We start from the raw sequence: 288,358 nt of genomic DNA on the forward strand, positions 1-288,358 counted from the left end.
GCTGCCTGCGCAAAATCAAGCTGGTGGTTTCAGCCCTGTTCCCACAGCACAATTGCCGAGAGCACAGACACGGCGGGCTCTCAATGGCCACCTTTGTTGGCAGCCACAGGCAGGGGCGCGCAGGCTGCTGACGTGGCACCCGGCTGTGTCACCTTGCCCTGTCCCCTGCTCCGGGCGCACCAGGAGGCTGGACCGGGGCGGGGGGAGCCCTTCGGCCGCAAGCAGGGGCTCAGACCATCTCCCTCCTAATTTTTATGTTCGCTTTTATGTCTTAAAATAAAAAAGAAAACCAAACAAAGAAAAAAGCCCAGCAGAGGAGGGAGGAGGTGGAGGCATTTCCCCTTCGATAGGTCCTTCCTCTTTCTTCAGTTCCTTATTTCCCCCCTCCCAGTTTCTTGCCCTACCTGTTGAAACGTGGTTACCACGACACGATGACGGAAAAGCTGCAATTTTAATGTGTGAAGCTGTTACAGTTTTAAATAATTGCTCTAAAACAAAAACAACCCAGAGGAAGAAAGCGTTCCCTCCCCGCTGCTCTGCCACCCACAGCACCCAGCGCTGCCGACCGCCCCGCTCACCGCGCCGGCGCTTCTCGGCAGACACGCTCCCACCCCAGCAAAAGTCGATGTTTACATTTGTCACATGTATTTTTAGTGCATCCTAGACCCAGCCATGCCTCAACCCAGCCTCGTGGGCTAACTGCCGTGTTGAAAGGCTCCTCCCAGCAAATGTTACTTCATTTCTGGAAGGACGGAGGAAAGAAGAATCCCCAAGTGAATCCTGGCAGGAGCTGGCTGCAGGGTCCCCGTTTCACCAGTCCTTCAGGTTCTTCCAGTTCACTACGACAACACGCACAGCGAAGGCATTTGCTCTGCCAGTGGCCTCCCAGTACCTGACCTCTGTGAAGGCAAACCACTCTGACAGCAGCAAAGTGCCCGGCACAGATCCCTCACCCTGGGCTGACTGCACCGCAGAGGGACCATCAGGATAAATCCATTGGGTTTTGGTGGGCCTTTGGGGTCTGCTTCTAAGACGACTTCAAAGAGTTACAAGTAATAGTGACCAATTTCCAATTTTCCTTCTTTTTGTCTCAACTGGCTTGTCCCCGTACTGCTAGGACACCATTGAGCGTTGCACACCGATTAACACCTTCACTGTGGGCACTGCACAGCCCGGGTCGTCTCCAGCAAAAAGCATTTGTGCCCCTGCCTACATTAAGCGACAGTCGCTGCCGTTTAGTCCCTCTCAACATCAGCTCCCTTGAAAACATCCCCATAGTTGTTAAACTGTCCCCAGTTTAAGTACATCCTGGTCACGTAGAGGATACTGAATGGATGGAAAGTAAATAATACTTTCTCTTTTCCCGTGATGTGGGAAGGATGGTGCATTTCACAGGAGAATAAGGCCAACCTTCGTGGTGCCAAAGTCCACGGCTCACCTCCTCCTCAGCTCCGCAGGGGATGGCTGGGCGGCTCCTCCATCTCTCCTCTGACCTGTCCCCACCTCGAGGACGGGGACAGCGATACCACACGGGGCTTTTCTAAGGATAAAAGTCTGTTGATGACTGGGAGGTGCTTTACGACATCAGCGGTATTGTACCCCAGGGTCACCCAGAGCTCTCAAGTGAGAAGGAAACCTCACAGCACCTCTGCAAGGCACAGAACTGGGGTTATACCTCGTGCTGATGGAGAACGGAGGCCCAGAGAAATCGGAGCCGCTGCTGGAAGCCAGGAGCAGGCGAGCACGGTGAGCAGGTCATACCCTTTCATTCCCAGCTCTCCACAGCATGATTTATCAAGTGATTATGGAGAAAAACAACCAAGTAAAGAAATAACTGGCTAGAGGTTATACAGCCTGGGCTCCCCTTTGTCATTCAGCCTGCCCAGATAAATGTCATTACGGGAAAGGCTGGAGATCGAATACAGCCCTCAAGTTCAGGAGCTCTAACGGGGAGTGAAAGAAAAGGCTCTGGATGAAGATAACTGCAGCAGTTATATGACTAATCCCAACGTCTACGGACATTTTCCTCTCTGCCTGTAAGAGTTATGTGATCCTAAACATCCTTAAGGAAAACAACCCCATTCTGGCTAGCAGATGACTAACTGCTTGCAAACAATATAGTTATCTTTTTATATATGACAAAAGGCCAAAATATCCAAGATGACAGTGCCCCACAGAAGTGACTCAAAGCCGGGCACTCAAGCACAGCTAGCTCTTCCCAAAACGCAACTGGGAACCGGACAACGCGAGACCTGGCTGCAGCACTCCCAGCCAGAATGAGCCTTTTGTTAGAGCAAATGTAAATGTCAGGAGAGGGAAGAGGCCAGTTGCCGCCCTGCAGCAATGCCCCCGGCAGCAGGGTCAGGCTGGGCGGCCTCAGATCTCTCCGGAAAATAAGCAAAGTCAAAATCCTAGCTCTAAACGTTCTGACTTTTGGAGAGAGTCATCTCAAAGTCAGTCTCACAGATGATCCCCATCTCTGCTTACATATCGCTCATTTTCTAATGTCGTCAGGCAGACATTTAAGTACGTGGAGTCCATTTGTGCAGGCATCAAAAAGCCAAACTCACTGGAGATCTCAGACCAAAATGTATTTTAAAATGCATTATTAGCTGCACATTGCCCACAGCACGTATGTAGAGAGGAAAAGTTTCAGTGATTGTTAAAGGCAAAAATCTGTCCTGCATAGTTCCAGTTTCCCTCCCCACAGTCACCTCTGTTGTAGGTGAACAGGGTCATCCTCCTCCCCATCCATCCTCCTTTTCTGAGCCTCGGTGGGCATGGTGGTAGGGCCAAGAGAGCAGGACTGTTTCAACAGCAGCAGCAGAGGCCACGGAAATCAGCCTGGGAAAGGCTTTGGGATGCTGGAGAGAAGGAAAGGGATAAAGTATATTATATTACTACACCAGGATTGTTTACAAGATTTAAGAGTCCCGTGCTGCCATTGACAATTAACTATAGATCAGCAGAGGAACATCATTCTCTACCATAAGTACGTGTATTTTTAGATAAATGTGTTCCACAAATGTTTTGTAAAGGAAGCTTCTTTGCCTAAAGCATCTACTTCTTGTCAAGCCTCCAGCAGTACAGCATAAACCATGTTACTAATAACAATTGTTCCTGCATTTGTTTCTTGAACATAGATCACAAAATGCACAGTTCATTTGGGAGTGTCTGTATGCTCTTCTATTTCTGTCCTTCTTATTCAACCCCGTAGAGTAAAACAGGCAACTGTGAGTCCGGAGAGGGACACAGCCCTGCCCTGAAGAGATTACAGTCTCCGTCAGATAATACACTGCAAATTATACATGGTGAGGCACAGACCTCAGGCAAGCAGAATGGGATAGAATGGCTTGGTTTGGGAAAGAAACTAAGAAAAGCAACTCTAAAGGAAGACTTTGAAGGAAAACAGGGAGAAAAATCAGGAGGGGGGAACCTAGGAATTTAAAAGAATAAACAAGGTAAGAGGGAGTTTGTACAGCAGAACATTGAAAAGAGGACCGATTCATAAATATGAGATCCAGACCCTAAATTTAACCAATCTCCTGGTATCTGATTTTGGGCAGGTAAGCTGCTCCAAATACCAAATTCTTAAAACCACAGAGACACCAAGAAAAAACGAAAGACAACTTTACTGACCTCTGAAAGCTCATCACCCCCAAATGCGTGCCATCGACTGAGGTGACCATCAAGTCAGCCTTGCTCACAGGTCTCCGGTGTCACCAGCAGCTTCGCCTACCTCCCACCAGCCACTGCCACGTGGCACGCTCGGGGACAGCAAGGCAATCTCAGGCGAGGTGGGACGGATGGCTTATAGACCGAGCAGCTCCACCACGTGATGCTCACGCTTCCCTCCTGTTCATTGGGCTTGCAGAGTACCTCCCGTAGCAGCTCATCAAGGCTATGCCTTCGTTTGTAGACTCAGCTGAGCAGGAACAAGCATGGTGGTGCAGTAGATGTGTTGTAGTAAGGACAGTGCGAGGTGTAAGGGAGGCAAGGGCAGGGAGAGGGGACACCCTTTATTAGGGCAGCTGGTCTGCTTGGAAAAAACAGACGTGCTTTCAGGTGCATAAGGCTTCCTTAGGTCTGAAATAGAAGCAATAACCTTAGAGCTAAATACAGGTTGGGAATAATTGTTCTGAGTTAAACTTCATTATATTAATGAATTAGGCAATTTGAGAGAAAGGATGATTGGTTCCTGTTCATCAAAGAGAGGATACTAGCCAGAGGACAGCTGATAATGTCATTTATGGCACAAAGAGAGGGCGAGAGAGACAGGAATAATTATTGCCTAGGGATGGCTGGTGGTAGCAAAAATTATAATGTAATATGCAATCAATATTTGTGTGATTTTTATATCCTAGAGTCGGGAATTTTAGTACTCAGATTGTCTTTTGAGGCAGTTTTGGAGACCTTCCTTGAAGGTCAGGAGTGAGAGGTCAGAGATGCAGAGGTTGATCTCTTACTGAGTGTTTCTGTCCTTTATCAGTTCGTACAAGTTAACTTGCATCGGTTGCCTGCAGTTGTTGCCACCAGACTGTCAAGTCTGTGATGCAAACCGCACAGACAGGAGGGTGGTGGTAGGTCTCAGTCCTTCTGTATCACTTAGAAATCTGATTCCATTAAGCAGCTGTGATTAATTGCCAACGCTTATGAGTTCATCACTATCCCTTAGATATTTGGTTTCCTGCGAAGTGTCAGTCCTCCCAGGGAACCTGTGATTTCCTAAGGATCTAAATTTTCACCTAAAAATTAAGTTCTTGGTGGACTTGTAGGGAAAAGCTAGAACATTCTGAAATCTATTTAAGTCTATACCCAGAAGATAAATTAATATGGTGCGAGGTTGATTATTATTTACGATTACCTCGTAATTTCTAAAATATTCTTGGAGACTTGAATCACAATTTCTCGAGTGATTTGGTTTGGCAATACTGAAATGAGTCTTTAAGGACAGCACTAACAGTCTAGAAGGCACAAATGGAGAGCATCGTTACGCGTTACTTAAAAATGAAGTATCAATTGTTCTCAAGTAAAATACGACCTATGGCTCAAAGCAGTTAATGTAAGGCGAGATTCACAAATATCTGCAAAGTAGGTAACTGCCCCAGGTGTTAATGTTTTCAACGGTATTCAGGACTTCTGCACTCTTCCCACTAACCTGCCAAACGGAGGTGCTGCACATACCTGACTAACCCCGAGAGACGCAGACAGACCGAGAACCCGTTGGCTTCAAAAATACGTTGCCGTTATCTACAACATCTGAGACTCAGCAGGGAGTTAAAGGCTCAAGTATGGGCTTAAAAATACCGAAACTACTCTTGACAAGGCTGAAGCAGTCTGTTGAAGACTGGGCAGACAGTTCATAGCACAGCCGGTGCAGAACCCAGCAGCCCTGCCTCTGTGCTGGCACATGGGACGCTTAACCTTATGGTCTAATGAAAATCAAAGGGGAATTTGTTTTAGTTTGTAAAATCTGCATGCAAGTCTAAATTTGACCAGCAGCGACTTCAGTGAGTAGGCTGGTGTAAAATTTTCACATGAGTTGTACTGGAGGAATATATACTTCCATATCTAAAGAAACACCCACAGAAATTCTTTTACAGAATCACAATAGTCAGTATGTGAGATCTCACTGCTCCGGAGGCCTTCTGCTCCGATGGTGGATGAATCAGACTCTATATACCATGGACAATGAGAATCAAGTGCTTCGCTTTTATATGCATGCCTTATTTCAAAATGTAAACGTCATCTAATACACATTAAGTGAACTGTACAACGGAGGAGACTCTCAAAAGCCACACAGACTAAAGGCAATAAAAAGAGGGAACGGTAGGTCAACCTCAGAAGATGTTCCTGTGCCATACAGAAATTGGATGAAGTTCCTTATTGACAGCAAAAAGACAGCGATAGCCAGCTAACGTCTGACACTTGCTAACGGTGAATTTCAGTGGAGACAGAGGAGGAAACCAACACAGAAAAGGGCAGGCAGTAGCCCAGGGTCAGATCTGGAACACGGGGTGCCTGAGTTGTCATCTGTTATACCATGTTCTTCACTAACCTGCCACCTCCTGTTTCCATCAGCGTGACTGAAAACTCCCAGGCTGTTGCGTTACTGGATGAGGCTGCCCAAGCAGCAAATTCACTCAGTTTTGTGAGACTGAGAGCATCTAACACAATCCTTAACTGTATTCTGACATTCAGCAGTTCTTTACGCTATGCCTTTAGAGATGAAGTGAAGTCAGGTAAGCCTTCGCCTACAAGGGGCGGAGGGAGAGGGTACCTTTCGGTGGCTAGAGCCTTGCGTGCCGAGGTCTCCCATGGCACAGCAGCTCCTGGCATCGAGCAACTTAAGAGAGGAGGTCAGAGAGAAGTGGAGCCTGGGTGAGGAGAAGAGCGGCATGAAAACCTGGTGCAGCAGAGCAAGTAGCGAGAGGCAGCGGACAAAGGGAGCAACGCACAAGCTGGTCCTTCCGAGGATGCTGTGGGAGAGGCAGCGAAGACAAAGGAAGGGGTTATGGGTGTAGCAGGGAATGAGTATCTTCTGCCAAGGAAAAAAGGTGGGTTTCCAGATGTGTTCTTAATTGCATTATGCAGTCGTGTTGATATAACCTTCTCAAGGAAGCTTGCAGGGGCACTAAACAATAATTAAGGCGCTACATTCCCAGAGTCCTCTTTTGTTTTATGCTATGGCTAATCTTGAAGCTAAGGGGCAAAGGGAATGCAGCGCAATGAGCTCCATGAGGGCACGGAGCTGACAGACTGTTTAAACATAATGGTGTCTCAGCTCTCGGAGGAGGAGAGGATCTCCCATTTCAGGCCTCTGAAGTGCTAAATTACCAAATGAAAACTGCAGCAAGTTCCACCAAAACTGCAGCCGTCAATACTACAGATTGTTTTTAAGAAACCAAAGTTGACAGAATAAAGGATGGGGGTTGAGGGATGTCTGCACTGTACGCCAAGGTTTTTCTAAAAATATTTTACACCTGCTATTCGTTCCACACACTGATCATATTTTGTCTATGAGGTAGAGAACTCGTAGTGCCAAAGGGAATGCGGTTTATGTTCCTGAGTCTTAATGCTTTTTCCCTTCTGTAAGGCAAAACTCCTTACTACCATCACTAAAATAAAGCCAGGAGGACAAAAGTCATACGCGCACCGCCACGGTAACAGTTTAACCGTTCCTCTCGCTGATCTTTGGAAACAATCCCTTCAGCAGGATTTTACAGCTCTGGCACTTCGATTTAGCAAACTTTTTATGCAGCTCATGAGAGGAATGCAGCCAACTCTGTACACTCAATTTAAATCAACTTGCTGATGATATAAAAAAGAGTGCTGAACCGCCGGTTTGCTTCATCTGCTCCAAAACTACCAACACAAACTCTGAGGTATTTATTCCCGAAACGTTAATAGAACAGTCTGGGGCGTCAGATCAGTAAATGAACTCTGGTTTGATCCCATGCCGGTCCAAAGAGCTGATTTAACAACTAGTTGTTTGGTTACTTGATATTTCAGAAATGCAGCTGGGCTGTTTGCTACTAACAGGCTTTCGCACGCTGCAATACGGTGGGAGCACAGGGTGCAGACAGCTGGGCACGCGGCCGTGCTGTAGCTGGGCAGTCATCTGCCATGGCTGTCTGCAGCAAGGGATCGTACAAGCGATGTTTAATAGCTTTCTAATTTTGCATGGTGAAGAGGAGGGATGGATCTTTCTGTGGCTTACACCCAGTCCTCAATTTGTATAAATTATGATAGGTTAGTTGAAGTCAAGAGAACTACAAAAACTTGTACTCACCGAGACTCCAGTGCCAGGCCAGCCTGTGCCCTCTGGATTCCCATCCGCAGCAGGGACCTTTGAGAGCACGCCGCAGTAATGAAGCACTACGCATTGTAAACTCCACCTGTGAGCCGGCTCTCCTTTGCGGAAATAATCAGATCAACTTCATTTTGGTGACCGTTACTAGACTTCTGATCAAGAGTAAGGTCTGTGGTCTACCCACAAAACAAATGCAGCACAGACCGTAGCTGCCCACTGAATCCTCTCTACCCTGCCATGCCAAGATGCCTCTGAGCTCGGTTTCACAGATCTCAGATTACAATTCTCAAAAGCTACCGACCTGTGCTGAATTGAGCGAGCCTTGCAGATGGAAGTGCTTTTAACTTGTGCCTGGGTGGGGACTTGGAGTGAAGAGACAGGATGCACTAAGCAGCATTGAGGGGGACGCATGCTTAGGGTTTTACCCTTTTCTTCGCTCTAAATTAAAGACATCTTCCGAGGTTTAACTTACACCGGCAATTTTAAGGAAGTAAATTGCATGTTCACAAGAGAAAATACAAAAGAACTTGCACAACTGAGCAAATGCTTCCTTTTCCCCCTTCGCTCCTTTTTAGGTCCTTTCTCTCAAAGCAAATGCACTTACCTGAGAGCACGGCTCAAGAGCAGCATGCTGGGTGCGTGCAAATTAAACCAGAGATTGACTGGGCACTCATTTAGAACAGAATGTTGCAATGTGAATGTTTAACAAATTCGCCACCAAACTTCAGCAAAAGATAAATAAATGGGTGAAGCAGACTGAACAGAAAGCACACGCCTTTAATTTCTATAGGGAGTAAGAGAAAACATTAACAATCTTCACATTTGCATTCTTTGAGAACACTGGAAGCTCTCTCTACAGATCCTTGCAAGGCACCATAAACAAACCCCGCTTATTAAAATCTTTATATTAAAAGGTGCTGCAAAAAACAACCTTGTTTCCAGAGATACTTCCTCGCTGCAGACCACTGCCCTTCATACGTGGAGTTGGTTACAGTGGAAGTGAACAAATCAGCATGGGAAGAGGATAAGCTCGGTGACCTTTAAGACAAATGGTCTCAGTTTAAACCACAGTAATAGAAATATTACAGAACACGTACAATAGTCTCCGCCGTTAAAGTTGCTCAGCGTTCTAGGCAGTTTAGGTATCATTATTGTACTGTAAATACTAAAATTGTAGTAAGCCTTAAAGTCTAGGCATTCAAATAGAAATAATACACAGAGCTAACATTCTCCATTTTTCAGTAATGGATCCAGTATTTGTTTTTCTCATTTTTTTCTAATTCCTTTTTAAAGCAAAATCATCCACTTAAAATTAGCTACCAAATGATGCACTTTTAAGTACGGTTCTGTCCACTGATGTGCCGTTAGCGGAGAGATAAACCAGATGGCGAATTCAATAAAAAGGAGCCAGTTAAATACAGACCGATGAATGCCTAAGAAAACATTCGCTCCGTTACTGCTTTTGAATTGGTTGTCACGGCGTCAGAAATCGGTGCCATGGTCAGCCTCGCCTCTCCACCCCGTCCATTTCTCCACAGCCTCTGTCCAAAGCAAAGATCTCACACCGGTGTTGAAAACCACCCTCTTCCCTACAGCACTAGGCTATTTCCACCAAAACTCTGCTCACACCAAACTGGGGGCGTGCGCGGAATTCACACCTTTTGTAAAATCAAGTGCATGAAGCAGGAAAAGACTGATCTTCAGTCTCAAAATCCAGTTTCAGAATACTGAAGTTCAGATAATTTTAATCCTGTACTCCTTCTGTAGCTTAGCATTCATCATCATGAGCCAAAGGACTATCCACCTAGCACGTATCTTCTCTTTGTACGACTGGAACTGCCATGGAAAGTAAGCTGATGTTTGCTAGAAGTAAGTTTCTCTTTCCCTCGACAACGTCCCTTAGCAAGGAACACTATTTGCCGAACAGACGGGAAAGAGTAAGGGATCCAACTTCAAAATAGCCCTGGAAAAGCGGAGTTGTTTCGTCAGCCTCCGAATTCTTTCCCCTCCCACTCACATTCACGTTTTGAGAATCTATTAAGTTAGAATTGGTAAAAGCCACTAAAATAAAAACCTTAGAATGTCACGTTGCATTACATTTCTCTTTTTAATAGAGCATATAAAATGTAAGTTTACAATGAGTTTAGTAAACTGTAAATTAGCACTTTCATTCAGTCTGGTTTCTGCGCTATTAATCCCCAACGCAGACACAGCACGCTGATGCATTGCTCTAGGACCTCCCGAGAGCACAGTCCAAATCCGTGCTGACGACACGGAAAGCGAATGTCATTGGATCACCTGAGCCTCTTCTAGGCACATCGCACCGCACAGTGACTCCACGTTCACATAGCTGACGGTCTGAACTCTCAAGGGAAAAAAATAAATAAAATTACCTTCTGACTTCAGTGAGCTGCAGTTATGGAAACAAGCGAAAGTTTGCTCAAATAATTGCAGGCAAGTCCTTAATCAGGCTATGTGCTTTGTCAGGAGTATTTTAGGTAAAGCAACCCATTATTGTGGTGCATCAATACAGCAACCCTTTCCATCGCTCCTTTGTGATGCACTGAGTCAGACTTTTTTGCATCATTAGCACTGACAACACAATAAACGCAGCGCTCTGATCTTCAGCAGAAAAGTAAAAACACAGACCACAACAGCCAATTAATTTTAAAGAATTTTAATACAAACTTAATATAAACTATTTCAGTCCCTCTTAACATGTAAGACACTGACTCAAAATACTTTTATACCTTTTTTCAAGTATTGCACAATGTAGGTACAAAATTAATATTTACGATTACATTTTCTTCCGTAATATATAGCAAAAATCTTTAAACTTTTAACAGAAAATACAATTTGTGTTTCTTTTGAAAAAAGCAAATATTTCGTACATTTTAATTCCACCACTAAGGAATAATCTGTACACAACTTTTTATTTTTTTTTTTTTAGAATTGATGTCTTTAAGATGGATATCTTACAATTTCAGTAAAAAAAATACAACATGAAGCTGCTGCAGCTGTCACAGATCACTGTAGTAAAAAGATATAAATGCAATACCATGTTGTAGAAACAATATATATACTCTGATATTTTACAAACTTTGTACTAAATTAAATTATACAATTAGAAAAAGACCAATAAACCCACCTATTAGTGCCAATTTTTTTAATATGTATATACATGTATGTTTGCGTACATATATATACACACGTGAAAAAAATTAGCCACGTCCTTGCTATATCTTAAATACTGCAAGAGGCCATATTTTGAGAGTATATTTTTGTAATGTACAGTCAGTATAAAATAATTTTGTGCTTGGTTGGCAAATGAAAAAATGATGCATGTTGTATTTATCTAACCAAGCTTGAATGTATTCATACTACAAGCCTTAAAAAAAATCTCAAGAGGTGGAAAAAAAGATACACCCTTGGGTACGTGCATTTTAACTTGTACAATAGTATTTACTTGTATTTCACTTTCGTTTTATTTTTAGTTAGCCATAACTGGCTGGAATTGCTGGTTAGAATACTGCATGTTGTTTAAACTAAAATTCAAGCCATCCACAAAAGACTTCTCATTTAGACCTCCATAGGCTGCAAACATATCAAAGGCATTACTGTACTGGAGAGGACTGAGGTTAAGGGGGCTGTCACCAGGAAAGATGCTACTGGTACTACCTTGACCCTGCATGTTGGGGAAAATGAACTCCTTTGCGTTAGGAGAAAGGGCAGAAGTCTTCTGCTGTTGTTGTTGCTGCTGCTGCTGACTGCCTAAGCCAAGCCCGTAGAGAGAGTGCATGGAGGAGGAAAGGGCTTTCTGCTTCAACAGGTCATTGACATTCAAGCCAAGGTTGGTGGGAGAGGTGCGGGCGACCTTGTTGCTACGGCCGCTATTCTTCATTTTGGTCGAGCCAAACTTGGTGGCAGCAAATGTGGCAGTGGTGAAGGTTAAAGGCTGAGTGGAGCGGGGCATGAAAGTTGGGCTCACAGCAGCAGAGTGACCAAAGGGAGGAGAAGGAGAACTAGACACTGAAGATGCTGGGTCACTAATTGGCATGAACACCTGGGCCTCTGGGTTAAAGCTGTTCTTGATTTCCTTATCCAACTCACATCCATTTTCATTATCATCCACATAAAGCACTTTCACTGGTCCCTTTTCACCGATTTGGTACGAAACCTCAAATGGGTCAATCCAAACACTAAGATCCTGAGGCAAGTTGCCACGAACATCATCAATGTCCAAACCACTCTCTTTGGATGCTTGTTCTATGACCGGGTCCACTTTCTCCCCTATATGTATACATCTAAACCCTGATCCTTTGTATGGCTTTTCTGGATACCAGTGCCCTTCATACTTCTTCTTAAGAAGTCTTTCAAGCTCTTCACCAAAAATGTTGACACGTCGTCTGGGAAGCTTATTGTACAAATACGAAATAATAAAATTGAGTGCTACTTGGATTTCAAGCTGCATAGCTGCTATGCCACAAAGTTATAAGTCTGTTTCAAAACCCGAAGAAGAAAGTGTTCAAGATGCCACAGGGAAACAAAATTTCATTCAAAGTGCTGATTCTAGTTGATTATTATCCTTCACCTTGAGTGCTCTTGTTCCTTTAAGAAAAAACAAAAGCAAACACATCCAAATAAGGAAAGCGTAAGATCAAGCTCCAAGGCCTATTCTTTTACCTTCATTTTCTGCATATACTAGGTTACTTTATACGTCAAAAAACGTGCATCAAACTATTTACGTTCATGCCTGCGGACGGTGAGGATGTCAGCTACATTCAGTATGACTTACAAACAATACTGCAGAAGATGCACTAGGCATGTGTTTACATATACAGCGTGGGGCATTTCAAAATCACATGAGCTTGCCATTTAGTTGTTCACAAAGCAGCAAGGATAATTTTTAAGACATCACAGAACTGCCAGGCCTGTCAAGGGTTTAATTACCAACCCGTATTTGGATGATTTATAGTACTCAGCTGCAAAATTTAGCACCAGACTATTAGTTTAGCTTGAAAGGTCTTAGTCCAAGGGTCATTTATCATTTCAAAGTTTGCAAACATATTGGTTGCACTGTAAGCTACAGAATTATAAAAATGTTAACAGCTGCTGTAGAAGATTTCACGCAAATAACTAAAATTACGCAACATTTATTTTAAGTCCAAGCAAGTCATCCGCATAAACTGTGCGCTGGCAAAATTATGCTAACTGAAGAGAAAATGTCCGCTGCACATATACAACAATTCTTCCTCAGAATAGCTAAAATGATAATGCAGTCAATGCATACAGAATAGATGCGTGTTTCTTCTGTCATAAAGGTGGCAATGACCGTGAAATTATTACAATAAATTAATTCACAAATTTTTCCCCTTCTACAAACTATTCTATATTATCAGATGTAATAGATTAATATATACTAACTTCATATATTGCATTGTCTATAGCCCAGATTTCAAAAAGTTATAGAGCCAACAGGGCTTTTGATAGCCTCAAAAATGGTTGCTTTTCTCCTTCTCCGTGACTCCATTTTATATTTAATATAAAATATGGTTGCCACTCCTTCACAAAGGACAAAAGAGAAATTAGCTATCTAAAATTAAAGAAGGGACGAGAATCAAGGATTAGCACACGTACTGCGAACGAAAATTCTGCAGTACCTTAGCATAAAGGTACTCATCCACAGGAGACACCTTTGTTCAAAAAGTTCCAGTGAAACAAAATATGTATTTCTTGGCTCAAGTTAAATGCCCAACGAGAATTTCAATTAACAGTGTGCTTTTCTGCACTGCATCACTAGGACCAAAATTTAGTGCAGCTGTCACTAAAGATTAGAGAAATCAAAGTCAATATCAAAATCCTTTAACAGTATGAATACAAGGCTTTTTTTATTTCTTGCTCCAAATAATCTCCTTTTAAAGTCCGGAACCCTATTTCCAAGCCACTCGTGTTCTCCCCAACATGGTATGGGAATAGTTTGAAAGCTTGTACGATAAGGCGACCTTTAAACGTTTGCTGGATCAGCACTGGGTGGGGATAAGGAAAAGATCAAGGGCAAACAGAAGATATTTACAAAAGGGACACAATCAGTACAGAAAAGCTGATTGGGTGGTTACAAGGGGCATTTAAAAACGATTTATTAATCCATCTGTTTTGTTTCCCTTCCTCCATGTCCTTTAGGAATGAAACGATCCTTTCAAGGCGCACCGGGCAGACACTATAAATTTTTCTACGCCCCAAAACCGATCCATGGGGTAGGGGCAGCTGATCAAACACATCACCTCGACCATTTCAAACTCTTTTTTTTGTTGTTGTTGTCGTTATTTCGTGTAGAGGACGGCGCTCCTCGGGGGTCCGAGCCCGCCGACGCTCCCGCGGCAGAGCCCGGCGCCGGGGCCGCGGGCAGGAGCCCGGAGCGGCGCGGGGAGTTACATAACCCGGCGGCCGGCTCCCATTAGGTTTCTGCTCACGGCCCTGGGAGCTCCGGCAGCGGCGGGAGGAGGAGGAGGAGGAGGAGGAGGAAGAGCATTTTCTGCGCCCGTAAGAAGGAGAACGAAGAGGAGGAAGGGAGATGACTGGAAGGGGGGGGGGGGGGGCTGCAAGGCCCCTCTCCTCAGCACACAGGCCAGCACCCCGGGCCCGGCGACACCCCTTCTCCGCCCCCCCGGCTGGGGCAGGGTCCTGGAGGACGGCTGCCAGCGCTGCCCGGAGAGGCCCAGCGCAAGCAGCAGCTATTAGTCAGCCGGCAACGCTCACTCCTCCCAGCCCGAGCGCGTCCAGGGACCGCCTTGGGAGGGACCCTCCCGCAGCCCGGCTCCCCGGGCCGTGCCCTCTCCCCAGCCCCCTCGCTGCGGGGCTGCCGGCGGCCCCCGCGCCCTCCTTCCCACCGGCTCCTGCGCCGCTGCGCCCCCCACGGCACCCCGGCCCTTCCCCTGCCCGCGGGGCCGCGCCCGCCTCAGTCCCCGTCACCGCGGGGTCGTGACCGCCTCGGCACCCCGCATCAGGGGCCGGGGCGCCGCCAAGGCCGGGCGATTGCTGCCTCAGCGGCCGCGGCCGGGCGGCGGCCGCCTCGGCCCCCCCGTCACGGCGGCCGGGGCCGCGCCCGCCTCAGCCCCCCGCCTCAGGGGCCGGGCGGTGGCCGCCTCAGCCCCTCGCTCGCCTCACGGCCGGGGCCGGGCGGTGGCTGCCTCAGCCCCCCCGCCGCAAGCGCCTGCCTTCGGCCTGGGCGGCCCCCCCCCCCCCCGGCGCACGCTCCCGGGCCGTCCCCCCGCCCTCAACGAGCGGTACTCACCCGGGTGGGTGTGCGGGGGGTAGTGCAAACAATCCCGGCGGGGGTGTGAGTGCGGGGGGGGGGGGGGGGGGGCGGCTCAGCACCCGACCCCCATCTCCGAGAGCCGGCTCCCTCGGCGAGGATGGGAGGGGAAAGGAAAGAGGAAAAAAAAAAAAAGGGAGGGGGGAGGGTTGGAAAAAAAAAGGGGGGGGAGGGAAAGGGGGGGAGGGCTGCGCTGCTCACACCCCCACGACGGGCACGCTCGGCCGCCGCAGCTGGGCTCCTTCTGCTCCTGCCTCGCCGCCCGCCGCGCCCCTATATATCGCCTCCCTTCCCCCGCCCCCCCGCCGCGCCCCGCCCGCGCGCCCCGCCCGGCCCCGCCCGCCAACCCCGCCCTCCGCTGGCTAGCGTCCGGCCTGGCCCCGCCCACCATCCGCCAGGCCCCGCCCCCCCCCCCCGCGCAGGGCCCTCTGCTGCCTCCCCTTCCCCCACCCCGGCGTGGAGGGGCCGCTCTCTACGTCAGCTCGCTCCTCACCTTACAACACCGTTGCGTCACTGCCTACGTCAAACCCTGCCCTCGCGCCCCTCATCTCCGCAGGGAAAGGGGGGGGGGGGGGGCCGCGCTGAACTACATCTCCCATGACCGCCGCCGCGGCGCGGCACGGGGGGCGGGCGGCGACGGCCCGCGGGGACCTCGGCGGCGGCGGTCAGGGCCCCGCGGGGGCCGGCAGCCCGCCCGGACGGCGGGGGAGCGAGGGCACCCCACAGCCCCTCACGCTCAGGGGCGAGGGGCCAGGCCGCGTCCCCCAGCCACCGGCGGGGGCTGACGGGGGCGGCCTCCCCTCGGCGAGGGGCCGGCGAGGCCCCGCGGTGGCGGCGGGGACAGCAGCAGCAGCAGCCGCCGCGCCCGCTCTCACGGGAGGGGGCCGCTCCGCGCCCCTCACAGCCCCCCCCCACCCCCCCACTCCCCGCCGCGGCTAAAAATACTCCCCGCAGGTAGCAACGCTGGCCGATTGGCTGCCTGCCCGCCCTGGTAGCCGCCTGATTGGTCATTCGGTATCGAGGAGGAAGACGTCAAGCCCCAGTTTTGGGGGGAAAAAAGTTACCGGGGGGAATGGGGCGGGGGGGGGGGGGGGGAGGGCGCTGCAGCCGCCGCCTCGGTCCCCGCGGGCCCCGCTGTGGGGAGGCGCGGGGCGGTGCGAGGGAGGTCGGGCGGCCGCCGGCCTGGCCGAGCCGGGGGACCGCGCCGGGGCCCTCGCCGAGCGCCGGTGCCACCGAGCCCGATTTGGGCCCGTCGGGAGCAGCCGTGCGGCCCGGCCTTGTTTTAGCGCGGGGCAGGGCTCAATCTGGAGGCAGCGGCCGGGGGGGGGAAGCGGGGGAGCCTGCGAGCCGGCGGGCGAGCGCCGGGGCCTCCTGCGGCTCCCGCACCGGGCGGCATTTGGGATGAGAACCGGGCCCGGTGGCGGGAGAGCCGGGCCCTCTGCTCCTTAAAACGCCACGGGTTTTGCTCTTTGAATGTCGCTTGCGGGTGGTGGTAGGCTTGGGGTTGGTACGGTGAGCTTCGAACCGGCGAGCGGGACCGGGTTTTGGAGGACGAACGGCGGAGGTGGTGGTGGTGGTGGTGGTGGTGGTGGTGGTGGTGGTGGTGGTGGTGGCGGCGGTTTTCCTCCCCTCCCCTTGCTCTGTGTTTGTATGATAATAAAGCATTTTGGCGTAAGCGCTGCGTGGACCCCAGGAGAGATTTGGAAATGCCCGTCAGAAGAAATGCCAGGACGTTAACCCTTCGGAGCGCAGAATATAGGCGAGACCGGGGGGGAGGCAGGAGCCGGAAAACCGAAATGTTGGGGAAAGGAAGATAGCGAGGGTGGTGGTTGGGGCTTTCCATAGCTGAAAATTTCTGCTAGAAGGCCTAATTCTTTGTAAAACACATAGTTTTTATTGAGCGGTATCAATGTTGACGCTTCTAGGATTGCGATATTGCAAACAACTTGAAAATCTTAATTCAGTCTCAAAATAGTTACGATTTTCCCCCCTGTTTTTCATTTGTTTTTAACCATAAAGGGTCGCAGGAGCTTTCAATGAAAATGGGGTCGTGTGTTACCACTGTGCACCCCAAAGTGAAAGCTAAAGTACATGGGTCAGTATAGTATACATAGACAGCATACATGTAAGATTATAAATAAATTATAAGCATTGGCAACTGGGAGGCTGCTGTGAATTGCCGTGGCACGGCCGGGAATCCAAATGAGAGTCTTGGATTTTTTTTGTTTTGGACAAGTTGCCATTAACGTTTACCGCGAAACTTAAAGAGACAATGTGAAATAACTACCAGAACGGGTAGGGTGAAAAGACAAATACAGGGGCGGGTGGTTTTTTTTTTTTTTTAAATTAGAAATCTCCCTGGTACAACAAGCACTGAGCAAACGGACAGCTGACACCAGCTGTGCCAGTAAACAGTTCAGCGCGTTGCTGCGCTCGGTCCTGCGCTGCTGCAGCAGCAGATTTCCCTTTGAAGTGGGAAAAACTGCACAGCTCCGTCGATCAATGTTTTCAGGTGAGATTTCGTAAGGAGCTTTACAAACCGAGTAACTGTGCTGCTGAGTTGCTAAAAAAAAAATGAGAGGTTGTAAAAGCAGAGGCTTTCTTTTAAGTGGCTTTAACGCTACGTGAGAAGCATTAGGAACTGAATTAAATATACAGAGCTAATACATTTATAATCAAGGCAGCCGTAGGATCCTTTAAAGCTGTAAAAATGGTGATGCGCTTTTCTGTGGCGTATGTAAAGGAAGCTTCTCATGCAGTCAATGCTAAAATTGCATGCCATTGAACAAATCCGATGTCAAATGTTAAAGGCGGGCGACTGCCCTAAGAGTAACCTCTTCAGGTCAGCAAGAATCAAGCCTGCTTCTAGTGGGCCAATGAAAGTTTCCATTTATCCCCATTCGTCTGAAAAGGAAATTCTGGCTTTTAAACTGCCGCGATCATCGTGTCGTCCTCGTGTAGCACATCAGAAGTAGGTGGCCAAACTAGTCGTGTTAAATTATTAGCACCTAAAACCAGAGTCTAATCCAGGATCTTAAGTATTCTTAAAACCTCAACCGGCTTTTTGATCCACAAAGAGGTCAGAATAGGGCCTGCAGTATTTTTTAGTCCTTTTGATTAATACACAGCAATAACAAAATGTCTACCTCTCCCTGCTAGAAAAATCTTTAAAAATGCAATCAATAGAAAATAACAACTCCAGCAGCAACATTTTACTCATGTTGCCGATTCTATTCAGCTGAAAGATTAATCTTAAAAGAAAAGAAAAAATACATATTCTCGTCTTCCCTGACAAACCTTGACAATTTTTCTCCCCAGCAGAGCAAATCAACAGAAGTATTTCAGAGCATGGCAGGCAGGCAGAAGTGAGATCAGAAGTAAGACGACTTTCTTAATCTATATTAAACGAGAAGGGCTTTGATCTCGTCCCCTCTTCGTAGCCATGTCCCGCGGCGCTGGCCAAGCTAGGCAGCCATCACCAGGAACCAAAGTACAGTTTCCACAGCCTGGGTCTCTGCAGTCTAGTCTCCAGAGCCAAGATCTCCGCGTTGTCAAAGACCGACGTCTCTACAAGACCTTGCAGAGACGATAGAGTCTCTACAAAGGGACATTTTTTTTTTCCTACTAAAGCAATCTAAATTTGGTTTCTAAAATAACTGGTAGCACTCTTTTAAAATCTAAATCAGGATTATTTATTGATCAATAAAATATCTAAAACCAAAATACAGTTCATTAATCTTAAAAGTTGTTTAAAGGAATTAAAAATATCTAAGGAAATTTTTACTAATCTATGTCAACATGGACAAGAATTTAAGAGCAGTAGAAAGCAAGGCTCAGAATTTCCACCACCCATCTTTGTCCTTTTCATCTTCTCTACTAAATGAATGTTGCTGTTCCTTACAGGATATATAAGATTTATCCTGACAGTGGACACAAAGCTTTGTAACGTACATTCCCAAATATAGCACTGCCTCTTTTTCAACATTTTCCTATTTAGGAACACAATTCTCCTTTTAGTGTGGGAGCCTGGGCTTTGCTTTTGAAAAAATGGAAAGCTTTTCCTGTTGTATTCATCCCTCTCTAGCCCGATTTTATCCATTTGCTGATTTTAACACATGTTCCTTTTCCCCGTCATCTATCAGTGTGAGCAACCAAGCCTGGCTGCTCTCCAGCATGTATCTTAACAATGATTTTGAAATGTAGCGTAGATTCTCTTACATTTCACTTTACCAGCTTAGGCAGTGATTTTTCCATAAATACAGATTATCGAGGGTGTATATACCTATCGGATGTTGCCCAGCTTCGGGAGCTCCCTGACCACAAACGTTTTTTTAGATGGGAACCACAAAATTAGCTTGTATGTCATGTTGTTTTGATGGAGTAAAGAATAACCAAGAACAGAATTCAGCCAAAACAGAGGAGTTCATGGGGCATTGTCCCAGCCAGGTCGTCTTCTAGGAGAGCCCCAAGCTCGTCTCCCATTATGTGAAGGGGGCAAACGGTTACCTCCGATCAAGAGCAGCTGGCTGGCAGGGGCTGCTGCGCGCAGCTTTATGTGCCCAGTTAAGCGCACATATGGCAGGATGCGTGCGCAGTGACTCTTGTTTGCAGACTCTTGCCCCCAGGGCAAACAGCCACAGTCGGCGACTTGCTGCAAATCGCCGTTTGCTCCACAGCAACCCAGGCTGTGCCCGGACTTGTTCCTCTGTAGCGCAGGGGGCTGAGGAATTCGGAGGAATGGGATTAGTGTCCTGGGGATGTGGGAGCATGGAGGGAGGGGCTGGGGGCAGGAGGACCTGGCGGATAGCTAAAAGTCCATCGGTCTTGACAGAGGTACAGGTAATCCTGCCACAGAGGGGGAGAAATAGCCTTCGAAGTGAAAGGAGGGAAATACTGTGGTAAAAGGGGGAGAACGGAGGACAGAGGGTGCAGTAGTGAGGGGCTGTGATTGTGAGAACTGCCCAGCATCCTGCATCCCGTCCTGGAAGCCCAGAAAGCCCGGGTACCGATTCTCATGAGATGCTCAGCTGGGCGGGCAAAGCCAAACACCAGCGGCAGAAGTTCCGCTGCTGTTACAGTATATGAGGTTAGTGGCTACGGTGATGCCAAGATTTTAGAAACTTGGCTACCAAGAGCTGGAGCTTGTATGCCAAGGATCGAGAAGCAGTTTCCAGATCTGGGTCTCTATAGCTTTGTGCAGTCAGTACACTCTGAAAAAAACCCTTCTAAGCTGGTACTTTCTTCGATATTAGTGACTCTTCTTTAAAAAAAAAGAAAAAACTTATTTTGCTGGGCCAATATCAGTAAAGGAGACTGATCTGCAGGAGCTTAGAGCTTACAAGGACATCATCCTCTCCGAAGTGGCACGCTACTAATGTTATACTTTACTTGGCAAAAGTTACTGGAGGCCTGAGCAAGACACGGAAGGCAGCTGCTGGGTAAGAAGGAAAAATAAAATCAGGAGAAACGTGACACACTTTAATAAAGACTTTGCACCAAAGCTTTGCTCTTCCCAAAGTTTCAGCCACCTTCAAGGATAGGTGAAAAGTTTTTTTGTCCTGAAGCTGGTATGAGGCAGGATCTGTTCTTGAAGAGGAGCCTGATAAGTGACATTTTGAGAACGGGGTACAGATCCTGAGAAGGCCAGGTAAAAAGAGTGAAAAGAGGAGTAAGGAATCTAAATAAAATTGCTGAGAAAAATAATGGTCACAGGTAGATAGATACTGTAATAAGGGGGGGGGAGGAGAAAATGGGAAATATTTAATGAGTATCAGAATTTTCTATAGCTATGAATAAATGGGCTAAAGAAGGAGGAAGGACGAAAGATTGATTTTATACCTTAGAGAGGTTGACCTTTGAGGAAAGTTTTATTAAAAGCCAATATAATTTTTTCCTGGAGTTCACCTTTTGCGCTGGGATTCTGCCAGTTTAATGTCAGTTAGTTCTGCAGTATCTGCTAATAGATAAAATTATGAGGTTAGGACTGTCCTAGCTGATAGCCGTGTAACTTCTTAGTTAATCAGCTTCAAATGCTTTACTATGCTTGTTCCAAACAATGATTCATAAACAGTTTTAAAGAGACAGAAAGCTGCTTTTTAAACAGCTGGAAGGATTACTTCTTGTGCCAATGTTTCCCACATCATCAGTTCATTATAAAGAAGAAGTTGGAAGATGCCTCAATTTTTGCAGTAAAATCCAGAACAAAATAGAATTTTAACATCCCTAGAAGATCTCACCTGGTTCTTGACTAAGGATTTAGAGCAACCAAGAACAATACAGCTCAGTAAGAAACCATCCCTATTTTAAGCTTCCAGGTGATAAGCAATCTAGTTTTCAGGAGTGTGTGGCCATTGACTGGGTTTCTTACGCCTTTCTGCAATACTGTTCCTCTCAGTAACAGTCTTTTATGCAGAGCCCAGTACTTGCTCAGGACTTTGAGAGTTTAGTTAGTGGCTACTAGGTGACACGCAGAATATCACATTTGGGAAAGCCGAAGGTTACAGGTATCGATACTGGGTCTGAGAGCATTAATTTGAGAAGTGCCAAGTTAACCTACTGTGCTGTCAAGCTGTGACAATGTGAATGACGGTGACTTCAAAGTAAAATGAGTTCAAATGCCAGTGTCTTGATGAATACAGTCTGAAAATCATTCTCATGAGAGGAAGATCATTGAAAACTACCTTCATATTAATAAAAAAAGCAAGGGTGCTTCTTTTCAGATGAACAGAAACCTATTGACTCTGTATTTGTGCAGACGTGAAGAGCTAGTTGAGTGGAAAGATGCCAGCTTATGACAGCTGAAGGTTTGACCCTGAATCTTTAAGGGTATTACGCACGGAAAAAAAAGCCAATGGAAATTTCTCTTCGAGTTTGCTGTGCTCCAGATCTGGCCCTTATTCAACTCTTACTAAAGTCCACCAAGTCATGGCAACAGGAATAATGGAGGGGAATGAAGATTCAAGCTGTGTGTTTGCTCCTGAGACATACAAAGTGGATTTTAACACAGTTTGTGCATGCTGCTTTTAACACAGTTCATGTACCCCGTTCATGTGAGGAGTAGTTCATGGAAGACTGAATCTTTCACTGGCGTTGAAACGATCATTCAGTTTAAATCGTTGATTCAAAGCACAGTAAATCACTCGTTTCCTCTCCAACTTCTGATTCCTAAAGGTATAATTGCTCCAAAATAATATAATAAGTGCCTTAAAAGATTAAGCAAAAGGTCAGATTAGCGTAACATCTGTCCTGAACTGGTGGCAAAATGCTGTGTAAACCTGGAGCCACACCTTGAAATCTCCCAGGATGGTACTCTTGGGACTTGCCAATAAAGCAGCAGCAGGGAGAGGACATAGACTCTTCCATTTCACAGGTCACAGGTCTTTACCGTGTGATAGACAGACGGAGCAATCCTCACGTACCTACGTATATATAACTCACTTCATTATCACAGAACGTTTTCTCTTGAACACACAAACCAGTAGGAGCTATCTCATACGCTATTATTAATGCGCAAGACTTCAGACAGTATCTGCACACGGCGGTGGATCTGTCTAGTCTCAAGACCAGCCGTAACTAACAACTTCAGAAGAAGGGATAAAACAGCCATGTTGCACGATTACATTGAGTTTGGCAATAGGAAGAAGACATTTCTTCTTGATCCCACTTGATTATCTGATATGCTGGAAAATGAGCACTCAGAGTGACATACTTTTTATTGTAGCTAATGTAACTCAGATTTGTAAAGAAGGTGATTCTGCTATATGACCATATTATCTAAATTGCTTTGTCGCCAACGCATAGAAAACCGAATATAAAATTGCCTGAACAGAATTAAGTGCTGACTCACCCTCCGATTAGGGTAAATGGTGCAGCGTTCCAGGGCGTCTTGGAGCTTTCTGTAGTCTCACAATCCTATGTGAAATCTTCTGACCGATTTTTCTCCCCTCCAAGCAAACTTATGTTTCCTGCTCCTATTTGAGGCTAGATGCTACAAATCCAGCTGCTGTCACAAGACATCTTCCCCCCGCTTCGTTATCTTGATCAATTTTCTGCTGAAACTCTCATCTTTCATCCCGGCTGGTGCAGTTGCCTCCCTTGTGATTATTCCAACTCCCAGCTCTCCATATTCATAGCCACTCTCCGAGCCCCAGCTCTAACTCTCTAGTTTCTAAGGCTACATAGCTGCGAATGTTTTCTCACAAAACACTTTTCCATAAATTCTCACAACTTCTTTTCAGTCAAATCTGAGGCTGCATACAAACATGACACTGCTTATAGCAGACTCTTTTAATAAAAGCACCTGCAAGCACGAGCAGGCAAACACAGCCCCAAGTATTTTAAATGGAAATCTTTTTTTTCCTGAAAATGGCCTCATATCACAAAACTCCATTTAGAGGTGTAACTGTGTGACTATCCTTAAAAACAGAACAATTTTCAGTTTTTGAAATGTAAGTGGAAGAAGGGCAATTTTAAGAAGCAATGCCAGAGACCCGAGGTGAACTGAGCCAAGGATACTGGGCAGAGAGCTCAAATTTAGCTGACTGTGGCACTAAGACAAACCAGCACTTGTGCCTTTGGGTAACCTCTGTTCCGACTCTGTCACTCAGGTAGTGAAAAGGAGGAGTGGAAGAAGGGCCGTGACCTAAATAATTGGGATAACAGCAATTATTAACCAGCAATCCCACCCACAAGGATTTGCAGAAGATGCCAGCTCTGAGCTGGAGGATCTGGGATGGAACCGGTCATGGAAGTGCCAGGACTTGGTTTAGTTTCCAGCTAGCTATGAACATCTCCTTTCTTGCTGAATGAAGTATTTCATTAGTAGCTGTTGAAAATCAGGTAGGGAAGAGGCTGAAATTTGTTTCCTTTATATGTGGGACTGGTTTCGTATCAGGCAATAACTCAGAAATGAAGAGTAACTTCGGCACGCACATCAGGCTTAGGTTCTCCAGAAGCAGTTGTCACTGCACAGCCCAACCTTGTTCCTGACCAGGAACTTTAACTTTTATTGTCTGGTAATAAGTCATACCTGCCTTGCCCCAGAGAGGATAAATCTCATTTATCTCCAACTACAGAGAGATAATAATGCAAGTGTTCCTTCACACCAGGAGACCGGGCGCCTGTTACCTAGAAGTTCTCTTCCAGGTTGGATCAACTTTTCTCCAAGTACTTCCTTCCGCAGAGTAAAGAGAAACTCGGCTGGAATGTATTTCCAGAGACAAATGAACCCCCAAGATAAGAGAATAAAATTGATTGTAAAAAACCACCATAAATATGGTATGGAGGGGTGGATGTGAAATTCAGAGCCGATCTAGAGCTGGGTCAGAATCTGGCCAGAATTAAGGATCTGATCCTTTCTGGTTGATCTGCACAAACGCTGTACCTTTGCAAAATACAGGCACATTTAAAGGACATAATGAAAAAAAAAGAGGAATCTCCAATGGTGAAGAAAGCAACACATTCTGAGAGAAAAAAAGGCTGTCTGAACCCTTCAAAGGTAGCAGTGGAATACATAAAAGCGTCCATGGCTTCCCCAGAGGGGTTGGGGTTGGCTGTTACTCCCAGCCAGGCTGCGTTTGACAGCTTTCCCTCACTTACATTACAAGAAGTCTGTTTTCAAAGGGGGAAAAACCAGATGTTCAAGCTCAATATTCCTGTCCAGATCCCTCATGCTAAATGTTTGACACCAGCCTGTCCAAGTGACATCCAAATGGGGACAGGGGAAGTATTAGTGTCCCCGATTCAGCTGAATCAGGGAAGTGCCTAGATGACAAGGAAGAACATCACCGGGAAGACTCCAGGGAGGCACCGGCGGATTTGCAGCACGGAGCGACGCACGCCGACGCCTGCACCGCAGCAGTCGTGCTAGTGACTCCAGCATTTAAACTTTTCATTTACAGCAACTGGTGGGTCGCTCAGCTCCAATTTACCGTTAGGCTGCTGGGAGGAGCGTGGGCAGAGCGGGGAGGCAGGGGACCCTCCGCTGAAAGCCTGAGCTAATTCTGCAGTGAAGACAAGCCCTCGGATAGAAATTCTTCTTGAAGCAGGCAATCAGTCCCCCCTTTAACAAATAGAAGAAGACACAAGATGGTCAGGGAAGAGTACGCTTCTTAAACGTGCTGGAGAAACAAGGCAGAAACATCTCTCGTTGCTGATCCGCGAGGTGATGGAGGTTTTTGAAGGAGCAGTAGCGCCCGCGTAATCAAACAGGAGCAACTGTGCTGGTCCTGCCCCGAGGCTTGTGCTTTAAACTATAACTAATGAGTGTAAAGGCACTGGCAAAAAAAGCTTCCACAGAATCCCTTTTCTAAGGCCTTTGATTTTACTGGAACATGCACAGCAGTAAAATTCACATAGCCAATGGGAAAGCCATGTCCTGGCCTGACTCTGCCACAGAAAACAGCAAAACAAAGGGGCAGGGATTTGGGGTCACGTTTGGGGAGGATCCATGATTCAACATGTCAGTTTACTAAGTCTCCTCTAATTTGTCACGTAATGAGGGAGTGGGGCAAACACTTGCAGCTCCAGGCTGCTGCTTCATTGCGAAAAGGTATGGCCCAGACAGCGATGAGCGTCTGAAGAATAAATGACTCTCAATTAGGACAGTAGGTCAGAAAGAGCAAGATGATTCATATCCAGGACATACTCCAACCATCCACAATAATACTCAGCAATTCTATACAGCTTTACATCTTCAAAGCACCCACAAATACCCTGTCCTTTCAATGGTGCTGGCAGGTAACAGGCAGCAGGGCTTGAAATGTGCGCTCAAGACCTGCTAATTCTTGGAGTAATTGAGCTAAGCTGGGAAGAAATGGCTTCCACTGCCCCTCCAGCGATAGGAAGGATGAGACAGCTTTGTCCTGGTGACAGCATGCCACCACTGGTATAGAAATCAGGGGACGTGGAGATTCACACCCCAAAATTAATAAATAAGGTACCCAGAATTAATATCCTCTTTTAGAGAACTGGCTGTATGCAATTTTCCCAGGAGTAAGCAACAGGTCGTGACAGATGGGGTTTAGGAGTGCTTGGCTCCTAGGTTAGCACCCTGACAATGCCTCCGCTCAGCTGTGCAAATCGTATTTTACTTGCTTGACTGTGAGTTGCTGGGCAGTGGGATGTAATTTTCCATGCTTGCAGTTGGCGCTGGGTTTTACCTTGACTTGCATTTGGCAGTGCAAGCTCCGTCAACATTGTTTCACCTCTTAGAAAATAATAATTAAGAAGCCTGGATGACAGGTATGTATTAGTACCGAAGAATTCAATGGCCAGCTCTACTTTAACCTAGTCACCGCAGTTTACAAAATGTCTTTTCCAGATTTACCTGAAGACTGGGATATCAGAAAAACTCAGGGATGCCAGACATACACTTGGTTGACTTTGATCTCTCTGAAGACAAATCTTTTAAAGTTTAGATCAAGGAATCTTTTAATGAAACAAAGAAATCGTGCCACTTGTATCAGTTCCAGATATAAATAAATCAGCTAGAAATAAACAGGAGCAAGGCAAACGTAAAGGAGACAGCCACGCTCTGCAATGTCAGTCCAAAGTGACTGTCTGATGGATGATAATATGGCTGGCTCGGAAAAAAAGTCAGTTTAAAAGTCTTGCTGCCAGCCATCTGGCAAATCTTCCAAAATATATTGCAGTAAAACTTCACTGAATTGCTACCTTTTTTGCATCTCCTGCTATCAAGACAGTCTATTTATTTTTTAAGTGTAGTGAGGATTTTGAAATCTCTACTAGGACTCTCTCCTTAGGGACTCGTTATAGCCCTCCCCACGGCCAAGTCATTGTTCCTTCCCTCCACCAGCCTGCCGTATATGCATAATCTTCCCAAAGTAAAGATGCTCCTGTACATTTAGGGGGTCACTAAAGCACCGAGCACATCTAACTGTTCAGGCTGCTGCAGACGCACTCTCTGTTCGCAGTTCACGGGTGCCGTGCCCTCGTGCTGCAAGGGAGGCAGAAGTTCATCGCAGCGGGATTTGTAGCACATCCGTCCTCTTGCTCCAGAAGCATCATTACTTCTTACTTGGAACTGAAGGGCAACATTTCATACTTCTAAACAGCATAGGGCTTATTTTCATAACTGAGTAATTTGGACTCCGTACCCCAGAAGGCAATAGTGAGTATCATCACTAGCCATCTCCTAATAATCTGTAGCAACACAGAGCGATAAAAATTTATGATCACTTAAAAAAAAAAAAAATCCTTTTCCACTCCATGAAAATTAAAAAAAAAATCTTTTTACAGAACAGGCTGTCCTGCTGAATGTTAATTAATTTTTTTCCCCTGTTTCATCAGCTCCTCCCACCTGGTCCGTAATCAGCTGTAATCGAGTCCACAACCCTCCTGAATTGCTATGAAGCATAATGGCTTGTGGCCATAGTACCGAGAGTACCGGAACGCAGATAACCCTCCGACACGCCGTCTGAGAGGCAGCTGGAGATCCTATCTGGTGACCAGACACTCCTGGGTTGTTACATGGACTCAGTAAAAGCTATTTTCAGCTTAAATGCTCTTTGATACTGAAACTAGAGTTAACTTGGGTGGTGAGTGGAGGAGATCATCTGCTCTGAGAAATAAACCAAAGGAGAAGGGGGAGGGAGAAAAGTAGGAAGATAACAAAGGAGAGGGACTCTTTAGGGAGGGGAGTTAAATTGAAAATGTGCACTGATGGAAAAGGGAACACAGGAAAAAAATACGCTGTTGCATCTCCCTGTCACTACTGATCAGGTCCCTGCCGCCCCTCAACTGCCAGCCGTGCTCATCATTTGTAATTCTCAACCTTCTTAGATAGATGGGGCTAAGCAACAAAAGCTGTCTCTTAGCAGCCCTCAAGCTTGTCTCACCTTTGTGACAGCTAGTTTTAGTAATTTTTAGTCAAACTGGTTTGGTTGTTAATATGGGTTTAATTTTAATTTCACCATGTACAGCGGTAACTTAACAAGCTGCTCCAGGAGATCTTTATAGTATGGACAGTGGAAAGCAGGGAAAGGAAATAATTACAGCATTTCCACCTACGGTAGTCTGCTTCAGGGCAGGTATAAATAGATCCATAAGTGTTTGTTCACTTAAAAGAGAGTTCAGCCTAACTGCTTTTTCAATTGCCAGCAGCAGAATTGATGGTTTGGTTTTTTTCTTAAGAACGAGGGCAAAGATCATCTACTAAATATCACCCTCCCTTCCTCCAGACTGCAAGTAGCGTTTAAAAAGTTTCAGAATTTTTACCAAAACCAGATGTTGCCTGCATAAAAGTACGGGCAATTTTTCAAAGCCACTATATTTGTTTGGGAAAGGAGGGCTAATTAGATCAGAAAACTCAATTCAGCTTCAGAACTGAGGAAATTAATGAAAAAAAATTTCTCATTTCGTTCACTTGGTGCATCCAAAAAGCTCTGGACCGGTTCATGCAAACAGTAACTCCCTTTGGAGTCCCACCACAAGTTTTGAGAAAGCGCTTGCTAAAGTGTCTGAAAACGCCGTTTCTTGTCCGTAGGCAGCTGAAGAGCAGAGCGGGCGCAACGCAACGCCCAGCTGGGATGGGACTGGGGTCCCAGCAGGTCGGGGGGGGGATCGATCTGCAAGCAGGGCAGCGGGACCCTTGCTTCCAGCTTGGGCATCCCAGAAATAACCCACCTGGCTCGAAGAAGGTTGGGAAGCCTCTCCTGGGGGTCCAGCGCACCTTGGTGTGGGAGGAAGAGGAGCCCAGCGTGGGTGGCCCACCCGGGGTGCCCTGGACCTCTCTTCTGGAGCAGCACTCCCACAGCTCCATCTACTGTCCCGCGGCTCCGGAGCCCAGAGCCCTGCCGACATCCACCTTTCCCTGCACGAAATTGTTCAAACAAACTTCCCCACTGTGGCCTCGCAGAAATGCAATAAACATCATTTACGTAGCCTCCTCGGTAGCTCTGCTAATGGCCCGGTTATAATGTCATTACAAGGGCTTTCTAGGCAAATTTGCTGTACTCTGCCTCTGGCCTCCTGTGTTACAGCCTCACCTCGGTGCTGGGTAATAGCCCGTAAGCGCACAAGGCACGTACTCTGCCACTGCCTATTGTTCAAGCTACGGGTACTATATTTAGCTGAACAATAGCTAATAAACAAAAGACATTTTAAGTGGTTTGTGGTGTCTGCTGAGCACCAGCTGCCCTTTTTGTGTTGTACTGAGTCTTCAGTCCTGATGCTCAGGTCTCCTGGGTCCCATTCAGCTGCAAAAGCCCAAAGCTACTGTGAGAGGAACAAACTAATCTGATAGGGAAATGAAACAATTGATGGCTCATAAAAGCAAAAGGGACAGATATTTGAAAAGGAAAAAAGCAGAACAGATTCAAATCTAATTGTGAGTCCTACCACAGGAGTGCCGTAGAAGCAGCAAGTTCCTCCACGTTCCTCCGCTCATGCCCCAAGCCAGCCAGCTTCACAGGTGCCAAGACTCAAACCTGTGATTCCAGGTAGCATTAATAAGGTTTAGATCTGAATTAAAGCACTCTTCTGCACACCTGGGGATGTGATTCAGACCTCCGTTCTTGTGGCGTATGGCAGCCTTGGCTGCTTCAGGCTGTGCTGAAGCATCTGGAGGTGCACATTTGTGGGTCCCAGCCCAAAGCACTGGGACAGGAGGTGCGTGAGCTCTGCTGGAGTCTGCAGACAGCCTGAGGGAGGGAAGGAGCTGCTCCCAGGTTTCCCATGGGGAGCTGACTCCAAAATCAACTGTTTTGAAGGCAACAATGGCAGAAGCCCCCGGACAGCACAGGGATCTGTGCATGGCTCTAGGAGAAGAGGACAGGAGGCTGAGCCCACTTACCCAAATACCCACCTTCCCCCTGGAAGGGCAGCGGGAGAGAGGACCCCGGGACTGGCTCAGACACCCCTGTGATGGGGGGGCCCTTCCTGGGGCTGGCAGGGACCCCCTCCGCGTCCCAGCTGGCTCAGCTGCGGGGCTTGGGGCTGTCACCTCCCGAGTCCCTCCTCTCTCCCCAAGGCAGCGTAACGAGGCCAGCAGAAATCTGAAGTAGGGAGATTTACTTTACTCAGGGATTCCTATTCAAAGCTACAGCTATTGACAGATTTTTTTCTATTCCTACGCTCGGTGGGAGGAAGCTGATAGTATTTATTAAGCTGATCTCAGGCACCAAAGCTCGATCCTAACTCCAGATACTCAGGCAATCATCAGAGCCTGTTGTGTCTGCATGAATATACTAATCCTGCCTCTGCTTTCTGAATACATAAAGCGATGTATAGGACCATTCATCTGTGATAGTCTTCTAGATGGCTGCAGAGGGCAAGACAGTATTTTTAACATGGAGAACTCTGTGGCAAGCTATTTTAGTACCTTAGGATCAGTAACATTTTTGAATGTCTGAGAAGCTGCTAAGATTTATAAGACTTTACAACCAAGATCCATTCTCCCAAATGGAGAAAGAGCTCGTATTTTTCACATACATTTTAGATATTGATAATTTTCTCATTTTCTGATATGACAGGGCTCGGGGATTTTTTTCCCCGCTGAGACAACGTGATTGACAGAAGGAGATGAGAATTTCTCATAAAGAGAAGCAATGCACTTTTACGCAGCCGAGGCTGAAAGAAAGCAATAATTGTCCTAATACGCAGGCACGGTTCTCCAGAACGGCTGATGATTTATTTCAGGAGACACTGCTGACAAAAATGCCAGGCATGTCTTCCCAAGCCAAGATGAGAGCCGAGATTGGTTTGAACAACCCCTCGCCCCTCTGCCCGCCTGCCGTGCTGCCGTTCGGTGGCGAAGGCGCCGCGGCCGGTCTGGGGTGGGTGCGGCGCCAGCCTGGGAGACCCCATCCCCGGAGGATGCGGATCAGCAGAGCTTCACTGGCACCTCTGCCACGGCGAGCCCGACCCATTGTTCCAGAGGTGGCACTCGGCACACGTTTAATTCAGTTTTAGGGTCATTCTCAGCAGATGCTGGGGCACTCGGAGGCCCCAGGGAGCTTTGGGCAGAAGTTAGAGCTGCCGCTGCTGAACCCCTCTGGGCTCTGCTTTAGGAAAAAACCCCAAACAACCCCAAAACTGGAGAAGCTGCCTCCAATGCTTGGGCCGGCGCAGAGCCTGGGAGCAGCCCTGCGCTCGCGGTGGGGATGCCTGTCCTCGAGGGTCACCACCACTTCTGTGCCCTTACAGCAGCCAAGGAGCTTTGCTTTCTGCACGGCTCCTCTATCACCTTTGGCTTTTCCCAGTGCTTGGCCAGGCCTTGCAGCGGCTGTAGCTGTTTCACTGGTGCACACAAGCCAGAATTTACCCCCCTCTACCTGCTTTCCTCCCAGCCTCCTCTTCCAGCTGTTCTCTGTCTCCTCTCACTATCTGCATCTCATGTTCTTCTCTGCTGTTTCTAATAGCTTTTATCTATGCCAAGTCCCATCCTACTCATCTCTCATTAAACCCCAGACCTTTCGCAGAGCTTTTCTGCATTGATCTCCCAGCCAGTTTCTGTCTCTTTGACATCTAGGTTCTCTTCATTTGTACTTTTCTCTCTGGATCTGGGAATAATTCTGCTTCTATTGATGTCACCAGATCCAGGCCCTTACATTTTATTAAACTCCTTGGGGTAAGGATCATGGCTTTCAAGGGATAGATGCGTATCTTCTGCTTTGCAGATACGATGGTGGGTATGACTGGTCCCTGCACCAGCAACACCCAGGGTGTCGCGAAAGCCTCAAGAGGCTGATGCGTATCACAAACAGTAGGAATCTTATCCTGTGCTAGATACTGGCCTGAGAGAGACATTATCCCTGGCAGATACCAGCTCCAGAGAGACATTTTCCATGGCAGGCCTGCCCAGGAATAGATCCTGACTTCATCTAAAAGAGGAGCAGGAGCTGGTTGTACAGGGTTGTGCCACTCGCTGGAGGACGGCACGGCCAGAGCGAATGGGGCAGGGGTGGCCTCTGCCATACCCGTGGTGCATCTACCTTCTCCTGCTCATTTTCAGATGGCATGTTTTGCTCTCCTGCGGCCTCAGATCAGCGTCTTGATAGAAAGCTGCTGATATGAGCAGCCCCTGCCGGCAGCGAGCGCTCCCCGGAGCACCAGGGTCTGGGAACGCACGCTCTAAGCAGATCTCTTATTTGGAAAACTAGATGGTATTGACTATTTATAAACCTAAGCTTAGAGCAAGGCAAGGCCAGCTGGAAAATATGCCACCATGGGTGAGTGAAGAGGCTCGGTTCGGAGCAGAGCATTGGAGGTTTTCAGCCCCGAATTACAGGGCAGCAGTAAGCAAGTGGCTTTGATTTTTCTTTTTCCCCTCCTACTGATTTAGTTTGGAAGCATTTCAGAGGGCACTTTCTCCTGTTATATGGTGATAAAACCCTGGGCTCAATAACTGAGATCTGCTGTCTGGCATCGAGCAATACAAATAACAATGAAAGAAACAAAATAGTGGTGAGTCAGGCTGGTTTTGACTTGGAAAAACATCAGTTATCCTTATTACTCACCAGCTCTCATCTCCTCTGGGGGACTCTGCCGGCCACCAGCGAGTCTGCAGTCTAAGAGAGTCTGTATTTAGCTCAGGCCCTCCTAGAAATCGTTTTCCCTGGGGTTTTGGCGGGTCAGCGGTTGCATACCCACATCATCAGGACCGTGAGTGCGAGCAGCCTTTTTGCAGAGCAAGAAAGAGTTTTCCAGCTGAGCCCAGTGGAACCACAGGGCCGTAGACCCGACGTGGCATGGAGGGGCCACAGCCCAAGGTGGGGTGGACAATCCTTGAGGCCTGTGTCTTCATCCGGGTGGAAAAAGCAGGGGAGGGAGCCTGGAGGGGGGGGGGGGGCACCCCTGTCTCCAACGCTGGCTGTGGTCGCCCATGGGCTCCTGAGCAATGTGCAAGCTGCGGCTCTGTCGTGCCCTGCAGAGCATCGTCACAACAGACCAGCATGTCTGAAACACGCACAAGGGGCCAAGTCCAGCTGGTAGCTGATTTTTGCTATCGAGATTCGTATTTATTAATTTCTAGCCCATTTGCTTTCTTTTGGCACCATTTTTCTCTGCAAGTGAAAAATTTACCCTGAATCACAGTGTGTTATTTCCACTTGTCAAGATAAAGGTTAATGAAATACCAGTAACTGCATCACAAATCTAGCTCTGTATCTATCAGAGATTTTATATGGCATGTTATACTGCACAGCCTATGCTTAGAAAAGGCTGTGATTAAAAAAACCCCAAACTGTCAGAGGTCAAGAAATTCACAGCTAGAGCAGCTGAGCCTCTGCCCTTCACTCCTCACCTCTCGCCTGTAGGACGAGGAAAAAGCCCTCCCGCAATTGGCACAAACAAGTATGGGTCAAGATTTAATCCAACACATGAGATTCTGCAGGACTGTGGTATTTAAACAACGTTTTTCTGTGCAAACATTGTCTGCCTCTGGATAATGCTTACTCGGATATTCATACACTATGTAAATAATATATAAATAACATATAGAATCATAGAAAATCTCGAGTTGGAAGGGACCTGTAAGGATCATCGAGTCCTATAAATATATGTAGGATTTAGAAGCAACATAATGCTATATTTGACATATAGCTGTCTTCAAAGAGATTTGCACCAGAGGTGCAAAGAGAATTTTACGTACTTGCTGCAAAGAGTTTCTCATGCCCTGAACGTGAAACCAGGGCTGGCAGAAGGACGCACCGTGAGCTGCTCTGTGCCCTGGGACTCGGGAGTCGAGACAAATTACACAGTGACAAACTCCCCTTCGAGATCCGCAGACACAAGATCAGACCCCAAATTAAATAGTTGGAAATACAGACGATACGCCCGTTCAGCAGCAGTGCGAGCATATGAGCTTTCAGGAAGGAAGGGAGGAGCTGCTTTGTTTTCTTCCTAGGGAAGGTCGGGGAGGGATGGGATGAGTGTCAGAAACTGCCGTTTGGGATGAGTCAGGAGATTGGCATGGGGCGGTTTGCATTAATACCGGCTTGAACGCATGCCAAAGAGGATTTCCAAAATTCACAGCCAGTTATTTCTTGTCATAGGGTTAAAAAATCCTATAGCCTGTTCTTCCACTCCAAGGCATGCAATCAAAAGCCTGCGGAGATTACTCTGAGAAGGTTGGTTTGTTCTGTAAATATGTTCTTAAAATCTTGAATACAGATTACTAAGTTTAAAAAAAAACCCAACAACCTAAAAACTTCTAACAGAGCTAACCCTCTCACCGAGAATCTTTTCCCTCCTCCGAAGTGGATTAAAAAGCATTGTTGTGAAATCCCAGTGCAGATTTTATTATGGGCTGAATCAAAATGCTTTGGAGTTTTTGGAATTCAGATCTGAAGTTCATCGTTTCAGCCCATATGTTCCATATAAAAGTAGGATAAAGAAAGGGATGTACTTTTTCTTCCTTTTGATATGCAAAGATTTAGATGAAATACTTACTTTCCAATTTGCTTTTTCAGTAGAAATTCACTAGAGATCCTATCGAACATGAAATACCCTGTGAAGCCTGAGGAGCTCCTGAAATGATGGATGACATCAAGAGCCAAAAGAATATTTACAAAGCATCTGAAGAAAGAGATCCTTAATCACTCTGTGAAGCCTGTTGATTTGTTGCCATGTACTTAACTTAAAGCTTATGTTGTCATATAGCTAACTTTAAAATTTAATGAACCATTTGGGGGAAGGAAATCTCTGTTAAAAAAAAATCAGTCCTGTCCCTTCAGCTGAAGTGTGAGCAATAACACACTTCATCGGATATTCTCAGCAAGTCCCTCGTTAAAACAGTATCACCAGATGAGACCTAATTTTCCTAATATTTCCAGAGTACAATGCAAGAAGGAAAAATATTTAAGATTTTATGTATTCCTGAAGAATAGTAAAAAAAATGGCGCAAGCTCCCCCCCCAGGTTATTTGCTAGACCTCTTTCATTTACAGATATTTTATTGTTGAAATGGAATATCAATACTATTTTTATTTTTAAAAAAAAACTTTTGCCCACTAGATGGCTGTAATTGTTACGGCCATGTTTAATTTTTGGTATCAAATTCCCATCTTTAACAAAGTATATTCTTCCTTTTTGTTATTCTGTATTATAAGCTCTCGACCTCCAGCGCGGTGTTTGAAGCGATGGGCTCCTCACTTTGCAAATTTCAACTGTTTATAGAAAATTTAGGTGTTCAAAATGGCTACTGCAGTGGGTTTGTATCACGCCTGAGGAACAGAAACCCGCCACCATTTTGAAGGATAAAGTGGGAATTATTTTTTTGTTATTGAAAGAAATACTTTGTTTTCTGCTAATACAAAGAGCGATCAGGCTGAGCGCCCTACGGAAAGGCTTTTCCAGTAGCACGCCGTTTAGTGCAAGCAGCTTGCGATTACTGTTGTATCACAAAAACGTTGCAGATCTGATGGACGAGAGCCCAGAAGGCAGGACTGAGCATCTCCCGCGTCCTAGATTCAGTAGAGGAGCTGATGTGAGAAAGAAGCAGGATCTGCTGGAAGGAAAGCTCAAACGATATCTCACAGAGAATGCAATTTCCCTGCTGTTTGCATAGGCTCTAGTCCAGGAGAAGGAGCGGGTCTCTGCGGTGGATTTGCACAGCGTTTGCTGGCTGCGGTTCCCTGTGGCTGCGGTTTTCCAGAAGTTCCACCTAAAGGGAATGACCACGTAGGCTCAGGTGCGGAGAAAGACTTTCCTGATTCAGCTAGCGAGCAGGGTACTAATGTTTCATCTAAACGGAGCCGCCTGAATATAAACATCTATATTATGTTTGACAGCTCTTGACTACAAGATACGTGGAAAGGGAATTGGCTCTCTCCTCACTTTTTAAGTCGAACACAAGTCTTTAAGCAGTATGCAGAAACATTCGTGGCAGCTCTCCACTAAGCATGAGCCTGTATGGATTCTCCGAGGCATCGCCATAGCCCCTCAGCACGGTGCCTGGTTCTGCTAGCGGCTTTGCAGCCCCTGCCCCCTTCAGCTTGCAGATAAATCTGCCCTTAATGGGAATTACTTTTTCTTTGATGATGAGTTTGCCTCCCGGTTCAGTACTGCACCAAAGGGGGTGATCAGGGTCCGTCAGGTTTCATAAGACTTAAGTGCAACTTCTCAGTTAAGTGTCTGCAAAGAGGGTTTGCTTGGCCAGGGCCTTGTAAGCGGCTTGAATGGAGCAGTGCCTTTGCCTTGGTTAAAAGTACCACGCCAATAAAGAGTGCACACCCAGCACCGCAGTTCTTCAGATAATCGGGAAGAGAAAGCACCTTTGGCATAGGAGGTGCTGTAATAAGATGTGGTTTAGAAGAAATTCAGGACCGCTGTAATGCACCAGTTTAATATCGGTCAAGTAGATAATTTCACTTATTGCTCGCTCTTGCAGAAATACCACGTCAAAGTGCTTGGAGGGTACAACTGCAGTCAGACCAGCGTGTCCCCCTGCTTTAACTGTATTTCTTCCTAATTCAATATAATTAGGCACTCCCTTTTTGTGTGTGTGTACAAATAGGTCCGTGCAGAACGAGAGCCTCGTGCACCGTGGGTCGGTCAGCCAGACGCTGGGCACCCCGAGTCCCTGCTTCTCCGGACAGCAGGGCCAGGCGTTGCCCTCAGCCCCACCTCTGACCCAGCCGCCTTATCGTGGTGGGCGTGTGGGTCAGGTTTGCCTTCTGCCCTTCCTGGTGCATGCAAATCCAGCCTACCCGGGTATTTAAATCAAGTTCATCGCCTAGCTGAACACCTTATAAAGTGATGTTAATCAAGAAAGAATAATGAACCTTCAAATTCACTTAAATTGTAAGTAAGGACGAAGTGCTCAAGTAAAATGGCTCTCATTCTAAACCGGTCCTTATTTCTAAGCCTTCTGCATCTACAAAACGGGATAAAGTATTTTTCATTCTGTAGCAAAACACTTTGAGTCTAATGGATGAAAAGAGCTGGGTACTGTTCAGGAAGGTGGGGATCTTTTTTACCCTCTCTTCCTATTCCCTTGAAAGTAATTCCTGCCATCATCCTTTGAACCAATCCCTAAAACTCAAGACGCTTCTTTGAGATCCTCTGACTCACTGACTTTTCTGTCTTTCTGTCTACAGCGAATCTTGCTGAACAGGTTTAAGCAAAATAATCTCCATGCAAACATTCTGCAAATAGATCAATTCCGTACCCGGTATCAAACACCCTACCTGGAGCCCACTGAATAAATGGATGTCTTTGCTACAAAATTATAAACCAGAACTTCACGTAGCATCATAGCCATATAGATTTGAAATAATTTCACTTTCAGCACAGAGTTTTCAGTACTGTAACAACAGCGGTATAAATAGCCACATTTTCTGAGCATTGCAAAGGACAAGTGATTAAGGTCAGCATCCTCGCAAGAGTAGTTTGCCATTGGTGCCTGATTTAAGACTATCTGGAGCAGACTACAAAAGGCGCGGGGTACCTGAGGCTCCTGTGAAACTGTGGTGGAGTTGTGGATGCTTTGTATTTTCTGGTAATCGGTCTGGAGACATTTTAAGCTTTGCACACAAAAACAGAAGGGTGCAAACCTGCAAGAATAACACCTTCAAATAACACAAGCTCGCTTGCAGAGGGGAAGGGGCTGGTTCAAGACCACGGCACCCGCTCCTGCAGGTAGCAAAGCTCCCTCCGAGCTCCGCATTGCCCCGGTGGAGCACACCCTCCCGCCAGCTCGCCTTCACAAAGCAAACCACATACCACAGGGATTTGCTGGGTAAACAACGACTCACCCCTGCAATATCAGCACTGGAGAGAAACAGAGGAAGAGCTGTAATAGGTGCTCCTCACCTCACGTAACTCGCCATGGGAAGATGCTCGGGTACTCGGGAGAGTGACACGCGTAGAACCCTAATTGAGATGTGTTAGACTGCACCAGAGAGTTGTCTGAATTGTGATAGAGATATCCAGCTCGGAGTCAAAGAGCCGGAGGAAGCCGTGAAGGCTGAGAGCAACCAGGTTGGGTCAGATGGCTGCTCGCTTTTTCAGGCTGAGGCACGCTAGCTCCCGGGTCCGGAGCCAAAGCCCCCGCAGCCGGTGGAAAGGCTCCAGCCGGTGTCCCCGGGCGTCAGACGGGGCCTTGGGGTGGGTCACACTCTTTCCGAGAAGGGACGTCTGTCACCTTCATTAATCTTATCTGGGGATTGCTCTGAAACAAAGCGTTTCGTGAGCCTGAACAAAAACACCGGGGGAGCGCTCGGCGGCGAATTCTTTTGCACGCTCCCTTTTTGTTTTGTATGATTTCCAACATTTCTGGCAAAAACATTTCCTCTGACTGTTTTCCTTCTAGAAACAGCCTCTTCCAGACAGGGCTGCTTTGCCACTATTTAGCTGGGTAGACACAAGGCTATTTAAAACACAGAGCTGGAACATTAGCAAAACACTTGTCTCATTCCAAGACAAGCAGGGAAGGGGAGGGTGCGCATCGCCGGGGTGCAACCTTGCTCGTCCCCGGGAGGTTTATGCCTGCGTCATGCCGATTTGTGCTGAATTTAAGGCTTCTGGGGATGGAGTCTGTGACAAAATCTGACAAGATTTTTTAGAAGCCGCTAGTTCACAGGCTTCAGTATTTATGATTTTTGGCTGCTGGCTCTCGCGCACTCTGCGGTCAGCAGTTTAATTATTTACCAGGCTATATACAGCACCGTTCAAGCAGCAACCATCAAATCCGACATTTTGATAATGCAAGGGTAATTGGGTTATTTTTTTTTCCTCCCACCAGCCCAAACCCCCTATTCTGCTGGGAGATGCAGAGTCATAGCTCTGCTGGATTGGCTTCCCGCCACCTCGCTGCTCCTTTAAAACCCCATACCTCCCATTGAAGGAACTCGGTGTCCTGTTCGCCAGGAGGACGTCAATGTTTCTATGGAAACTCTTCCCAAAGATTCTCGCTCTGCGCTGCCGCCGCTGCGTATTGTATGACCGGCTTTGTACACTGCAATTCATTATTGAGGCTGTGACGAAAAGGGAGCAGCTTTCTGTCCAAAGGGAAAAAGCATTAAAAAAAAAAAAACAAACAAAAAACCTAACCCCCCACACACCTTAATATTAATAAAATAAGCCACTAAAACCAAAGGTGCTAAAGCTGTTTGGTATTTGAGTTATGAATGGAATCTGCTCGCCTGTGCTTCTTGCAATGAAAAATACCCTTTCCTGAATAATTAGCTCAGCTGAAGAAGCTTATAAATTCTACGTAAGGTCCTTTTTCTTCCGAGTAGCTAGGGGAAAATTTTCCACCTCTCGCCATCACAATCACGATGATGGATGAGTGTCACATAGGTAATAAACGGGCCTGAACAGGAACCCTGTGCATGAACTGCTTTGAGCACAGGGGAGGCTCAAACCCCGGCTCAGATTTCGCATTTGAATTAACGTCTGCGAAGGGGGCGCAGAATTAATAGGCTGAAGGAAGATTCACATTAATTTCCCATTTTCCTCAATAACAGGAAATTGCTGGGACCAGCGGAGAACGTGTTGATGGCGTTTAGGTACACCTCCCTTACTAATTGTGTCCAAAGGTGGCCAGATCGCTAACCCTTCTGCAAATGAGCACCGGGTATTACATATTAGGAAGGCAGAAGGTCTGGATTTTGTTCGCACTTCTGTCGTAGATTTGCTGTTATTTTATATTCAGAGGTAACCGGTAACTTCGAAAATCTGAAATTTCTAGGTGCTGGTCTGAAGGAGCCTGGGACCCAATTTTCAGCAGGGCTGGGAAACCTTAACTCCCGCTGGAAGCAGCAGCAGCAGGCTCTCGGCATCTCGGGAAATCAGATTGCAGGTGTCCCAAAGCAGCTACCCCGAAACCAAGGCACTCAACTAGTGACACTTGCAGAAGGGCAACCCCTTAACCCAGCAGAAGTCTGAGATCTCTTGAAGAAAAACATTACGTTCACCTCCTATGCTGGGAAACGGCACCGAGTAAAAACCTGAGTAAAGACGAGGATAAGAGGAGACAAGTATTTTGTTTTTAAACCTTATGAATTTCTGAGTAGTTCTGCTTTGTCACTTTTCTACGGAGGAAGGCAGGGTTGGGAAAATAGGAATTTCAAACTCTGCTAGCTGCCTGATACTGTGCTAAAGACTTGTATTACCTTTAATTGATGTTTCTGAGTGCATCCTCATTGATTTACTCCAGCCGCGCTCTTTATGCAGAGAACATTCTATTCTCAGAGTGTAATCTAGACCCATGCAAACAATATAGATGTTTCCTGATAACATAATTTAGAAAGAGGAGATGTAATTACTGCCTATGCTGAATACACAGCATCTCTGTGCTTGCCAGCGCACCGCGAACCCGTGACCCCTTTCAGAATCCGTACAGGGAGAAACTCCCAAATCCTTCAATGTGGTTCTCATTTTGCTGAAAGCCTTTTCCATCTTATTAAATATGCTGGTCCTCGTGCCTTTGATTTTTAGCTTCCTAACGATAGCTCATGCTGAAATTATTTAGAAGGATCTCAAAGGCTCTCACAGATGAAATTCAGGGATCATTCCTGCGGAAATGTGTCTATTCGTGGAAGAGGGGACAGCAGCAACGTGGGCATCTGCTGCAGAGGAATGGGGAGGGGACCAGGCAAGTTCTCCCTGGGGTAGCTTGTTCTTTTAAGAAGTGCAGCGAAGCAGGTTCTTGCTTTTAAGGACTTCTCTTAAATACTTGAAGAGGAGGTTGGAACTCATCTGACCTGCTCCAAGAAAAAGTCTGCTTGCCTATACGTAGCCCAATTGCTGTGATTTAAGATGAGAAGTTGGAGTGCTTTGGTCTTATAAATCATCCCATAACCACTATGTTTCATTCTCTTCTCGCTGATGGAAGGGTGTACAGGTGAGACGTTACAATCTGAATTTTCATCTCTAGGGTCAAATCTGTCTCAGTTCAGTAGTGGCTGGAAAGCATTGCCCCATAGCGGGGTTTTATGTGAAATAAGCACGTGTCCCTCTACTGCATGGTCAATTGAGATCCATATCACAGAAAAATCACCACTGTTATTGCTCCCTGTATCAGCTGCCTCAGGAAAAAATAAAATAAAATAATAAATTTAAAAAAAAAAAAAATCAATGACTGAATTGGCCCTGGAGACTCAATAACTCTCCTCTCATTTAGAGAGTGGTCTCCCCGAACACTTTTCCACATTGCAAAGCCACCACATAATGGAACAATTCAGCTCAACTGACAGCCTCGGCGAAAATAGCCCCGGAGCTGCACGGGGAGATAGGAGAGGTGTTGTAGGTTAGCGCCGAGGTGCTTGGCAGGATTGTCAGTGGGAACCATGCCCACACTGAAAGAGTTTTTCAAATGACTTCAGCGAGACCAGAATTAGCTCGTAAGCCTGATGCAATGATTCAGTGCGAAGCCCTTTTGTGTTTTGAGTTCCTGATCATCAGGTATCGGCTTCTCCCCATATTCTGCAGCAGCGGTGGCAGCTTTCCCGTTGGCACCGACAGTTAACGAATGGGTACGCCTTGGGTGTGGGACCCCCTGTCAGAGGAGAAGCCCCAACTCTGCAGTCTGTTTCCTTGCTGGGATCTGATGGAGCCTAACTTTAATTTGCCCTATGACCCTGGGTAAAGCCCAGCTACAGGTAAAAAAGCATTTACTGTTTAAAAGTCTTTAAACATGGTCCTAAACAGGTCTTAAGAACCAAAGGTGCATATTGCAATTACACGTCAGTAGCTGGATTGGACACAGGGGGAGCAAAAGAGTTCAGCAACCACTGGGATTACGAGAGAGCAAGGAGGCCAACTTCAGGGAAAACAACAGCAACCAAAAACGTTATGAGCCAGCAGAAAATACAAGAAAAGAGGAACCAGTTTACACAAATGAGGGTAAATACTACTGGCAGTGTTAATCTTTTCGTCTTCATACCACTACATATCCTCCCAAATCCCCAGTCTGGTGGGACCGGACAACCCAGAGGGTTTGGTTTAAAACCAGTTCAGGTTAATTCTGCAGAATCAGCATGGGTGAGACTAAACCATACAGCTCATGACATAACAATTTTACCCTGTTCATGTGAAGAAACCAAACTGAAGTTTAATCTGGTTTTTTTTTGGGGGGGTTGTTTTTTTTTTTCTAAAAAGTCATTTTCTAATAAAGCAGAAGAGCAGATAAATTAATGACAGAGAGGAACCAGAGGTGAAAGTTGAGAAAAATATGTATAAATACATTTATTTTTAAATGTTTTAATTTAAAGTCACAGGAAAACCATTCACTGTGTACAGTTCCTGGGGTTTCTTTAAACAGGGAAAGAAGATTAAAGTACTAATCTCTGCCGATTTCCCTGTATAGCAGCAAAAATGAGTGTGGCTAGAAAGACTGACCTATGAGAAAAGATTAAGAAGAGCTAAATTTGTATAGCTTGGCTAAGCAACAACAGCGAATGAGGGACGCCCTGGCAGGGTGCAGAAACAGAGAAAATGGAGTATTATTTGGAAAGACAACAGAGTTAGGGGATGAAAATTAAAGAAAGGTCAGGCAGAACACTAGAAAAATGTCCTTTAAGGCTCTGGCATGTATTTTAAGCAATGAAAGCAATGGTACTCTGAAAATATAAGCACTGGGCTGAACTAAATGCTGGTGCGAGGTTCACTGGATGCGACCAGTGACTTTAAGTGCTTCTATTCTTGAGTTTCCAAAGCAAATCACCTTTAGAAAAGTGACAGTTCAGCTCGTACTATAAATCACTGCTTCTCAAGCTAGGCATCCAGCAGCCACTGATCATTTCTTAAAATCTTGAGCAAAAAATAAACCACAAGGAACAATCCTGGGCTCTGAGGGAATGGACAAGCTAATCTAATACATCTTTGTCATCTCTGGTTTCCATGACAGTTGCATAATCAGACATTTATGTAAGTAGAGGTTTCCTCCTTAAATAGCAGCCTATGATCGCATGTGCACCTACGATATAACCCATTTGAATGGAAATGACATGCCAGTCATGTGTAAAGCTAATTTTTTAATGCTTCTGTCTTATTTTTATTTATTTATTGTGGCAAATCAGCCTGGAGAGTACTGCTCACACATGACTAACTTCTTGTTGTAGTCTTCTTGTGGTCCAAAAATAACCACGGTCCCCAGGTCTGATGAAAAGCCAGGCTCCACGCTTGCTCAGCGATTCAGTATGGAAAGCGACTGCGTATTCCCAAATCCCGAGCCCAGTGCAGCGCCTAAACCAGCAGCCTTCAAGCAGCTCTAATCTGCAAAGGTTACTGGTTGCCCTCAGGCACTGTTTCAGGTTTGCCAGGTCGGGATTTCCTCGCCACATCCCTCCCGCAAAGGACCGGAGCGAGGGCTGTGATGGGAGAGCTCCAAAAGTTTGTCTTGGCCAAACTGCCATTCCTCAGGACAGGAGGAAAATGCCCAGGGCAGCTCTGCTCCCACTGCAGAGGCTTCCTCAAGGCTGCTCTGAGCCCGTGCCTACGCAGAGTATCACAAAGCAGTGCCAAAAATACAGATGTCTTCCCATATGCGATATTAATTGAAATGAAGAAAAGCAGACCCGGTCTGTGAAATCTCAGTCCTACTCTCACCTAAGTTCACGTAATAAGAGTGAAATGCAAGCAAAAGTAACTGCAGTTAAATCTGCTTGCAAAAAAAAAAAAAAATTAAAAAAAAAATCCGCTACCTGGAAGAAGTGGGTTTTATCTAAAGGCTGCAGACATCAGCAGTCTAGGGAGTTGATCCCAATAGGCAAATAGTTCTTAATATGGATATTCTGGGGTATCAGAGACTCTTCAAAACCTCTTCAGAAGCCGTGTCCGGTTAGTTGATCCTGAAATGTAGGTGGCCCTTCTATCAGACCGTCCTCTTAGTACCTTTTTGCATCACTCCGCATCAGCCACCGTATGCAAAAATATCCCCCGAGAAGAGGAAAACAGGCAAGAACAGAAATCTAATCTGTTCTGCCAGCCTTTGCAGCCTCAAATTTGTGGGGCTCTTGCCAGCCTCTAAATGTTGCAGTGCCTTCTCTCAGAGATCCTACTATTAGAATAACACAAAGTATATTATGGACTATTGTTCCCAATGTCAAACAATCAGCAAAAATATCTCCGCTTGCTCCTCAGCCTAATCTCCTTTCTCCCACCGAAACTGGTTTAGTAACAAAGATAGAGAAAAATAGGGTGGATTGGGGTTTGCAAGTGATTGTCAATTGGATTTTGTAAACCCAGCAGTATCTCGGAGCAGGCTTCAATTTTCCCTGAACCCCCTGCAGCTCCTATTAGCCTCGATAACTGGTTCTAATTTTGGCCAGGACATTTGCCCAGATTTGTGGAAGGGGGGGTTCATTTGCTTGTGCAAAGTGACTCCTACCTCCATGCAGCAAACATAGGCTGTGTAATGGCTTAATTACACCGAGCATTACCGCTCCGTATAGCTGGGCTCTGACGCACATTACGTAACTGGATTGTTAATGCTTTTTATATGTTGGCGGAACTGAAATTAAAAGAGGAAATTATTCTCCTGATGCTCAACTCTAATCCCCATCTGTCTGTGTTTTTACTTTTCTGCACTTGCAAAGCTCCCTGATCAAAAGGTCTTGAGTAGATTCCAGATTTCCAATTTAGTTTGCTTATGCAACCCAAAATATTATGGCAGTCTTTCCTGGGGGCGATTAAGCATATATTTTCAGTTCCTCCAATTCTCTCTGTTCCAAGAGCGCTAAAAATGGCATAAAGCTTTAGCTCATTCCATACCGTTAGCACCACAAACAACTTTTTTTTTTTTTAAAGACTTTTAAAAAAAGATAGGAATAGCCAAGAGCTTTGCAGAGAAAGAATATATTCTGAAAAAAATGCGATTTGTTAAATGTCCTCCATGCCTCGGCAAAAAAAAGCAGGGAGCCTATACTGATAGAGCCGCACAGCCAAGGCAAACAAGAGGGGACTGGACAGGCGAGGAGGGAGCTACATCTTCGACAACCAGGGCAGGTTACTGAATCCAAAAAAAACTGGAGAGCTCTTTGGATCTAGACTTCTGCTTTGTCCCATCCCAAGGATGAGCGTCGGCTGGACAGCTGGGAATAGATCTGATCTTTCTTGTGGTACTTGGATCATCCCCATCTGAAAATTGGCAGCGATTTTTTGTCCATTTACTCTTCTTTCCCAGTCCCCAGCCCTTCACCTGGTGCTAGAACTACGCGATCAGCAGCTGGTTTTATTTGAGGGGATGAGGAGACTCCTTACGCTGGAAAAATGTAGCTTTTACCCAAAGCACCAGCGAATGAACCCAAAGCACCCCTGCAACAGGTGTTTCAGCATCCCTCTGGTTTCCAAGCGCAGGACAGGAGCCGGCAGCCACGATGCTCATCCGTACCCCCCATGACCTCGACGCTGCGGCACGGGAGCAGACGGCAGGGAGGATGCTTGGTGCAATTTGTGTTGGGTGCACTGTTCTTAAAGAGATTTTTTTATTTTAAATGCAGAAGGGAAGTCTTTATTTACCCACGGCTGATGAGTGCCTGCTCACATGGGTGACGGTGCCTGATGCACCAGATAACAACGCGCGGGATGGTGTCACCCCTTCTGGCCACCGGTACTGTGTTTATGGCAGCTATTGAATGACTGCGTCACGGTGCAGCTCTGGATCAAAAATTTGAATGGCACTTTTTTCAAATTTGGATTAGGGAAGCTGTGCTTTAAGGCTGTTGCTGAATCCCAGAAAATACTGATTTCTGGCTCAACCAGGACTTGGAGCCTTTCTGCTTTCCAGGATAATTTGATTTGAGAGTCCGAGCGCTGCCAATCTAGGTTTCAGAGAAACTCGGCACAAGAGATGCCCAGGAACTGAATAGGTGATCTCAGGGGAAGCCCCGCTGATCCCAACCTGCCTGGTTTTGCTGGACTCGGCGTCAGACCATCTCTGCTGACTATTTTGACAAACCACCAAACCCTACCCAGAACATCTCCAGCCTGAGCTTTCCCTCCAGTGAGGTCTAGTCTTAAACACACCAACACGCTTGAAGCCTTAGAGCAGAAAGGGCGTTGTAGAAACTACCACCACAACAGGCACATCCAGCAAAGGGAATAGGGCTCAGACGTACTCAGCAAAGCAGCTCTGGTCAAATCACACGAGCCATTTATTATCTGTATTTCAGCAACACCCACAGGCTTCAGGCAGGGACCTGCACTCCGCATGTACAGCAACCAAATATAGAGCAAGACGACAGTCAGTGCAACCACAAAGCTTCACTCACTTGAAAAGCATCTCTCCCTTCCCTGCCCTGGCAACAGTCCCTCCAGCCCCAAACTGGGGAGGACGGTGTGGGACAGCCTGTGCCGCCGGGGAGGAGCCGCTCTTGCTTTTACCAGAAATAAGACATTTTAAGGATTTTTTTTTTTTTTTTAATGTTTTTAGCAGTGTGACAGATCCACCAGTTCTAGAAAGGCATCTGCCAGAGCTGCTCAGGTTACAGGTTTGGGGAGTATTTAAGCATATGGTAAAAATCCCTTGTCTCTGGTTAAAGCAAAGCACGTGTTTAAATGCTTTGCTGAGCAGAGGTGGACTTAAGGACATACCTAGCTTCAGGCATGTGCTTAACTACTTTGTAAAATTAAACTGAAGATAATCAAGTGCTTTTGCTGAATCAGGCCTGAGTGGTCCTCAAACCCCCATCCTCTTAAGCAAGGCATCTTTCATCAACATTTAATTGGAAAACATGCTCAGAAAATACCGTTAAAAAAAAACGTTAAAGGGCCAGGAGCCTTTAGAGAATGGAAATAAATAACTAAAAAAATCTGAGGAAATCATTAAACTGCACAAGCCAGCAGTGGGCTTTAAAAAGAAACTTTGACTTGTGCTAGTTCAGCATTTGCATGTAGATGAAAGATGCTTCAGCTCCAGGGACCTGATTTGTGATGGATTTTTCCCCCCCCCAACTCATGCCACACATGCTGCCACCAGGTCAGGCAGGTTCAGCCTTGTATATTTACCCTTCAGTCCAGCCCAAAATCAGGTTATTTTGCAAATTGAGGTGGGAGGAAACCTGCTGGTAACCGATGCGCCCTGGGGCGGGCTGTGTGTACGCCCCTGGTGCGCGGGGGGCTCCGTTCGGGAGAGGTCCCTGATCAAATGTTGCTGCTCTCAGCGGTGAGCACCCTGCATATAAATAACCCCAGATCCCCTTACTTTGTGACCTTCATTTCTCAGCCCTGCCAAACCAGCTCTGTGCAAATCAAAACTTACCGTATTCACACCTCTGTCCCAGACAAGCACCCATGTGTTTTCAGACTCCCATCCCAGCATGGGGTGATGGTGATGCTCCCCTCCCCACAGGGACCGGCCCCCCCAAAGCAGCCACGTGGCAGCAAGGGGAATCGTCTCCAGATGAGCACGGCTCAATCGGATTCAGCTTCGGCGCCGTTGGGGTGGTTTGCCGGGAGATGGGGCGGACAGCAGGGTCTTAACCAGCGTGGAAAAGGTTTGATAAATGGGGTTTGCACGTTCTCAGATGTCTTAATACAAAATAGTAAAGTTTAGGTAGAGTTTACGTGAAATGGAGCTGTGCTTTGCAAACCTTTACTTTTTTTTTAATGGGTCTTTTGAATGCTAAACTCACTGCAGATAAAATTATTGAAGTGCACATAACACACAGATCATGGCCTCTCCCCCTCCCCAGACTTTCATCAAGAGGAGATTTCCTGGTTAGACTTAGACTTTCAAATCTTAGGCCAGGCTGGCAGCGTTTCAAGTCAACTTGGGCTGATTTGGAGCTTGGATGCAAAAAGTCAGTGACCCGAAACAGAAGGAAACGTGGCTGTTCCCGCATTGGTCTGAACCGAAAATGCACTGCTGACCCAGCCGCTGAGCTTCGGCGCAAGCTCGCTGTGAGCACGTAGGTTGCGTGCGCCCGAGGCACCCAGGAGAAAAGGGCGTCCCGAAAAACAACACCACAGCCAAATACCTGCCTGAGCACTCACACAGCCTTATTATCATTTATGGTCCATGCAGAGTTCCTCAACAGCTCAAGAAGAAAATGTTATTTCTTTAGGAGACTTGCATTTCCTATTGACTGTAATTGCCCAAATAAATCTCAAGCGCTAGCACAGCTGATCTGGTTTTTTTCCCCTCACCATAAAGTGTCTACCACCAGGCATTTTCCTCAAAATTTGATTTTGAAATTTTATCAGAATAACAATGAAAATTAATAATGTATAATTCCTTCCTGAGCAATTTGTTGTAAATATTTAAAGGCTTTAAAAAAAAAAAAAATCAAGGTTACCATTGGTACCGCTAAACCACACGGTGCATTTCTATCCCATTGCTGGAGTGGCATAAATCCACAATTTTTTATTTTATTTTTTTTTCTCCACAGATGCTTGGGGAAATGCAAACTTTAAGATTTGCTCGATGCCAGTGTTTCCCAGCGTTGGCTTTAAGATTCCCAGCTCCCACAGACGTTCCCGGCAGCACAAGGTTTTGCAGAAGGCCAGTGAAAAGGAGTCCCGTGCGGCCACTTACTTAAATACTCCCAGGACTCGTAGTTGTTAGTTATTAGCAGCACTGGTCAGCTCTACGAGCGGCAGAGCAGAACGCTCGAGTGCACGTTCACATTTGCCACTGCAGGAAAACCCTGTTTTGAAGCCATGGTGGTGTCTCATGGAAAAGCTTTTGGGATACAAGAATCATAGAATAGTTTGGGTTGGAAGGGACCTTTAAAGATCATCTAGTCCAACCCCCCTGCCATGGGCAGGGACATCTTCAACTAGAGCAGGTTGCTCAGAGCCCCGTCCAACCTGACCTGGAATGTTTCCAGGGATGGGGCATCCACCACCTCTCTGGGCAACCTGTGCCAGTGCTTCACCACCCTCAGCGTAAAACATTTCTTCCTTATATTTAGTCTAAATCTACCCTCTTTTAGTTTAAAGCCGTTCCCCCTTGTCCTGTCGCAACAGGCCCTGCCACCATCTTTTTTATAAGCCCCCTGTAAGTACTGACAGGTACCCATCGTTCAGTGACCCTTTCCATATGGGACATGGGCTTCAGCACCAGGTCTCTGGTAAACCCACCGGCCATCATCCCTTCAGCATCTGAACCCAACAAAAAGCGCTAGGTAACAAACTTCTGAGTACATGGAAAAGTGAAACATCCAAAAAATGGCCTTGAAAAGTTCATGGACTTCTGGGTTTGTGCCTTCAGACGCAGGCTAACGCGCACGCAGGGGTAACGCGTGTTACACGGTGCTGATCCGCGAGCAGGGAACGGCTACGGCTGGGCAGGGTGGGCACGCACGTGCCGTTGGCCAGGGCTGCAGTTAAAACCCCCACCCTGAAGACAGGAGTAAGAGCAGATGGTAGCGTTTTCTCCCTGCCAGCAGTTCTTGAAGGCTTAAAAGCTTTGCTTTGGTTTTAAAAATGCTTCTTTCAGCACTGTCAATGCCCAGGGACTTTTTTAAATTTAAAAAAAAAAATTAAAAAATAGATCTTTTAAAAGTTGAAAGAAAAAGGGCAGAAATTCTCTTCCCTCATTTGAATTCCTCATTCAAGCAATAATTCCTCATTGAAGGAATAATATACACAACTTTTTAAATTATTTTTTTTAATTGAATGCTGTGAGCACACCATACTTCTCAGGTGATGTTTCTTCACAGCCAGGACTTTGGAGCTGTGCCTGTTTAAGAAACCAGAGCATTCAGGTGAAGCCTGGGTTACTCAGCATTTATTTGGACAAGTAGGTTTCAAAAACAGGTATTTTGCAACTCTTCGTCACCGTCAGTTTGAGACTGAAGCTGTGCTGCGTTTCGGCCGTGCCTGCTTCTGGCAAGAAACATCAGCTGGATCTGGGCAAGCTCCGGCCGTGCTCTAAGCACAAACTCTTCTTCACGGGGCTCTTAATTTCTCTATAATTGACAACCTTCGATCTTGGTAACGCTGAGCTGCTGCTGGATAACGAACAGCCATCGGGGTCTGAATGGGCCAGTGTTGTGCTCTGCAACTTCGAAGTCATTTTGAATAGTGAGACCTGCTTGTGCTGTTTGGGATCTCAGAGGGAATCCCAGCTCATCCCAAAAATATTTCCATCGCTTGCTTGTCCTGACCACCCTGTGAACCCGGGAGGTCTGGCAGGTCCAGCGGGGTTTTTGTGCTAGTGCCAAGGTGGAGGTCAGCATGGTGATACCTGCCCAGAGATCGGATATCGGACAGGGTTATTTAGGAAAACATTTTCACTTCCCCCCCCCGATAAATAATGAAGGATCTACTAAATTGGAAGCTGTGACCATGCTCGCTGCCTCAACTGTGACATTTTTAAAACAGCACCATAACATTAAAAAAAAAAAAAAACAAAAAACCCAACACTATTCAGTGTAAACCTTACTTTGGGGGGTTTTCATTCTTATTAAAAACTGCAAAATATTGATATCCCAGGTCAGACTGTGACTGCTGGAAATACCATGCAACTGTATTTCAGATAATTTAAAAATGCTTCCGAAAAGCAATATATAGGATACTGAAGCAAGCTATGAAACTTCCTATCAAAGAACTTCCTTTATTTTTCCTTTCGTCCCTGGCACCACCACTTTTAACCTACCCTAAACCAGCAGTGAGGAGAAACCGATGTGGCGTGGGCACCTCTGCCTTTCCCGGGAGGGGTAACCACATCGCAGCCCCCGGGGACCTGCCTTGGAAATGCTGTATTTGAAACAGAGCCCTAAAGCAGCGCAACGCCTTGGATAAATACAGTTGTGTAAAGACAGTTTATTCTCCTGCAAGAGCAAGCGAAGTTGCAGCTGCCCCGAGGACTTTTCACAGACTTCGGCTCTGGATCAGTCCTCAGTATCCAGTCTGGTGGGAGCAGCATTCCAGTGCTGGGGTAAAACCTGTTATTTCCCGTAGGAAAAGCACTGATCCCTCTAGAAGGCCATGATCTGCTTCATACACCCCTTTTGTATCACTAGAAACCATCACAGCTGGACATGCAGTATTTGTCACCGCCAGTTATAGTATAGACCCTCTCATGTAGAGGCAGTTAAAAAAAAAAATCCACGCTGCCCTTTCCTGCTGCAAAATAAATATGTTGGTACAAGCGTCTCAAATCCCCATTGCCATTTGCACACAAATGTTAGCAAGAATAGCTAAAGTGGAAGAACAACAATCTTCTCCTTTCCTTTCTTCTGGAATTAATTTCCAATGCATTGGGCTTTAAAATTGCTTGATAGCAAAGTCTAAAAGAAGTATGTCTTCAGGATGGTCTGGGTGTAATCTAACAGTGTTGTAAATCTATCAAAACCAACATAAACTGTTATTTGTATTTTTCTGTGTTCACAGGAAAAAACATTATATACTGAGATAAACTGAACTATTATCTTTGAACTTCTTCTTTGTTTGAATTAAATACTGTGGAAGCCAGCAAGTTAATCATACTGCAAAATGCATCAGGTTTGCAAGATTAGATTTTTTTTTTTTTAATGAGCAAGTGTTCCTTGTGATAACTTGGGGAATTATACTTTCTGAATGGTGGGAAAATACACAATTATGTCACATCCCCCAAACTAAACACACTATTCAGGAAATACAATTTAAAAAAAAATAATCTTTTTCTTTGCTTCTATACTGGAGAACTTCAGTTGGGGATTATAATTCCTTTTGACATGTTCTTTCTTAATGATGTTGCTCCTATTCATGTTTCTTTTACAGCATTTTCTGAATTGTTTTAGGTATTTGGATCCAATTTCTTAACTTGGAAAATGTATTTTTCCCCTTATAGAGTAACACTGTATCTTAAAACACTTTCTGTTTTGATGTTATGAAGCAGATACTCTTGACATAACTATTAATGCCTCGTGGTGCAATTAACCAGCTTGCCGCGTTTCCGAGGATAATTGCTATTTCTGATAATGGTAAATCACTCGTTTCCATTGATCGGCACGTCTCGGGTGGGCTGGAGGTCGGCTGCTCTCCGATCCCGTCTTCGCAATCCGAGCCCCAGCGCTGCAAAACCTGCCTCCGAGCCTTGCGAGAAGAGACCGGAGCCGTGAGTCCGACCTCTCCCAGCGCCTTCAAACCTCTGCCTTTATTTTGTACCCTTCGGGCAATCCCCCACCCTTCTCTTGCCATGTTGACAGCACAACTTTTTCCCTGTAACAGCCTCAGCTAGGATGCAACGTACACACAAACCAGCAATTGGCAACTGGGCTTGATTAGGGCTGTGGGAAAAAGCTGAGCATCTTTCTGCAGAGCTTTCCGCGCGGCAGCCGGCATTGTTTAGCTTTGAACCTCTCAGATTAAACTTTTCTGCAAAATTTATTTTGATGGGGATTTTTCTTGTTGCATCGAAAAGCCATGCCAGCTTCGGGAAAAGCCAACGCGTTCCAATTGGAGGAGAAAAATGTGCAAGTTGCAAAACATGGCAAGTTTTTCAGGATGGAACCAGCCCAGATGGATTCTCCTGTTTTCTTTGCCAGAGGGAGAAGTGACTCAGAGCTCGTGCGTTTTATGGTGAAGGCTCAGCACTCTGCCACAGCCGCGGGCCCCAGGGGCAGGACTGGGACGAGAGAGCGATGGCAGGGTTCGAAATCAGGCACTTTTCAAGTACTGGAGACCAAAGAACAGATCCCAGCACATCAAAGTTGAAGGACAAGTATAGCTTTTGTTGCTCATTAGGAACGTCTGGGTTTTTTTCCAGAAATCGGCTCCTTGTTTCCGTAGTAACCCCTCTTGGTAGAAGTAAATGCACCTGAGCGTAGCTTAGCAATGGGAAATTTCTACATACGTTGCTGCATCCATTTCCACCCACTTGCGGTGTCTCCACAAGCTTCCATGTCAGCCCTGCCGTTACACGGCGTATGGGCTGATCGCTAGAGGAGTAGGTGCAAGTTGGAGACTGAGAAGCCTGTTAACCAAAGTCTTAGCAAAGAACAAAAATAAACCCTCACCAGTCACCATTGCAAATGCTGCTCCCAAGGGATGGGAGAGATTGTACACCGAGATGTATGCGCATAAGCCTGCCTACGCCTCTGTGTGGGAAGGGGTTTAATAGAGAGCCGAGAAAGAGCCTGCACGTAGGAGGAGAAAAGAGCAGATGTTAGCAGTGCCTTTTTGTTTTCCTGGATGGCAGGGAAGATGGAAAGGAGAGCTCCCCTTCTGCAGAAATAGAAGCTGAAGACGCTAGCTGCAGGAGACGGGTAAGGCTTTTCCCACTCGTCCAGGTTGGACTCGGAGGCGTTTGCGACAGCAGCGTCCATGGGATGAGGACTTGGGGCTCACTGGCAGGACCATGCATTGACCATCCTGGGGCAGCAAGCATGGCACAAGTCTTGTTCCGAGATGTCTGGCTCGGAAATGACTTCTCACTGTGCTTATGGAGACTGGAGCAGGTCCCCTTCACCCTCCCCCAGGGACTCTGGCGCTGGAGACAGTCACAAACTGGCCAGACTCAGTGTTTTAAACCAATGGTTCCTCCGTCAGGAACCCGTTACCAGGTTTCTGAATACACCGATGGTTCCAGTTCCACTACAAAAACTTTGGTGACTTTCCAAAGAATCATCTCTCTCCCCAAAATAACCGTGTGGGATGCAAGTACATGTAATTCGACGTGTAACTCTCGAAGCAGGAGAGGGCTGGATAATTCACATCAGACATGCACATTATGTTGCAGGGCCATACTATGGCATTTAATACCTTGAATTTTATGCCAGGCTGTTTCATAATCTACGATGCAAATTCCAGGTGGATGGCAGTGCCCGGCCAGCTGCCAGGCACACAAACCCCGCTCCTCCTACGAGCGGAGAGGCTCCTTTTCCAGAGGGAGGACTTGCAGGTCAGATACAAAGTGCAAAAGTCAGTCAGAACAGGAGCGAGCCGCATCGGTGTGGAGCACAGGACTGGAAGTTAGGAGGGCCAAATAATGCCTGGACTTGCCACAAATACCCTCTGTTATTTAGTTTGCACTACAGTAGCTTTTAGAAGTTAACCCTCAGCGCTGTACTGCGGAGAGAGTCCGTGCTCAGAAGATTTGAGAGTCTAAACATTGCACGGAGTTTCTCTGTGCCTCTGTAGTAGGTGCCTCACTCGGAGAAGGGCTGGGGCTGTGCAAATACTGCAGGAGTGCCTGGACTTTAAACGCAGAGGCCATTTGGGTGTCAAACTAGCTGCCCTAGCCATGTTTTTACATATACTGTTGTTAACTGGCAAAGGGTGAGCGGGCTGCTCGGCCCATCGTTCAGCGCAGCGGCTTTGCGAGGCAGAGATACAGGGGCCCTTTAAAACTTGCATGAATGAGGCTCTCATAAATTCCATATTTGAGAAACTCTGGCTGTATCCTTTGGTCATAAAAAGAAATTAAAACTGCATATAACATTCAGTACCCTGTAATCCCGCTGCACAGCCTTGTGCCTGCATAAATCAGAGCCTCTCATGAATATTGCACTGTACCTGCAGCTGCCTGACCCACATGTTTAAAAAAGATAAATAAAATGAAAACAAAGCAACAGTCACGTAAAGGCTTAACAAACAGCACCTGCTTTCTGAAAGCCTGAAAGGTCACCAAAAGCAACCTGAGAAGTACACAGATTTCAGGGACCTGAGCAAAGCCTTAAAAGGAGGAGAGCGCGTATTTTTTTCTTCCTCTCTCGCAACAGTGAAGCAAGCCCTGTAATACACAGCAAATCCTCTGGCAGGAGTTTTGTGGTCATGGAGAGGGACAAGCTGCAGAGGGTGTTGAGGAGCAAGGAAGAAAAGCTATTTTAATAAGCCTTGGAGGGGGAGCAAGAACCGAGCTTCAACAGTAAAGTGCTTTTCCACCAGAAATAACTCACAAAAGTTTAGGATTTCAAATTTTGTCTTGGTTAAAGGTAAGGATCCACTCCATTTTTATCTTTTAATTCCAAAATTTTACAGAATAAAAATCTAGCTTCTTGTCCAGCTCCAAAAGTGAGACCAGGGATAGCTGCTATTAGCAGCTGCCCCAGAGACCTAGAAAACACATTGCGGTGCTCAGGGGGTGGTTTCTGTTGCAGAATCTTCAGTAATGGGCAACAAAAAATTCAGCCGAGACATCCCCCTCTGTCCCCTCCACCTTCCCTGGTTTGTTTGCTGCCCAGCAGGTCTCACTCCCAGAATTTGTGCACAGGAACAGCACAAAAGCAGGTAGGTAAGAGACAGTGAAAAGCACGGTGTAAACCCACCTTCTCTGGACGGGTCAGAGACCACAGACCAAGATTGTCACTCTCTGGCCATTTACTTGCTTTGCAACCTTTGCCAGGTTAGTTTGCTTCTGCCTCAGTTTCCCCACTTGTGAATAGTAAAGCTTTAGCTACTTCAAACTCCTTGGTGTCCACCAAGCATCCTAGAAGATGAGCTTTGACCTGTACGATTTTACGTAGTGCCTTGTATAGACTTGCTGCGTGCTACCTTCTGGCCAAAATAGTGGATTTTTTTCTTTAACAACAGCAACCCCCGTTCAGCTCCTCACGTCACAGCTTCTCCTCCATCAACCAGCAACATGACGCAGCACTGTGCCCCCCACTGCTGTATTGCAAAATCCTGAGTCTTAAAACATTAAGCAAAGGTTTGTATTGTAGCCAATGAATACCGTTAAAAGGGTACTGAATGCTTTTTCCATTGCCATTAATTGAGTGAAGAGAAAACAGACTTCGCTACTGTCATATCACATCAAAATAATTAGCTCAACTATAAATAGCTCAGCTTACTCACTTTTTTTCTCTTCCTCTTTTTTTAAGGTCAAGACTGCAGCCAAAAGGAGTTGCAGCACATCCCAGAAGAGCATCCCTCTCTTCTGCTTGGATTCAGACAAAACAGTGAGATGAGGAAGTGCATCTGTAATCAATGATCCCAAGGCCACCCAATTACATTATAATTAGAGAAATAATTAGTCCCATTTAGGTAAGAAGAGGGGGAAAAGAGTGTTAGCAAGCCCACATCTATGCAAATTTACGTTAGTTTAATTAATGAGCATTTTCAAACCAATTTTAGTTGAACTGCCTTTGTTTTCATTGGATGATGCTTCCGTATCAAGTTAGCTTATTCTTTAATCACTTCAACATTAAGTAGAGCTTCTACACGAGTAAAATGAGTAGAACAAGCTGTGACACCAAGGCATTTTCTTCACCTTAATTAAGGGGTTTCAAACCCCCAGCCGGTGGGAGCCCTGCCCTTGCATTTGCTGCAGCTGACCCTCGTCCCCTCTGTCACTCATTAGGGGTTATAGCCTGAATATCCAGCTACCTCTGGATGGCATCGTATCAAGATACAGATAAAGAATAAGCAGTTGTAGCAACACCGAGCACAGTGCAGGCTCTTTTACTCTGCTCCTGGACATATCAAATAGACACAGCTGTAAGAAAGCTATTTATTGCTTGACCTAAATGGCAGCCACACCGTGTTCCCACACCTTTCCTGCTGCATTAGCTTTGCCATCATTTCAGAATTGTCACTGTGTTACAGCAATTAATATCTTCAGTAGCCAACAGATCAAATCCACACTAGACGCGTACAGCCTATAGTTGCATTAATTAGAAGAGGTCCCTGAAGTTCCTGTAAGGGTGCTCTAACAGGGCTGTGTGTGTGAGGTTATCGTTATCCCCTGGAAGCCCTGATGCTTATGACTGCACCGGTATTAAACTCCTTTTGAGTGATGTTCATTTTGTGCGATACACAGTCTCAGTTCCAGTCCGAGGGTTGCACAATGGTGTATTTAGATCCATCTCTAGCCACTGTATGAAACCTGAAATACTCCTTCGTAACTTCCCAACTCTTTGTAACACCATAAATCATAGAAGCCTCGCTGTGCTCGCTCAGGGCCTTTCTGCAGCAGTGTGCAAGGGGGAACTGAAATCTCTCTCCACTGTTCAAGGCAAAAGAAGATTTTCTGCAATCACAGTTTTCACAGGGGCCAGTGGGAGTTAAATATCCAGCTTGAAAAATATATTTGCGCTCAGGCAGGTCTGGCAGGTCTTCAAGTGGATCCTGACCTACTCGCAGATATTTTTTCCTGCCTAGTCTCACATGCAACCATATTTTCCAGATACACTTATCTACCTGCCATATGCAATGATGTATAACCCCAAAGAAAGCAAAGTAGGTGATTACCTTTCCCCAGTCAAGTGCAGTAGAAAGGTCAGATTTAATATGAAGCTGAGGGGCGATGAAATAACACAGAAAATGTACAAAAATAGAGCGTAGCCACGCTGAAAGGCAAGCGTGTCTGTTCACCCGGGCGAAGCGCCCAGCAGCACAAACGCACCATTCATCTCTGCAGAGGCTATTGCTCCCTGGTGTTAGATTTGGGACATGGCTCCACTTCCACGGGAGGTACGTTTTTAGGAAGATCCTGCGAATTAAGCAGGTGAATCGTGTCCACCCGCGTGTCCTTCAGCCCCCCCAGAGAGCCCTCTCCTGCCGGCATCCCCTCCTGGCCCCGCCGCGGGCTGCGCCGGCCTCTGCGCAGAGCCAGTGACATCCAGCGGCCGCCCGGCTGCCTCGCCTGTCCCCGGGGAGGGGAGCTGGATTCCACTTGGATTGTCCCGGGCTTTTACGGTGGAAAAGATATTTTTCCCCAGTCCCACCCTTCCAATGGCTGGGGAGCTGCCACACGTCGTATACGCGGTCCTGCAGTTACTTGTTTTCACCTTGGTAGTGTCTTTGTCTGAGCATTGCTGGACTCTTACAAAATGGGCAGATTGTTCGCGTAAATGGAAATAAATGCACAATGCAGCAGCTCCCTGCGTTCGGAGGAATACAGCGGCAGTCCCTTTGCATGCCCTAAATGCAATGGGATAGTCCACAGCTTCCATATCTAAATTAGATTCTGCTATGCATATTTTTTTCTCCAAGTCCCCCCTAAAGCCCGCAGCAGATTTCAAGGAGAAATTCCGACCATTCATTAGGGTTCGAGCCCCAGATCCAAAGCACTTATGTTAAAGATTCAAGATCAGCCACAGAACATAAGAGCACCTTTTAAAATAGTTTCACAGTTGAAAACTAGCTCCTGCTTTTACTCTCCTGCCTCATTTTTGAGTTCAGGATTCAAAGTGCCTTTCCAAACTCAGCTCCAGGCAGACCTGCTTGGATGGATAAAGGCCTTGAAGGTTATGGGTAAGATATCGGACTTGGAAGTGGTTATTCTTAAAGTTAAGAAAGGGAAGTTTCTGACGCTATCTATGATATGTCAGTAAGAAATAACGGAGAATCGTTTCTTTTAAATACAAAGAACTACTCGGTCATAGTATAACTTGTGATAGAGACATTATGAAAGTTATCAGATCAAAGTCCACATGCTAAATCTTTTTAATATTGAAGAGAAATGTAACAATTTACTGTCTGTGCTAAAGCCTGGGCTTCCTGGAAGTGTATCTTGCCTTGCTTCTGCAGCTCGGCATTCCCCGTATCTGCCATGAATCACAGTCTAATAATAATTTTTTGAAGAATTACTTCTTTCCTAGGAATTCAGATCAATCCCAGTTAAAAGTGAACTCTGTGAATGTGCCAAATATTTAGATAATAAATCTAAAACCCAACAGTGATCTGCTTCCTTTATCTACAGATATTGGGCGTGATCCAGATACCAGCACTCCCATCATCTCCTGCGGGCCCACGGTGTGCAGCTTATCAGGGGAGTTTTCAAGGAAAAAGAAAAATTACATGTAGAACCAAAAACATATTCCAAAAAACCACTAACAGCTAATTCTGGCCAGTTAGAAAATCAATATATGATCTAAACCAGTCATCTAGACCTTCCCTATTGAAAGTCTGCTTTCTAGCAGGGCCCTTTTGAGCACCCCCCCCTTCATCTGAAACGTAGCACCGCTAACCAAAGAGCTGGTTTCAAACCTCTTTAAGACCCATATGAATAGTCTATGCCCCGCAGCAAGTTTGGCAGTCAGCACTTCAAAAAATAAACTCAGCTACAGAATGATGATTTGCATAGTGCATGGTGACTAAAATTAGCCTGCCTCGACTCCATCTCGAGAGGAAGTCTGACTTGCCACTGCAGTTTCAGGTTTCTTGGCTTTAAGAAAAATTCATAGCATCCGAGGAACACAGACGCGTCTTCTGTGCAGTCCTGCTCCTCTTGGCTGGCACTATTCTCCAAAGCTGTCCTACAGCACCAGCAAAAGCCTTATTCTTCCTAACATGGGAAACCAGAGCATGCTGAAACCCGCGGAAGCCCTATTTTCAGTGTGAAAATGTTTAGAAGATGATTTATTAAGGAGAGAGTGCGTTGCAGGTCACAAGATGGTCTGTCCTGGATGTAGGAAGGATAAAACCTCTCTGACAGTTAATCGCCACGTGAGACAGAGGTTTCTTAAAGCAGAGGTGTGCTGAAAGGCGCTCTGCAGAAGACATACACAACGTACAGTTGTTTTAGGATTGGTAGGTTAACCTTCATTAGCTGTTGGATTAACATGAGATACCCCAACTTGATTCTCAGTCATTGCCCCACATCATCCTTGTGTAACAGCTCGTGTTCCTCTGTCATAATTTAATATTGTGATTTGGCTGGCCAAAGAGCTCCCACGCTCGCTCTGTCTCATTTAATTCTGCAGATGAACGGATGTCCATGGGCAGTCACGCTAGTCCACCATTGATGTCTCTGACGAATTTAAATTATTCAGAAAGTCAGTCATCAGCTAAGTGCTAAGCTGGTTTTTTTTTATTTCAGCTTGAGATGTGGCTATAGCTTCTCTCCCTGAGATGTATAAATAATTCATTTAGTTATGTAGTGGGATCGCTCAGGACCTGTGCTGCAGAGTGCTGCTTGCACAGATCCCCTTCTCACCTACTGCACGAACTCAGCTCAGCTCAACCATATTTCATCCCTCCTCCACAGCTGACGTTTGGGGTTGGGGCCTGGGCCCTTGGACTACGTTTCTCAGGGTTTTGGTTCCTCTATCCCTGTGAGGTTCCAGATACCTTTGAATCTGAGATCATAGCTACCAGAGGTTCATAGCTTAATGCTTGCATTAAATTTGTGCAAAATAAACTTGCTGTAGCAATGACCCAGTTAAGTATCGGTTTTTATATTTTATATGAACGTAAGCCAACATCGAATTTAATTTTCTGCTGTGTTGTAGAATTGAAAGGTAATGATTCACTCTTAAAAATACATTTAAAATGATTTAGTTACTACTTTGAATACAATATATGTCTTATGGAAGGAGCCCAGGGTAAAAGCTCACTGATGTGCAGAGTCCTGGCTGGTTGCAATTAGGAACAGAACAGCCCCATGACATGAAATCTGATGATACATTGAACTTCTGACCTATAGGAGAAATCTGATCATCACAACCCAGCTTCTTCTTCATTTCAGCTCTGTTCAGGAAAACAAAAGTCTTCATTCAACATTCAATTTTCTCCACCCTTCACCACTGGAATTTTTATGTGATCTGAATTAAACATGCCAGACTTTGACGGTAAAAGTTATAAGTGGCTAAGCGAAATCCATGGTGTCTTTCTGTTTCTTTAGCTATTGTCATTAAGCCTTGTACTGATCTGATGAGGCCCTACAGGAAAAGGAGGTGCTACTGCATCCAACTTCACTGTGGTTTAAGCAGAATAAAATACCGACTTTAGTATTACTGGATTATTTTTTTTCTGGACTGGAGGCAATCATTGCTTTTTGCCAACCGTAGCCACATTCTCTGCTCCTAAGTTTAAGAATTAATCCTGAAGTCCTTAGTCAGGATTCCTAATATCCGAGGCAAAGTTTGAGCAAGGCACAGACTACCCAAAGTTTAATTACTATGCAGCGGTGGTGAGTTGGGGTAGAAGTACCCAATAACCTGCCGTGTGCCACAGCCATGGAGCTGACACCTCTGCAGTGTTGTGTGAAGATAATTAGGTCTTAAAAGACATGCCACCATGCTGGATGGAGTCCAGTTCAGCAGTCCTCCTTATCTGAGTTTCTGCTCAATTTTATGCACATATACTCTTTGCTGATCAACGGCCAACCTCCATGGGAGCCAAGAGTGCGTAAGAGGATGACGGCTTTACCCACCCACGCTTCTGATAAGCTAAAAACAGATTGAAGGTCTAAGTCAATTACACTTAAGCATGTGATAAAATTCTTTGCTAAACTGGGGCCTAAGTCAGTGTGATCTTAGGGTGGAACTCAAATAACTGCTCTTGCAGGAGGGAGAACGGGCACAAGAACGGAGCCAAAGGTTCTCCTGGGGTGATGGGCTGGGGTGAGCGGCAAGAGCCCAAACAAATGGGAAAACGGCGTGATCCGAGAGAAGGAGGGATTGTATGACTGGCTCCGTGGCTACGGCTTGGGAGGAGGAAATTCCTCGTGGGAACGTTGCCAGGAGGGTGAGGAAATTGCTTGCTTTTCTAAGCAGAAGCATCTAATAAAGGAGGGGTGAGAACAAAGGTTCTCGCCTGTGTTGTAGGCAGTGTTACTAAGACATAGTACTAGTGGCACTTTGAGTTGTGTTGTCTGAAATAGCATGCTTGCTTTAGACTTTTAAAAGTAGGGTAAAGTAATAGAGTTCATCTCTCATAGCACCCGTGACTGCCATTCAGGAGGTCTATGGCAATGGCTTGTGTAGTTGAGAATAAAAATGGCCCAGGTCTAAGATATCGGTCCCAGATTTCATCTTAAGTTCTGGAGACCAAGTGTTAGCCAAGTCCCTGGAGCTCCTCGTCACACCAAGCTGCTTCTGCTGGGCTGCCTGCTCCCTGTTTCTGCGCTTACTCTGGGGCTTGTTTAAACTTTCCTTGTTTAAAACATGCTAAAACTTCTTCATCGTGAAATAAGGGAGAGTTTCTGTCCCTCTGAAAAGATGTGTGGGAAACGCATGGAAGGACTAGAAAGGATTATCAACGCTTACATGTTTCAGGCTTTTGCCCCTTTTGGAAAATAAGTAAATTGCAATCTGGATAGAGGGGACCTCAGCTTCCCTGGAGAATATTTTAGTACATCAGGAACTAAATGCTGAAATTGGGAGAGCTGTGTGTGCAAGAACTCAGCTTCACCACACACAAAGACACATTAGGTAGAGCCAAAAAATCTGTGAAAGACAGAACCAAACCACCTCCCAGAAATGACCCACTCCCCGCAGGGGCCTTTTGGGCACTGTGCTGGCCGAAAAGAGGCTTGGAGCTGTGCAGAAAAGCTGTTTCTGGAGATATTCCTACTACATGGAGGGAAAGAAGACTTCATGCCTGAAGGATCTCTGTGATTACATCTCCATTTCGTAGGCGCCATCTCAACTGGTTAGAACCTAAAAATGGTAACTACTTCTGCTCAGAAGAGACAGCAGCCTCTTTTCTCCCCTTATACAAGAAAAAATTGTTTTTAACTGACTCTTCTAGATAAATAGCACTTAGAAGTAAGGGTAGCGCTCGTGATGAGTCTAGTGTAGGGGTTCGCAGTCACTTTTTATGCCAAGGATCACAAATTAATTAAGAAACTCTTGTCGCTTGGAAACTCTTCTATTCACAGTTGCATCAAATCACTGTAGCAGTAACTTACATGGAAAAATAACATTAAGGATATTTTTATTTTTAGCTGTCTTAATGAAATATAGCAGATGGAAATAAAGAGGAGAAGCCCGTCCTATGTGACTAACCATCTGTCTGGGGATCAGCAACAAGTATTTCATGGATCACAGCTAGAAAATTAGTGGGTAATTAATGTCAGTCTTCAAGCTACCTTACAGTTCTTCACTCTCTTTATTCTACTCTATAGAGTGGCTTTCAAATGCCACTCATAACTTACCCGGCCATGAGAGACACGCTCATAGCATGACCCTTAGCACCTCACCATGAGCTCAGCTACCAAGATCCTAAAGACTATTCCAGTTGATCTAAATTTGCCTTAAAGACATTCACATCCTGCCCTCGGTTCTGTAGCACACCAAGCACTGGGACCACTTGGACCTGTACTAGGCATGTCATGGAAACCAGGTTACTGACTTGAAGACAGAGTAAAGAGCTATTGCCCCAAACTAATTTTCTGTGTTGAGTTTCTTACTGGCATGTAGCTTTTCCAAGTTCATTAACTAGCTAGTCTGGAATCTAGCTCTTCAAAACCGCTCCAATTACTTCTACGCACTGTTCAGCTGGAGGAAGCCTGTCTTGTTTAATGACATCCTAAACAGACACACAATCCTGAACGCTGCTAAAGGTCACGCAGCCCGAGCTTTTGGAGATGAGATACTTATTCAGTGTTGTCATTATTGTACCCTCTCACACATGCTGCATTACGGCTGCAGTTTGTTCTCCCTTTCCTTTTTGGGAAAATCAATGCCTTGTCACAAGAAAGTTTTTATATTTCACCTTTACAGAGTATTGCTTATTCTTCTCTGGTAACAGGATATTGTTATCAGGCTGTTTGAACTTTGTTTATTACCTCCATTCTGCCAGCTCCTACAATTCACTTGATACTGTTTTGGTTATTTTTATGCTTTGGTTTAAGAACACTGTGCTCCAAGACTGCGCTTTAAGAAATGCCGCACGGAGCAGAGCCAAGGGAGTCATCAGCTTATTTACTGGACTGTTCTGAGCCCTACACGGTGCTTTAGGAAATACCTCTCTTCCTGGAAATGCATGGCTAGCTGGTAAAACTCTACTGTGTGGATAAACATAATTAATCTTCACAAAACCCTAGACATGCAGTATCTGAACCTGACGTAGCAGGTGGAAATTGTGTTACTCCTCATACAAGGAAAGTGGCCCCACCGACAGAGCTTAAATCTAGGAAATCCTATTTGTAAACCTACGAGGTTTTTGGCTATGTCTTCTGTTACTCTTGTGGCCCTTTATTTTTTCCTTCTGAGCGGGTAAGCAATCCCAGTTTGCTGACAAATAACAAGTATTTGCAAACACGTTTCAGTCTACCCTTTACAAGCTTCCAGGTACCTTTACAAGTCGTGGAAATGTCCCCTTGACTCCGTGGCGATAACTTCACCGTCTCGTCCCTCTTCCTTCCAGCCCATCTTAGCTTAGCCGAAGGCGCCGGTGCCGGCTGTGCTTGGCAGCTGGGGCCGAGCTGGCCGGCACGGCAGCTGGTCCTCTGCAGCATCGCACCCACCGAGGGCATTGGCGCTGGGGATTGGGATGTCAGTTAAAGGGAGGCCATCAATCAGCCCCTCCCTTCCAGCTTTCCTCTGAAAACGCCTGTAAGGAAATTATTAAAACGCATCCCCGCTGATCCCCCCCGGCCTCATCTACCGAGGTGTAAATTAGAGGAGCAGATGTGTAAGTAAGTTAGGTGTGCGCCGCTTTTTCAGATGAGCCACCGCGCCGGCTCTGCGCCGCCGCCGCCTCCCGCACCAGCACCGCGTCCGTGTGCCGTGCGGCTGGTTGGGTGGCCAGGCTCAACCTCGCGTGCTCTCGGCAGGGTGCTGACACGTGTGCGAGCGAGCGGTCTTTTGCTTTGATAGTTTATCTGTCTGCCTTAAAAACGGGGATTGTGTAGCTTACCCACTTCATAAAGAAATTGTGAAGATCATCTAATTAACACTCAGAAGGGTTGCTGGAGAACTAAGCGAGAGCTTACGAGATGTAAAATGCCGTTTGCTTTTTAATGAAGAAAGGCTGAAGAGATAATCTTAAAAACAAACACATATGCGGTGTCACGTGCCTTCTGCGTATCCTTTGCTGTAGCCCAGTTTCTGTTTTGGTTGCATGTGCACATCTGGGTGTGCCCAGAGCGGCTGGAGGGGAGGGATCGAGCACCTTCTGCTTTCCGCTTCCTGGAGGCTGGACAGACATAAAAGCGAACATGCGGTGATGCTTGCTGCCCAGAGAAGAGCGATGCCTGCTTTACTCCTCCGCTGCACCGTTGGCTGCACTTGGAGAACATGTACAGCCAGAAGACTGAATTCCCTGATGTTTTATATCCAAATTAAGGCAGTTAGATGGCAGGGCAGCTCCAGATCTCTCCCTCCTTTCCTCTCTTCCTAATATTTCAAGCAGCCAGACGGTTGCACAGAGACCAAGATGAGGAGAATTTCTTCATAAGCTTTACCTAAGCCAAATCCCCCAACAGTTAACTCAAAAGTAGTTTTTGAAGAGCTATTAGCTCTTCAGTGTGGTTTCTGTTTCAACCCCAGGAAAAAGGCTGAGCCTTTTGCAATGCAAGCAGCACCCCATTGCCCAAAGGACTCCGATGGCGAGGCTGGCGCTGCTGGCAGGTCGCAGCAAGGCAGAGCTCAGCACAGGCTGCAAAACCTGCCCGAGCACTGGGGGGTGGCTAACCCACCCAGCCGCACTGTGGCTGCTGGCTGAAATGGCTCGTTCGAAGCTCGTTTGGGGCTTTGGGCACGCACTTGGGTCCCTGCGGTGTGCACATCCCCAGTTTGCCTCCCAAGGACCACGAGGAGCCTTTGCCAGGTCTTAGTTTACCTTCTCTTTTCCACCCATCTCAGCCTGCTGTTGACAGTCAGCAGTCAGGCAGCACGGAGCTCATTTCAAAATCCACCTCTGCTTTCGTGGCCAAATTAACCTCCCAGCTATCCAGGAACCGGTACCAAAACCTCATGGCTTCACGGGCTTGATGGTCTGTTAGTGATGTACAACATAACCATCCTCCCTCTCTATGCTGCCATCCCACACAAAGAAATCCAAGTCTTTTTATGGTGTATTTAACCTGGAGCTCTACCTCCCTATAGGGAGATGGCTGGGATTTTCAAATGAGACCACTGGGAATTTGTTGCTCAATTCCAATTGTGTTTCAGGGGATTTGGCAAATAGCTAGCAGCCTCTTTTAAAAACTCACAGGATGGCAATGAAGATAATTTGCACGTTATCCACAGAGGCAGACTGCTCGAGGTTCATTACGATACCAGTTAAATGTTATTTCTCTCGTTCATTGTCTCATTCTAGTTACTCATTTCCCCTGGAAAGCCAAAGAGTCGGACACATGAGTTGGCTGGACAAGGTTCTTCTTTCAACTGTCATTCTCCGTTTAGAAATAATACCTAGAAATATCTTTTTCTAGAGAGTCCTAAGCCACCAGCCAGGGCAAACAACTGCTTATTACAGGAGCTCAGATCCAAAGTTTACCACCATTCATGGAGAGCTGGATCCAAGGTTTTGGTTTGGCTCATGATAAAGAGAGGCAAGCAAAGCCGAGTAAACCCAGATCCGAACTCCTCTCGGTGTCAGCGGCCAGGGACTGGCCTGCTTCCAGCTTATCTTCACAAAAGGCCATGGTCTGAGCTGCAAAGTTAATTTTGAAGCAGTACAACAGAAGCATTTGGGTAGGAATGCATTGCTGTTACTAACAGTAAATAAATACATGAAGTAAGACCTGCCGTGGTAAATAAAACTGCACTCGAGCGGTGATATTTCGAGCACTGAGCTGCACCGCCAGGATTTGCACCCGGGGCTTGCCGGGTAGCTGCTATCCCGGGGAGGCAGCTAGCACCCGTCCCAGGCTTTTCTGAAAGCTGCAAGTGTTTCCTGGGCCGTAATCCAGCCCAAAGGGCTTCGGTCACTGGTTTAGGTGACATACAGCACAGCTGCTCGGGGCGCGGGAGAGAGGCAAGAGAAATGCGGACGGCGCGTATCGTGCTATTTGATCCAAGGAATCACAGCTGACCCACCAGCAAGCCCCGACAGGCATCGCTGCTGCTGTCTGTAAAAGGGCAGGGAAAGGCGCTCTGCAGGGGAGAAGATTACCCAGCGCATCGGCTGGATGCTACTCCAGTGACATAGCAGCCGACCTCCATCACAGACCAAATTCTCCCCCTGATCCCTCATTTCACTGCACAGATACAAATACGAACTGGCCTTTGCAGCTGAAGGAAAAGGGCAACGGCGTCTCTTTTCTCCGTCAACCCTGTCCTGACTGCTCAGATGTTGTGAGTTAGAAATCCCCAGTATTTTTTGAAGCCTGAAGGCTATTGAAGTGCAACTAGTTCCCTGCCATTGACCTTTTAGTGTTAATGTTTGAGTACTGTTTTCATTACAGGAATGGTAAGAAACCATAAAAGAAAACGCCCCAAACCCCAGATTTTCTTTTAGTCACACAGTGCCAGGAGGCAGATTTAGAAAAAAATGACTGCAAGCCTTAGCACAGATAAAATTACATTGCAGAAAACTCCATCCTACTCTTCAGCACTTAAATTCTCTTTTCCAGTAAAATGTGCCTACTGAGTGGGGTGTTTCCCAAATGAAAGCAAGTTTCTGAGCCGTGTTTTCAGATGCCATTCCAATGGGCACGCGCCTGAATGCTCTGCTGAACCTCTGCCTGCCGAAGTGCCTCTCAGCTAAATACCTGGTAGCTGCTGGCACTATAGCACTGAGGATCCTTACGGGACAGATGCTTCAAAACCCACCCAAAAATCAAAATATAAGCAAGACAGTTCTTGCTAGTATTGGCTTTACCTGCCCTTGCCAAAACATCATCTTCAGTTTCCAAACTTGCCGCTGCCTTTCTTAGGAGCAGGATGATAATTAGGCTCATTAGGCTGGAGGACGGTGAGGCCGGGCTCTCGTCCCGCTTCCTTGGTACTCGGGAATTTTACTCCGTGGACTGTTTTAGCCATACCCTAAAATAAAAGAGGTAACACATGAAAAAGGCAATAAAAGCAGTATCCTTATCCAAATGTCCTGTGCCTAGCGAAGTGCGAGGGCCCTCGTGTACACACCGCTATGCCGGCTGTTCGGGAGTTTGGTTGCTGTTTCTCTGGAGATGGGTGCTACAGCGGGTCCCCTCGGTCACCCTCTCCATCCTGGGTGACAGGCTCATGCAGCAGTACCTGCTTCCCTTCAGGACACGTGCATTTTGATTTTCCTCATTGATCAAAAACAGGCAACTTGCTTTATTTTCACATCCGCTTCAGCAGCGGGGGTCAGGTGGGCTTTGCGTCCATCTCAAAGTGTCGGAGACCGGCCCAAGTCTGGGAAGTTTTATGAACGTTCTGTGCAATGGAAAAAGTCTGTGGGGTGAGAGGAAGAGGGACCAAGGCAGGAGAAACTTGCTGCTGCTTCCAGCCACGGCTCAGGCGAGGCCCGTCATGAACATAACCCTTACAGAACGCTTTTCTCCTCTTTTTTTTTTTCAGCCCACGAGCAAAAGTTGAAGTTGTGTTTCCAGTCTAGAGGAGCAACGTTGAATCAGTGCTCTCTGCAGCACAGCTCCAGGTTGTCTCACCCGCCTGTTTGAACCTGGTGTTCTTTCCCAGTTTGTATGTTAAGAGCTACAGGGACATTCTTACTGGTAATCCTCATAGAATGCCTTGCCCAGGGGGACTGGTGAACCTCCTCGTACTAACTGAATACACATAGAAAGACCTTGCCATTGCCACCCAAATTAATGGGTAGGAAGACACAATGTGTGCATTAAATCATACTTAGCAGCCCAAAGGATTAATCGCCCTGTTCACATAAGGGCTAGTGGAGGAAAAGAAGCTTTCAAAGGGTTTAAGTTTTGGCCCCATCACTTTGCTGTGCATCTGGCCCTCCCACACCGTCTGGTTTGATGTAAGTCTCTCCCACAGGGACTCTGTGTGCTCAGAGCCCTCCACTTCCACTCGCTATCTGCAGGCAGAGATGTGTGTAAGTGCTATACATCACCAGCCTGCGCTTTCCAACAAATTAGCAGAAATACCCTGGTATTACATTTGCTGTGATCTGCCTGTCAATCAAGGAGACTCTCATGGTCCTTTCTGTTATTCATACCAGGATTGCAGCCATCCGCTACTTGCTACTAATACTGGAGTCTCTGCCCATGACGACTGACGGAAGCATCCAGCTGGTAACATCTCACAAAGAAACCCTGGGCTTGGTCTCCCCCCTGCCTGGAGTGGCTGCAACAGCAGCCAGCAGCCAGCAGCAGGGGAGCTAGATCATAAAAAGTGCACTAAATAAACCCAATCTTAGCACCAAGGTTGATACAAAAAGCCATAAAAAGCAGGGACAATAAAAAAGAAAAATGCGTGGCAACAATAAATCCTATTTATAGGATCCATGAAAGGATTTCATTTGGAAAAGACTACCTAAAATTCTCTCTCCTGAAGGTGATCGGCATGTCCTGTCCTAGCAGGATTACTGCTTGCACATACATGCATACGTCAGCTTGTATTCATAGCCCTAAAATGTTCCTGTCAGTTATACACTCCACAAATACCAGCAAGATTTGAGATTCTGCTTCCCCCCCACCCCAACCCACCCCTGTTGTTGCATCTGCTTGTTTCATCTATCACTGGTCCCATCCTCATCTTTGCGTGAGCATATGTTGCAGGAGGAGAAATATAATTAAGTTTGGAAAATTCATTTTGAGGTAACCAGATGTCTTGCACCACCTTGAACGTGTTTCCCACACCTTAATTAGCAGAGGGGAAGTCACTGCCTGTGGCCGAGCGGCACTGACGGCAGCGGGGGCTGCGGGCAGCCCTTGCCTCGCCGCAGAGCAGATGGGCTTCGCTCTCCAACACGGGGAAGCATCCCCTCCAGGAACACATCCTGCAAAGGCTTTCGGAGGGCTGTCATGGATTTGGAGAGGACTCAATTTCTGGCGCTCATCACCTGGACACATCCCGATTGCCTATATACACACTTAAGCTGTGGCTTCCCTTTGTTTTGCTTCAGGGCTGCGTGCTTGATTTATTACGGTCAGACGAGTGTGGTTATGTGTTTGTACACCGAATCTGCATAGTTAATTCGTGTAGTTACTTCTGGATGCTTGCGGGGTGGTGGATGGGCAGTAATACAACTGTACTTGGGCAACGCAGTCACAGGAGCTGCAAGCACTAAATCAGGATTAGCTGTGTGCCTACGACACAGGCATCCACCAATAACCTGTGAAAATGGCATTTCTATATTGCTGTTTTACAAGAAATGTCTTGTTATTCTGTAAAATGTTGCAGGAGACTCGAGCCTGCCAGTCAGGGCCAGATATTTACAGACCGGCAGTTTGCATGGAGCAGCAGGGCTGGTTTAGCTCTCTGCAGAAACCTTTTATTCCTCTGCCAAAGCCTTAAATCCCTCTGACAGCCTTCAGATGAACTCCTGGCCTGCAGAGAGAGAAGGGATTGTGTGGAGGGGATGGAGCAATGCTGGGAAGCCCGGAGACGGTGGGGAGCAGAGGGGAGCAGTGGCACCGCCAGGAGGAAGCCGGACGCTGCCCGGGTCGCCCTCCTGCTAGCACGGAGGGATGCTTGCTTCAGGGGAGGGTTTTCCTATCTATGTCCATGCTGTGTGCCTGCTTTCTAGGGAACTGGGCACCAGCTATTTCTGTACCCTCATCAGTGGCCAGGAGTGATGGAGTATTCCTTTCTCAGCCCCACTCTCATCCCCAGGGCTAGGTTTCCTCCTCCCGTCCCATCCAGCTCGCTGGGTCCCTGCCAGAGGCCCCGATGCCAAGGGAGGGGTGACGCAGCACCGGTCTCCCTGGCTGGAGCAGGGAGGTACTTGGAGATCTCCTCCGACTTGTGCCCTTGTCACCCCCCTGCTCTCTCGTCTCTGCACGATCCTGCTGCGTTCGTGCCGGGAGGACCACGCTGGTGTTGCATTTGGAGCAGGGATGCGCCTTCCCCTGCCGAGAGCGCCCCAGCGTTTGCGAAGCTCACACCTCCGCTGTGCAAAACCCAGACCAACACCCCAAAACTGACATGACACCCCATTTCTGTGTCCTTAGCCACGTTTGGAAATGGCCGAGATGGACCCACCGCGGTCTCGGTTTCTAGCAGGAGCGGCCGTGCCCGCCCCCGTGGCAGCTGCGGCAAAGCCATGCCGGGGCAGCCGGAGGGGCACTGGTGCTGCCCTGGGACGGGGCTCTGATTTTGGGCTCAGCTGCCACATGCCGTCTGCGACCCCGGCTGGGTTTCAGCTGCTGGCCGAGCAGAGCTGTACCCGTCCCCCCGCACCCTCAGAGCCGTCTTGTTGTGCCACACAGAGACAAAAATACTTCCCCAGCTGCTGCCCACCTGGTGCCTGAGACGAGTTTAGGAAACGGCAATAAGAAACTGAAAATAAAAGGCCAAAAAGAGATAGATACAGGGCTCGCACCAGAAGTGAGAGAGCTAAAAATAGCGGTGATATGATCCATCAGAGCTATAGGTCATAATTAACCGCTCGAGTGTCTTCGGGCATCGAGCAAGTGCCTCTCCAGCAATAGGAAACTCACATGGCTTTAACAGCCAAGACGGCGCGTCCTGGGCTCCCGGTCTGCCACCGCCGAAAATAGATGATGTGTGGACGGTCCTCTGGCCGGCTGATGCCATGCACTGGTGGGGTGTTACCCCTCCTCAGCCCCCCATTGTGGACCACCACGCTCCTTTCACCTCCCGCTGTGGACATGTGGGGTTTTCCAGGGGATGGGCCACCCCCTCTTGCAGGGTGAGTAAAGGCCAGGGAGGAGCAGGCAGGCACCAGCCCGGGTGCACCATCACCCTTTTGGGCACAAGCCCGCTGCCGTATCCCCAGTAGCTCTCAGGGCTGCTGGGAGATGGGTGCATGGATGAGCTGTGGGAGCTGCTTGCGGGGAGCCTCCGTAAGGTGCGGGTGCACCGGCATCTCCCTTGTGGTGGTTTGGAAAGGAGAAGCCACAGCTCTGGGTCAGCTTCGCGTCTGGAGACAATGTGATCGGTGCTTTCTCGACTGCCCCATGTCCGGCAGCAGCCCCTTCCATGGAGACTTCTCAGTGCTCCCATGCAGCCGTCTGCCCCTCGCTGGGACCAGCGCTGGGTGTTTGGCGTGGTTGCAATCCAAGCTTTTGTCCAAACCCTACTTGATGCTCAAGTGATTGAAAAGATCAAGGCAAGAGGCCTGGAGGTGTCCTGTCCCCCCTGAACGAAGCCCCTTGGGCTGTGCCCGGTCTCCAGCTCCAGCCCTCCCAACACGCTCACCTTGTGCAGAGCACGGCAACGTCCCCCCGGCTGGGAGGGACCGCCCGTTCCTCAGTGTGCCCCATTTCGCCAGGGAAAAAGCGTTTTTATACCCATGAGCTGCACCGAGGGACGTGCAGGAGGAGCGTGTGAGAAGCGAGTGCGATAACGCTGCCGCAGAGGGAGGGTTCGGCTCTCGGCCCCGCTGCTGTGCTCACCCCAAAGCCCTGTGGGTCCAGGGTTAGGACAGCTGCCCGTACCCAGTGACATGTTGTCATAATCACGGGGTGGATCTGGCAGATCAAAATATCGCAGTCAGTTAAAAGGCCCCTCTCAAGTCAGTTTATGCCTGATATTTAGTTTCTGTAAATATACAATATTGTGCATGAGATCAAGTGGAGAATTTCTTCTTTAAATCCTCCAGAAACAGAATTATTTAACTGAGCTGCTATTCCCTGGAAACATTTGTCTCAAACATTACGACATTGTGATAGAGGAGGAGAAATTCAACACCACAACAACAGCCCTCAGCTAATCCATTTTCTTTTCTGGGACTGGGAAAGCTCAGACTGGGAGAAGGATATTGAAAGCCAGCTCAGCTCTAAGAATGGGTAGTAGTTAAAACCAGAATGAAATAGGTAAGGATTTTAAAAACAAATACATGACTTAATCGATCATGATCCTAAGCAAAGTTAAAACAGCTACAAACCATACAGAACATGGTGGGTTTTGGTGTTCCCTACCACCTGAAGGTGAAGAAGTCTGGTGCAAGCCGTGTGCTGGGAACAGCCCCCGCACGGCGTGGCCAAAGCTGAGCTGTATGGAAACAGCCTGAGATCCAGCCGTACCAAAACCACCCGTGACCGCTGAGGTCAGCGGGAGAGGCGAGCACTGACACCTTTGCAAAAGCACATTTCAGCTCACTTGGGTACCCAGTCAGATGCCGGTTCCCCAGCTTGCCTCCCCTCCCCAATATGTCTGCTTTAAATCCTGTGCGGAACCCCTCTTACCTCTCATCTGGCGGGCCCCGGGGGGTTCGTGCCTGGCCCAGCAGATGCATGTATCCCATACGTTCCTCGGGGTAACGTTACATGGTAGAGACCAGATGTAGCCTGATGCCTTGAGAGAAGGGCCGGCCGCAGGGGCGAGCCGTGCACCCAAAGGGAAGAGGGCAGACAGCTGGGCTCGAGCAGCTGTAGCTACGCAGGGTGCAGGGGGACGGATACGCGACAGATTTATCCTGGGTGTGAACAACTCAACACTTTCTAATCAGTAAGTACGCATCTTGCTCTCATGACTCCCTCTCCCTGCCCCCAGGTCCCAGTGCTGCTTCTGCACAGCGTATAGGACCTATACGGAGTCTGAAGGGCATTGCAGCCGTCTGGGGCTGAGATTTAGGAGAACTTTGGATTTCATGGCACAGCCAGTGCAGTCCTGACCAGCAGGAGCACAGCACTGGGACCAGGAGGAGGAGACTGATGTTAGTTGCATGGCCATAGCTGAGGGTGCCAAGGGTGCATCCCACTGGGTGCCCTGGAGACCCGCTGCGGCTGCAGAGCTAGACTGGCTTGAGTCAGAAGAGCTTGAAAGTCATGGTTTTATTTTCTCTCATTCTCCCTATTTTTGGCTTCAGATTTTTGGATGTCTCCTGCCTACTCCCCAAATATGTGACAAGGAGTAGGTTTGAGATAGTAACAATATTAAAATGAGTCAAAGTGCAGCATGAGCTGAAAGTTAGCACAAATGCAGAATAAAACCTCTCAGCAAAAATAACATCCAAGGAGCAGTCAGGTAGGCAGGAGATCCTCGGGAAAAGACCAGGGAGCAAGGGAGGATCGCAGGCTCAGCAGGGTCCACTGTGCTGCACGGTTTAGGAGCCTTGTGGGGACTGTCACACATAAGGTGTGCTCTGCTCAGGCTGAACAACCGAGGAGGCAAAGTCCAGAGAGAGAGGGAAATGGTCAGAAAACATGGGCTGTGAGGAGGGAGAAAGTCATTCGTAGGCTGCGGAAGACCAGGGGAGATATAGTAACAGTCTCCAGAAGATACTGCAAATAAGAAGGGAATAAAACTGGTTTCCATATACGCTGTGAAAAGAGTAAGACTGTCCGGACTTGCTTTGTGTGACCTCCTGAAAAGCCCCGGATGAAGGGATGCCTTGTCTGTGACATTTAAATCTACTCCCAAGTCAGCGGTGGAAAAAGGTGAACTGCCTCAGGCGTAACACAGATCCCTCCGGAGCCTCCGTGGGTCCCTCTTCCAGCTTAATTCTCCTCCGGCAAAGACACAGAGGCCTTTCAGCCAGCTCCTGCTGCTTTTAATGTGTCTTCTGGTACTGTGGTGAACTGACCCAAATAAAGCCCAGCTGTGGTACCCAGGGAGAGCAAGCCAGGACTGGATTTCTGGGGAGAGCAACCAGAGGAAGAAAGGAACCAACAAGCTGGGAAATGCTCATTTGCTTCATGCTGATCCCTCAGCAGGAATGGGTTTGGGGAGGAGGCGAACCATTTGCAGCTTCCAAACTAAAGCGATCTTGTTAACAATCACAGTTATCTTCGTTAGGGCACAGAGCCTTAGCTATAGAAAAATATATGTTCGTGCTGAGTGATCCGTTTAAAGGCTCTGCTCTTGAGCCAGATGTTTGAGCATGGAGTACTGTAACTGGGTTTAATGGCAGGAGCTACGGGGCAGTGCAGGATACAGCACCGGCCTGGGGGAATACAAAAACTTCATGAACAAAGTGGGGAAGATGGGAAATAAAAATGAGCCAAATGTTAGAGGGATCGATCAGACCATGGAACAGGCTAAAATGAAGCAGCAGATGTCTCATGGTTTGTGCAGAGGCCAGTCGAGTGGAGAAGATGGCAAACCAGGATTATAACAAAGTTGGCAGCAGAGGCAGGAGAAAAATGGCTTAGAAACCTTGTGGACCACCTCGGCGTTTGCAGAGTAGTGTATCATGCCGGGTAATGCCCCCTCGCTCCTGCACAGGGCAGTGACCCAGCCCAGCGTGCTCACGTGCAGTGAGAAAGAACCAATCTAATGTTCATCTGCTGGGAAATGAAAAAGCACTGGCTTGTGAATAAGCCATTTCATTGAGGAGGAGGAAAGACAGACGTTTCCTCCATTTGCCAAAGTTCCTGAAGTCTAAAGTCGTCATTGCCGCCTTTGTCCTTCCTCTGTGGCAATAAAGGAACTCGTGGTATTTTTTGGGCAAATCTGATTTCTCTCCTCCCTTCTCATGCCCTCAATCTAAGGCTTGCAGCGTTCTTAATCCCACAAGAAGCGAAGCAGACTATTTCCGTGGGCACATGAATAACCCCATTGAAGTCATGTGCTGTGACTTTACATGTGTGCTTAGAAGTTTGCAGGATTGAGGCTGTCGAGCCCAGGGGTCATTTTTGGGAGGGGGGTCCCTGATGCCCCAAGCACACACAGAAACCAAACGTATGCAGACCATGGTTTCAAAGCCACTCATCTAACAGGTACATTAAATTTGAAGCCTGCTCCAGGAGGCTCGGTGCACAGCCCAGTCTGGGTGTCCATCCTTGGGCCACCAGCTCAGCTCTTGGCATTTTGCTCAGCTCCAGCGCTTGTCACAGCTCCGAACGGACCAGGACGATCCCTGAATCGCAGTGACCAATAGAAAATGTTTAATGTTCCCCAAGTGGGTACATTTGATAAAAACATTTAAGTACTACACTTCTTAAAGCATCCCAGAAAGCACAGTGCTGTCGGGCAAATAAAATCTCTAAACAACTCCAAGCTATTAAAAGCCAATAGATTCTTGCAGCCTCCACAGCCATAAAACCTGCAGAAATAAAGATGCTGGATGCTGACGCTATTTAAAGGGAGGGCACAACATCGTGTCACCGCATGGTGATGTGGCGCTGGCCGAGTCCCTTGATCACAGCACATACATGGCAATGGCTCATTTTTTGCCTGCATCCAGCTTTTCTCTCGGAGCATCCCCGGGCCGGCAGAGCGCACCCACGTGCTCGCAGGATGAGGAGCTTTTCCCAGCACAGTATTTGTGTTAAGAGACGATCAACTGGCTTATTCCAATCACATAGTATTTTTTATATTTTTAACCAGAAGCTATAAAATCCAGGAAATGTGGATTTGTGGCCTATAAAAGGCTTAGTTTGACCTATGACCTACCAGCTTATGTAACTTTATTTACTACCGGCCTTGGATGGGGCTCCTAGTCATTCCAGTGACCCGCTAAGCTCATTTTGTAGCACTTCTTTATTTGGGCTCCGTTGAAGATGCAGAGATGTTGGTCAGTGGGAGGGTTCAGAGACGGGGGCTTAGAGGGTGGGTGGGCGTCTGCTCCAAGGCGCAGGAGAGCCGGGCAGCACCAACGTTCAGCTTCTCACAAGGAGCATGGTTGTGCTGAGCGGAAAAAACCCACCCCAGTCTTGGCCCTTGGTATTTGCCCTGGATGCAAGGTGTTTGCCAGGAGGGATAGTGAGAGTACTCCTTTCTTAGCACCCTTGCCCATCCTTTTAGGTGAAGGCGAGTTGAAATCTTTGAATGGGTAGATTCAACAGGGGAGGTTGCATGCGCCTCTTTGCTTGCAGGAGGAGCTGGTCCTGGAGAGGAGGTGACCCTGAGCTTCGCAGCTTCTCTGCTGCGATGCCGGAGCTGCGGGGATGACCCCAGAGCATCTCTCCATCACAAGCTGCTGTGATGCCAGCATCACCTTGGAGGTTTCCCTGCAGATTGGTTTCTTGTACAGCACTGACACGTTCTTCCATTAAGGAGCAACGTCCCCTGATTACAGCCAGCATTGGCAGCTTCGACCCACAGGGTGTTGCTCCATCTGCCAGGAATTAGCCCAGATTTGCCACCGGTCCTTCCCAGCCCTGTCCGGGAGCTCCGAGCAGTACCACAGCACCAGGGCATGCAGCTAGTTGGACCATACCCATGATACAAATCAGTGCCCTCTCCCTCAGGACTACTCCACCCCAAATCTACAAGTCCCAAGGCTTATTAACCCTCCAGGCTGGTTTGGCCCCAACTGCTGAAACTCTGCAGGCAGCACGCGTGCAGGCAAACATCAGCACCCACACTGGGACCCGGCTGCCTCCACGCAGCAGCTCACACCTCTGGGCCAAAGCAGCCCAAGTTTGAATAATCCCAAATACACCTGAACCAGCTGCAGGCCAGGATGTCTTAATCCCAATTGCTCAGTGAGTAACTTCAGTACCCTTGAGAAAGTCGCTGCCATTGTGCAGGGTGATTCATGGCTGGAAGGGAAGGCAGGATTTGCAGCATCAGTGATTTATTTAGTGACAAGAGCTGCCCAAGTTCAGCACATGCAGGGTGTGAGATATACTTAAAAAATTGAATTTGTACAAACAAAAGAGGAAACTGCAGCAGCTACGGAGATTTTCTCTTTTGGGGACCAGCCTGAGAATGAACCTGTATTTTATGGCGTGTAGATACCAGCCTAAAGCAACACTAAGCAAGCAGTAAGAAGTGTGGTCCAGCTTGGGATCATGCAACGCAGCTGCTCGAGGCACAAGGAGCCCAGCAAAGTCTGCTTTAACTGTGGGAGGAATATGGAAGCAAATTGTCACTTCATCAGCAGGGCAAGCCCAGCCAGTGCTGCTGGCCTTCCTTCTTCACGAGCTGAAAACGCTCCTTAAGATCTACTCTGATTTACTTCTCCTTCCTTTGGCTCATGTAAGATCACACCTTACGGTGCTTGCAAAACCCAGCTCACAAAATGGGAACGCTTTCAAGACCCAAGTGCTGCTGTCAGCCTGAAACACTGCTGCCGGCTCAGGCAGAGCCTTGTTAAAATCCTTCATCCCTCCAAAAAGTTTCCTCCGTGCTTCCTTTTGCAGTGTTTCTGACCCATTTGTACGATTCCCAGATGACTAGCGAGGGCACGTCCAGGGCGAGGCCGGCTGCCCTGATCTCCTCTGGGGACCCGGTATGGTAACGAACCACCTTTCCTGCCCTCTCTGCTGCCGCCACACGAGAGGAGCTCGGATGGCTCCGGCCTCTCCGATAAGCCCCACAGCAGTCACAACTACTCCTTTTCACGAGAACGGGCCAGTTGCAGGCATTTCGCCTTCCTGATGCCAAATAGCTTTTGACCATCGGAGTCCTGAGCTTCTTACAAACCGGGACCGTAGCAGAGCCCAGACTGGAAGGGTCTGAAGAGCCTTAACTTTTCCCCAGAGGACCAACCCTGAAGGGATCATGGTACAAGCTCCACCTCGAGCACCCGAGCACACGCTACATGCCCACCTCTCCGTTCACAGTTCACTGCAGCAGTTCAACCATGGCTTTGTCCCAAAGTTGATGTTTTGGGCTTTATTGCAGACATGGGTTGCTATGGTGAAATGACCTTCCAAGCACCCTGACAAGTTCAAAGATTTGGCTGAGAAATGACTCTTAAAAACACTTGCAAAGGCCGGTCATCTGACTTGCTGTGTCGAGCTGATGGCAGGTCAGTTTGACAGCACGTCGTCACCCAAAACTGTTTCCTCACCCCTGTTTCAAAGTCTTTACTCTGTCCTGGTGTTTTATAGCGATGGTACTGCTAGTCAGACATTGCCAGGGATGTTCCTGGTGCCACCTCCCCCTCTTGAGATGTCCTGTCTGATTTTCTCTTCCCACACGGGGAAAACAACAGCCCCCTGCAGCAAGCCAAGGATGGGTACCTCGTGTCTGGCGCTCTGGTTTGCAGCGCTGCTGCGGGGGGCTGATCCTCCTCCCCCTGCACCTCCGAGGTCTGGCTGGGCACAGGGACCCCGGCTACAGCATCCTTCCTTCCCAGGAGGAATGAGATACAGGCACATCTGCAAAGGGCAGAAGAGCTTTTTTTGCTAGTGAGCACCCACACAGTGTTTATTTGCAAGTGAGTCAACCAGACTCTAATGGTTTTGTGGATGCCGCGCAATTCACCTCTCTATCTCAGGGATTTTCATTACCTTTTGGGCAATTTTGACAAGAATTCAGTTTTCCCTGCCCACGCACACATCCTGCTGTTCTCTCATTGAACACATCAATTAGCAGCCAAAAAAGTCCTCAGCATCTTTTCTCTCCTGGATTCAGCCTCCCCCATCAGCTTCTAACACCATTTCCCAGTGCAATTACCCACCCCAAACCACTGCCAGGTCTGGCCTGAAAGACTGAAACTCTTCACACCTGATCCACATGCTTCTCATCTCCGCAGATGTGTCTGCCATCCTGGGGAGCAGAAACCAAGTGTCCCAGGGGAGCAGGGACAGAGCTGCACATGGCACCCACATCCCTGCAACAGCATCTACCAGGAGCACCTGTGCAGTGGCACAAGAAATTTAAGTGGTGGAAGAAATGTAAAGCTTTATCTCATTCTCAGTATTTACCACATCTAGAGGAGCATCCAGAGGTATTCCATCCGCCTTCGCAAACCAACAAGCTCTCTGTTTTCCTGCTTTTTATTCCTGCTGGGATGCAGACAGCTGCACCATTTTCCATCAACCCAGTTGTTTCCACGAAGAAGAAGCTGAGTCTTCAAGCCTGAAGGCGTAGCAGGCTGCAGGGTGACCTACGGGTCTGCCCGTTCTTGCTCTCTCCTCCAGGAGGTTGCTTTCAGCCACCATCAGACAGGACACCAGGATGCGTGGTCTGACCCAGTGCAGCACCTATCAGCTTTTTCTTTTCCTTAAACTCAAAGCAAGCATCAACCTAATTTTATTTTAAAGGGAGACCCTAAGAACCGTGTCTGCAAACCAGGCCCTGAGATAGCATAACAATGACACCATAACGAAGTGCTGCCACTGCCACCGTGCTGGTCCAGATGTGGGACCCAGCTGGTGGCAGCTCCATCCCTGCCAGCGCAGAGCCAGGGCAGGGTCCCAGGACGCAGTGCTCCCCATCTCGGCCCTGCAGGCTGAAAGGTGGAAGTGAAAAGCAGATGTGAGGTCTGGAAAGGTTTCCAACATGGGGTTTTTTTGTTTGGTTTTTTCCTTTTTTTCCTCATTTAAGCTCCAGACCCGAGACAGCCTACAAAGCAGGAGCCCCTGGGCACAGTGACATTTTGTGCAGAGGTGGCAGCAGCAGTGGGTGATGGCAGCAACCCTCCCTTTCGCTGCAGAAGCCACCTGCATGTCCCAAAGCCCTTGGCCTGTGGGGTGGAGGAGAGAAGGGGAAGGTCCTTGACCAGATGTGAGAAGCACCAGCCCCCTCACCATTGCAGCCAGACCTGCTGCTTGTGTGCAGCTTTTAAATGGCTGCTCTCCAGGCAGGGTATGAATTAAGGGGGTCGTTAATGTCCCACCTGCAAACTGGAGCAGGACTTCCCTGAAGCTGGAGAAGCAGCAGGCAGGGGGATGCTGCAAAGCAGCTGCTCAGCCCCAGCACATGCTGCAGGCAGCACCCACCCTGCCCGGCTCCTTCCCGCTGGCTGGGGCACAGGGGCTCCCCAGAATGATCTTTTTTAAAGAAGTAAACCCTTTTCCTTTCCTTTTTCTAAGCATCAGATGCAATGGGCTGAAGACGTCCCAGCTGCGGAGCAGCCACCTCCAGCCTGGCCTCTTGGCTGGGGCCGTACCGGAGGCAGACAAATCCCCACAACGTGACTTAACCACCGCAGAGAGGTGAAGGCAGGGGAGAGCCATCTTCTGAACGCTTTGATGATCAAATGCTCGGATTCTCCTTTCCTTCCTTTGACTGCTGACACAACAGCTTCACCTTGAAGAGCTGTTAGAGGAAACCTGAAACGTGGATGTTGAGAGAAAGGCAGGGAGAAGAGAATACTCCAGCGTGAGTTTTCCCTCTTGGTCTCCACGTTGTCCTTGAATTGTAAGAGCACCATCTTGTGTCTAAACACAACACAGGCTGCACCCCGTCCCGGGGGTTTCCATCCATATTTACAGTCGCAAGCAGATAATAACAAGCAACAATCCACATCACTTCTCATCAGCTCCCTTCTCACCATCACTTTACAGAATGTTTTGACAAGCAGGAAAACAAAGTCTCATACTTGGGTTTGTCATCTCAAAATAGCTTTTTGAGAAGTTTACTATAACCATGCAAAACTGCAACAAGTCCTGAATGCCACGCCATGAATCGGGGTACGGTCCAAGGCCAAAAGACCTCCTCAAAGCTTCTTTTACAGTAGACTTACGGGGCGCTTGTGCATCAGAGATCATCACAATGCTAAATAACATTTACAGACTGTATTGCTCAAACTGCTTTCAAATAGATTACAGGATGAGAAAGAGGGAGGCGATGGCAAAAAGAATCCCTCATTTCGGTTTGCTATTCCGTTGTATAAAGAGAGAAGTTATCATCTCAGTCTCTCAGTAAGTTTGAGGTTTAATTTCCAGCAAACAAGTATTTTCCAATAAGGAGCATTCACACTGAGACATTTTCACTTCCTGGATGCTTATTAACATTTTATGTATTCTGATTTGAATACCTCTTTTTGTAGGAGACTGATACAACTGAGAGAATGTTTTTAAAGCCTGCTACAGAAACTGTGAGTGCTTTTTCTATTATCACCATGTTCATTGCAGAAGGGCCTGGATACTTACAATGGCTTAAAACTTCAGTCTCCAAATATAATTAGTAACACCTTAACCTAGTTCACTATCCTATTAGCACTTCTCTTTTGATACAGGATCTGAAAAATTCAATTACTTACCCACAGACCTGAGGTGCTGTCAGGGCTGCCAGAAGAGCTTAAACATTTCCAGAGTCAAGATTTATGATGCTTCTTCCCATTTAATACGTACACACACTGCCTTAGCAGAGTGCAATGATGTGACGTGCATGTGAATGGACGCATCCTGCGAAGAAACACTGTTGAGGAGAGGGAAGTTTGTCATTACATCTGTTCCGGAGAGGCAAAAATCTTGTGAGAAAACTCCAGGAAATGAGCATAAAGATATTTTTTTTTTTTTAAAGCACCAAGATGATAAAATTTCAAGTTGGTACAACACTGGTAACAGGACACTGTTTTCTGAACCATGGATGATTCTTATGTTTGCACGTGCAAATATGAAGCATTTGCATCCTAGAAGTATTCAAAAGCAAAAACTTTATGCAGGCCCTTCACTACCGCCGGAGAGAAGCAAGAGTAACATATGCTTGCACATTCGCCCAGGTGAGACAAGGGACTAGACGGCATCATGCCCCTAGCACACCAGAGGACAGAACGTTTTCATTGCACCCCAATCCATTATAACAAAGGTTAACCAAATACTTTCAGTGGCATGGCCACTTGGTACATACTAATCAAGAGAAATTGCTGGGACGAATGTGGTTAGAGAGTGGCAGATGAGCCAGGAAAAAAATTAAAACCTGGCTCTAGCCGAGTGTTCTGTTTCTGCAGTAGAAATGAATCTCTCGTCACCGAGTTCTCATTCTTCTGCCTTACACCATTTCCTTTGCTGTGCGGTAAGTAACCGACGTGCGTTTCAGCTTAGATGAATCTTTGGTAAGGTGTTAAGAAAACTTGAAAAATAAATTCCAGTGCCAATGCCTGTTTCATCGGAGCTGCAGTTAGGCGGATCTCCTCCAGACTCCTATCTCGTGAATCAGCGGGTTTGTGGGCCACGTAGAGGTGAAGACAGCATGGCATCATTTGGGAGCCAGTCAGCGAACAAAGTTTTCCTTCAGAGTTTTTGCTTAGGCCCAGGATGAGATAGCAGGATTACATTAGCTGTGGGCTGACTCAAATGTATTACTACCTGCGTTTATGATGGCAGTATTTGGCTGCTAGTGTAAAATACCCAATTATTTTGCCTTCTGGTAGCATCAAACACCTTTGAACTTAACATGAGACTACAAAGAACACACCAATCCGATGCATGTTTCATATACATATTTATATATATTTCATGTACAAAGTTACATTCTGAACCCCATGGATTCAATAATAGAAATAAATACTGAAATAACTACACTGCTATATGAGCTTTTCTGCTCACAGAAAAGAAGCCTCAAGTTTTAACAGACAGCAAGTTTAACGCTGTAGTATCCATCTCGGATTACAGAGGCAAGTAAAATTCAGCGTAAAGTGTCCAACAGACAAAACTTTCAAAAATTACAGACCATAAAATGTTTAAAATATATGTTTAAAAGATTGAGAAATGTGCATCAACAAAATTAATAAAGGAAACTTAATCTTGTTAGAGGGCGGGAGAGACATTTAGTTTATAGAAAAATGCTCTGAGGTGCAACATAGGTTGTTACAATATGGCATAACCCTGTTAGAAAAAACATTTAATTTCCTTAGAGAACTGTATTTGAGTTTACCGTGTCTTGTTTTACAGAGCAGGGCCTTCACAAGACCCTGTCTCAACAGGGTCACTTACAAGAGTGCTAAGTCAGGTTTAATCCTTTGGTAACTTTTATAATACTCACATGGAAATAAATATGCAGTTACACAGCATTTTAAAAGACACACGTTCTTTAGAACAGTTAGTATAATAAAACAGATTTAACATTTGTTTGTTACTAAGGCAGCCTATGATAAAGTGTCTACGCTCTGCCAGCTCTATCTGATCCAACGCAGGAAGACCTTTACAAGAAATGGACAACGCAGCAGCTTATACAACGCATTTCACCTTTACCATGCAAACACCCTTACCCAGGCAAGTAATGTGCTGCATATTTTGTGCTCGAAATGTTTCCAAACTATTAACAAGCTGTAGCTATCAAGAGATTAGCTCCTATTTATATGATGCTTTAATCACATGAGTGTATGCATAAACACATTCTTGAGACGGATTTGTAGGAGTGTATTGTCATCTCAACGCCTGGGGTTTTACGTGCTTTATTCACCATTCAAAGCGACCTTAAGTAGAGTTTATAAATCCCAGTGCACTGTGATGACAATAGGGACCCATTTAATCTACTGTACCTTAGGACAGGGGATAAAGTTTTAAAATGAGAAATACAGAGAAGTGCACATGCCTTTTATCTACACCCACAGTGGTACATAGTTAACCTACTGTTTTCTTTAAAACCCTTCCACTTTTGGACAGAAACAATCATTCTCTGAAAAATTTGCAAGAGCTGGCCCACTGAGGTGACTAAAACGGCACGGTGGACCAGATACATTTGGCAAAAGACCAGGTACACACTTGCCAGATTGAACTGCTCTATTTGATAGCAGTAAAGCCGTTCAGAGAAAACGGCTCATCACTGATTACAAATAAAATGCTATACAAGAACGAAGGAACAGAATTGTGCGCTTTTTTTCTGAGAACATGAGAATGTGACAATCAAGCAGTGAGTAAAAGCTTTGGAAACTGTGTTTTCCAAAGAGAAAAACCAATAAATTTAAGAAAATGGCAGGAGAAGCAATGAAACTGCACCACTCACAGTGAAGATTCTGCACAACAGTAAAAGTTTAGACAGCATTTTTCTTAGACATCCAATTTCGTAAGTTAATTCAGATGTGCTTCAGGTTCAGCATACATGACTATGTAAGCTTTAAATAGGTCTTTCTAAGAATGTTTAGTCAGTTTACTTTCTGTATTTGTATAATTTTTAAAAAGCTCCAAGACTTTATATTTAAGCCAAAGTACTTTAAGAGTGACGTTAAAGATGAATTTAGAAAGCAAATTACGAACAACATGCTCTCATCAATTTTAGCATTCTGAAGAGAAAAATACTACCAAGATATCAGACATCTTTAATAAGGATTTTTACTACATAGTTCATGTCCTAAATACATATTTACGAGAGGAACAGCTGTGTACAAAATATGTCGCTTAAAAAGTATTTATACATATAAATCTAACCAATAGACCTGAATGGAGTTTTTCTGGTTTATCAGCTATGATATGCATTTGAAAAAGCTGCCTAAATATATATTTACACAATAGACCTCAGCTAAATGTGTTCATTTAAAAAATTAAGAAAATATATAAACACATGTTTGCCTGATAGACCAGAACTGCTCCTATTGCATAAAAATGTTTAGGCAGTTTTAAAAAAGTGTTTCTATATTTACTCCTCTGAAACTGTTCGGTTCTCTCACATAATCAAGTTACTAAATTGCTCTGCTAATCCGAACAGAACAGTCCCAGTCTTTTGGGGGTAAGTGCTGGATGTTTATTCAAACCCCTCAAAACTTTTACTTTCCAGAGACTAAATGAAAGGACAAAGCTGGGTTTTAAAATATTCTGAAGTACAGAAATCACGAAGCGTTTAACTTAGGTCTGATACTAATGTAGGAAATTCAATGTAAAAGGAAGACAGTCTTCAACTCACACTTATGGTTAAAAAAATAGATGGTGAGTAGACAGAATGTCAGCCTAGTATTAGTCTCCTGACTTTCATTAATTTACTCAATCTTAGTGTTACCTGCTAACATTGTTGCTATTTTTTTTTTTTTTTTTTTTTACTAAATTGGGGTATGCAGCTACAAAAAAAATACATTTTGTACCTAATTATCTGGCACTAAAGTTCCTTTACAATCTCACTTGGGTAGAATGCATTTTTCCTGTACACTCTCAGTCTTTTCTCATGCTCTAATCGAGGTCTCTAACCTTCACACATGTAGTGCCTCATGAGTTTGACCAGCTAGGCAGAGAAGATCATTCTAGTGCTTAGGACATAAAGAGTTAAGACAAGAAAAGAACAAAACACATCCCCTGTTCAAGAATTTTACAGTTATTTTCAAAATTTAAATCATCCTAAGAATACCCTTTGGAAACCAAGTTGTTCCATGTCAGGGAAATGGGAAAACGCTATGCTCAAAATTACTTATTATTGAGGGCAGCAGTTCTCAAACTTTAAGGTTCAATAGTGAAAACATGTAATTTTATTTAAATATTGTCATCTTAATTCCTATACAATCCCCTCTTCCCCCCAGAAATTCTGATGAACGTAACAAATTAAACCGTATACACTATGTAAGCAAGATTTTCCAGGTTTGGAAACAAAAGCTGAAATTTACAGTTTGCTTTAGCCCTCACTGAATATTTGGATGAGTCTTAATAATCCATCTTATAATTTGTCAATTTTTTAATACTCTGGGAATAACTTTGCTGTTTTACTCAATGCATTATACAGTGAAATGAAGCTCAGTTGTAATAAAGCCAAACTCAAGTGAGACTACCAAAGAAGTGAACTACATTAGATTGCTGTGGTACAGTAAAACTAATGTCTCAGTTGCTTACTGTGGTGTGCACACCAGTTTTGAGAAAGATCCGATTTCATTATACTCTTCCATGTAACACGGGTGCAGTAAAACAGCACAAGCTAATTCCTGTATAGTTAAAGGTATGACAGATTTGCAATATAAAGTTAAACAGCAAAGAAATGCTTCAACATCATGTAGTGAAACAGGTTTCACAAAATAAAAAAAACATGCAGAAGCTTTTTTTTTTCTCCTTTTTTTTTTTCTTTTTTAAGGTCTCCAGCTGCATCCTACAGGCTCACTCACTGCCACACATTACTTGCCACACTATCAAGTGACTCCTCTCAGCTTTGGCTACAGAAGGTTCAAGTTGTAGAGCTTCTCCAAGGAGTTCAGATTCTCCACCTTCATCACCTGAAAAACAACAGCTTTGATTCAGGCAGACAATAAAAAACAGTATTCACACCAAATGCAGCAAGACCAGTGACGTCTAGGTTTACAAGAAAAACGCTATGAAAGACAGTAGTTCCCATATGCTCGTATAAAAGCATATTCAAGATTGTGAATATATACATTACAACCTGAAAGTCTGTTGCATAATTATTTCACAGCCTAGTATTCTGATGGTCATATTCTTCAGTTCTAGCCCCCAAAATTAACTGTAGTTTTGTAAGTATCCATATCCTACACATTTCATTACTTATGACTCTTTGAGGCAGAGAAACAAACATCTAATCTGCAAACTTGCAGTTCCTCCCCGGCAGAAGTGGAGATGGTTATGCTATGAAAAAGTGTGCTAGCATAAACACATAAACCATATAAAGTGCTCTGGAAATAAGAGCAGTAATTGAGCACAAGTAAAACAATGCAACGTTCGTGTCTACAATGAACCTTTCCCCTTCTTTCCTCTTGTTCTAGTTATCCTAGCTTGTCACAACTCCACACACGCTGGCACAAGACAGCCTTAAGCTTATTCTCCATTAATGCTTGTCAAAAGAGAAGAGCAGTTTTGTAACTGCCTCTAAACTCTTGATGACATGAGCTGACTTGATCAAAGGTGTCAGACTAACCATTAAACAAAACTGCACGTAGACAGTAATAAACATCAATACAGAGGCAGTCTTGTGGTACAGAGGAACGTCAGCTTAACCAGATGAAACGGGAACTGACCTACAACTTCAGGAAGGTTTCAAGCCACAGTTTGGCTGGTTTTCTGGTTAGACTACTCTGGAGGTCTGAGGAATCTAAACATAGAATGGCCTGAACTCGCTCTTGAGCTAGTTTGCTGCACTCATGTGGTAATAGCTGAGCTAATGCAGCTACAGTGCTGACAAGTTCATGGCTCTGCATCATGCCACAAGGACAGCAAAACGCGCATTTGGTATGTGGCTATACCAGCTCGCTTGGAGTAAGTGCAGAGTTTTTAAATACTCACCACAGCGTGGCACAGAATTGCCTCAAGCCCTGCCTCCCGCGTAATGCCACTGGGGTTACCAGCAGGAACTTGTTTTGCATTGACTAGTGGGATGACAGAATTTGGGCTGGCCTTCATGGGTTTTTCTTTGTAGTGGTTTTTGTGGGGTTTTTTTTGTTGTTTGTTTGTTTTTTGAAAAACACTATAGACAGATTTAGGTAAAAGGTCAAAACCAGGTCTAGGAGTTGTGACTTTTTTATGCACTTTTTGTCAAGGTCTCCAGCTGCAGATTCTAAGCATAGAACCACAACCACTCTCATCTTGTTATAGTTCCCCAAAAGCTTCAATTAAAAAAAAGTGTTTACACAAGAAATCTTTTGTGGGCTAGATCATGCAAAAGTGCTATCCAAGAAAAGCAGTGATCAAAATAAGAAGGGCACGCAAAGATAACAGTGAATTACTTTTTCCCTTTTCACTCTAAAATTTACTCATTTTTGTTTGAGTGTTCTTCAAGTAATACATGACTTTTTTTATAGTCAGTCTGCATATTAAGTAACTAAGGACATGTTTTCTAGCAGTTTGAGATAGAAGACTAACCTGTCAAAGTAAGACTGAAAGCATAAGCAGTAAGGTGGTACATGACTCCAAAGCAGAGTTTCAAAAAAACATTATTACACAGTCATCTCAGAGGTCATGGTTTACTGGGAGGAGAAACTGAAGGTGTGTGTGAAGGGGAGAATAAAGATACTTCTATCCTTGCACTTGCTGAGTAAAGACTATATACCGACTGACCACACAAATGCACTCTGCAATCACAACGGAAGTTTTATATGGTTAATGACCTTTCAGTATGAAGAGGTTACAACTGATTTTAAGCTCAGTTTTCTTACCCATTCTGAAGTCAATGTATCCTTCTCCACCACTTATCACCAACATCGATTTTAAGGGACTCTGGTTGAAGGATTCTTGGGCCGGTTTATCAGCCGTTAGCTCTGTTCCACCACTACTCTGTGGGCAAACAACCTGACCTGGATTAAAAACAGAATACATTTTTATGGCACATCTCACAGAGTAATACCACCTGTATTTGGTCACTGGATGACATACTTAATGCCTAATGATACACTTAACTTTGGATTCTAGTATCTCTTCAGCGAGGGACAGAAAGCTAGCTTTGCTCCGATTTCATCTCTCTAAAGAGATGAGGAATCTGTTCAGGTCAGTTCAATGGAAATCAGAGAATTAAATGCCTCTTGACAGATTTCACAGCACAGGCATGCAGATCTAGAGAATGACATTGAAACAGACTTAAAGACTTTCAGACACACAACTGAAACGATTCAGCGCATGTCAGCCCATTAAGCAAACTTCTGTCATTTACTTCCAGCACACGAGGTGCATACAAGCACTGAGAGGTTATTCAACAAGCACTGCAGCTTCTAGGAAACTCTCAGCTTTTTCAGCTGAGATTCTTTCCTTTGGGGGCTTCTCCCTTACTAGCTCATCCTTCCTGCAGGATGTCAGGCTCTTAAATTGGACCTTACATCAATTAGCAGTTGACTGCCTTCTTAATAGGCGAGTACTCACTTACCGCAGTACCTTTTTCCCCAGATGGCAGCAAAGCACTTCTTTCTTTGTGACCAAACCCTTTTCCTCCCATTAAACAATAATGTGCTTAGGAATCAGATAAGCCTTGTAAATAAAATATAATAAATTGTTTCTGAATGTACAATTTCATACACTTGCTATCTTAACCTAAAGACTATGTTTAACCAAGCAAATGAGGGCGAAAAAGAAACTTCATTTGAAGAACAGTAATAAAACCTCACCAGGTACTGCGACAAAGAATTTAACAGCATCACGGTGCCCATGGAAGCAAAGCTGTGCATGTGCCATTGAACAATATGGTATGAATGTTCCCGGAGTCACTTTGTCGCTGTTTTCATCACCATATACACGTATGACACTCCCCGGACGGTTTCCGGAGCCTGCTGCTGCTTTATTAGCTGTAAAAGAAGAGAAGTGTTTTCTACTTGAAAATACAAATTACAGAAATGGTTATTTGTTAAGAAACCTTACGGTACCATCTAAAAGCTAAAGCCAACTTAGATAAAAATGAAACAGGAGGGCAGCAATGCCAATTCAAGACAGAGCTGGAAAGAAAAAAGATTGCATGCTTCGTTATTTTAAGTACATCAGAAAATGGAGCAGGATTCTTATTAGTCTAGCATAAACACCAGATTTTAATATCCTACTTTTGGAAAAAAATAATTTGTGGAAGGACTGTATCTTTCATAGAAAAATAAGTACCTCTAATGTGTTTCAGTATGAGCAAATTCAACGTACTTAAAAAATTAAAGACAGTTTCATTCCAACTAATCATAGGGTATCCCCTTGCCAGCAAAAATTCTCTAAAAATAGCCACCTGTGGGCACAAAGGAGCTACCCTATTATAATTCTACATCTAGTTTTTACTGAGAAGTTTTAAAATCCATTAAAACAGAGAAGTACTCATGCTAGACATACAAGCCATCTCCATTCCAAAGACTATCAAAGGAGTGAAAGAAACAGTGATTTGTAACAAGACAGTAAATGATGTGGATTAATGACAAAGTTATAAGATATGGTATCACATTGGCTGGAAGAAAAACAAAGTCTGTATGAAAGTTCAGCTGCAACACAGGATGATATACTAAACTGCTGAGCAGATTGGTGGCCATTTAGCAAACAAAACTGCTGCAATGCAGTAACTGCAAGTGGAAAAACATTGAGGAACATACAAAGGGTAAATCTATAAGGAGTGGGAAACAGCCTCGAAGTGGCTATTAGAAGCCTGAAAATAGATTTTTGTTCAGGATCTGCACTTACCCCTCAGCCCCAGTAAACGTCCCTGGTGGAGGATTACAGCTAAAGTGAGAAAGGAGGAAAGGGGAAATGGATAGGTATGACAGTAGAGGAGAAGGATTAATGAGAACCCACCACTCGTATTTTGGTTTTTGATAAGGTAGAGCTTAAAATTTTAGCTCCTAAAAACAGTAAATGTCTAGTTACAGAAGGTTCAATAAAGTCACAAAGAACAGCATCTTGTTCTAAAAGTTTCAGTACAAAATGGACAACGAAAGCACTGCCACTTTCACGTGCTTTATCACTATAAAGTTTATTATTGATTAGCAACGTTTCCCCTTTCTCTCTTTCCTTGGTAGGAGGCTACCAAAATAATATCAACAACTCATGTTTTCAAGTGTCCTTTCGAAACATCAGCTGCAGATCTGGAAGATGCCCTGCTATTGAGACCCAGGGAATCGAGAGATGCAATTGCTTATGCAAGGATGCGACTGTTTTTGAAAACCATGAATATTTGTAACAAGGGTTCCCAAACCCACTATCAGGCTACCCACAAACGGTTATTCTGATTCATGAACAACTAACAAAACTGAAATTAAACTGAACAGCTTTAATAGGGATTTTTTCATGTTCACTACTGTTTTAAAACAAACTCCTCTGGAAACATTAAATTAAGCTTGACGCAAATTAAGAGCTATAATTTTTGAAAGCATGATTTAAACTATGTCAAATTCATGATAGGAAGTCTGTCCTTCCTTAGTACATTCATGCAATGCAAAAAGAGACATTTACTGAATGGATGGACAATGTAATGGAACAGTATGAGAAACAATGCATGTATGTGCTGTTCAACAAAGCAGATACAACATATGAAGAGTTTTTACTATTAAATTACCCTAAAATTTCACCTGTCAGACTGTACTACTTTCTATATAACATCACAGTTAGGACTATCAAAGTTCTGTATGTTCTTTTCTGAAACTTCTGTCCGTGTGTTTTAACATTAGTCTCAGGCACAAGTGTTGGGGTTTTTTTGTTGTTGTTTTAAATGCAATCAGTTTACACACAGATTCTTCCCCAGCTTTACCTATTTAAGATTTGTTTTGCCCTTGAACTGGACTGTTCCCTTCTCCCGAGGTTCAACTGCCCACGTCTGAATGCTTCCCCTCCCACTCCCAAGTAGTTTCAGCCTATGACAACAGTTTGGGGTCTGTTATTAAGCAGATAGCTGGATTTGCATTATTGGAATTTTACCTAGAAGTCAGTGCCCTATTTGTAGAACATGTTTACAACTCCTATAGCTTTGAACATGTCCTTTAAAGCAGTCAGTACTACCGCTGTTCCAGTCCTTTTATACCAGCTTTGTGATGAATTCTCAAGAACTAAAGCCAATCAAATTGTATTAGCAACAATACCAACTTGCTCAAATCAAACAAAAGTCTACTTTGGTGATCATATGGCAATCAAAAATAACATTAATTAGAAAACTAAAGCCATCTCTTACAAGCAATAAACTTCTATAAATGCTGCTAATGCTCATAACACCTCTAAGGCTTCAAAGTGTCTCTTTCATTCAAGCCACAGCAACTCTGCTCAAATTGAAGTATAGGAGATTTTGGAGATGTGCTTTTTTGCTCAGAGTAATTGTAACCATGTACACAGATTAGGTGCTAAACATCACACAGGCCCAATCTGTTACAAACCTGAAAGATTCAGACCTGGCAGCAAAGCTTTCTATCCATTAGCAAGCATCTGAATGGAGTTTAATACTCTCTTTTTGTGTCTACAGCATATTGCACAGTGCTATTCATTTATATTTTACTTACTTTCTGTTAATGGAATGGAGATGATGACACCATTTCCTGTTCCTACCCATAAACGATTACAAGACACCATAAGAGCTGTGATTCTCACAAATGAGAATCCCAGTTTACCAGTACCTAAAAACAAAAGATGCTTTTCATCAAAAATTATGAGCAAGAATAATTTTAGTTCCACAACAGAGAATCTTAACTCCAACTCCCAAACCACGCAGACAAGTAATTCCCTCCCACTTCAAACAGAAACAAGGTAGAAGAGTACATTTAAGTTGTAAAGATAACCTAAAAGGCTAGAAGACTGTTAATTAAGTCGTGAACCTATACAGAAAGAGACTAACATTAACTGTGAGAAAGCACAAAAGGTGTAACGGGCTCCATAATGCTGCACAATAAAATCTTTTGGGGCTTACAGCACCAGGGCAGCTTTTCAAATGAGGGGAGAAAAAAAAAAAAAGGTGAGTTTACAGATGTAAGATAATGGTTTCTCATCCATTAAAATTAATTTCTCATCCATTAGCACTATGAGGGGAGCAGAAGGCGGCTGACCAGCTAAGCGCAATGGCACAGTAATTACTTGTGAAGGATTTCCCATGGCCCAATTACCTGTATTTGTTGTGTTACATAGGGGGTCAAACTGCTCTTATATAAACGTTAATAAAAAAATCAGAAAGCTTATTAGCTTCAATAGCAATAAAAATTTGCTATTTTGCATTTGCATTTTCTTGAAAGAGAGGCAATTTTTCCAGACGAGTAATGGATTCTTCCCACTCTTAGATTTAGAAAAAAAGGCATCAGTAGAGTAAAAAAGAGAAAGATTTTAGTGTCTCTATTGATGCCTGCCAAACCCAACCACCATTTTCCTCATTAGTTCTGAGTTTTTAGGGACACCTTAGACATCAGGTAGGATCAACAGACTGCATCAGAAGACCCACCATCCTCATCATGCTTTACAGACTGACTTGGGCTTCTACTTCCAGATTCAAGTTTTCACAAACAGGATTCGACCAGCCTTCCACCCACCCTTCCCCCTAGTTTGCAGTGAGAATTGCCTGATCTATAACAGGAAAAGAAAGCTCCAGGCAGCAAGAGGTGTAAGAATACAACAGTTTTTCTTATCAACTTACCTAGCATTTTGCTTACATAAGGTTCAATGTCCACATCTTGTAGATGCTGATACGTGTGCGCATGATAGAGACGCAGGGTGGAGTCTAAACGAATAGACACCCATACCCCATCACCCACCCATGCCAGCTGTCTCACTTGGCTTTCTCTTCTTGGGTGTGCATCAAATGACTTCTACGAAACATTGGATTTTAAATTAGTAGATGAAACAAAGGAAAGAGTAAGAAAGACTTCTCTGTTACTCTTACACTGTCAATACTGGCAATTTTCTTAAGTCATCTACGACCCTCTGATTTGCAAGATCACTAGCAGATACAGTGTTTAGCTTAGTTACAATTACCATATGATGCTGGTAAAGTAATAGTAAAAATGCTGATTCCCTTCCCTGAATTGTGATCTCAAAGCTATAATTTCCGACTGTGTCTTCATTTACATATCATATCCCAACCCGCTCTGGCTTCTGTCTCCATCTAACCTAGAGCCTTTTTGGTATGAGGTCCTCCTGTCACAGCACAAGATACATACGCCCAAAAAGTGTTTTTCTTCCTAGTTCTGTCAAGCCTTGCTCTCGCATACAAACCCACTCGTGCAAAAAGACACTGTCCACCCGCAAAACAATTAATTTCACTGTTGTATGAATTCCTTCATTTCAGTTTTCCCATATATATAGTCGTCTTCACAGAAATAGATTATTACTTGGGTGCTTGGTATTTTCAGAAGAGCTGAGCAGTCACCCTCAACAGGTCTGGCCCATGTCTCAGGCCAATTCGGAGAAGCTGAAGTATTAATACTGCTAATGGCTTTCAGAAACCTTTCTGTACTTGAGATGTCAGGTACACATACAACGCCGCAGAAACACCAGCTTACACACCTTATAAACAAACTATTCTATAACCGGAGGGAGAGTACATTCAAGATTAACACTTAGAAACTTCTAAAGCATGCAAAGAGAGATTATAGAGAAGGTTACAGGTGGGTGGAGAACATAACGAGGCATGCACATAGAGAATAAACTGGGAGCTAGCCTTACAAGCTCTGCACAAAGACACTTTCCAGTTCCTGGCCAGCTAGAAGTAGAGAACTAAACCCCCCAAAAATTGGTTTCAGTAAGTAAGAACTGTCTCATCATGTCTTAAAATCTTCCAAAACAATGAAAACATCTTAAGAAAATGTAATAGTATTTCCCAAGATAAATTTGTTTGGTTGCTTGTTTCTGTACTGATGAACAAATAACTGTTCTCTGGAGTTTGAGTTGTAACATGAGATGGCATTAAAACTTAACATTGAATTATTTTAAACACCAGTTTAACTTGCCTCTATTTTCATGGCCTTTGGTTGAACAACATAGATTTTGTTCCTGTAGCCACACCAGACTTTGTCATGTACCACTGTCATGCATCTTATTGAATGATGCGGCCGGCCCAGGTCTAAGAGGTGATAGTTCGTCAAATCCCACTGACCATCTTTAAAAACAGAAGGAAAAGAAAAAACAAAACAAAACATAGGTTCCTATGAGTTTAAAAATCATTTAAAAGTACAGGCAAATATCTTAACAGTCTAATTTTTTAAAAGCACTGTAATAATCCGGATAAGTCAATATAAATTTATGGCTATGCTTCTCATTAAAGAAAACCAGCAACTAGTTATACTAACTACCAACATCCCAAACGCTACTTTGTTTTTAATATAATAAGGTTGTACAGTGACTCATGTTCAAAACACATCAAAAGATTTTTAAAAACAGCAAGTTACCTAGTGCTAAATGTTTTACTTGGATATGCATCAGTCTACATTACAACAAGCGACTACCCACACAGCACTAGGCACTTGCTGCTTGACTGAACATAGAAATGCTGGCCAGTACATCAAGGCTTTTTTAAATATGCTGCAAGATCTTAAGAAAGGCACCTGAAATCTACTAAAAGCATACTAACTTTGGTCATTCAACACCAAGTAAAAGTCTTCTGTAGACTGAGCTAAGACACAGATCATCATTGACATTTACTTGAGATCCTTAAGGATCGTAAGTCACTAGAGTTTGAGTTTAAAAAAAAAAAGAGAACACTAAAAACATAACTTCATCCCAGATGCATCTTTCCCAATATTTGCATTAGTGCTGTGCAATCTCTTTAATTCTTCTAAATGCTGAGCACCGAGATTTAAATTCCACAAGGAAAAGAAGAAATGAATAGGGAGTCTGTGGAAACAAGCCAACAGGTAAGTTCCAGTTACTCATAGTAAGACCTTCCCCTCCAGGTCCTTATTCTGGAGGCTGAAGAATGGAGCTCATCCAGGAGTGGTTTGGGCAGAAATTCTGAAGGGATGCTTACAGAATTCTCATTGAAGGACTTGGCCACAGACAATTATTAACACTAATAACAAAACAGAAGACATGACTATTGAGCATGATGAAAAAGCAAGAGATGATCATCAAAGCAGACTATCACCTGGCTTTTTGCTATTTAGCTCAGATATATCCCATTCTCCTCTCAGAGTAAGAAAAAATTCCAGGAATGCACCAGGACAGTGCAAAAATGGTACTTGAAACTGCAACTGAAATACTAGAAAGATTTCTCAAGACAACCTGTAAAAAGGCCATTGGGGAATACATTTTCAAAACGTTATAAATAACTGGCACGTTTCTTTCCTAAATACTGTTACTTCACTGGTTTCAAGATCTAACAGAATGCTTACCAACTCCTCGGTGAAATATTGCTAGTGTTCCATCAGCTAGTGCAACTAATACTATTCCTTTTACATGTCTGGGGAAAAAAAGGAGGCACAAGAATATACACCGTTAGACTGCTTTTCTCAAACTGCAAGTTTAAAGTAAGGTATAAACATTTTATATTTCAGCATACTTTTTATATTTCAGCATACTTTTTATATTCACATTAGCCCTAGTGTTTTGATTTCTACAATATAGCTCAAGGGACAGTAACAAGGCATCAAAATCCAGTTCGGAAAGCTTAAAATATATCTAGCTACAATGCCTGAAGAAAGCATCGAGAATAGCAACCTAGAACTGTTTTGAGTATACAACTACCAAGAATACCAAGTATACAGCTACAGCTCATCATTTGAGCTACAGTATTTCCAACAGATACAAGATTCCTCTTATTTTCCTTACTCCCCAAATGTTTTCCACGGCCCCTCAAAGAATATGCATGCATTTATGGCAACTGACATTCCCAATATCTGAGGAGGAAATATAAAACTACTTTGCAAGTATTTTAACAAAAGTTCATTATGATTTACATGACATTCTTTCAGGACTTACACAATACTGAGAATAGAATCTTTAAGTTTAATGGCATGAACACATTTCCTCCACTGGGCCACTGACGAATGAACATACAGGCTGCAAAGACAAATCAGGAGGGATTAAAAGCACTAGGAAAGGTCTTCCAGACAGGAAAAAACTCAAGCAAAACCCCTATAATTGAAATCCACAATCAAAGGGAAAATAAGTTTTCATCTTCCACCGAAAACTATGTATAGACTGAAAGAAAGAACTACATGAGTAGGCAGAATGTTTTTTGAGAGGCCTAAAACTTTACCAACTCCTTTGCAGATACATTTGCAGTAAAAAGGGCAATATATTTTCTAGCATAATAAAATACTGAAAGTTATGGCATTATCAGACCATAACAATTTCTTTGACTACAAAAAACAACCAAAACTTTTCTGCAGATAAAAGTGTTAGCTACCAAAAAGAGCTTGTTAATCACCTACAATACTTTTTGACTTCTATAATGCCTAACTGTAGCAAAGTGTACAAAGTTTAGGCTCCCTTGAGGTCTTCTTGCACTTAATCTTGACTTGAGACAGTTATCAGGCCTGTAGGCACAAGAAGCAAGTTTAAAATAATTTTTCCCACTAAACGTAATGAGATTAGTATTTTCTTACCATCCATTCTGTGCTCCAAGCCACATTGTCGGCAAAAGGCTACTCATTTTCTGTGCTTCTTCTCTCACTAGATCTTGCTCATTTGGCAAAACTGCAACATCTTTATATAACTCTGACTCAGTACTAAAAAAAACCAAACCAAAACCCCAGGTAAAATACATTGAATAAAGTGCACAGATTACTCAGATTATAACCTAGGTATTTACTTCATTGCTGCTAGTTTCTACACTGGCTTTAGAAGCACATAAGGAATTTCAAAAAAACAGTAACTGTGCATGAAAGTACAATGCTACAGATGAAAACCTCAATAACAATGAATTTCTTCAAGTGGCCATTTACTTATACAAGGAAATTTAGGTTCCATTCAAGCCTGATATATCAGTATTGCTGGTATCTCTGGGGAATGGCAGAAGAGCGTTGCAATGTCAGAGGCACCTGTTAAGAGAAACACTTATAAAAAAAGCTGCATGATACTTTTGCGCCTGTATGTGGAGAGTGAAGATTCCTGAAGATTTGAAATACTGATTACTTTCAAGCTGCTTCTCCACTCCTGTAACTACTCACAGATTGACTATTCTGAAGAAAGAAACATGCATTTGAACAACCAGTTGATTGGAAGAGAGGAGTGTAATTCTTATTTATTTTGACATCAGAACAGAGAATTTAAACAGGCGTCTCTAGATCAGTGCCATTCACATTAAGTCTGTGAGAGGACTTAGTTACAAACTGGTAGACACCCACTACTCCATTCTGGAGGTGTCGGTACTCAAGGGATATGAGCTCACAGACAAAAGACTCTTTGTACATAGGTGCCCCTTTCATGCAAGCGAAGCGTAGAGCGTCTTGTACCAAGACTACTTATATAAACCTCAACATACTTAACAAGAAAAAAAAAGTAGTTGTTTCGTCCCCATGTTGTGTTCCTGCAAACATTATGTTTTTCTTTTTAAATACATTTTAAGAGGTATGAGGACTATGTACCTAGGCTGGTACACTGGAGATGCCTCTGTTGTATTCTGCACTCCCAGAGGATCTGTAAAGACATGCTCTGTGTAGACTCCAGTTTGTGCAGTATCAGCTGTGTCTTCTCCTGTCCCTGCATTGACTTCTGTTGCTTCTGTTGCCTCCTCTGCTGTTGGAATGTTCTCATCCACTGAATTACTTTCATTTGCAATATCTATGGAACAAAAAATTTGAAAAACTTAACAACTCCAAGAGAATTCTCAATTGCTTAAAACAGCCAGAACTTGATACTTAAAACTTAAGTGAATAGCTGTAATAACCAGACAGTCACAATCCAGATTTTTATATCTCATCTAAAAAAAAAATCAGATCAGAAAGAGTGCAACCTGCTCAAGTTTGGGTATCAGTAAGTGTCAAATGCACTTTAAGTATCAACGCAGTGACTGATGGCGCAGATTGCCCTTTAAGTGATTACCTAGAATAGCAGTGAAATCCAATTAAAAACCACAACTGTGGCAGCAGTATTATATGCCATAAGAAAATAAATTATGTTCAAGTCCAATAACCACATATCCATTAACAATCATATCACCATACAGCTCTGAAGGGTATATGACAGAAAATATTAAGAATGCCTATAAAGTAAACAGCTTCACTTAAATCTCTATTAAGACTTTCCAAGATTTAAGACATATATCCACATTCTCTCTAGTTATCTGTCAGCAAGGTCTGCATTTCAAATACTAAATAACTTAAAAGCTCTCTTTAGACCATGCACAAGGAAGAGTTCTCTCAAAAGTATCTGAAAGAAGCAATTGTCTATACCCATTTAATATCACCTCCACGAAGTTTTCAGCTACAATTATACAGTGCAAGTATGTCAGATTTAGAAGTCACTTCCCACAGAGTACTTGTTTTATGTTATCACCGCTTACAGACAAGCTATTACATTAAATACTTGTACCATTCATTTCTCAGTTAGACCTAATGGTGTTTCGCCATCCCTGGCATACTCGTAAGATTTTCATACCTGACTGTTTATCCGTCATTGGTGAGCCACCATTTGCATCATGAGCTACAGGTGCTCCTGTGACACCCTCTGCAGTACAGCCAACCACTGTTATTCCTCCTAGCAAGCTATCGGTTTCTGCAGAGCTGTTGCTAGTCATACTTCCACACAGAGACGACTTGTCCACTTGACTGGGATCTGCTTCTTGAGACCCTTCTTCTCCTGCAGGATAGTCTGTTTCCCTTGCCCCTGAAAGAGGAGATTAAACTCACATGTTTCTTGTGGGCATAAAGGGGAGTCACTTTTCTATTTAATAACAAACTAAGCTTTCAAACTGAATGAACTCTCCAGCAACCGGGATTTAACATGCAGATACCTATCTACAAGCTTATTTAACATGATCAGCAGACATTAAAGATGCTGTCACAAAGCTCAAAAAGCAAAAGCAGTATCTACACATGCTGCACATCTGAATGTCATAAGCTATATTGCAACCTGCAGATTTTTTCCAATAGTTTATTTCTATTTCAAATAAATTTTCCATTAAAATTAGATTTCATAACAGTGCATATATGCAGGGATACCTATCTACATCTTTATGAAGAATTAACTGCAGTAGATCCTTTGTTCTGGAAGAACAAGTACCTTTCTCTCATACAACCCCCTCAAATACTTAAGACTTAATACTTCAAGTCTTATATTTTATTCTTGGTTTCTTGAAATTTTTATCGTATGTTACTATACTTTATGCTGGTTTGATTTTACAAGTTATACATAGTTTCAATGGAGCAAAACCTCAAACTTCACTGGAAAGAGATTTCTTCTGAGCCTATTAAACAAAACTACTTCACTGGAACTAATGCTACAGACTTCTATAAGTGTAAGCCAAGAAACAAGAAATCCAAAAGCACAATTAGTTCTTCTCCAGAATCATAATATCCTCCCATTAAACTTCCCTCAGTACACTCTTCACATACACTCTCAATGTAACAAGGATTCCCTCTACAGGAAGCTCCAAGACTTGCTATTTATCTTCAAGAGGTTGAAGAGGTCTAAAAAGCCAACATTTTTCTTTTGTGATGTTCACAGTTCCATAAGACATTGTCACTATTGCACAATTTATAATACAGCAGACAAAATACTTGTTCCTGGTTACTGACGTCTTTACCTTTGAGTTAATTTAGGTCAAGAGCCAACTGAAGAGTGGAACAGTAGAGTAGAAATCCAGTAGTTTTCCCTCCAACTAAACACTTTTTATTGCTGTGTTACAGTAACATTTTATCACACTAATTAACAAATCTTTGGTTTTTCATTGCATAAGAAAATCTGAGTAAGACACAGTTAAAAAAGCAGGAGCTAAAACATCGCAAGTCTTTACCTGGTACACTAGCAATACAAAGCACATGAGAATTGCAAACAATGAAACTGTCCAGAATATTTCCTGGCTGATTAGCATCAATAATGATAACTTTTGTAGCAGAATGTGTGCTAGTGCAGATCCAGACTAGACTGGATAATTCTTCCTGATGTTTCAGCTCCTTCTGCTGGTCCTGAGGGAGAATAAAGGCAGAACAGAAGTGAACAACAACAGGACGGTGGACTAGAATAGAACTATTGCCTTTGATCTTGAATGTTCTTACATTATCAGCTACAGAAATATACATAAATATGTGATAAGTTAAATATCTTTAATGCCACTGTAAAGTTACATGTATTTACTTGTCCTCTATGTATTTGGAATATAAAAACCCCTCATACTTCATACTTGTGTAGGAAACTATAGAAAATAATTATACTGCACAATTATACAGTTAGACAAGTATAAAGCTACATAAGAATACTATTTACGTGCCAGCTACCATACTCAGTATCGCCACAGATTAATGTGATTTCCCAAAGCACTTTAAAATTAAGCCTTTGTTTCTGTGCCCTTAATATGAATTCCATTCACTACTTCGTCATGCAAACATGAAGACTAACACATTTTTAAACAATGGCACAGACCTAAAAAAACCCCACAACTTTTTATGGCAGTCAGAACATGAGTAATTCTGTCACAAATGTTTTTTTAAAGCAGGCAGCATTGGTATAAATAGTGCATCATTTTGATGTAAAATTGATTTGCTCCTCAGATTTGCCAAGAAGACGGCACACAGGAAAGAATCACAGTATTTTTGTAGATGGATTCAGTAACCTAAATATCTTGGGTTGATGACTATCCGAGAAAAAAACTATTAATTACCAATAAGTCTGATTACAAAATATGTTATTAATCTACAGATATATAGTAAAGATGTTTAACTATATAAACTATTCAACATGCCTTACTGTGATCTTACCTTGAGCTCTTGGTCTAGTCTATCTAAGCTACTTTGAGATCCTGTTTGCTGCTTGTTGCCATCTGCGTCCATACCAGTCACATCATTGTAGAATACGCTAGCACCAACCACAGACCCGCCATCTCGTGTTTTCCCTCCTGATAGGTTTACCCCTACAGCACACCACAGCTTGAAAGAAAAGTAAATACTTCACTTAAATGTTAAACTAAAAAAAGAGACACCCACTGATATAACTTAGCATATTTAACAAAATTATTATATATCTACAGTCCATTTTAAGGAATTCATTAAGATTAAAGTCATGTACATTTCTACTGAAGCTTAAATATTGATTCACCTATGCTTTAAAAAGAAACAACTTTATTTCAAAAAGAAAATAATTGGGTCTAAAATAGAAATATTCAAGCTGTAGGTTGTCCAGTTCTTTATATCATCACTGTAAATATCTACCTTCATAGAGGTATCCTTCTCATCTAAAGGTCTCAGGTAAACAGGTACAGGCAAGTTCTTCATCTTATTGTCACCCTGGCCACCATTTGCCACCTAGGCAAAAAAAAAAACCAACAGAAAAGCTTTCCCCTTTAATAGAGGTTTACAGTCTTTGGAATCAGTTGATCAGACTTTGTTAAACACAATTAAGAGTTTTGCATTGTGGTTTTACTTAGAAAGACTCTTTTAACTGCAAAAGTTCAACAAAAAAATACTGAAATCACTCAAACACAAGCTGTGTGTTTGTGTGAACAAACACGCTGTTCGAATGTCACAAAACATGGAGTTGTTACCACTGCATTTGAAAACATAAGCATAATACCTGTTTGTACTTCTGAGGTAGACTCCAGCCAAATGCTTGCACTCTACCATCCTCTTTCTGAACATGTGCTTTCACTTGGCGATACTGCTCTCTTTTCTGCTCTCTGCGTGAGGCTAAACTGGCTTCAGTTCTAGGGAAGAATCATTATTAAAGAACCTGTTATTTATGCTCTTTAGAATTCTTTGTGTAATTAGAGTTGCTATTAAACTCAATAGGCAAGATCTGTGTGGAAGCATTGGGCTACCAAAGAGATCACTAGTTTTTCACACATCACCTATAGAACACCAGGTTTCCTGCGAGCTATTTCTAAGGGACCTGGGAAAGACAGGCAAAACCAGAAAGTCTATTGTCAGTATCCTTAAAGACAATGAACTTGGCTTATGCACCTCTACTAGAAGCTTTAGAAGTTGTAAACCAAGAGGATGTATTGCCAAAAAGGACAGGAGGAAAAAAAAAAGTTTACAGATACTCGTTAGCCTGACTCATGTTGTTCTATTTTTCCATTGAACTTAAAGTGAAAGTATCTGTACCGTTACTGCTTAGCTACAACACTTGCATATAAAAGTGTACCGAGTGCTGCCTCCTGTGCCTAAATGCACTTTTATGAAAGGCAATGATATTTGCCAAACTGAATACTACTGCCAGGTACCCAGAATACTCATCCACTGCTGTGCATTTCAGTCTGCACTATGTTGATTTCGTATGTATCAACATTCACTTCAGGAGAACATTATACTTCACTTAGCAGTGTGCCATTTATTTCAGAGGATTAAAAGAGTAAATACTTGATAGAACATATCTAGTATTAGAAAACCAAAATGACTTACTCTTCACTGAGGAATTCAAAGGCTTTAGATTTGTCACTAGGTAATTGAGATAAGGTGCTGCTTCTTTTCTTGACTGAGGGCGTAATATGTGATGTTGGAGCATTATATTTAACATTGACAGGAGGTTCTGGTTTCTTAGCTGTATTGCTAGATGAACTGAAGAGCCTGCTAAAACTAGAAGAAAAAAAAAAGATAGATGAGAGTTAAGATTTGTAAGACACATCCAAATTTGACAGTGCAGGCAAAACACTGCATGTGCTAGCCTGCTCAAGCCAGTTAGACTAAGAAACTGGAGCCCAACATAGCAGCAGCCACCACACACTCAGCAGCACTCTCAAAGCACAGAAATTCATGTCAGTAGGAAAAGTTCTTAAAGAATTATTATCCCACTCGTTTATCAAATTTAATGGGGTCTTCGTCTCAAATGAAGGTCTACAGGGAACCAACAAAATTAGAATGTGAACATCACACCTAGAAGACAGTTTTATGAAGCATATTAGTTCATGCACAAAGCACTTTAAGAACCCCACCATTTTCTAAGCTAAAAGACAGAATAGTTATCAAACCACAACATCAAAAGGATTATTTGACAAATATCTTGTTGTGATTAACACTGGTTTAGATTTAAAGAGCTTAAAGTTAGAAAGGAAAATTTAACAATCAGTAAGCCGTACTCCATAGAGGAAAAGGAAGCTGAAATAAATGCAATCCACACTAGCTATTCAGGTTTCTATTTTTCATCATAAAAAAGAATCCAGAAAAATGTTCAGAACAAGAGTCCCAGTGCATATTCAGCTAGACAAAAGTTACAGCACTTTGGCATTTAACTTCACAAAGTGCACAGCCATTCACTACGTGATGCAGCTTACGATACATTTTGTCTTCAAGAACAGTCTTACCGAGCTGGCATGCTAGGTAACAAGAGGAGAACAGTTAAGACATCTTCATCTGCCAAAAGATAATTAGCTAACATACAAAAATGTGCCAGCTAACTGGTTAGGGTCTTTTTTTTTATTTTTGCCAGTGAGTTGTGTTTCAATACTTACAACTGCCAAATGCTTGATCTCTTCTTTTCTTGCATGGCTGGATTTTCTCTTGATGCTCTACAAGAAACGAAATCCAAGTTTACTGAGTAAGCATTAATTAAAAAAAGGAAAGGAACAGAACAGTGTGTACCTTTTATTTAAAAAACCAAGATAACATATTGAAAGTATCAAAGCCTGTTTCTTCACATTGCCACTTCTGATCAGAGCACAATATTGAAATTCTCACTAGATGAACTGAAGTTACATAGTAAACATCATCCACATTTATTTGCATCACAAACACAACTGGTGAGTGCCTTTCAGACAGAAGAGACAAGTCTGTGTAACACTTTGCAATGGAAACAGCTAGAAGAAAGCAGCAAGCAATTTTAAATTCTTCTGCCTCCTGTTTTTTAATATTTCAACCATTGCCTTTTATTTTAAAACCTCTTATTCTTCAACACATCAGTAAATAAATGATAAAGTGATCATCCCTGAAGCCATAGATGCATTAACAGAGATAGGAGAGGATTTCTACAGGAGAAACAGCTATAGAAAAGCAAGTCACATCTGCTTGGCCATATGCATTTTTCCCCTCTCAGGCTCAGAGTCAAAATGGCCCACAGGTATCGAGGACAACAGAAGAAGTTGGATGCCACTGTCATACCTGACCGGCAGGCGGCACCAAATGACACCGTTACCTCTGGACACAGGCACGGCTGGGGGGTGACAGTGACCAGCTGGGCTGAGGTCCGAGGCAGAAGGCTTTTTTTTTTTTAAATCATACCTTCCAGACAACTCAATATTCAGGATGCACATTAGACCAGATCACCGTCTTTACTGCTTATCTTTAACAAACCTTGCACAGTTTTAAAATTGTGTTTTTTCCTCAACAACCCAAGTCCTTACAAATGGATTACACTCAGTCTGAAGACCGTGTTATTCCTGTTTTGACATGGAATTGTCAGCTGACAACTGGGCCCACTGCTTTGCACGCATACACACAGTAATTTTTCCTGCCGACCAAACTAATGTTATTTACGATTACCAAGTTTCGTAACCATTCCAAAATACATACATTCTTCAAAGGATGCTTATTTCACATCATATGAAGTAACACATCTTCACCGAGGCCTCACCAAGAACCCATTTTGATAAGTTAAGTTCTGTGCACATAACTTGAAAACAAACTTATTCATGGGCATGTGGGGAGACAAGCAGAAGGGCAATTAAGGCCTCAAACTACTGACCAGATCATTCTGTAGCTAAAATTAAAAAGCTTATAAAATCCAAGGAGTTCTGTCAAAGATTTTTAAAAGAGCATTTTACCTTATCATCTCAGTCCATCGGACAGCTTCCTGAAGCTCCATCAACCTCTCTTTATACTGATTTCTTTCCATCAGAACACGGGCCATTTCAACACGAGTAAAACGCTTCCGTTGAGCGGTGGGGACATCACTCTGAACGCACAAAAAAGCAAACATAGGACAAACAAAGGAGCACAGTAGGGCCTTGCAGAGTCAGCCTCTGCCTTCTGATAAGAGTCAGTTTAGGGCACAATTCCAGATTCCAAATCATTTGGGGCTTTGTAAAACTAACTCAATTTTACCTTCCTCTCCTCACATCCTTTGTATGTAGTATAATCTGAATAAAAAACAGTTCTTCAAAAAGAATGTGACGTACAATAATGGGCAGAGAGGAAAGAAAGAAAACTAGACATGGTCAGTTTAAGTTCACTTGTGCTCTTTAGATTTTCTATCTTTTCTATACATGGAGGAAGTTCACCACTACTTATTAAGCAGTAAAGTTTAGTAGCACTCACTAAACACATGTGAGCTTCTAATGTCCCATTGTGGATTATACATACAAAAACACACATACACCTACATCATCATCCTCTTTAGCTTTCTGTCTTGCTTCCTCTGCTTCTGCACGAGCTCTAAATACAAAATAAAAAATAGCTGCATTAGAGACCACAGTGGGGTTTTTTTTTTTCCCCCTTTCTTTTTCACAACCATGGAATTAAACTTACTTTCTCAGCTCTTCTTCTAGTTCCTTGTTCTTCTCTTCAAGCTTTTGTTTTGCTTGTTTTACAGCCTCTAATTCACCTTGTAGTACATCCTTCTCACAGGTCAGTTCATCCACCTTTGCTATCAAATCATTCTTCACTACATTCAGTGCATTTCTACACAAACATTTAAAATACACCATTACAAGGATGACTATGGTGTCACAGTTTAGCTTCAGCCCAATTTTATTCTTGAATTTGAAGACCTACCAATTTCTTACATAGAGCTGCCGTAAAGAGATAGAGCTCTCTAAAACAGGGCAAACAACCCTTTCCCCCCAAATCTCAAATGCTCAAACACATTCACACCTCTGTATTAGAAAAAAGTAGTGATAAATCAGAACAGTTTGCTTAGAGGTTGAATTCCTCAACAGCGCTCCAATGGATTAACTTCTGCAGTTACAGCTGTGTTTCTGACAGAAAAGGCAGGGAGTTGATCTCATTGGGACATAGCACTGTATTTCTTGTAGCCTTACAAGGATAATAGCAGCTTTTGCTTCTCAGGTCCTTAATTTCTAGAAGAATACCAACTAAGCTATACATTTAGCCAAATATACCTACAAATTCAAAATACTTATACCACCACTACTCTTAGAACTGAAAGCATATTTGTATAATTTCAACTTTGTGTACGAAGACATTACAATAACAGAGAAGGTCAGTATTTTTTACATACACATTCTCACTTACTTTGTCTCCAACAGCTGAGTGTTTTCCAAAATAAGGTTTTCAACCTCACGACCCATTCCTTTCCAAAGGAAACAAACACACGAAATTAGCAGATAAAAATGGATGTTTTTACAAAACTTATGTTTTGCCATTTTCTAAAAACAGCTGAATTTTAAGTATGACAAACTTGTCAGAAAAACTGTAAGCTATCTGAAGTTTCAGGACCTACCTTCTACAGTTAGCTTTCCCCTCCACCTTGTTCCCAATCTGCCTTCAGTTAAAGCCTAAAGGCGACCCTGGCTAACCACAGGCTAGTGCTACCTCCACCTATTCTATACATTTCGAAGAGGTTACAGTACCACTAAGTCAAAAACCAAACATGGCATTTACTGGGGAAGTATTAGTCCACAAGAAGTTAAGTTTAAAATGCTGGACTTTTATACAGTGTTAGAAACAAAAGTTATCAGTTATAGACACAAGACATGCTGAATTATAAAGCTCAGATTGCGAAAGCCCTGCAGATTTCCCCAGAGCAAATGATACCTTACCAAAGAAATTATGGTCTTTAAAGCCCATGCATTCCATGTAGAGCAAAAACAAGAACAAGAAACATTTCATGTAAGGTGTGGTATGAGTGAAGAGCAATAAAATATTTAGACTTATGAAGTAAGAGTGAATTAAAACAAAGCCATCACCAAAAATTTGAAGTGGAATGTGATGTGATTAGAAGCAGGATTTATACGAAAGACAGATGTTAAAAAAGTTAAGTTTGTCACAACCATTCCTATTGGTTAGACCTCTTATAAAATCAGTAACAATAAAAGTCTATCTCATTTTCTGTGAAATAATTTAGAAGCACAGTACTTGGAAGAAATGCTAAGCCATTCAGTAAAAGTTTCAAATTAATATGCTACTATGGAAAAAAGTGATCTTAACTCTCCATGTAACCACTTCAATATTATTTAAATTTCTGGAAAATAATTTCTCACCCTATTGTTTGCATGCCTAAAATAATATAATTTGCAGGATTTTAAAAAGATAAACTTTCAGGCAGAAAATAATTATTTTACATCTTGCACAGCAAAATAATTACCACACTGATAATGGCAGAAGTTATGCTAATTCAAGATTAACACAGCAAATGAAAAAGGTATCTTAATGGTGGAGACCTTTTATAATACTCTAAGACCACAATCTTCTAAGCAACTCTGGTAACAGAAGACTTAGAAGATATTTGGATAACAAAAAAAGTATCTAAAAATAGACATGCAAGTCAAAGTTCCCTCTTTTGGAACTTCTCTCTCTGGGTTTTGGATTAAAAGTAAATGACATTTAAAAGTGAAGGAACTTAAATCAGCTATTGTTACTTTATCAATATCTGGAGAAATCGCCTACACTACAGTCATCAAGAGGTTTTATTCAAGCGGCTATTGCTTTTTAAATGTTTTCAGTATTCACAGGTAAAAGTACCTAGGATCACTTCCAACAGGTTTCAGGATCCTTTATAATGCAAGAACAAAAACTAGAAAGCCAAGAGTGCAAAGGCAAAGAAAAAAAGTTATCAAGCAGGGAAAAAAAATGCAGAGAATGTATTTTATGAGAGCAGCAGCCAAGAACGCCTAACCGTAGAAGCAACAGATTTCAAAGAATTTTTTTTAAAAAAGCATACACACCAGAATATTCCCCTGGGTATGCAGCCCAAGAGAAAACAGATTAGAGAATCCCAATTAACTACTTTTACAGAACTCCAAACTAAAATTTAATGCTCACTTAGAACAGATCCAAAGGCTTGAAACATACCGACTATCCTGGATGCAGATGTGGCTTTTACATAACAGAGTAATTTGGACTATGGTTGTGCTCAAAGTGAAATCACGATTCTATAGTAAAACTTTTAGACCAATGCATTCTGCGTAACAAATGCAGTTATAACAATGTGTTCATTTTGCACACACCGGTGTTTCTAGCAGTAGTTTTACAGAAAATGGTAATGAAGTCAGTGACAAACTTTTGATACGGTATACTAAAAAGTATATTATTTTTGCTCATGGAAAACAAAGCATCTGTTATCAGGAAGTCCTGAGTGTAATTTGATTTCTTTAAACAATTTATCATGTAGCTAAGGGACAGAAGTTGCTATATGTTAATACTTCTCCAGTATCTGTATCTTTGCATGCAGAATGTGTCATTAGTTGTCCCTGTGACAACAGAGTGCAAGAGTTTTGGATGAAGTATGTTCCAGCAAGGATGCGGTGGTCCTCACTGCGCAGGATTCAAAGCAGCAGGGAGCGACAACAAAGAAAAACCATCTCTCAGACTGGAGATAGGCCCATTACTCCCAGCGAGTAATAGTTTGCAGAAATGTCACCTACTGGATGTAAAAAAAAAAGCTTCTGGTGGAACACTGAACAACCAGAAATCCAGACTGCACACACAACACTTCTAAGGAATACTACTAAAAATCTGTATTTTTGCCAGGTCAGACAACAGAAACAAAGAAACTGCTGATTTTCTGTATACAGCCCATTTCTAAAACATAAAAGAGTTGCATCTGCATTTTATACACTCCATAGTACCAGCTTTCATTATTTCAAAATGAGGCCTGAACACCGATATGGCCAAAAATATCTTGTTACAGAAAGATCCTTCTTTTAATGACGTTTTTGCTCCTGATCAACTCATATTCCCAAAACTTACATTTTGTTCAGTCAGCACGAAAGTAGCAGCAAGCTGCTTCGGGGCAAGAGAAATGTGGGTTCTCCCTCCCCTTTCAATTAATGGTTTGATTCTCAAATTACCACCATTGCATTCTGCTGCAATTCTCTCTTACAAGTTAAATTCCATAGAGAGGTGATAAAGCCAGGCCATTACAGATTGGGCACAATCTGAATTAAACTACCTAAAACTAGTTCAAGATAAAAAACCCTCGCTCAAGATAAAAATCCTTGTGTCAGAGAACAAATAGGGAACACTGAAATAGACAATAGCATAAGAACAGCCCCAAAAGATTAAGGCCGATATCATTATATTGAAAGAACAAACACCTTCTCCTGTTTTTTGCATTCCAATAACCACCTTACGATGATACTCAAAAGATTTTAATGCAAATGAATCCTAACAGTAAATCCAGCAAGGATAATTAAGCACTCCACTAACAAGGAAAATTCCTCTTTAAATAACCTTTCTTACCCAGTAAATCTGCACCTTCATCCACATCTCCAATTAGGCCAGAACCAGCAGATGACAGCTCTTCAAAGAGTGACTCTGTATTACGGTCAAATGCTTTGTTCTCTATGCCTTTGGTAGGAGTGCTATTCAAAGGATTAAAACAAGACATAAAAAAGCAGAAAGAAAACATTCCCACATTGAAGAAAGTTTTCTCTGTGTTTTTACCAGTAGTTCATTTGTTATCCCCCCCAAAAAAAAACAGAAGTAAAATTTTCAGGAGCTTTCAGTTAGAGTCCTAGATTCTATTTTCAAATACTACTTTGGCATCAAGATCCCAAACTTGAGGTAGCTGCTGATTTTGAGCTGGTCAGGATTTTAATAAATTAAAGCATATCAAGTTTTGGCGTATAGAAATTCAGCCCCGTCAGGACTTAGTCAGCCCAAACACTTAAAGAGCAGACAGCTCAGCCAAACTGGAAGTCATTTAATATAACAAGAACGCAAGAGAACCAAATAGAGATCAAAGTATTCCTCTGGCCAGAAAGGGGGCTTCTTTCACACAAAGATCTTACGCCATTAACATTCACTATACAAGGTCATTTTTCCATCTGATCACAAGAATGAAACACAATGTATTTGAAGGACTTGTGGCTAGACCCTAAATTGTTCAGGACTTGCCTAGAAGATCAGGTACTCCTCCCGCTACTAAAACAGCACCTGTTTATTTTTTATGGGGCTTTAGAGCTTTTGAAAGAAACGTTATCCTTCACAAGCAAAAGCCTGCAAAGAAGCAGACTCAGGCAAAAGCATTCTGCCAACACTGGGATTCCACCACCAGAATGTGATAAATAAATGCTGCAACATTTGCAAAGCCAGTCATAAATCCAGATTTTAAAGATATGGGTGAAAACACAAGGGCCCAGCTTGGAAACTGCCAGTACCTTGAAACCTTCATCTAGGAAGAAAAGGCCTCTTGGTATAGACCCTTTGCTTGAAACATGGAAAGAATATTTAAGCATTCTTAAGTCTGCTGTAATACGAAGTACCCTGAACATTCATCAGGTATAGCAACAGAATGAAGAACTGCTGTTGCACTTAAAAACTCCTGAGGAATTTGGGGAAGTAGGGTCACAGAAGTAGGAGATTCATTATATAATGCATGATCTCAGTCCGGTAAAGTTTCTAAACAAGTCATGAGTTCAAAACCGAAGCCTGGTACCTTCTAAAATTGGTCTTCCTACTCCAATCACAACACACAACTTACCTGGAACCCTTATATCCACTGAGATCTTTATCCATATCCAACTCTGGAGTTGACTCAATGATTGCCTGAACTTCAGATTTTTCTTCATTTTCATTTCCACCTAGGGAAAAGCAAGTGGTATGTCTCCATAAAACAAAAGTCACTGTGACATATGACATTATCTACATGTAGTAGTTGTTAATTGATCACCAAATTAATAGACTCCTGTTCAAAGACTTATCAAGGTAATGAAATGAGAAGACCTATGGATTTTGATACTTTAGTACAGACACTGGAATTTTTAAGTCTCTCCTGAATTTAACTTAAGTCATCCAACAGTAGTTATTTCCCACTATTTCTGCGATCGAAACCAAGCAGATGTCTCTCTTCTCATGACTTTTTGTGTCTAGATGAGTGCCACTTCTGCTGTTTACAAGGAAATGTCATAAACAATTCCAATTCTAGAAAAATAAGGACTAAAGCCACCAATAAACAACAGACTTGTATCTCTTACCAATATTCTGTACTCCTAAAAATATTGAGTAAAAAGACATTTCTCATTTGTGGCACAACTAAGATATTTCATAACAGATTAAATATGAGGCCCATAGTAACCATATACTAAAAAGTTAAAGCAGCTCACCAGTGGACACGTTTCTTGTCTCTTGAGCTACCTGTACTTCAATATTCTTGCTTATGTCCAGCTTCTCATTCGGCATATCTGTGTCCTTTGCAAGCCCTTCAACATCTTCCTTTTGAGGAGTTTCAGCAGGCAGTACAGGTACATCTGAAGCAGCTGTGGATGCTGGAGTAGTAGATTTTGAGCCTGCTTGGCTAACATCAGAAAGCTCATCCTAAAATTGAACATTACCATTAAAAAAATGAACACAAATTAAAGTATTATTAGAAGAGTTAGGCATATAAACTAAAGAACAAACACCAAAATTGTGTTTTACTGAAGAATATGCATATGCAAAGAAACAGGAATGGAAAGAATACTTTAGGCGAGTACTGCCAAATTCTTAAATATCTTAAAACACCTTCTTAAAAAGTAGACATTGAGGCACTGATGCAGAACATGGATTTAACCAATATAAAAGTATAGTATTTGCAAGCACTTCACTCAAACTGTTTTTACGTGCTTTCCAGTCGGAACTGTAAGCCCTGGATGACATTGAGAACGAGACATTGAACAGCAGTGACTGCTTGTCCAGTCAGATTCCAGATCAACTATGGAACATCAGTAAATAGCTCCTCCTTAGAAGCTGATTCCTGGCACCAGTTTACATTGCCGTGACGCTGCATGAAGAACCACAAGTGTGGTTATGAATCCAGCTGCGGGACTCACGATCATTACTCAGACAGGGCTGCATCAGGCACTGTGTTCGAGGGCAGGCTAGACTGTGTTTGATAAAACTAGAGGCTACTACCTCTAGTAGTAATACTAGAGGTAATACTGGTAATACTAATAGCCCTTTTCTGGACCTTGTCTCCTTTCATTCACATTTTACCCCTCATTCATGACCAGAGCCATACCAGCATCCAGACGTCTTAACTATGACTTAAATAGCACGTAACAGTGAACAAGATCTCACTGCAGGTATGAAAACAAATTAGACTCTTTAGGCCAATATTTTCTAGCATACAGCATTAGAGGAATCTCCTTGGGAAAAATCAAGATGAAACACTGAGACCGGTATGTGCAAAATGAAGGCAGAATGGTAAGTTTTAATAAAACATTCTTTTAGGGTTTTGGTTGGGAATCAGAGCTGAAAGCAAGGCTCCTAGACAAGTCTGTGACATTTAAAGAGGACATATCTGTTAGCTCAGGAAACCAAAACTTGTCAAGAATGAAGCAAATTTAGAGACTTTGTGAAGCATCAATTCATTGTACTGCTAGCATCCCTTTTTGAGAAGGAAGTGAAACTGAATTTTAAGGTTATTTAAAAAATACAAGAGAGACCTGCATATAGACACACATTCTCTCATTTGTACTTAGTGTAAGATTACTAAGAATTGTAATTTCTAAATTTTTACTTTTGGAACTTCCTGGCAAGATAAGATTTTAATTTGTGAGGTCACAGGGGGGAAAACACACATTTATGTGCATCAGCATAAATGAAAAGCTTGCATCCTATAGTGACATCCCCACATGGAATTTGCAAGCCTTAGAAACAAAATTCAGCACTTTCAAGACCTGCCTATCAATTACTTCCAGTTTTCATCCTTTTTTAGTAAATTCCAAAATAACAAATTATTAATATTTGATATTCTGAAAAAGTTATTCAGAAATACAGTCAACTAACAGATGCCTCTCAAGGAATAAAACATGTACACCTACCCATAGTAACACAAGGCAAACACGACATATTAAGGTGTTAGGTCCATTCAAAAAAAAAAAAAAGCTACACGATTTACCCAATTGCCTTTTGAATTGGTGAAGTTCAGCCGCTGGATAATGATTCATACTTCAGCAAGCAGATACAGAAGGGAGAAAATGGTATCCCTTACCAAGGGAATCCGAGTTCACACAAACAGGGAATAAAACCTCAACAGAGCTGTTGGCTCTGTTCAAACACTTCTACATCTTTGTATTCAAAAGGCATCCACTAACTGATGCAGCACAGACTGATCACTGACTTTCACACACAAAGCTCAAGAAAACCAGCTTGATAGTGCAAGAGAAAACAGCAGAGAACGGTCCTTTCCTTAAAGGAATTTCAAATAATCCCATCTATTTTACATTTCTGACTTTATTATCTACCGTATTTTTTTAGCTAACTCTTGGAAACTATACTGATTAAACTATCATGAATGTTTGTTCTAGAAGTAATGAAAATTAAATGCAATTCCATTAAGTGACAATGAATTAATCAAAATATCTCAAAGTCAATGCTGGGTTGACTTCGCAAGTTTGACTTTTTTGGCAATGTTGCCAGAAGACTTTTCCTGAAAAAAGAAAAGTTAGTTTAAAAATTAGATAATTAAATCTGAAGCAGTAGCTCATCTGCAATGCTTTGCAGTAATAAGCAGTGAGAATGAATGGTACATAATTGTATGTTGTCTTAACAATGACATCCAGCAATGTCACTACTGTACAAGCTACAGGATACCCAGTCTTTTTAGTCTGGGTTTCTCCAACACCTACTCTTTGTGATGCTTTTAGAGGAAACACTGACCATTAATGAAATGCTCATGCATGAATGGAAAACAGATGCCTGAAAGCAGCAGAATCTTACTTGTGCCTTGTACTTGATGTTAAAAGTACTTAGAGGAAAGAAAAGTATTAGAGGGAAAAAAAGTTTCAAATTCTAGTTATGACTCCAATATATCATGTTATCCAACACGTTCACTTCAGAAGTACTTTACATTCCCAGCTAAAAAGCAAAGATGCTGCTTTGGACCTAAGGAACTTATTCTAACTAGGTTTGAAAAATTACAGTCTGTGCTGTTTTGTAAATTCTCTTTTAGCAGCGCATTATTTTGTGAAGAACTATACCAAGAAGCCTATTTTGACAAGATATAGTAACCAATATAATTTTCTGAGGGGACAGAAAGGGGATCAGACTTCCCTTTATAGCTCTTCTCCACTTACTCTTAGTCATAACTTTTAAGTTGTACGTCAGTCAGCTCTCCTAAAGTCTGTTGATTTATTGATGTTAATTGACATAGGACAAAGGGAATAGGACAAATTCAAGATCCAAAAGTGGTCCTAGCCAAGAGTTTAAGTGACAATTTTTAGATCCAAATTCCTGTTGTCACTTTGATATGTTTATAATTAACCATTACTTACACTTCCCATTATCTCCATATGACCTCTAAGCAAAAAAAAAAAAGTCTGGGTTCCAATTATGTCTGGATAGTTTTTTTTAATTCTTATCAGTTTAATATTCCCCTGCTAGGTCTTAAGTTCACTTAGGAGGAAATTCCCCTCAGCTGTATGCCTTTTCAGAAATAAAAGTACATTCATAGTCTTCCAAAAAAACCTCATCAACATAAAGATATAGGGAGGCTTTACACATTCTGGGGTTCTTCACCCTGCAGATCCCTCTCCTGCTGTGCTGTTAGTGCACCCTAGTCCCGACTGCCAGATTCATCACACTCCAACACCACTCCCACAGTTTTCCATTTCTGCAGTTTGTTCTATGCCACCCTTTCACTGTTGGAACACAGAACAATTGCAGGAATTATAGCCAAGCGACACGTAAGGGAAATCATAATCACAGGCTAATTTAGGAAAGTTAGGTCATTCTCAACTCTGCGGTATACCTACGCTATACGCCTGATAGTAGGCAGAGGCTGTGTTAAGAGTACTGCCCGTGTAGTAATCAAAGCTTCCCTTCTAAAAGGATATTAAACCAGCAGACTTGTTTACACTGTCTAGTTACATATCTAATGTGTAAAGAACAAGTGACCGACCTTTGGAAAGGCTTCTCAGAAAGAAGAAACCCACTCCTGTGAGTAGGAGAACTAGCCCATATTACCACTCATTCGGAAAACGCAACCCCAACTCCGTTTCTTCCAGTAAATAAGTTCCCTCAAAGCTCACTTGAGTAAGCAACATACTTGGCTTACACAAAGATGGTTTAGGGTTTTCCCTCCTCCCCTTCAACTTCCCTTTTCTCCCCCACGAAGGATCTAACCTGTTTATGGGAGTTTCTCCTAACGCACAAGGCAGCCAAGCTGAGTGCTCACCTTTAGGCTTGTGTGGGACCGTGGCTGGCTTAGCTCGTGGAATTTCCAGTGCTCTGACCCAGGCGTTTCCCCCGCTTCTCTCTGAGTTTCAGGCGTAAGTAGCGCATCTCCTGGAGGTAATGGGAAGATGCCCAGTGATATCGGACGCTCCTTTCTGTTTGAAAGGGAGACAGGTTTCATCAGCCATTTCAGATGTCACATAATTTATTTTCCTGTACGCCTCTGAAATCAGCAGGGAAGTGGTAAAATTATAGGTTCAAACATTCATACATTATGCTCTATTAACTATACAATGTAGCATACACAGTTTGTATTACAGCACATAATTCCTCATTTCACATTATTTAATTGCAAATAGTCTATTTCATGGCTTTAGGCAGCAGTTATTGATTGCACCAAAGCTAATCTATAGTAAACAAGTTTTACAGAAGTGGAACACAAACAGGAGTATAAGATGAAAACATTTCCTTATTTCAGATTAAATTACAGTTTTCAGCAACCACTCTTAAAAATACCATTTGGCACTTTTTTTTTTTTCAAGATACAGTACCACATAACTTCTACAACAGCCAACAGCTAAATCATTAACTGAAGCATTTGGGAAAGTTGTAAACAATCAACTATTCAAAATTTACGGTATTTTTCTTCTGAAGATCACAGGAATTACATGGATTTGTATCACTGAAAAAAACTGGGTCAAGGAATTACTGATGTTAAAACTAGCCCAGCCAAAAATTGCATAGTTTTAACCAAGATCAGTACAAAACAAACTACACAAAAGCTTGTGCCAGTAAGGCAAATGACTTCATCCCAACTCTTCACCACCTCTGCTGTCTTTATCACTTCTCTATGGCAAACAACATTTGGAAATTCCAAAGCTTCGTATAAAAAAAAAAAATCCCCAAGTCAAACTTGCTGTCAGTAGTGTGATCAGTGAACAAAAAGATTAATTCTTCCTGCTAGCGAGAGACAAAAAACATTGTGTAGAACGCAATTCATAGGATGCTACAGCCAGCCCTGAAAAGGAAAAATATCAGCCAGGCATAGAATTGAGATAAAGCAAACTATTTGTTCAGTCAGAACAATGAAACACAGAAAAAAGGACTGTAATCAACTAGCACAGCTTTAAGTACACTAAAGACAGAAGATAAAAGTGTGCACAAGAAATGGCAGAAAAATTATGCTTCTTGAGAAAGCATTGTCTGTAAGTACCCCTGCAGAGGCAATTCAGACAAAATATTAAGATTTGAGATCTCACATTTTAGCATTATAAAAAGTCAAACCACAACCACATATACTTTCTTTTGCAATGCGTTTCACAAATTAAACATAACCTAGGCAGAATTCTGTGCAGAATTAGTATCTGCATACAAGTTATATGCAAAAATATGAAACGGAATGTTGAAAAGCAAAAGGAAAAGCTAAGCACTTTTATAAATTTTTTTGGTTTTGTTTTGGGTTTTTTTTTGTTTATTTAGAAGAAAAGGTAATCAAGAAGGGATTGTATTTAGCAATCACGCAGCAAGCTCCTTTTGGTAAGTTTTACATCACCAAAAAAACCAATGTTCAAATAGCAAACAATCTTAATTGGCATGAACCTTTCCGGTACCGGTGTACAAAGATACTCCCTGTCAGAAAAGTGTTTGCAACTAATTCTCACGTTGCATGTATCTGGGCCTTCCATAAATATTATTCCAAGTTACATCGTTAATTCGGAAGTAGTTTAGCAGAGCAAAGCAGGCAGCAAAGGGAGTAAAGCAAAATCAGTCAAGGTTACGAAATAAAAAGCATCAGATACTGTTCCAGCATCTGCAAACTAACTGTGCTGAAAAGTCTTCACAAAAAACAGCCACAGAATTACACTGAATGTGATTCCAGCGATTCCCGCTATTGTAACAGGTTCTGCTTTTCTTTAGATTTCCCACAACCCTAATGCGTGTGGGGAACAAAAGACACACCACATAAGCTGAGATTATGTCAAAAGACAGACTGAAACCATTTCATTGGTTAAGAAGTCCAGCAACAAAAAAAAAGGAAAAAAGCAGCCCTTCAGTGGACAAGAAAGCCGGTGATAAAGCACGCATTGTGAAGGGCCCTTCGCTTTGGAAAACGCCTCCCGCAGCAAGGGTTCGGAGCAGACAGATTTGCTTACTTGCAGGATATGCCACAAAGCTTATCTTCTTTGCAGTCTTCAGAAGAAAGAATTTAAACAAAATGGGTACCAAAAAGTTCACAACTGACATTTGCTTTTTTGCGGAATAGTTTTAAATAAATTTTTATAATGAACATATTTTGATGCGCTAAGAACACAGTTCAGGTGCATCGCAAGACTACACAGTAAATGAAGTTTGAAAAGGGGGCTTATTTTGCAAGTGAAGGTTATGATGTGCATGTCTCCATTAAAAGAAATTATCTGATGAGACTGAAGCAATTTCAACTTATTTCACTGGTTGTTGACCAGAAAGCAAAGAACCCCTTCTACTGCCCCAACGTCCAAGAAATATCTGAAAATATCACAGTGAGCAGAAGGCAGGCACGTGTTCTAAAAGCCTAAGCTAATATTCTGAAGTGATGTATTGAAGCATTTACAGGAACCTTTAGGATAAGCAACCAGATGCTCTGTTCTAAAATCCGACTAGTGTTAAAAAATAGAAACAATTCTTCTACAATTAGATTCCTTCATCCTCTATTTTTATCATTTTTAAATGAATAAAAGACTAAGGAACTGAGTTCCAATTCCTGTAATTCCTAAAACAAATTACTAGGGGCAGGAAAAAGCATAGCTTACCAAAACCCTTCAAATTCATTAAATATTCTCCAGGGGAGCAAAAGCACATTACAAAAAAACCCTATTTCTTAAACCATCTGACCACTTCAGTATAAAAAAAAAATCTAATAGAAGTTACTGAACATGAAGTTCAATATTTTGCCTTTTTTTTAATTGAGTTGGGGGTTATTTGTTTTGGGTTTGCCCCCCCCCCCCCCTTTCAACAAGCTCAGCTTTACTAACTAAATCAGTCTATAGAGTTACATTTTAAATTTATTTCTTTGTATTTTAATATTCATATACATTTATTATCAGTTGTTAATAATTGGTATTTCTTTTAGGTATTGATTGGCTTTAAACCTTTGGAACAACCCTTCTGTGTTCAGAGATGCAAGTTAAAAGCGTACTACCATAGAAAGTCTACATGCACCATGTTTTAAGGAGAAAAAGTCACATAGCTCCTTCAGAGAACACTGTTTTCCAGCATTTTTCCCTTTTTAAGCAAAGTTTACTATTAAATTTACAACCACAGTTAAAGTATGTCAAGTTTTCAGGTCAGAAAACTACATCTTAAAACTTTTCCACCTGTTTTCCACTTGTAATTATAGCACTAAAACATGTCAAGACTACTTTTGGTCACAATATTCTAATGCATCTCTGCTACTGCTCCAGGCAACTAGGACAAACAGAACGTAACTTGAGGGGGGGACGGACAGAGTTGGCAGCTTGCCATACAAGTACAGAAAAAGGAGAGGATAACATTTGGCTGAACAATAGTGAATAGGCTTTAAGAGCTCTAATGTTTAAATAATGAAAGATTTTTTTTTCCCACCAACCAATAATCACATTTTTTTAAAACAATGTAACCAATTACTGTGGTTTTGAGCAGATCATCAATTGACTGATCTTACATAATTCTTTCGATTAAAAAAAAGTGAAATTTACGGCTTCAGACTGCATACATTTATGGCTACACAAGATCAGCCAAGTACCTGACAATACACTGAACGTGAGCTTTATCCACGACATTATCAGCACAGCTTTTTTTGCAGGTTACCATAAACGAATGTAATAGCTTTCTAAAAAAAAAAAGATACATAAACTGACCTTGTACTTGCTTAAATAAAAGGCAATGAAATTTGAGTGTATAAAAAAATATATTGCCATATCCCAGTCCATAAATATTATGTTTACAAAAGAACTTGAAATTTATACATAATTTACATCTCTAATTTATCCTTGCTCTTTCTGTTTGAAAGGAAAACGGAAAGCAGAGAAAAAGAAAGAGCGCATGAAGCCAAGGTTCAGTAGGTCAGAGTACCTGAGTATCCTTGGTAGGTTCTGCGTCAGAGCTGGCACACCAGTAGAAATAGAAAAGTGCACAAGCAGCAAAACTGAGAGAGATACCAAGATAGCCGAATTAATGACCACCGCCCCGCCAACGAAGCCAAACACAAATAGCAGCATGCATCCAGGATTCATGGCGCTGTGCTGGCATGGTGAAACGCCGGAACCAAGAAGGCTACACAGGGGCCGAGGGTGTATCTTTGTAGGCAAAGTCTGTCATTCAGCCGCTGCCACAAAAACAATGCCATCAGCAGCAGCTTTCCACTCTTCTGCAGCAGCTCCAGAGCAATGACATCACCGCTCTCCTCCCCCTCGCGCCGGGAGCCGCCGGGCTCCTCGCAGCATCTATGCAGCGACGCAGAGACGCAGCCAGCCCTGGAGTTATTCTCCCCTCCTTCCACGCAGAGTTCATAGGCTAGAAAGCTTCAAAATCTGCATAATACATTCACACAAGCCCTTAGAACAAATGGGTACCACGATACGCACCTTCACCAACCTGTACACAAAGCCATGGCAAGATATCAATTATTTTGGGACAGCTGCTGACATTTTCCCTGCCTACCCGAATGCAAACACTCAAAAAAGCTGAAATTGTTTAAGGCTAATGTACAAAGTATATCTCAACGTTTAGCAGTACAACAGCAAAAGCCTCTTTCTACTGATTTCTACACTATTCTCTTACCGCATTCCAATCATACAACAAATCTTTCCGATTCAGCCAAACTGTTGTTGCAGGATTAAAGAACAAAGTCTTGCAAACACAAATGAATGGATTTTTTTCCTTTCATTTCAGGGTGAGAGCGTAATAAATAGCTTACCTAATTCTACTGTGTGTTGTGGATTCTAGCTGATCACCCCCTGTTAGCTGATGAAGTTTGGTTCTTTCCAAGTGCTCCATATAATTGTGAATCATCTGTTTAAAATGACAGAGAAACAGCAAGAAATTTTTAATACCATTTACTTTTACTGCAACTGCATAATTCTTGGCCAATACAATATAATCTTCCCCTGTAGTGCTAAAAATAGTAAAAGCATTCAGAAACATTAAAGAAACAGGTAAAGAAAAGAGCAAAATTATACAGTGTGTAAAACCACAAACCAGAAGAGAAGCCCATAATAAATATAAAAATTTGAGAACTTACTCGTGCATTCATGCACAGGAAACATCCTAAGGGCACACAAAGTGCATGTGGTATTACAAACGAGTTTTGAACAGAAGTGCCACGTTCAAATCCATTTCAGAGGCTGTTTAAGACCTCTACGCCCAACAGATATCAAAATTTACTATATGACACACAATACATTTCACTATAGCCTAACTGCAAAGAACTGCAAAGGTCAGACAATATGCACCTCAAATATTAAACATAATGAATCTACAAACTAAGAATCAGATTATTTCCATAGGCAGAAATACGAAGTCAGCATCTCTTCTCTTTTTTTCTGCCAACATCCAAATAAATTTAAGTTCACTTATAGAGAATACAGAAAGCTTTGGTTTTAAATTATCTAGACTGATATCTCATAAAAAGGACGGAGTGCCTGTGGATTTTTAGCACTCGAGAAGAGCTTTGCTTGCTTGCTCTCTTTCTTTTAAGAGAGACAGCCACAGGCCAACTCCTGCAGTCATGACTTAGCTAATGGACCCCGATTCCAACAGGCCAAAGGATGATGCTACTCGGATGTAACTGATCCCGGACGGGCATGGGGGGAAGTGACAAGTACCACTGCATCACTCCAAAAGGTTAGTTCGGACATGTGTCTTTGAAATGAAAGCTGGGAAAGCCTGAAGAGAAGCCTACATGACATTTGGCATTTTTAGCATTTCTGCACTCGCATTCAAAGATGAATAGGGCACCAGGAGGAAAAAAAAAAAAAAAAAAGACAGAAGGAAAGAAATCATAGGTGTATTGCAGAAGAACTTAGTGTATTTTTTTCCTGAGACATACTGAGGTCACATCTCAAAGGCTTCCTCTAGAAAAAAATACCTATTCTACAAAACTGTAATTTCTTCTGCTATTCTAGAAAGGGTATACACACACTTTTAGAATAGGGTTATTAACAGGCATTTGTACAACCAATATTACATAACCTTTTATTTGGGGGGCATCTGCATACATTAGGACTGAATTCAGCAGGACCTGGAAACCCACATCTGCATGTTACTTTCAAGTCGGGGCTGATGTGTCCAAGGCCAGTAAGCTTGACCTTCGGATGCTACTAACTTCAGTTAATATCAGCTTCTCCACAAACACTGCTTGCCAGCATTAGCTAGATATGAATATATATTCTTAGTCTGAGATTTTTTTTTTGGTAGAGCGAACTGGCTTAAGACATCCTGATTGATGGATATTCTATAAATCAGTAACTTATATGGTAAATACTGGTTACATACAGATCCTGGTTTTCCCAGTATTCACCTGAACTAATTAATATAATTCAGACCCCCCCAAAAAAAATCTTGCTATTTTTAAAGAAACATTATATGATATACCTTAACTGCTGTCAAAAGCTTACAAAATTTATCCTCCAACAAAATTACATAAATGCAGCATTTTACTTGGACCATCTCATTTGCTTTCTGAATTTTTTTAATGCTTGCTCATACACAGAAGCAATCAAAAGAATTGAAAGCTCCACCTTCAACTATCCACATTTCTTGTTTTTTCCGTTTCCACCAAGCAACCAAAATTAGGTGTTCCAATGGCTCCTGTGCATAGTTTTACAAGAGTTTATCATAATCCAAATTAATTTAGAAATTCCAGGAAAAAATAATGCATTAACTTTGAAATGCACATTAGACCATTCTGTATCCTGTTCATGTATTCCCTCATCATGCAAGGGAGATATTACTGAACAGAAGCTGACCTACTTGCAAACACTTCCATTTGCAGCACACCAACTGGTTTCTCTAAGTAAAATTTTACACAGAACATCTGTGGTGCTTTTTAGCTACTGAACAGAACTTGAGTAACTAGTACCTTTCCAGGGAACAACTAACACATAAGGAGAAAAAAAAAAAAGAGTAGGGTCAGTAAAACCCGCACAACTTCCGTGTTTTGCAAAATACATGGTTTAACCTACTTTCTTCCCTCCCCTCAATCTATTCTTTGTTTACTGAAATGTCTCATCATATTTATTACCCACATAGAGAGGCTAGAGGGCAGGTCAAATTAAAGGACTATGTAGTTTAGTATTGTTCTGCAGATCAAAATACTGCTGATGGTAAAATAAGCAAATCTGAAGGTCACATACTTCAGCATAAAGCACGTAAGCTATAGGGACACAAAAATAAGATAAAAACCAAATGTGTGCATGTGCAGTGCAGCACGGCAGCTTGTCCACAGATCCAGGCTATACACACCAGTGTTATCCCCAAAATCAGAAAAACAGTGGTACCACCATGTAAAGTCCACGGACTGCCTCGATCCAGGGTCCCAGGGATAAAAGCTGACAATACTGGAATATTGTCCACAAGCAGCAAAGTTCCTCAGCCTCCCTCTCTACCCATGGGACACAGGGGGGGGCTACACAGCTGGTGCTGTAGAGTCATGAGACATAGCACATGGATTTTCAACTTCTAGAAATCAGTTAATGAAAAGGCTGAAATAAAAAAAAATACTGTAACTTATTGGGAATTTAGCTCACTAACTGCTCATCTACAAGAAAATTTTGAAGACTCCCTCCAAAACCACTGGGATTTGAACCAGATGACCTCCAGAGGCTCTTTTCAATCTAAATTACTCCAAGACTCAGCATATCCTTGAAGTGCCATCCTGATCCAAAGAAAAAAGTCTAATGAATTAACACACTAGAAATCTCAAGTGCTCAAAATTTGATCAAAAGTTTTGCTATGTTTTGAGATTACTCAGCTATCCAAAGAAAAAGAATTAATATTACTGACAATTTAAAAATGGATCTAAATTGAATAATTGCTCTCTGCTCAGCACAATTCTTACTGAAGTTACACTGAAAGACAGATGATAAATAAAAGGCTACATCTACCACCCTTCTCTTCAGTAAGAGTTGCAGTCAATATTTAATCATCCATAACCTTTTACTACTGACAGCTCACCTTGCTGCCCCTAAAGTCCACAAGTATTTCGAATATGACCAATTGTCCCAAGGGAGACATCATAAATACTGACCACTCTTCATCACTGTTGTAATTAAATACATTGCTCAATTACCGTTAGTTGAGGGGATAAAAGATAAGGTAATTCTTCAAAGTTTGAGTTTATGTAGTTAACAGCATTTCACAATTCACGTGTTAGCTCATTTTAGGGCACAACATGTAAAAACTGACTATAATGAGCTTCTGAAGACATTACAGCATGAATAGGAAAGTCATTCCCTTCGAATGCAAGTGATAGCAATGCAATGTCTTTCCATCTCAAAAAATACTCAGATTGGTTTCCTCATACAGCACATGACAAGTTCTGCAACTGTAGAAAGTGTTACAGGTTTTTCTACGTCTTAAGCTTCAGCATTCAGTGAAAGACAATGACCATCCTGTCACTAGTTTCTATTCCTACCCTTACAAATACGACCACTCCCAATGTACGCAAGCCTGATAACTTTCTTTGTCAAAAACAAATGTGTATATACCATGTTGTGGTTATTGTTACCTGCACCTTTTCCTTAACCAGGTTGAGAGCATCTCCTTTATACCTTCCTTTCTCTTTCACTCCTCCTTCCTTTCTGTGCCAATGCTTTAACTCCCCCAGGACAGGTTTTAGTAATTCTTTCACTGTCAGACCAGGCTCTGTGCTACAGCCCTCGCTGTTCATCCTGCGGATCCAATCAGGTTTGGCACAAGTGGCTCCTCCCTTTGGGAATGTGCGACCAACTGTGTATATATAGATCTTTCTGTGTCCCACATAATCTAGATTTATTAAGGTAACAGACATTTCTAGAATCTCCTTGATTCAGTACCAAAGTCCTAAATATACTTCCACGTAACTACCTTTTACCTTTAAGGATTCATGGTGAGCTTGTCACCTAAGTAAAAGCATCATTCCCACTGGTGAGTTCGATGCATCTTTATCCACATATAAGGTGATGTTGCTGGCAGATACAATAGTATGTAAAGACGTTAAATCCAGGCTTTATACATCAAGCTGTTAATGCTTAGCGTAAGGCTTCAGAAAAAACTACTTGCTTGAACAGGTATCTAAAGTCTAATCTCAAAACCACTATGACTGGCACCCATGCTTAGCCACAACTGTAATTAGACATCTCCACTCAGCCTTCTCTTCCTGTTGCCCTATAACAGGGACTTGCTGGGGATATCTGTTTATCCAAATGAGCCTGACAAAGTACATTCCCAATGCCAGAGACAGGCTCACTGTTCTGTCACATTGTATCAGCGCAAAACACTGAGAAACTTCCATGGCCCAATTATGCTTCATTAAACTAAGCCCATATTCTGTGTGTCAGGGAAAGAGATATCGAACCATCTTTGCCTTGTGTTTCCCAAAGGATAAAAAGAATCACCTTCCTTAAACAGAAAAAAAAAAGTTTTATTTTGGAAATCTGTGCAGAGAAGTGCCAAGGGTGTTAGTCAACTCTCAAGTAGATGCTAAAGTACTGCTTTGCCTCAGTTTCCCAACTGAGTAGCAAACATAAAACAGTCCGCAGCCAAGCCTTTAAAAAGCCAGTGCCATAGTCATGAAGTGTGCCCCATTAACTATGCAGAAAAAGAAAATAAGACCCTTTACCTCCTACTTGGGGGGTTTGCTCTGAAAGAGTCTCTAGCAGCAGTGCATCATCTCTTTGCAGCAAAGGCAAAAAGCACCAACACGTACGTGCAGAAGACAAGACTGCTTTTATACAGGTAATATAACAAGTACATTTTCTATTAAACAGAACAGTATTTCAGATAAAAGCTATAACCGAGTAATAAAATTCCTTTCTAAGTCTATAGAGCAAAGGTCCAAAGATTTTTAGATTAGAGCACTATCAACCATTCAACTTTCTAGCACGCTGTCCTTGTGGCTGCACGATCATTTCCTGCATCTGGCCCTTTATAGCCAGAGAAAGATGGAAACGAGACTTGGCATAGTTAAATCCCAGAAGTTCAAGTTAAGGAACTCCAGCATGCTGCTTTATTGCTCCTCTGTTCTGAGGATTAGATCAGCACAAGACCAAAACAAGCTGCAAGCAGAGGAAAGACAAGGGACCAGAGCATGTTAACTAAGCAGGGAATTATGACAGGGATGTCGGAACATGTTCAGGCTGCATTCACACATTATGTTCTGACTGAACACGTTATCCTCTCCACTACCTGCTCCAAATGCCCAACTACACTCCACCTTCCAATCTACCAACTCAACTGCTCAGGGTATCATACCCTAATCCATTTAAAATCAAGCCAATTAGCTCAAGCACAGACTTGCCAGGGGAGGAAGCTTAAGGGGATGTATTCCACTCACACTCATTAGCCCATCTCCCACTCTAGAGAGAGCAGCAAGAAAGATAGAGGCTAATTTGACAGAAGGGCGAAGAAGGCTAAAGCCTCTTCCCAGAGCTTTAACAAGTCAAGGCAGCCCTGCTGTCGGCAGCTGCAAAGACACCTTGTTGCTAGGGCAGGCTGGTGCCCTGGAGCTGCAACGCAGAGCCCTGTCTCCGGCAGGCTGAGCTCCAAGGAGCAGTCCCAGCACTCATCACAACGCACGCTGCGGGTGAGGGATTCAGTTCTCTGGTTTGCATCACCGGTGTAACTTCCCACGGCTTAATCAGTTTAAGTAGGTCTTGGTCCATTTTGACTGAAACCGTTCAGGTGAAGCTCCCGTGAGCTGCTGAGCCGGCGAGCTTGCTGGGCAGTGATCTCCAGCAAAGAGGTAGCCACAAGCAGGTAGGGTTAGTGCTGAAGGAAGACATGGTTATGGAGCCCCGGTGAAGTCAAGAGTTGGAAGAGAAAGACATGCAAGTCTGAAATACTAAGCTGCGAATTAAAGAATAATGAAGGGAATGGGAGGAAGCAAATACAGGCAGAATAGAGAAAAGTTGCTAGAAATTAAGATTGCAGAAAATGCAGTCAAGTCGCATCTTTAACGCGACATCTGTCAAAGTAATCACTGCCAACCTCTTAGAGCTAAAAAAAAAAAATCTTTCTAATCCTCTGTTCATTATTTGGTCAATTGAAAGAAAAACAATTGCCATTTCAGTAAGTACCAAAGATGGATCACTTGCAAAGACAATGGTGAAGCTGATTCAGGAGGAAAAAAATATTCCTTCCTAAAAACCCATGAAAGTAAGAAAGGTTTCAGAAACAAGTACTGTGATAGACGTATTTAAGCCAATAAACTTGATAACTTAATGCTTAAAGTAGGTTGGATATTTGCCAAAATATCTTGCCCCTAGCTCCCGGAGCTGAGCTTTCGCAGCCCACAAACCCATTACCCCATCAACTCTCCATGTCCTATCTTGAATATACTGTTGTATTTCAGCAGCTGCCAGCTGGTGGTCTGAGAATTTTGGGTACCTCTAGTAAGGTGTACACTTGTCACCTAAAGACAGATCAAAATCTTCATAGACAAAAACCAGAAATAACCTAAGGTAAAGGTTTTTGGTTTTAGAAGCTACGTAACATGAAGGGAGAGAGGTGAAACATTCAAAAGGAAAAAAATAAAAACGCTGGGAAACAAAGAAAGAAGGAAGTAAACATGCTGAAAGGAAGGGGCACAGAAAACATGAGACCTGATTTTAGGAGCACAGAGGTATGAATATACCATGTTGCATTACAACTTATTTCTTCATGAAGAAAGGACATAGTCACCTCAGTAATAATAAAGCCCAAGGAAACACCTCTCCCTGCACCAAAGAAAGTGAATTTAAGATGTAAAAGCATTTAATAAATTGGAATCAAACCAGCAGAGGTTGTTGTCCATTTTGGAGCAAAACCTACATAAAAAGATAGTCAGAACATTTCATTAGCATTTCATTAAATTAATGGTGCCCAATACATTTAGTTATCTTGAACTCTGCAAAACAGGGTTCAATAAAAACCTGCGCCATTTCTATTGTGATAGTACCCATAGGTTCTAACTAAAATAAACCAAAACTTTGCAAGCACACAGTACTATGAAGTACTTCCAATTCAAAAGGATGTAAAACTTAAGTGGGCAGCATTAAGCTTGGTCACTTCTCACTGTACTTAAATTTCCAGTTTTCAACAGATGCAGCATTCTAAAGCAACTATTTAGTAACAAACATGATCTTAAATACATTAGGATTTCAGTAAATATACGAATATTTTTAAGAGCTGCAGAAATCTTGTCATGCAATACTCAAGAGCTATATGCTGGTTGTGGTTCCAAGCCACATTCAGCTACTGTCAGGAAAACATACTCATCTTAAGATTGCTAAGGAAGTACTAAAGGTAACCAAATCAGACATCTGTGTTTGCTTTCCCCTTCCCCACATGTGGTCTTTTGAACTAGGAACAGTCAGTATTGCATTCCCCACTGCTAGTGACGATCTAAAAACAGCTATCTGACCTTTCAAACAAAGGCAAAGCAATCAGAGTAAGGAGAAGAACTGTGCTCAATATTGGCGCTTCAGATTAATCAGAATTATTCAGAGAACCTAGTGATTTTCTCACTAAAATAAGTATACTAGTTAGGCAGTAAGCATCCCTGCATGGGAAAGACAACATACCGCTAAAAATCAAAGCGCCCCAAGTCCCTTTTGTGCTCTAGAACCAACTTAAAAAGCGTGGGTCTTATTTATTTAATTTAACAAAGTCAAGCTTGTCCCATCTTCATTAGCAAATACTGTTTTCAATAGCTATCAATAAGCGTGGCAGGAACTTCTTTTAACCATGAATCTCAGTAGGAGGCCAATTTTTAAGGTATTTGTTCCTTCAATGGTGCAAGTAAAACCAACATGGAAGACTGCTGGAAAGAGTACTGAGATTGCAATTTCATTTCTATTTCTCTGAAGTTTGTTAGTGTGCTTTGAACAATCGTCTTTGAAATATGAAAAAGCAAATTCCTATGTTTAAAACTTCTGAATATCTGAGAAAGCTATAAAATGGACAAACGTGTAATTCAAACTAACATGGAGAAATACACACTTAAATGTGAAATAGAAAAACTACATACCAAAATGAAGCCTGGTTACAACCAACATTACCAATACAAACATCCAAGCATCAGTGAATAAACCAAAACATCCAATAATTTTCCCAGTTGCTCACAACACGAAGTTTTCCATAGATCTACATTTTTACAGATACTCTGAATTCATCTTGGCATAACGACCTACCTCTGTATGTCTTGAATGAAGTGCATTGTATTCTTTCTTGAGTTCTGCCTCCCTCTCCTCAAGTCTGCTAACTGGAAGAAGAAAAATTAAAAAAGGAATCAAAATTAAATTCAGAGTTCTAGTAAATGAGACTGTGATTTGCCTAGGACTAGGCAACCAGATCAGAGATGAGAGTATTCTTAGTAGTGAATAGCAAAAAGCAGGATAAAAACTATGTTGGTTCTTGCGTTTTTAAACTCTCAACACTTCAGCTTCCCAAGTACATCAGCAGCAGCACAATCTTACGATTCGCAGTCCTCGTAAAAAGCCTAAGTACTATTTTCCCTAGCTGATTGCTAGTCCAATGAGAGGGGATTTTCATGTTCAAAGACAGCTTACTGCTCGCACCAATCCAGACTGAGTCTAGCTATGTGATGTGGCTTCTGCCTCTATGTTTTCCACGTGCACGTGTGAAAATCTCGGATGAGAGCTGTGAGCTTCAGTTAAGGCTCTACATTGGTTTCCTAGAATATAACCACACATAATCTCCAGAGGTGTTTAACTAGAACAAACATAAACAAGGTATTTTCTAAATAGCTTCAAGTCATATGTTGTGGTACAGAAATTAAGACTTCCGCTGGCATTCACTTATATTTCACTGAGTATTAAGGCAATAGATTCAGGGAAAGAAAACATTTGAATATTTCTGTAGGTATTCCAAGAAACTAAAAATACATCTAGCAGATTTAGTAGAACTTTAGACAATAAGTTCATATTAAGAGATGAGCTGGAACAAGCTACGCAATTAATTTGCAGAAAAATGAAGAGAATTTCAGAACCTTCTTCACACAACTAATTCCTTCCATTCAAACAGAAAACATTTTTTGCTGCTTAAATGTGAATTCCATCTTTTTGTTTAGGTATTTTTGAGCACGATATTTATGTGATATAAAGCATGTGTTTCCAGTTCTGTAACTGAGCTTCTCTTATTCCACTTGCCATGTTTAAATACCCCTGGGAAACATCAAATTTGTAGTTACTCAGCTCCAGAGACTCACTGCCAAACGCATTATCTGAAGACAAATGCCAGCATCTTCTCTGCCATTTGCACATTTTCATATTGCCAACTGGGTCTTCTGAAAATTAATTCTCAATATACCATTTCTTTTTGCTCCATATATCTGTATTTTGGCACTGTATTTTACTGTAAGTACATTTCAATTAAAAAAAAAATCTTTGCCAGTCTCAAATGCTGGAACCAAAATACTTAATTGCCTACTCACTCAAATCTCTCTAAACATTCTTAGCTCCTAATCCAATCTTGCTCTTACAAGAACATTAAGTTCCTTGACACAACTTTTTGCACTCCACCTATAAATATCTGAGCAAAAGTATTAAATAGAATTTTATTTATACTAATGCAAGATTGAACACTTTCATTTCTGCACTGTTATCAGACTGAACAAGAGTTCTTTGGGTCAAATAGCAGTAAGTGATGTACAAGTGTTTACAGCACAACATACATAAAAATATATTTTACAGGACAATACATACATAAATATGTATTTTTGAGGTGCAATGCAGGACACCAATATCTAATGAATGGAAGATTTTAGTTTATTATTTTTAGACAACAGATGTTTTAAGCCTCCTCATACATTTAAAGGGAGGTTATATGGAAGCTTGTAGTTAAGTGCCTACAGAAACGAGTGTCAGAATTTATAGTTACAAAGCGTGACATGACAAACCAAATTTTATCCACTATCTTAGACTGACCAGTATTCCAGTCAGAAGTCATTGCGCTGTACAACAGCTGACATCAGAGACATCCTAGCAGTAACCGGTGGGCAGGAACAAGGCAGAGCTCAGCAGCTTTAGCGGCCCACACCCCGTCCAGCGGCGGCTGTGCTCGCTCGCGAATCCACCGTCTCCAGGCTTTGCATTACAGTTCCCCGTGTCCCTCCCTTCCCTGCAGACCAGGGGCCTGGTAACCTTTCCGCTGTGCTAGACCTGCTTTAGGACAGGCAAATAGCCTGGAAATCAGAAAGTGCAAATGTATGACTTAATTGGCTCCGTGTTTTGTGAAAGCAGCTCCCTCCCCTAGAAACAGTGTCCAAGCGCCCGGCGAGAGGCAGGCAGCCCCGCGCCCGTGCCGCCTCCCTGTGAAACACCGCTGCTTCGGGCCGGAGGGTGACGTCGCGGTTCAACGCGGCCTCACCGGGAACCTGCAAAGAAACCACGGCGATGCACCCCGACGTTGTTTGGTACGCTCGTGTCTAGACAGCGCGGCCAACACTGGCTCCCAGAGATTAATTTTACCTGGTGGATTCTGGGAAAAGTACTTGACAGAGTGCATTTAATGAAAACGAACGCCACATTAGGTGTTACAAACACCCTTCTTTCTTCGTAGCTGTCCATAACCTACCTTCTGAAATCCACGAAAGTGTTTCCCACTGTTATGGATATAACAAACACTTTCACAACGGTTGAGGTTCCACAACGAAGCACACCGTTTTCTCCTTCTATGGCCCAATTTCAAATAGTTCCTTAAATCAAGTCATAGAAGACAAATGTACATAGATACAGGTACTGCATAGTCAAGGAGGATATCTTCATTACATCTGATAATTATTTTCGTTACATACAAAGGTTAAAAAAATGAAGGCCCTAGAAGATGATGTAATTGACATTCAGCATTTTCTTCTGGAAGTCATTTCCAGCTGTGTAACACATTACAGTCCTTCAGCTGGAAGTTTCAGTCATAAGCGGATGTACACTAAGTTTATATACCCTCAGACACCACATTAACAGTACTCAAAACAGGCTTCTCCAATACCAGCAGGATGATACACAACACCAGAAATCTATTCTACCCAAAACATGCCTCCCATCAAAGGTAAGATCTTGACAAAACAACCAACCAACAAAACATGCTTCCCTTTTCCAATTAAACACCGTGGAAGAGATCAGATATGCCCTGAGGATCACGGACTTGAACACAGAAGATACTTGAACCTAGTGAAGAACAGCCAGAAGACTTCTGAGGAAGACCACCAGATTCTGGCCCCAAAACCTTGGAGAAACTTACTAAGTCACTATTAAAGGTACACTCCCATCAGCATAACAGGAAACTAAATAAGAGACAAAAAAAATGCCTTCCGCTGGTACCCAGAAGCACATTTAAACCCGAATTGTCGCCAGTTCCATTTTACTCCACCAGCGCACAAAAGAGTGGAAGTCTGGCACCACCCTGATAACATCCCCCCAAGAGGAACGGAGCTGGGTGCTGGCACTGCCTGACACGCTGGGTTGGCAAAGTGGCAACTAGACATGGTTCCCATCAATCTGACTTTTAAGTAACAATAAAAAAAAGCTCCTCTGATATTTCAGTCTGAGACTTTTTTCCACTAAGACGTCTAATTCTTAATAGGTAGATGATAAAATCAGTTTGATAATATACATCCTAAAAGCAAAATACCCATTGTCTCTGTTGTAAGATGTCTTTATAAAGCCATTATATCCTTGTTACATCATGGAAGATACTACAGTGCAAGATTACATTGTGCAAGATATTACACGCACAAAATATAATATACATCTGAAAAGTTTCACTACTCATGGTTGCAAGTCTACATGAAAAAATTTTAAAGGTCTTTCGACATCATAAGTATGAGCATAAAATGCAAATATTCTAGTATTTTTAGGCTGATGAGAAAGGATCCCACTGGAACAACTCCACAAACTCATGCCCAAGGTCCACCTGCAACCTACTCCAGCACTGTCAATATCCTAACACATTCAATGACCTGAAGTACCAATCCTAATCAAAGTTCCCTCAAATCAAACCAATCAAGCCTAAAAATGGGAGATTAAATATTATAGCAAACTGGAGAGAAGACTCTGGAGTTTTTGCCTCCTGACAGCATTACGAAGAATTAGGCAGCAAAGCTGCCCACCCTGCCTGTTCAAAAATCAGAGCTTACCTCCCAAGTCTGATGGCTTTTACCAAGTTTGGAACACCCTCCATCTGTATGTTGTCCTCTGCCTCAAACTGCTGATAAGCCTGAGGGGGAGAAAGAGAAACAGACCTGCTAGAACGCCAGATCCAACCAGTATGATGCCTTCAAGAGGAATTACAAGTTCCTGCTACACAAGCCAGGACAGAGATCCAGCTCATTAACGAGCCTTTCCTAGCACTAAGACTATCTGAAGGCTCTCCTCGGACAGCTTTCATCCAGCTCCATTCTTAGAAGCAGGTCCTACACCAAAGTTAAGATACAGATCAAGCATAATCAATCCCATGATCCAGTAGGACCTTATGACCTATTAAGTAGCTGCTAAAGAGCACACACATCAACCATGGATTGAAACATGGACTGAAGCTATCAAACAAGTATTTAACCTGAAAGTGATAGGACCTGGAAATAAGCAGCACAGAAAACTGATTTGTAAAAGAAGTGATAAATTCAACTCCTTGGCAAGACCGACATCTTCAAGTAGCTCTTACCACTGTGAACTATAGGTCTAGTTCGCAGTTTAAGAAGTAGGACACTTTCAATTATGAAGATAGTTTAGCTGCCAAGAATGCTCTGTTGATAGCAAATATCACCACATACAGCTGCATGGTCTTATCCCTGACACTTCTAGACTGTTCAAGTATCCACTATGTCTCAGACCCACAAGATCACTGTAATTTATCACCACAAACCTGACATAAAACTTAAAAAAATCTCCTTAAATGTTCTGCTACAACCATTTAACATAAAGACAACCATATGCCAGGATACCCCTCACAAAGGTCGAAATTCAAATGAACAGGGGTACATAGAAGGCAACTTCTACCCAAAATCAAGTTAAAAGTCATTTGGATCTAGTACCAACTTCTCGCCTAGTCTCTGGCCAAAATAGTGTTTCACTGAGAAAAGTTTTGATTGATTGACTGTTTTGAAAACAGCGAGATGCTTCATTTATACATTTGGCTATTGAAGCAAGTAACTTTTTGAGAAAATCCAAGAAGTCAGCATGAACACAGAAGCTACGGCAGACCGGATTTGTTTTTAAAGCCAGATAACCAGTGACAACTCAGGAATGTAAGATTCTAAAAGACATTTAAAGCCATTTTCCTCATTGCTGCAACATTTACAGCGATAGGATTATTATAACAATCAAACTCCAGCACCTAAACCACTAGCACAATACTCCCTTAATTTAAAAAAAAGTACATGAGCAGTTAATTATATGCCAGTGGATTTCAACCTCCTCTCACCACTTTTGTTCAGGTATATTAATAGACAAGTTTAAAGCAGGCCAATCACTGCTCTAATTTTCTACTCCATTTTATTTTAGCCTCCAGTCTTGTAGCATGACTTGGTGCAATCTCCCGAGCTAACTGTACCCTCTGCTCCATCTAGTGGTCTACTGATTCCCACAACACGATACAGAAACAGCAGGTACTCCTCTAACTTCACAACGTAAGGCAGCCATGAAAGTAACCGAGAAATGCTTTAGTCAGAAACAAAGCCTTCCTTTCGGTACACCTTGATGCTCACACTTCTCCCTGTAGAAAGATTCTAGGTAAACGATACCTGAGGCACAGTGTAGGGAAGGGCAGTGGTGGAATCTGCCTTGTAAACAAACCAATGTAGATGAGAAACAGCTGCACTGAGAAAAAAGCAGCAAACAGTAAGCTCCAAATTTGTTAATCAAGAAATACAAGAATTCAAGCTGTTCTATTCCTTCTTTGTTGGAAATAAGATTAGTTCTGCTGTTCTCAGCCTTTGAAAAACATGTAGTAACAATCCAGACCCCCATTGACCAAACCTTAACTCTTCAACTTCTTTCAAGGATCTATTGAAAAGCTTTCTTGTATTCCTTAGAATAAATACTACAGTTGAGCCATACCTAGAAATAGCGTTACTGACAGATGTATTTTCAAGTATCCACTATGTCTCAGACCCACAAGATCACTGTAATTTATCACCACAAACCTGACACAGAACTTAAAAAAAAAATCTCCTTAAACGTTCTGCTACAACCATTTAATACAAAGACAACCATATGCCAGGATACCCCTCACAAAGGTCAAAAATACAAATGAATTCCCGTCCCTGGGAACATTCAAGGTCAGGTTGGACGGGGCTCTGAGCAACCTGATCTAGTTGAAGATGTCCCTGCCCACGGCAGGGGGGTAGGACTAGATGAGCTTTAGAGGTCCCTTCCAACCCAAACTGTTCTATGATTTTATACCAGTTTAGTTATTCACATCATCATGTGCGCAGATACACAAGTCAAATCTCAAAACAATGTTAAGCTTCACTGCTGAAAGTTCTTACTAGTCTCCTTGTCAGCTACACAGGTCCACGTTAAATTGCTGCTGCGGCTCTATGCAGGTGTTATCTCAGAGTATCGGATGCCTTCAGATTATACATCAAGAGGTTGTCTACGTGGGTGTAATTATAGTAATGCTGGAGAGCTCAGATAAAAATATAATACCAGATAACTTAACATCTGCAGAAGATTCACAACAGAACCTGGTCTTGTATTTTTTCTTGAAGCCAGTGAAAGCCATAGTTCTGTTTAGCTTCCGAGGAAAACAAATCTGCATGTTTTTAGGTCAGCTGCCAAAACGTTTGTCTCATATCCCAAATAAAATCTACAGCAAGCAATATCAATTGCTGCACTATGTCACCTAAAGTGGGAAATACAATCATCCCAACAGTTGCATCACAACATTTGTAGCTCTGAAGACCAAGAGTCATTTCTTGGTTTGTTTGGGTTTTTTTTGTTTGGTTGGTTTTTTTTTGTTTGGGTAGGTTTTTTTTTTTTTTACATATGTAGTTTTCCCCAAATATAATCTAACTTGAGCATAAATTACAAAGCTAAGGTTTGCTAAACTTATGAGGTATAGAAATATATCTGTGCCTTGGTTGTCCTGTCAAATGCAGTATGATACCTTGGTTGTACTTTAGCACTAGGCAGATCCAGAAAAGGAACCAAATCTTGCAGCTCCCACAGCCTACCACCTCCATCAGAAAGCACTTCAACCATGCAGACACTGTTTTTTTTCAGATTCTCTCGTAAATAAGTTACTCTGAGAATGATTCCTCCAGAAAGCGTACTACAGGAATGGAACAGCTTTGGAGTAAGTAAAAATACACTACAGTCATCTTTTACTCCAAAAAATTACATTAACTCACAGCCTGTAATACATAAAAAGAACAGACATTCGCAAAAAGGGAGGCAAGGAAGGGAAATACATTAAACCTCTGTAGCTCCCACAGAATTCAGTGGCGCATCATGTGAGCACTGAAAGGCACTTACTCCTCTTGGTAACTGGAGACCGAGCAGTATCCACAGCAGTATCATGTGCCCTCATGGACAAGCGAGCTGGGTATTGCTATTACAAGTTTTTAACAGCTCTAGGTGCCTAGCTTTCCAGATTCAAGGTTGAAATTTGAAAAATTCTAACACTGAAAATTAATTACAAGCAGAGCTAGGGGTCTCACCACAGCAAGCACTTGAAATAATGTGAAAGTCAGATATATTCAAGCTCTTGTAAGAAATGCTTAAGATTATATCCAAGACTGGTGCCTGCCTCAGACACATCATTGAAGTGGAAGGGAAGGAGAAAAGAATTTAAGCATTAAACTTTTATTTTTTGAAAACCTGGCATTTCCATGCTTGGTGCAATATTGCACCACAATATTCAGAGGTGCCCTCTGCTGTTGAGAAAAAAAAAAATCCATGAAAGTATAGTCAAGTCATAAAACCAAAATAAGACATTTACTCACACTCTGTAAAAGTTTTCTAAAGACCAAAAGCAAGAGCTTCTGAAAACTCTGCCTGTACCAGCATCGTCCCTAGACAAATCTCCAGGAAATTTGTGATATTTAACTTGCTTTAACTTCCACAAGCCACAGGCCCCTGAGAGCACTGGCGCTGTCTTTCCTCCATTCCCTGCACAGGCAACGCTGCCAGCCAACGCATGCCAACGGGAGGGTGGAGGCAAACCATGGAAAGTTACAGAGAAGAGCAGCACTGCAAAATGAGACGAGGAGATGGACCACGGGCCAATGAGCCACACCACTGCAGCACATTCCTGCGCTCAAACAGAAGTCACAAATCCTTACACCCCTGCCCTCCTTTAAGCAGTTGTAAAGTTTACCAAAATATCCCAGGATGCAACATGTCACACCATTTTTTGGCAGCCAACTTGACTTAGGCAACCATCACAACCCACCAAATACCAGGACCGAGTGCTATATATCATGCAAGAGTGGTAACTCCACGTGCATCTGCCCCCGCCATTCAGGATTTCATCATCTGCTGTGGCTCACAATCCTCCCAGCAGTGCCACCAGGTCATGCTGTCACCTCTCCCTCTTTCCATTTCCTCCTGTGAAAGAGCAGAGCACAGTAGTTCACTCATCTAGGAGATAGCTGACAGCATTTGTTTAAATTTGTAATGCAGGGAAAAAGAAGTCAGTGAACCACAGGAACTTAGTAACTGGTTGACACAAAATAAGCGTCTTATTTCACTTCTTCAATTTGAAACAGCAGATTTATGCCAACCCAGCTGGTTGAATATGTGGCTATGGATGTAATCCCACATGGTAAAAGTGCAAAGAAATATTTATTTTTCTTTTTTTTAGTGTGATGATCACCAAGACAGCAAAAACAAGCACTTATAATTTAGGACATAACAAAACTATGGCTTCTTGAGCAATCTTAACTGGCATGCGTGTTTAAGCACATACAGTCATGCTGAACTCTACCATGTAACTTAAGAGCTGCCCTCTCCCAGGGCAGCTAACTAGTCTTCACTGAATGCTCAGGATGGATGGTGTTCAAAGGAACAAGTCAAAACTTTTTAACGGACAAAACTTGTTCTCACACACCTTGCTTATTTGAGGAAAAACGCATATAGCGCAAGAAGTACTCTACAGGAACCAAAAAGTCTTGTAGTTGAAGTACTACATGGGACCACGCCTTACCTGTTTTCTATTCTAAACGATTAATCATATCATAAACTGACGTTGCTATCTCAGGTTCTATACTCCGACACAAAAAAGCAAAGCCAGGTTTTATTTGCCTACGTGCTCCGTGCCAGGCATTTGCAATTCCCATTATGATAACACTACCACTGTTTGGAATGTTGATGTGGTAACAGTTGGCAATACCACAGACTAATTTAGATGCACAGGCAGTAGTATAGGAAGTAGAAGAGAAAAAGAATTATAGCTAGAAGACTTGTAGCCACATCCAGTGAATTAAAGTGACACATTGGTATCTTTGGTATCACAGGACACATAAATCACCTTGCCTAGAAAACAGAAAACAAGATAATGCAGTAGAGTTGGACTACTTCAAGAATATGTACACTAGTACGGTTTTCACACCCTAGAACTTTAGATCACTAAAAACAGTTCACTTGCATAATATTCATTAGGTGTTCAACAACTGTGTTTATGCCCCCTTTGATCTTGCTCTGCATCAGCAGCATGTCAAATCTTCGTAACAGTCTTTCATGTTGTCCCAGACAAGTTATCAACCCAAATCATAAGCAAAGTTCAACCCAGCTCTATTGTTTCTCCAAAGTTGCATTTTTGCTATCACAAAAGGTTTTTCCCCAATAAGGTGGTTTTGGAACTGTTTAAGAGTCAATGTTCTAACACCAGAACTTTATGCTATTATGATAACTGTTTCAACAACATTATTTCTTACAAAAAAAGTAGTTCTAGCCAACACCCAGTGGTTCTACTGGAACAATTGAGTTTCTCATGCAAATACTTTCATTAATATGATATACACACAATGTAATTAAAAGCTTAAAATCACACTTTTTTTTTTGAAGGCTTAATATTCAAGGCAAAAAAAGAATGTCACACAAACAGATTCATAGAACAATATAAAATGACATTATGTACATCAGTATATAAGTGCAATTTCTATAAGAGGAACTCCAGGTATAATGCCACATACATTGCCAGGAATACAAATTATTTTTCTTTTTTTTGTATTAACAGAAAAAGTAACAGCATTTATGACATGATGCAATCTTGATGCCATAATCTTGTTGTCAGAGTACAGGGTTTCCCATTAACAAGTTGTTTGGGCTATGGACTTAGAGCACAGACATTGTGGAAACAGTGTCCTTTGTTACCGAAACAGACCACTCAACTCTTGTTGCAATGTTTTCTTTTCCCCTCTTCTGCTGCTTTTAAACACGCACACACTTCCATTCACAAGAATCTAGAGTTATCACAAGATACAAGCCTCTACAATATGGTCTACGATTATCCATTTCAGCTTGACTTGATCTATAAAGATACACTCCTGGAAATCAGTCATCCTGGTTTTCACTAGAAAAGACTGCTTGAAGTGTCCCTCCATCACTGCCTGTACAGAATCTGAGAATATTTTAACTGCAATGGACCTGAAGAAGTACACGCCTCTAAGATTTGCCAACAGCATTCTAAACCATTCAAATTTCAGAGATTCAGCTCTGCATGCCACCTACGTTAACCTTAACACTAGTGCACTAATACTTTGACCCTGCTATAGACTCGCTCATGCCACTGAAAATTTAACTTTACAGGAAGATTATTATACCTTAAGTTGAAAGAGAGCTGTAACTTGTTGCATTATGGGCAGGAAAGGTGGCCGAGTAGAAATAAAGGAAGAAAGAACAGTGAAAAGGGGCTATTTTGATAACTGACACTCTGCTTTTAGGAACTGATCTTATCTCAACCTTATCAGGCTTGATACAATCTTACTTCACATTTCTGCATGGCCCAGCAATAAAAGCTGTACATTAACTGATAGACGTGCTAGTCTTATATCAATAGAAGTTAGCTTAGAAGCTTGGCAAAATGTTCACATTAATTCATACCGATTGTTATTTCTACACTGTGCTAAAAAGGTTAAATGAAAACAAAATCTTAACCTTCACTGCATGTTTAACAGACTCGCAGCAAAAAAAAAATTAAGCCATCATTAGCAGCATAGGTCTTTTATCTTAAATTTAAGACTGCGGGGTGGGGGAGATGAAATGGGAAGAGAAGATTTCTGTGGGTTTGAGTATTTTTTTTCCTCTACCCTTTGCTCAACTAGAAGTAGAAAAAAACTGGTGATCGAGTTTCGTTCAATGACTATGTACCTGGATGAGAAGCAGACCGGCAGAATGTCTAAGCTACAACATATTCACATTGTAACTTTCAGTATTTCAGGAAAACTGACCGTTGTTATCTTGTTCCAAAACTTACACAGGTTTTCATAAATTACACAGAACATCTCTAAAAGTGAAGTGTTCTTCCTTAACTCTTTTCCTCTACAAACTAAATGCCTCATAGAAATAAATAATTCAGCAAAAATTATACAAAAGCTAATGAGAATCAGCATCAATGGTATTCTCATCCCAGCAGTGCTTCTAAACCCAAAGATTACATTTATTTTTAGCACAGACAACAGTTTAATGGGAAGAAAATTAGCTTATTTTACAATCACTAACAAGGGAGTAAGTTCTAAATATCTCCTGAAAAAGTTGCTAAACTTGAAAATAGCATGGTCTAAAAGGAAAACAAAACAACAAGTAGGATACCAGAAGAATCAGATTATGAGTCACAAGCTTGTATCTACTTTGTTTGCCTTCATTTTAAGGAAAACAAACTTGCACAAGAGTTAAACCTAGTTATCTGTCAAAATACAGGAATTGGACAGCACAGATATTTAGCACGTATTATCATTTTACAGAACAAAATTTAAAATGCACTAATATCACTTAAAGGGAGCGCGATATATTTTACTTACTTTGATCAGCATAGTTTTTTGCTTTTAGTTCAAGCTGTCGAGTTTGTGATTCTAATGCTTCCACTCTGGTCTGCAAGTCCTTTTTCTCTTGTTCTTGAGAATCTTCAAACTCGATGAATTTCTAAACAAAAAAAGTGAAGTTAGACTCAACCATTAATTACAGATTTTTTTTAAAAAGCCTGAGCAAAGTTCTTTCTCCAAAGAGAAAGAACAGATATACAGTCATTCCTAGATTTGTTTTTAAAAAGACTTTCACTTCAAGCAGCATATAGGAAGCGACACAGCAGTCCTTCGCAGCAAGGAAGCATGCAAGCAGGTTTCCAGAACAACAGAACAGAGCTACAGCTCACATTTAAACATGAAGGACACTAACCATTTCAGTCCAGTGTCCATCAGTCAAGCATCCCACCTAGGTTGCTCTGTGTAATCACTATCAACTAGGTGCCAACTACTTCAGAGAAGCCTGCTTGGGACTAACATAAATATGAATTATTTAATTCTTTCCTAACTGCGCACACTTGCCTGCCAACACTGCATGTGGATACAGAGACTCTTGGTATCCTTAGTTTGGCTGAACATCGGTGAAGCGTATCTTCACCTGTAAGCCACGAAGGTACAGACACCGCAGTAGGGACACGCCAGCAATAGTGCCAACCAAAATTACATGCTATCTTTCCATTCCCACTCAATTTCTGTTATCATTTCATAGGTTATAAAATGCTCACAGCCTTCATCAAATACTTAATAACCATCTCCTATGATCTGCCAACTGCATAGAAAACTATTTACGGGCACTCTGCAATTGTGCTGATCACCACCATCTTCTCCTACCTTGGTTTATGAACTTTGTGTCTCCAATATTCAGGAGTTCACTGATGCGTATGTCAGTGTTTACATTTTATAACATTAAAGTTACCAATTCATCATCATAGCAGTTTTAAAAGCATATTTTTTGCTATCTTAACCAAAAACTTAAGAAATTCAGTGCGTACTGGTAGCACAAATACTTCTAACAGCCAAAGATGTCTTGGGTCATGTAGTACTCTCTGTTCTGCATTGCAAAGAGAAGGCAAGGCCACAAACACGAGTTACACAGAAGGTTCATCATACAGGGAGGAAAAGCATACCAGAAACCTTTGCATAAAAAAACCCCAAACATCCAAGACAGCTAAAGGCTCAGAAAGCAAGCTGCAGCTGGGTACCAGACGGAAGAAAAGAGACAGAGGAGGCAGCAACTTAAAAATAGTGATCATAGAATCACTGAGGTTGGAAAAGACCTCTAAGATCATCGAGTCCAACCATCAACCCAACACCACCATGCCCACTAAACCATGTCTCTAAGCATCTACGTGTCTTTTAAATACCTCCAGGGGTGGGGACTCCACCACTCCCCTGGGCAGCCTGTTCCAATGTTTCACCACTCTTTCAGTAAAGAAATTTTTCCTCACGTCCAGTCTAAACCTCCCCTGCCGCAACTTGAGGCCATTTCCTCTCGTCCTATCGCTTGTTACTTGGGAGAAGAGACCGACACCCACCTCGCTACAACCTCCTTTCAGGTAGTTGTAAAGAGCGATGAGGTCTCCCCTCAGCCTCCTCTTCTCCAGGCTAAACAACCCCAGTTCCCTCAGCCGCTCCTCATAAGATTTGTTCTCCAGACCCCTCACCAGCCTCGTTGCCCTTCTCTGGACACGCTCCAGCACCTCGACGTCCTTCTTGGAGTGAGGGGCCCAAAACTGAACACAGCATTCGAGGTGCGGCCTCACCAGTGCCGAGTACAGGGGCACAATCACTTCCCTACTCCTGCTGGCCACACCATTTCTGATACAGGCCAGGATGCCATTGGCCTTCCTGGCCGCCTGGGCACACTGCCGGCTCATGTTCAGCCGGCTGTCGACCAGCACCCCCGGGTCCTTTTCCGACAGGCAGGACAGTGGCCATGGAAGTCGGAATCCGCTAAGGAGTGTGATGTTATAAGTGATTCGAATATAATTTTTTCCTACATATTGCTAGGAAAACTTAATGGGAAAAATACTTCAAACGCTCACACATCAACTTTTAACAAGCTACTACTAAGTTTTAGCCGATGTGTTTTATAGCTTTTACAAAAGCAGAAACTCATAATCCTATGAAAAGAGCTTCAGTTTAGCAGGGTCATCAGAAGAAGTTTTGCTTAAAAATTACTTCAGATGTAGAAATGCATCACAATCTATGAAGTGGAACAAGAGTTCCTTTCAGACAAGCTCTCCATGGCTATCACAGGACTAGGCATGGTGTTCATATGACTGTGCTTGAAGCTAACTCATGAAATGCTTGAGAAACAGCTGACACTAGCCCAGGTAGCACTGCTTTGGGTTCTGTGACTTAAAATGAGTTCTCCTGCTCCAGAAAGACAGATGTGCAAAAGTCAACACAAAGTTTGGGAATATTAATTTGTCAATGTATACTGAAAAACTCAAACTTTGAACTTGTCTCATGTCTCCTTTGTAGTAAGTGATACACGAGTTTTGCCCCTTTTATATTAAAGACTCAAGTCACGTCTGGCTTATTCTTAGCAAGCTCTCTTTTAAAAAAGGGCTTCAAAGTTCGACACAAATTTGGCACTGGGGCTAAAGGCCAACATGGTTTGTTAAATTAAACATGGGAAAACGTGAAAGAAGAATTATAAAACTGTAACATCTTTGTTTAGTTGCTTCTCCGATGATTTCCCAAAGTCAGATGTGTCTCATAACTTGCAAAAGGCCAGTGACAATTATACTTTTGAACAAACAGCCGTTCAAAGCCATCAATGTCATTGTTACTCATGAACTAAAGATAGATAACATGTTATATTTCCTCTCAAGTTCAGCTGCAACTATTAAAAGTGGGTTTGTATTAAAGTTAAATGGTTTGGTTATTTTCCACTAGTTTACCTTCATTTTGTTAACGTTAGAATTTAAGTTTCATCTCTTCAAAGTATTTTTATGATTAGACCTGGGCAATTTTTTTTCCTCTGCTGAAAACTATACCCGATCAAATCATGGACTGCGTACTTTAGACTTTGAATGTTTCTGTTCGGTTTCATCTCTCCTTCCAGTGATAGTATTAACACAGGCTGAGCCCCAGGAGATTGATCATCTCGTCCTGACTAAGCCTGTATGACTGCGATGGAAGGACTAGTCAGATAAACCACCACAGCAGCCAAGGACAGGCTGAGCACCCATATTAAGACTTTTTTTTTTAATTTACATTGACAAGACACTCACATATTGCACATCATCTGCATCATTTACAGTAAATTCAGCAACATATGTAGGAACATGTTAGCCACTCGGTATATAGATACTAGGCATTCTCTTATTTCAAGCCAAGCTACCAGTTACACAAAATACCAAGGCAGACACAAAAAAAAAAAATCTAGCTTTCCTCATTTTAAGTGACATCCTGTCTAGGCCACAAAGCCATATCTTACAGCTCAAACAAGAAGTGAGGGGGGTTTTGGCTTTTTTTTTTTTTTAGAAGAACAAGCTGAAGGACACCGATGCGTCTTTAAAACAATCAGACTGAATACCACAAGATTACAGAAGATACAGCTGGAACAGTCCTTAAAAGGTCATCTTGTTTCAAGGCTCTGATGCTCAGTGTTGATGTTGAGATCCTAATTTTAATTAGGATATAATGAGGTGTAAGCACAGGATATGATGCACACCTCCTTCTGCATGTGCCTACTGCTGAAACCCAAACCTGTGATACCTTCATAAACTATGTTTGGCAACTCCCATTTAATCCTTCCCATTTTCTCCAGGCAGTACCAACTACGTCATTTCAGACGGACATTTGTCTAACCTGTTCTTAAAAGACCTCCAATAAAAAGTATGAAAAAGTACTTCACAAATAAGATTCAGAAGTCTTTAATGTAATCAATTTTAAATCTACTTAAAGTTTACAACAATAATCATTGCAATAAACATGAACTCGGACCACACAATGGAACAGCACAGCATACATATTTGGAGCCCTCTCCCATGCATATAACCAATCGATCACTTAGGAACACAGTACTAGCCAAATGAAACATTTTTTCCTACATTTATGTCATCTTTTGTTTCCTTATATTTTAACTTGTTTTCCCGTCACACGATCCAGGTGCAATACCAAGCGTATCTGATGTCAGGGTTCCACCTACTTGGCAGTCTTTATTACCCCATGACATGTACCTCAGCAACTTTTATTGCGATGATGCCAGCTTTTCAGCCAACAGCATGTTCTTCCTGGAGCAGGTAGAGAAAGTTAACCACGAAGCCAGCTCAGATGGACTTGGGGTAGAAAAAATTGTATGTAGCTGAAAACCACCTAGTAACTTTTACACTATTTTAGCACGATTCCTGTAGAATGGATCTCAATTTTGCTCTCATATAAATTAAAAACACTTAAAACTCTTACTGCAGAGCGTTTACTTAACATGCAATCCTAAGGAAGAAAGTTAACTTTGGGAACAGTAAAAGGCAGCCACCAAGTTCACACTATCACTCAAACTTAAACTAATTTTCATGGTAGTACATCCTTTTTCATGGTTGCAAAAGTAGCAACCATGTATTGAACATCTGATTTCAAGAACAGCTTAATCCCACTAACAGCAGAAAAGCTAAAAGATGTATTAGACAGCTTGACATGGCTAAAAGGAGTAGATTTTATCCTGTTTCCAAGTCCACACAAAACCCCTTCTGCCAGCCACACACACCCAGGTATGGAGCAGTACGTTTCTACAGAAGTAAAACTTAGTAGTGTATAAAATAGCAGAACCCCAAATCCTTCTTCCTCTCCCACTTCTTTGTGGCAGGGCATGCTGCCTAACAATTGCTAAGTGGGAAGATAAGTTATGCAGAACTGTAAGCAGAACAGCAGAATAGCTGGTTCCTCTATTTCTTTAGCTATATCACAAAGCGTACCACGTTAAAAGTCAGACAAGTGACTTCACAGCAATTAAAAAGATCATGGCTGTTACCTAGAGGACTGAGAAGTAGGCCGAGAACTTCTGAAATAATCTTTTTTTTTTTTAAATCACTATAACAGAAGTCCATGGGCAAAAACTTTCAAGATGTTTCTTTAGTAACGCTTCTTAAGGAAAGGAAATAAAGGAGGCAAATTAGGACGACGGTGGAAGGAGATTCCTATTCAAACAGTAAACCATTAATATTCATCAAGATACTACTGCAAATAAAAATTCCTACAACAGCAAGCAGAAAGTAAAAGAAGGTATGCTAATTCTTCAGGACAGTCAGAACAGATGATAGGGAATATTAAACTTAGTAGCTCAAAATTCTCCATGTTGCTATCAGATCACACAAGGAACCTCCACAATCAGAGAAACGCACTAAGCCAGTAACTTGTTGTCCAAGAAAAATAGCGCTATATTCACGTTCCCTCCTTCCGTTTCAACCATACTGCACCCATCGGATTATCTCAACATTAAAAAAAATGGTTGCAACAATCAAGTCTGAATAAAACACGTACCTCATGAGCATACCATGCTTTATGACAGACATTTTCACATATGTACAGCATAATTGACCTCAGCACACACCGAAAAGATGACCTTTGCGCTTACAACTGAAAATACGGTCTTTGATCTAATTGCACTCTGGAAAGGATCAGTAAGCTGGCTTGCAGCATGACTACTAGTTTTTAGACTGCATAATCCTCGTCCCCTCAAGTTAGTTTACCATGATACAAAGAAATGGAGATCACAGTGACGTACACTACCAACATAGGTTATGTACAGCTCCTGAAGAGCCACAATAACACAGTTAATACCGTATTCTATTTCATCATATTGTTATGGTTTCTGTTCCGCTGCCCAAGGCCTGCTTTTTTCAATCTGGCAAATGCAGCCTGTGTTTCAAGCCTGATTGATTTTCTCATGAATTAGTTCAGAATATATTTATCAGTCTCATACTCTCTTAATAAAAATAAAATATGTTTTCTAAAAAGCCTTTTACATGCAGCTTGTGTCAGAACTAGTGATTAAGTCTTTACGGCAGTAGTCCCTAGACTGAAGTCCACAAAGCACTGCCAAACAACTACACGTTTGACAAGGAGGATGAACGGTCTGTTGGTCCAAGAGTTTGGGGGACACCGTTGACACCACATTACTTCGTAGCAAACAACCAAAGTCCTGCAACAATTTGCAGACAACATTTTTCACTGCCTTATAACCATAACGTATACAAATATTTGTACAGGGCTAATGTTTTCCAGATTAAGTTTTCATTATCAATATTGTCTTCACCCTCAGCATCATTATTTTTCCGATTTGTGCAAAATTTAGAAGGTAAGCGCGACCACAGAGATAAGCACAGGGCACGAAGTCTGGAAACAGACTTGTAAGATGGCTTGTTCTATTACAGATAATGCTGTCGATCCAATTTCCTACAGGAGTTTGGCGAGACAATGAGCTGGAGGACGTTATCCCGCGCAGCCGCTTTCTATTGTATCGCTTTATAATCTTGGGGAAAATAATGCTTCACAAGCTTATTTATGCCAAAGTAATTCTGCAGGGTTTTTTTTTTTAAACTCCTGCAGTGACATCCTAAGTCAGAGTTTGCCGTTGAGCAGTCCGCTCCACCTGTTGCTGACTGCAGCTTTTACGTACCAACCGTGAAGAACTACAGGCTGGACAGCACTTATTTCCATTTTTTTTTTTTGGCAACGCCTCCTCGCTGGTTTTTTTTTTTGTGAGTACCCTCCACAACTGACCCGAAACGCGCTACCCGCCTCCCGCCACGGAGACAGCCCGGACGGAAAGCGAAAGAGCGGCGCGGTCAGCACAGGGTCCCACGTTTGCTCTGCAGAGCGGTGCCGCTGTCCTCCGACGGACGCGGTGACTGGACGAGCGGCGCTTCCCAGGAGCTACCGAAGCCTCCTCCGGGAAGCGCTGGGCCGAGCGGGGGACCCGCGGGCGCACGGGGCAGAGCTCTGCCGCCACCCGCGCCCGCAGACCGCGCGGACCCGCTCCCCCGAGGCGCTGGAGGCCGAGCAAGCGGGGCAGGCGGGGACGGAGCGCTCCCTCCCTTCCCTCCTCCCAGAAACACGTCGCGACCTCAACCCGGCGCCCGGTGGCTCCCGGCCCCTCAGAGGGGAGCCTTCCCCCCCCCCCCCCCCGCCCCAGGGCCTCCCTTCGTGGGAGCCGGCAGGAGCCACCGCCGGGCCGCGGGGCACCCCGGGCCCGGGTGCCGCAAGCGCCCCGCCCTCGGCGGCCCCGAGGGAGGCGGCCCGGCCGCCGCCGAGGGCAGGAAATGCCCCCGCCTCCACGGAGGAAGCCCGGAGCCGCCGCCCGCCTCGGGAACGGGCCCCCGCCCTCCACCGGCTCCGCTCCCGCCTGGGCCCCCGGGCCCGGCGCCCGCCCTCACCTCCTCGGCCTGCTTGCGCAGCGCCTTCTCCCGCTCGTACTGCGTGAGGAGCTGCTCGTTGTCGTCCCGCAGCAGCTCCAGCTCCACGCTGGTCTCCTGGCTGTGGGCGCACACCGAGTCCAGGTTCTCCAGGACGGCCACCACCAGCGGCATCAGCTCGGCCACCACCTCCTCGTCGTAGCGCCCGATGAGCCGCTCGAACTCGCGGTAGATGGAGCCCGCCAGCCCCGACACCCGCTCCGACATCATGGCGGGGCCGGGGCCGCCGGGGTCCTCCTGGTACACCACGCCGTCCGCCAGCTCCATGGCTGCCGGCGAGCGCCTTCCCTCTCGGGGCCCGGCGGGGCGGCAGCACCTCAGCGCGCTCCCGGCGCCTCCTCCTCCCTCTGCGGCGGGGCCTCGCCTGCAGCCCGGGCGAGCGGGAGGGGGGGGGGGGGGGGACGGAGAGCGGCCCCGGCGCGCGGCACTGACCTCACCCGCCGCGCCGGGGCGGGGCCGCCGCGTCACGCGGGCGGGGCGGGGCGGGGCGGGGCGAGCCAGCCGCCCGCAGCGGCGCGGGGGGGGGGGGGGGGGCGGAGCCGGGCGGTGAGGGCGGCGTGGGCGGGGCGGCGGCACCGGCCGCCCTCTCCCGTCGCGTCCCTCCTCAGGAGAGCGCGGCGCCGCGGGAGCGAGGCGGCGGCCGCGGGGGTCGGGGGGGGGGGCTGCGGCGGGCCGGGGGTCACCGGAGCAACGGCCGAGGCGCCCGGCGTTGGTGGCGGAGGGCTGCCGGGCCCTCTGGCGGGGCGTTCGCCTGAGGGGAGAGGCTTAGGCCGCGGCAGTGCCGGGGCGGGGAGTCGGCCGGCCGGGCGGTGGAGCTGGAGAAGAGGCGCTGAGGCCCGCGGGCCGAGCCCCTGCGGGGAGGCAGCCGCCCGTGGAGGCGGCCTCCGGTGGGGCCGGGGCAGCGGGGAGGCGGGCCGCGAGCCCGAGGGATTGCACGACTCGTCTCCATCTCTCTGAATGGAAGATGTAAGGAAATGCTGCCCGGCAGGTTCACGTGAAAGCGTCGTTACTTACTTATTGCGCCCACAGGGGCACAGACAGATCGGGTGGTTCATTTAGGGACGACTGACAGAGCGAAAACGAGATTTTGGGACTCGCAGCTCACAAACGGAGCTTGGGTCGCCGTGCCGGCTGATCTCTGGCTGCGAAAAGGCCTTTCGTTGCTGATGAGGCCCCTGAATAAATTAATACCAGAAATCCCGTTTTATTAGCAGTAACACAACTTAGAAAGCATCTTGCACTTGCTAAAAGAGATCGGTTTTCCTAGGATTTGGAACACTGAATTCCCTTCTGGATCATGTGTTTCGTCGTGGGAATAACGTGAGCTATTCTAGACGTTTACGGTAAATTTGAAAACATCTACTGAGATTGGGAAGTTTCAGAGTTGCTTCACATCCCTCATTTTTATCAGATAGTTCGTATTTGGGGAAATGGCTATTTTTCATTAAGTAAAAGTATTTTATGTAGAACGGAGCTAAGGAACCCGGTGGCCCAGTGGCAGTACAGGAACAAGGAAATGTGTGTTTTTAAAAATGAAAAAGCTTGAGAAGTGGTGGAACTTTAACGGTGGTGATTGCATTAATTTCCACTGGAGAGCAGTAGAGGTTTGCACTGCATTTTCTCTCATTTGGACTGATTCTAAGACAGTAACTGTGCTTTAAATGCATATGCTGCGTTGTCTTTTTATGTAGTAAGCTAGTGGGTCTGCGCAGGAATGACGAGAAGAAAAGACTTCAGCCCCGTATGTTGGATTTCGTGCGAGTTCTGTTTAGGTACCATCCTCCTAAGCTAATATTCAACATAGTGCGGCCAGGGCACAGGCAGTTAAAGTACAAATTGATTTATAAACAAATATAAATATAATATATTTATATTCCTTATAAAAGGAAAGAAGAGCTGTTTGCCTTTTAATTATGACAAAAAAAATTACATCATTTTAGCTAAAAAATAATTAAAAAAAAGACACAATGTGTACTTTCCTACTGACATCTCCTCAAGTGCAATTTTCATTTAAATTATGGGAAATGATCCCCATGAAAAGATTTTTTTTTTTTTCCCATATTTCTCTCTCGCTGTTGTCCACTGAGGAAAAAATGCGACTTCTCTGTGTTTGCCTGCTGCCTGCCGTGGATTACAGTCTTTACTTGATGCAGGAGTGTTGAGGGAAGCTGTCTTTCAGAACTTCTCTCTCCCTTTAGGTCATACACGGTTTCCCATTTGCCTCAGCCGTCTGTGTTGCGGAAGCGAGCGAGCCTTTGGGGTGGGGGTTATTGACTTGCGGTTTTTTTCCTGAGCCCGAATGAATCTTGTAGGAAGGCTGCGAACAGCCGAAGCTGAGAGGTAGCTCCGTTCTGCTCTCAGGACAGGGTCGGCAGGCCATACCTAATTGCCGGGGACTTTTAACCTAGACCTCACCCGTTATTCATGCGTATTACTGCATAATGCGAGGACAGCTCTAAACAACTGCAGATTACTGTGAGGATAAAAATACCAATCGTCTGGAGCTGTAGCAGAGGTCCTTTTCTCTGTGTAGAGTTTTATAGTTATTGCCACCATACTTGGCAAATCGCACAAATACATTAGCTCAGAAGACGTACGTTCTGACAGATGGCAAAAATGGGTCAAGGTGTCTGCTGACAGCCTTTAAGGGAAGGGGTCTCTGGGGATATGCTATTTTTATCCTGTTTCTACTAGCAAAATTGAGAGATGTGGTTTTCTTTCACAGCTGGAGCGAGTCCATCGCTGAACAGGCAGGCCGTTGCCACTGGAGTTGCAGTCAGACTGACGAGTACAGGTAGAAGAGAGCCATTTGTGCTCGTGTTTTATCTCTAGTCACCTAGGGGGTTTCTAACATGGTTAAATGAAGCATTTAAAAAGATGAACGTTAGAAAAATTACCTGGGAGCCAAGTTTCAAGTGGTGTCAAAATGTATCTTGCTGACAGTCTTACCGTTGTGATCACGTTTTATGATGCGCACCCCACAGTCAGTGTGAGATCAGAAACTCGGGGATGGATTGAAAATAGAACAAGTCATGGAATTATATCCTAGTTGCTTGCCAGGAGATTAAGAGACTGTGATGACCTGTCAATTTAGTAAACTAATCAATCATATAAAACAGCAGAAAAGAAACCCGACAGTATTGTCTTTGTAGCTTGAAAGCACTGGCTGGCTGTGGTAACTACTAGAGTAAAATGCAATTCACACTCTTGGGGAAAGAACTGCCTGAAAAAAATTAGTTTTCTGAATAATAAGAAAAATTATATTCCCTATCCCTAGAAAAAACAGCTTATTTGAAAGTAAATTGATTTGCAGTTTGCCAGGGAAGAAAATTAGCCCTTGAATCGGTGTGGGGTGAGAAGAGCTTAACTGGGACTTTACCCAGAGGAAGAAATTGTTGTAAAAGCTTAATTCTGTGGTGCTTTATATCTTAAAGTGCAACAGAAATCAAGCTAAAAACAGAGGAATGATAGCAACACTTAGCTAAATGAGGAGTAGTATAGCAACGAGCAACAAAACATGTCAGACTTACGAGTCTGGTTATGAGGAGCAAGAGGTGCACAGCACAAAATGTGAGTCCCGATGAGAACTCCCCAGATGTCCTGAGTGGCACAGATATAGGCTGTTAGCAGAGATCATTATAAAGCTGGGGCCAAAACGACAAAGCTAGGAGCTATGTTTAAATTCTCATGAAATTTGGAGCCATTCACAGTCGGTCTTTTGCCTCAGGCTGGTTTAAAAATCTGTACTGGTTTTAAGTCATGTTTAAATGGCTTGAGCTCAGTAAATATGCTTAGTTCACTTACCGAAGACTTCGAAGGTCTTTACTTTCTCTTCCCATGATGAGTCCGTTTTTAGGAGATTATTTGTCTAGACGGCCTACTTCTTTGCACTTTAGGCAAACGTGTAATTTTCAGTGTAATTTAGTAATTTTGGTAGAATTTTCAGCCAGCAAAAAAGCTGCTCATTTATACATTAAAAATAACAAGGAAGCATACTTCTGTGGCGTGTCATGTACTATATAATGCACAACATGCTCTGCTAATCATGGATTAATCTCAAAAGTGACAAAGATGACCCTTATTTAATGAAGTTAAAAGACTTGGCGAAGATCTCACAGCAGACCTATGGTAAAGCTGCAAATAGTGCTTGCCCGCCTTACGGCAAGTCCTAAGCTTTAATCGTTAAATGACATAGTTTTAGCAAGGCTGTTAATAGATGCCCTGTTGCTGCTTTTAAGTGAGTATTTTTCTAAAAATTCTGTTTCTAGAGAGCTTTTTCTGTTTTTAAACATTATTTTGCCTTAGTGAGGATTACAGCATTAGAGTTTGTAACGGTAGTATGAAACGTCTTAAATAAACGTGTATTGAAACAACAGAATATAGTGGATCGACATTATCGGGAGAATACGCAGAAATTCCAAGTCCAAAATAACTTCAGGGGGGACTTGCTAGAATATACAATGCTGTGGGGTTTTTTTAAACATCTTTCATTAAATCAGAGACCTTGGAGAAATGAATACATCATAGTACGATCACACGTGGGAATACAGACCCCTGAATGCTAGTGAACGGGTTGTACCAATAGGTGCTTATGCCAGATCTAGATTCTCCCTCCAGAACTAAAAGCGAGACGGGGACGTGTGATGGATTGTAGCGACGAAAAGGGATCCCAAGTAAGGAAATCCATGCCATCGAACAGCTGAACTTGTCCCCGCTCAGCAGCACAGAGGGGAGTGAAATCCACATTATTTTGCTTTCAAGAAGAGCCAGGGAGCAGAGCCCAGAACGGTCACGCCGGTTTGAGAAACGGAAGCAGGCGAGGGCGGATCTCCTCCCGGCGGGACGTGCTGCCAGTGCGGGAGCGCGGGCCCCCAGGTGCGTTCTCCCCAGGTCTCTCAAAGGGAGTGAAATGCTCGAGGCAGAACAGCGAAGCGGTAAATTGTTGAAGGGAGATCTAAAATAGCACAACCAGCAAAAAAAACCCCTGCCTTCTTCAAAGAGGAGACTCAGAAGAAAACGGAACAGTATGACGACGAGATTTTTATTTAGGTGACTTTGCATGCCTTTTGTTAAATGAAAAATGAGGTTCAGCAGCTACGAGTTAAACGCTTAAAAAAGGCATTTCCCTGGCGTCCCCACTTTGAATAACCTGGAAAACAGAAAATCGGTAGATGATGGTCTCAACCAGCAGCAGGTACTCTGAGCTCCGTGCTGACGGCGGCGAGGCGGCGGTGCGGGGCGGCCCAGGCGGTGACGGGTCGGACGAAGAGGCCGGGGCCGCCGGCGGGAACCCAATCCCATTAGCGGCTTAGGAGTAAAGGTGCGGGCTGACACCGACCGAGAGGTCCCGGCACGGGGTACGGGGCAGCCGCAGGGCGGTGGAGGGGGGGGTCCCTGCGACCGGAGGGGGGCTGCGACGGCGACGCCCGCCGGCCGCACGGCGGGGGCTCCCGCGGGGCCCGGCCCGGCGCCCCCTGCAGGCGGGAGGCCGCGCCGTCGCCATGGCAACCGGCCGCCCCGGCCTGCGGCCGCCCCGAGGCGGCGGCCCCGGGGGCGGCTTAGGGTTAAGCCGCGGCTCGGCCGGCAGCGGCCGCCGCGACGGGCCGCCAGACCCAGCCGGGGCCGCCAGCAGGTGAGACGGGGCGGCGGGAGGGGGGCGCGGGGTGGTGCTGCGGAGAAAAGGCGCGGCGGGGCGGGGGTCGCCCGGCCCGGGCAGCCCGCGGGGCACAGGGGCGGCGGGGAGGGCCCCAGCCCGCCTGGCCTCGCCTCGCCCCGCCGCGGGCGGGGGCCAAACCCCGGCCCGTTTCAGGGCTTTTCTACAGCACCGACACGGCACCCATTGCTGCGTCCCGCGGTGCGCCCAGTGCCGTCCGCCCCCGAGTGTCTGCGTGCGTCTGTAGGTACCCGTATACCTGTGTGTGTGTGTACACACACAGACACGCACTTGCAGCAAAACAGTCTTCCAAAAAAACCCCAACCCGATAATATCGGTTTACAGATGAAAATGATGCGTATGGATTTATTCAGCCTACTTTGCCCTAAATTGCGGGCAGCAGCCTCCCGTCTGTGACAGTCTTTACCTTCCCTTCCACTTAGAGCTTTTCTGATTCTAATATTTGCTGATTGCTTGTTTCTATATGTGGCACATTGTTATTGTTTTAAACTTACTTTTGTAGCACTTGTGAAAACCCGTGTACAGCGATTATTTATCCGCTCGGTGCAGATCATGGGTTAATGACCTTCAGATGTGGCCGATTTAATTATAATGATAGCTGACATCGCACGCGATACAGGGCTGGGATTGCACTTGCCTGCTGATCCTGGAATAATGACTTTTATTCCCTTCCTCGTTAGGACGATGGCTTCTATCTCCGAGCGCACCTTCATCGCCATCAAGCCTGACGGAGTCCAGCGGGGACTGGTGGGAGAGATCATCAAGCGGTTTGAACAGAAAGGATTCAAACTGGTGGCCATGAAATTAATACATGTAAGCTTTCCTTAATTTGTATGTCTCCTTTTTCATATAAACTGCAGCCTTAAAGTAGAGCAGCAGGCTGTAACGACAAGCGTCATCTTCAGAACAGTTAAACCTGAAATTTTGCGAAGTCTTTGACTATTTTGGAAAAGTTCCAATTCCCAGCTCTGGCTAAATGCTTTAGACATGCCAAGCATGCTAATTTTGGTAACTTCATGTCCTTAGTCTGAAGAGAATATTCTTTTAGCTGCATCCTATACCTAATAAATATCTCCGAGTATCTTCAACAAATGCCAGGTCACATAAACTGTCTGTATTGGCAAAAGATACTTTGCTAAGTTCAGCTGTGGTTAAAGCAAACAGTTCAAGTTCGTATCGACCAAAGTACTTCTAGGAAGATGCTAGAAATGCAGAATTTTCAAGTGCGTGCAAGTTTTAGGATTAATAGTGCTCTGTGGTTAATCTGTGATTTCAGTATGCTCTTAAGTTCTTACAGTAAGCTGTTTTTGGCTGGTTGGTTGGTTTTTAATGCAGGCCTCTGAAGACCTTCTGAGAGAACACTACATTGACCTCAAGGACCGGCCGTTCTATGATGGTCTGGTGCAGTATATGCACTCGGGACCTGTTGTAGCTACGGTGAGTCCTTAAAAATGAAGCTCAGCTAAGGAAAATGCACTGTATAATTGTCTTACCTGCAATAAGATTGTGTTACCTATTGAATTCTAGTTTACTTTTAAAAGGACTTTAAAACCTAGATTCAAATACTGTAATTAGGAAGACATGCTGTTGACTCCTTTTTCTTTTAATCTTTGTTTCATAATCTTTCTCTCCTTTGAGTCAGTGTGTTGAGGAAGAAGGCAGGGGTAAAGGGGGAGCCAAAGCTGGGACCTTGGGAAACCGCAAACCTGCACAAAAAACCCGCTATGAGATGCCATGTATTAAGCAAGCTGAAAAATGCTGGCAGAATATTTTTACTATACTCCTAAGCCATAGTAACTTTGAAAATCTTTTTCAGTCTAACTTCATTAGAAGGGATTTTCTCTTCTTTTCCTTGATAGTGTATTTGTAAGATAGTTGAGCTGGAGGTCTAGATCTTCAGTGAGCAGACAGCTTTGTAAGGCTGTTTACCATATTGAGGTTTAAAATTACTCTCTTCCCGTCCTTGGTGAGGAGAGGTATTGTGCAGAAGGAGAGAACTTCAGTAGAGGCTTCAAGAATCTGACAGGAAAATTGGAGATAAAGTGTGTCTTGCTACTAGGAATATTCGGATGGTGATTTGTGATGGACAGCGTTGCGTAATCCTGGAAGGTATGATTAACTCTTACTACTTTATCTACCGCTAAGATTTAATAATCTCAATGGATTTTTTTTGTTTTTAAGGTGTGGGAAGGTCTTAACGTGGTTAAGACTGGAAGAGTGATGCTGGGGGAAACTAATCCATTCGATTCAAAGCCTGGCACCATTCGTGGTGACCTCTGCGTTCAGGTTGGAAGGTATGTTTTGAAACGATTGATATCATCTAAAGACACTAAATGTCCAGTGGTGTGTCATGATATATGTCATGATGTATGTAGGAACTGTGCTCCATCCTTCTCTATCTTATGCACGGAGCTGCCGTTCCCTGTGCCCGTGTCATGTTACGATCTAAAGATGGGAGTCGAGTTGTGGTCTTCCCCATCGACAGAAACGATGAGCAGAGCTGGGACGGCACGCTCCCTGCCTATTGCTGCTTTACCGTTACTTACAGCTTCTCTCCATAATGGAGACCGCTTCAAAAAGCGAAGCGTGCTTTGCTTTGAGTTTGAGGATGGTATTACTGCTTTTATATCCACCTTTTCTTTTCCTAGGAACATCATTCGCGGAAGTGATTCTGTAGAAAGTGCTGAGACAGAGATCAATTTGTGGTTCACTCCTGACGAACTGGTTGATTACAGAAGCTGTGCTCATGAATGGATCTATGAGTAGAACTGAGCCGATACCTTCTGATATTCTGTCTGTAAACAGCTGCTAGCCTCTAGCTGTCTCAACGCCCTTCATATAAACTGGTAGAAACCCGTCTCAGAATTCTCTGATATTGCTCTGTTGGGAATAGTAAATATAGTCAGTGTTCGCTGCTGCTTTGGTTAAAAAGCTGTCGAGTTATAGATGGAATTGTACTCTTAAAAAGCTGCTTCTGCGGGTGAGAGATACGAGGTTAAAACACAGAGCATATAACGCGTATATTGTCCCCAAACACTCTGTAGTCAAAGAGGGCATTTTGGTGAATAGAAAAAAATTTGGTAAAAATTTATTTGGTAAATAAATATGCAAATGGCTCAGTGTCAAAAGTTGACATTGTTAAAATGTTGGGGGACAACTGGTGGTATGTAAATATATTGATGGTGTGCCCAAACGCCGAGGACTGAACTTGGTATCGAGCGAATCCCCATGCCCAAGACGGCTGGAGAAAAAAAGCTTCTTTCTCCCTGCGGAACGCGCTGTGCCTGTACACAGAGCATAGCTTTGACTAAAATGAGAACTTTCCTCTAGATTGACACTGTTTCAGCTTGCTTTTTTTATCCCCACATGGGATTTATTTAGCATTTTAAGGAAGGATTAATAGGCCAGGCTTTCTGAAATGCCCTTTTATGTGAAAAGAAGATCAGCGTGGGTTGGTGAGGGAGATCTGCCTTCAGCCACTTCACTGTAGCAGTCCTCTGACGTTGCGCAGAGCAACAGGGCGCCGTTTGCTTTACTGACTGAAGAGCTGATAGTTCAGCTGTGTTCTCATTTGTGTCCTTTCCTTAATAGTTGGAACTACAAAGCGAGCTGTTCTTGGGTGAGGTATTTCAGAAGTGACTGTAGCTTTTTTTTTTTTTAATTTATTTAATCATGTAATGAAATACAGTCACGATAATGCTAAATGTATTTCAGTAGAGGTGCCTGCTTCTATCAGAGAAAACTATCCGCCTCTTGCAGAAATCTTAATAACAAATATTCACTAGCTGTACCGGATGAGGAACAAGAAATGTGTTGGGGTCAATATTATGTATTTATTTACCTGCAACCTGTATTCATTAAAAGCAAGAGGTTCATGAAGTTAGTTGTTTGATCTCCTAGATTTTTTTCCTACAGCAAGTTCTTGTTTCAAATACGAAACTGTGCAATGAATGTTGACGTCGATCTTCATAAAGTATCGTAAGCATCTAACTCCTGAAAAGAGATGGTGCAAAATAAAACAACAGTTGCTGTTTAAGTGAAATAAAAGGAAATTTTCATTGTATTGCCTTAGAGCTAATTAATGAGCATAAGGAGCGGGAACAAATTCCCTAACTACCAAACTGTAGGAGTGCTACAGGAGATAAATAATTAAGTTAAAGGGAACATGTGACAAACCTGTGCAGGGGGCGAGTAGTCTCCAGTTCCATTTTTGCTTGAAGGATTACTTGAGGTTTCTTTTTCTTGATTTGCTTACTATAAAATAGAGAAATTGGAGTTACCTGGAGACGGGGGGGTTGTCAGAAAGCTACTGATTAGTATTTCTAATGCATTTAGACCGAGAGGAGGTGGAGGTCGGCCATCTCTCGAAGAAGTGCAATACTCCGGCACGTCCGAGGTGCCCGAGTGAGCGCGTCCAGTTTCACCCATCGTAAGTGGCCCGTCAGTAAGAGACTGCGTCAAGTACTGCAGAGGGTGTTTCTTTAGTATTAGAATTGCAGTGAAGGTGTGTGATTGTAACTAGCTCAGGAGGATAAAACGCATTTTGTAAATCAGTAAAGTACCAAGCAGTAAACAGGTAACAACGCTCTTCCTCATTCTCGTCGTGATGCAGGTCCGGGGGCGGTGGAGTTTGACACCCGCGTTTTGACACTTCGCAGCTTCATCTTCCCGTGTCCCGACAGAAGAAATGTCACCGGTAGCTCTCCTGGCGCTCAGATCCTCTGTCGCTTTTCCGTGAGAAATAGTTTCAGGCAGCCGTAAGGCGTGCTGCGGGGTCGAGCTAGGCTGGCGGCAGCAACCGCGAGTCGGCCGGCTGCGGGGGTAGAGCAGCAGCGCGAGTACCTCTCGGTAAAAAAGGGTTTCGTGCAGCTAAACGCCCGTCGCCTTTCCGCCGCGGAAAAGGCTGACGCCCCCGCTGCTGCGACTGGAAGTTAATAACCCCCCAAGGCGGCTTTCGAGGAGGTGAAGGCGACCGGTGCCGCCGGCCCCCTGGGCGCAGCCCGGCCGACCGCTGCCCCAGCCCGGCGAGCGGCCCGCGGCCGGGCCGGCTGCCTGGCGCGGCGGGGGGGGTCGGCGGCAGCCGGTCCGCACCCCGGCAGCGCGGGCGGGCGGGCGGGCGGGCGCCGAAGCGATCCCCCAGCCGCGCCGGGCCCGCCCCCGAGCGCCGCAAGCCGGGCGGCTCCTCCTCTCCGCAGGGCGGGGGATCCGGCGGCCGCCCGCCTCCTCCTCCTCCTCCTCCTCCTTCTCCTTCTTCTTCGGCGGCTGCGGTGCGGGCGGCGGCGGCTGCGGGAGCTCCGGCGAGGCGAGGCGAGGTGAGGCGAGGGCAGGGCCCCCCCCCCCCCCCCCCGGCCCCGCTCCGCGAGGGGAGGCCGAGGGGGTGCGGGCCGCGCCGCAACAACTGCCGGCGCCTCATGGCGGACCGGCCGCCGCAGCCCCGGGCGCAGCGGCGGCCTGCGGGCCTCGCCTCAGCGAGCGGCGAGGGCGGCGGAGGGGAGGGGAAGGGCGGGAGCGGGGCCCCGCGGGCTGAGCGCGGCCAGGCCCGGGGAGGGGGACGGGGACGCAACGCCAGCCCGCTGCCACGTGGGCCCGGGCGGGGCGGGCCGGGCGCCGCCATGGCGGGGCGGCCGCCGGCTGCCTGCGACCTTGGGGCGGCGGTGCCGAGCCTCAGCCCCGCGCGTCCCTCTGCCCCGCAGGGCGATGGCTGCCAACTGCGAGCGCACCTTCATCGCCATCAAGCCCGATGGGGTGCAGCGGGGGCTGGTGGGGGAGATCATCAAGCGGTTCGAGCAGAAGGGCTTCCGCCTGGTGGCCATGAAGTTCGTGCACGTAAGTCTCCGCGCCCGGGGAACGGCCCCTGCGCCGGCTCTGCCCTAACGCTTTCCCTCCGCTGCCAGAAGAGGTACTTAAATACACCTCCCTTCCTCTGCGGCTTCTCCTGCATCGGAATGGGCGTCTGATGCCGAATTTGCGCAGCGGCTGGAAGTACCGCGTCACTCACCCGGCCAAGCTTTCCGTCGGCCGCAAACGTTTGGTCTCTGCCATTTCCTAAGGGAGCGAGATTTGCTCGGATGGCTGGAAGCAGCCGAACCGAGAGCCCTGAAATGACCTTGACTGAAAGGTTGTGTCGGGTGACATCCTCCAGGCACCTTGTGCGCAGCTTATTGCTGGGGATAACTGTAAGGCAAAGAAATAATTTTGACGACTCGCAACGCCGACACTGCTAGGAAGAAAGATGGCAGGTTGTGCACGCCTTTGATTTTACACTAGGAACCGTCACTGAGGTCATGATAGCGTTGCAGCAGCTGTCGATAATATTGATGACTGGTGAATCCTGTCACTAATGCTGCAGCCTTACAGCAGTAACGCCTTTTGTGGTATGGTATTTTGAAGGTGGTATTTAACGTTGCGTCTGTCCTTTCAAAGGCCTCTGAAGACCTTCTCAAGCAACATTACATCGACCTCAAAGACCGACCGTTCTACCCTGGTTTGGTTAAATACATGAACTCCGGACCTGTTGTGGCCATGGTAAGTGGCTTGATTTCACTTCTACTTCCTTGAATGTATGTGTCTCGCTCTGTAAATTATTTTAAAATATCCAGACACGCTGTTACGGAAACACTTTTTCAAACTACCCAGTTCTGATAGTGGCAAAAGAAAACCAAAATTAAAATGAAGACAATCAAGTAAGAAGTAACTATTTGTTAACAAGAAGGAAAGCGTGCATGTATAAAATGCGTATTAAAACGCTTAGCATGGATTAAACAAAATTCCTGAAAGCCAGTCTTCTGCACCAAAGAACCTGTTGTTTTGGGCAAAAACAGGTCAGGGCTCTCCCACAGAAACCCCTCTTCTGTGTCATTCTTTTTTGCACTCCCCCCAAAACAATAAAATTGCCCTTGTAGCGTCTCCTCGTGACTGTGTGCCCAACCAGGAGCGCCTGCAACGCCCGCGGCTGCCCTTACCCTGTCACTACAGGAAGGTTTCGGGATTGGCCTCGTACATCAGTTAACCCCGAGGCTTGGTAAAGCTTCTCCTTCACTGGAGTGACGACGCTGATGGTCCTTTCTATAATCGCTTTCAGTTCATACGGTTTTTTCCCTATTCGTCTTTACAGGCCTAAGGGGGAATCTAGGCTGGATTAATTTTCTTAGTGGTGGAGCCCTTGTTGCTTTGCGAAGTATGTCATTAGCAAAGATTAATCTTTGGTATTTGTGTAAGCATCGATTAATAGGATTTGTTTGTCTTTTTTCCTTAAGGTATGGGAAGGACTCAACGTGGTGAAAACTGGGAGAGTAATGCTAGGGGAAACAAACCCTGCCGACTCCAAGCCTGGTACCATCCGTGGCGACTTCTGCATCCAAGTGGGAAGGTTTGTGCTCAGTTTGTTACCAGTCGCAATTAAAAACCTCAAGTGTTGGTAGTCTCTTATGCTAGAAAGTCAAAATTGTTGGCAGATACCCTAGTGTGATGGTATTCTATTTGCAGGTCACAATCCGTAACTGCTACTTAAGAAAATGGCTTTTTTGAAATAGAGCTCCTCATCAGAGCGTCATGTAAGATCAGTCAGCGGCGGGGGCTGGTCACCCGGCTAGGCCTCACTAGCTCCTGTAGTGGGGGTGTCTCGGTGCCGTACCTGAAATAGTCTTGCAGCTCTAGATGCTTCATCCAGGGTTTTGCATATGGAGAACTGCCGGGTTGCTCAAAGTGTATTTCCAGAGGGACCAACGCGTTTGTCTCCTTCCGCAGGAACATCATTCACGGCAGCGACTCCGTAGAAAGCGCGCAGAAGGAGATCAACCTGTGGTTCAAACCTGCAGAGCTCATCAACTTCAAATCTTGCGCACATGATTGGATCTACGAGTGAAGGGAGCTTCCACAGTGAATTGTGCCTTGGTAACGCATCATCTCATTCCAGCTATTGACCTGGGAGCAATTACCACCACGGTTATCCTAGTCATTTTCAGCACTGTCAAATAAATGGATAGGAACTAAGGCGTTGTGGTGCATTCACTATAAAACAGACTACTGCGTTCGAACACCCACATAAGTCATTTTACTCAGTCGTTGAGTGCTTTCCTCTCGTAGAAGGAATAGTTAACCCAGGCTTCCATGTACAGGCCTAGCAGAGTAAAAACGCGGTGACTTCTGTTCATGGCAAAGGGCTGCGAAGGCTCGGAGGTACGTTACAGTTGCAAAGCCACCTTGCAGAGGGAGAGCTGAAGGGATGCTCGAGCTGCTCCCAGCACAGCAGAACTGAACTAGAAGAAAAATGTGATGCCGCCCCGTGACAAAATCTCCCTCCCTACACAACTGTTAATACCAGCTGTGAAACAGGAGACCGAGTGCAAGGCTTGCTCTGTTGAATGCTTGTCTGACGCCACCACCTCCTCCGATGGAAAACCCTGCCCTCTGCCTCGCCCGCTTTATTTGTGCTCAGACGAACATACCCCGTTACTTAAAATATTCACGGTTTTGCAAGCGGCGGGTATTTTTATTTATCTGCCTTCTCTTAGGCGAGAAGCAAGCTGGGGTGCATTCGTGTATGTGCCCAGGAGCGCCTTTTAAACAAAACAATCGCTCTTCAGAAAAAAGACTTTTTATCATTTTTATTTTGTGTAAAAAAGGCAAATTTAGTGAATTATTTTCATCTTGTACACAAAGTTATAATTTTAATGCTTTTCACATCCATGCTGAAAATCTGCAGTCTCATAAAAATGAAAGTAACATTAATTTCTCCAAAAGCATTTTTTTTTTTCCACTTAGGTACGTTGCATGAGAAAGCTTTAAATACTCTCTCATTGACCACACAAATTACCAAGAAAATAAAAGATTAAATTTGTACAGATATTGATCTATATATCAAATACATACAGAAATGATGTAAAAACCCCATTTGTTTAATCTTGATTCCCGCCCCAACATTTTCCCAGGGGCCAAAGCTGTAGCTTCTTGTTTTAAATACGAAAATTAAAAGGAAGAAAAATTCAGTTTAAATCACAGTTTTTTAAAATCCCTTCCCAATAAAGGATTGTTACCAAATATATTAGCACCATCGTACAAATATTGAAGGGAGAGGGTATTCACATCACATAAAACAACAATAAAAAAACAAACAAACACTGAAACCCGTGTTAGTATCCGTAGAACAAGGAACCGATAACTGCTTTAGCTTTCCTCAGACGCAGCAAGGAAAAGGTTAAAGAGGTGTATTTAAAATAACATAAAAATCAAAGATCAGCAGAAAGATTTTGAGCTCTAAAAGAAGGGTAGCTGCGAAGTAAGGTACATAACTTGCGCTACCTTACGGTTATAAAAACCTGCTATCCAAATACTGAGGTTAGTTTGACCCCATTGAAGGTTTCAGATGTCCAACACTTTGCTGCTCCGGTAGCCAAGTAACGCGGCTTAGAGTAAAACGAAGACGAAGGAACCCAGAGCCACGTTACCAACGAACGCTTGGCAAATACAGCGAAGCCTACACCGTGGATACCACGGCCCGCAGGTAACCCACCCTGCGAAGAGACCCTTCGCTGAAGGCCTGGTGGCATTTTGCTCAGGCTTCCCTTAAACCTCTCCCTAAGCAAGTGACCTCAAGTAGTTCGTTCTGTGGTTTGCTTAGGACAGAGCTCGCCGTACTTGCCACTGACACAACTGGGTGTATTTCGAGTTCAGAAACGCAAGAGAAATTTCACCCGTAAATCTCAACACGCAACTCCTGCTGAAGTCACACGTGTCTGAGAACGCGTGTCAACTCACATACTTTAGTGTTCAATGAATGAAATACCTGTTTTTAAAGAACATTATAAAGACTGACAGACTTCAAATCCGATTCTTACATTTCTCCAACACAGGAAGCGTCTTCACCTTAAGCGCTCATTTTCCCTCTTGACATTTGAAGACTGTAACTCAGGTAATCGGGTACGAGCCCGGGCAACACACACAAGCCCAAGGTTTAGTGACTTGGCAACACACCTCGCTCATTACTAGCCCAGGCTTTCACATTATGAAACACAAATTAATGCAACAGTTCTTCTACTGAAGTCAGAAGCTGTTGATGAGAGAAGAAAGCAAGATTGTGCCAACCTTGTTCCAGCTGACGGGGACAATTGCAAGTTGTTGCATTAAAAAAATAATCAATCAATAGCGATGTACTTACCAATCCAAATCAATGCTTGCAGAGCTGGATTTTACAGCAGGTTAAATTGAGAACACAGGAAAAAAAACAATCAAGGCTCATTACAACGGTCTCTAATCCTACTTCTCCGATGCAGGCTGTTCAAAAGAAACATCACGGGTGGGTCCGGATCTGAGAGAAGGTATTTGAAGTCTACCAAGCCTGACAAAGTCCTTTTTACGGCTATTTTAGAGAGCTAAAATGTCTTTACCACCTGAAGTTACAGATACTTATAACCTGATAACCAGATTCTGTCAATATAAGAAGCTGTCGTTAAAAAGGGGTCATTATTTAAGAAATTTTACCAGTAAGGGAGAAAAGAATTCCAGACATTCCTACACTATACAGGACATTTTTTACTTCCAGTAGTAAATACAAAACTTTACATAATTAACCCCTCTTGCATAGAATGAGGTAAACCTGTGCCTATTACCAATACTATGTACCCAAAGTTAGAGCAATATTTTAGAAAATAATCAAATTGCTGGTTTTCAACTTTCTATGCACTTTTTTTTTTTTTTAAGCTCAAACAACAATGTACAAAAATGGTCTCCTGGGGCTCTGTGGGTTGATATCCTTAAAGCATTTCTTAGGCTGCAGGAACACAGACGTTAATCATTTTTTTGTTTTGTTTTAAGCCCTAATTTATGGTCAAGAGTCAGATGATCATTGTACTGCTCTGAAGGGGACCTTCTGAGACCCAGAAGCACTTATAGAACATATGCAGTTAATTCCTGAGAGTTTAGTTAATGAACCTTACTGGTAAAAGCTAAAGCTCTTGATGCACATTTTTCCAGTCACAGCTCTGCAGGCCCGATTAACCACTTTGCTAATCAACTCCATGAATGAGATCATTTACAAAAAACGTACAAAGTTTAAAAATATGGAAAGATAAAATCCAAATTATTAAGAGCTCATGCTAAAATACCTGGTATTTTACTGGTAGTCATTTTCACTCTTTTACATGACTTTTGCCTCTAAAAATGGACAGTTAAGCAGGTGGGGCTAATGGGGTACTTGAAATGAGACACAAGGATTCCAGGCAATAGGCAAATCTAGTTTATGAATTATATACTAGACAGTATGTGACTTACATACTGTTCTCAAGTCTCAACTTCCATATTACACTATTGCAGCAAGAAAAGAATATTGCAGGCTGTGCAGAACTGAACTCTTTTTTTTAATCCACAATGTATGGCTCCTTTTAGCTCACCTGAAACCCCGTGGAACATCAGTTTTGCATGTTCGCAAATAAATAGTTATGATGGTAAGGAAACATCTAGGTCTTTCTGAATGGAAAAAAATAATTAGAATACTACTCAGAAGTTCCTTCCCACTACCAAGGGAGGCCTGAGTTACTGTCCGTCTAAGTTTCTTCTTTAGTCTAAATTCATAGCTCAAACTAATCTTCCAAATGAGGGAATTTTCTGAAGTTCCAGTTTGGCATAGGGCTCTGTAAACATTTGCTGAAGCATTCCAAGACTATAGACATTCAGGTACAGACAAGAGCTTTATAGTCCCAACCCAGTGCCCACTGCAGTCAATGGAGACAAGGCTACTGATACTAATGGGCACCGAATCAGACCCTAAGGAACTTTAAAAAAAAAAAATCTTATATAAAAAAAGTATTTTAAACTAAATAAAAACATCTTGAAAAGTTAAAATCTTCCTCAGGCGATGGCTCCATTGCAATTGGGGCTACTCACCGAGTAGAGCTTTACAGGACTCTTCCACATACAATTTATGCCTCTAAATTAGGGCTTAAATGCCTTATATTCACAATAAAAAACCAGAGGCGTGACCAGTGCAGTTCACAAGAGTCTAAAAGTCTCCCAACTTGTACCAAAAAGGTTCATTTGTTATGACAGTTCATTTGTATTTGCAACTATATCTTCCTCCAACCGCTTCCCACAATCATGCTAATTAAACTTTAATCTTACCAAAAAATTAGAATTTCAGTTCGTTAACAATGCACAATAAATCTGAACTTGAAAATATTACAAAATTCTTTCAAAAGCTTCAAATACAACACAAAAGTGTCCATTTTTGTTTTTAATAAATTGAAAAATCTTTTTCACTAAAATAGTTTCCCCGCCCTTCCAAAAAATTCTGAACTGAGTCTAACTCATCTACAGTTAGCAAAGTGCCCCAGGTACAGTCACCTGAACTGTACCATCGAAGTGGGAACAAAATCAGTCAGTCTCGGAGAAAGGCTCTTTTCCTATCGCCAATACTCTGCCCCTCACTTTTCTGAGCTGCCTTACGGTTCTTGCTTGATGTAGTAACTGGCAGATCCGTTGCTTTCCTGATCGGATGCTCCTTGAAGGAAGCTATACTCTTCTCCATCTAGCAACTCCTCCTTCAGCTGTAATGAAGTCACTAAAAATAAAAGATGAACGTTAAAGATGTATAAAATTCAAAGTACGTACAACTTTTCCTTAAATTTACTTAATATTATTTACATTGGGAACAGACCCCAGATTTCCCATTTTCTTATATTCTGCATTTTAGTGATTCTTCTTTTAAAGTATCCCACAGAAAGCAGATGCTTTCTGACCGTAAATTGAACCTTAAGTTATGCTCCAATATTAACATATTTGAACAATTTACTTACAATAATATATTCTCTACAGGGTTTTCTCAAGAATTTAGTACTTTAAAACACTGGTTTAAGAAGGTAACTGAACATGTTAATAGGAATACTGACTGTTGCTCGGAACAACACTTATTGTACTGTTTACTCTTTTGTTTACTTCCTATTTAGTCTTTACACAGGTAAAAATAAGATTAACCGTTGGCCATTTACAATCTATGAATCACATTCCTTAGCCCAATTACTGTGAACGGTCTATGTGAGACAAGAAAAAACATTGACAAAGATTTCTCAATACATCGTAAACACGTTAAGATCCCAGAAGTTTCATTCAAGCAAAACCATCCTTTTTGTAGTTTTAATCTTCTCTTCTTTCTTTTATAAAAAGAAAATAGAAATGAGATCTAAGACAAAAAAAGATGTTATGAATAGCAATAATGTCACAATTATTTTTCCAGTTTCATTAATGAATAGTGATAATTATCAAAATATGAGCACAATGAAAAGAACACTGAAAACAAAACATGTCAAGGCTTTCATTAAAGGTGCAGTACCCACTTTAAAGGGTTGATTATACAAAAAGAAATGGTTCTTTATGACCAAATGAATGAGAAGAGTATTAAAGCTTATAGCTACCGAATACAAAGCGTATATGCATTATCAATGTATCTTGAAATGCAGAAATATGCAGTGAAAGAAAAAAACAAACCCCATAACCTGTTGCTACTAGTAGCCCTGCAATAACTTACAAGCCATTTGATTATTCTTTTATTATTTTTCTGTCATCTTCCATGTTGAAACAAACTCTTGTGCTAAATAAAAATAAAATTTGAAAATTAAGATATTTCCAAAGTTGCAGCATAATGCCAGCTCTCCTCACTTCTTTCTTTACTAGATGCCTCCTCCCACCTCCATAGCCCACAATCCCTTGCCTTCTTTTTTTCCCTCAATACTTTTGCCTGCATTATGCCCAACTCCGATCAAGAATCTTGATCTGTGGAGGACAACAAAAGTGCTGTCTAAATGGTAAGACACATAACTGGTTTCTAGGATATGCTGCTAATACCTTAAGCAAAGGCTACACAGAGGTCAGGGACACAATCTGAAATCCACCAGGCATGTGCTTGTTCTTCTCTACCCCCAGTATTTGTAGAATGCTTCCGCAGGTACAAGAGTGACAGCAGTCTCCATAATTTGGCTTGCTAATTTGAACCGAAATCCTTACATTTAGATATTTAATGATACTTTGCTTCATTTGTCCCTATTATACAGCTTTTAACTACAATCCTCCATAAGAAAAGCTTAGCTACAGCTATACAACAAAAGTTACTTGAAAGAAGTATTAAAAAAAGCTAAGGGAAGTCATCTGACCGATCATCTTGGAAGTAAAAGGGATGCAGATGCGCAAGGTACTCCCTTTTTAAATAGTCTCAGAGATTTGCCTGGAGACAAAGACTGTGTCTGATGCAACGTCATCCAAACCCCCAAAACATCAATACAGAATGGAGCAATATGGTCCAGAATATCTGCAGAAGCAGGGTGAGTCTCTCAGAAGGGTCTCCTCCTCTGACAGACTGGCTATGGGCTCTTTTTAAAAGTGAAGCTGTCCAACAGTTGCATTTCAGCGCTCAAAAGATCATTTCATATGACTCAAAGATGCAAAGTACTCATGTACGCTGAAGCAGCACCGTCACTTTGCTAGAGAGCAAAACCACTTCATACTATACAAGATGAAGTACTGAAACCTTCTCCTGTGCTTACGACAGTACAAAAGGGGAAAGAGTTGTTTAAGTGAGCCTTACCCAGAGCTCCGACGGACAAGAAGTTTTAGAGGAGATGCCTGTCTCGTTACTAATCCTACACTACTTCCATTCAAAGCCATCTAAGCATCTCCTGCGACGTGCCTACATCCTAGCCACGGCTACTAAAATGTAAGGCAGCGTACGATGCTCAGGAATATGCATGCAATTAATAAGTTCCGGCTGATCTCAAATGTGTTCTTCACTTATATGATATCAGGGTTATGCCCTCCTCTTCCCCAGACTTAAAGGGTCTTGCTGGTTTCAATTTAAATTTAAACACCTTTGGACAATAACAAGGCTACATCACAAATAAAACTAATTTTGTCCAGCCTCTCCAAAATTTAGAACTTCGAAAAGTTCCCCCAAAATGATCAAAAAAGCATCGGGTGTCAGAAGCCAAAGGACACAGGTGTTTCGTAGGAACTCAGAGATCTAATGACACAGAGAACTCAGACTGTGCATGTCCGTGCACCACAAAAATGCAATTTAGGCGTAGATTTGCAGTAAGAGAAGAAGAAAAAGCTGTGCAGAAACAAACACTCCAGACCACACTCTCCTAAGCAAGGCTTCTCTTTTGCATCAAAGACTCTGTTAAAAGACAGGCACGTACACACGAGTAGCAAGCCGAAGTAAAAATAAAGGAATTCTTGAGAAGTGCTGGGAGGTGCGCAGGAGAGAATCAAGATTTGTCCTTGGGGTCTAAAGGCGGCAAGTAGGATACCGTGTCCCATTCTGTTAGCGGAAAACACATGGGCAAGAGAAACTGTTCTGGGTCTGTTCCACAGTCAACGAAAACGCCAATATGGCAGGCTACTCAGACTAAAGCAAGTTTAAGGGAGTGTAAATCAAGCAAATCTGAAGCAAAATCTATCAACCTGGCCGCTGCCTGCAGGGAGAGCATAATCCAGTTTGTCTGACAGATCATATTGCTACGACATATTTGTTAGAAATAATTTGTTTACCTGCTACATTATATTGCCATACATATTAGGAAAAGGGAAGAGAAAAAACTACCAGATCCTTGCAGTGGACTTCTATAATTGAAGATTGATTACATTACACAAACTATTCTTAAATAAGCTCAAAATTTTAATCTACTTGCTCAATATTACTGATAAATGAATTTTTAAGAGTTTTTCCTCTGCTCGCTCACACCGATGCACAATTATACTGTGGAAACTTAAACCGAACCCAGGTTTTACAGCAAAAATAGGGTAAAGATCAAATTCTAAAAGGACAAACTCTTTTCAAATGTATTTTCTACATTAGTAACCCACAAAATTTCAAATAATGCTTACATTCTGAAGATCTTTTCCCAGTAACTGCCTTCTTTTGACACAAAGGCAAAAATCACTCCTTATTTACTGTGTACAGTTACTTTCTCTGCAAAAGATAACCCACACTAGCTTCCTGCTTACATCAAACATTCCCAAATCCACATTACCCGTTTTACAGAGTGCATTTTTGTATTTTAAAACTGCAGAGCTCCTCTGTGCCTTTGTGCCTCAGTAACCTACAATACGGCCTCCTATGACGTTCTAAACCAGCTACAATTTTTTTCTATGATTAATTCAGCGATGTGGTGCATCAGTGAGAATGAAAAGCTCTCCAACAGAAAAAAAACAACCAAAATTTAAAGGAAAAAAAAAAAAGAAAGGAGAGATTTGATGAGTCAGCACATTACATGCTAGACCATGCTTAGTTCCCCACCCTGTCCGTCATTTCCCTCTGCAGCAACAGAGACTGATGTGGCTAGTTACCTGTTTTGAGGCTGGGACTGAACTCTCGGCTAGTCCTGGGAGGCTGGAAGGCCTCCGGGGCTGTCTGTGCTGGAAGGGTTCGATATGGAGGAGGAGTCAACTCGTCATCACCAGAGAAGCTCCTCCGCACCTCACCTGTCATGGGTGGGCTGGACAAACTGACAGGTTTCTTCCCAACTGGTATCTTCCTCTCTAAACATCAAGTCAAACTAAAATAAACGCTTGGGTTAAAGTGCATTAGGTAACTCAGACTGTTCACTGAGAAATGGCTCTGCTTCATATTCACCGGTTCTGGAAAACAAGGGCCTGTACAATGGCACCACTCAGTTATTATCGGGAATACTGTTCTCAACAACCACACTTTAGTTACTGAATTCTGGAGTGGCTAGTAGGACTTCAAGTGCATTGCTTAAAAATGTGATCCACTTATTTCATACTCTGTCAATGAGATACAAATGCCGTAAATTGCTTCTGCTGCAGCTACACTGCACAGTCAATATACAATCCGTACAGGCTCAGTTTGAAACTGTAGTTGTTTCAGTTTGTGTGCCTAACAGATAGAAAGGATGGTTCTGGGGAAATAATCCAGTCCAGACAAATTTTATCACCTCCAAAAACCTAGTTTAAAAATACATACTCTTAATTACTTTAGAATGGTGCTTCCCATTTTTACAGTGCCTTACAAACAGCAATGAGCATTTCGGTGTTTAGAAAAAATATCTTCTAAAATGCCTTCAAATTATTAAACATTGCATTCATGAAAAAATGTTATGAAAACATTTCCCATGCAAATTATTAATGTATTCCTCCTTTATCACTAAGATGCTCCGACTCTGTGCCCAAGAAAACTTCTCTACAAGATCAGGGATGCAAGCACTATAACACATCTCCACCGCTTTCAGCTGTATCGAAACTATGGTAGCTAATGCTTAAGTGTTCTCAGCACTGTCAGATAAAGACAACATGACAAACAAAAGCCCAGCTTTGAAGAGAAAAGGTAACGAGATTATGCATATGCTAAAGATATCACCATGCTTAAATATTCTTCTTACAAGACGACTTCAGGATGAGCTTTTTAGAGAGATAACACCATAATTAGGCAGAATGTTGCCTACAGAATCCCAGCTTTTAAAACGTCACATTATCATTTCAATAACCTTATTCCAATATATACACCTACTAGAAAGCAGACTATACGAGCAGATACTGCATACTAGATTATTAATGAATTGCCTACGCAAACTGGTAAGTTACCCTTCAAGTATTCACCTGCACAGCTTTCTGACCAGTAGGAACAGAGTACAAAATCCTACCCACTTGAAATAAACGCTATTGGAAACAAAATTGGAAGTGATTCCCAAGTATTCACAAAAGCGCTCGCAACACTTACGCTTGCAATTAGAAATTAACAAGTAACACAGGCACTATCCAGCAAACATACCAACCACACGCAACTCGACCTTCCTTCCTTTGAATAAAAAGCAAGCAGCAACGATGGACATGCTGCTGGCTGAGAACGCAGCGACAAAGCAGAGGCCTGAGGCATAATTCAAACAGTCCACCTGGTATTTTGCATGCACACAGCACACCAGTTATAAAACATTCTAATTAAAAGTAGAAAACTAAAAAGAGTAAAATAAGCGTATCTTCACAATCCAAATGCTAGTGAATGGGTTCACTGTCAACACGACAAGCTGCTTCCATAGCAACATAATAAATCCAAGAAAAAATACCAGCGTCATTGAAGGCTAGGCCGGGTAGGACGCTAGTTAATTTCTACTCCCTTTTGGACAGTCTCCTTATTTAAAATAGGCGAAAGACATTGTTACAGTTTTAAGAAAATTATTTCATGCTCTGTGTATCAGTAATCACACCAAAACAAATTGTTTGGGCATTCCCAACAGTTAACAATAACAAAGGATGCTTAAAAGAAGTCCTAGGAACACCTGTGTTATGATCAGCCTCTACATGAAAGGGGTAACAACCTGACATTTAATTTTTCTATCTTCATTACTACATGCGTGCTCATAAACTACTTGTAGGTCACAATGACATAGGGGGAAATTAACATTATGTTGCCCGTTGTAGATTTTAAGGAAAGGAAAAAAAAAAAGCACAGCTGTATTCTCAGCTCCAAATTTACTTATTTTTATGGATTAAGAAATTCTCCTAAACCAAGATCTCTTAAAATCTTCTCTTGTATTCTTCCGTTGTTGAGAAGTAAAACATTATGGCTGGATGCAACGCGTGTTAAATTGTTCCCATTCAGGGTTAAGCGAGCGTTAATTCAGCTGGTTACACTAGTTTCTGTAGTGGCACAGTAGAACAGGAGTCTGACTTTCTTCTCTTTTACCATGATCCCATTACGGCAGAGTTCACTACGTAATCAGTTCTACTTCACGCTGAACACATGCTACTCGCTTCTCAGCGGACTCAGTAAGGAGGTAAAATAGCGCATTGGAAATCTGCATCACGATGCACAGCAGAATGACTCAGACATTCTGGAGTGCGGTGCGAGTACATACAAGAAAAATATGTGGAAGCAACACCTCTCTGTGCTAAACATAATCTAGTTTAATTAAGACATATACAGAGTTTCTTGTTAATCAGCTGTGGTTACTTTACCATGGAAGCACTACTACTGCATTATACAATTTTATGACTGAAATCCTTTCCAAAATAAGACTTTCTATTTATTTTTATTTACAAGTGCTGAACAATAAAAGGCTACAGAAAACATTGTCTTAGTATTATTTCCTGTGACTCAGCACTTCTGTTGCCATAACCTACTAAGAATGAACATGTAGGAGGCAGCCAGCTATAACTTTTCATGACCTTGTTCTCTCATCTCCCTTTGATGATTAAGTAGATTTCTTAGTATTAAGTAAACAGCCCAGAAAAGAAACCCATCAGAAGTTCTTCTTTGTTTCCATAGCTCACATTTACTTCAGGTTAGTGAGAAATGAAGAACAAATTCCATGAGAACGGATCTCCTTCCTATGGCACTAGGTAAGGGGAACTTCCTTTCCAGTGTTTGTGTCACACTTACTGCGAGAGAGATACCAAGAAACTTTTGCAGAGGTTTTAGGTGGAAGGAGAGGAATGAGGTAAGGAGCAGGATGGTCTAGCACAGCTTGCTGAACAAAATCTGCTCAGTCCAGAATTATCCAAGAACAGGTCTACACAAAGCCAATTCATGATATAGCCATCTTTCCCCAGCTTAAGGCAACAGCACTCACAACTTTCTCTAGATATTCTCAAATCAGCAGTTTTTCTGTACCTGAATTCTATTTTAAAAATAGAATGCTGCAAGATCCCGAACAGGATCTGGATCTTACTGTTTATTTCCTCAAACAGCAGAAAGGAGAAACAGTGCAATGTTTGAGGCACCTAACAAGAGGTCGTAAGAACTTCCCAGACACCCGCTTTATCTGTGGCACTCACTGGTCAACTTCTTTTTACATCCGAAGACCAAAATAGCACAGGTTGCTTTCCGCAATGACTAGTGAAGAAGGTTCCAGTTTGCCTTAATACATCCATTCACAAATTTATCGGGAAGACAAGGGTTTTAATTCCTTACATTAGTTCTACACAACTGCAGCACCGCTCTTCATTTAGGTCAATTTTTCTATCACAGGAAAAGCCCCAGATAAAACCAAGGTTTTAATCTCAGTTGACCCAATTCTCAAAATCACTGCAGGAAGCTAGGGTAGACCTAACTCAGAGTTTAGCTTCAGGTCCTGCTCAGAAGGAAGATACCTTTTTTTCCTATCCCAGGTCAATGGGCCCTTCCCCGATAGCTAGATCTGTGATGGAACAGAAATCAGTGGATGCATCTTATTTCAATACAACAAAGTACCATTCAGAGATAAAGAGATTTGAAATAAGGGAGATTGATGACAGGTTTTTATTTTCTTTAGCTCACGCAAACATGTCTGAATTTTTTTTTTTCCTATTGCCTCAAGATTAGCAGATTAATGCCATGAAAAAAATTTGATAACTATTCTGATTGAAATTGAATTACTTTAAAATAGATCATCATCTGTCTACAGACCCCTGCTCTAGGTTTTATGCAAGAGTTTTCTTAGGGGCAGTTAGTTCACCTGGCACAATTCAACCTAGCAATTGGTCCACTTAATCAGACTTTACAATGAGTGTCAGACTCATCTGGAATTCTTTTCCCTCACCACGTTTAAAGCTTTATGCGTATGAAATCTTTCACCCTGCCAATATTTTCCTCCCATATCTATTCCTTTATCTAGGACCCATGGCCAAAGGCATATGATAGTCCTTCGAAATCCACATCACCTTTTGGAAGCCTCCGGTCTAGCACTGGCAGTAATACTGACATCATCAAAATGATCAATGCTTTGTAAGATAAGGCTGTCCAGAAGTTAAAGACCACATAAGGATCCTCATCAGGAAATACACTTTACTGAGAAGAGCCGCAAAGCAGCTACACCTCACATATATAGAACAGCATAGTTTAGATTTCAACAGCCTCTGTATTTCAAAGTGAGTTTTTAAGGGATGGGGAAAAACTGTTCTCCATCTTTCAGGGAATGTGCCTTAATTTTAGTTTTCCGCTTGGATGAAATCAAGTCTCAGAGCAACAAAACTCTCTGGAAACAAGTCTAAGTAAGTCAAGATGATACAGATTCTAATGGTAAGAAAGGCCTAATGTTCTCACTTAGAAGAGTATTTCACATAATAATGTCTCTCCTAATGTCACATTAAGGACTGTTAAAGATTATTGTTAGTCAAGTTTGCTGACTTGCAGGTAAAATAACTTTCAACATTAACAAAACTTTGATCTGATTGTCTGCTAGGCTGTCCTATTCGAAAATATCTTGACAAAGAAGCAGGGCCAATTCAAGATGACAGATTATAGACCCTTTCCTGTAGCTGATATGCCCATGTCTCTGCAGTGTAAAATACTGCACTTTCTTTCCAACTCTCCACTGTTTCCAAGCAAACGCCAAGAGAATGAGTCAGCATAATGATTTGGTGCTCCAAACATAATATACATCGTTAGGCTCTGTGGAACTAGAATAGAATTGTAGAACCATAGAATAGTTTGGGTTGGAAGGGACCTCTAAAGGTCATCTAGTCCAACCCCCCTGCCATGGGCAGGGACATCTTCAACTAGAGCAGGTTGCTCACAGCCCCGTCCAACCTGACCTTGAATGTTTCCAGGGATGGGGCATCCACCACCTCTCTGGGCAACCTGTGCCAGTGCTTCACCACCCTCAGCGTAAAACATTTCTTCCTTATATTTAGTCTAAATGTACTCTCTTTTAGTTTAAAGCCATTACCCCTTGTCCTGTCACAACAGACCCTGCTAAAAAGTTTGCCGCCATCTTTCTTATAGGCCCCCTTTAAGTACTGACAGGCTGCAATAAGGTCTCCCCGAAGCCTTCTCTTCTCCAGGCTGAACAACCCCAACTCTCTCAGCCTTTCTCCATAGCAGAGCTGTTCCAGCCCCCTGATCATTTTTGTGACCCTCCTCTGGACCCACTCCAACAGGTCCATGTCTTTCCTGTGCTGAGGAGCTGGAGGCAGTGCTCCAGGGGGGGTCTCACCAGAGCAGAGTAGAGGGGCAGAATCCCCTCCCTCGACCTGCTGGCCACGCTGCTTTGGATGCAGCCCAGGAGACGATTGGCCTTCTGGACTGCGAGCGCACATTGCTGGCTCATGTCCAGCTTTTCATCCACCAGTACCCTCAAGTCCTTCTCGGCAGGGCTGCTCTCCATCCCTTCATCCCCCAGCCTGTATCGATACTGGGGGTTGCCCCAACCCAGGTGCAGGACCTTGCACTTGGCCTTGTTGAACCTCATGAGGTTCACACAGGCCCACTTCTCGAGCTTGTCTTGAACTAGACCATTCTACTTCTATCAAGACAAACTATTCATTCTTATGTGGCAGAAAAAGCCTCCCCCCCAGTTGTAACCGGTTCTTTTTAAAAAAAGATACTGTAAAATCTTGAGTTAGACATCATTAAAAATTGTGTAGCACTTAACAAGACTATAGGCTTACCCTGTGGTCTTATTTACCACGTCATCTCTTGCACATACATTTCTTGTACAATGGCTGTCACGTTGCTGCTGCTCTTGACTCAAGAGGTAGCTGCCTTTCAAAATTGTCAAATTATTGGAAAAATGGCTTGAGAACCTTTGGAATAAAAGTGCCATAAGAAACTACAATATTGTTTAGAGGAGAGAATACAGACGGATCTGATTTCCAGAGAAGAATGATGGGAGAAGGCACAAGGTGCTCTTACGACTGGCTGCCTCTACTCCATTTTACTCATACAAAACGGATTTTCAGTTTAAACCAACAGAGTCATGGAAATAAAAATATGGAGGAATGCAAAACGTGCATTTGTGCAAATTCAAGTTGGTTGTGAATTTTGAAGATAATTTCATCCCAAGGGAAACAATTACTCTGGAAAGAACCTGAATACTTCAGTTTCTTAAAAACGTCATTACTATGTTTTACTGTGACAAGAACAGTCACATACAGCAATGCTACTTATTGTTTCTGAAAATAATCATATAAAAGTTTTATTTATATACAGCTTCCCACAGAGGTCTCATCTAAAAACCTGGCAATTAAGTCACTTTTTTGTATTAGAAAGGAACCAGCTAGATGGTAATTTAAGTTTTCTACATCTTCTTCTTTCTTATCCAAGTAACCTCGTTCTTATTCCTACACCTCTGTTACAAAGAGCAGAGTTAAAACTGTATTAATTGATACCTGAGTATTTTGTATAAGGCATACTAAAATGATGTCTGAATACCAAAAATATTGTAACAGTTCCCCACCTACAATTCATATAGATTATTATTAGCAACATGAACCCTGTTGCAAGTTATAAAAAATGGTTATTCTCAATGAAAAAGTTCCTTTTATGGCATACTGCACCTTTAAGCACAACACCTGTTTACACACAAACATTTCCAAATAGAATAGGGACTTAGTGAGAGACCACAGACTTTTTAAACAACAGGAAAAGTGCAAACACTACTTTTGTCACCCACTTTTCTTATGTCCTTTGTACTGTTGTGATTTAGCTTTTTTCTTCTGTTTTGATGAACTTGACTGGCTATCTCTTGATGCTGCAAAAAATTAAGAATTCAAAATTAAAATTTAGTATTTTGGAAAAACACTTCAGAATGTGTCAAAGCTGCTACACAGCTACAGAATTTCTCCTTAGTGACTGAACGAAGGCAGAATACCTTTATTGTGGGAAAAGCCCCCCATTAAACTACTAACAGTAACTACTATTACCCTCCCATTAAACAACTAACAGTTCTCGAAATACACTTATCAATAATTGCCATATAACTTGACCTGACAGGGACAAGTCTTGATGCACCAAATAAAAAATAGCCTTCTCACATAAATACTTCTGCAGATGAATAGCTATGCACATACTGAGTTCCATCAAATTCGGTATGTAAAGCATATATATTTGCAATCTTAAAGCAATACAAATTCTCAGTGATATTATCCAGAACTGACAAGTAAGTAACAGGCTTTTTCTCTGGATCAAATAAGCATCTTCTGGCATTAAATATAGTAAGCAGCCACAGAAACGCCCAGAAGTACTTTAAAAGTCAAGGCAGAAGAGATTAGAATGGTGTACTTCTAAGCATTAGCAAGAATTTGTTCTGTTTTTGTTATACCTGGTGACCTAACTTGGAAAGGATGAAGTTGGGAAAAATCACCACCCATGAAAAAGGACCAGTAAGCAACTGTTACCTTATTTACAAAACAGGAACTTACATTGTGGCGCTGGAGGCTGTAGTTGATATCCAGTTAGCTGACACCATCCCACTGGATAGAGGTCTGGGGACTCGCAATCCACCCACTGATCATATTCATCTTCCCACCCATCAAAGTGTATCCTCAAAAGACGATGGATAATGCGAGTTACTGTGGCCACACATACCAGGCGAGGTTCCATCAGATCAACAGCCTCCAGTTTCATTCCAACATGAAACCCATGGTTTGGAACTTCCTAGGAAAACAAACATCAGTAAACAAACATGTTAATAAAGATGGTTTAAGTACAGCATTGAAGCGAGTATTTCAGTCAACTTAATGTAGGAAAATACCAAGTAAAGTCTCGTGTACCCCTGTATTTATTTAACATTTCAGAAATATTCAAGCTTAATATACTCAAATGGTTCTTATTTCTGAAAGTCTCTGTTGTCTTAGCTTTTCAAAATCGTACTTAATGAAATGGGTCAATCCCATGGACTATGCAGACAGAAATTTAAAGATAATACTCATTACAGTTTAAGTACACATGTATAATGTTTATTACCTTATTGAAGAGCTTTACAGGAGCTGCTATTGAGTCAGTTTCCCTGAGGTAGTCAAACCATTTAAAAGGGAGTTTTGCATAACCTGTGAATTTTAAACAACATTTTCATACATCAGCTGCAAACTTCATGCATAAGAACACAACAAAAATAGTATACTGGCACTCTCTTATGGCTACAAAGACAACAAAGCAGCAAAACATTAACGTCAGAAACTTCCACTCTCTGAGCTTTGGTCTAAGGGACAAGACAGTCATCTGGACACTGCCCACTTGCAACAAACAAGATGAATGAACCTCTGGATAATACAGAAAGTGTCATTTAACGTTAAGATTAATCGTTCATACTTGAAGCTTTCTGTCCACGTAGATCCTTGATCTCTACAATGCCCCACACAAATGACCCAGAACAGATCATGTAATTAAGCACATCCAGTCTTTCCTGTGGGGAAAGAGCTCCACTACTGAAACATTTGAATTGTTAGGAACAGAGCAGTAAGGACAAGCATGGATATTTTAAAACTTAAATAAGGCTAAAAATAGCAATAATATGGAAAATTACAGGATTTTTTTTCCCAATCTTAAAAGCTATTATAAAGGGAAGAAAATAATGTCTCAGATATATTTAGCTTTTGTTCATCTACTGAATATGCATAGAACACGCAGGACTATTTTTTACTTTGGGCAACTCCTACAACTGCTTAAACCAATAATTCTCAAATTCTAGCTGGAGCAACAACAGCTTGAAAGGTTTCTTTGTGGTAGTATGCAGTGATGGACACTCCAAAAAAAAAATCCAGCGTAGTGGGCATGGCACAGGGAGCTGCGGGAAACAGTTGGATCTCATCTAAGTGGGGGCAGAGAGCTCCCACGGAGTCACAGCTCAGTACTGCAGGGCCAGACTCATCAGGTAGCTAACATTCACAGCCCAAAATGCAATCCCATTCTTGAAAGTGTCTAAGCATCTTCATCTTCTACCGATTTCAGCATGAGATGAAGATGTTTGGAAGGAATGAGCTTGTAAAGTCCGACGATTTCACAGCAACTTAAGTGTTATCCGCATTGTTAAATGTAATTCGGAAGAGTGTTCACGTTAGGTACGCAGTATCTGCATGAACAGAGGTAGCTGGATAGCTAACAATTAATAAGGGTAGTAATGTATCAGTTTGCATATTAATGCTTTTCTTCTTAACGCACAGTTCCTCTGGCTAGACCAACAGTATTTGTATGCAAGTCCTTTAATTAACTTCTCGCCACACACACACACGAGACGTGTGCATGCGGTCCTTGTTAGAGCAGTCAGAATTAAGAAACTCTCCATTTTCAAGCCCATAATTTGGAATGCAAAATACACCTGTCGTAAGAGCTAAGAAGCTTTGATCACTTTGATTCTATCAAATATGTTCATGCGCATTACGTTCTGTATTTTACTCCTGTTAATTCCTTTCAAATGACTTTTAGATTATTGCATGCGTGATTTATAATTGCCTCTCAGTGGATGATGCAGGACTGTTACGGAAAACTGCAATAAAAGGGAAAATATACACGCAGATAACGAATAAGGTTGCCGCGATACAAGAAACACAGAAGTATCATAAACGTGCTAACAACAAAATTCACATACTATTGTGTAAGTAGTGTTTGAAGAATAAAGAAGAACAGTTTCATCATAGAAGGGAGGTTTTTTCCCTATTCTGTATCATCAATTTAATCTATTTATTTCTAAATTGATTGATATGTATTGATATGCATGGTTTTTCCTCCCACAAAAGCTTTTCGTATTGCAAGAGACTCTTGCACCACATATTTTTGAGGGGTGATTATGCCCATGAATTTCTAGGCAATAAATTCACTAAACGAGCTGTCTGAAAAATAATAGTAAATCTTTCCAACTGCAGTTTCCACATACTCAGATGACAGATTCATTGGTGTGCAATAATGAAAATGATATGAAATTATTTTCTTCATGTTGCATTACACTGTCTTTGTAGTTATTACCTAGAAAAATAATTCAATAAATACAAGTAGAAGCCTGCAAGAATGAGAATGGAGAAAAAAATCCATAAAAACCTATTATTATCTGCTGTTACACAGCTAGTTACAATCCTCTTTCTAAATTGCTAGACCAAGACAATAAAATGGAAAATGGAAGGCAATATAGTCTTCTGTAGGCATATGTGCTAGTGGACAGACAGCGTTTTCTCACAGAAGGGATTACGCAGCATACAGCTCTAATGGCTACTTCCTCGAAGCTCAAATTTGTGCATATTCTTCAAAAAATTAACTAGTATTGTTGCAAATTAGCCTAAGTCTGAGATTCTTTACAATGTTCATTAATCCTTTTGGTGGCCAGGACTTCCCAAGCAATGACATATTCTGAACAGTCCTTTTAGTGACTAGCATACTTCCCATTCACTTAATGGATATAGTATTCGACTAGCTGCTATCCTCAATTTCTGACAGCAAAAGCAAATTATTTTAGCCAGAGAATCAATCAGATGTTCAGTTTGACTTTTTCTAAATGAAAAGTTTGTTATCTCTGTTTTAGATTACTTTGAAGTTACGCTGTTGTATCTGTTTCAGACTTGAGAAAGTCCTAAAAAGTGACATGGATTTTGTAGACTGGGTTAAGAAACAAAGCATATGGCACATACAATATCACTGAAAAATAGTCAAAATAAAATGTGGTCAGAATGCTATATGTACCTCTGGGTGGAGTTAGTTCAATCATGTTAATTTCACAGAAACCAACAGGGAAAATAGAAGGGGAAGTGGCATGGTAACAAAACCAATCAGACCCATCTGCTGCTTCTGAGCCATCAATCCCAATCATAAGATAGCCATCTGCTAAAACCTTTGTAAAGAAAAACAAAATTTTACATTAAATACCTTTAACTCTGTGATAAGGCTAGAAAGAAAGCATGCCATGTTTCAAAAGAGTGAAAAGCAACGCAGTAATAACGGAAGTACACTTAGAAGGACATTCAATTGCAACAAAATAAAAAACCCCAAATCATACCTGTCTCCAAGACCATGTGTACTATTGTCAAATGTACCTTTGGTAACTGCAAAGTTATGAGAGACGAACATTTCCTTTTTCTGATCTCTAGCTTATTTTTCTTGTGAACATTGGTTCTACTTCTAAAGCTTTGTAATTCAGTTTACTCTTTAGCTTGCAAGGATATTCTGCACATCGTTAATAAGAAAAAAGACTCGAAATCATAACCACACTCCTCATGGGTAAGGTTCTGCAATTCTGCAAAGCTACTTTTTACATTTTCTTCCTCTTTTAAAACAGATTTCACATGGATGGGATCCCTTTCAATCAAGCTAGGAAAAAAGTACATCCTTAAAATGTCTTCATAGACTGCCGCAAGTAAGCAGGATGAGGTTTCTTTTTGAACAGTTGCAAAACGTTTGGTATAATTAGCAGAACATTGTCCTGCAAATTAATCTCACAAACATAATGTATTCTAATTAAAGGTAAGGCTGAATTTCCAGATTGAAGTCAAAATTAAAAAAATTTACATGAGTATATTCTTTTCCATAGCAGCCATATATAAATAACTAATGGACATATTCCATAAACATTCACTGTGTGAATGAACTGCATTTATTTTGGTTTTGAGCTTTTTGTTTCAAACCTGAATAAAGGTGAGTGAAAAAAGGATTCCTATCTACCTTCCCAAAATACACATTTGTTTTCTTACCTTTCTAATAGTTGCCACACATATTGCTGAAAGGTTTAGGGGGTCTATAGCTTCCAATTTCATTCCTTCTTTAAACCATTCTCCAGCTGCGTCAACCTCTTTTACCTAAAGAGTCACATAACAGCACCAGAAGCTAAGAATCTAATAAGCCTGGAACAAAATATAACCCCACACCATCAAAGCAACAGATTTAAATACCTGTTCCATCATCTCTGCTTATCTCAAGGAAGCCAAATTAGGTGTTTGAATTTAAAAAAAAAAAAAAGTAATGCTTGTGCCGGGCATATTTCCAGGACTTAAGTAGAGTTTCAGGTCTGTTTTACACACACCAGGAGCTAAAGGTCCTCAAATCAACCCTGAGAAAACAGTGTTCTTGCTAGCAAACTCACCTTCATAAATAAATGCGGGGGTGCATCAAAATGTCCATCCTGTTTCTTCGTAATATCTACAAGGAATAATAGCACGTATTATTCAGAAGTTTTGTTAGTAGAGCAGACAGTATGTTTTTCTGAATACGTTAATTAGTTCCATGCAATCATTGGTGTGGGAGGCCCGCAGTTTATAATAAGACTACCACAAAAATCTGGAGGACATAATCCATCTATTTTCCTTATTGACTTCTACCTGAAATACCTCTATAACACAATCTCATTTACGGGGGAAAAAAAAAATCCAGTATTTATAAGACCCACTTGATTATGTCACAAAATTGATACAAATATACATAGAAGCTTTTGCAAAAAATTGGCAAGTAAACTACTCTGCACTGTTGTGACAGAAAACTGTATTTATATATTTTTTATATAATTATACATAAGCACTTTAAATAGGTATATAGAGCTGGTTTTAGCCAACTGTTGAATACTACTTTCCCAGCAGAATCCCTGGAACTCTGTTAGAGGCATTATTCCTGGGAATTAACACTGTTCTTGATTTCTCTAACCGCTCTTATTTATAAATGGTTTCAGTGAAAGTTTAAGCGCTAGGATAATGGAAGGTTTTCCTGAAGGGATGCCTCGTGGAATGTTTTACAGAAATTCTGTTTCTAACAAGGGACACAAGCTCAACAGAGCAGAGAAGTATTAAAAAACAGACTTCTTTTTTTGTTTAGAAACCTTAAATACTTCATATTACAGGCATTTTTGTATTTTAAACAAGGGCCTTAACTGTGTACCATCTATTAGACTGTCACTAAATCTTCCCTGCCCATCCCCTAATGCCCCCTAAACCATGTAAATCTTGCAATATAAATATAGATAGTCCTTAAACTTGCAAGTAAAAAAAAAATTCAGTATCTAATAGGATTACTTGTCCACATTGTCTTGTGCAAGAGACAAACTTGAAGAAACTAGGAGTTTGTGGAGCAGGACTGTGTAATTCCAGGTATCAGCATGAAAAATGATGTTTACCATGCTTGAATATTGCAGTTCAAGGTTATCCTGCCTAGATGGTTTGTTAATCGCTGTTTATCGTCGAATCTTTCTAGATATCAACATACTACAGATCAACTGAAAAATTATTTTGGCTTTTCCAGTGCTGCAAAATACACTAATTATACTTTTAACTGAAACTCCTGAATGTAATATAATCGGTAAAACCCCTGGGCCGCATTATATAAATTTTAAAATATCATTATTCAAGCTAGTTCTACCAACTGTATAAAGTGACAGGACTGCTTAAGTCAGACTTCTCCAAGCCAACAGTGCCCACAAAGACACCGCTAAAACAGAAGCAGCTTACCAGATCTTTTGAATCTGTGTCCTATACTTCGAGACCAACCAATATGATGAATGAGTGGACTGTACATATGGCACCAGAAGTCATCATTTTTGTCTTCGCTTTCTTCATACACCAATCTTAACCGTCCCCCAATGACACTTTCTACAACTGCTACCCTTGTTCGACAAAGGTGCGTTTTGTCAACAACTTCTACTCTCATGGAAGTTTTGAATGGATACTGCATACTCTCAGACACCTTAAAGTAACAGGACAAAAAAACATTCTGTAAGAATATACTTCGTTTTTCCTTAGTCATCTGTCTTCTGCTACTAAAGCGCAGTGTCAAATGCACTTTTCATTTAACTCAAGTACTTGTTAATCAACCTGCAAAAATGACACAAATGGTTTCTCTTATATTTTATTGTACACGGGGAAAAATGAAACGTTTCAGAAAACTAAGTAGAATAGATCCTACAATGCTTTAATTGTATCAAGTACAGCCCCTAATACAATTCTCACATAGGTTAAAGGAATTTTCCATTGGCTTAATGAAAGTTTGTTCAGTTGTTAACAACGGATAAAATTACCTTGAGTAACAATTTTAACAAAAAAAAAAACCCAAGATTTTTTTTTTGCTTGGTCATCCACTCAAAATACAGCATTTTAAAAATAGGATTAAAATACTTTATTGTAAAAGGCATGGAAAACAAACCTTCAACATAATTAAAGCTGGCGACTCACAAACATATTTCTTCATAATATACCAAAAAGAAAGGAACAGAATGGAAATAGATGTTAGTCTGCCTTGTGACGATACATTCTGTTTAAAAAAATCAGTATTTGTCACTTGTCATTTCCATTATGAACTCCCCCAAAGTGTTGAGACCTTGCCAATTTAATTTGACTTCCAACTGAGCCAGTTTTTAAATAGAAATGAACAACTGCAGAAAGGTTTTTTGGTCTGGGTTTTTTTTTTTTTTTTAATATTAGATGCAGTGTAAGACAACAGTACAGTAAGTCTCATATTCCTACTAAAAGCTACGTACCATCTCACAATATTAGTAAGTAAACTTATAGCACACTATACAGGCAGCTGCCACACTTAAAGACATGACTTAAAGACAGCAAAAAATCTAGTCCAGAGCAGATGAAAAATATTAACATTCAAAAGTATGTACTTTATTGCATTTAGATATGTGCTATATTAATGAATTTTGTTCAGTTTCTTGAAATAGTGCATGATAAAAATCATTCCTGAATTAGAAAAATCAGTTTTAATTTTTCTTACATATCACAGGGTAGCTTATTAGCACTTTTTTTTTTGTTGTTAATTGGGGTATTTTAAAATTAAAATAGACTAACTAGTTTTTAAAGAAAACTACTTTCTGCTAGAGGAAACAGTTTTCCAAATACATACTGACAAGTGTGGACATAAATGGAGAATAGAGATTCCAAGGAAAACTGTATTTAAGGGAAGAAACTACTGTATCATCTTCACTGTAAAAGAAGCTAATGTGCCATTGTAAAATACTTCAGTTCTTCACATTGTGCTGCAATTTCGTTTATAGTACATCATTGACATTGCATCAGCCTTACCTTCTGAGAAAAGTCAGGAGGAAGTGTTTTGGCACCAGTAAGTCGTTTCACTAGAAAAGCTTTCCAGTTTGTGTATTTGTGTTGGATGGCTGTTGCAAATGAAGGGGAAAAAATAAGCCACTGATTTTTAATTGTGTCCATTAAAGACAATATTAGAGTCTGGAATATGTAAAGAAGAAATCCCAGATGACTGTTAAAAAGCCTGGATGACAATAATGACAAAAACCTCTTTAAAGAATGAATGCTACCCAAGATTAAGTTTATGGGTATGTCAGGGCAAAGAATTTAATAACAAAATATAAATAAAAATCAGTGCATGTTCACATCACTGATTAGCTAACCGCTTCCACCTTGATCTTAAAAACTTTAAGTCGCATCAGATGGGCTACTCCAAGAAACACTTTCAGCATCAGTCAAGTCCTTATTTTTCCAGAAGTTAAAATGATTTATTCATAACGGTTGAAAGAGTTGCTATGGCAAAAAAAATACTTTGATATCTGAACCATGAGCAAATTTAGTTTAATAAAGACAGACTTATATCGATCAGTAAGGCTACTATTTACATACTTCGAGGAGGAACTAGGGGCTTCCCACTGGTTGCACACCAACCAACTGGGTGGATGTCAGACCCACAAACGTTGCACCAGAAGTCAAGACTTGAATCGTTTTCAAAGCCTTCGTATCTTAGCAGAGCATTGTAGCCTGAAAGAAAGCAATCCCATTTAAAAAAGACAAAAATTAAACAAGATTATAAAAATCTATTAATATTTCTTTACCAATCATAATGTATATTACATTAGATTTTCTAGACTAGAACTTTTTATAGAACATTATTCTCACGGCACATTTCTGCATGTTATTAATGCACAGAATGGATTACTTTGATAAATGTGCATGTGCTATCATGTAAGTCAAATTTTAATTAAAATTAAAATTCTTGAACTATAAACCTTTAGAAGTTACATGTAGGAGGACAAAATTAATTAATTACCCACAGTATCTGCTTTTTCATATCTTAGCTACGTGACCTTGAATTTTTAACTTTTAACCAAGAAAAGTGATTCGTATAACAAGGCTTGCTTGCTAGCTATTATACAATTTCCTATCTCCTCATTCTGCACTGCTCTTACTGTACTCTTAGGCAATATTAAAAAAACCAGGCATCCTCAAGCTTCACTGAAGACACTGTAAAACAGCGTAACACAGTGATAGTGCTAAAACATATAACCTATTGACACAGCTCAACCAACCAGTGTCAACTTTCTATTAACCAGGTGACCACTGACTAAATTATTAGCTCCCTTCACACAGTTATTTTGATTATTTTAATAATTTCAACTAAAATATATTCACCTGCTAATTTTACAATTCCAGCTATCCAGAAGACTTTGGTAGGTAGGCTGCAGTCGGTGTTTGGAACCTCCACTCGCACTCCTTCTGAGATATCACCCCAGCATGTCCCCATAGGTGCCTATCATTTAAGGTAGGGGGGGAAAAGTCACCAGTACACCACATGAAAATAATTATTCTTTGTTACATCAGTGTTTTACGAGCGACTTAAAGAGACAAAACAATCAATATACATGATAAGACATAAGCATATGTTTAGAAAACACTCTATGAAAACCTAGTTTGGTTTTGATTTGAAGCTTATGTGTAGTATTGTGATTGTGTACAGTTATTACTGTGTATTTCCTGCAAAAAATACAGGATTCCAAGTTTTAAAATCTGTAAAGCACAAGCACAAATTGCATATACTCACAGGTCAGCTTTATTCTACGTTTCAACTAGGTGCAAGCTACTGATTTTAGTGAGAATGGTGTAATTCCTCTGCAATTCTACTTGCAAGAAAATTATTGTACTTTAAATTAGTATCTGTACCACAAACATAAAAAAAAAAAATCTTTAAGTTCTGCAAATCAGAAACATTCCTGAAAAAATGCCTAAAAGTTATTTCTTTAATCTATTCTGATGATTTATTATGGTGGGGTTTATCACCCACTAGTTCACGTCCTCTCAGAGGAACAGGCTTTCGTATCACCTGCAAGTGATCATTCCATCAAGCAAGCAAAAAGAATAGAAGGCTGTGGCACCTTTTTAATGAATGCCAAAAGGAAATGCACCGCTAGATTCCTCACAGGCTGTCCTGAAGGCTTAGACTAATGCGTTAGTAACAAAAAGAAATACAAGCTTGATGAACTACTAAGGACTTGTGGAAACTGGAGATAAAGATTGCATTTAGTTTGCTGTCTCAAGAAGAGCGTTTTGTTGAACAGAACATCATGAAAAGACAGTCAAAGATGGTATTGTAGAGGTATCAGAAATGCACAGTGCTGAAGAATCTAAAACCTTAAAAGTTACTCAACTGAAGTTATATTTGTAACAAAATGGAAAATGACTGAGTCTACATTAAACTTGAGACCACCAAGAAGGGAAAGATTCAAATTTGGGGTATTTTAGAACAACAGTCATATCAATTCTGAGGTGCTTTGAGAAAAATAAATTCTTATCAGTTCAGAGAATGTCCAGATATCACAGGGACAGTCGAAGGGATGCTCTGGTTCTGCACCGTAGCGGGCAGACAGTACTCTAAGGCTGTCTCTCATTTACAAAGCCCTTTGCAAACACAGAGAACTTCACCGCTCAGTGGGGATAGCCTCCAACTTCACAGAATTTCGGCTGAGAGCCACAAGTGAAGAAATGTGGATTAATCCTGAATGATTGGAAATCACAATACTGGAATTTTGCTGGCAATCAGCAATAGCCAACTAGCAGCACTAAAAGCCAAACTTATCTTAAAAAGGGATACTCTTCACTAGTAGAAACATTTGAGGCTAGGCATGCAAAACTTAAAACTAGTTTTAACTACTAAAGGAAAAATGAGTTATTACAGGTGTGCCAGTTTCTTATTCTTGAAGCCTGGTCTCTTCATGTTCTGCTATGTCCCATCTACACCAGTCTAGACTGCAGAGCTCTCGTCTGCCATCTGGCAGACAGAGAAAAAAAACAATTCGAAAGATGATGGCTTATTTTCACACACAAAATATGCAGATACAGCTTCTTAATCAAGTCCTATTACATATTCGCTATCATCTCTAAATTGACGTGTAGATTTTTGAATTGAATTGGGGAAATAAACTTTTCAAACTGCATATTTTGGTAAATCTTGTTGCCTTGTAGAGAGATACAGATGAGGCCAAACAATCAAAAATAGCAGTGCTGAATAATTTCATAATCCAGCTGCACTTAATTGAAATATATTTTACTGCCTGCTCATCTATTCAGTTGATTCAGAGAGAAAAGTATATCGACACACTTCTCCTCACATCAACCGGTAATGGAAATGTCACAAATTTTTATTTCTAGAACATGGATTGGTATAGAGGGAAATAGCAGAAAGTTAAATTTGTCCTTGTCTGTGAAAATATTGGTTCTGCTAGTTCTCCTACACCAATCCATATGGCTCACCCTTTAGAAGAAGGAAGCCATCCTGTGTATCATCACTACTGAAATGCCAGATAACATTACTGTCCTGAAGCGATGGTTTACAGTATACCTGGTATACTGCGCCATCTTTTCCTTTTTCACTCATTATGAATATTCTTAAGGGAGGAAGACTGGATAAACTAGGGCTATAACAGCCATCTTCCTTCATGTCTTCTCTGCCTTCACCTGATTAATTGGTCAATGTTTGCCCAGTGCTTTGAAAAACTCCAAAAGCACTATATAAGTGTTAAGTCTTATTCGTCTGCTGGCTGGAAGGGTAACTCTGAAGTCTGGATTGGCATAGCGTGAACTAGCAGAACCATAATTTACAGGTAAGAACAAATTTACCTTTCAGACTCATGACGAAGAGATCCACTTCGTGTCACTCCCCAACAAGGAAGATAGGGTTCCTCGCTTCCTGCTCCGGGAGGTGACCTGGGAGGGTTTATCTGTGAGCGGCAGCTGCCTTCTCTGCAAGGTAAGTTGCAATCAGGATGGTCCTGTTTGACCGGAGCGCCTAACGGCCAAGTATCCCCACATGCCTAGCCGAACAAGGAGCTCATGGGTTAAATAACTGGCTCCTAAAGGTTTTGGATGGCACTGCCATCGCCATGATTTCAGACCCGAAACCTGAACCAGGATTGTAATGGCAAAGTGATGTTACCAATTCCTGAAGCGTAAGGACACTATGCCGATACCTTGTGTGTGAACGGAACCCCCCCAAAAGGTAATGCCAGAGAAGACAATGCGCAAAACGGTTTAAAATAAGGCGTTCAAAGCGAAGCGCTGCCACCTAGTGTAAAATCCTGGAAATGCTCCCTTAGAGCAAACTTTATTTATTTATTTTAATAACAAAAGAAACCAAGAGAATGAAAATATTTCAGCTCAGAATAAAATTCAACTGGAAGAAAGATTGAAAAATTCTTAACTTCAGAAAATGTGCATCTCACTAGCAACAGAGTGGAGAAGAATAATTACTATTAATTGTGCATTACATTGTACGTTAAGTAGTACTGACAAACGACTCAAAGCACTGTATTTGCTTTCATTTCTAGGAATGGTTTGAGCTAATAAAAGCAAATATAGGAAAAAGCAAAAACTGTTTAGAAGAAAATGAAATTAGAGTGCAGTTTAGCAATGAGCACGTTCTATGTTACTAAGCTATAAAACAATATTTAAAACATTAAATTAAGAGTTCTCGCATCAGCTACTGTTGTGTATCTGATTAATGCAATTCGACAAAAAAAAAAAAAGAGCTGCAAGGTGCATAAACTGTAATTGTGGCTTTGTCACAGGCTTCCTATATGACATAAATCAAAGCAGCTTCTCTACTTCAGTTTACTGAACTATGAAGTGGGCGTAGTTATACTATAGCTAGTGAATTTCATCAGTGTTACTCAACACTGAAAGTCTGGAATGAAGGTAACAGGGAACTACAAAAGCCACACTAAGGGCATCAAAAGAGTTTGAAATGAATTCTTCTCATACAAAGAGACAGAGAGAACTTCAGGATTTAAATGTTTTAATTCTAAAACGTAACTGTTCTAAATTGAAAAGGAAATAACTCCCCAGGCAAAAATTAACTGATCTGAGAAAATTACACTAGACCTGAAATACTGAAGTATGCCAGGTTATTAAAAAAATAATCAGTAAGCCAAATCCCACATCTTATAATTCCCTTAAATTTTCTTTAATATTGATCCCAATGTTACCTATCAAATATCCATACACCCAGTATAACCAGATACATACTTTATCTAATAACAAATTTAAGGGCAGATATGTCATGATTTTATTGTCAATTCAAAACTTTTCTCTTGAACAGAATAAGCTTTAGATATTCAATCTTGTGGACACACGCAACATGTGCACAGAATCCATAATACGGATGGTGAACAAACATCAACTAATACAAACTTTTACGAATCAAAGCAATATAGTACACAGAAAACATAGCCATAATCTTTCAGACAGACAAAAAGAGTATTGTTTCTTTTAATTATCAACAGAGAGTGGGAGAGAGAGAGAGAGAAGGCTCTAACAAGAGAGTCCTAACGCGTTTCCAGATTCTGACTGGTTTAAATGATATATTTTTCAAAGAAATAATTACAGCAAAACTAAAATCACACCCTTGTAACACTAACTAATGTCCACCGAAGAAGCAGAAATCTCCAAAGCAGACTGCAGGAGTTGCATTTTACTTGTATAAAAAAGGAAAACGGGGACAGAAAAGAAACAACATTCAGGCTTAGTAGCACTGTGGCCCTGTAGCTTGTGAAAATTTTCAAGGTAAAATGTGAGCATTAGTATTGTATCTGTTCACATTATTGGTGTACCATGCAACTTCATGAATGAAGTAAAAAAGGAAGATATAACTCCTTTTAATACGGCATGTTATAGCATAGTTTACAAGTGACCTAATTATTGTAGCTGCTTCCTAATTAAAGATGCCATACATCATGAAGCATTTGTTGTTATAATAGCACAGCCCACGTTATCAAACAATACCTTTTGATACGTACATACGAAATTACTTATTACAGCATGTACATAACTGTGAAACGAAGTGCAAACGTGCTTACTTAAGCACGTGGAATTCGACACAAATTGAGGAAGCTGTACTAACGCAAGGCTCTGTTCTGGGCAATAGCTAAGGCTTCTAAGCATAAAGGGCGCTATTCAGAAAGTGCCAACTGCCAAGAGCCCTCCACTCCAGCTGATTTATGAGTTGACAGGGCTCAGCATGAATTCCAGAACTGGACAGAAAAGTATGTCTCTCTCCTCCCTTATGGACACCTTCCATGAAACAAAATGTTTGTTTTGATTGCAATTTTCATCAGACAATTTTGAGCAAAATAAAACTTTTGTAAGAAGATGGAACACTTCAACTTCCCAAATAAAAAAGTATGCTGAGAAAACACTTTCTGACAAAGTTTTTACTTAAGAGACAGAAAGTACTGACAATATTTTAAACAAGATCTAATAATTGGAATTTAACAAACACATTAAAGACAGATGCTACTAAATATTTTCTTCATCCCCTAATTACATTCTGTAATGACTGAGGACTTCTTGTTCGGAATTTCTGTAACTCCAATACAAAGAAAACCAAGCTCCTCAATTTCAGATTTATAAAAAGCCTTCATTTTCCTCTATTTCTACACTACCTGGCAGCACGACTGGCAGGGAGGACGTGACTAAAAACTAAGAAAAAAATTTCCAAAAATCCAAATATGTAACCAGAAGATCAGTTCAACATAATGGATCAAGCCTGAATCAATCTAGAAAGCCTTTTGTAACTTTTTCTAACATTGCATGACCTGGTTGGTTTGATACTCTGTAGCACATTCGATGATTTTGCACCTTGAATGTGAGAAAAAAAGCTTCACAAGTGTTTACGGGTCCTCCTTTTACTTTTTTCTTTGTTTATGAGAGCATGTATGATGACAGCAACTGATAGCACTCAGAATTGTTTTAAAGGACAGATAAAAACAAACATACCTATCTAAAAAGTAATCGTACTAACACAGTTTACGTTTCACAGTCCAAGGCCAATAAACATATTTGGATATGAATGTTTTGCAAAAATGAATTCAAGAATTAATATGGACTCTCTCTCTCTCTCTCTCATGCTCACACACACAAATAGACAGCACATATTGAAAAATACTTACGTGTTTAAAACAGGTAACAGGAGCTGCTGTAAAGCTATTGCTATTGATGTAGTTACCCCAGCTGAAACCTTCCACAGGGACAGCTGCTAAGAGAAAGTTATTTTATTTAGGAAGCTGCTAATGAGCCACAAATCTTGTATTACCAAGAATGTGTTTCAGCTCTGTTTATACGCCATTACCTGCTTTAGTCTTTGCCTGGTTTTGTAAAGTTGCTTGGTACTGAGCATATGCTGCTAATTTAGCCACTAAGGGTTGTTTTTGTAGAACTTTTGCCTTCTTTGTTGGAGGTTTACCCTAAAACAAAAAAAAGCTAAGTAAATAAAGTCTTTCCAAACTCCCATCATGAAATTTCCATAGGTCTGTAGCATATCTCTGGTAGAACAACACAGAATAGAAGTTGACTAAGTATACACAACTACATGTAATATTAAATAAATTGAAAAACCAGTAGCAAAGAATGTCCAAAAGATGACTAGTATTCCAACTTGAACAGCATTATAGATTCATTGTTGTTTACCTGAAAAAAAGGTATCTTTTAAAAGCAGGTCAAATGGAAGAACTTTGAATCTAATTTACACCAATGCAATTTCTTGGCATTTGTTGTAATGAATTTGAGATAGGATATAATATTTCTTGACATTTCTATCTCTTTTCTTGAATATTACAAATATACCTTCACGATTATTAGTATTAATATTTTAAGTGAACAGACCAAAACCTATTTTGCAAATCTATATAGTTAAGAAAACCCTCAAAAACAAAACACAACAATGCTAAATAAACCTTTATGCTCTCTAAAGCCAGAAAGTGTCTTGGGTATGAGATGCATGGAATTTCAAGTCACTACATATGTAGGCTGAAGATTTTTCCTGATCTTTTTCTTGCAGAAGGGCCACTGCAGCAGAAATGAAATAAGGAGTCAGTATTCTCTGTAATTTGCTCTGCTAAGCAAAGTAATTTGTTCATTACTGATACAGTTTTGAGTTTTGGCTTACAAAATCACTTATGTGAAAGTTTTAATGTGTTAAGAAACTTGACCTATCTTAAAACATCCGGCAAGTTCTACAAGTGTACATGTTTTACAAAGACAGACTATAATAAGTATATAAAGAAAATGGTGTCTGTACCGCTACCTGAAGTCTGGCCAGAATGCTGGCCTTCTTGGAGTTCGATGAATAGCTTCTAGAGCATGACACACTGCAGAAGCGTTTTGTTTTAGAGTAAAAAGCGTCACGGACACCAACCATTCCACACATCTCGCATGTAGCTAATCAGAGGAGAGAAAAAGCCAAACGTTAAGAGTGTGATAAAGACCTCAGGAAAAATTCAGAACAAAGGCAACATAAGGAAGGTCCTGTAGGTGGCACCACCGAACAGTTTCTTGTTTGGTGCAAGAATTCTCTGAAGAGAATTGCATAGAAAAATAACTTAAAATAAGACCACCACCACAAACGTCAGTGAAACACTAAGGACCTCAAGTTCCTTGGTGAAAGGGTGCCTCCTTTCTGCTCCCTATTAATTTTACCACTGGTAGAAATGAATGACCCAGCTAAATCAGCTAAAGCCGATTTCTGTGTTTTCATGGTTCGCAAGGACACGTCTGCTTTGAATCTGGGCCTGCCAATCTTGATTTCCTCTAAATATTTAATACTTCCGACCGGAAATAAAACCAGATTTCTTTTTTGAATCATAGATTAGTATACCCGAAGTACCTCAGCCCACCAATATTCTCTTCTAGCAGGAATCTTACGCTTCAGAGGTTGACAGCATCACCCACTGAGTTGTTCCATGATGAATAAGAGTTTGTGACCAACTTATGCCAATGAGACAATACCGAGATTCTACCCAGAGAGAGCTCTGCTAATCACTAATGATTTTGGCTAAAATATTTTTTTCCCCCGATGATAAAAGCAATCTTCCCTTTTTAAATTTTTTTCCCGGTATACTCTAGCTCAGAGCTAGTGGGTAGTAAACAGGTATACACTAACAGACTTTATACAGGAGCAGTAACGAAGTTTTCCTAGTATAGGAAGAAATATATTTTAATATATTGTATACATAACATAAAGGGTAGAGAGAATATATGCCCAAGCATAGAGAGAACACACTGACATTTTCCTCAAAGCTCAAAGAATAAAAACAATGTACATGAGAACATAAACATGCATGTGCATATATACACAACACACATTGGATGGGAGGGCAGATGTTCCCATACTATTTGTTTCCCGACAGCAGGATTCAAAATCTATCTTGTTTCAGTTTAGCAAAAACCAAACAATTCCCCCCTCCCAAAACAAACCAACCCTAGCCCTTCAAGCTGTTTCGGTCCCTTTTCAGGCGGGACCAACATTTGGGATTGGACCCTCACAACTCACAGCACAGGCTAAAAAACATAAACATCAAACTCTCTGTACTCATGCACCACATACTTACCCATGCCAGATTTGCCATCTGGGTAAGTATAGACCTGTCCATTGTTCTTTATAATTGGGAGACTGGACGGCAAAGGAGCAACCTCCTCTTCGCTCTCATCTGAACTGGAGCTGCTGCTGGTGTCCTCACTACAACTATCATAACCGTCAAACATCCCGAATGAATCGCGTCTTTTCCTTTCTGCTCGTGAAGTATGTTCTGTCTAAAAATTAAAGACAAACAAACAAACAACAAAAACCCCGAAGAATAGCAGAGCATTCTGAATGCAAATATTTCCAAGTCAAGCTTAAAAAGTTTCAAAGGTCAAAGTCAGCCTTCAAAAGTAGATGTACTAAAACTGCTCTGTCAGCACAGAGATATGAGCCATACATTGCCAATTAAATTAGTATTGGTATAGTCAAGAGTAGCCAATTTTTGGTATTGTGATACACAGGAAGAAAAATCTATCTCACGATCCACTGAGAATACACAGTAGCAGCCCATACATTTCTTTTTCTTGGTGTCTTCAGAGTTCATTAAACCTGATGTGCTGAATAATGACAGCCACACAGATCTTATATGCAAATGAGCACATTCCAGATGGCTGCAGCCAATTTCACTAAAATTCATTCATTTGAGAAAGCTGGGCAGAGAAAAGACAGTTCGACCAGGAGGGCACTTATACCACAGGAACAGAAATGAGGGTGTATCTCTGCTCTCGTTGCCTTGTGGGGTTATCAATAAATCACTCAGTTTCCCTATGACTCAAGTTTCTCACGTGTGAAACAGGAATACCTCTCTACCTCACAGGGATGTTCTGAGGATTAATACATTAACAATTATGAAGAGCTCAGTTACTATGGCAATAGGGTCTGTATAAATGCTAAAAGATAGAAAGGTGACTAATTTGCCACTGTCACATAGGAAAACTTGTTATATAATAGTTTTCCTATAACCAAAAAACCTGAGGTCAAATAAAAACATACAATTTTGAAGAACGCATAATAGTTAAGCAATTTCTAGCAAAGACGTTAAAGAGGTATAAACAATAGATTAACTGATGTCTTTTTTCTGATGCGCATCCAATATATGCATTTTAATACAGTGACAATTTTCAATTTATTAATATCTTACACAGCTCTACTGAAACAAGGCTAGTTACGTGAGCTGCCCTCATTAAGCTAAAAAAAAAAAAAAAAAATTCAACGTATTTCCATTATCCCTAACAGTATCTACTAAGTTTGAGAGGAAATAACAGATAAAGAGAAGACAAAGAAAAATTCTACAATGGAGGCACAAGTTAGGAGAATGAAGTACAGCCAAGAAAACAGAAAAAACATTAAGGAAGCCTTTGCCTCTACTTCCTTCCCCAAGAGCTGATTTTATTTAAAAGTCATTGTAGACAGAAAAATAATAATAATATATGATCAGACTTTTCCTTCTTAAATTGCATTTGGATTCATAGCTTTAAGATTTCCTTCACAGTAATTCCCCAAATCCCTTTCCTAGAGAGTATAGGCCTGAACATCTTTATTGTTGGATCTCATCCGAGCCTTTTTCTGCCATGCCATCCCTTTATTATAATATTCTCTATTCTCCTTTGCAATCTGACTAAATCCTATTATGGAAGGATTTCCTTTTAGTTAAAAGGGAAAACTGATTTCCACACTGACCCAGTCCTAGCATCCAATAAAAATAAAAAAAAACCCAAAACCAAAAACCAGTAAGCACAAAAAGTTATGCAATAAGGTAAACAAATTTAAAACACTTAAAGCAGCTCTGAAACAAAACAAAAGTCAGTATAATGTTAATTATGCACACATTCCTTGGCCAACAATTCAAAGTTATATTAAAACCAATCAAAACTTAGGTTGGGGCATAACTTGACATCTCCTTGAAGGAACTGACATCTGCCTGAAGCAGCTAGGGCAACAGTGGCAATCATTAGGGGAAACACTGAGCGATGGCAGAACAAAACCTAGTCCTGACCTGCACTGGTAACAAGTCTTACCTGTACACTATTACTGATGCTATTAGCCAACAAGATGCAAGGTCAGTTATTTGTTTGTGTGTGCACGTGTGTGTAGACGAAGGCAGAAGTTGAGCGCAACGTTGCCATGGATACAGCGTTCTGCGAACAGTGCCAGTAATTTACAGATCAGAACATGAAGACTAATCATCTTCCTCAAGATTTCATGAGCTCCTTAATGTCTCACAATATTTAACTTTCCTTGACCACAGTCTCTGCTAAGAAAAAAAATGCAATACCATATTAACCATTCACAACAGCAATATCAGAACACCATGATGCCTTCCAGTATTATGGACAGGTATTAGTGGCGTTTCAGAGCCCAGGGGCAGGACCTCCTTCCTCATTCAACTCATCCTCCGTAAGTCAGCTGATCTGATTTCACTGAGAGATTAGGGCCTCATCCCACATAAAGGAGGACTTCAACCCTTTAGCGGAGGCTGCAGTACAAGGTAGTCCGAGGGACTAGGACAAGGTAGTACAAAGAGACATCCCTTTTCCATTCCAGACTGGAGAACTCTCGACCCACACGGCAGTTCTGCTTTGCCCAGTTGCTTTGCTGGCAGGGATCTGAAATGCTGTAGCAGCTCAGAAGGAGGAAGAGAAGTGCAGCCCATTCCCAGTCCCTCCAACTCCCGATGCTACAGTCGAGAAACTCTACAGCCGGCACTGCTCCCACTGCAAGGGAAGGTGAAAGAAGAAACGGGAGGTTGGAGGCGAGATGAAGGACCAGTGGCACAGAAGGGAAGACAGGCTGCTCTAGGCAAGTTGAAGCATGGTGCAAGATTACAATTGCAGACACCACGGTAGCACAGCTGGCTCTTTTTTTTGTTGTTCTTTTGCATCATGTATATTTAGAACCTCGATATTACTGCCAAGCCCTCTTTGCCAAAATATCCACAGATGAGAAAAAAAATACTTCCACTTTCTGTACGGAAAATTGGGTCCTCTACTACAAAAATCATTCTTCAGCTTTATACAGGTTCCTAAAAAGCAATCATCAAGTTTGTCGAGTTTAACTACGCTGTCAAAACAGGTCTCATATATCACCTTTCCATTTACTTTGTATTTGGCCAAATTGTCCCAGTTCAAGTTATGAGCAATTCAAAACAGCAGCTTTGCTTATTGTTTTAAAATACTGTTGTTTTTATAAAGCATTTTTATCCAAGCTTTTGCCAGAAGATGACCACGTTTGCCAGATAAATTAACGTTAAGAATGTCCTACATAAATTATAGTTGTCATGTGGATTGTAATTCTGGGGAAACTACTCAAAATATGTTTTGTGAGACGTGGAAAAGGTACAGTTTTGCAACAAAAAAAAATACTAAGTACTTTGTGCGCAGAAGTAGGTGAAAGTTAGGGAAGATGATATGCAAATACCTATGCTGGAATTTTGCTAGAGCAGATCAAAACATTTCTATTTTGATAATAAACACCACTAAGGTTCTTTTCAACCCATGTTGAGAGACAGCATTTGTAGAAACAAGCGAACAACATGTGGAGTCTCTGACGAGCCTTCCTGCAGAACTGAGAGGTCCCATTCTTCTGCAAACCCCGTCTAACGTCTGAAACGGAAAAAAGTTGGGGTACAACTCTGAACTCAAAGGTCAAAGATGGCATCCTTACAAAAAGGACAATATATGCCTCAAACAGAACCATAACTGAGATAAAGCAGCTGCTTCGGTAACAGCAGCAGCCTGCAATTCCTGCTGAGTTCTTGCAAGTGATGAGCAGCAGCGAAAGCACCTAACCATGGTAGCTACAGGACCTCTATGAATGGAAGCCTCAGAAAGAACAGCTTATTACCCTGCAAGGTGTTCCCACTGAATTTTGAGACGCTGTCCGTGAGAACGCAGTCCTTCACCCAAAAAAGCTACCAGAGACTAACAGTAGTAGTAACTTGATCTAACAATTACAACCACAGTAAGATCAATCCATGTTTCACAACACAGGCAGAGTAGAAAAAAAAATAAAATGTTCCCTACTCTTAGAAGCTGGATTTAGCACTAAAAATCACGCTGAGGAGGTTGTCTTTTCCTCAAAGCTGAACCAGATCGGTGTTCTTCACCTGCTAAGAAGCGAGGGAGCAGCATCCTGCCTACCTGCAAAACATGCTTTGAGCGAGAGTCTGGCTTACTATAAAACTTAGAACCTTGTAGCCGGTTAATGCCGAAAGAGCAGTAGCTTAAGTAACTCCACCACTAAGAGAGAGTCTACTAGTATATTAAGCAGAAGCAATGCACAAACAAAAGAACAAGACAAACTTTTAGGCGTACTGGCTAAGGCTTATTTTCCTAATGAGATTACCGGTTCCTCAACAGGAAAGATTTTTAGACAGAGCAATACAAAGTCTAGGGTAAGCGGGACTGGCAAATAAGCCTGTATGACTATTTGCTTGGGGGTTTTCTTGCATACTTTTCTTTATTGAAGGGATGGGTGGAGAGAGTAACTCTTAAGAACTGCTTTCTTATTCTGCCCAACTTCCCATTTTCCTGTTCTTCCTCTCCTCCCTGTGAATACTTGGCAACAATGTATTTTTAAGAAATACTCTTAATTAACCATTACACAAGGCAAATGGTACGATAAAAGAATATAGTTAAGGAAACCGGTTCCCCCAAAAGCAGGAAGGCAGCTCTAAACAAATATGAAAAATAACTAGTTTCTCACTCTCTTAACATACAGTGCTATATACATACAGTCGAATTTGGTCAGCACATTATAGCATACGTTCTTTGAGCGTAACAGCTACTCTTTCAGCATAAAAAGTTGGTCACAAAGGGTGAACAATGCATGGCCAAAACACAAAATAAAACTATTTAATGTTAATTAGACATCAAATACTTACTCAGGAAATTGCTTTAGTGTCTTGATGATGACTACGCTCAAGTATTGGCAAAATTTATGAGAAAGCGTTTTGAAGGTGAAAACTTGCTACAAAACATACCCCATGATTAAGTAACCGAACTTCTTGCCCCGAAATAAGTGCACCCTGGCCAAAGGAGGATGATCCAGAACAGTCACAGAAAGGTTTCAAACCACTCAAAATGGTTGGTGTTACCACTGATTCAATTTGGTGCTTGAATTCAGAAAGGTAGCAATTTAGAGCTTTGAGTACAAGAGCTGTAGCTTAACAAAGGCCTAGCGGCACCTATACAGATAGGCATCACTTTCCATATACAGCTCTAACCCCCAGAAACGTGACAGAACTATGGACAGATGGTATTTGAGGCCAAGGTCAACAATGAGGTCACCACAACCTTCAAGCCAAGGGTCTGTGATAAGACACATTTACTTTAATCACATATCCTTAACAGATCGTGCATTTCCCATAGCGTATTTCCAAGTTGGTATTAAATTTGACGCACAGCTTTTGTTTTCAAAAGTCCATCAATGTTTTGTGCTACAAGCTTAGCTTTAGCTCTGGATGTTAGCATTAAGGAAACAAAACGATGGAACTCATTTATTACAACTCTTCTGAACATAAGCTAGCCAAAATAATTTACTTATAATTGCCCCCTGTGGAACTGAAGTCTAATTGTGCCTCACAGCATGACAAAAAAAGAAAATTCAAACATGGTACCAATTTAAAGAGAACATAGTTTCAGCTTTCATTAAAAACAAACAAACAAAAAACCCCCAAAGCTAAACATCTTGGGATTCCTGGAAATCAGAACCAACCAAACTTACTTTTTTATACAAGCAACTCACCTCTATCTGGAAATGTGCCTTCCACTCTTATTATAAGTAAAATCTCTGCTGGAAAATTACAGAAATGTTTTTTCCTGTCTCTTCATTTGCTATGTATGACAGCATTTTGTCTGAAGCCAGTTTCTGCTGTTTGCCAATGGTTTTGTCCATAGCCTCTTCCCCAGGGGGTTTCACACAAGAGGGGAGACTCTTTCATAAAAAAATATATCAAATTAGCAGGCAATTTTGGAGGGGGTGTGTGATGATTAATATGTGAAATATCCGAGTTTTGAGAAAACTGAAAATCTGTTACAAACTCCATTATGTTTCTACAAAGCCCTTACAGGAGTATCTGGAAGAGGCAAATATTTCACTTTAAACACTGTGTTACCATTTAAAAAAAAAAAAAATCAATTTAAATGTAAAAAAACCAAAAAACACCACCAACCCAAAACCAAAGTCTTCAACACCAGAATTCATTCCGTGTGCTCAGAGCCAGATTCAGCAAAACACCACACATGCCCAGAGTGTACTGACTTACCTGAGAAATGAAGGTATGCAGTAGTAGTTTGCAGAAGGTATCAAAAGCCTTGCAAAATTAAATCAAATTTTAGAAGGTAAGAGAATTGAAAGCCAATGGGAGGGAACTTTTGTACACTATTTTATCATTACTGCCACAGTCATCTAGCTCTCTGGGGAACAACAACGAAGAGAATTCTTACTTTCAGCCTACAATCCTTTCGCATGTGCACGAGCCCACACACTCTCAAGAGCAACACCTAAACTGTTCTTGTGGCACAAACAGTAACTTCCACCTAGGAGAGCACATACCTCTGCTAGGTCTCCCTACAGCTTACGTGACACGCTTCCACAAAACGATCCCTAGGCAGAAGCAACGAGTAAAGACTACTAACCCACCAAGTTCTGAGTGCTTTTTAAAAGGAATATATTGTTTTAGTTCCCATGCAACGTTCCAGGTTAGTCTCTCACAGCCTTTTTATTCCATTCCTTACGAGTCGAAAGCGGACTGTTATAAACAAACACAACAAATAGGTAAACGCAGGTTTTCAAACCTGCAAAATAATTTTAATTTAGCACACAGAAGACTGCCCTGCGGCTTTCAGTTTTGACTGGTTTTAGATGGGAAAAATCACAAGGGCTGCCACCCACATTTCAAATCGTTATTTTAAAATTAATTACTTTTTTGCACGCAGTAGTTGCTACCACCATCAGCATATGCTTTGCAGTAGGGTTTGGGGTTTGGTTTTTTTTTTTTTTTAAAGCCACACTGGACAGAAATTGCTACACTTCAGAACATTTCCAGCAACAACCTGAAAGTGAAACTGGTTTCACGGGTTCACCGCTCTTCACACTGACAACGAAGTCACAATATAAACAGTCACGGAACCTGCGCGGGGGACGGGGGACACGGGGGGACCGGAGGCGGAGAATCCAAAACTTTTGAAGGGCTGGTACCAAAGAACGCTGCACGGCACTTACAAGGCGCCCGGCTGGAAGGCTAAACCTTCCAGGCTTCAACCGCAGGAGGAAGCTGCCGAAAACCCGGGGGCTTCAGCGGACGCCCTGAGAACGCGCGCCCGGGCCCGCCCGCCCGCCCCGAAGCTTCTTCCCACCGGCCGCCACCGCCGGCGGGAAGCGGGAGGGGAGGGGAGGGGACGGGGGGAACCCACCCCCCGCCAGCAGACGGGATCACAACAAAGGGGGAGCCGCCGCCGCCGCCCGCCTCCGCGGGTGACAGCCTTCGCGGCGCTGCCAGCGCCCACCCACGGCTCCCCCCCGCGCCCCCCCGCCGCCGGGGGGGGTGGGTGGGGGTGTGTGCCCCTCCGCCCCGGGGGGGGGTGGGGGTGGGGGTGGTGTGTGTGCCCCTCCGCCCCGGGCCGCCCCCGCTCCGCGGGACGGCTCGGCTCCGCGGGGCTGCCCGCAATAAACTTTTCGCGACAGCGCTCCGCACAAAGCCAGCCCGAAGCCAGCGCCGCTCCGCACCCCGCGGGGGGCCGGCACGGCCGAGCCCCCCGCCCCGCGCTGGCGCACCGCCCCCCCCCCCCCCGCAGAGCCGCGCCGCCCCCCCCCCAAAGCCGGAGGGTGCTGGGGCTGCTCCCCTCCCACACAGGTGCGGCGGCCGGCCGGCCCCGGCACAGGCACGGAGCGGGGCTGCTCAGCTCCCCGCTCCCCCCCCCCCCCCCCCGCGGGCACCCCGCCGCTCCCCTCAGGCGCCGAGAGCCCCGCTCGCCCCTCGGCCGGGCGGCCCCCGCCGCGGCTGCAGCCTCCCCCGCGGGCTGCGGTACTCACCAGGTCCTTTGTGTTTTCCATCAGGCCCTCACGGGCAGGAGACGCCCGCTGCCTCTGCCCCCTCCCCTCGGCTCGGCCCCCTCCGCCTGCCGCCTCCCCCTGCGAGGGGCCGGGCCCGGCGGGGCAGGAGGCGGCCTGGGAAGTTCAGCCCCTCGCCCGGCCGGAGGAAGGAACCCAACTCCCTGCGCCGGAGTATCAACAACATTAGCATAACGCCCCTGCGCACGCGCGGCGCCCGGCCCACCGCGCGCCCTCATTGGGCTCCCAGCTCTTTGGGGCTTCCTCGCTCGCCGTACCCCCCCCCCCCCCCGGGGGGAAACCATCCGGAAAAGGAGGGGGGGGGGGGTTCAGCAGCAGGGCAGAGGCGGGGGGATAAAAGCAACCCGGCCGCGGCTCGCTTCGCCTTTGGGTGGATGGCGGCACGCGCGGGGCGGCCGCTGGGCCGCCGGGGGAGGGGGGGGGGGCGGTCGGTCGATTGTCGCACGGGGCGCGGGACCCCTCTGGGCGCGCGATGGAGCGGCCCAGCCGCGGGCCGCGTCACGTGGAACGCGGGCTGGGGGAGGGGGGGGGGGGGAGAGGAAGGCAAAGAAAGGAGGTCACGTGACAGCGTCCTGAGGCCGGGGAGCGTGGCCGGGTCACGTGGGACGAGGAGGGGCAGCGGCGCGAGCCTATCAGCCCCGGGGAGGCGGGGCGAGGGAGACGGTACCAGGCGATCACGTGGGCACCGGGCATGCCTTCCGGTTCCGGCGGGCGGCGGCCCCGTGAGGAGCGATGCGGCCCGCGGCGGGAGCGCCTCGCCCGGGCCCGGCAGCGGCGCAGAGGAGGAGGAGGAAGGAGGCGGCGGCGAAAATGAAGAAGGCGAAGAAAACGAATAAAATCGTGAAGCAGCTCCGGCCGCGCGCGGAGGCGGCGGAGGAGGCGGCGGCGGGGGAGGCGGCTCGCCGCGCCCGGCACTTGAAGGCGCTCTCCCGCACGTCGGGCGCCGAGCGGGAGCTGGAGGAGCTGGTGTTCGGCGACAGCCTCAACGTGGAGGAGGGCGAGCTGCTGCAGCGCCTGGCCGGCCCCCAGCGGGTAGGGCTCGGGGCCCGGCGGGCGGCGGGCGGCTGGCTCCTGCCCCGCGGCCTTCCCTGAGGCCCGGGGGGCGCGGGGAGGCGGCGCTCTCCGCGGTCCCGAGCAGGGGCTGGTGCTTGCTTCGGGTCCTTGCCCCTGCCCGGTCCCCGCCGCCAGCCCGCGGCTGGGCTGACGTGGCCCCTTCGGTTGTTTTCAGCTTAGTGCTGCGGGGAGGGAAAGCCTCCAGAGAGGGTCCAGCGATTCGGAAGCAGAAAATGAAGCAAAAGGTAAACTCCTGTCTAAAAAGCCAGCCTGGGTGGATGAAGATGACGAGGCTGAGGAAAAGTAAGTTCAAGTTTGCGGGTCGGAGTTCCGCGTCACGCCTAAGAGTGACTGTAAGCGGCTTCAGTTTGAATGATCTTTGTGTTTGGTGTGTTTCTTTCCCTCTAGCGTCGACATGACCCATAGGTATAGGAAAGATTTCATGAAAAGTGATGCTGAGAAGATACTGACTAAGAAGAAGCTGAAAAGACGACTTGAAGAACAGTGAGTCTCTAATATTTTCGTGGCTAACTTTATTAAGATGAGATAAGAGGCATTTATTGGACATTAAAAGTCACTTTCCTCTTTACCCACTGTATTCACGTGGCCTGTTTAAAGCTAGTGCTTCTTGCAGTATTTGCAGTATCTCTAACTCTAAAGTTATACTAAGAATAGTAAATAAAACGTGCGTTAGCATTGTCTAGGCTAATTTGTTTAATACTTGTTTTAGCAGAGGCGCACAAACTAATTTGTCTTCTGGGGAATTATACCAGAAATTTTTTGTAGTGATACGTTGCTCTGTAAATAGGATGATGGAAGATGCTGACGCAGCATGGTATGTAAGAATGAGTTGAAATGGAATATAGTCAGACAGCAAAGCAGAACTTTAGGTGTGTTTGGGTTGTCTTGGTATTGGCGTGTATTGCTCCAAAGAACAGTGCTTTAAGGTTTGGTGTCAGCTTTGCTGTAGTTGCACACTCGGGACAGTCAGCAAAACAGAGAAGGCTGAGTGAAACTTTAAAAAGCTTGTGTAGTGTTCTCAGCGCAAGTAATCTTGCAAAATTGTGACTGTATGCCTTGTAAGTACTTAATGCATAGAAGGGAATTACTTTCTCAAAAGAGTTGGTGTTTTTTTTCCTCTTCCTCCCCCCTGCCCCTTCTCTTGCTAGGTTTCAGCGAGCTATGGGAGGAGTTCCTGCCTGGGCTGATTTAGAAAACAGGAAGAAATCCAAAACGACTGCAAGTGATAGTAAATAAATCCACTACTATTCTAATAAGCGTTTCTGTGTTTCCCTGTTCAGCTTCTTAGAAAACAATTACTTCTGATGTCTTCTCAGGTTCAGTAGTATGATAATATGCTGGATAATATGCTTTATTCCTTCCTTCCTTCAGTGTGCTTTGATTTAACTTGTTTCTGGGAGGAATTTGTAGGTTTTGATGTGGGAGTGTTTGTGGAATTAGCCTTTTTGATGTGCTTTGTCTTAATTAGGTGACAGTGATGAAGATGATGATCTGCTATGCAGGACTGGCAATTTCATATCAAACTCGGAGTCCCTGCCAAGAGGTATTTTGAAGGTAAAGGCAAGCCTGTCTTTCCACCTCAGTTTGACCCGTATGCACACTTTGACTTCTTTGTGGCGATTTGGGCAGTAAAATTAGTGATCATATGAATTTCTTCTTTGTTTCTGTAACTGGAAACTAAAGAGTGAACAGTTGGACACATTGGATAGTTCACATCATGAAAGCATGAAACAATAAATTGAGATGTATTGTTTGACATAGGAATTATTTTAGGTACTCTAAAGTAGCATCTTGTAGTAGGATTTTAATTTCTGCATCGGAAGGATGGAATTCTCCTGCAACTTCGAGGCCACTGAAATGGTCTTTGAGAAGCAACAGCCTTAAATGAGTGTTTCTCACGCTGTCTCTTCAACAGCTATTTCAGACGAGTCGGAATGCAACTAGTTTTACATATACTGTTAATTTCGAAGGCCGTAGAAAGGCTAGCTAGTTTGTCTGATGTCTGCCCTGCTGCATTGAAGCAACTTGCCGAACTTAACTGGGCATGTGTTCTGCTTATGTCATGCTGTCTGAAAGTTCATCATAGGGTTTGAGATCTTGCTCTTGTAGAATAAAGAGCAATTAAATTGGCTATTCGTCATCATAAGCAAAAATGTGTAAGTTGTATTTTTTTTTTACACTGCCTGATCTTTGCTCTAGATGAGGACCTGCTTGCCTGCTAATCAGGAACGTTTTGCTGATGGAAAGCTGGTCACTGTGCAGTTCCATCCGTCTGCTCAAGTAGTTATGACTGCTGGACATGATCGATCTGTGTCACTCTTTCAGGTGAAGAATTTCAATCCACGCTATGTAAATGGCCACTAATACGGAATCTTTTTTTTATAAGTATACCTGAGATAGTCTATCGTCCCAGGCTTTCTTTTCTCTCCTCCTGTGATGGTGTGCTCACAGGGGTTGTAATGTCTGTGGTTACAATGGAGTTGGCTTGGTTGAAGGCATCTTCTTGGAAGAAATTTCCACCTGTGACATCATACCAACCACTTACAGAGTATAGGCAGACTTAGTTGTATCACAATTTCTAGGTGAAGATTTGTTTTTAAAAATGTTTGGTTTTAAGGTTTGCAGTGACGAGGACTAATGAGATCTTTTTTTTTTTCTTAAGTTGTTTGTAAAGCCTGTAGTGTGGGGAGCAGTCCACTTTCATTTAAACCCGTAAATTGCTGTGAAATCATTTTGGGGGTGGAGAGACTGTACTGCAGCAGGAAGCTACTCGTGCTGGGACACTCCTGCCCTGCTCCTCAGAAAACTAAAGATCATAACTCTATTTAGGAACTTTCAGCATGGCCCAGTATCAGTCAAATTTGACGCTCCCTCAGGGCTGCAGGAAAGACAAATGCGAAGCAAATGTTTCTGTTTAGAAAGGCACAATAGAAGTGATTATTTGAACAAAGCATGGGCAAGAGGTGCGAAGTATATCCAGGAAGGCTGGGAGTGCCCGATATATGGGGTGAGGAGCCAAGAGCCAGGTTATTTGTAGGTTGAGAAGAGAGGAAGAGATTAATGCTTCAAACTGGTGTACCTCTTACTGTTTAAGTCTCTTGTGCTGGCTAGTTGATGCGAATTTTGTATGTAAAAGTATTTGGTATGTTCCTTAATATGATGATCTGTTTTTTTGAAGGTTGATGGTATAAGGAATCCAAGAATACAGAGCATCTATTTAGAGAGTTTTCCAATTTATAAGGCGTGTTTCAGTGTTGATGGAGAACAAGTTATAGCCACTGGTACTCACCATAAAATGTTCTTTGTGTATGACATGATGAGTGGAAGTATTATTCCTATACAGAAAGTAAGAGGTACGTTTTATAGTCCTGTAAGTGTCTGGGCATAGTTGAAGCTGTCCCAAACAGAGATGGCATATGAATTTGCTTTAAAAGGAAATGCAGCAAATTGTTGGAGGTCATATTTTTAACTTGTCTTCAGGGATCTTTACTCGAGTACCTTAGCTTTAGTTTGGGGTATTAAAAGTTAATTGTCACACGTAAACAAGGTTGAGTTGTAGCTTTACTGTGACAGTGTATTACAGAAATGAAAAGCTGAAGTGGAGTCAGGTCTTATTCATATTCATCATACCTCTGAATGCTGAGGAAGAAGAATCAATTATGCCAATTTGAAGTTCTGAATCTCTTTTCAAAGGTGTGGAGGAAAGATTTCTCAGAAACTTCGAGGTCTCTCCAGATGGATCATTTATGCTTCTAACTGGAACTTCAGGTTACCTTCACTTGTTGTCAATGAAGGTAGTTTCTCTTCATGGTTCATGTAGCTTCAGCTTCTTGGTACCTTTTTCCTTTCGAATCTGCTTGCTTATATTTAATCTGAAAAGCAATCTAGCTTTCAGTTGAAACAAAGGTATGACGCATACTCTGACAGCCTTCAAAAATGAGCTGCGGAATCAACCAGCTGTAGCTTTAGAAAATTGTTTTGGGGTGTCTGAGAATTTTTTTTCTGACTATGCAGTTCTCTTTGGGACTGGTGGAGCTAAGGCCAGAGTTTCACGGGGTTTTAAGCTGTCACTGGAAAAAGTCGTATGTCAGTGGTGTGTTTCAGCTGATTGCACGAACACTGTGCTGGCAAAAGGAATGGCCTCGGCATGGAAACAGGCATCTGAGGGCGGAAGAAATACAGGACTGCTTTTTTGGGAATAGCGCTGGTGCATGCTGGTGTACCGTGTTCATGAATCATGCTGTCTGCTGTGATTCATGATGCATACAGAATTTTTCCAGTTAAATTTTAAAATGCCATATGATGGCAGCTGGATTTCTTTTAAACTTTTACTGGGAAAAATACTTTTTAAAAAGAAAGTTCAGTTCTGTTCTATAATGAAGACCCTTCAGCGAGGGAGCAAATGAGTGTTTCTTGAACTAGCTGTAGTTGTGCAATAATAAATTGATCACGGACTCATGAGCATCGGCCTGTGCTCTGGTCTGTAGGCACTGAAAACATTGATGCTGTTCTTGTGACGTCAGTGTAGCTAGCGTAAGGTTTTTGTGGGTCAGGAGTATGGAAACAACTTTCCTACAGATTTTTGGCAGATTCATTGTCACCGTTGTTGTTCTTCATCCTATAGACAAAGGAACTGATTAGCACTATGAAGGTAAATGGAAGATGCACTGCATCTGCTTTCACTCCAGACAGCAGTAAAATATATAGCTATTCGAGTAAGTATTCTCTCCAACAGCACTAATCATAATTCCATTTAAATTGCATAAGTTTTTATAAGTCATATAATCATCTTTGTAAAACAATAAAAGACTTTATGTCAGTATCTGGCCTAAAAATACAACCAAGTGATCAATCATTAAAGAATGGAGTTAACTATTTTAGTATGGCTTTATTTGGTTTTGTAAAAAATACCCTATGTTCGATTGTTGGAAATGAGCTAATAGTTGTCATCTAATGAAATCTATTTTAACAAAATAGACAAACAATGTGTTCTGTATATATGGTTTCTATAATCTTCTACTTTATTCTGCAACCAGAGGAAGGCGAAGTTTTCATTTGGGATGTGAGAAGCAGAAAGTGTTTACATAAATTTGAAGATGAAGGTTCTTTGGAAGGAAAGTGCATCGCTGTTTCAAAAAATAACCAGTATGTGGCATGTGGGTAAGTGACTTGGATTTGACAACTTCTTCCTATCTCATTTTGAAGCTCTTCAGTAAACTTACTGGTGGCTGGTGAGAGTGTAGGAACATGGAATAAGTTTGGTTTTAATAAGGTTAGAATAGAGGGGAATAGATGAATATTGCCTGCTTTATGAGAATTTAATTTGTTCCATGGATTTCTAAAGTCACTCCTAATGTGTTACTGTTGCCATATACGGGTTTAGCAGTTAATTTTGAAATCGTACTGACTGAAATCACAAATTCTGTAGTACAAATGTCGATTCGGGGTCTTCCCCCTTTTCTAGTTCTTTCCTATACTCCTAATTTGGCTCCTGCAAGATAGCATGTTAGCATTTGAAAAGATGCCTCGGCTCAAAGCCACAAGCTTTGTGTTTCTCCAAGTATACTTACCGAGATGCAACTTCAGCTAGCGTATCAATTCTTTTAAATGAGACTAGCAAATACTTAAGTACAGTACACATTTTCTTAACCCACTGTAGAAGAGGATTTTTAAGTGGACTTACTCTACAGGGCATTAAAAAAAAAAAAAATCAAAAAGCTTGAAACTATTTCAGAATCTTTTGATACCAAGCTCTCATTGCTTTGAATTCATGCTGTGTAAGAGATGGGCTTATCAAGGCTCTCCGCAGTTAAGTGTGTCTCTTCTTATATAAATAAAAAAACCAAAACCCAACCCCCTCCACTAAATACTGTTATAAACTCCAAAGCAAAATCAAGCTCCAAACAAAATATTGTTACAAACTCCAGTAAATAATTGGAAATTACATTTTTAGTTGAACGGTGGCTATAGATGACAAGGTAATATGTACTGTAAATGTTACTTCTTGGTATAGTCTTTACTAATTTCTTTTTTTAGTTCAGCTTCTGGAGTTGTAAATTTATATACTACTGATGTCTGTCTCAAAGAAAACCATCCTAAACCAGTTAAAGCCATAATGAACCTAGTTACATCTGCTACATGTGTGACCTTCAATCCCACCACGGAAATTTTGGCAGTGGCTTCCCGTGAAACTGATGAGGCTGTCAAATTGGTATGTTCAGCTTCTTTAGTACAAGGTTTTTTTTGTATCTTGATCAAAAATGTTCCTGGTAACATAATAAAACTGATATTGAGCAGATATGGATGCTGCAAAATTCGCTAGACCGAGCAGATCAGGACATGTACAGGATACTGTACATTTATGAGGAAATAATTTTTTTTCTTCAGGGGAGTTGTTCTGAAAATATCTTACAGTCTAGTTTACCTTTTGTTTTTCCCTTTTTAAAATGCCCTTATTTCAGTGCTGTAAATATAACTCAGCAACAAATGTGAATTTTCAGCAGCTGCTAACTGTAAGGGACTGACTATGTGGTGTTTTTCGTAGCTCGTTCAAAATTTTGCCAGCCTTGTCAGAATTCTGGCCAACGGTGGAAGTATTGAATTAATCTGAGGGCTTGGAAGCCTATTTTTACTGCTTAGATGTAATTACTTAAAAATAAATGAGTTGCAGTAACTGGATTCGTAGTGTGTTCTCTGCACCATTTCTCCAGTAGAACTCTAGGATAGGAATATAACTGAACATTTGAACTTAACATTGACCTTCAATTTTAAATTTGTACTTCAATTTGAATTTTAGTGGCTTTTTCCGAATTGTTATAACCAATGACCTATTTCTCAATAGGTACACATTCCTTCATATACTGTATTCTCAAACTTCCCGGTGTTCAGAAGAAAACAGATTTATCTCGCTCAATCTATGGACTTTTCGCCCAGAAGTGGTTTTTTCTCTGTAGCAAATAACAAAGGCAAAGCTTTGTTATTTAGGTATGTACTAAGTTAGGTTCATTAATCCCAGATAACATGTTTATATTCTGTAAGATGGGGCAGATGACTGGTAAATGATAAGGCTTGACTTCGTGATCTGAATTTCACCTGATGACTTAATTGAGTGCGGAGCTGGCTCTCCCTTCTGGAGAATGAGCCTTGTTTTTAATGTCTGATTATAAAACATACATTGCTGCAGACATCCCTGTCAACTGAGTCGTTGTTGCTGCTTTGTGTTGTTCACTCAACAGGTTACTGAAAAGTTTTAAAACTGTCTCAACTTTTTTTTTCTTCAGGCTGAAACATTATTCAGATTTTTAAAAGAAGATACAGGAGAAAATGGACCAGTAACTGAGGTAAAAGCAGCACTAGAACTGTTGGCAGCGTTGTCTTGAGGAACCTTATTTTCATTTTGCTACCTCTGCCTCTTTATAGATGGCAACAAGAAGTGTAATCTGGAACTGTTCTGTCTGGATCACTCATGTAGTAGGCTCCACATGATGGGCAAGATTCAGGCTTGTCTTGTCAATCTCAGCTTTTCTAATACTCCTCCTACAGGGAGTTGGTAGTTCAACTAAACTTCTGCCCAGTCCTGTTGACAGCAGTTTTAAAAATCTGGATATATTCACATGAAACTCATAGGCAGTGTTGTTAAAAACCAGCTGTAGGCTGGCAGATACTTGGCTTGATCCTGTTACGGAGTCATGTAAGTGTGCCCGCACAAGTCTGCATAATTTCAAATTTAGATTACATAAATTACTGAAATTTGAAGTGTAGCTTGCATGCAGATACGACTTCATTGTACACTTCAACCTCTTCTTGGGAAACTGGAAAGACCTGTAGCCTTGACAGTAATACAGTAGTTCTGTTTGACCCAAAATGTGTTAATGATTGGAAGCTAAACTCGCTCAGACTGGAAGCAGGTAGGTCTTCTGCACGTTAAGCTTGCATAAAATTCTGTGATGGCTAAATGTTTGGAAGATACTAACAAAACTCTCTGTACTGATCTTTCCCCAGGTGTGGTAACCTGCGGATACAAGTATGCTGACAAAATCAAACAAGTCTTTTTTATTTTACATTGAAGTTAAAAAATACTAATATAACATCTGTGGTTTTGAATGTTGTTCCTTAATAAATGTACCTGATCAGTTTCCAGGCATGTTGTTTCAACTTTTTCCAATGTTTTGTGTAAGCAAATGACTAAGTAGATTTTAACGGTTGCCATTCAAGCTAATGTCTTCAAGAAATGCTTCAATGTCTTTATTATGAGCCTATGAAGTATTCCAGTGCTGAAGCAGAAAACAGGAGTTTTGTGTAAACTATAACCTCCGCTCCATGCGTTTAGCTTGAGGTTTTCCACCAGCCAGGTTTGAGGCTGGGTTGGAGGCAGCATGTGGCTGACTGGAGGAGCAAATTAACCTGAAACCCTGTTGAAGCAGGCGTTGTACTTCAGCCCAATTTAACAGGCCAGTTATAGCTTAAGGATAGCCTAAGGCAAAAAGTGAGAAACACCACCCTCAGTTGTGCTTACTGCCTCCCACGTGTCACAAAAACAACTGTATGTAATGTGGTTTTAATTCTTAAGGAAGACCCCGTTCGTACCTTTCTGTGAAAGCAAAGCATCCTGAGTATCACTTCATACTCGATTTTTAAATCAGTTGTGAAATTCTGATACCGTTAGGGTTGCCTAGCAAGGACTGCTTTACAGCTGTTGTTGCTGGTTCTTCATCTGATGTCAAATATCGCACCTCTGATCACTTTGTTCCAGAAGCGGCCGCCTCTTCCCTTTTGAATACATGAACAAAAAGTTGACTAGGAATCTGCTACAATAAAAACCCTGCTTTCAGAATAAATTGTGGCTAATATGTCTCTCCACTTCACATGAGGGAGCTTTTTGGGCAGTAACATCAAGAGCCAAGGTGCTCCAGTAACCAGCAGTGAAGTCGTTAAGCCTTCAGTGAAAGTGGCGTTACAAAAAAGGTACTCTGAGCATGAGAAAAAGCTAATTCTAGAACCCTGTCAAAAACTTGACATATACGAGCCTATTGTTAAATTCTTGTCATACTGTTTTAAAAATAGAATATTGTGTTTTCTGATGTAACGGGTTTTTAAAATGGCTTTGCCAGTGATTCGTTTAAGATGAGAACTTGATTTCACAAATCGGAGGAAAAAGCAGAATGTGCTCTGGAGGTGTTAAACTGACTGCAGTGTTTAACCTTACTGCAGCGCTAAACCTAAACTAAAGACCCTAGTATGGAAGAGTAAAACTAAATCATAAGCACACTGTATTAAGATGCTTGCTGTAGGATTCTTCTGTCACAAACAAATCTAGCTAAAATCTGGCTGGGACTGAGATTTTGTTGAATTTCAGAAATCTAGATGCTGAAACGGGTTTATGACTTCACTAGAGGGCAGCACTTAAGCACTTATTTGGAGACTTGACTGCTTCATGGTCCTGAGCAGCTTGTGCTGTGACAGCGCTGCCGGTGGGTGAGGTTTTGGTTGTGGTTATTGACACAATTCACCTTTTTTTTCAATCATCTCTATTGCTGTTAGGGAGGTTTAAGTAGTGTGACTTCATCCACAAAACTATTAAATCATTTTAAATCAAAGACTTCTAAAAGGTAGGTTTTTAAATAAAGTCTTTTACCAAATTGCACTGAAGTAGCTGTGAAGTATTTTAATACCACTTAATTCGCTTGTCCTGAGACTCTGCCCCTCTTTGCACGGTATATGCTTCTCTACTTTACCCATTAAAAAAAAAAATCCCAAATCCAGTGATTCAAAGCCGTATAGCAAGTCATTAGCAGGTCTAGAATTAGAACTTGAGAATTAATGGGTTGCTGGACTTGCTCAGTTAGCATGAACACAAGTTTCTGATGTTCTTCCTTGCCCATCCTGCTGACATCTGGTTGTAAGAGGTCCAGGCTGGATGGAGCAGGAGAGTAAATGGAGAAGGTGTTATAAGACATACCGAGGTGCTGTATACTCTTGTATCACTGCAAGTGACTTCAAATAGTGGCAGGAAGGAAGGAGAGATTAAACATTTCTTTCTGCAAATTCTATGATGTAAGTTGCAAATATTAAGCTCTCTACTGAGTTATGGGGAGCGCTGCAGTACAAAACATTTCAGCTTTGTACTTACTTTTAATTCTTGCTGTTGCATTTTTGTCTTCTGGAAAACATAACTTACTGCCCCATCCCATATAAAATAAGGAAGACTTTTGCCTTGAGAAATAAAGGAAACCTCAAGGTGCTTGTTGCATTTCTTAATGGGTTTTGAGCAATGACAGTTTCACGTACTAAACAGGTCTCGAAGGTTGGATGATACCAAGTATTGCAAGAAGTTGAAACTGTTACTAGTGTGTCCAGGGATATTTATTTGCAGTGGGATGAATTACTATTAAGTATACACATCACTGTGCTCTCGTTCTGAAAAACTCGGCTCTTTGTCAGTTTGCCATGTCTTGAGTACTTAAGCTTCTGACCTATTTAAAACCTCTTTGTGTTTAATCCTTTTCTCCTAGTATGGCTTTTTTTCTGGCATTGCTGAGCTGAAGTCCTTTTAATGAATTATTTCTCTGCTTTTCCTCTCCTTCCATTCTCCTTGGCAAAATAAATTTTATTGATGTAGCCCATTAAATATTTATCACCGCAGCCTTTCCCCTTCAGGCTGCGATCTTGTCCGATTTTGCAAGCTAAAGAGAATTGGTCTGGTTACTGCTTAGAAAGGAAACCTCCAAGAAGAAGAAACCTGACTAGATGTTAGAGTAACACTGGTTATTTAGAAGGTTATTGGGTTTCCTACTAAGTCTGGCTTGAACCTGCTGTTCGACCCTGCTCCTGTTTGAGAGCTGTGTTTGTGGTGCAGGTGATGTAGGAAATTCTCAAAGGACCGAATGATTTTTTCTTTTCTCCTGTGTCTCATTCAATATCCAGGATTGCTGCTCTCAAAGTTATTTGGAAAGTTACAGTTCTGTAAATCTCTTCCACGTGGCACTGTTTCAACGGCTACGTGATTTTTTTTCCAATGCTTGCTCATCAGAGAGCAAATTAGATTCTCCTCTTTGGATGTAGTGCTGAACCCATCTAGTGGATGTGGCAGTCGGCACACCTTGAAAAGAAGCTGGTCTGTCACCTAAGGCTGTTTCTCGAAGTATTTGAAGGCCTCTGGTGATCCTCTAAATCCCTTTCTTTGCTATAATTTGTAATATCTAGGGGGAGGATACAGAGCTCTTCTGGAGGGTGTCTGAAATAAGTCTGTACAGGATAAAACCCTCAGTTACCGCTGTCCAGTACCTCCAGGAGCCCAGCTGGTATCCAATACACCACACCGTCGCTTGCTCTGGCACTGAATTCTGCTGGTTTTATGCTGCATCTCCTTTTGGATAACTAGCAACAGCAATGTGCTGGGCACTTAATGACACGTTGCGGTCGTTGGTTGGATTTCTTCTGTTGAAAATGGGAACTGATTATTTTTTCTGGAACAAAACATCTCTTGGGCACTCAGATGTTTTTGTCCCATGTTTGTGTCTCAGTGAGATGGCAATACAGTCTAACCCATTTTGGGACACTTTCATCGAGGCAATCTACACCTGTTAATCTACCTGCGTATCTTCTTCCAGTGATTAAAACTATGCAAGTTATACATCTTATTAAATTACTTTGAGACCCCTTAACCTGAATGAAATTGTGTAAGCTGATCAGACACTTTGAAACGGCTGCAATATGATTTGGTTTTCATAATAGGTATTGTAAAATATGCCTGAGAGCTCAGTCTTCATAGTGTTGTATTTTGCACATAAGATGGCCTGCCATATGAGACTTCCATTTTGTGTGTGCAATATTGAATGTTTTATTATGCTTAAACAGATGGGAGGAAGAGTTGAAGCAGAGGGGAATTTAGAAACGTGATGCAGGAGCCCTTCCTTATAATTGCTACCCATGGCTGCTATTCTGCCTTGTCAGAAGATCTATTTATCATGGGTTTAGTATGCATTCTCTTGTATTTTCAGTGAGTTTCTACTGAATCGAGACTGACTTAAGAAATTAAGCCTAGCAAGATGTTTTTAACAGATCTACGTGGCTGGGAACTGGGAGGGAGTTGAACTTCAATTTAGGATCTTTGAAGACACATCCATTTTATGAAGACTGAGTAACTTCTGTCTGCAGATCCTGATGTAGTGTAGTGTTTAGCTAAGGGTCTATCACATGCTTAAGCACAAGGGTTCTTTATTCCTCTTTAATCTTTGTTTTAAAGTTTGGATGCAGATTTCGAAGTTACTGGAAGGGAAAAGGTGTTTTGAGTACTTACAGTTCAAAAATAATTGTTCAAGAACTTGCGTAGTCACTCAGAACCTCCGCATCCTGCTGTTCAGGAGATTGTTTCAGTTACTTGGTGAAAAACTATTAGCCCTGATCTACTGGGAGGAATTGCATCAAGAATGAAATAATTAAGCCATGGGTTTTTTTTTTTTCTGTAGCTTCTCTAATGAATGCCTTGCAGCAGCAAGAGCTTGTTCTGAGTCTCACTGCACTCCATAGCTGCATTGTCCTCCCTTGGAGAACGTTGTCCTTGTACAAACGTTACACGTGACTGCATTCACAGCCGTGCTTACGTGTGCTCTAATGGACCTCGGTGGATCGGGGAGACCATGCAGACTACCTTTTTCTGCACGCAGGGGTTAGATTCTGGAGATACCAGCTCAATTTCTTGAAGAAGCAGTTTCTTCATAGGTTGGAAGGTATGAACTAGATGACAGAAGAAAAAATTATGCCCCCTTTGCACAGATTCCTTGTGAATTACTCTGCAGGGTATTGAACTTGGGGTAGCAGGGTATTGACTGCTAAGAGTCATTCTTAACAAAACACAAGTATCTCTTACACTGTGGGACAATTGTTACCACTCTGCCCTAGCTCTGCAGTATGCTTCAGTTCCATACGGGTAAGCTAGAGGGAAGATCACTGTACTGGGAGATGGAGCAATTGTAGTTTGGAAATGAATGAAAAGGTCTTTGACAGTAGGAAACGCAAGGTTACATTTAATTGAGGAGACCCAAGAAGTGGTTGGGTAAATATAATAGGAAAATGACGTGGGATTCATGAATAAGAGACAAATTTGTGTAAGTTAATTTTGTATGTAACAAAGCCATTATTGCTCATAAAAATATGTATCTCTATATTAACACAAACTAGTCTTCCATCTGCATAAATATCTAGCAGGGTCAGGCCCCCAAGCTGCTTGTAATAACTAAGAGGAATTCATGGGCTGTCAGTTCTCAAACCACTTTGTGCTGGAGTATTTCAGCTACGTATTATACCCCATACCGAGGTGAGGCTATAAAGCGATGTGTATAAATTAAGATTAATTACTGTAAAAGATTGAGTATTATGGACAGATACTTGGCCAAAATCGAGCAAATCTCCAATTAAAGTTTTCTTTCTTGAAAAAGGAACGTTGTTTGACTGAACAATGCCGGTTTTCTATCCCTAAATTTGTCTTGGTCTATTGTAACTGGATGTAATGACTTATTCTAGCGTAATTGTGGAAAAGAATAGAGGCTGTACTTGGGATCCCTCAAGTGTGCAGGTTTCAGTTACAGAAAAAGCCAAGATTGAATGCTGTTTCCAGCTGAGTGGAAAACTCTTGTTTTGTGACTCTTATTCCTGGTTTAAGTGATGTGTGATATCAGCCCTGACAGCAAATGGCTTACCCTAAAGGTACTGAGGAATTCAGTAATACACAGATTATAATGGGGTCAATCAGAAGTTTTACATTTTGCATGGTTAAACTTCCCAAGCAGACCTGTGTAACTGCGGGGTAGGTCTAAGCTGTTGGATATTTGAAAGCCTTTCTGAAATCCAGGGCTGTAAACAATAACCTTTCCCATTGTAGGATGGGGATTATGTGTCTTACTTTCTTCTAGCTTTTGAAGAAACGCTGCAGCTTCACACTTATCCCCTAGGAGCGTTGTGAAGCTGAATCCGTGTTTCTAACACTCCTCAAGGTGTTTGAATAAAAGGCGTGATAGGCACAGACTAGCAAAGGTGCAGATTATTATGGTCAGGAAAGAAACCAGTATTTTGCTTGAAACTCATCCTATTGTGCTTACATAACGCTAACGCGATAGCAATTTGTACTGACTGCAGGTACAATGTCCACCTGACAGTCTTGAAGTGAAGGCACTACGTAACTCACAACAGTGTCCTGAAGCCCAGCAGGACTAAGTTATGGAAAACCGTTAATGTATCGTTGTTTGTAATCGTCTGTACCTGCAGCCCCCTCAGTCTGAAGATCCAGAAGGGCTTCATTAAGGCAAGGAATCATGCGTAGTAAGCAGTGCTAGGCTCATCTCATGGGTGGGGGAAAGAGGTACAGAGGTGAAATGAATTACGTGCTGAGTCAAAACTGGGAATTTCAGCTTAGTTTCTTGATTTCCTGTCACTTTTTTAAACGCTGGATTAGCTTGTCTCATCGAAAACTATGCCTTGTTCTGTTCTTGCATGCACGCCTGCTATTTCCTTTTTACTGGCTTGCAGTTCTTGAGGGATACTTAAGGTGTTTCATTCATTCGCCAATCTGTTCTCCTTCCCCAGGTACTGAAAAGTGACTCTGCTGATGAATATGGTATTTAGATTTTTGTGAAGAATACTAGTTCTGTGGGAACTGACGTTCATATCAGTATTTCTAACTAACCTGTCAGCTTTGGCAGGTTTCTGCGAAGATACTCATCTTACAAAAGTTCAGATTGTTGCAGAAAATTCAATCTTGCACAAAGATTCGTAGGTTCCTATGGCTCTTTTGGATACAGATGAAGATGCAGTCCAGCAACGTGGAAGGGAGGGAGGCTTGTGGAAAAAATAGATGCAATAAAGTTGGCTGTGGTCAGGGCCATGTAAAAATAACTACCTTTCTAATAAACTTAGATAAATATCCTGCTGTCTGCATGGCTAATAATGCCAGAGCTGCTTTTCCACTGTGAATTTTGTCTAAGGTCCTAAACATTTTGTGTCACCATCTGTCTTCACTTGGTATGAGAGAAATTAAATAAAGCCTTTAAGAGAGATGGAATAAACCCTACCCCCAAATCCCCGAGAAGTAAATTTTTACACAAAGCCTGAAGGAGGCTACCTTTTATATTGGCTGTCTGGTTTCTTGTCAATAAAGTGAATTCCAGTGACGTTAGGGGTAGGTCTGATATTTAGGGGCCGTGACATACTTAAGGGTAGAAAGATTACCCGGCAGTTAGCAAAAAGTTTAGAAGAAACCATCTATGGGAGTTCTAATCTGTGATGGTTTCTACAGGCTGCGTCGGTGCGCTGCACGAGACTCAAATGACAAATTGAAATAAGCGTTCAGTAGCATGCAGTCAGCATTGTATCTATTGCTGAAATAATTACTTAATGCTGTTTTGCTTATCTGAACTCAGGGCGTCTTAGTAAACAAATGTCTCATTACAATACATACAGAGTCGTGCAGTGCATTCGGTATAGTCCTACCTCTATCCAGAAAGAAACTGAGATACACCTCTGGAACCTGTGTTTTTGGGGCATACCTTTAAAATTAACAGCCATAGTAACTCACTGATTTGTTTGAATGTATCCTCCAGCAAATCACGTCTTCACCTCAGAGCAATTGAAACAGTGGAACAGAACTTCACCTGAATGCGTTTAATGCTTTACTCCTGCTTTTGCCATATGCTGATTTCTCCCAGAGGGAGAAAAATCTGAGTACCATGTAAGATTTTCCAAATAGAATAATAAACGAGTGGGTGTTTCAGCTCTGAAAGGATATGAATCTCTGAGGCTGGCTTAGCTGATCAGGTATTTTAGTTGCATAGAGTAAATCCAACACATTCAGGCGCGTTTTCAGCTGAGAAACCTGTGTGTGCTTATGCAAAACATTGCCAAGAACAAATGAAGGTGGAGCGCGTACGGTAAGTTAATGAACAGGTCAGGTCTCTAGTATCCCACCATCCCAGCTCTGCAAGATTTACTAGCTTTTAACTACAGTAATTAACACGTATCTGCTGAAGGGCTCTGCGAGAAGAGGAACCCCTGCTCCTGCCCTCTGTGCCCGACACGGGGCACGGCTGCCTGGCAGGCGGTCGCTGGTAGCCCAGCCAAGCGCTCCTCACACGGCTCGGCAAGTACAAGCAGCCTTCGCTCGTGCCGTGAAATAGCTTCTGTCATCCTGGTGGGATGCAAGGGGATGTTATTTGGATGCTCTTCTGTGCGAGGAGGCTCTAGAAGGGCTGGCAAAGGACTGGTAAGACAAGGAGAAGGTTAATGCTCGGCCATTGATGCGTTGTACCTCAAGGCAGAAATTCAGTACGGGGAAGATGCTCAAGGGGAGGGGAAACCTCATTTTTCTCCTACTGCTTACAGGTTGCAAGAGTTCCAGGCACTAGGTGTCTCTGGTAATCAGTGTTTTAGCAGTCTGGCTAATGAGTGATAGAAAGCTGGTATTACGGGTCTGGTGTGGTTCTGGGCACAGGTCCAGCTTACTACTTCAGTAAAAGCAGTGAGGTCTACGGCTGCTCTAGTCTGATGCTTTAGGGAGTCCCCAAATTCCCAGGTTGCTCTTTTTCTTCTGAGCTTTTCTGCCTTTTCCCCAATCTGTCCTTTGGGAACCTCTTCCTTGCTTTCAGGCAGACTCAGAGAAGACCCTAGAAAAAAGACTGCAGTAAGTCTCTAGCTCAGCCAGCATTCTTAATCTAAAAATACGAGGCACGTAATTGCTGTTAACACTCATAACAGTTTTAAGTCCGTGCAAAGTTAGCCAGTATTTTTAATGGGGCTACTTCACAGTTAGATTATGTTCCTGATGAGTATGTCATTGCTTCATTAGTTTTCTCCCCTCATAGTTTTCCTGCATTTTGATAGCAAATGATCCTTTACTCTCAAGGACACAGCCAGGGCGCATGTTTCTGTGAAGCACATGGCGATGTCACACAGATACATTTTACTGTATAAGGGGCCATGCCACTTCCAGAGATCAGCATAGTAAGAAGGGTTAGAGAAGAAAACTCGCAGAAATTAAGTGAGTTTAGTAAATTTTTATGGTAATGATTTTATATACGTGTATATATTGTGGTGATGAAAGTGAAGAGATTGATATACTTCAGCTACTAATGTATATTTCATTAACTTTATTAGGCAAAATTACTTAGGACTTCATAAATATCCAATGCTAGTCCCAGCACAGAGTGGTATCGTAGCATTTATAAGCATCATTCGTTGCTGGAGCATACACTTGCACACGTGTGTTGTAGCAGAAGCGAGATCACTCTGAAGAACTCAGATGTCTATTTTCTGTCAAGCAATTTCGTGAATGCATGGGAGTTTTAAAAGTATTTCAAGGAGTTCTGCATTTCATTAATCGTTTGTACTTGCACCTTATCCTGAAGTTTTCACCCAGCAACATATCAGCTGGGTGTGCCAGGTGTTTCTGGCTGGATGAAGGTTTATGGGGTCAGGGTCTGAGACTGCAGAAACCCTTGATTTTTGTGATGCTGAACACCTGTGCTCTGGCTGGAGTCGGTAGGAGACCCGTGCACCACGTGTTGCTACGGAGGGCCTGGGGTCCATTCCTTTTCTTCCTGCGCTCACTCAGGGGAGTAGCCGTGGGGTTAAACACTCAAGACCTACTTAATATCAATTATTCACCTCCAAGCCTTGCAAATGAAGCATAGATCCAGCAAGCCCTAACAAAATGGAAAAAATCTTCGAAATCATGAGGCTGGGTCTTGTTCCCATAGAATTCAGAAGGAGCAGGTACATATTTCTCCATTTTAGACTATTTTTTAATTACAGCATCAGGTTTTTCACCATACTGGGCAAAAACTGTCTCTTACTCTTACTAAGAACTGCGACCACTCAAGGTGTTCTAGAAATGGCTACACAAATGGATTTGTGCCGAGAGCCAGGACAGGTCAAACTTGTTAACGCTGGCAGGTTAGCAGGTTAAGTGGACAAGCCTGTGTTAACGGGTGCGCGGTGGGGCAGCTGTGCCGCAGGAAGCTCTACCTGAGCAGGCTCCGACCTCGGCCAGAAGCTCCCTGCGGGGACAAACTCACCTCGGGTCAAGGTGTGGCTGAATTTGGGAAGGCAGGTAAGAGTTTCTCTACAATATAATGCTTTTCTGAATCATTGTCCTAGAGGTCAAAACTTTGCCTGTTAGCCTGCTTATGCAATGCCGGTAAGTTGCTTTAGTGCAGCTTGGGGCTGAAGTGGCAGGTAACGGCTCTGGCCAGTTGTTTCTCTGGAAATTTTAGGTTTGTTATTTTGATAATAACTAAGTTCTAGAGAAGGGCGTTCCCAAGGGAATTTAAAGGGCTTTCTTGAAAGCCCCAGGGATAGATCAGTTAATCTAAACACGGTGAGCTATTGGGAGTGCAATATTACTATTATTATTATTGTCGCAGAAGCTGTCTATTCAGGGTCGGATTGAGGCAGGATCCCTTTCCTGAGAGTTCTGTTATTCACAGACTTAAAACAGGAAAGCTGTGGGGATGCAGGCCAAAAGGAATTACTGCCAGGATGGGAGACCGCTTACCTGTTTCTTTGTCTTTTCCCTAATTCCTAGCTTCTCGCTGGTGGTTTTGGGTCTGCCTGCTGTCCCCAGGGCACTGGGGATTGCCAGTTTACAGAGGGAGCAGCTGCAGTGCTCCTTTATCGCCTCCCCCCTGCTCGGGTTAGCTTTCCACAGCATTGTCTGATGAAATGTCTGTTCATCGTTAATCTCCACTCACAAAAGTAAAAAAGAACAAGCAAAAGAATGTTAACGTATTGCTGTGACTAGGAAGTTTATGGGTCCTCAATGTTTAATGTTGAGAGCCCCTGAAATTAGTATCCTAATTAGTCCTGCTTTGAGTCCATCTGTGCCAGGGATCTTTATCATGTTGAATGTGTTAAACCCGGTGACTCCACATGCAGCCAGTTATCCTGAAGGACCTGCAGCCTGGTATTAGCCCTGTTGTGTCTGCAGCGTGCTTAGCAATGTGACTTTTAAAACCAGTAAGGATGAGGAAGGAGGTAGAAGTGCTGCAGGAGCTCGTATTGGAGCAGAGACGCATCCCTCGTGCTCCCTTCCCGCAGGTCATTGTATTTTGCTTTCTGTATATAAAGCCATTCAATTGCTCTCAGTGTGTGTAAAATTACCGCAAGGTCTTGCTGTGTAGTAATTCTTAACTGTGTTAGATACGTCTCCGTGAATCATGCTGACGAGGTTGCCTAATGTTGCTTACCACCTCCCCTTGCGCGTTTTAGGATGGAGCGGGCTGTTTGGGAGTATGTCCCTTACAAAGGCGACGATGGACAGATTTGTCACTAATACCTGGGTGTGTTTCTAGGCAACCTGTTTGGCAGTATTTTTGCTGGTATGGTCCATCTAAAGCTAAAAGAGCAATGGATGACTTGTAAGCATGAAAAAAGGCCTCTTATTTTGTACTAGCTCTGCAAAGAAGCTTTGTGTTTTTATGTGTAAGTGTCTTGGAAAACTTCGGGGGGGGGGGGGAGACATCAAGCTTTTATAAAAAGAGCCTTCTGGTGCTCTTACTCGGAAGAACCATATGGAGAGTAGTCGGCGTGGATAAGCGTTCTCTCGGCTGAACTCTGCTACCCAAGGGAACAGGATGTTCTTTAAAGTTCAAATCAAAATTTAAAGCTTTCATATGTTCTCCTTGTCTAATAGTATGTAAAACCACAGCTCTGATAGGGGGTATTATTTTCCTCCCCATTTCTCTGCTCAGGCAGAAGGATTCTCATTCTGGTAAATCCTTCTCCAACTGAATGAAAACGTGGATTTAAAAAAAAAAGGGGGGGGGGGGGAAGTAGTTATGAGGCCATGTGGTAGAATTTCTGCCATGATGCAGCATTTTTTGATCAGTGTGAGAGCACGTAGGAGTGAAACAGCTGGCGAGGCTGTATGGGGCTGTCCTTTGACATACCACCCCCACCGTCACATTTGGTTGTGATCCTACACGCTCTTCTGGCCTACAGCTCCCTGTAGGGTTGAGCTGTCGGGCTTCCCTGGTCTAGCAGCTCTACCAAGGGGTGCTGGCTCCGCCGTTCCTGCTTCTGATAACTGCTGGAGAAAACTCATTTGCGGGGCTAAACCCTTTTTGTCATGACAAATTCCACCCCCCCCCCCCCCCCGTGAATCTTTGCTTTCCAGCCTCACTTCTTTCTTTTTAATATAATTAGCCCAAGTGGCATAAAGGTGAAGAGCAAGTTGCTGCACCCTGGGTAAAATTTATAGCTTTTGAGAAGCTCCTGTGGCTCAGGATGTTAATTGTAACCTGGGACTGGAGCTTGAAGAAGTAAATCTTTAATAACCTCATGCGCTGCTGCTGGAAAGGGGAAAAAGACTGAACAGTCTCTTCCCCTAAACATACCGCTGTAATGTCTCTTCGCAGCAGTTTTAGCGATGGCACAAAACTTGGAATTTTTGTTAAATCCTAAAAGCAGTCCCAGGCATGCATATATGTACTAGGGCTGTCTCCAGATTTTTCCAGTGTTCAAGCAAAATTTAGTTTTGTTACGGTGACATAGGTGGGGGAGAGCAGGAGTGATGTACCCTTTGAGGAAAGGGTGGGAGGCCTCAGCACGGCCGCGCAGTGAAGCTGGGCAAAGGAGGGTGTTCGAGGGACTGGTTTCATGGCTGGATTTCTTCCTTTTCTCTTTTGTTCTGCCTTCTGTTTTACCTGGGGCTTATCTTGTTTGTATCCACATATACATAAATCCATTTCCAGCTTCTCCCAAGTAAGGCCTGAATTAATTTCCCTTGTATATTTTTCCTGTGTATTAAGATGGCATCTGCAAGTCCAGCCATAGACCAGAGTCCCTTTGCTGTAGGCAGTAGGCAAGCACAAAGCAAAAGGATGTTGTCTGCCCCAAAAAGGTTTGCAAGGTTATATTTTTGCAAAAGTAAATCCAGTTTCTCCAACTTTGTTTTTCATTCTGAGGTGGCAAGTTAATCTAGTCTGCTGCTTAGCTGTAAGACCCTGAAGTCATTTGAAGTATGGAAGAGGGTTAAAAAAGTGTAACAGTTTTCTAAAAATTTAAAATGAGCAGGTTTCACGACCCAGCAGATTAATTCAGGGAGAATCAAGTGATACATGGCAGAGGTAAGACATCTGATGAACAGCTCCAGTACAGAAGGGCAAATGACGTCAGCTTCATTTGAAAGTAATTGTTTTTGTACATGGCTAGCATACAAACTACAATAACCTGACACTGCAATGTGCTCCTCAGTACAAATGGGCAGTGAAAGCAGAGGTTTTATTTTAATATTCAACTAGCAGCACTTCAATGGCACCTAATTAATTTATATACAGACATATCTATTTGAGAGAGAAAACCACTGTAAAGCTGGAATGTTTCTACAAGTACCGGTCTGCAGCTTCTCCTGACTTGAAAAGTGTGAGTTTATTGCTGGACTAGACATGCTGAGGAAGGGCAGGTAGGCCAAAGCTGGCTCAAGAGGTAGGGTATGGACTCCAAATATTTTTAGTTCTCTAAGACAGTTTCTAGTTGGTAGACAGAAAGTAATCACCACCTGATGGCTGCTCATTCCAGTCTGCAAAATAAGCTGTTGGCCTCATTTTGTTCTTTAGTAGACAGGTATAGTCATCATCCAAAAAACGCTCGCCAGATTTAGCACTTATTAGCTGCCTTGCTGGCAGTCTTTGCCTGGAGAAGTAAATGTGAGAGGAATGCAGATGTTAAAATATCTGTTTACCCTTGGAGTTTGCTCCTTTTCTGTCTGTCTTGTACTTTGTTGTCATTTACGTCTGTACACTGTGAAGGTTAAAGAATGTGGCCCTTTGTCTTTCAGTAAAGTGATTTTTGCAAACATTCAGTGTTTTTATGAAGCCTTGAGAACAGCTAGTGCCCAGGGGGCCAAAACGCTGTTGGGTCAAGTGCTTGCAGGTGAGGCGTTCTTGATGGGGAAGCCACAGGCGTGGAGGATTTCTGCAAGCTCTGTTGCAGAGACTGTTATGCAGAAGAACTTTGTGAAAAGGGGCAAATTCCATGTATCCCTCCACAAGCTTGTTTGTAATCCTGCTGCCAGGTGTGAACACCTTCCACTGAAGGAACCTGGCGTTAGCAAATACCTGGGAGCATTGGAATCCATCCTCGGGATTCAACAACGGACCCATACACGTAGACCCGTAGTTCTCCTTGATCCTTATAAATCCAAAAGCATCACAGACTGTTTTTTCAAGTCTCGCTTTCCCTACGTTGTTCCAAGTGCTCCGTGTAGATAAGGATTCTGCAGACAAGTGCGTTAGGGAAACGCGGGGCTCTGTGGGCTTCAGGAGTCATATCAAGCCCCTGTGATGCAGAACAGGATTTAAGTGCTGGTGTGTTGGTAATGTGACTTCATCATGTATGTATGATGTTCTCTTGGCTTAGTAAATTTTCGAAAGCAAGCTATTTTTATAAAGATTAAAACTCTGCTGACTATTTGACTGGCTGAATGAAAATCTTACGAGTTCAAACGTCTCTGTCTCTCTTTACATTTTCTCTGACTGCTAAATGATTTTTATTGTATTTCATTTTATGCGATAACCTTATCGCAGACTGAAATGAATTTATCCCTCGCGTTCCTTCCTCAGACAGAAGCTAATGAGGTCTCAATTTTCTAAATAGGCTTCATTTACAGTTGCAGAAACCTCTGAAAACAGCTGCTTTCCTTCCCCCATTTGCAGTTCCAGAGCGTAAATAGTATGCAGCGGTACGGGGAACACAACCCAGAGCTTTTCAATTAAAAGTCCCTGTTGCCAGGGCTGGGGAGGAGTCCTTTGTCTGTCAATGCAACAAGTGCAGCGAAAAGCAATGGCTTTTCATTTTCCTTGATCCGGTAATCTACCAGAGGTATAGTCCCAAGCAGTACCCTTGCCCTGCTTGTATCGTGGCTCAGCATTGCACCAGCTACTTCTAACCTGCGTGGAGCTGGAGCTAATAATACAGAATGGGAAAAAGCACGTTTCCTGTTACCGTAGGACGTATATCCTACTTTATGTAGCTCTTTTTAAAATATTAAAAATTAAGAACTCGATGAGTTTTAATTAGGTATTTCTTGGTGTAATATGGACTTACTCTGTTTTCTTTGGTGGGCTCTGTGGCTGTGATTGTGTATCCATGTGTTTCTCTGCTGCTATTTGGAGAGTCATATTTTTACAGGAACATAACCCATTTTCCCTTTATTGTAATTGTTTTGGAATAAGAAGTAATCATCCAGGACTGACCAACTTGCTCTACCAAATGTTCTGTTCTCAATCCTAGTAAATTGCTTTGAGAATTGAACAAAGCTCTGCTCAATCATGCAAGATATCCATTCCAAAGAACACCAGGAAAGTAAACCTACTTTAGCCCGTTGCAATCACCTTTTTTTACTTCTTAAAGATAAAACTGCAAGAGCGTGATTCCAAATGCACAGAACTTACAAATCTTCATTCGTTGAATAAAGAAATTAGTTTGATAAAATAACTTCATGTTCCTCATCTAAATCCCCAGACCTGGCAAGTGTTTAACTTCTGATTTATTACTAATAGAGCAATACTATTTCGATAGAACCCTCCGTCTGTGGATGTCAGTGTTTTGCAGTTATGAATGAAGGTATCAAGCTCTTTTGAAGGGACCTGCACGCGGCTGGCAGGTGGCAGCATGGCATGCTTTTACCTCCTTAAGGAGCTCTTTGTGCCCCTGGGTTCCAGCTTTCCTTTCTTAAATGCAGCCAGTCTTTGCCTACGCTGGAGTGAAAAAGGGCTGCCTGCGGTGTGGCTGCTCTGGCGTTCAGTTGATCCTATACGTTTGTTTGAGCTTCTGCTTTTTTTTTTTTTTAGGATGGCCAGAACTTCAAAGTTTTGCTGGTATTTCCGTGTGTAATATTCAGCCAACACTGAGCATTCAGTGATCAACTGTTGTGCTATCCGGTGGGTGATAAGTGATTTACTGCTTTAAATCTGGCTATCAGATATTACTGCAAGTTTTTGTTTGTATCTTGATTGATATTTATTGTTGAGATAGACTTCCTAGAGCTTGTACCTCTCAAACTTAACACAGAGAAGCCACTGGTTGAACTGAGAATTTTGATAGCCTGGTATCCTTGGTGGGTCAGGTATACACTTGGTGGGGAAAAATAGTAACACATTAGTGTATTAGAAAGAGAATTCTTCTGCTGGAGTATGGTAGTTAAATTCAGCAAAGCTCAGTGTGGCACCTGTTGGGGAAAAAGCTTAAGGACTCCAACAGAACAAAATATGAAAGTTGTCTCATTATGGCAACCCATGTAACTGTACTAGAAGATTTTTTTTTTTACCAGTTGTATTGCACTTCATCTCCCCCATATGTATTTGCACCTCATTACTGATCTGGTTGCTCCTTTTGCACAAATAATGAAACTGAAATTTGGAGAAATTGGGTGCTTTACCTTGCCCCAGTTAACTTGATAGCATTAACTTGCATTAAAAAAAAAAACAACTGTTGTGAGGGAGTTTTGGGTTGAACTTTCATGTTTTGCAGTGGTGGGCAGGACGTAGGGACCATATGTAAATAGGAAAAGTTTGTATCCACAACTGTTTGTAGAGTTTTATGATGAATAAAAAATGATGAATGTGATGAATATTGATGAATAATTGGGTGAACATCTGTACACTCAGGGTTCAGCTTCATAAATCCAGTATCCAAAGTTGTCTTGGTTTTGAGTGAGTTCAGAAGAGTGATGGGGCATCTGGCCATGGAAATATTGTCAGTCTTCTAGCTCCACCGCTTGCCTGTGATGCAGACGTGCGTAGGGATAGGAAATAGTAACCACAGGTTGGTGCTGGGGGCTCCTCATCTCACAGCGGCTGCCGCGCAGAGTGCGGTAGGGATGGTGTCTACCGCGGTGGTACAGGGCAGGAGTAACTTGCCTGTGCATTTTATTGGCAGTATCACCACAGATACTCTCTGTATTCCCTGTGCTTCAGATTAAACCTCACAGGAAAATGCTGTCTAGATAGCATCTCGTTTGGTGGTTTTTTGCTGTTAGTGCTAAGTAGATATTTGTATGGATGGGGAAAGATCCCCTGTGATCTTTCCTCTGTCTTATGTGCTAGCACGTTACCTATATGATTGGGATCCAGATCTTTCAACTTTTTTTTTTGTTTTCATCCATGTCATTTGTTGGTTTTATGTGTTGTTTCATGTCATGGTTAAGTCTGAAATTAAGCGTACGGGCTTCAGTGCCATACCATATTCTTGTACTGGTGCACAGTGTAGCCACTGGCACGTGCGCTCTCCCATTTTCTCAGGGAAAGAAAAAAGGTAATCAAAGTTTTTATGGGAATAAGAAAAGCGACACTGGAGTTAGTTATTGTTCACAGAAATGCTGCCTTTTCCAGAAGAATTGAATGAAGGTTTCTTATACTTTGTCATTTCTATTTGTATGGAAGATAGGTAATGGCTGCTTGAAAGAAACCATCCACTTCTTGAGTAAATAATATTTTATAGGCTTCTACAGACTTTCTTTCCTTTTTCTTTTAAAGATTATAAAATAGTAAATACGACAGGAACAAAAAGTTAGAGCTTTGAAATCACTGGGGTGTAACAAGCTAATAATGACAGAGCCTTTGAAAAGGGCAGCACACCTGGGAAAACACTGGCATTTTCAGGGCCAGTGTAAATTTAGATTAGTAAAACAACTAAATAATGTCAGTAATTTTATCACTACAAGTGTCTTCAAACACTCGGCAGAGTGCTGCTGTCTTCAGTCTACTTTTTCTCCACAAGGCTTCTGTTTTGAAATAGCAGCATCTTTCATTAGTAGAAGCTGTTTGTTTGTGGTTAGTTCTTTCAGTCTTTACCAAAGCAAAACCCCCACTGAAAACCTTCACGCCAGCCTCTTAGTTTTGAATGACATAGATAAAATCAGATCTGGTTTTCATAATGTTATATATAAGCCCTTTAAAGATAGGTAAAAATGCATTTAGTAAAAATCTAATTAAGGGTTCCTGCTTTTAAACGAGTCTTGTAAATAAAAGCTAGTTAATGCCTGAGAGCCGATACCAAATGCAATCTGACTTAAAGTTCTAGAAACGTGTTTTCACACACATAGAAATAGGGCTAATTATTCTTTTTACATACTGCTTACACATACAGTGCACTCTAATATTGCAAACAACTAAAAAAAAATCAATAGTACTTAGAAAAGAAAAGGGGAGGAGGGTTTTATTAATTCAGCAAAAGAAACATCCACCGAGAAGAGAGTCCCAGAGTCGGTCTGTGCATGCTCACGATGCTTCCCAGTGCTTTATCAGGCGCATGCATGTACAGAATCGAACGCGTCTGCACAGGTAATTCCCAGTCTTCTCAACTGACCCCTGGTTACCCAGATACAGGTGGCTGCTGCCGCCAGAGCAAATACCGTAACCTGCTTCTGGGGGCTATGTGGGTCCAGAAGAGGCCGTGCTCTAGAGCGGACAGGTTGTCCTGGCAGGCTGCAAACAGCTTGCAGCCTCTTGGACACTGTGGAGATTTTGCCTGCGCTAGAAGCTCTATACACTCTAAAGAACATGCTTTTTCGAGGCTTTTAATTTTGTGTTATGGACGCTCATCTCGCTGAATGTCAAATAGCTGACAGAGATAGCTTCTGAGGTCAGTCTTATTTTGCAAGCTGGGATTCAGAGCTTACTTGGCAGTCTGAAAATCAACATGGCAGAACAAGTAAAACTTGAAGATTTTCAGTAACCTGTATATACTAATAATGTTAACATGTATAAATTGGAAGCTGTAAATGAAGTGTATCGTAAAAATAAACAGGTGAACAGTATTGTAATGCTTTCAATAACACTTTTTCTTGTTTCTTGCAATTACAATTAATTGCTCCAAATATCATCTGTCTAGAAAACTGATTGATCAATCATTATATATTTGTCACTGTTGCAGACTTCTGCTTCATGTACCTATATCCATTTTATGCTCACTTGTGTGCAATACCTTACTGCCTTGGAAGAGTCTTTCAGTGTTTGCATCGTTGTGGGATGCTAGTTCACTGATGAAGGAGGTTCTCTAGTCTTTGACCGCTGTTGAGCTGTTCTCCTCTTCTTGGGGAGAGAGAGTAGAATAGTGCCATTCCAAACTAGCATCGATAGGTACTTCCAGACAGGGATACCATGAATGTAATTTATTTGACTGCACCGTAACCGCTGCCTTCAATACTATTATAGTGGGAGGTAATAGAGTGGAGAGTGAAGAGAGGGTGTTTTAAACTATTAAAAAGAATAAATCATTAGGCTGTACAGCCAGTAAGAGTACGGTGCATAATCTGGCTAGGTTCTGGCTAAGGTCAGGGAAAAGTGATTACCCAGCAATATCTATGTATTAACATCAGGAATTTGGGCAAGGAAATCGAACCTGAGTGGTTAATGTGCATGAAAGACTGCAGGGTCCCTCTGGCATCGTGAGATCTGGATGCACTGGTGCTGTCCTGGGCACCCTGTTGTAAAATCCTGTCCAAAGAGTAAATAAAGGAAAGGAAACATGATGTCCAAGCAGAAGGACAATGATGGTGCAAAGAAAGAAGTTTTTTATCCATGTCACTGCTTATAGACAAATTTATGATGAAAAAAGAAAGCTATTTCTAACTGTTGATGCAGTGAAGTTTTGAAACAACCTTCCTGCTGGAATTGCGGAAGGAAGGTAAAGCTTGGTGGTTTTATGAAAGGGATGCTTATGCTATGGTTTCCTGCCACAGGAGGGGTTACAATAGGAATGCAAAGCCCAGCCTGGTGCAGTGGAGGAAAAAAAACCTAAAAGAAAATAAATTTGAAATGTCTGTCTTTTTTTTTTACTTGATTTTTATTCAGTACTATATTTTCTCATTTAAAGTCTCTTTGAAGTTTGAATTGCTCGTAGTTATGCACATAATTGACTAAGGCTTTCTAGTGTCTAAAGAGGCACCTATTCAGCACGGTTTCTGGATTATTGTCTCTTTGGATAAAAAACTTCAGGAAAAAAAAATTGCACTTTATGATGAAATACTCTGAACCCAGGGATAGAGTGGGACTACGTTACTTTTCTGTAACACTTTGCATTCAGCAGTTTTGAGCTTGCCAAACTGAAGCAGAGGGAAGTTAGGGAGGCTTTTAAAAAGTAATTCTATGAGAGGCAGAAGTAAAACTAGGAACTGTAAAGCCCTATTTCTTCTGTTTACGTGGAGTAATCTTCCTTGAAAATGTCACGCGTTGCCCACAAAAGCAACTGGAGGTTCATTCCCAGTGTAGGCTGCAGGCAGCACTCCTGGATTCTTGCTAATGTTGAAGTGAGTACTCAGAGTCTGTATTTATAGAGCATCCACCTCTAATGCCGCAGGAAAAACTACATGTTTCTATTGAGCTTGATGCTGAAATTATTTAACCTCTCAAATTAAGGCCTTTGCGTGACTGTGGATGTGTCTGTAGCTCCCGCACTGGTGATGCTGCTCGACTGTGATGCAGAGGACGTGGACCCACTTGGGAGAATATGAATGCAATTTCCCATTGCCATGGTGTCACGGTCTCCTGCTGCTACGCGCGTGCCTGGGTGGGGCTGAAGGAGTTTATTGAAGATGAACGTAAACAGGGCCAAGAAGTTTAATTTTGAAGTGATGGACGTTCTTCCCTTGACAATTTTTTCTTTAAGAAATATGATCTAAGGAACTGTGGGTGCCGTCAGCTGTTAAGAAATGGCTGGTCATTAAACCAAAAAATTCTAATTTTGGTAGATTTTATGAGGTTAATAAGTGCATGTAAATCCCTATTAGCGTGTGGATAGCACTGATGGAAGCTACTTTTTTCTAGTGAGGCACATCTTAATCCTGCAAAGAGCTATTTTGACCCTATAACTCTCCTTGTTGATGGTCATTAAACAGGAGGCAGTACCACCTCCTTCAGGGGATGTAACAACTGACAAGACCCTGGTATATTTTGATACTGTTTTCTTTCCCGTGTGGTATTTTCTGCACTCGTTTCTAGTAAGGTGATTTTGAGGCATCGCCCTTGATTGACATCTCCCATCAGAAACACAGCGCTTCTCTAACGCAGCTTCCCCTTACGTTTTGTGGGAACAGACTTGTGTCTGTTACTTTTTTTTTCACTTCGGTTACTTTTTTTTTCCCTTCAGTAATGCATAGCTGTCCAGCGAAGCACTGTTTCTGTTTGAGCATGGGTTACTACTTCTCCGTATGAACTGTCCCCAGATAGTTGGGTTTATGCCTTCCAATTATCAATTTCATTTTGCATTCCTAACTTACGTAATTTTCTTGAACTATGAAAACTTCTGATGCGTCCATTACTTAATGGAAAATATTCAATTATGCCTCTCTCTATTTTTAATGTAACATTATTTAGAGAGTCATGCTCAATTAATTGTGGGCTGATACTCCTGAAATTTGATTATGACACTCTTAATTAAAAGGATTTCTGGGATGTATGTACAGATTTTTTTAATGGTAAAATTTTTCTACCATATATGTGTGTTTGTATTTAAAAATGCTATGCGTATAAAGAAATGTGAATTTTACACACCTTGGTGCCACATGATGGCACTCGTCTGTTCCTGTTCATCTTAATGAACTTTAGAAAAAACATTTGCTTTCCACTGAAAATACTCTGTTTGGAATCGGGATGTTATATGATGTAAAAACAGAAAAAAAATCCCCAACCGCTTCCCCTTCCCCACTGTGTAGTTTGTGGCTTTGGTTTTTGTGTTGTTTTGGTTTGGTTTTTTTTCCCCCCAGACAAAAGGAAGCTATTATACCTTTTTAGAGAAATTTTGGGAAGAGTCATTTTTTTGGAACAAATAATGATCCTTTTATGGCTGCTCGGAATATTTGAGATAATATTGTGCTACCAGAAGTAATTTCATAATGAGAAATCTGTCCAGACTCCTTTGCATGTTGGTAACAATTTAACAGCAAATGATGTCTGAGGCATTGTCAGAGACGGTGTAAGCAACGCGGTGCCCCTAAACACGAATCTTTCAGACAGTGTAAACAAGAGGGCCAGACTGTAAATTGAGCCTGATAATAGAGGCAGTTAATTATTTTCCTTCGATTACTTTTTCATTTCACTTTTATTTCTCATTTCTGCTGGCATTTATGATTGCGCTGTTTGCTCTTTCTCCTTGCGTCTGCTGTATCATACTATCTGCTTTCACAATTTTGTATTCTGAATTTTTAACCCTTGTAGAAAGTACATGCGAAGTTTTACTTTCACCACATTAGACATCGATGGATTAGCTGTATCTCTAAGAATACGTAAGCTTTAGCTATGTTAATTTGTATTTTAAGAATGGCATTTACTCTTTATAAAAAGCTTATGTACGAGAGGAAAAATGTTTTAATTACTGCTGGGCTTCTGTAAGCGAAACTCGTAGCAGCCCAGTCCTTTGAAATTTAATATAGTCATGACAAGGTAGTTCTAATTTAAACTAGCTAGCCAAATTCAGCACAGGCCTTGATCCTACACCAATACTGGATTTGAATGAATATGAAGTCGTGGCAGTCAAAAAGCTGATCAAAGAGAACGTTACCAGGTGGTATTATGGATGGTGTGATCAGAAAAAAAAAGGTCATTTCAGTGATTGTCATTAACTTCAAGAAGACTCTTTGTCACTTTTGGTGATTTACAATAACAAGCACCTGGCCTTCAAGCATCGCAGTTCTTCCCTTATGTTGATGTGTCAAAGACCTGCAGAAACAAACTGGTCTCACACACAAAAAGCCAGTGAAAAGAAATACTTTGATGGGATGCGTTGCTAGTAGCAACAGCAAACATCACTGACAGAATACTTAAAGTTCATTAGGAAAGATATTTAGTTTCTGTTTTCCCCTTCAAACCAAACTAATAGTAAATAATTTGGTGCTTCCCCCCCACCCCGAAGATTTTAAATGATATTGAAGCACTTAAGCTGAGATTAATCTAACCTAACTTTAGGTGTCTAGTCCAGGACAGCTGCCTAGACTCCTTCTGCATTCGATAGAGGTACTGACAGCTGTAGAAGGCAGTTCATTTTATCTACCTTAGCTGCTGGATTGTGTAGCCCAGGTGTCTTTATCTGAATCAACCCCGGCTGAGCTGTCCTCCTCTATCTGTGTGACTGCACTAGGGCCAGTCAGTTTGGCCAGCTGATAAATCTGGCTTCAAGGATGCCACTGAAGGCACCTACTGGACAATTTAATTGCATCTTCTGTGAAATCTCTTGTGAATTTTTCCATGAGAGGGTTCAATGTGTTCACTGGAATTAAACATACGTGACCAGGTCGCTGAGAATTTCACCGTGTGCGGCCTCACTTGGTTCTCTCCGCAGTGGGGGGTGGTGTGGAAGTGTGCTCCCTGCAAACAGCAGTTGCTAAATGACAAGCTGGATGGTCGGCCACGCAAGATATTTGTGAACAGTCTTTGCCCCGGATCCCAATAACGGCTGAAATGATGTGCTGAGCTGCTGGTCTGGCTCCTACAAGGGGGGAATAAAACTTCCAAGGAAATCATACACAAAATGTGCCCCATTGACCTCTTTCTAATCTGTCTCTGAGGTCACACTTGGAAGGGGAGATCTAGATGAAGACTCATGTCTTGTGGTTTCTGGACCTCTTGAAATTAAAAGAAAAAATATGTTTATATCTGTGTATTCAGGACTTCTTTTACTGTTCCTGCTGCTCACATTACTTTTGGAACACATCACGTGTCAAAGTACTGGACATTGCTAATCCTATTTTAGTGTTTATCTTTCTTTGATGGAAGTTTTATTATTGCATCTTGAATGTCCTTGAGAAAGGCAGCTTATGATTTGTTTAGTCCCCCGGAGGGAAACCTTAGTGTTATCTTGTTTAAACAATGCTCATTGCTTGAATTGTTAATGTGTTCATCACTTACACGGGGTAAATCCTCCAGACGCTGTATTGTCACTGTTGTAATTGGGCCTGGGCATTCACCAAAGTGTGTCTCTGTTGCACTGCTCTGTTTCTGGCCCCTTGATGCTCTGTTGCTAAAAGACCGAGATACAATTGCAAGATCTCTGTTCCCTGGGGATAAAGCGAATGTGAGGCCGCAGGGTGGTGTTTGCTCTGATTCCAGCTGTCCGCAGCCCCCAAAGCTTGATTTTACGTTTTAATTATGACTTTCTACTCGGAGCCCTTGGTTTTCTTGAACTAAGGGGACCTTTCTGAATAGGGCTTTGATGGAAGATATCTGCTTTATTTGCTTTGCAGTTTGTGTGTTTATTCTCCTTTAGGAAGGGAGTGACTGGGCAACAGAGGGGAAGATTGTCTTTGCTTTCCCCTGGTTGTGTGGGAAGGGAGAGGGAGCAGCCTCATCCCGGGGAGCAGCTTCCCTGGAGAGGGGCTCTGCGGGGACAGCTGATGCCGGGAGGGGTAGGGTGCTGCTCGTCCTCTCAGGGACTGAAAGAGGCTTTTTTTTCTGGAGAAACAGAGCAGCTGAGGGGAGGCTGTGGCAATGTCCAAGGCTGAAGGAAAGAGCCTGCTCTGTATGGATGCAAGTGTGTGTGTCGGGCGTGTTTATAGCCCCCTTTAATTTCATTCTCTTGGCCAGTGGATCTGAGCTCTGACTACTGTAATAAGTTCTTCATTTTAGGTCACTTAAAAGAAAGCTTTAAAGATTAAAACGGCATCTCACATCATTTTTCAAGGAACTGCTGCAGCAGAGGTAGTGGCTGCTGGCTGCTCGCGCAGAGCTGGGGGCTGAGTGGGTGCAGGGAGCTGGAGCTCAGGGACAGCCCTGGGCTCCCCCCTGCCCTTTGCTGTTTTGCCTCTGTATTTCTGAGGCACAGCTGTAGACAGATCTGGTGCAGAATTGTGAGCGGCTTTTTTGATTACATCTGTTACTAATTGCCTTTCTTAATATAGCTTTTCTTCATTTCTCTCTAATGCACTGAAAAGCTCCCCCCCCCCAAGTTCCTTTTTTCACAGTGAGCCAAATTCACACCTAATGTTCTGCTGCCTTTTGTCTGCAAACCAATTCAGTCTGATCTGAAAGTTACGGAGTATTTGTGCTGTAGGAAAGAGACGCACTTATTGGGTGGGTTTGGCTGGGCGTCGAAGCTACAAGCATCATAAGGAAGATGAATACAGAGCAGCTTGCATTGCAAACCAAGCTAGATGTTCTCACTGCTTACACAGGAGCTTTAGGAAAAGATGGGGAAAATTGGCAAACTGAAGCTTTGTGTTTGTCCTTTGTGAATTTCGTATCAACTGTTGTCCTCCAGACGTGTGCTGAGAAAAGGACGAGGGAACCTGAGGTTTCCATGTCCTCTGCTCGTCTCAGTAGTGAGAACAGGATTGTTTGGGAAGGGGAGGCTGAGGGGCAGCGCGGCAGTTCCTGAAGTGAGGAGGAAGGTCTGTGTGGGTTTTTTTGTGTGTGTGGAGTCCTCACTCTATTTGCAATTTGCAATAGGCTTAACTGTGGATTTTGCTCCCTCCTGGTTATGAAGCAGGTAAAGGAGGGTGAGCCTGAAGAACTAATGCCCTCCTGGTTTGTGCTTGGTGGATTAAGTGCTGATCTCAAGATAACAAGTTCCACCTAATGTGTGTGGGTTTTTTTTTTAAACAAATAACTGGTCTCCCCTAAAATAATTAAACCAATGAGACTGTTCTTTGTGTGTGAGCCTTGGATGGAATAATTAGGTTTTTTCTTTCTGAAAGCACTTACATATTGAGCTGTGCTGTGAGATTGCAAATGCCATTCCCTGGCTAAAAGGGTTCGGTACCATTGAAAGATGTTTGTTTCTCCAGTCACTCCTTTGGAAGAGGAGAGGCTAAAAGAGGCTGACTGGAAGATCCCAGGATGAGGATGAAATAGGGAAAAATGTCTTGTGGTATTTTGCTATAGCCACAGTGGTATATGGGCATAGACAGGGTAAGACATGTAGGTGCTGTAATTTATTACAGAACTGGCATAGTTGGACAAAATTAGAGAAGCTCTAGAGGACACAAGAACTGCAGTACAACAGATCTTGGCAGAGCTAAGGAAGAAAGGTAAGAGGTATCTGCTATCTGCGTGTGGCCCTTTCCATGTAATGAGTCATTAGGATACAGGCGTGGTGTTGGCTTTTTAAACTATTCTTTCTGTATAGCACCTGCCAGCACATATTAAAATAGGAATTCTTGAAATAAAAACCTCTTGCAGGTGGGTAAGGTGGATGCTTTCAGAAAAACCAGAACACCATAAAAGGGGTCAGCAAACTTTGGTATCTAGAATGGTGGCCAATCTGGAGGGCAACTTCTAAGGGAGAAGTTGTTGTTGGGTTTGTGTGGGGGTTTTTGTTTGTTTGTTTAACCTTTCAACTCTTTTATAGGAAGCCTCAAGGCTTTCTTTCTGTTGAAACCTGTTAGTGAAATTTAAGACTGAATTACTTTTGTCCCTTTAATGAGCATTAAAGAGTTTTGGCGATTTCTCTCCCTCGCAGTTCTTACTGGGAATCTTTCCAAGCTTCTGCCTCTGGGTTTTGTGGTTGTCAGAATTACAATGTATTCATATTTCATGCTGGAGATGTGCTAAACTACACAATGAGTCTGAGAGCAGGGATCAAAATGCTCAGCTGGTGGCATGGATAAAATGATGTTTTGCATGATAAATTTTATAACCACAGCAGAAAAGTCTCATTTGGTTTCAGATTTGTGGTGTCTCACTATATGAAATACCCTAACCTCATGGCAAGACATTCTATGGGTGGTAATTTTAATAAAACTATATATTTTTTTTGTGGTTATGCTGTGTAGCAGTGTGTCAGTCCTAGCCAATATATTCTGAAATGTATATATTTGAAGAGATGTATTTTTTAAACACAACCTACATGTTCATCAAACATAGTGAGTATTTAGTATTTTTTCAATCGACAGATGCTAAATGCCACTTAAAACAATATATGTGCATTTTCTCAGGTGGGATTAAATAAGGTTGAAGGGTCTTATTGTCAAAATTGGTAAATTGTTTTCTTACAGTGACTTGCTATGTGACCTCAGCTGTATTTCATATGTCATCAAATGATGACTTTCATGGTATTGGTAATGATAACAGCCAGAGGCAGTTCCCACGTCCTTGGGAAAGCAGTCAGCTCCTGCCCCCGCTGCACATGTGCTGAAGCCATGGAGCAGATGCTTGGAAGCAGCTTGCTTTAATCCTTTCTCGCCAATATTTAGGTGCACAGGCCTGGGGGGCTTGGTTGAGCTGTTCACTAGGACACCACAACCTGTCTTTTTGACAGCCAAAGCCCTAAATTATCCCATACGGCTCAAGGAATAGCAAAAAGGTTACCGTTTCCAAGATGGATTTGTTTTGGAGAAGTAAACACAGAGGAGGATAGGTTTCTGTGGCCACAAGATGGCAATCGCAGAGCAAACTTCCAACTGACACTCTTCTCTGCAGGATGCATGACATAAATTAACACTGTGCTCCTTGAACTGCAAAGATACCTACAAAATGGTATAGCAGGTAGAGAAGGGTACTGGGCAATGTATATGTAAAATGTACATGTGCTTGTTTATGGATTTTAGTGACAAAAGATCATTTAATGCGTGGTACAGCATGTAAATATACTGTTCACTGAATTCAGGCAATTGCTGGGGTAACTTTTTCCAGTTTATCTTCATCACTTTAGGACTGAGGCAAGTTGAAAGCAGTAGTATTATACTAATATATGTATGATGATTCCAGCATACTGTAGTTACTATAAAGCTGTTTAATAGTGGCCTTTTTATTTCAGCTCTTTCATCAGAAGCTGCACAAATTGTCTGGTTACTTTCATACTTCAGTCCTGAGGGGAAAAAAAATCACTGTAAAAATCGGTTTGGAATGTTCCCTGTTAAACTATTTTCATGGGTCAGAGGCATGACGTGAAATATTTCTACAGAGAAAATAAGTTCTGCAGTACGTCACTGCTGTAGGCTCCATTTTCACATCCTGCAAAATAGCTCCTCTCCTTTCTCCCCATTTTTCTTGCTGTGTGAATGGATATGGAAGTGTTATCAAAGTTGGCTGCAGTGCTGTGTGCTGATTTTGATGAAACTATTACAGAAACAACAGTTAGTGTTAGCCTCTTCTGTAGGGATTTGAGCAGAGAGCCCACACCGTGTGATCACTGCATTAAAACACCTTTCTCTCTCTCTGAGTCTGCTTCTCTTAATCTCCAAAGGTCAGGCATCACTTCACGTGGCTGCAGAAATGAATTGAAGTTAAGGATACATTACAGGGGACAATATCCTCTGAAGCAGAGGCATGTTGCTTTTGAGTCGGCAGCCTTTCTGGAGAGCTTGTTTGGAAATCCTGCTTGCAGCCCCCAGACTTCATGCACGTAGAGTCTCTTGGCTGCCTGTGCTTGTGCCCATCTGTTTGGATGGTGCTGTGCCTGCCCACAGGCTTGTTGCCCCTCTAGAGATGGGACTCCGGTCTTTCACAAGCACCTTCTCATTTAACTCCATTTCACTTGCAGTAGAAGACACCTGTGTCCCCAAAATAGAGACAGTACCTGATACTCAATGGTCGCCTTGTGTTGTGTTGTAACCTACTAGAAGAAATGGTTGCAAAAGGAGTTTGGGAAAGCACAAGGAGCACAGGGATAATGGGCTGTACTTTCCCCAATCATGTCTTAAGGGAAGAGAATGGTATGAGAAAGTAACTTCAATAGACTGGGTACCTGATTACCTTCAGGTATAGGGATCCCTGGGAGTCCTGATAGAACTCAGTGTTTAGCAGCACAGCTTGTTGTTACCTTCTAATATACTGACAAGGGGATTTTATTGGGTGACTTTTTAAACTTGGAAAACAGCCTGAGTTACCCATGACACTATTAAAATACAAAGCACCTAATAAGATGTCTGGTCTGGTTTTGTCTCATGTCACATAAGGTGACATGGTAGGATGGTAAGGACATGACCAAGAGCCTACAAATTAGCTGATGCTGGGCCAGGCGTACTCCAGGCAGCTGTACTTTACTCCAGAGTCAAAGCAGGGAGTGAGGGGTCTCTGTCTTCTCTCAAGCACTATGTCTGTAAATACCCTCCTCATCTTGTGAGTCTGGGAAAACAATTAATTATACAAATAAACAGGAGCGGGAGGAAGTCCAACTTGTTTCTCTGGCATTTCCCTTGGCTTTGAGCTTGTGCTGTGGTGGAACACCACACAGAGGCTTTCTAACTTCTCTCCTTTAACTGCTGTCAGGGCATTGTTATTTCTGGGGTGATTAATTTGCTGAAGTTTAAACTTGTGCCAGACTGAAATCCAAAAGAATGACATTTTCTGGTTATATGTAGCACTTGTGCAATATTGGTAGGCTAAATATATGCATATTTTAATCAATAACTGGGAAAAAAGAATCTATTGATGTGCTTGCTGGCTTTTTATTCCCTATGTAGGTCTTTTCCTTTCAACTGATTTCAGCCTTTCCTCTCTGCAGCCAGAAACTTGCAGCGCTGCTTTCTGCTTTCCTTTCCTAGACCCATCAGTTGGATGTTCCAGTGCAGGCGCATATGGAGAGTGGCCAGAAAATTGATGTAGTGGAGTAGGGAGGCAGAGGTGGCCTTGTGGTAAGGCAGGAGTGTAATGAAGAGAGTTAGAGGGAGAAACCAGAACTCAAGAGAGAGGATGGGGGGACAGGATGGCAAAGAAGCACCTATGGACACTGAGGAAAAGTTGAATTTAGCAATAAATTAGTAATGTACAATAAACATCAGCAGCCCAAATAAGTATCAGTTCTAAATATTGATTTTTTTTTTTCCTCCCAGTAAACAAACTCTGAACTCTGCAAAGCCTAAATATGAACAGTAATAGTGCCAGTTTTCTCCATCCTATTTTATAGATGTCTCAAGTTTAACTAGTCCTGCAGAATGGGAGTCAAGGCATAGCAGACATGAAGGTCTTGAAAGAAATAACTTTCTCTTGTTTGGAATATGGCAGGTATGAAAAGGTTAGTTTTTAAAGAACTAGTCTTTTGTTTCGTTGTTTTGATTAAAAGGAATTACAGGAATAAGGTATTGCATTAAATCCTCTCAATTTTGTGGGACCCAAGTTGTAACCAAGCTAGGCAAAGTGAAAAGCTCAGATTAAAGCTGAATGCAGAGTGCTCTTTATCTGCATCTTCCACCATTGCTGCTACCCAGAGCACATCTCTATTTTGTTTCCTTTTTGACATTGAATGTAATATGGCTTATGCTCCCTAATAGAGCAGGCACAATTTCAGGCTGATATGGCTGTCCTGGCAGTGTCAAGTCTATCTTGAGCCATCAAGGCACAGTGGCTTGTTACATACTCATTTTTATCATCTCCTGCTCTATTCTATTGGAAGCTTACAGCAGAGGTTAAAAACATCGCCTGCACTGGGACTCCTCTCCAGCTGCTAAGGGCTCATTTTATCCCTGACCCTTTAAGATACTCAAGCCAGCCTGCTTCATCTGTCACTGGCTTGAAAGGAAGCCTGGTCCCTAGATGCGCTACATCATTTATTCCTGTTTTTATTTCTAATCCTGTGGACTTGAAATCCATTCGATCTCCCATTAATAAGAGCTCTACCAGATGCACAGAAAGGGTAGGGACCTGTTGACACCAGCAAAACATCTGACCTCTGTTGGGCTATCAGATTTTTTTCCTGCGTTATGACATCGGTGATTTGAAAATAATCTGCAGCTTTGTAAAGAAGAAATGTACTGTTAAGTGTTTTCAATAACTAAGATGGTTGCTTATGAGCTCTGTTGGGTTGGCTTTTTAAAGGGCTATACTGTGAGCATTTTGTATTTAGGGCTGCTCGCAGTTAGCAGTATTCTGTGTGTACTTTTTTGGGCCAAAGCTGTACTTATTTCTGTAATAAATTCCCTGTTTGAAGTTGATGGGAAGAGAGGCCTGAGGCTCATGCAGTAAAGCAAGCTTAGACATTACAATAAGAATGGCAATAAACATAGCCATAAAAGGGATTTTAAATCAGCAGTCACATTTTTTTTTTTTTCTGGCCTGAAAACATTTTAAGTGTTTCCTTAGTCTTCTGCCAGAACTGCTGTTTAGGTGCAGTTAAGGACTTTATCTATTCTGCAACTTTTCTGTTTAAAATGCTAAATTTTGTCCGAGAGGTCTGTTGGAGCTCGTTGCTTTACTATAAGGACTTATATTTGCAATAGCAATTGCAGTTCTCTTGAAGATTGTTAAAAAGCTTTTTTTAAATAGGAAAATTGGCCCAAATCACTTGAGGTTGCTTCAGAAACTGCACCTGTCTTTCTGCATTAGCTTAAGTATCTTCTCTCATTGTCCATCACACAATCTAGTTTCATGTGAGGCTAAGCTGAGCACAGCTTCCTGAATTTCATGTGCATTGTATTCACCAGAGCCAACAGTGTACAGCTGCGCATCAGTTTTAGAAATGCAAGCATGTTTTGAAGTATTATTTATTGTCAAGAGTAGAGGTTTTGTCTAAAGCTAAATAAGACACAAATCTCCACTGAAAGACAATTGGATTAAATTTCTGTAGTGGATAACTTTGGAGAAGAGCTGGTCTGCTTCCAAAATGTTACTCTCCAGAAGATGACCCCCAGCAGTGGATGGACTCTCCCTTGTGTCCCATGGTCTGGACCATGCTCTTGCCAAGTAGTTTTTATTTGTACGTAGAGTGAGGTTGAGGAAAAATGGAGCTCTCTGCAGAAGACATTAGCTCTTCCGTGTGTGAAACTGATCCCCAGAAGACTGCAAAATGGAGCTTTTCAACCAGTTTGCTGAAGTCTGGCAACCTGGCGATGTTGTCAGTGCCTGCCTCTTCCCTCATGGACTTGCAATTGCTTCATTGGTCAAAAAGCTCCAACTTCAGCAGCTGCAGAAGTGATTTCCAAATTTTTCCAAAATAATCTTTCTCAGAATGTGTATAGCAAGCATACATCCCTTAAGCCATAGGTGTTAAAAGTCCGAAAGAGAAAGCTATTGTATTGGCTTCCCGTGCTTGGACTCCTTCCCCAAGCGTCCAGGAGGAATGCATAATCACTTGGCTATAAATACCGAAGCTCATGTTATAAAGGTATGGAGCCTGTTCAGAAGGTGATATGCCAGCTTTGCTGGGGGACAAATGCAAACCAGGGATGGGTTAAGCTGTGTTGGCAACCTGTTCAGAGCTAGAGAAGCTTGCTTGTTGGTGGAACTGTAGCCCTTCACTGTAGGAATACTGTCTATGTGCATCAGCTGCCATCTTGCTCACTACCTTTCCTTTTTGTACAAATGTTATTTGATGTTTGGACACTTAAAGTTAAGGAAGAGTTTGTTGTGTTGCCTGCCACATGGACCTTTCCCAGCATAATATGGGGGGAGGGGGGGGAAGGCACACCTCTCAAGGGTATGTTTCTTGCCTACTTTTAGGTGGAGTCAAAGCAAGTTAGCTGTAGGGAATGGCAGCTGGAAGGCAGTTTCAGCTCGGATTAAGAAGACATAGGATGGGGCATAGTTCATCCTCAAAACAGCATCTCATTAAATGCCTGCTTGCATCAGGCAAAGAACTTGGCATGACTGATACTAGATTGACTCTTTCAATGACTTGCAAAGGCTGACTCTGCTGACTGACCTGCAAGACCATTTGTATATGCAAACATGGGCTGGGTACACTACTGCAGTAAGTTGATGAAATCTCTAGCATGCCATAACAGATACATTTGGGTCAAGTATTTTGTCTGTAGCTCAGGATGCTTTTTGTCTGCATAAATGCAATTACATAAGATTTAAACTTCTTACCCCTGTTCACTAGTAAGGAAGATGGTCATAAAAAGTGTCCAGACAACCAGGGTCGAGTCTCCTCATTAAGCCCTGAACCACATTTCTTCTTCATCCTACCCAACAAAAAATGTCTTAAGAACATTTTCAACACTGAAATCTTAAAATTAGGAAACAAGATATCACGAACAATCCCAATTTAAATAATATTGCACTGCAGCAATTTTATGAATTAAGTGAGAAAGGATAATAGGAAGTTACTAGTTTGTATAATACTGATGAGAACATGGGCTTTGCATTTTGGCAATATGTTGCTTAAGTTTCCAGTTTTTTAAGACTTTAAAACTCTCTTTACTGAAACAAAGGTCTTCAGTGCAACACTAGGAAATTCTTATATATTATCTATTTCACTTCCTTTCTGTGCTAGAGGATAATGACTTTGATCTTAGATTCAATAAATCTCAGGGAGGATCCTCAGGTACACAGAGCTGAAATGTGATACTGTCTACTGATATGAGTACAATTGGTTTTTTTAAATCAGTCTTTGTAATTCTAAAATGGAAGACAATGGTGTTCTATGAAATATTAGTTATGTCTGTCTGGACAGCTCAACCAAATCTCAGACTCCAGAAAGTACCTTTATATGTTTTGTGTCAATGTATAGAAGTCTTTAGCTTGTGGTCTAGCTCTCTGTAGATATTGGGCTACTTCTTGAGACTAGAGTTGTTTTACTGCCTCAGCATAAACTATAGCCAGAACCTGAGTTCAGAGGAGTATTTTCTAATAGTTTTCACTTCATGTAAAAATCCAAATGTCTCATACTTTAACATAAAAGTAAGTTTAAGGGCTGATTGGACAGTCTGATTAGATTTTTACTGTTTTTGTTCTCAGAGTAAAATATTTTCCAGTGGACTCAGCAATCCAAACTGAGTCAATGCATCAGGTATATCATCCCTAGGATGTCAACCTGCGTAGGTGTCCTGGTTCCGGCTGGGATAGAGTTAGTTTCCTTCCTAGTAGCTGGTACAGTGCTGTGTTTTGGATTTAGGGTGAGAACAATGTTGATAACACACCGATGTTTTAGTTGTTGCTAGGTAGTGTTTACACTAGTCAAGGACTTTTCAGCTTCCCATGCTCTACTGACTGAGAAGGCTGGAGGTGCACAAGAAGCTGGGAGGGGGCACAGCCAGGACAGCTGACCCCAACTGGCCACAGGGACATTCCATACCATGGGACGTCATGCTCAGCATATAAAGCTGGGGGAAGAAGAAGGAAGGGGGGACGTTCGGAGTGATGGCATTCGTCTTCCCAAGTAACTGTTACATGTGATGGAGCCCTGCTGTCCTGGAGATGGCTGAACACCTGCCTGCCCATGGGAAGGCGTGAATGAATGCCTTGTTTTGCTTTGCTTGCATGCGTGGCTTTTGCTTTACCAATTAAACTGTCTTTCTCTCAACCCACGAGTTCTCTCACTTTTACCCTTCCGATTCTCTCCCCCATCCCACTGTGGGGGAGTGAGCGAGCGGCTGGGTGGTGCTTAGTTGCTGGCTGAGGTTAAACCACGACGGTAGGTATGGCTTGGAAGTGAGCTGTTGCAGTTGTGGCATATCTGTGAGTCATTCTAGTAAAGACTGAGTTCAGTTTGAGAAGCACAGTCTCCTTGAGTGTTATCTAGCATATGGTAAATGGAGATGCTGTGATTATTTTAGTCTTGAATGCTGGATACACAAAACTGTCAAACTTGACCTGTGACCATGAATGGAAGTAAATGGGCGTTGGGTTTTTTTCGTTTAGGCTTTGCTGTAACATTATAAATTCAGAGCGTGCCTGTTAGTTTCATCATCCCAGCATAACTGAAATTTTGAATTGCTGGAGGAAGAAGTTGTGATTTAGTAGTGTTAAGTTTTCAGTCACAGTTGTTGAGATATTACATTGAAGAGTTAGATTTTCCTCCCAGAAACCAAGTGCTCTGCATTATTGTAGCAATGTTAAATAACACATGTGGAGTGTAGGTGATGCTTTAGAGATTAATGGCATAATGTGTACAGAAAGATATGGAAGAGGAATGGAAGGTCAGACTTGATATCATGAACAGAATTCATTTACAGTGAATGAAGCCTTCAGTGCAGCTCTCATGAAATGTGAAAAATTGTGAAGTTTCAGCAGATTCTGTTTTAAAATCTGAGTAATGTTAGTTGATAATTACATTGTTGTAGGCAATTTAGTACTGGTCACCTCTACTATCCTGGTGCAGGTCCAACCCTTTTCTATTATGTGTGCATATCAGTCAAGGTTACACATCTTCATAATATTTCCTCCTGTCACCAATGACCTTATTGGAAGCAGTGCTTGATTTAGGATTTGAACCTTTTGCAGTAATTCCTTCTAGTACCAGCATATACCACAATTTGAACAAAATTAATATGATTTCAGCCTACAGTCATAAAATAAATCCATGTGTGTTTTTCCTGGCTAAGGAGTCAGCCTTGTTGTAATTTTTCTTTTTTTTTTTTTTCTTCCTTTTAACAAATGTGGTTAAATCGGATCATGCCAAGTCTGAAGAATGTATTTAGATAGCTTTGCCTATTCCTGTACTACCTGGAGGAACCATCTCAGTGGTATTAAAAGAATTATTCTTCTATTTAAAGAATCAAGGTTGAAGCAGCAAATGTCAAATAATCTCCAACAGCTATACATCAACTGCTAAACTGATGGGCTCTGCTAGCGAAAGGGGTTTAAAATGGCAACCAGTGGCAATGAATATTATGTGGGATCCCCACTGCAGTAAAATGAATATTGATGCTTCTGGTCAAAAGCAATAAATTTTAATTCTGCATCTTTTCTTGGTTTGGATCTTTTTATAACTGTTTATCTGTGTTTCAAAATAAAAGTCAAAATAATAGAGGAAGCATACAACCGAGTGAACAACTGAAGTGATACAAGTTCTAATTAAGACATCGGTGTCAGCAGATCAGGGACGATAATCTAGTGGAAGCACCGAGCTGGGTTACAGAAGTAGACTCAAACTCCGACTTACTGATTTTTTTTTTTCCCCTGTGACCTTGAACATGTCATTTAAACTAGTGGTGTATTACCTGGTCTTCTGCAAGGTGGGGATAACACTTTCTTTTCTTGAAGAAATGAGTGTTAGGTTATATCTGTCAGTACCTAGGAAACACTATTGCTATTTTTACACTGATAGCAGGTAGCCAGCTCAGGACTTGGTGCAATAACTCAACTTTAAAAAAAGGCAGCAGGCAGTCACAGAAATGAACTTAACTGAACAGAGGGGAAGAAGTCTGGGACTGCATTGCGTCATGTTCCTTGGCAGTTAAGCTGATTGCAGTGGTGGGAGTCTAGCAGTGCTTGCTGTTTTTACTAAAATCCAAGTTCCTGGAACCATGGGGATCTTAGTTTTAAATAAAAGGGGGAAAAAAGTAATCTAATCTTCATGGCTTTGCTCATGGTTTATAAATGTGTGGAGTTGGCTATATTGAATTTAGTGTAGCAATGTGTTCTGCTCTTGTGAAAATGTATTAAACAAAATTTGCTTATCTCTTGCTAACTCTCCTGTGCTGTCATAGCGTTGGGATTTTTTTTTTAATGTGCATGGGATTAAAGTTATTTTGGGACCCTAAACTGTGAATTCCGTCTTAAAAACTGTCAGAAAAATGTAGGCAGTCTTTCTGTGCTGCCAGCTAAGAACAACTGTTTTTTTGATAGTTTTGATATTTTCATGGAAAGCAGCCCCTTCCTGTCGTGATGGTATTGGCTGGCTTCTCTCAGGGGTGTGGTGATGGGAGATCAAGAGTTCTAAATACCATCAGTTGGATCAGTCAAACTGTATTTTTCCCCAGTGGTAGATGTGTGCTGGGAGCATAGGTTGTTTACCTTTGCATATCCCATAAGTTAGAGAGTAGTTCCTCTCCTTTATTGGCATAGATTTCCTAAGGACTTTTGCACACACAGTCAGCTCTCTCTCCCCCACTCCTACCCTTCAGCAACATCGAAAAGAAGGAGGGAAAATAGCTGAGGAGCTCAGACACCTGTGATGGAGAATGAACCTACTCCAGGAGAGCTCTAGGTCTGCTGTCCTTGGGACACTTGGTTGGTACCAATCCTAGGACAGGCTGGTTGATCGGCATGAAGGGATGCTAGCAGGCGGAAAATACTTCTGAACTAGACCAGCTCATAATCCTCTTTATTGTTTCGTGGAAATATAAGTAAAACTTTGTGGCGTCTGAGCACTCTTGAATTTTGGAGAAAACTCAGAACTAACAAGTGTTGTGTTTAAAAACAAAAACCCCCACAACACCACAAACAAACAAAACCAAAAAAGCATTAGATAGCAGAGCTTTTTTTTTTTCCCCCCACTAAAAAGATAACATCTAGGTGTTTGTGTCTTCATACAGGAATTATTTGTTCTCTGAGACAATACCAAATAGAAAGTGATATTGTAAGAAACACAATGGCCAGCTACCTTTTTAGATTTAATGGTGGCTGAGTTTATCGCTCTGGCATTCTCTGGCTGACACTACTTATTTTTTTGAGAGTGTTTTTATAGGAGGCACATCAAACTTAGTGAATGTTTCCTTTACAATAGCGACTGACAAAACCAAAGTACAGCTTGCTGTTTAACCAAGTGATATCACTCCAAAAGGGTCACAGTATTTCTGCTCTAGCTGCTTCTCTATCAAGATCAGAACTGTGTCATTATATATTAGGAGAAACTATTGTTTTCATATTTGGCTTTCTTTTGCCAGTTTAACAGTATTTTCAAAGCTAAACTGGTACAGGAGGTCTTTTATGCTTTTATTTTTTTAGGTACATATTGCAGTGGAATTGCGCACTCAGAAGTTTGTCTTTTGCATTGGTATCAGTGACTTTTCTGATGAGGCTTATAAAACTCTGAAGCGTGTTGATTCAGATGGTTTGATTTAAAACTAAGAAATAGAATTTGATCTACTGAAAAAGCGTGCATTGTGCAAGGCTTTGTCAAAGTTGCCTTAAGTTATGTTGTGCCCAGTAGAGCACCAAAACTCTGCCAATACAGGACACCTGTGGTATGTTTTCAGCTGGGGAATTAGACACAAATCCTACACAGTGACCTGTGACTAATTTCTGTTGCTCTGCACCAAAAATTTACTGCTTCATTGCTGAGTTCAGGCAAGTCACCACTATGAAGCCTGTCACAGTGTCTAGATGGCTTTAGAGCTCTAAAAGCCTGAACCTGCGGGGGTCACGTCCCATCAGTAATGACAGTAAATGCTGAGGACTGTGATGCCATTAGACAAGTAATCATATAGTTTGCATTTCCTCTGAGTGCCTTACTATGGGGATCTTAAAGTGCCTTAATTATGGTTTACCCCCATCATATGGAGTGTTATCAAGCCCATTATACAAGGAGGGGAGGCCCAAAGTGGTTAAGAGATTTGACCAGTGGTGCACAGTAAATCCACTGAGCCATGAAAATGACTCTTCAGTTCTTGATCCCATTTCTGTTCTCTAATCCAAAGACCACCTTTGAGTTTGGGTTGCAAAAATAACTCCAGAAACCTGTAAGCAGAGAGATCTGCAGCTCCATTTATACATGTTTCAGTGTTGCTGCTCAGTTCCGTAGGTAAAAGTGGTTGGAAAAGTATTTTTCTTACCTGCAATAAAGGTGCATTTTATCAATGGAATTAATGTGGCTTCTTATTGTGACCATCTGTTCAAAAAATTTAAAGGGAGAATGGTGCATGAAATCTGAACCTGGTAAGCTTTTAATTGGGAGTGGGGGGTAACTTTCCCTGAATAAACACATATGCTGGGGGAAGCAGTGAAACTCTCTTCTCTCTCATCACATTTCAGAATCTTTCTCCTTGTGGGTCTATTTGTTCTCCTTAATGGATTGTGGATGAGGCTGGTCAGATAACTTCTGTGTGAGCAAGTTCTGCAGCAAAGGCTTCTGATGAGCTTTAGGAGCATAGTTCCCCATCTTCCTTTTTGTATGCTGTGGCATCCCTGGGTCTCATTGCATTTCTTCCCCCCAAAACCCTTTTCTTTAACAAAAAGGATTACCCAAAGCCACATTATTTTTATTTATATATATATTTATATATGTACTATATATCACTTATGTGTGTGTATATACACGTGAGCTGTAACCAATTTTTTTAAAGCAGTTAGGGACTATTAGTAGTGGTGGTCTCGGCTTTTTTTCCATCGTTGCATACTGTGCTGCTAATGTCCCCTGAGCACAACAAATATCAATATGAAAAATGAAAACTACCCAGCTGAGAATCGTCTGCATGACTTCACTCATGAGAGGAATTTATCCTTCACAGTTTGGAAGAGCCTTAACGTGTCCAGTTCTGCCAGTGCTGGGCTAACCATAGGGAAAAACTCCATAAGAGCTGAACCTTCTGTGTTTGTAATTCGTTTACTTAATTGATTGGTTTTGACAAATACAGCAATAATTATAAATCCTTTTACTAGGCATAGATTTGAGCCTTTCTCAAGGGGCTGTTTTAGTGGTTACTGTCGTTTTGTTAAGCTTTTATAAAAGGTATCATCACATAATAAAAATTGAGCATTTCATAAGCTTTTATAATACTGGGAAATGAGTTGGCTGAATTTCACCTAAAGGTCTTTCATTAGAAGTCTGGAATAGAAACACAAAATTATTTCAAGGATTCATATACATTGGTAAGCTCCTGGAAAGATGAGTAATGTTACCATTTGAACATTAAGATTACCTAATGCTATAGCCATTGGGAAGTCCTTAATTAAGTGGGTTTCTTGCTTTCCGAAGTGATCTTTCCCAGGGGTAGGGGTGGCTGAGGGAGCTGATCAGCAGGGCTGTGGGACAGAAAGCTGCACAAGTTCCCTGTTTGTTTCACAAACTGCACGTCTTTGCAAAGTGGAGGCAATGGTGTCCCTTTGAACTAGGGGAGGTAACTGATAATGAAGATATGTGTATCCCAAAACCCAGTTATTTTTTCTGTTCCAAATTTATAGGCACTGATGCAAAATCCATCCATTCTACGTTTGCAAGTACTTAGTTTTTACTATAACGTGGGTACACAAGAACATGAGGAAACTGCACAGGCGTAGCTGAGCTCTATGCAAATCCCCTGTATTATCAAGGCAGAAATATGGATGTTGTAACACACATCTTGCTGTCCTAACCCATCACGACAGAGTTCTGAAGTGTACATCCAGGGCTCACAAATAAAAAACCATTGATATATGTCTCCATGGAGAAAGTGTATAACATTTTGAATAGACTTCTTTTTCTTCTGTATGATCAGCCCCTTCACCTACCCCATACTGCTCTGTTGAGTTCTGTGTACCCCAGGGGCAGTGTTTTTCATGATTGCCAACTCAAAACCACAATCCCTTGACTCTTTTTTTTTTTAAATTTTTTTTTTTTTAAATCCTACTTACAAGCTTTTAGCTGACAATTCTTGATATTAAGAAGATACTTTGAACTTCTTTCTTGTCGCCCTCCACACACCCCCTCCCTTTATGTTGGTATCAACAGCCCAGACACATCTGATCATCTGTGAACACTGCTTCTTATGTGATTTTTTTGAAACTTAAAATCTTTGAATTCTTATTATACTATCTGTTTTGCACTAGACATTATTGTGTATTGACATGTGATATGCTTTAATATAGAGAGTTGATTCCTAGGACGGAAAATGTTTTTGTTTTGTTTTACTGGTCATTGGTTTTTGATCAAGAGTTTGATCTAAAATGAAACCAGAAAGGGTTTTTATACTCAAATTAAAGGGCAGGAAATAAAGGATACTTAAATGAGAATATAGCTCTGGAAATATGTGCGCAGAACTTGTCTTCTGTATTCATAACCTGCAATTGCCCTGAAGAGATTTATTTAAAATTCAAAGCGTGCTGATCCCAGACTGTTTGATTTCAAACATGAAATTGGGAACTGACTTTGATTTTATTTGTATATAAATATATATATAAAATATATGCGTGTGTGTGTGTGTATATACAAATACAAAACCTAAGCATCAAAATGCAGATTGGTCTATGAAGATGCATTCATTTACACTGCACCCAGTAGAATAAGACTTGCATTGATACAGAATCATAAATCTGGAGAACAAACAAGGACCAAACAGGTTTTTAATTTTGAGTGTCTCTATAGTTTTAGAGTTTATGAAAAATACACAGATTATTTTCAGTAGGTGTAATTGATTATGACTAGTGGAGCCCTCCTTCTCCCGATAGCTGCAACTGTGTAGTGAATTGATGAAGCATAAAAAGTTATCCCACTTCAGGTAAAAACAGGCTCAGGAGATATGTTGGCTAGAAATCCAGACTTCCAGAATTCAACACTTTCTGTGGTGCTGATAAAGTAATGTTACCGCCCATCTGTAAATCCAAGAGCCAGACTAGCTTCAAACCTTGAACATAGTCTTCTATTACTTTTCTATCCATAATTCTTCCAAATGTGTTCAGACATGTCACAGGGAGAGATTTAATCTGAATCTGTTTCTACTATTAAATGGTATATCGGGGAAAAAAAAAAGGTGTTTAAAAGACCCCATGTATTGACCAAACCAGAGAATATGAAATAACATTGGTGATACTAATTCTATTTCTTGCTGCTGCAACAGTTACCGTGCCTGTTTAACAAATCCTGATCGCATACTAAACACATTCTAAAAATTGTGGTTCCCATCTCAGTGAAAATGTGGTTGAAGAGAGCTGACAGTTAATTTCATTCATTTATATTTGGGTCTTAATGCATTTTAGTTTTACTCTTTTCGTTTTCCATTTGAAACTTACTGTGTTCAAGGATGGTGATATTGCAGGGAAAAAAGCTTTAATGGAATTATACATTTAAAGAGGTGCTGCTAATAAAAAGTAAGGAAAGACAAGTTTTCTTCCATAAATTCATGAGGGCTTAACTAGCATAGTTCTGTTCACTTTTACTTATCACACATATCTTCCTGAATGGGTTGGCCAGAACAGGAGAATCTGTGGTATTTAAACTTTTCAGTGCATGGGAAAAGTTCATACCACATCTCTTGTGGCAGAGGTATGTAAAACTCAGCCACCGTGAATCAAGAATTTCTTTATGCTCAGGCTAATGGCATTTCATGTTGTAATTTCTTTTTTACCTGATGTTAAAAATTTATCTGAATTTAAAGTCCTGACTCTGAACAAGAAACTGTAAAATGGACTACAGTTTTCCAACTGTAGATAAAAAATATCTGAAGGGCAGAAATTTAGGTGGCCTGGATTGTGTGCATGTATTTATGGATATATTATTTATCCTCCTTAAACATGACCGCTGCTAAAAAGATTTGGAAGGTATTCAATTCTTCTGGTCCTAATCTAGCATCTGGTTTTGTTTTCTGCTCTTTTTAAATTAAACTTGTGAAGAATCTTTTCGAGATGGGGTTATACAGCCCCCTTTTATGATAATTGCAAAATATTAGTGAAAAATACTTTGTGCCAGAGGGATCTGCTCTTTGCAATAGGCTGTACAGATCAAACAAGTTGTTATTAAAAACAGATTCTTGACTGATAATATCCACCATCTGGGAGCAGTGATTGCAGATACAAAATTGGATTCACCAGGGGAGGTGGTTGTGCTGCTTGATGTTGAAATAGCCTTTGATAGAATAGGAAGAAGAGCTGTTTATGGCGGATAGAATTCCATTAATTTCTTGCATGAATCCATTAAAACTCTTCGTTTATATCCTGGGGGCAGTGGGTGATAACTGAGTATTTTCCAATATAATTTCACATTGCGAATGAGGGAGAGAGTTTATATAAACATTTATTTCCCTTTCTTATGACATTTCTTTGTTTATTATTATCAAGTCCTGGCAGAGTAGGTTAGAACAATCACCAGATTAATGACACTTAAATGGATCTTTCTCTGTAGACAGAATCTGATTTTTTTTTTTTTTTTTTTTACAGTGCTGAGTACTTAGAGCTATCAGCAGATGCTGTGCAAATCTTTGTGTGACTTATCCTTGTTTACTAAGGCCGCAGAAAGATTTTGTAAAAGAGGATGTGAACTGATGATTTTAACATTCCTGTGCTCACACTGCTAGCATTATATTTTTCCACTGGGGACTATGTTGAACTGCCCTTATGTGTTTGCTTTGCATTTGAATGACAAACCTTATGGCTGGAAAAACTGTGAATACTTTGGTTTGTGTTTCTTATGCTGTATTTTCATAACCTGTGCAGTTCTGGTGAAGTCAAACTTTTCCACAGACAAAAGGTTAATAAAACTTCCCCTGGGAGAGGCTGAAATAGAGCCACCAAGCACAAGCATGTTTTCTGGATTAAATCCCTTTGCATGTAGAACTTTATTTTGTCAAAGTACTCAGCAGGTTTTTTCCACCCCCATGCTCATGGAAAAGAAGCTTTTTGGACTTTGTATAGAAATCAAGCACATCATCATTCCCTAGTCCACACCATGATGGCAGGTCACCTCCTCAAAGGCAAAAGGACAGAGCAGCACTCCCAATTCCACTGTAAAGACTCACGGATTCGTTCCAACCTTGCTCAGCTCCTGTTGAAGAGCAAGAGGATGGATAGTTGAAGACCTGACTAATGGTTGCTGTTAAACTGTAGTCTCAGCATATGGCACACAGGACGTAAACCATGGTGCAAGCAAACGTAGACAAAACTAGTATCTCAGAACTTACACTGCGGCAGCATTAGTACCACAGAGAATTTTGCCAAATCCTGCTGCAAATAGCTATCCAGGATGATAATCCTATAGCCTGCATATATGGCAATGATAGAAAATACATCCTATAGCAGATGTTAACATTTCTACTGAAAAATGCTCAGATATAACTGTGATAAACGTTTTGTTAAAAACAAAACTTCATAAAATAGCTTCTGGTAGAATGGTCTTGTAAGTGGACAGTCAAAATGAAATTAGAGAAGCCGGTATGAAGCTGTTTTGTCTGGATGATCATACTAAAAACAGCAGCACCCGTGTTGGGTATTTTGAGAAATGCTGTGTGACACAACATGGTGTACATCTGTATGCTGGGCTTTGCAACACTTCTGGCAGGTCCACCTCCCTGAGCTGGCAAGACTTGGCATAATTATCATAAAGCAATATTAAAAAAAAAAAAAGTTTGTGAAAGAGTGCTAGTGTCTAACTTCATCACTGTCTCTCATTCATCCTGTTGATACTATAGTGTTTATATGAACTAACATGTTACCAAAACACCTCTTGACTTGGAATATGATTGTGAGTGAACTACTAGAAATCCAAAGCTGTTTGGGATTGGAAGAAGAAGGGGTGGGGGGTGCACAAAAAAAGAGAAGATACTGTTTAAAGATGATTCAGCCTCCTTAAGAGTTCAGAACTCATATGTAGGACTTCTGCAGGAGAAATGTAACTCAGAAATATCAAAGTACTCACTACATGTCCATGAGAAAAAAGAATTTATAATCACTATTTCATCTGCAGATTGGATTATAGCTGTCACCCCACATAGACTAGTGTGTTTTCTCACAATTCAGGCCTGTTCAAGAATGAAGTTTTCTTTATAAAGAGATTTATAAAGAAATTGCCATTTCCAGTGAGGGTTTTTTGTTTTGATTTTATTCCTTTCTTTCATAACTATAACTATATATATGGATATTCCTTTCTCATAACTGTCATAGTATTAAAGGAAAGGAAAGAGAGCCCACTGTCTGAGACACACTAACATGGGATTTGAAATACCCGGATTTGACTTTTGCTGGGCCACAGATCTCTTGGATTTCCTTAAGCAAATCACCAGGATCGGGTCACAGAGAAAGTGGATATTACTGTGGAACATACAATGTTTAGACATCCTTCTCCCTCTGCCTGGGGTCTGCCTCCCTGACTTGGGTGTCCTGACTCTCTTGTGCAATGCATGGGAGTGTTAATTGCTTTAGGATGAGACGCCATCCTCTACTGCTTTGCTTTTCATAATAGCAAACAAAATCTGTAACTGCAGACATGGACGGTGTGCAAAAAAGAAAGTGGGGACAGCCCTTTTTGAGGATTGGAGTGACAGTGAGGCTTAACATCAAAACCAGTAGAGACACTTCCTATTAAAAGCACAATAATTTAAGAAGGATGTTTTTGTTAATTGCATAATTAGTAGCATATCTGCAGTGTACCAGATTTCCTATTCCACATTAGTTTGATAAGAAATCACTGTGTAGTTCTTCACCCCATTAAAAGCAGTCTTTGCTGAGCTCGTATCATGATGATGATTTGAAGCTATGTGGGGAAAACAAATCAATCGCAGTTTACTATTCATGAGTTGCAACTTGCGAAGTCCCAAACTATCATATAACGTTCTAGAGCAAAATGTGTTGCAGTAATAATTCATGTTTTATTGCTTCTTCATGCTAGCAAGGTGCCCATGTCTCCCTTTAACATATAAACCTTTGATCTTGTGAAACTGGAGTTCATTTGTTTTGCCTCCCACTGCAGAAGCAATCTGCCAAATGCTCCCTGCCCAAATTCTGATGAACTGTCAGCTAAACTGTGCACAGTAAGTATGAGAGGAAGGCAGATTTAAGAGAAAATGGTAGGGCTAGGTTGTCTCCGGTCTGGGTCCAGCAGCGTTGTATGGTTACAGCAATTTTAGATTTCATTTACAGATGACTCTGGAGACCTAGTATGCAAAAAGACAGTGATGTTTTCTTCTAAAGAATTCTAGCATGTAGATTATCTAGCTAGACTAGCCTTGTACGCATTCTTAATGAGTAGAACACATAGTGTTGTTGAGTTGCATGAGCTATGTAAAGTTGGATTTGAGGCATGTAACTACGATAAATATTTGAAGAATAATAGGTGATGTAACAAGCGTCAGAGTACAGAAGTGGAGGGGGGGAATATTCCTGACCTTCCCCTTCCTCAAACTAGTCCTGGCTAAAATGTCTGTAGGAATGTTATGTTTTCTAAAGATCTGATTATTCTACATGCAGGACCAGCCTTTAGCTCAAAAATAATGTGGCATAGGGGCTATGTGTTCCTTGAACATTTACTATTTTAAAAATTATCACGTTGTCCTGGTTTCAGCTGGGGTAGTTAATTTCCTTCCTAGTAGCTGGTACAGTGCTGTGTTTTGGATTTAGCATGAGAATAATGTTGATAACACACTGATGTTTTCGTTGTTGCTGAGCAGTGCTTACACTAGTCAAGGACTCTTCAGCTTCTCATGCCCTGCCAGCGAGAAGCTGGGGGGGGGGGCAGAGCCAGGACAGCTGACCCAAACTGGCCAAAGGGCTATTCCATACCATGGGACGTCATGCTCAGTACATAAACCAGGGGTAGTTGGCCAGGGGGCGGTGATCGCTGCTTGGGGACTGGCTGGGTATCAGTCAGCGGGTGGTGAGCAATTGCATCGTGCATAATTTATTTTTCTATATTCTTTTATCATTATTATTATTATTATTATTATTATTATTATTATTATTATTATTTTCCCTTCCTTTTCTGTCCTATTACACTGTCTTTATCTCAACCCACAAATTTTACTTCCCCCCCCCCTCCCCGATTCTCTCCCCCATCCTACTGGGGAGGGAGCAGGAGTGAGCGAACGGCTGTGTGGTGTTTAGCTGCCTGCCAGGTTAAACCACAGCACACACAGGTGCAAAGTCAAAAGCAGTTTAATCTTTAATTTCTTGCCATAATGCTATCCAAGAGTATAACCCTTTTTTTTAATGTTTGTTAAAAATTTAAATATCAGTTCAAACAATTGCTGAAAATTAAAGACTGTTTTAGAAAATGTGAAAAATTAAAATTAAAACCATCCACACAAAAAACCTCCCAATGGTTATTAAGGCTAACACTCTGTAGATACTCACCTGGGAAGGCCACTGTTAAAAGACTGGAATTTATATGCCTTTATAGTCAGCTGTAACTACGAAGTGGTGACAAGCACCTCCGCAGACAGCTTCACTAAGAGTAACTATATTCAGACAGGAGAATAAATGCTGATGACTAAGTAAAACTATGTCCTATCTTCTGTTGAAATACCTTGAAGGATTTGCAAGGGAAGAACAGGCTTGTAACTGAAATGGAGTTATCCGTTATTTCATTAAACCTATGGGAACTTAATATCTTTAAGACTGCTACTCCTTTGCTGACTATTAAGGCTAGCCAACAGGTTAAGTCGTTATTACAAGGACTGATAGACACACAGGTACAGTAATTGCTTAAGCCTCATTTCGTTAGTAAATTATGCCAAAAATAGACTGGAGAAACCTCTGACTTGTAAGACTTGCAGAGCTGTAGTTTTAATTTTCCACAACAAGGCCCATTAGAAACAAATTGCATGCATCAGTGACTGTCCTTTCCTCAGCTCATAATGGTAGAATGCGTATGTTTCTAACCCTATTATCTTTGTACTTCCTAGCTCCAATAAATATACAGAATTTATGAGCAACAGAGGATGTAATATTCTGAGCCTGAGCTGTTCTGCTGTCTTTCTCATTAAAAGTAATATGGAGGCAGGTACATTGGAACTTCCCAGAGATGTTCAGACCTGCACCGTACCTGCTCCTTCGTGGGAAGGTTTCACATAGTAATACGATAAACCTTCAGAAGGGAAAAATATTTAGCATCTGCATGCAATTAATTGTTTTTCCACAGATCAGCATCTGCAGTCTGCTTCTCCTCCCTCACCTCTGTCATTAAAAATGGTAATAGTTAAGGACTGTGCTTGTCAAAACATTCATATAAAAAAAAAAATAAAGTTAAGGAAATATAGATGTTGTGTGGTTTTAGAGCATTTTTCATTCAAACTTTACATATGACTGAAGGTAAAAAATATCTTGTGATTGCTTTGCATCTTTGCTTTCTTTTGGAATGACTCATCAAGGCCATAAAGCTCCACTTAAAGTGAAGTTATTTGCTTAAAATTCTAGGGTAGGTATGAATGAAGTAACTGAAATTAGCAGCACGCTTCTATACAGACTAAACTCTCTGTTGTTGCACTGGAAAGGTAGTGGATGGTATTCTAATTAGCATTATTATGTAAATGCTGGAAATGACAGCTGAAGTTGGAATAATGCTTCGTTTTAAAGAAAGTTGGGCGAGTTTAGAAACCCTCTTATTTAAAGTTTCCATTTTCTGTGGATGGTTTATCATAATCTGTCCTTTTCTAAATCTTATGAGGGGGTGGAGTGACAGGGAAGGGGCTTCAGTCAGAATTTTGCTTCTGAACCAGCTATGATAAATAAGCTGAAAGATTTGCAGCCCACCTTTCTGAAATTTCTAGTAATCCTTCCTATTGAGTGAGTTGGAAACACTATGAAAATATTTCAGTATTCCTGCTTCTGGTTTTCTTGAGGCTAAAATGGTGTAGATGTGTCTAAACAAGGTGAAAGAGATGTGAATTTCTTTAACAGCAGCGGTATCAATTTACAGATTTATGTTTTGTGTCCAGGCTTGTTTTTGTTGCTTATGGTCTCCTATTGTAAGAAAATAACCGGTTAAATTGGTACGATAACATAAGGCCTTTCATTTAAAAAAAAAAAAAAATTTCTTAGCTTTCAACAAGATGATGACCAGTAATAAAAAAGCACCACACAGGGATTGTCAAATTGTGGTACAGGTATACATTAACTCTCATTAGACTCTCCATGTTCCCTCATTGTCCCTGAATAACAGTATGAGCATTTTTTTTTTTTCCCCCTAAAATTCAAAGTATTTTTAAAATCCCATATCAGTTCTTTATCAATACCAGTGTCTGGAGACTGTGGTAACTTTGGTTTCAGATGTTTTCTCCCTCTGTTTCCCTGCATACTCTCATTTCTCTTAAGTAAATGAGAAAAATATCTGACACCAAAGCAAAATGAGGCAAGAAAAACATGTCATTAAATGTCATATTTGAAAGTATCTTGTAGATAGAATAGAATAATAACTTAAAAATAACAGAGGTGTAGCAGGTATAAAATATTTTGAGGATTCCTGAAAATGTGATTTTAAGAGAAAGATAAAATTGTATTTATGAGAAAACTGTCAGCAAAGTACAAGTTCATTTTCTGTCCCATGCTACAAATACAATAGCAGTGACTTCTAGGCTGATTTACGTGGATGTTTGGGATACTCGATTACAAAAACCCCACATCATTTTCTGAGCAAAACCGCTCTCCGCTCCGGGCTGCAGTGTTTGCCTGGCGAGTTATCTCGGCCCGGCGAGGAAGCTGTATCCCGCCCTGCCGTGGTGCTGGCTGCACCCGCGGCCGGCAGCGAGCCTCCAGCGCAGCCCTAGCTGCTGGCGCACGCTTGCGCTTCCCTCCCTGACGTTGTCTCCAAAATGGGTTCCTCACGTTCAAGCCTGTCTGCTGTGTTGCAGCCTGTTGTAGCAGGAAACACCAAGAAGAAAGGTGGGAGATTTTTCTGGCCTGTTTTTTTTGTTTGGGTTTTTTTTTCCCCCCTTTCTTCTCTGCAGGTCACACAGCACATTGCATGTTGTTTCAAACATAAAGTACTGAAATGGTTTGGGGACTTACATTCTGCTGGACTTGTCCATAGCAGAAATTTGCAGCTTTTACATAAATTTATTTCCAGATGTTCATTGCGGTGCCATCTTCTTCCTTGTTATGAGGAAACTACGTGAGAGAAATTGTGACTTCGATGCAGGCATGTAACCTGTCCCTGTCACTGTAAGAACTGTGTTTACTCACTTATGTTTACCCAACAACTAAATTGTGATAACTCCAGATTAATACTGCTCTACAGTCCAATTTTCATGACTTATTTATAAAACCCACTCCCCTGTGGCATGTGGGTGAAGTTGTCCCACACCAGCTTGGACCAGCTGGGGAAGGAGGGAAAGGGGACATGATCAGGCTGTCTCTGTCTGTTTAGCTTTGAAAAGTAGCAGCTTAAACCTCAAGTGGTTTAATGTAGGAATTTGGGGTTTGGATTCTTTTTTTAATGCTTTCTGATGCTTCCCACAGAGTTCACCTCCGTTTGAATAAGTCTCTTGTAGGGGCATTGGACCGAACCTCTTTGCCGCCATAAAGCGCCTGTGACAGCGTCCACACCATGTCCTGTCAGTCCCAGTGCTGCCTGAGGCAGGGCTTGTCCCCTCATGGCAGAGGAAACCCACCCTCAGCCTCCCTCCAAAACATCATTTAGAAGGAGGGGAGGCCTGTCAGGATGGCGTGGCTGTTTTTCACCAAAAAAGTGTTTTTGAGGAGAGGGGTTTCCAGGGCTTTCCGCAGGTGTGTGGGGAGAGGTGGAGACTGCGGGTTCCTCTCGCCTCCTCTGGCCCAGCTCCCTGCTTGTTTGTGCCTGGAATTTGGGTATGTATATCTATTTTTATATACACATAACAATGCTATTTTTTTTTGGTCAGGGTTGTTTTTTTTTATATGGGGGACCATGTGGCTGTTGCCTGGCAACTGGTGAAGCTCGGGTGGAAGCTGTGAGGTGCCTGGGGAGGGGCTGTGGCGGGGGTATTGCCCAGCACCGGCAGCCCCCCCATGCCGGGCCTGCTGCGGCCATTGGGGCCTCTGGGAGGACGCCTCTCTGGAGAGCCTGCAGATGGGGCTTTTAAAGCTGTAAAGACAAGACCTTTGTGTATGTTCTGGCCCCCATTGTCCTGTAGAAAGTGCTCATTATTCCCTTCCACTAAAGGAAACAAAATTCTGCTTTGCAAGCTCCCTTCCTTTTATGCAAAAACGTGCCTCGATGGAGGGCAGCTCCTTCTGTTGGGTGCCCATTGACATGTGGATGTTTGGCTTTACAGATTGTATTGATATTTTGCATCAGCCTCTGCAGCTGGGCTTGCTAAAATTATCTTTGGAGATAATGCAGCGAGGAAAAACATCTAACTGTATAGAAGGATTTTAATTATTTTTAAGGTCTGAATTGCTGTTAAATTTCATCCCCCTCTCTCTCAATAATATGCATTATTGAGTGCTCTGTGTAATGCTGTCAAGCATCTGGGTGCTATCAGCTAATGAGTCCTATCCAACTGTGTGTCAGTCTCTTTGGACTAGGTGGGATGGTGTATTTAGTGAAGTGGAAGAAAAAAAATCCAAGAAAACAGAGAAAATTGCCGTGACAAGGATTGTCGTCTCATTAAGAGTTGTACAGTTAGACCTTTCCGTGCTTGAGATTTCCTTTGCCATCTCCCAAGCAGTTACTTTCACTGGTCTCCTTACCCTGCTCCGCTGTACCGGTGTGAGCTCTGCTCCTGGGTCCATCCCTAGTGTGTAACTAGTAGTAACACCACTCTTGTCAGGAACCACCCCTCCTCATTGTGCTGTCATTTTCAGCTGCTTAAATGTAGGATTTTTCTACTTCATAAGAAACTTGTGCAGAAATACAATCTTGGCTCTGGGCAAAGTTGGGGGGGGGGGGGGGGGGCAGGGGGAAGCTATGACTGATATGTCCTGGTTCAGCCAGGACCAGCTGTGACAGATCATTAGAGGAGGCAATAATGGAAATAGGAGCTCACTGTGGAGAATGCCCTTCTGCTGGCTGAGTGGTATAGTGATAACTTTAGTGACCTCTTTGTTTTTCTTAAGCAAGAACCACCTGGAAGATGAGTAGGTCGAATCTAAGCTTTTCCCAACACTTTTCTTTTTGCTGTTTGACAGCTTTTCCTCAGCTGTTGATTGTGGGATTCAGGGATGTTCAAAGTCTAATAAATTCTTTTGTTTAGTAAATGTGAGATGCTCAAGATCTGTGTACTCACAACCTCTTCCAGTATGGTGTATCACCTACCAAGAGACACTGCCTGTAATTTGGAGGGAAAGGGTTTTTGCATTCCACAAAACTTGTGATATTTCTAAGTATGCCAATCCTCCTGCTTTCCATATGTGGGAGATCCACATTCCAGTCCTAATGCTGTGTAGAACAAGCTGTGGACACAGCTCAAACTCCTTAATTCCAAGGAAATGTCTTCAGTATCAGACTACAAAAAACACACGATTGGGTCTTCCGCATTAAATCCTCTCTTGGTCTATTGCATTGATTTCATGAAACCTTAAGTCTGCCTGTTCAGTACAATATCTATTTGATTATGTGTTTTGATGTTGTAGCATATAATTGTATCAAATATTCAGACATTTCATCAAAAGACAATGTCTATCCTCATCTGCTGTTTGATACAAATCACTGAAGTATGTGATTTATAATTGGATAAAATATTCAGTATGATTGCTTTACCTGAAGATGCATCATAAGTCATGAGTAGCCAGTAATTTATTTGCTTTTGTGCTTTGGAGAAATACCCAAATAAATAAATTGCTATCTAAGGGATTGATTTAGAAGTAGCAAGCAGACAAGAGAGAGCATACATTTCCCTCTTGACTTTTAAGGAGAATTGGTGGTAAATGAGTAAGTCGGAAAGGTCTCTCAGGGTATATTGTACTGATGGGATGCAAACACACAGAGGATTGTGCATTGAGCAGAAGAAAGGCTGTATGTTCATTATGAGAGAAATGTATTGCAGTACAAAGCACAAATTTTGGCTATAATGTGGTTCTTACTCTTGATTACATTGGCCGGATATTGTGGCCAACAGGACTCTTGATTTCAGTGGGAGCAGAACTTGACACATGAATTGCTTTTTCAGCTTTAAGGAACTAATTCTTCAAAGAGTTTAAAAACTGAGGTGAGAGCAGGCATATTCATTACAAAGGTCTATTTTTGTGGAGTCCATTAACACAGTTGGAAGACAATGATAATGCTATTAAATGAGTACACTTGAAAAATGCTTGGGAAAATTGTCTTGTTAACAGGAACCAATGAGCTGGTAACCTGAAATTAGACCAGTGGGACTTATTATGCTTTAGAGATACTTGGAGCTAGAGGCAGAAGGATCAAGATTTTAAGCACAGAAGAATACACATGTTAAACTCCAGGTTAGATCAAGAAAGTATGATTACATGTGTCTTTTAATATGTCTTAACTTGCAAAAATTATCCCTAGTTCTGGAATACCTTTCACTATGCCATAACGAAGATAACAGTCTTGACATCAAACATTTTGCAGCCAAGCATAAAGGAGCTTTGACACTGGGTGGTGTTTATGAGAGAATATTGCAGGAACCTGCTGATTTTGTCTGTCCCTCTAACTGTTGAAAGGGACGGACAAAATGGTACCTCCATAGATGCTATTTCAAGGAAAGATCTGCTGTTTGCTTGTGGAACATTCTGAAAGTTTATGTTGGTTTTAAAAAATAATTTCACAAGTATATAGGATCTAAAAGTTGTCACTAATACTGCACATTAGGGCAACTTAGTGCTTTACAAATGCACAGAAATACTAAGGAGGTGTACTGGTTTTATACAAATGTCTCATGAAGGGAGAATCTAATAAATCTGATTTAGCTAGAACTTCTATCTTTCTACGGTACTGCATTTGATAAATGAGTGAATGTGGCCTAGGACAACTGGAAAAAAAATCCAACAAACCAGTAATAAATAAATTATTATATTGTTTGTAGGGTTAGTGATGTGTTCTGGCTATGTTTCAGCACTGCTTTTGTGAGCAAAACAAACAATTCTCTTAATTACAGAAAACGTTTGATGTTAAATGAAAACTTCAAAGTCAAGGAACCTGGATAATCTGTATGGTTATATTGATAGGTTATGTTGGTATGACACGCTTGAATAATGAAGTTGTGATGCTATATGCTCACAGCTAATTAATATTCTTATTGGCTTAATGAGACTTGCTTTTAAATAGATTAAGACCTCAACATAATTTAGATTATAGTTTTTATTTAGATTTAAACTATTATTGGGGGAGAGAAGTTGTAAACTGTGATATTTTAGGAATGATGAAAAACAGACAAGAAGTAAGGTTGGGTGAATGTTTTGCATTAAACTCTGAATACCTGGCTGCTCATATGAACCACAAAAGCAATTCTGACTGCCTTACAAAGCCCCTTGGTTTTCCTTCCTCTCCATGCTGAAGACAAAACCCACGTAGTGAGCTCACTAGTATAACCAATTATGCACAACATTGCACTTAATGTTCATTTTCCCAAAGTCCCGGTATTTCTGGACTTGTGGGAAGGAATTGCCCCTTGAAAGGAGGTAGGAATGTTATTTCTTCCTTTGTAGTTCCCTCATACCCTACTGTTCTAGGAATTATGCTGTATTTTTCCTTAATCTGGTCAGGTAAAGCCGTAGCTCAGTTCCAAGCACAACTCCAGACTTCTGTTTTAATAACACATGCAGCAAATCTGTAATTTAATTTATATACCTGTGAAGGTTGGTAAGCAAAATCCCGCACGCCACCCCCCCCCATATTAAAATCATAATAGAATTTATGCAAATTCCATTTCCCACCTGAAATACTGGGCACTGTTTGTCAAAACTCTCTTTTTTTTTTTACTTAACACAAGCTCTGTGTCGCTTCTGTTTTTTCATTTTGCTTTTTTAAAACAAAGTGGGGATCAAAAATAATTTCAAACTGATTTGATGCTGAATTTTTCATTAAAAAAAATAAAATTGGTATGAATACAGTAATTCTCAAAGCAGCAGCAGCAGCCTGAGCCCCTACCTGAATTTTCAAACTTGAAATCTTATTTGTGTGCTCTGGTTAAGTTCTGGTTTTAAATTTTATGTTTTTATTATATTAAGTAGAGGAACGATGATGTTTTGGATGGGGAAAGGCTATATGGCCTCTCAGACTTTGTGTCTTTCCCCTTCTGTTTGCTTATGTACATTTTAAAACCTGTTTTTCCCTCCTTTTTGGAAAAAAAAAATTAAAATCTTTCTCTGAAGTTGTTTCCCTGGAAATTTTAGTAAGAATGACTTCCAAATGATCTTTCCATATCAAAAGGAAAATTCAGATAGTGAGCTCAGTGGTACGGCTCAAGGCCTTTTAAGTGCCACGTCATGCTAAGTTACCATAATATTCATTCTCCCGAGGTCCCAGACCCCAGCAGTTTTTGACACATTGGAAGAAATAGCTGGTGGGGAAGGGTCTTTTGTTGACCCTTTGTGTAAAAGGGGATGCATGAAAGTATTTTCTGTTTTCTTACTACTTCAGCTGTGCTCTTTTAGTTACACTGTGTGATTAGCAGTCATATCTTGCATGAAAGCAATTTTTCCACATTTGATTTGTGAGTTGTGGTCTCCTTAATCTTGGCTAATGTCAAACATTTCCGCTTTTGTAGCATGATCTCTAAAGCGAAAACATTCCTGTTGTTTTAGAGATTATCTAATTAATTGCAAATTAATTCTTTTCTATGTGGCGAGTATGTTGTGGGAGCTTGCTTTGGGTAGTATCGTTTTACAGTCCTGCACTAAATTGGCCAAGGTGCAAAGCTATGATGTGTGATCGTGCCCTCCAGACTGTTTACCTCCTCCTTCAGATCTGAAGAACTGAGACCCTGATGTAGTCATATCTTGCTCTAAGAAGGCACATCTACCCACTTCAATTCCTTCTCCATCAGATATCCTCACTGTTAAATTGAAAACTTCCTTGTGACTCTTTGTGGTTTGTCACTGCATCTACTTTACAGTCTCTCTTGTGCATGGCCATGAGCAGAAACTTGTCTGGTTTTTTTCTGCACTTATAACCTTGCAATCTTTGACACTGTTCAGTTACATTTACCAAACTTTGGAAGGCTCAGTTTTGTGTGAAGGTAGAGAGAAGAGTTAAGCTAATCTTTGCTGTATATAAAGCAAGTTTATAATGGAAAAGTGCCCTCTGGAGTGCTGCTCTGCCTGCTTTGTTCTTGGAAAAAGTGTAACTACTTTAGGGATTCTATAAGCTTCTGATTTAATTCCTGGATTTTCATTGTAAGTGAGGGATGACCAAAACAAAAAATAGGTCAAACTGTGGGGAAATTCAAACCTAAATTTGCAGAAGAAAATTCTGCTTTGTTATGTGCATAATTCCTGCTGATCTGGCACAGGATGTATGCCCATGTGAAGAGTGGGGCAGTATTGAAGCTCTGAAGCTTCTGAGGTTTCCCTTTACTTCAATAAGCATTTCTGGTGCTCAGCCCACCTTAGAGTCAGGCCTTAAATGTCAGATTTTTTTTTTTGATCACATTTAAAAAGGTGACTCATTGTGAATGCTTTATTGTATGTTGGGCTGAGAAGGACAGATAATGAAGTTTTGATAACAAAATATCAGAAAGTAGAAGAGATCTCATTATTGCAAGAGTCGGAAAGTTAACAAATTGTTAAAGTTCTGACAATTGTGACAGTCATCCTTGCCTGTAAATGTCAGTGCATTATAAACTTCCATGGCTTCCTTCTTGTTTCTCAGACTCCTGTCAATGACTGCAATTATCACATAAATCAAAAGTCACAACATAAACTTTCTTTACTTCTCTGCTGTATCCTTTTTAAGCTTAATGTGTGATGGAAGTTGTGATTTGTTTTTCAGAAATATTTGACAACCATTTGCTATTCAATAGGATGTTAGTGAAAGCATTGACTTTAAACCCTACGCACTGGTCTAAATGCCCAGCCACAGCAGGCTAATACTTTGCCTAGCTTTATTGCTGTTATTGCACATGGATTTTAATAAAATATTGCAAACAGGACAGAACACAGTCTTATATAACTGACCCAAAAATGAAGATGTAAAAAGGAAAAAAAATGCACAAAGGGTAGCAGTTATATGATGACAGTTAAAAAAGGCGGGGGCGGGGAAGAGGGCAAAAGTTTAATGTAAGGACAAGAAAGTTGCCTTTTGGTAAAAGGTTGGAGGTCATGGACGTTACAGAATTAGACATGTATGTATCTCTGTGCATCATGGGTACATCAGTGTGTTTTATAGAGAAATCTATTCTGCATCATGTTCTGACTGCATTTTTCTAATCCATATGCAAAATGCCTAACCAGAACTCTGTTTTAATTAGCTGCTTCTGCAGCGGCATGTTCCAAAATAAATCCTTTTGCAGCTGAGTTGAGATGCTAAGGACAAAACATACTGGGGCTTCCCCAGCAGCTTGCAGCTGTGAAAACAGATAGGGCTCTTAAAATTCTTCATTGAAATGTGTTCCCACTGAACAGATTACTAGTTTGATTTTTCTTTTTTTTTTTCCTTGCTTTTAAACTGTCTTTAATGTCTGTGGTGAATAGTGCATCTAGAAATCTAAAATGAATGAGTTACAATAGTTTAGTTTCTAAACCCCTGATGCTGCACAATTGAAGTCAATGGGGACTTAGCTATTTACTTGAATGAATGTAAGATCAAACCCTAAAGGAAGCTATTCTATTGCTGCTGAAACAATTCAGTATGTCATATCTGTCTTTCAAAAGTACATATATATATATATATATAGACTAGCAGATGCTAAGCTGTGTTGTTTATGGTTTCTCTATTGTTTAATACAATCTATGATGTGTTTGCACCAATAGCTCTTGGATGAATTCTTTTCAGTTCTTTGTTTATGATTTCTAAGCTTCAAAACAGAAATAAACCTTCAGAACAATAATTAACAAGTCATTAAGCTACTGTTTCATTTTAATATTTGTTTAGAATATGAAAGGTTTTATGCTTTTCATAAATCAGTTTTCCAGGAAATGAGTCCTTCAGTACTTAATCTGGCAAAATCCAACTGGCAAGGATTTCTTGAGTTGGCACTGTATCCTTCTGTTCAGAGCTTTATCTATATTTATATCCAAAAAGGCAATGTTAATCAGTCTTGTTATAAATTACTTGAATAAAGGCTTAACAGACAAATCTTGTCCCCTGCTTAGGTCTCTCATGAACTTAGTTGTGTGGATTTCCTTAGAGCAATTTCTTCCTTTTGTCTTCACGTAATGTTTGTTTCAGTCTGGCTGCATGAAGTAAATAAAGAAGTGGTCTGGTTTTTTGTTTTTGTTTTAAATTTCAAACTTCCGTAGTTTATAATCTTCAAAATTTAAATGTATGTAACAAGGACTAATTTTCATGTAACAGTCTCAAAGGGATTAATCATTTGATTGGATGTACAACTTGATTAAGGAAAGATGATTTTTTTTTCATCAAGAACATGAATTATAAAATGCTTTGTCCAAAGAAACAAAATGCATTTTCCTAAAAATAGGTAGCCTGAGTAGCTGATATATTGTTGTTTTGCTGGCTTTCCCCTTTTATAAGAATGGAATCATTTTTGGGGCAATGTTCTGGAAGAGAGTCTTTTCTTATTGGCAGGAAAATCTATGACAATATCCCTGCTTCCTCATTCTTTAGGCATTCAGCATCTTGTTCTGGATGGCATGGATGTTTTCCATTGCTTCTTACAATATGGCAGCCTTTCAATTTCCAATTTCATTGTTTTGAATTTTCCCTCTATCTTTTTGGTTTTAAGCACAATATGTCTCAAAATATGTGACATAGCAATGTGTGGTTTCCTTGACACAGGAATTCAGCTGTACACTGAATAATCCAAATGGTGGGGAGTGAAGCCAGCAAATCACTGGGGAAGGTATAAGCAACTAGCTAAACAATCAGAAAATGGGTTAAGGAAGCTTTAGAGAAGAACATCCGACTTTACCAACTGTGAAGTTATGCCCTTTACTGAAGCCAGTAGCAAAGATTTCCTGGTTGTCTGTGGGGTAAGAATTTCACCTGCGAGTTGCAATCCTTAGGAACTGTTCTCCTACCAGACTGGAGTGTGATGAGAAATAATCAGAAATTCATCCCTGAAGACAACTTCAAGATCTTCTTGTGTTCTTAGGGTTCTTTGGTAACATCATCCGGTCATACATTAACATGTAAATATAGGGTATCTGTGCATACATTTATAGAGAATGACAGTATATACTTAGGTATTTAGGAGAGAAGAATTATGCTAATTATTGTATCTCTATCTGAATTGCTCACTGGCTGCTCACGCTTGGGTTGGATATGAGGGACATGCACACCTGACACTCTAGTGTGTCTTTAGGTGAAACTGGAATTAGGGTTTGGAGCAGGTAGTGTGTGTTCCCTGTCTCTTCATGCCAGAGAAGTCGCAGTACTGAGCTGCATTGTAGAGGTACCTAGGTGTATGCCAGAGCTGCATATAGAAAGAAAGGCATTTTTTAATAGCTAATGCTATGCTGTGAGTATCCCAATCCCAGCATCTTCCACTCCATTCCCCAGACACCCATCCCGAGTGGTTCAGAGCAATGACACTGAGGGTCCCATACTGCTAGCAATGAACATGTATTTATTCGTTCTTTGGTATAAGGCTGCTCAACCTTGAAGTAGGCAAACCCAGATGACAATTACCTAAATTGGCTCAGCGGTGAAAAACATACCCCAATAACAAGCCGAGCTCCTCATGCGTGATTAGGTAATTGAGTCTGTTCTGTTCCTGTAAATTAAAAGGAGACCATATTTAAGTTAGCTTGAGAGAAAGTGAGATATAAGATGAGATGCCTGTTGTTTAAAAATCCTTTTTTCTCTTTGTCTTGCTACAGTTTCTAAAGATAAATATTTAGTTTTGAGAATGCTTTTGTTCAGTATCACTGGTCACAGTTTCCAAAGAAGACAAAGAAAAGGTCCCCTGGCCCCACGAGTTTGTGTGCACAATAAATATCTATCAAAATGCAGATCACTGAAATATTAAGTATATTCTGTGTCATGTTGGGTAACTAAAATAAACAATACAGTTTAATAGTGAATTATTATTTTGCCAACATCTTGTGCTTTTTAAAGTGTAATCTGCATCTTATTTGTCTTTCTCAATGTAACCAGCAGCCAGATTCACTGTTTTGTCATTTACCTGTAAAATAAAATTGATGAAGACTAACAGCTTTTCATGTCCAGTAAGTGGCAATTAACTTAAATCTTTCGCTGATGATGACGTAGTCAAAATCACTCTTATAATACAAGTTCATCTTGTCCAAATCAGGAAAATGCTGGGTGAAGACTTTGACTTACTAATGACAAAATTAGGCAATTTACATATTCTGTGAAAAAGTCTGAATTGTACTGGTATTACAGGTAGTATGTGGCAGACATCAGAGCAGCGTTGATTCATCATGGTCAGGATGTCACCATGGTGAAACATGGTGTGATTACAATATAATGTAGCTGATAATGCTATAATTAATGCCACCTGAATCCTGATACAGTGTCACAATAAATCTGCCAATGAGTAGGTTCCTCCAAAAGGGTGGCTGCCTTACTCTTCATGCCAGGCTTCACTAATCATCTTTACTGGTTCCCCAGTGTATCGTTTTCTTGCACGTTGTAATTTCCTGCGTTAAAGTAGCACATCTGAGGGCTGCTATAGTCTAGGCTGCGCTGGCGTTTTCATTACAGAGCCCGTTTCTCACGGGCTTGTAACTCTTCTGTAAAAAGAATAGTCCTGTAGGCAGACGCCTGGCCACTGATGTCTTCTGTCTGTTGTCACCCCAATCATGCAAATGGTTGGAGCCTTTGACCCTCTGTGTGCCAGTGAGTTTGCATTACATTTAAAAGATTGGCCCCTGTGTGTGTTTGACGGGTGGTTTCTGTGATTTTTAGAAAAAAATTAGACTCAACTCTAACTTTAGACATCATGCCTTTCCCTTGGGGACACGCCTGTTTATATTTTCTGGCTGTGGGGAGAAATAACATGAAATGAATCAAAGCCACCTACCAGTTACGGGAAAGTCGTGTTTTCACGCTGTAGCCATCCATGTCCTCACAGGTTCTTCTCTTCTTACATGGGCAGATGTATAGTTGATGGAAATAAATAGCAAGAGCCACCCTAAGAAATTACCATCTTTGCTTGGCGAACAACTATTGACACAAATGACAGCAGCATGCAAAACTGACTTAGTTAACTTTGTGTTATAAGATGTGATTGGAGATTTCTGGGTTTTGCTTGAAATTCTAAAACATTGGAGTAGTAATATCAGTGACTGTTGAAAGATCTAGGTTTGCTTTATCAAATTCTGCTTGCGCTGCCCTGCTTTGCTTGCTGTTCTTTTAGCCTGTCCACAAGCCTGAGTAGATCCTGCGATGTCTGTGTTCTTGATGGACCATCTGGAAACTGTGAAACTTTGAGAATCTGGAAGCGTTGGAAGAATTCATTGTCTGTAATTGATCATTCTGCTAAGCTTTATGCCGCTGTGCAACTGATTAATAATCCTTTGAATCAGGTTGTTACTATGTAATTCTGGATTATTTACACCTAAAATAACAAAATGATGTTTTATGAGGCTCAGGTGATTCTCAGGAAGTGGCATCACCTAACTCACAGTGGCTGACTCACCAGAAATGTGATATACATATCTTGCTGATGCACCAAATGGGCTAAGGGGACACAGATATTCTCAAATGCTACTGAAATGAAGACTTAAATGTTTTTCATGTTTTCTGTCATCCACTCTTACGGATAGATTTTTTAATTCTTTAGTGTCTGTGTCCAGCTCAATGAATTGAAGCAAGTTTTCCTATTTAGAGAGTATCAAGCAATCCTGTTCAGTCAGTCTCTTCTAAGCCAATACACAACGTATTTCTTTCTCTGCCTGGGTGTGTTTTTTTTTTCTTCCGTAAGTTAAACAAAATGTTAAGTGCTTTGAGAGGATGATTAAATAGACCTTTTCGGTAAATGATTCTGACCTTGTCATTTACTTTAAAAACAGGCTGCACAGCCAAACCATATTCTTGTTCCATTTCACTAAGGATGTTCTCAGTTTGCAGGCTGTGCATATGTTTGTTTTAAGATTTTCCAGCAAATTTAAAGCTGTATGTAAATAGCTGCCTGTGGAGGAAAAAGATTTAAAAAGAAAGAGGGGGGAAACAAAAAGGAGGGGGGGGGGGCAATGAATACTTTTGGGAAGGTGGACCAATGCCATAGATGCATATAGGAACAGCAGTGGCTTTTTTCCATCTTCCTGGTACTTGCAAATAGTGTGTTAAATGGTTCTATAGTAAAATTCCATACGTGTATATATACACACACACCCCTTCTCACACATATGCATATATACACATGTGTGTGCAGTGATTTCTAGCTTCAGTGCTAAATTTAGAGCAAGACCCAGCTTTTCTGAAAGTTGATTTATCAATGTAACTGTCAAAGACAAAACAAAAAAACACCACCCTGCCCCAAAACCCACAAAGCCCCCACAATGTGCCACCACCTAATAAAACCCTCCAGTAAAAAAGCAGTTGTGTGCTTATATCTTCCCCCACAAAGCTATCTACCTTTTTTTTTTATTATTTTATTTCTTTATTCCCAAATCAGAATTGTTTCTATAGAGGTAAGGAAGAGGAAACGTGCTCGCCATATACTTTCTGCAAACCATGCTCTGAATGTTGAGCTGTGTTTCTTTAAAAACAGCTACAATATAACTTTAAATTTACTAATTGTATTTTGGCTATTTGCCTTGAAGTAAAATGACACACTTCCAAAATACATGGTTTCCATAACTGCACAAACAAGTTGTTTTTATAGTCCATTTCCAACATGATTTACTATCCAATACATCATCTGTCAATATGGCAGTGACAGCACTTAATGAAGAATATCAAAGGGGTAAAATTCTAGGCTTTCCAGAATTTGAGGGTTACTTTTTTTTTATTTTCTTCTTGAACTTTACCACAAAATAATAGATCGTTTTGTGCTGAGGGGTTTGCTTGTTTCTATGTGCTGTAGTCTTTCTTGTTATCGTGGTGTTGACCTCAGCACATTTTATTTATTTTCTTCAGACTTGGTAAACTACTATGTGTGCTATTCAATAGCTGTCAAATACAATAGGATCTGACTGATGAAGCAAGAACTGCCTATGAGATCCTAGTCCTAAAGAGTGTCTTCAGTGATTTAAAGGGCACTTAAAACTAGGAACAAGTCTTCAATGTGTGTTCTGGGGCCTTAAGCAATTGATAAGAACAAGCAGTTGTGCTTGGTAAAGAGGTAACATTATTAGGCTTTGTCATTTACGATTTTTTTTCAGTCCACATCTGCCCTCATCTCTGCATCCCAAAATTTGGATTTCAGGGTAAAATAGATTGCCAGTCTAACCAAAAGCATGTGAGATAGCTGCTCTTTTGGTGGTTTGTTGCCCCCCCCCCCCCCCCCCCCCCCCCCCCCCCGGATTTTTTCTGTAGTTCCTGCTGCTGTATCAAGAGTTGGTTCTGCCTGTAAATCAACTGGAGCTGGAATGGGAATCGTTCACTTTCTCTGCAGCCACTGCAATATTCAAATTAAAAAAACCCCCCTATATATATAAAAAAATTAATAAACTACCCTGAACGACTCTGTAATGCTTTTGATGCCTAAATCATTTGAAATCACGTGGTGGTCACCATGTGTAGACAGGACTATGAGGAAGGCTTTAAAATAATTCCAAAAGGAGTACTGTATCTTCATCAAGATTTTTCTCTTTCTGAAATTTATATATTCAAAATGTACTTTTTGAGATAGATTTTTTGTTGTTGTTAATGCAGTCTTTTTAATAGGCTGTCAGTCTATTTTACCTTAAAATCTACCTGTACTGTACATTAATATTGTATGCACAACAAGTGTAAAGATAATCATCTGTTTGTGTATGCATGTAGGCTAAGCAGAAGTCTGGGTGAATTACCATGTTCAGAATAGTTAGCAGAGCCTGCAAGCAGCCAAAGGGTGATTTGACAAATATTTTTAACCTGTTTTCAGTTAACCAGCGCAGAGCCAGAAGGGCTTGAGAGGTACTGCTAAAGAGTGCTTCTTTCAAAGATGCGTACAATGCTGTCTTTATCTCCTGTTATTGGGAAGACTGTCAGCGTTGAGTAAAACTTATAATTCTTAAGAAGCTTTTTTGTTAAGGAGCTTAAAGCAGATGCTTTCTGACTCTTCAGGGGTGTGGAAGAATGCTGGTATTGCTACCACTCCCAAGTAAAATGACAAATATTTTAAAAGTTAGTTTCATTTGTGTGTTGCCATACTTGTCCTCTACCCTATCTATATTTTTATTCACAGTTGTAAGACTGACTAGAATGTTAAAGAGAGGAGGAGACCTCTTCTGATTGAATAAACGTCCATTTTAATTCACCCCTTTTTTTGCAAAGTATTAGTTGCAATTAAGAATGCTCCAAACAACTTTGAATTAAGTCATCTGGCTAGAACTTTGGAGGCAATTACCACCAATATTCATTATTTTTCAAGCTTCCTTTTTCAATTTCTGAAGAAGTAATCACTTCTGTCCCTTTTTTTGGCGGGGGAGGTGGGTGGGCTCAGATTTCTTTAATGAGTAAACATATTATGAATTTTGGAAGCCTTATGAATAGAGGAAGGTTAATATTTTAAACTATGTGGCTGTCTTTCATGTTGCTTGCTGACCAGAACTTCAGTTAAAATGAGTGAGAGTTTCTTCCCGAGCCTGGAAGTCTAAAGTGTCTTTCTGTATTCAGTTTTTGGTAACATTTTGTTCTACAGCTAAATTATAATTTAAGTCCCTATTATAATTAGTGTCATTTGATTTTAAGAATGTTGAACTATTAGAAATGCTCTAACAGCTTAGAAGATTATATAGTGTATAAGCCAGCTGGCAAAAACTAAAAATGGACTATCTGTTGTGATGGTCTTGGAAACAGCCAAGTCCCTTTCTTGTGTTTGGGTGTTTTCTTAGAATTCTAATTCCTTCACAATAAAGTGTACAAGCCATTTTAATTGAAACTTTTTTACATTGGGAAATGTTTTTATTTTCTGTCCTGACATTTTGAATATTTGAGATGAGGAAAACTTTCAGCAAGTGGGCTGCATTCCCCTTGTTTGTGGTTTGGGTTTGTTTTGGTTTTTTTTTTCTGAAGATACCTTTGTGTATACTACACTGAGTTGTTCGGTGTGCTGTTATCTATTCAGTTTTTTTCTGTTGGATAGACCTGGCAGAGCCAGCATGAATGAAACTCACTTGAATTTGTGAATGAAAGGAAATCTTATATCACAAAATCGAAGCCAGGCTGGGTAGTCATATTCAGCTCAGTGGATGCACTTGGCAAGGAGATTTTGCTCAGTGGTTCAGATTGTTCAGGTTTTATTCGTGGCCCTGGCTCCTTATTCATAGAAGCAATTCCTCTGAAGTCAGTGACATTAATAATGTGAGTGTTTCCTTATTTTGTGAAGAGGCATTCTCAGTTCATTCCACTGCAAGAATAAAACCTTTGCTTATTTATTTGAATATGTGGGAGGACTGGCATTGTTGCTGCTCTGTATTTATTTTATCCACTTGAATTTCTCTGTAAATTGTACGTGTGAGTCTGGTTATTTGTCAGTTGTAATCCAGGCAGGTCACGAGCTGCTTTTGTCTTATGGTCATGCACAATCAATAATAGAGCAAGCAACTCCTGACAATTATTAAGTGAATTTTGGCATCTTTCTGTTGGCAAACTGTTTGTGAACAGATGGCAAAATTTTAAGATTTAGTCAAACATCAAAGTTTTTCCTATTCTGCCACCTGAAACAATCAGATCTGAAGCCAGTTGAGTAAGTGTAAATTTACTGCCAATGTGTGGTGGAATAATTTATGCTCTTCAGTCTTCTAGATGACTTGAATGCATAAATAATACCAATTTTTCAGCAAAGGAAGATTTTGAGAGTTAGAGTTCTCTAGCGGTTAACTTTGTGACTGTGTGTTGGTTAGTTCAATCTGTATTTCATGCACTTTGATTTGCATGCTTTTCAGTTATAGACTGATCTAACTCCCACTGAATTAAAAACCCATTATCTTTTAATGAAAAATGCATTTATTCAAGTTCTTTAGCATGTATACCATTTCTGTGATGACACACACTGAGTCTCTGAGGCACTCTTCACAGGTTGAGTATGACGGACAGCAAGAGAAGGGTAAAGCACCCTGTGCCCTAGGAGTCCTGTCATGAGCTGAGATGCATTATTTTAACAAAATTATTTATTGAAGTTTCTTAATTATTTTAATGTATATTTCACGCTTTATGAACAGGATTAAAATAAGAAAGATCTTAATGTAAAATTAAATAAACATTTTACCCTAGTTCTTCTGTAAAATCGTTGCATATGAACCCTACTCTTTTTCAGTGTATTTCTAGGGTGTCATTTCACACATTCATTTCTTCATACACAGTAAAAATGGTGCTCAGGGATACAAATGAGGCAGATAGAGATCCTCTGCTATGTGATATTTTGATGAGCATTTTGAATGAGAAGAGAAACAGTTCAGGTTGAGAAGCAAAGAAAGCGCTGGCAGAGGTGGCGTGTTGCATAACAGCGTTGCAAGGTGTTATGGATAAATTGACAGCAGGACCAGAGCTCTTTCACTCGCAGCTTTGCCCAAGACAATACTCAGCAAAATTCTTCAGCGAGATAATTTTAATTGCCAAGTATCTTTGTGTGTTTTTTGATGGGTGGGGTTTTTTTGTTTGTTTAGGGTTTTTTGTGTTTTGTTTGGTTTTTTTTTAATTCGTGAAGAGAGTAGAAAACAGGAAAAAAGTGCTGTTGTATGTATATTCAAGGGAGAAATAAAATTTAAAAAACAAACAGCTTTTTGTACATTGTGGACGTTTTTGCATTTACATGGAATTTTGTCAAAGATCGTTGTCTCCATTGCTGATTTGTCATTGAGTATGGAGCCACCTATAAGATAATCGCAAACTACATGTAGTCATTGAGGCAAAAGTAATACATATGACAGGTGGATTTAGATGAGGCTAGACTTGAAACTAGAGGCTGTATTGGTAAACTAAGACACTGTTTCAGTGCCGAAGGGAAAACTAACATGGAGATATCAAGTGAGAATTACACAAAGCAGCTACTGATGTGTATTTCCATTCTCTCCTGTTCTGTGAACTTTGAAGAATCTCAGTCTTTTAAAATTCTAAGATACATCCCCGACTGCATGATAAATTTGTGATTATCTAATCCAGTTTATATGATAAGAGGGTAATTTCTTTATCCTCTGCATTACAATTCTTGTCTGTGATTTGGTAGTTCCCTGTGGAGGACAGGTTCTTTCATAGGGTACTTAAATCTGATTCTAATCTAATGTAAAATCTAAAAGAACTAAGAAGCTTATAAAATAATGCGTGAACAACAGCAATAACTATATGGATTATTTTAAAGCAAATTGTAAACAAATTGTTTTCTGCAACAACATAATGTAATAAACATAACACTAATGATCTTGATAAATTTTAATTTATCAAGCCTTGATCCCTGTATTTCAGATGATCTGCACTGTGCAGAGGAAGGTTGTGAGCCAAGTGGATTAGCTGACTGCATGCTCTGCAACACCCAGAAACAGTCCTGGGATCTGATTTTCTAAGGAAGATTGTGAAAAAAGGACAGGGGATTAGGAGACTGAGGACATGGAGACATGACCTGGCCTTGTGGATCATCCAAGGGTGGGGGATCTGGGTTTGGGGAGAGAAAGAGGCAATAAGGAGGAGTAAGACAGGGTGAACGTGGGGCCCATGTTGAAAACATGAAGTGCTTTGGGGGAAGGCTGTGGAAGTGGTCTTGCAGAATTGAAGCTGGGTGTTTTGGGGAGCTTGTGAAATGGGTTTATTTTTCTTTTTTGGAACTAACTATTTTAAGGACAATTCAGAGCCCTGTGTCCAAGTCTTGCTTGGATTGCTACTCTCTCTCACAGGTCATGAGTACAATCACAAGCCAGTGTGCTTCCAGACTGGTATTTAGAGCCTCTAGTGACCACACCAATACTGCTTCTCTGTCTAGCAGTGTTCATTTTCTTTATGAGCACATACACATTTTCAGCTACCAGCTCTAACTTTACTCTTCCCCTGTCTCTCTTCAATTACGCCATTTGTAGATTGTACAAGATTTATCTACTGGTTCTATACTGTAGGATGAAGGCACCTTCAGTGATGCTGCTGATAATGCAGAAGCATCTGACAATCTCTGCCATGAAAGTATATGTGTGTGTGTTTCCTTGTGGGGGGCGGGACAAAATGATAGGGAATAAAGTGATAAAATTAATCTATTTTTCTATGAACTCTAGAAGTGTTATGCATGGTCATAGCAAACTACTTATACTTGATACATCTTGTGTGCATGGAGTTTTATAAAGTTCTGATTATGTGTGTGTTAAATACAATTGCATAAAATAAATGAAACCACAGAGCAAAAAGTGGAGAAAATAACGCTATTCGATTCTCAGCACAAATTCAGAGTCCACATTGAAAATTGCAATCACTTCCTGAAACTCCCTATCTAGCTCTTAAATACTACAAGGCCTTTCAAAGAGGGCACTAGTCTTACTGCTGTGATTCTAACATGGTGGAAGAAAGAGCCATTCTAGCATTTAATATTTTAGACAAGATCATGCTTTCAAGTGTTTAGAAGTTCATCTGGGAGAGTGCTGGGGTAGGAGGGCAGCTGGAGTCTAATCATGTTGTAGATCTTTCTGCGACTATAACTGTAACATTTTTCCTGCCCTGCTGTAACTCCTCATTCCTTTCTATTCTTCAGCTGTGCATCCAGTATATGCATAGCTAGCTATCCCTTAAAACGGGCTGAATATAGTGGCAAAGTAAGCTTGCTAGCCTGTAACCTAAGCATGTTCAGTGCATACTTCTCTGTCATTCTATTGCTAGGCGTATGCTGTAGGTAAATGAAACAATGGAAAGAGATCTTAAATACAAAGCTATTTAAACTGCAAAAAGAAATTTGTAATTGCAGGGAAAGACCTTTAACTGCACAGCAGGGACTAAACTCTTGCTGGAAAAGATGTGGCTCTGTCTTAGGCACTGCTTTGAAATGCTACAAAAGGTCATAACTTCTTGTAGTAAAGTCAAGAAAAAACAGGTGACTTTCTGTCTGTAAGTGACTTAGCACTTATGTGGTCTTTGATTTGAGAAGCTCAGAGCACCTGACAGATATTAATAAAATCTCATGACCCTACTGTGATACAGCTGTATGGCATTCTTTCCATCTAAAAGATGGACGTTCCCCAGTGTAACAAACCCAAGTACTTGATGCAGTGGGCTTCTGAGCACAGTAGTACTGAGAAACTTGCTAAATGAGAAATTCCTCAGAAGTTTTGACGTTTTCCAAGATGTCTCTTGATTTTTCTCTTTATGTATATTTATCTTACACCCCCCACCTCCACCCCCCCCCCCCCCCCAGTATGTTCTAGATGTAGTCTAGTTTGCCAGTGGTCTTTGGTTAGCAGGGAAAGGGGTCAGGGAAGAATCATGTAATATTTAAAATATGCCGTCACTTCAGTTTGTTTCAGCACTGATACCACGGTGCCAAGAAGCTCTAAAATGCCCCTGAAATGGCACTTGAAGCATCTTTAGTATTTGCTGAAGGAAATGTAATGACGCTCTGAAGGATATAATAGATTAGGACTTAAAAGAAATTTTTTGCCTTTTCCTAGCATTTGTTGATCTAAAAGATTCTATTACTGGGGATTCCTTACAGGTCTTAAGCATCTTGTATTTTATTTAGGTCGTGTTGCTCAGCCTTCCTTATTTTGTCTGTTTATGTCAATGCAGACTCTGCTGTTATTTCAGTCTGAATACCTGAGGAAGAACTAAATGCTTAGCAGCAGTCCAAAATGAGTACTCTGCTCCATTTAATCCCATCACACAACCATCACAATTGAACAAACGAGTGCATGTACTGTTTCTGTCAAATTACTGAAGCTGTAGTTTCACTAACGCTGTGAGGTGCTAAAGGTGGCACTTCTGCTATTTGCTTCTGTGCTCATTTTGCCCCATCCTTTGTGCCAGCAGAGACATTTACTTAGGGAGCCAGGTTAAAACTAAATACGTATTTTTGATGTACATATTTTAATTTGGTTTCCTGATCTAACTCGCGTGTCTCACAAATGCCTCTTCAGATACAAGGGTCTGAGGAAAGACTGAACAGTTTAGGGAGGGGGTAACTGGAAAAAGGCTGTGATCAAAGTTAGAAGCTGCTTCTAACTTCATTGTTGGTTTGTGCAGTTTAAGGTGTTTCAAAATTGTTGCCTTGAAACCAGAGAGGCTGAAATAGGCTGGGTCTGTCCTGTAGCTACAGTGATACTTGCATACAGGAGCAGAGTGAAAAAGATTTAAGTGATAAAAAGGGAGAAGAAAAAAAGACGCCAAAGGTGCTCTATGCATAGAGCTCTAAAGAGCTCTAAAAAGGGTACCTTGATGTCTGACACTGGAGCATGATCAGTTCCTCCTTCCTCAAAGCTTATTTGCTGTGGTAAGAAAACTTAAGTTTCTTGAACTACCAAATCGATGCTTACATATATTGACTTGAAATCTAAGCTGCATGTTCTTTGTAAAACAACACCTCTGAAAAATCTTATTGCATACAATAGAAAACTAGACTTTGAATTATTCCTAAACATTTAAATTCCCCTTTGCATCAATATTTTTACTTCCCTTGTTGTATAAACTACTTTATAAATTAATTACCTTATTAAAGTATGCATATTTATGTAAGTTTATTGTTGTCTTGTACCTGGTTTTGCTCATAAAGAACACTAAGCACACTGATTCAGAAACGCCGTAGGTAACTTATCAAGTATGAATGCAGCTATGTGTTTTTGTGGGACCTGGTTGGATCATAGCAGTGCAGTAGTTCATTTGAATACATTGCTACAGAGCTATCACATTCATGTGGTGTTTGTGGGTTTTTCTTGCAGCTCATGTCTCTCTTTTTTTTTTTTTCTTCTCTCTGTATGTGCTAAATGTAACCTCTGGCTGTTTAGGATGAACTGAAAATGGAGCTGGAAATATATAAGCATATGTTCCTTAAATGATGATTACAGACAATAGTTTGGCAATCAATTTTCTGTACTAATGCAATTGTTTTGAAGCCAGATGGCTATCAAAAATCCTAGCAAACCATAACACTTATTGGTTTGCAAGATTTATTTTCTAGAAAATGGTCATGCTGCATATTTAAAAACAGAAAAATGTTGTAGAAAATATCTACGTTTGTTTAGTTTGAGACACGTCGTGTTTCTGTATGGAGAGTCTAATGTGGCGCTATTGAGACAGATGTAGGTACAGTCCACCATCCACCTTGGTATGGTAATTTAAGCAGACTGTTGTGTTGCACTGCTTGGTGTTCTCCGTTCATTTAAGGTACACCATGGGCTCTAGTATCACACACTGCATGAAGACTGGTTTTGTACTGCCAAAAGAAGCTTTATGTAGATCTTAGGACACCGAAGTTTTCATCCTTCTATTCTCCTGTGATTCTAGGTACAATCACATTTGTCTAAATAACTATGTCTGAGAAAGATGGTACAAAAGTTAGTACAAAAGGTACTTTATTAGCTTTTGGAACAGCTGAATGTCAGATTAATATGTACTAAGCCATTATTGCCTTGCAGCAAACCAGAGAAAACTTGATATAGTCAATTGCTAGAGTTACTGCATGGGGCTTTCTGTTTAGTTAATAAAATGTGTTGATATATTCATGTACGTTTTGTAAATGCTAAAGGAATATCAAATCTCCTCTCAGTAAAGAATATAGCTTAAGGATGTTGCAGAGTGTTGAGACTTAATTCACCAATATTCTGCTGTTTGAGAACCCTGTACGACACATTCTATGAGTGTCAAGTGAAACAGGATTACAATGCTGAAATGAAGCAGGGTTCAAAAGTAAAATTTATTGTGGTAGTGTCTAGATGTGCCTGTGAAATTTAAGAGCTGTTTGCCTTTTTGTTTAGGGACCAGAAGTTTTCCATTCTTGTTAAGTAGCTGTTTCTTACTGTGAAGAATTCCCTCCTGAAGTAGTTAATTAAGTAATATTGAACAGCATGAATCACAGTGTATCTCCTGCAATTAGTTCTTTTGAATACTAGATACATGTATTTTTCCACTTAAGTTGTCTTGGGTTTGATCTTGCTGGCCAGTATGAGTTCTATAAAATCAGTGTGATGTAGAGTGATGCCCCACGTGAAATTTAAATTTCTGAGAACACTTGCTCAATGACTCATTTGTTCTTTACATAGCATCATGGTATTTGACCATATTTCTAGGAACAGAGTGATGGCATATGCATTGGGCACATTAATTCAAGGGCACAGCTCGATGTTTTTATTAAAAGAGGGTTTTTTTCAGCCCCTGCCATACTGAATATAATTATGGTTACTATTGGCTCTTACAAAATTCAGAATTGTTAAAGCTGTCACCAAATAATATTCAGTTTTGACTGCAGTAGGAAAAATATTTATAGTTATTGTTTACACTGTAAATGGTGTTTATACAGATCCCAAAACAACAGCCACCTTCTGTCTCTTTTAGGTCACTACTCGTCACGTGAAGGTAGTGGTTTTTTTCCTAGAGTTTTAAGCATTTGAAAGAACTGCTGTGTATTTTTCCCCTTACGTTCTCCTTTAAGTAACTGATAAACATTTACGCTTTAGTTACAACAAAGTGAAGTTTTTCTCTTCAATGGAAACTTTGAGGGGGGTGATCTCCCCTATTTTAGTTCAAAGAAATGAGGACTGCAAGTTCTTGGTATCACATAGGCTCCAAGCCCTTTTAAAAAAAGAAAAAAGAAAAAAAAAAAGGGCTGTTTCTATGCTCATGAAAGAAATCTGATGTTTTATGCCAGGGAGAGTAAAGGTGCTCAGCAATAATCCAAGAGAGAGAGAGTGGGCGCTAAGGAAGCTCTGGGTAGCACTGTGTTTGCAGCAGGACGTTTGATGTTTTAACGTCATCCAGGTGCGTGCCTGAGTGTATGCAGAGGGACATAAAGTAGCTGCTGGGGGGGTGGCTTGGTACTTCCAGCTTTACTGTGGGTTTTCTGGCTAATATAAATGAAGTGATAAACCATGTTGAGCAAGTGATTTATAGCAGGTTGGAGTCCAGCAGGGTGATTATATCTAGCACTTGAGGGGAAGCAGAGGGTATGGAAATAAATGTGTCAGAAATATAATTAAATGTTTTGTGCTGCTGCCGATAGATGTATAATTACAAACACCACCAACATCACCTACCTACAGGGAGGGAACAATGAACAAGGCTACATTTGTGAACTTACTTCTTGCTCTATAGGAATTCCCCAGCTTTTCTCTTACCTCACTGTCCTGCTGTTTTTCTTTCTAATTGAAAGGGAATAATAAAAGGTTTTCTCTACCACAAATACAAAGTAGATTCATTCAAACATATGTGATTTTTTCATAGAACAGTAAACAGCAAATGAAAACACCACCAACCTGAAAACAAGCTGCCAGCTGTGGTGAAGATGTAACTTAAAGTCTGTTATTTGCTTTGGGATGATTTGCCATGGCTTTAACCTGAGCAGTGAATTTGGATACCAACTTGAAAAGCTATCCTTGCTGAATGCAAATAAGAAGTGATACTGCCCTTTTGAATACTGAATTAGACGACAAGCTGAACAGTGACTTGAAAGTAAAATGTACCTGGAAGTCCAGTCCTTCAGCTCACAAATACTTGAATGATCTTATTCCAAGGTCTTTGCTAGGCTATGAATAAAAATTTTTTTGGTTGTTTAGTGGTTCAGGCCAGAGTTGATACTCTATGCAAAGACAAGATTTAGGCTTTTGGGAACGTCTTTCTGTCTTTCTCTTCGCTGTCCATCATTTATGCTTGCAGTTCAGCAGCCACCCAATTCTCCTATTTGCAGTTTTTCTGTTCTTGTTTTGAGTTTCCAGACACATTGGAATGAATGATCCTCATCTGGAATTCTGGCAAATGAAAATGCAGATTCAGTCTTTGCGTAACCTAAGCCCACCCATACCCAGGATCCATCAGACTTTTTTGAAGTCTTTCTGGGGTGACAGTGGACAAGCATAAACACCAGGGTTTGGGAGTAGCTTTTTAATTAATCAGAGTTGGGATCTTGCTAAACTAGCCATAGCCACCACACCTCCAGTATTACAAATAACTGGCTCAATCTTCTGTGAATCTGACTTGAAATAAAGAGCTGTGATTATACACTGTAAATATGTTTGACCAAAATGTATGTTTTACACTTTTTTCCACTTAGCTGAATGAGGACTTCGGTAAAATTGGGATCCGGTCAGTACTTCTGAAGATTTAGAAGTGTTCTTTTTACTGTTCATAACTGCTGAAGCAGCTACTACTTTAAGGAAAGCTGGAAAAATCTTTCAATTATTGTTAAATCCAAAATGAAACAAAGATGCTACATCCAGCGCACGCACCCTTGATACTAGAATGGCAATTTATGCTTCCCGCTGACATGGCACCTTGAGTTCTGCATGAACAATGATTGATTATATTTTAGATTATGGTTAGTTACCCTAAAACTAAGGAGATATGTAGGTATAGTTTCTATAAGTTAAGTGCTTTAAAGCCATATAAGTGGAGGATTTAAACTGGAGATTGAAAGGTGACACAGGTCATGACATCCTATGCTTAAATTTCTCAGTGCTTTGAGATAGAACAGGAAGGTTTGTGTTTCTCTAGCATGGGCATTTTTTCCGAAAAGTGTTTGCCACGTTGTTCTGTTTGAAAGAGAGGATGGGTAGCATAAATAAGGCGTTTTAGCTAGCAGTACATTGGTCATGATATTTATGGTTCATCCACTGGCTTACCTCTTAAGACATGTCATTATTTTACTTCTTAAAGAGTGATTCTAAAAGGGTGTGTAGACACCCTAAACTCTTCTCTTTCATCACCTTCCCTTTGAAGAGAAGAACTAGATCCTTGTAAACTGTGGTTTATTTTTTTTTTCCAGTAATAATTTGTAGCAATACTTAGCACTTTCAAAATACGCTTTTAAGGTGTCAGTTTTGCTATACCACCTTTTGATTCACTTTTCAGCTCTATTTACTGAATCCTTCAGTGTCCAAGAAACATTGGCTTCAGTATTGTGTTATTGAGTATTACTCTGTATACTTACTGGTATCTCAAGCAAAACTTCAGTATGTCATGCAGTTGGATAGACTTATTGTACTAATAAAAAAATCCATTGAAGTTATGGCATGCTTCAGATCCTTTAGTCACAAGGCACATTGCATTCAGAACGTGAAAATTAATATCCAGTTCTCATACCTTATTTATAACCTATGTTGTTCAGGTATTAATACTTAATCATTAATTTTTTCTAATGTAAACACCATTAGAATTGATTTGGTAGGACACGACATTCCCATTACCTTTCCTATAATAAAAATATTTCTACAATTTGTAAAATACCCTGCAGGTTAAATGGCTAAATGTGTTACTCAGCTGATCGGCTTGGTGAGCAGGAATGCAGAATCTGAAATGTTTAGTTTTCTTCCTTACTGAAATATCAAAACTTAACTGGATTAAATCACTCATTTTTAGCATTCAGTAAAATACAGCTGTGACAGGAATTATGTAGCTGCTGAATTAAGGCAACACAATTAGGTGCTGCTTAATGGCTGAGAAGTTAAACCCTCCTTTACAAAAACAAGTGAAAAAACATGTGTTCCACAACATGTTTGTGTGTTTAAAGGAGGTAATATAAATCATCTTCTATAGTGGTTTCCCCCTCCCCCCCATTTACTCTCTAGGTGCCTTTATGCTTTAGCGGTGGTTCTATTTGTTCCTATAATGAAAGAGTGATTGTAGTTCAGTAATATGAAATTACTTGGTAGACTCTGCTTGTCAGAGAAATTATATGACCCGCTCTTTAAAAACAAACAAGCAAAACTGAGTAAATGTTTACCTTGAAACAAATTGAGGAATGTTGTTTTTCATCCTCCAGATTTTTTGCTGGGGAATCAAGGTTGCATCCCATGGGGCTCAAACCTTAACACTAAAAAGGTTATGAGCATTGAATCTGTGGGGGAAATGGAGGACGTGAACTATTTGGAAAGTGAATATATACAGAATCACAAGGAGAAAAAGGAGGTAAGTGCAGAAAGCAAAGAAGATTGAAGGTCAGACTGATCATGCTTTCAGAGTAAGTAAAGAAAAAAGATATTAGTGGCAGAGATTTGAACTCTTCTGGAGATGTAAGATTTAAAAGCCTTAATTGAAACATCAGCTCTTTACACTAAGAGCATAGAAATCCTTCTTATAGTTATGCATAATGTCATCAAGAAAGGAGAGATTTAGACAGCAACAGCTGTAACTTTAAAGGAACCTTTTAACTTAATTTTGAAAGACACATTGGGGTTAGCTTAGACTATAGGGATTTTTAATCAAAAAGAAGATTCAGGCAGATGTTGATCCTAGCAAACTGCCCAGCCTGGACTCTCTTCCCTTCCATAATGGGATCAACTGCTGCTTTACCTTAATGCAGTCCACAACATGCTCGCATGTATGTCATAGCTGGCACGAGATGGAGGCCTTTAGGATG

At 42.1% G+C, this 288,358-nt stretch overlaps 6 protein-coding genes and 5 long non-coding RNA genes across 29 annotated transcripts; 4 read left to right on the top strand and 7 right to left on the bottom strand.

Moving 5' to 3' along the window:
- Window positions 1-10,474: 10,474 nt before the first annotated feature.
- TOB1 (transducer of ERBB2, 1) lies at window positions 10,475-15,162 on the bottom strand. Its single transcript, XM_076354199.1, has 2 exons — window positions 15,105-15,162; window positions 10,475-12,421 (listed from the first exon to the last, which is right to left on the bottom strand). Exon 2 carries the CDS (start codon window positions 12,282-12,284, stop codon window positions 11,304-11,306), a length of 981 nt encoding a protein of 326 aa, XP_076210314.1. The 5' UTR covers window positions 12,285-12,421; window positions 15,105-15,162; the 3' UTR covers window positions 10,475-11,303.
- Window positions 15,163-35,192: 20,030 nt separating this feature from the next.
- LOC143167834 (uncharacterized) lies at window positions 35,193-37,919 on the bottom strand. The gene is made up of 3 exons (XR_012996604.1): window positions 37,840-37,919; window positions 37,533-37,638; window positions 35,193-35,747 (listed from the first exon to the last, which is right to left on the bottom strand). It is a non-coding gene; the product is annotated as an uncharacterized LOC143167834 (long non-coding RNA).
- An 11,825-nt stretch (window positions 37,920-49,744) lies between these two features.
- On the bottom strand, window positions 49,745-55,875 carry LOC143167835 (uncharacterized). Its single transcript, XR_012996605.1, has 2 exons — window positions 55,754-55,875; window positions 49,745-50,219 (listed from the first exon to the last, which is right to left on the bottom strand). It is a non-coding gene; the product is annotated as an uncharacterized LOC143167835 (long non-coding RNA).
- Window positions 55,876-61,107: 5,232 nt separating this feature from the next.
- LOC143167833 (uncharacterized) lies at window positions 61,108-69,591 on the top strand. Of its 2 annotated transcripts, XR_012996603.1 has the most exons (3): window positions 61,108-61,369; window positions 68,077-68,155; window positions 68,696-69,591. It is a non-coding gene; the product is annotated as an uncharacterized LOC143167833 (long non-coding RNA). The 2 variants fall into 2 exon arrangements; XR_012996602.1 differs by having other exon boundaries at window positions 68,077-69,591.
- Window positions 64,567-73,010, bottom strand: LOC143167832 (uncharacterized). The gene is made up of 3 exons (XR_012996601.1): window positions 72,849-73,010; window positions 67,397-67,560; window positions 64,567-64,765 (listed from the first exon to the last, which is right to left on the bottom strand). It is a non-coding gene; the product is annotated as an uncharacterized LOC143167832 (long non-coding RNA).
- Window positions 73,011-82,654: 9,644 nt separating this feature from the next.
- On the bottom strand, window positions 82,655-148,824 carry SPAG9 (sperm associated antigen 9). 4 transcript variants are annotated; one of them, XM_076353755.1, is made up of 30 exons: window positions 148,421-148,824; window positions 141,036-141,156; window positions 129,250-129,320; window positions 120,798-120,892; window positions 115,866-116,019; window positions 111,814-112,024; window positions 111,192-111,291; window positions 109,949-110,070; window positions 106,781-106,838; window positions 106,055-106,207; window positions 105,910-105,961; window positions 105,352-105,482; window positions 104,044-104,100; window positions 102,998-103,171; window positions 102,171-102,300; window positions 101,810-101,902; window positions 101,360-101,527; window positions 100,399-100,570; window positions 99,042-99,269; window positions 98,030-98,225; window positions 97,049-97,171; window positions 96,420-96,500; window positions 95,834-95,901; window positions 94,454-94,602; window positions 93,142-93,313; window positions 92,024-92,137; window positions 90,222-90,260; window positions 89,183-89,359; window positions 88,244-88,381; window positions 82,655-86,353 (listed from the first exon to the last, which is right to left on the bottom strand). In XM_076353755.1, exons 1-30 carry the CDS (start codon window positions 148,724-148,726, stop codon window positions 86,238-86,240), a joined length of 3,969 nt encoding a protein of 1,322 aa, XP_076209870.1. In that variant the 5' UTR covers window positions 148,727-148,824; the 3' UTR covers window positions 82,655-86,237. The 4 variants fall into 4 exon arrangements, with proteins under 4 accessions (XP_076209870.1, XP_076209872.1, XP_076209873.1 ...); XM_076353757.1 differs by lacking the exon at window positions 90,222-90,260 and having other exon boundaries at window positions 148,421-148,823; XM_076353758.1 differs by lacking the exons at window positions 120,798-120,892; window positions 129,250-129,320; window positions 141,036-141,156; window positions 148,421-148,824 and adding an exon at window positions 119,954-120,288.
- A 488-nt stretch (window positions 148,825-149,312) lies between these two features.
- Window positions 149,313-158,016, top strand: LOC143167742 (nucleoside diphosphate kinase-like). 6 transcript variants are annotated; one of them, XM_076353542.1, is made up of 7 exons: window positions 149,313-149,425; window positions 151,185-151,253; window positions 153,077-153,653; window positions 154,814-154,946; window positions 155,469-155,570; window positions 156,315-156,427; window positions 156,782-158,016. In XM_076353542.1, exons 3-7 carry the CDS (start codon window positions 153,631-153,633, stop codon window positions 156,897-156,899), a joined length of 489 nt encoding a protein of 162 aa, XP_076209657.1. In that variant the 5' UTR covers window positions 149,313-149,425; window positions 151,185-151,253; window positions 153,077-153,630; the 3' UTR covers window positions 156,900-158,016. The 6 variants fall into 6 exon arrangements, with proteins under 6 accessions (XP_076209657.1, XP_076209660.1, XP_076209656.1 ...); XM_076353545.1 differs by lacking the exon at window positions 153,077-153,653; XM_076353541.1 differs by lacking the exons at window positions 149,313-149,425; window positions 151,185-151,253 and having other exon boundaries at window positions 152,981-153,653.
- Window positions 157,943-159,136, bottom strand: LOC143167744 (uncharacterized). Its single transcript, XR_012996591.1, has 3 exons — window positions 158,696-159,136; window positions 158,310-158,387; window positions 157,943-158,126 (listed from the first exon to the last, which is right to left on the bottom strand). It is a non-coding gene; the product is annotated as an uncharacterized LOC143167744 (long non-coding RNA).
- A 228-nt stretch (window positions 159,137-159,364) lies between these two features.
- Window positions 159,365-162,125, top strand: LOC143167743 (nucleoside diphosphate kinase). 2 transcript variants are annotated; one of them, XM_076353547.1, is made up of 5 exons: window positions 159,365-159,440; window positions 159,827-159,959; window positions 160,557-160,658; window positions 161,390-161,502; window positions 161,880-162,125. In XM_076353547.1, the coding sequence occupies exons 2-5, from the start codon at window positions 159,831-159,833 to the stop codon at window positions 161,995-161,997; spliced, it is 462 nt and encodes a 153-aa protein (XP_076209662.1). In that variant the 5' UTR covers window positions 159,365-159,440; window positions 159,827-159,830; the 3' UTR covers window positions 161,998-162,125. The 2 variants fall into 2 exon arrangements, with proteins under 2 accessions (XP_076209662.1, XP_076209661.1); XM_076353546.1 differs by having other exon boundaries at window positions 159,373-159,445.
- A 2,645-nt stretch (window positions 162,126-164,770) lies between these two features.
- Window positions 164,771-203,546, bottom strand: MBTD1 (mbt domain containing 1). 8 transcript variants are annotated; one of them, XM_076353536.1, is made up of 18 exons: window positions 203,419-203,546; window positions 201,130-201,318; window positions 197,403-197,638; window positions 195,413-195,614; window positions 194,104-194,243; window positions 193,156-193,270; window positions 192,977-193,062; window positions 187,170-187,287; window positions 186,384-186,518; window positions 185,817-185,905; window positions 184,242-184,476; window positions 182,891-182,946; window positions 182,502-182,606; window positions 181,498-181,645; window positions 178,795-178,877; window positions 178,251-178,485; window positions 177,503-177,580; window positions 164,771-166,686 (listed from the first exon to the last, which is right to left on the bottom strand). In XM_076353536.1, the coding sequence occupies exons 4-18, from the start codon at window positions 195,564-195,566 to the stop codon at window positions 166,568-166,570; spliced, it is 1,896 nt and encodes a 631-aa protein (XP_076209651.1). In that variant the 5' UTR covers window positions 195,567-195,614; window positions 197,403-197,638; window positions 201,130-201,318; window positions 203,419-203,546; the 3' UTR covers window positions 164,771-166,567. The 8 variants fall into 8 exon arrangements, with proteins under 8 accessions (XP_076209651.1, XP_076209650.1, XP_076209652.1 ...); XM_076353535.1 differs by lacking the exon at window positions 197,403-197,638; XM_076353537.1 differs by lacking the exons at window positions 197,403-197,638; window positions 203,419-203,546 and adding an exon at window positions 201,650-201,695.
- A 639-nt stretch (window positions 203,547-204,185) lies between these two features.
- On the top strand, window positions 204,186-212,666 carry UTP18 (UTP18 small subunit processome component). 2 transcript variants are annotated; one of them, XM_076353650.1, is made up of 14 exons: window positions 204,186-204,489; window positions 204,686-204,813; window positions 204,919-205,014; window positions 205,680-205,759; window positions 206,000-206,085; window positions 206,731-206,856; window positions 207,710-207,884; window positions 208,225-208,325; window positions 209,156-209,246; window positions 209,568-209,691; window positions 210,568-210,742; window positions 211,373-211,515; window positions 211,812-211,871; window positions 212,533-212,666. In XM_076353650.1, exons 1-13 carry the CDS (start codon window positions 204,190-204,192, stop codon window positions 211,834-211,836), a joined length of 1,650 nt encoding a protein of 549 aa, XP_076209765.1. In that variant the 5' UTR covers window positions 204,186-204,189; the 3' UTR covers window positions 211,837-211,871; window positions 212,533-212,666. The 2 variants fall into 2 exon arrangements, with proteins under 2 accessions (XP_076209765.1, XP_076209766.1); XM_076353651.1 differs by lacking the exons at window positions 207,710-207,884; window positions 208,225-208,325.
- The last annotated feature ends 75,692 nt before the right edge of the window (window positions 212,667-288,358 follow it).

The sequence above is a fragment of the Aptenodytes patagonicus genome, chromosome 16 (assembly GCF_965638725.1).
Source record: "Aptenodytes patagonicus chromosome 16, bAptPat1.pri.cur, whole genome shotgun sequence".
NCBI classification, from domain to species: Eukaryota; Metazoa; Chordata; class Aves; order Sphenisciformes; family Spheniscidae; genus Aptenodytes; species Aptenodytes patagonicus.

What these genes read in the sequence shown, in the direction of transcription:
- MBTD1 (XM_076353531.1), bottom strand. Translation starts at nt 203,439, where the DNA reads ATGGAAAACACAAAGGACCTG. An exon ending in GCCCCTAGTTCCTCCTCGAA is followed by an intron (nt 185,906 to 186,383) that starts GTATGTAAATAG and finishes CATTTGCAACAG; the next exon opens with CCATCCAACACAAATACACA. An exon ending in ACACAGATTCAAAAGATCTG is followed by an intron (nt 182,947 to 184,241) that starts GTAAGCTGCTTC and finishes TATTCCTTGTAG; the next exon opens with ATATTACGAAGAAACAGGAT.
- UTP18 (XM_076353650.1), top strand. Translation starts at nt 204,190, where the DNA reads ATGCGGCCCGCGGCGGGAGCGCCTCGCCCGGGCCCGGCAGCGGCGCAG. An exon ending in GCCTGGCCGGCCCCCAGCGG is followed by an intron (nt 204,490 to 204,685) that starts GTAGGGCTCGGG and finishes GGTTGTTTTCAG; the next exon opens with CTTAGTGCTGCGGGGAGGGA. An exon ending in AAAAGACGACTTGAAGAACA is followed by an intron (nt 205,015 to 205,679) that starts GTGAGTCTCTAA and finishes TTCTCTTGCTAG; the next exon opens with GTTTCAGCGAGCTATGGGAG.
- LOC143167743 (XM_076353547.1), top strand. Translation starts at nt 159,831, where the DNA reads ATGGCTGCCAACTGCGAGCGCACCTTCATCGCCATCAAGCCCGATGGG. An exon ending in TGGCCATGAAGTTCGTGCAC is followed by an intron (nt 159,960 to 160,556) that starts GTAAGTCTCCGC and finishes GTCCTTTCAAAG; the next exon opens with GCCTCTGAAGACCTTCTCAA. An exon ending in TTCTGCATCCAAGTGGGAAG is followed by an intron (nt 161,503 to 161,879) that starts GTTTGTGCTCAG and finishes CTCCTTCCGCAG; the next exon opens with GAACATCATTCACGGCAGCG.
- TOB1 (XM_076354199.1), bottom strand. Translation starts at nt 12,284, where the DNA reads ATGCAGCTTGAAATCCAAGTAGCACTCAATTTTATTATTTCGTATTTG.
- SPAG9 (XM_076353755.1), bottom strand. Translation starts at nt 148,726, where the DNA reads ATGGAGCTGGCGGACGGCGTGGTGTACCAGGAGGACCCCGGCGGCCCC. An exon ending in ACGTTTACTGGGGCTGAGGG is followed by an intron (nt 89,360 to 90,221) that starts GTAAGTGCAGAT and finishes CTTCTTTTACAG; the next exon opens with CTAATAAAGCAGCAGCAGGC. An exon ending in ATTCTTTGTCGCAGTACCTG is followed by an intron (nt 88,382 to 89,182) that starts GTGAGGTTTTAT and finishes TTTTTAATCCAG; the next exon opens with GTCAGGTTGTTTGCCCACAG.
- LOC143167742 (XM_076353540.1), top strand. Translation starts at nt 154,788, where the DNA reads ATGACTTTTATTCCCTTCCTCGTTAGGACGATGGCTTCTATCTCCGAG. An exon ending in CGGGACCTGTTGTAGCTACG is followed by an intron (nt 155,571 to 156,314) that starts GTGAGTCCTTAA and finishes TTTGTTTTTAAG; the next exon opens with GTGTGGGAAGGTCTTAACGT. An exon ending in CTCTGCGTTCAGGTTGGAAG is followed by an intron (nt 156,428 to 156,781) that starts GTATGTTTTGAA and finishes TTCTTTTCCTAG; the next exon opens with GAACATCATTCGCGGAAGTG.